A 242,767-nucleotide genomic window follows, 5' to 3' on the forward strand; every position below is an offset into this window, starting at 1 on the left:
CTAAATTGAATTTCCACTAAGCAGCTAAAACCCTTCAGAAGTAAAGTACAACTCCAACTTACAATGGCAAAATGAAATCAAATTACTCAAGAAGCCTGAACATAAACAAAACACAATTATTTTAATTTTTGGAAAAACATGATTCTATTTATAATCATTAAATAATTTTCGCCATATAATATCTCATCATTAATTTGGTGATTTTCGACCCTCTAATGTAAAGAAAAACAAAACAAACTGAACTTGGCCACAGGAATATTAACTTTACTTCACATAGATTAAGGGTATTTAAAGCCTAACTAATACGCAAAACTAACAAACGATTCTTCTGCTTGACATTACATAACACAATGTGTTTTTTAATAATTCCCGAAAAGGCTTCGTAAATTTTAAATTCATATTTTTGTTTTTTTTTTGCTGTAAGCCCAAGAGGCATATATGAATTTTCACATAAATGAATATTCTTATGATCCCACAAATTCTGGGGCAAATCATAGATAAAATCCATAAACTTATTAAAAAAGTCGAAAAATCTTTTACAAAATTAAGTGTTTTAGACCTGTTAACGGTTTTACAAAATTTGGAATACTCTTTTTATTATTGTATATATGAATACAAATATTTTCTTTAACATTTCATTTTAAGAGCTTGATTGACGTTTATTTTAATACTGCCTAAATTAATTTGCCAAAGCTCGGTTTTTTTTTCGTTTTTTCAATGGAAATCGATTTCTGTCGATAAGGTCTAAACGCAACGTCACAAGTTCGCATTTCAATTATATTTATAGATTTTTATGGCTAAGACTATAGGAACAAACCTTTCATATTGAGCGATCGATTTGATAATAGCTTATTCATTTCGATAAGGCTTGCTTGTCTATTTGGCAATCTAACTCACCCGATTTGACTATTTTCTTGTCAGGCAGACTAATTACGGTAAAGGTAAATGAAATTCAAATTTGTTCGGTGATGCACTTGTTGCACACTGGTGGTGTTGAATGTTCGAGCAACAGGGTCTGGGTAACCGAAGACAAAGCCGTTATAGCACTCTGTGGCCCTCTGATCTCCAGCCAGCCTATATATCCCTCCACCAACTGAGACGCCGCTAAATTGTGTTAAAAACTCACCAGCCATCCAGTCATCCAACCAGCCAAAGTACAGAACGCAAAAACCTCAAGATCAGAGCTACCAGATAAACAACATGAGACAGAACGGAACGGAAAGTACGCTGGTAGAAAATGTTAGTAAATTGAAGTATTTAATACTCAATTAAACATTTGTCTTTTTGATTTTCAGCCATTGCGATATTTAGATTTATAAAATATTAAAATGTTACATTTTTAGATACTTAATTTGACTAATTTCTAAAAAAGATTTTAATATCTGAAATAGTTTATTTTAAACAAATAGAACCCAATTTATAGCCAATTACATTAATTGAAATATTTACATATAAATTTATGTATTTCTTTATGATTTGTGTTTAATATTATGATTTTATATATTACATAAATGCGATATGATATTTTGATTTTATAGCCAATATTTAAATTTATTATTTTTTTTGTTAGTGTAGGAAAGGAGCGAGCTGAACTTGGTGCAATCTTCCGCATTATGAGTAGCTAGCAGACGGCAAGAAAAGGCGAGGAAATGGAAGTGGAAATGGAAGTGGAAATGAAAATGCACTTGGCTTACACCAGCTCGGGGCAGGTTGTTAGTGGCAGTGGTAGCGGCGACATGTGGCCAGGGTATCTCAAACTGGGCTCTGTGACTGGGCTCTAATTTCAATTGGGTTTCGTGGTTGTGGAAATTATTCAACAGCGCTAAGTACGCCCAGAGACTTGGAACTGGAACTGTCCGTTTGTCCGTATGTCCGTCCGTTTGTCTCTTATTTTATTTAGTCTGTTTTTTCTGTGTGGGGGGGCACCCACGCGTGACGTGACTCTTTGGTTTGGCTCTTCTATACCTGAGCCGCTTCCGTAAAAAGTTGCCGCCGTTGCCGTTGCCGTTCCCATTCCTGCTCCCCTTTCCCTTTCCCTTTCCCTTTTCCCAGGGCCATGGGTATATGGTATATGGGCATATTCCCTAACCTTACCTTACCTTACCTCACCTTACCCCACCTTACCGTAACCCCGTCCATCTGCTCTGCGGTTGATTCTCTTCAAGTGCATTGAAGCAAGTTGAAGGCTATTTTTCAACTTCAAATGTTTGCTAAATGACTTTTGATGATTTGTGGTGAGCCAGTGAGCCAGCCAGCCAGCCCGCCGAGTTTAACTCCGAGTTGAGGGTTGTGAGCAGGGGCAAGATAAATTAATGATTATATTTATTTAATTTCACTTCGGGCCAAGTGTTGACTTGCCGTCTAATTAGCCCCGGCGACCAGTGTCACTGAGCTGTTCCGGCTTGGATTATCTGCCCATTGGTCCGATAACTTTCCCCCCATTCGAAGTATCCTCAAACGATATGCCAGCCGATGAGCTGGCACTTTCGTGCTCAAGTGGATTTGAGTTGATCAAACATCATTAATGCCGATGCAAACACCATCCAAACTAAGCAAATATTGGATCATTGGCTTATCTAGGCTATGACTGTGACGTGCTCCCCCCAAAAACTAAGAATCGATTCACAATGGGGAATCTAATGGGCTGTCCAAAAGGGAAAAGCCCAGGTGAGTCATGCGGCCTATACAGGGAGGTGCTTTGATCGCCGGAGGACAATGAACGGTGGTGATGCAAAAATTTACTCGCGTGTCCACTTCGCCTAGGGGGAGGTGACAGCTCATCGGGGCGATCTGATAATAAACCGTCTGACGTTTGACATTTTTTGGCAAACTTTTTGTTTGGCAAACTCAAGCAAAAGACAACGACCAGACAGAAACAGAACAAAACAGAACAGTGGAGTCGAGTCGAGTCGAGTCGAGCGGTACGGAGACAGCGACACGTGAATTGCAGATAATCAGCGTCGTGTCTGGGCCTAAAAATATGCTCCATGTAATTAGCCCCGCCAAGAGGGAATGGTATTTTAAAACGGGCTTTTGAATACCCTAACTGTGCACCTTTTCTATTTATGAAAAATAAGACCGAATGTCTAATATTTTGTTATAAAACACATGGTTTAGAGGCAGTTTTATAATTAGCATATTTGTGATCCAATATTATAGTTGGAAGATTATTTAAGTAACACATTTTAATATATTTTTGAATAAGCTTTAATGTTAATGCTGCTTAATAAACATTTTGAAAAAACTTTTATTTATTTTTTATAAGATTTCATGAACTCAAAAGTAATTTGTGCAATAAATTTTCTTTAATATAGTTTTTTTTTTATTATTAATAACATTAACTAATAATTGAATTTTCTATTTATTTGTAAATTGACAAGATCTAATATTAATTTTATTATTTTAAGTTTATACTCATATATCCTGGCAACCCAAAATGTTTTCATTGTATATTATTTTCATTGCTAACTTTTAGGAAATAATAAATAGAAAATAAATAAACCCAAGCTAAACAATACAGATTTGATTTGCCGTTTTAGCTCTTTTCTGAGTGCAAAATAAGATCCACCTTTAAAGGGTATTTCAGATTCGTTGGATCACTGGCTGCTTTCCCTTTCCCATTTCCAGTCGCTGCTCCAGACAACAGCAATGTGGCAAAAATAACCAAAAACGTCTCGAGCCACACGAGTCACAATGAGGCGATGGATGGGCTATAAATAAAGAGTGGCAGACTCCTGAACTCCCGTGCAAGTAAGTGGAAGTCACAGCACAGCAGCATAGCCATCGCCCATAGATCGCAGTCATATCCATCTTCGTGCCTAAGACTCTAACTCGAGCACATGCCCCGTGACTCACACCGGTGAAATCCTCGACTAATATTTCAATTAGGCGACAAATATATATACATACCTATATTTATATATATAAATGAAAAAAAGAAACAACGAGCTGAAGCCGAGAGTTGATGACATGACCAAAGTTAATAAAAAGCGGCAGAAATGTGCCTTCGGGCTTCGGGCTAAATAAATTCCATGGGACCCTAGGTGGTCGAATATTTTAACACTACCGGGCACAGGCCGTCTGTAGGCAGCAGTAGGAGCTGTCTGACCACTGGGATCGCTATAAGATGGGGCTCGGGATAGGGATCGGGATAGGTATCGGGATCGGGATCGGTGGCAAATCTGTGGCGCTGGCGTCTGCCTTTTAATGTAGAAAACTAGTCGAGGCGCATAATTTACGACGGCCAGGACTGCAAAGTTAGCTGGAGAAGGAGGTTCCGGTGGAGTATGCAGGGGAAAACGGCGTTGACTTGACTTATCAATTTCACGGGAATCCAATCGATTTTTATATGAGAGCGAGCAGATAAACCGCAAAAATCAAGCAATAAAATCGCTCTGCCCAAGCCGCAACAACAAAAGCCAAATAAAAGCAACAACAGTGCAAAATGAAGAGCAGAGACAGAGGGCCAGAGGGGAACAGGGGGTTCGGGGGGCTCTGAGGGACTGGGGAGCTGGGACTGCGAAAATACCAAAACGGCAATAAATGGTGTTGATATCCCGCCAAGCGTGTGAAGACGCTAACGATGCCGCCAAAACTTGTTAACCACAAAAATTATTGCATGAGATGAAATAAATTAAGGTGGCGGCATCGGCATCGGCATCGCTCCGGCTGCACTACCAACACCACTGCCACCATAGGTACACCACCATCAGCGGCACCACCGAACAACCGAACCACCGAACTATCCGCGCTGCTTCCTATTCCTCGCATCCTTGCGGCGGCGACGACGGCGACTGTTCGTTCAGGCCGCCAGTGGCGACGACTCCCCTTGCCCCCTCTCAGCCCCCTCCTTCTCCACCCATGTGGCCATCGTCTGCTGGCCGTTGTTGTTGCTGCTGCTGCTGCTGGCGGTACATTCGTGTGTGTGTGTACTTTCGGGGAAGTGAAATGACAGACGCGGCGCAAGATGCAAATTTACCTATGGAATGTTGGCCAGGCCAAGCTGAGCTTGGTAATACGCTACAAAGGACCAATAACGAAACGAATAAAAGAAGTATGCTTAAAATTATTATAAAGAACGTGAGGTATATGATATTTTACACAGTTGGTTGAAGACCCTTGCTTGATTTGTAGATGAGTGTTTTGATTACTTTAGTTAGAAAGAAAAAAATAATTAAAATAACTGTTCAATATTTTTTTAAGCCTTAATCTTGCCAACTAAGCCGCTAAGCCCTTACAAAAAATGTATGTTAGGAACTTTGTAAGATTTTCATACTAAACTTTCTGACTTCTACTTAAATTTGCCTTTAAAAACATTTTATTGAAAATCATCTATAAATCGAACGATTAAGACATTCAAAATTGAAATTGATATTGCTAGGCAATTGGCCGATATTAGAGTGTCTGAGTAATTAAGAGTTTGCCTATGGCTTGTAATTTTAAATATTTAATTTTCTCAATAAGAGGAGGCTGGAAATTATCTGTCATCAGTTCAATTTCTTATCTTAAGGTTTTTACTTTTAAAAACATTTAAACAATGGATTTAATACAATTTCACATTTAATTAAAAAAATATTATGTGTATTCAATCAATAAATATTTGTGATTGTTAATCAGTTAGTTAAATGAAAAAATCTGGGGCTATTGCTGTTAAACTTAGTGACCATACATATAGTAATCTTTAAGTAGAGCACTGAATGAGTCCATGTAACCTTACACTTTTGGCCACAGCAGCAGACTCATTGCCAATGAGTTCAATTCTGGTCAGCACTCTCTTTTCCTCCCACTCACCCTCCCGCTCTCACCCCTCCCACAACAACAACAAAAAGAGCAACATCACAGGTCTCAGTAGGATCCCCACACCCGATGCCGTACCCAACCGATCTGAACCGATCCGTTCCATCTCCGTCCGCCAAGTCCACCAGTCCGCCAAGTCCGTGTCCGTCTGTCCCTCCGTCCGGCGGTGGACTCGAACTCGAACTCGGACTCTACGGCGCTGCCGTTTTAGCAACATTGCAATCATCTGAAAATTCCATTCCAATCAAATTAAAAACTGGCGTCTACCTTTTTATCATTTTCTTATCAGATCTCAAGATCTGCCGCAGCGATGCCTTCTGCTGTGCGCCTTTTATGCGAATACCATGTGGATGGTATGGGGGTATTATTGGGATGGGGATGGGGATGGGGTTGGGGATGGGGATGGGGGTTGGGGATGGGAATGGGGCAAAGTGGATGTGGATGTGGTTGTTGGGGATGTGTGGATGGGTCTGTGGTCCCTGTTCCTGTCCCTGTCCCTGCTTTTCTGTTGCCTTCGACTTGGTCTCGCTGAAACTCTGACTCTGTTTCTGGCTGATTTGTTGTTGTTTTTCGTTTACTTATATTTTTTTTTGGTTCGCTCTTTTTTTTTTATATAATAAGCAGATCTTTGTCCCAAAGAAACCGTGGCCATAATATATCAATATAAACGCGGCGGAGGAGCTGCTGGCGGGCAGGGGAGGGGAGCGGTGGGGAGTGGAGGGGAGGTGGGCCAAAAAGGCGTCCATGAGCGCCTGGGAAGCAAAGCACATTCATGGCCTGGTCTGGTTTGCTTTTGAGCCAGGACTGGACGTTGACTTCGTTACTTTGGAGGGGGGGATATCTGGAAGGGGGGGGTGGGGCAGGCAAATGCGACCGAATGGCGACGACGAAATCCATTAGTTTTGCACCTTCGCAACATGTTGCAGCGACGTTGTTGTCATCGCCAAAGATTCGTCTCTGCGTTTTTTTTTTGGGTAATTTTTTGGCTTTTTTTGGCCATTGCTGGCACCGCAAATTGGTAAAAATTAACACGCTGCTCTGCTCTTGACCAAAAACAGGCACACAAAACCCATTTTGCTTTTAGGCGTCTGTCGCCAAAATTCCTTTCATGCAATCCCCCAATCCCCCAAACCCCCTTCCCCGCTGCCCAGCATCATACTTCAATTTAATAAATTAATTGGCTTTGTGTCGGCTTCAGCTGAAGCATTTGATCGGTTGGCCAAAATGGTGAGGGAAGGGGGAGCATTGAAGGAAAAAGGAGGCTTGGGAACCGATCCCCAAGTTTGTCTGCAAGTATTTGCTGCTTTCGTTAATGCCAACCTCCCATGAAAAGATAGAAATCAACTTCGGTTTACAGAGATCCTCTTACAGTCTGCTCCTCATCCTGCCCTTAACCCCCCCGTGCCCCTGTGCCCCTTTGCCCCACAAAAACACCCATACGCACGCACACACACAGGCATTCCTGGCGTTCAGTGGCACTCGAAATGCGTTTATCTGGTGCTGGGACTGCGTTTTTATTATCTTAGGTGTTAATGATTTCATTTTTGGCCACCCAATTGAGGCTGTCTGGGCATCGGTACCCGATTCCCTGGTCTGTGGACCCTTTATGCCTTGGCTTGCTGGCTGACCGGCTTGCTTTTTTTTGTTTCCCAGCTCCGTTCGCTCTGGCCTGGTCCTCTGATCTGCCTGGGCATCCTCTGTCTCGGCTTATCGCTTTAATCTCTTCTGACAGTGATTATTGCTGTTTGCGGATTGTGCAATTGATGTGCGAACTTCGACACCATCTCCGCTTCTTTCTGTTTCTGTATTTTTTTTTTTTTTGTTCTGCTGCAGCGCAGGGAAGATGGTGGAAAATCTCGTTTGCAGTCTCTATTTACTGGGGACTCCAAGGGCGGCTCGCTTTTAGCACCCAAATATGATGTCATGGATTTGGCGGCCTCAGCCTCTCGGGCTGTAAGTCGAAACCCCAAAAAGGGCAATTTTTGAAATCATACGCCAAACATGGCGCGACATAACTGGGAGCCCTGGGAGCATCTCAGTTCGCTTCAGTTAAGTCCAGGAGCAGACGGAGTTGGAATCGGGAATTGGGAATCGGGAGCTGGGAGCTGGGAGCCGGGAGCCTTGAGCTCAAGCATTGTTCTTTGCACTGTCGCTTTCGCACTTCACAAAGGGATAGAGTTCAATTTTTGTGTCTGCATTCGAAACAAAAGACTTAAGCAACGAACTTGGCAATCTTTTTATGTCCACTCCTCGTTCCCGGCCATCCCGGCAACTTCTTTTCTTTTCGGCCAGCAAATGCTGCAGCGGCGAGAGTATTTTGGACCAAAAAGGTGTCGCTGATTGTCTTTTAAGAGAGTTTCTGGTCCGCGGCGCCGTCGCCTGGGCGTTGACAGTTGTTGTGATTGTTGTGTTTTGTTGTTTGTGCCGCTGATGCTGCTGCTCCAGCATTGTGGTTGCCACCAGTGGAATGTGGCCGAATGTGGCCGAAAGCGGCCTTCCTTTTGCCGGTCGGTGCATTCAATCGAATTCAATTGTTTTTGGCAGTCGCGCACCGCAAAAAGCCCAGCCAGAAATTGCAAAGTAGCCGGAGCACAGCCGCATTCCCACAGCTTCTGGTCCTGCCACCTCCTTCCCTTTGGCCAAAAACACACAGAAAACAGAAATAAAAAAGTCGCTGATCGGCCAAGATCGCTGAATGGCTGCACGGAAGCAGTGGGCTTGATCGGGAGGCTGTGTAAGGTTGCGCCTGCCATAATCAGCCCAAGAATCGGTCCCGTCCTCAACTTCCAGCCAGTCGCATCCTCAAAGCTGGCGCTAAGACCTCAAGCGATAATCGCACATCAATTCGTTTTATAATGATGACGAGCCCCTAAGAATGGAATCAGCGGAATCGGCGGGGTAGGGCTGTCCAGGGAGACCATCCCATGCCAAGCATATCCACATCCACATCGATGCCTCGATGCTGGTGGCAAGTTTATCTAACGCTCGCGATCTCCACGCTCGAGACCCGACCACCGGCCCCAAAGTCCAGCGCCAAAGTGTGAGCCAATTGGTTGGCTCTGCCTCGGATTGCTGCCAGTTTCCCTTACTAGACCTGCCAGACCTGCCAGTTTCCCTTACAGACCTTGAACGCCTCAGAATCTCAGTCACACTCTCTACCTCTCTATTCAGCCTGACCACTTCCCTGCTGGGCTATCCTAGTTAAGATTGCAAAACGCCGTATTTTCATCGACTTTTTCAGCTAAGAAAAGCATTTTGAATTCCCTGATATGTTCAAAATATTATATATTACTTAAAAGTCTGAGGCTCAGACTTAGTAAAAATATGTCTAGTTATCTTGGGAACGGTTATGGTTCTTTAAAAGTTATATATTTATTTTCTTTAAATTTAATAAAAGATTTACGATAACAACTTTTAAATTTTAAATGATATATATGGCTGGAGGATGATGCCACCTATTCCTAAAATCGTATTAAGTTCTTTCAAAAGAAGACAGAAAATAAAGCAAGGCGTATTGTTAATTACAATAGTATTGCTTTAAAAACAAAACTAAGATTGTTAGAAACAATGTTCTTCAAACGAAAAAGTTTTTAAAAACATGAAATTTAATCAGTTGAACAAGTATTGTATATTTTATTCGAAATATGTACAATTGCTTACTCTTAACAGCATTTTAATTCTAACATTCTGAAGCTGTGTGATTTCCCATAATGTTGCAGCTTAAACAATTTAAGACCTTTTACTAAGATGCTAATTTATATTAATTTATATATATTTTAATATTTAAGCTTTCTGCATATTTAGTAAACTTTCTGCAAAATTGGGCAGTACCTTTTCGTAGATTTTTTTGATTATATCTCTATAAAAATTTAAAAAAGACATATTCAGAAGAGTAGAACCTCTTCGTTGACACCCATAAGTATATTTTTCACCACTCTTCCTGTGGTTGTTGCTTCATTATATTAGGTTTAGCGGCCAGCAGGCACACCGGCAACCCGGCAAGCTAACGAACCGGCCATCAGAATCGCGGCGAGGGGAGATGCGATGAGAGCCTGGATATGGCTCCTACAGTGGCAATAGAAATCATTAGCAGCAAACGGCGGCGCTATCTAATCTGCGGTTTCGGGGCGACAGTTGCCCCCAAGAGCCGCGATTTGGTCGTGGGTTTGCTGCTGGCTGCCTGCCTCGGCTGCCCCTTGATTTCTGTTGATTTAAGGCGCTGATTACTAATTTTATTAATTTTTCAACGATCGCCAGACAAGCAATGTGGTTAATGCTGTTCGGGCCAAGAACTTATGGCCATGGAAGAGAAGAGAAGAAGGCTTTAGGTGCTGTTGTCGCTTTTGATTTAGTTGATGTCTTTATGAAACATTTGAAATACGACACTTTTTTATAGCGCTTTTATTGTGTTCGTTATTTTTTTTTTGTTTTTGGGGAATCTGCTGCGCAGGGCGACTGAAATTAAAAGTGATTTCATTTAACGGTTAGGCGAGGCGCCTTTTGAAGTGGCATCGGGTGTTCCTCGTGACTTTGTGTGGACTCCTTTGGAATGCCAACTTAAGGCTCTGCTGCAGGCAGCTGTCTGTTGTCTTAACCCCTTGATGGCCGGCCAAGAAACGGCGTTAATCAGATCGTTTACACAAACGGCACGCACACACACAGCCACACATCTGCCATGGCAGCAGCTGACCAGAAAGAAAAGGTCCTGTGTGTCCTACAAGTGGGAGACCAAGACCAAGACCACCATCACATCAGCAACTGAGATGTCCTAATAGAACACGAACCCGCACCCGTCCATTCACATCCCATCCACTAAATATGAATCAATGTCAGTTCGAAGCGTGTGCTGCACAATGAAGCAGCTTGCCGAAGGTCCGGGCACGTCCTGTCCTGCCATCGCATCAGGATATCTATCGTCGTGGGTCTTAGGCTACCGTACGACCGAAAGACAAATTGAATGCAAACAACAAGTCAACTAATTCCTGGAACAAACACACAGGGCAAAAGGTAGCCTCGGCCGAGTGAGTGAATGAATGAAAAACGAAGCGAAGTGCAGTGAAAGGAAGCCAACTGAGATGAGATCGTGTACGCAATATCAGCGGATAATTGAGCCTAATAGGATTTTAAGTGCACACGCACACACAGAGTCCCAGTGCCAGACGATCTATGGCCGCATTGTGTGGCTCTGGCTCCCACTGTGCCTTCTTCCCCGGGAAGATCGCAAGATCGGTAAATGGGCAAATCAGTAAATGGCAGGATCGCAGGACAGAGGAGGACGGCAGGATAACGGCTGCCGGCTGGGGCGTTCAGAAATCCGTTCCGCTCATTAAACGCACCGCCCAGACTCCAGAGGTCCGATCCGAAGTTCCCATTTCCACGTCCCTCGCATCCGAGGTTCCCATTTCCAGGTCGCCTGCTCGTCAATTTCTACATGAGTCAGCTGACTTTGTTTTTGTTTGTGTTCGCTGGCCGAGGCAAATTGTGCGTGTTGCGGCATAAAAATACTCATATCACAGGCAGAGGAAGCCTGCCAACTGCACAGAGGGAAAATGTGTATAGTTTTGGGGTCAAAGTTTCTAAATCATCAAATGTTCTTTAAGAAAGTAGTAATTAAATGCATCATGGAGATATTACGGGATACGGTATAATAGACGATTTACGCGTGTTGCTAACCATATTTAAAAAGATTTTATTACTGAACCTGGTTAAATACCAGGAAGCTCTTTGCTTCCAATTTGATAATTTGTAATTCAAAAATAATTCCAAAAAAATATATATATTAAACAAAATAAATTTATTCAACAATTTTGAAAGAAACTACATATATAAAACTATATATATATAACTGGATTATAATTGTTTACATTATGGGTTTCTGGAAGTTCTTAGCACTTTAAAAAAAAATCAATACAAGTTTTACAATTAAGAGTTTTAGAAGTTATTCCGCTTACGATTGCCACTTTTCTCCCAGTGCAGCTGAGATAAACAGGAAGAATGACCTGCTGCTTAGACAGACACAAAAGAACGATCGGGACCGGTAGAAGTTGCAGCAGCAGCAGCAGCGTCGGCTTATGACGCGCACACAGGCCAGGGACAATTAGCGACACAATGAGATTGAGATGCCGGAGGAGACGGAGGTCTGTGTCCCAATGCGCCTTCCGGCAACGGAAGCAGACACCGGGCACCACACACACAGTCTGCAGTCCGCAGTCCATCAGCTAGATAAAGTTGTCAGCTGATCGGGGAGTGCAGCAACAGCAACAGCAACAGACTAACAGCAGCAGCAGCAACAGCAATAGTCATTGCATCTCCGGCAGCAACATCGGCAGATGAGTAGCCAGAAAAAGGGGGCGTGGTCGCGGGGTTGGCGACTACCGAATGATGCGGCACTTATGCCACATTCGGTATTAATTGAGCCCGGCCTAGGCTCGAATCCGAGGAATTCCTGAGTCAGGCAGCGGCAATCGAAGGATCAGAAAGGGAGACAAAGCCCCCAAAGACCCAAAATCCAGAGACAATGGGGCAGCGCGGAGATTTATAAGTGGATATCGAGAATATATGGCCAGAGTCAGGCAGAAATTTCAGAAATTTCCGCGCAAACCCAAAGACATTCAATCAACGCTGACTGGGACATGATGAACTGCCGCCAGGGAAACAAAAACGCATTTTTGCGACCGGTCAAAACAAAAGAAATTCCAGGCGAATTTATGCAGATGATTTATGCATTAGTCCGAATTAGAAACAAAGGATTATATTGATTAGAGAAACTGTATAATGCAGCTGGGACTCGGAGGGACTCAGATTTGCTGCAACTAATCGTTAAAATAGAAGTGAATTGGCCGCAGCTGCAGCAACAACTCAATTAGGTGCCGCCGTGGCAGGGCCATAAAATTTAATGACAACGCTTAATTATAAAATCAATAAGGGAATGCCGCACACGCTGGCTAAAAACAAAAAAAGCGAAGAAAAAAAACAGGAATATGGGGAACGCGGTGCCATAAGTTTGTCAATTTATACGGCTGCGAAAAGGGCCAACACAACAGCCGGCAGAAATCACGTTAAGCGCAATAAAAAGCGCGAAACATTTTAACGCATCCCGGCGATAAAGTATCTGAAAACATTGCCCCAGACAATGTCCCGGCCATTCCAAGGCGCTAAGTCTCGACGCGAATTATCTTATGTTGCCATATCCCTCCGATTCGGAGTGTATATATTGTATATCTGTTGTGGGTATCCTCGGTGGCCAGGGCCCACCCCGAATACCGATAAGGAGGAGATGATTTGATGAAATGTCTCAATTAGCTCATCATCATCGTCATCAGCCTCAACCTCATCCGGATCTGGATGCAATTGCGTGTGAAAAACTCGACTGAACGGGGGTTTTTCCTGGGTAGGCTAAGCAAAACCACCCCGTCGCTAAACTATTGGGAAAATATTTTGCCAATTCATTATCGACGCTGTCCAAACACTATTGAATAAGAAGCAATCGAAGCAACCCCAAGGGTTTTGAAAAATTTCCATACATAAATCGTAATTAAATTAAAGCGCACAAAGAGCTAAGGAGCAGCGAGGCCAAACAAAGGGCCGAACAATAATAAATAATGACAACTCCTTGCCGAGCAAACGAAATCAGAAACACGAAAAATGAATAATAAAAAAAGAAGAAGGTAAACAGGAGTTGCAGAAGGAGCACACACAAAGCCGGCCAGAATAGGGAATATATATCGTATGTGAGGATGAAGCAGGAGCAGCTGCCACCAGGATTCAATAGCCGGGACACACTTCCCGAGTGACCTTTTTATTTATATATATATATATATTTTTTTTTGGTTCTTGGTTTTAGGTTTTTGGCAGGAGCCAGTGACGTTCGCTTCCCTTTGGCACCGATGATTCGAGTATTTGTGTGTTCGAGGATTCGAGGATTCGGGAATTGGGGAAGCGAACGCCACATGCGCCACGTGCTAAGTCGTTGATCCTGCCCAGAAAAAACAGCTGCCATCCGCACACACAAAGGAACCGTCTGGCTCTCCTTTCGGCAGGACCTGCCTCGGTTCGGGGTCTTTTTCCTCTCTTTTTTTGTCGGATGCCATAGCACCTGCTCATGTGTCTGCATCTGTGTCTGTATCTGTATCTGTATCTGTATCTGGGTATTCGTATTTTTTGGGGCGTGCTAAGTGAGGTGCTGGAATGGTAGTCGCTTAAGCGGAGCCGCTCAATCAGAATGTCACCGCAGTTGGCAACAAATGAGCAACAGGACAAGTTCCCAAATTAATGAAGGTAGCCGCTTTATGATTATCGAGGACCACACACACCAGCGCCCACGGACAGGTTGGTTTTTCAGTTTTCCACTTTTTCACTAAATAAATACGCAATCGTGTCGTATGAATCATGTGGTTAACCTTAACTCCTGGTTAAATGCTTCGACCACGTGGTTTTTATCCAGCTAAGCTCAAGGCAGCTGGTTACTGCGGTGCCATGAGATGTGCACCTGCCCATTAGTCTTCAGTTCTCGGCCCTCCGCAACTTGTTGTTTATTCGCATTCGAAAAGCCGCTTTATAATTTGAAAGAGCTTCGCCTCCTGCCGCACTAACTGCATTTAACAGATGCACAGCTGGCGGGCTTAAGTTGAAGGAGTGACATGCAATGGGTATTGGGTTAGGGCAATGCCGACTAATTTGGAGGTATTCGGTTCGGCAGTTAAGGGTGGATCTAATTGGCAAAGGGTTGGGGCTATTAAGTTTCTTAAAACAACTTATTTTTTCCAGTATAATAACAACAGTTACAAAATCATAAGTACAACTTGTGGGTTGCTTAATCATAGGGCTGAATAAAATGCTTGGATTTAAAAAAGAAAACAAATAAGAGTGATCGCATTCATAATTTGCATTTTCGAGAAAAGTAAAAACTTGAACGTGCTGTCTTTCTTCTTAATTTAGTTTACTCAAACATCCAAAAAATTCAATTTTAGGTTGTTTGAGAGTACAAAAGAAAACCAAACCAAATAAATTAAATTATTCATTTATATTAGTATTTTTAAAGAAAGCCAAGACCTTTAAGATGGTTCCTTTCCTTAGAATTTGTTACTGTTTTAAATTTTTGTTAAGCAAAGAAGCCAATTTATACAGAAATAATATCTTTATATATATGATATCCTTTTAACACGGTCGGTTTGTGGGATCACTGTTCATGTAGTTTTTTCCGTTAACTTTTGAAAAATATTCTCTGCTTAAAGTTTAAGAAATCTTTGCCTGGCCCCTAGTTTAAAATCTTGAGAGACAACAAAACATAACTGTCAATTTGCTCATGGTAGAAGCACCTGGTAACGACTGTCATAAGTTATGGATTCTTATGATACTTAGCCAACATATTTTAGTCAAATATAAAATTTATCAATACTTTTTCTAATGCTTTTCAGTACCAACTAGAAAACCCAACCAGCACTCCTTTATTTTCGCATATTTCCCTTTCCTTTCTCCACAATTCCAACCAAATGTCATTAGTTAAGGATTTTTATTATGCTTCAAGGAGGAAGCTACGATTTTATCCCACATATTTCAACGAAATATATAATTTATTCATAATTTTTCTAATGCTTTCCCCCACCAACAAGAAAAACCCAGCCAGCATTCCACGTATTTCCCTTTCCAACTCCAGTGGTGACTCTCTCACCTCGAATTCCTCAGCAGAGATGCTGTTCACCAGACGACAAATTGTCTAATAGAAATGTCAGAACGAAATCCGTCCCAGAAACGTCGTCGGGCCAGTCATCTTTCTATTTGCCTAGCCCCGGTGCGATCCGAGTGAGTGGGGCTAAGACGACGTCTGCGACTGTGGGGAACCGTGGCCAATGCCAATAAACAATAATTCCCATGACTGCCACTAAGGCGAGACGAACACGGCGACTTCCCAGACACTGCGTCGACTTCGGGCACAACAAAGACGGTGGTCTAGTAGACCCACGGAGGCAGCAACATCGGTGGAAGTAGCAGCAACATTACCACCACCACCACCACCACCAGCAAACAGCAACATCAACAAGCCAAGTGAGAGATCTGCCTGTTTGCTGCCCCACCGAAGCTGGTTTTTGTTTCTACTTTACTTTACTTTACTTTACGATCGTCGTCATCAGCAGGAGCAGCAACAGCAGCAACAGCAGCAACAGCAGTAACATCAGCAGCATTTGCTGCACACTTTCGCGACTTTGAATCCTACTCTCTAGTTTAGCCTTGGGTGTGGGGCATGGGGCACTGAAGTGAAGTGAACTGAACTGAGCTTGATCTTGTCATTAAACGTGGCTGGCAATGATGATGCCGCTGGCTGATTGGTTGAGTCTTCGGGCCACAAGTTGCATGACCGATTGCCACCTGTTCGCAGCAAGTTGCTTTATTGAAATTGCAGCTGTCGGCTACTGGTTTTTGCCTTGCATTTCCTAAATCAAATAGTTCACAATTTGCAACTGTTTTTCCCCGTCCTTGAAGCAGCACTGGTAGCAGTAGCAGCAGCAGCAGCAGTAGCCCTAGTTGTCTGGCCAATTCGATCCAATCAAAGCTCCTCGTAGTAAATAACTTGTTATGGTGGCATATTTCAGTACCTTGGGCAGCCGAGAGACAGTGCTTAGTCGGGTTGACAGGCCTGGAAGCCTTGACTTCACTCGCTTGGCTAGCTAAATATCTGTCTGCGGTATTTGTTGATAAGCGTTCGCAGCCCAAGGAAGTCTGTAGCCTTGTAGCTCGCGAACTTGCGAGCCCTGGGCCTGAAACTGAACTGCCAGACAGCCGGCAGCGGAATATGGAACGGGTATGAGTACGTCGTGATGCAGTTCGTCGCCTGGCTTTGTTGTTACACTCTAGACTGCACGGCGTCCCCCATTACGAGTTAGCTGGCTTTGGCATCTGGATTCTGGCTCACTTCACTTGGCTTCAGAAATGTCGCTAACCCGGCTGCGGGCTTCCAGATCGGACGGCTTATAAGCCAAATCTTACGGTTGCCTTGGAAATAATTTGAATTAGTCGAATGCCTATAGGCAATTATCTAGCAATTCGGTAGCTCAGAATTCCAGGCATATTCAGGCAGCGGAATAAATAGCTTTAATAAGAAGAACAAAATGCTTAGAACTTCGATAACGAAGATGCGAATATTTTAGGGTTTGGACTTGGACTAAAATTTTAGATTAAAAACAAAAAAAAATTATTAAAATCGCACTGACAATAGAAAATGTATTAAATGAATTGAATTAAAAACAGGAACAAAATGCTTAGATCTCCGATAACTAAGATGGATTATTTAAGGGTTTTAACCTTTTTCTAACTAGTTTGAACTTGAGTTTAGAGCATAATCATGAATTCTAATACTTTTTGAACTTACATTTTTAGACACAAATCTACATTGACTTGATTATGGGTACCGCACTAAAAATAGGAAATGTATTTGATAATGATTATTGTAAAACTTATTGAAATAACATAAAACGTTTCAAATTGTATAGTTTAATCAGCAAACAAAAAATGTACAAGACTTTGGCAATTCATTCGAAGAGTCTATGCATTAGCAAAATTTACTAGTAAACACCAGATTGGTATAATATAATTTATTGGACTTACATTTTTAATGTTTTAGCGTCTAGGATTTGTGTGATACCAAATTACTTTTGCATACATGATTAATTTAATTGGCTTAGTATAATTTTATTTACTTTCTATTACTTTAAATAAGTACAAAAAAACTGAGGCTTAAAACGGTATTGAACAAATGTCTTTTAATTATAACACAGTTCTTCAAACCAGTTTCATGTATTTGAACACCAGGGTGAACCTGAGGTTCATTTTCCTTTTCGTTCAATCGCCCAGGAAATCAGCCAATTTCGGACCCCAATTGCCCACACACACGCTGACTATTCGGGCCCTGTTCAGATGTTTCAATGTCCCGAGGTCCCGATCGCCAGTGCCCCTTACTGAGTCCCCTTTTACTGGGGCTCGCAGCCAAGATCACATAACAATCTCCAACGTCACGTTAAAGATTTCACTTGAAGCTCGCGAAAAATCACCTGATGACTAAATTAAAGTGGCGCTGGTATGCTGTGGGCCTCCAAGTTAGCCAGCTCCCCGTTTGCCCCCGATCCTCGCCAGCTTGTGAACTAATTTCGTAAATTTTTCGAGCTGCTCTCATTCCATGGACAATGTTTTTTTTTTTTTCGTGTTGTTCTGAATGCTGGCTGCTGGATGCTGGGGCTTTCAACCGGCTTTTTGGGCAGACGACTCACACACACTGGTGAATTTTTAATGAATTCCAATGAGAGCGACGGCGGCGGCGTTGGCCAAAATCGCGGTGTGCGGTCGCCTTCTCATGGATGCGCGTTGCGGACCCAATTGCAGCTCCCCAAGCTCCAAGCTCCCAGTTTTCAGTTTCTTAGCTACCAGCTACCAGCTTGCAGCTTCCAGCCACCATCACCATCCTTTGTGCCCCAAAAAGGGGCAGGATGGCAGCCAAGGGGGCGGGCGGGCGGTCGGACAGGCGGGTCGGTCACTTCACTTAACTTGCTGCGACTGCGATTTGGTTAGTTAGTTGGACAACGCGGCGCGGTCGAAGTCGACGGCGCTGCATTTTGTGCGCCTTGTTAAGAATTTCATTAAAAATGAAGACCTGAGACCCAGAAGAATGTCTCTCGGCTCGAAGTGTGTCTGTGTGTGTGTGTGTGTGTGTGTGTGTGTGTGTGTGTGTGTGCGGTGTGTGTGTGCTTGCCCCAGCAGGCTGAGACCAAAAAATGTAGTTGTTGTCGCTTTTTGTTAGCCTGCCACCGTGTAGGTAGTGCGCCGGCGTTGCGCCACCCCTTTTCATTCCTCGCCCTCGCCGTCACCCTTACCCCCTCCCTATCCTCCATACCCTCCCCTCGCCTCCTCCTGCCGCCTTAACTTGCATATCTGCAAGACAATCAACAGCAGCAGCAACTCCACGTAGAACTCACCCAGTGGCGCTCAGTGGCCAAAGAAACAGATACTCCTGTGGCAGTGCCACCAGCGCAGTCGCAGTCACAGTCGCCTCAGCGGCCAAGCACTGAAAGAAAAATTATCTTAACTAGTTCGATCGCATTGGAAAGCACTAAAAAAGCACTCTATGCAAATTAAGAAACATGTCAAAGATTTAATTTTGTATAAATATTTTTGGCATTGGTACCAAAACCAAAATAAGCAGGACTTCAAACATAAATCAATGGAAACATTTGTTATACTTATTGAACTTATCTAAACCCTAAAAATGTTTATACCAAGATCGAAACAATTATACAAAAAGTTATTTCAATTTCATCTAAACCATTTACTGAAAATCGTTGTGTATAAACAGTTTTTGAATGGATACCATAACAAAAAAATCACTTAAGTTAAAAAAAAATTCAAATCACAATGTTCTTTTGATTTAAAAAACTTTTTATTAACATGGTAGATGTATTAATTAGAATACCAAATAATTACAAGCAAATGCTTAAATAAAATCTAAGAATTTTTCTTTTGCTTGAACTAGAATTGGTTTAATAGTGTCTCCCAAATTTGTAAGACCCTTGCTTATCATGAGGAGCAGAATATGTAGTGAAAGACTAAATCTCAAACAAATTAAGAGGCCTTAGAGCCAGAAACTGTTTTGATTTTACAAATCCTAAGTTATTTGGAAACTTAGCCCTGGCATTGCTGGCATTTTTCTCAGTGCAGTAAAATCCCCCTCTTGTCCCGACCCCTTCCCTTGCCACCCAACTCCCTGCCTGTGGCCAGCGAATCTTCGTTTTTGGGTGCAACGAAACATTTTTAATTGGTTTTGTTTCATTTTGCGCCGCCACAGTCCCGGACAGACTGCCCCGCCACAGTGGCTAGCGTTTTGCTGGGCCTCCAGCCCGGCCATTGTCTCTCCAGTCGGGCTAAAACTCAGATTCAGACTGCGACTCAGACGGCAGAAATTGACGAACTGCCTTAAATAAGCAACTCAAGGTTGGCTGCCAGTTTTCCCTGAAGACTCCACGCAAACACGGACTGATGCTCGTACTCAAACTCCGACTGCCAGTCGATCGGTGGCCACATCAAGTCAAGAAAAGATTGAAAACTCAATATAGCACCGACGAATGGGGCAGGCCCAATGATGGAATGGATATGGGTATGGGTATGGGAATGGGTATGCCTATAGGTATGGGTACGGGCATGGCTAGGGGAATGGTAATGGCAATGGTCGTGGGGGAGAGACGCGACAGGGACAGACACGCAAAACGTTGGCCAGTTCAAATCCCAAAATTGGCAATTTATCCTTTATGAACTTACAAAATAGCCGCCGTTTATACCAAAACAAGTTAATTCGTCCGGGAGTCGGAGCCGCAGCCTGCAAGTTGGAACTTGGGAGCAGTTGCAGGAACAGAAACCGAAACCGAAACCGAAACAGTCACAGCCACATACGAAGCTTGGCGAAATAGTGGACACTCAGAAAATTGACTAAAAGTAGATTGCAAACTAAAAATAAATAAATTTAAAATTACCTTTAGCTTTCGATTGGGTCGATTAAAAAAATGGGAAACTTTTAACCTAATTTTAAATGAAAAATGTGATTTTTTGTTTACTTAAACTAAGAAATGACTTTGAATTAAATATTTAAAGGAATTACAAAATAAAATCTAATTGGCGCAATTAGGAAAAGCAAGGAACACACGTTTATTATCGTATTATCTGCCTTTCTATTGCGTATAAAAAGCCTACAACATTGCTACTACAAAATCCTACATCAATCTTTAAAGAATGAACTTTCTTTTGTCCGTTCGTTTGTCCGTCCGTTTCTACGAAAACTAGTCTAGCTATTTGATTGAAGCTTTCCAAAAATATTTGTAAGTGCAGGTAAAATATATGTCGGAAAACAAAAAAAAAAAAATATAATATGAGCAAATGAAATATCAATATGTTGACTACTTTTTTTCTCAGTAGATCGACCGTGGCTGCTGACGATGACGAAGGGCCGCCAAGAAAACAATGAAGCCAACACAGACGGACGAATTGGAATGAGTTGGAAGGAGGCACTTGGGCGAGAAGGAGGAGGTGGAGGTGCAGGAGCGGGATGGCCAGGAGCTGCGCAGGCGGCGATGGCGGCGCATTAAAGGCCAAGCCGAAAATGCAACGCTCTATGGATCCGATCGCAGTTGGCTTCTGCCGCCGAGCATGGCTTTAAATAGATGTGCCCAAGTTTAGACAATAAAGCCATAATTGTGCATAAGTGCGCTACACGTAGACGTGAGCGAAAAGGACGACTGTCGCCGGAAAAGAACGGCAAAAGGGTCTGCTGCGGTGCCAGCCAAATTTGTTCGGGTTCCCACAGTCTCCAAATAAACGGGAAAAGTACATTTTTAAATGCAGATTCACATGATTTTTCAAGGAGCCTCAAAGGAAGGCTACAAAATTTTTGTGGAATTATAATTATAAACCTAATTAATAACTAAATAATAATATTAATTTAGCAAAAGGTTACTTTACAGTTTTTCTCCGAACTCTCTTTTAAATTTATTTAAAACAATGACTACGAATATTGATTTTTTAATTATATTTTTAGGCCCATTAATTTTGGTGAAAATGGTATGTTAAAATCTAAAATATTTGTTTAAATTAGTAACTTTTTGAGTATTTTAAAAATGTTCTAAATGTCTCAAAATGTTTTAATAAATATATGAGCAATAAACAAGAACTTTTATTGGGGAACTTTGAATTTTAAATTGCATTTTAGCGGGTACCACTTAATTAAAGTCTTTGGCGTGCTACTGTCAACCTTTTGTATTTTAATTAAATCTGCATTAAATCAGTTGCTAGAGCTCTTAGGTATGAACAGATTTTATAAGTATTCTTAATGTTTTGAAAACATTTTAATTGGAAATTGAGTTGTTAGCGGATAGCCCTTAATAAAACTGTTTGATTTACTGCCCCTTTCAGATTGACTCTTACCCAAAGAAATCTCTCTTTGGGGCGTCAAAATCAGTTGCTGCAAGTTTATGGACACGGCCTGGCTGAACTATCGTTCCGCCCGATCTTTATTTGCCATTATGCTCGACTGCACTTGGCCGGCATGTCATTTGCCGAGTGCCGACTGCCGACTGCCGACTGCCGGACTCCCTTTTATTTTCCCCCCTGCGGCAGATGCGGTGCTCCCATGGCGACGGCCTGGCTAATTGCCCACAAATCTGTTAAAGCAATTGGCAAGTCAGTGGTCGTAGTAGTAGCGTGGTAGTACCACCAGCTGATGATGATCGCTGCTGGACGGGGCCAATCAGCGGCGGCAGCGACAGGTGCCACACGAAAGCGCCAAAAAGGCAGCAGACTCAGACTAGAACACGACATGCTCCCAGCAAACAGCTCCCAACTAGCAGCTCCCAGTCGATCCGATCCGATCCCAGCTAGATCTGCAGACTTATAGCCAGACTGCAGGCAGACACAACATGAAACAGTCCGCGCTGCGGCAGTCACAGCCAGAGTCGCGGTTTCAGCTATGATAATGTATATTTTATGAGTTAATTTCGAGAGCTGCCTGCCTGCCTGCTTGCCTGTTCGCCTGCCAACGTGAAGATCGCGTGTTGTACAGTGAAGCCTGGCCTCGGCTGCGTTACTGTTGTGCCCTCCCAGCTGGGCTGAGTTCTTGATCCCAGAGCCATGCGCTCATCACGCTTCACAAATTCGCAGCTTGGGCAGACGCTCATAATTCTCAGGGCCTCCTAACAAGCTCGGAGATACGGGATGGCAGGTTTTAGGTCTCAGGTCTCAGGTCTCGGGTCCCACATCCATATCCACATCCACATCCTCAGATTCGCGGCTGCTTTGTTGCGGTCTGTTTTCGGTTTGTCTGGCCATTTCGCTTCGCTTTCGGCTCAACATCAGTTCCAACTGCGAATGCGACTGTGCAACAGCAACAGCAACAGAAACAGCAACAGAAACACAACTCGCTGCGATTTCGATTGCGACGACTCCTCCAATTCGCACTTTGGTTAAATTAGTTGCGGTCTGGGAAGTTTGGCCACCATAATTTCCCGTGGCGTTTGCCGACCCGACAAACTCCAACACTCCACTTAACAAGCCGACAGACGCCGCAAGTTTCTGCTGATTGAAGCCGCCTGCATCAACGCCATCGCCACCGCCATCTCAGATCCTCATCGGTGTGCAGATGTAGATGTTGATGTTGCTGGTGTGTGCCGTTGGTGTTGCCGCCTTCTGCTCACGTTTCGCTGGCCCCGAAAATTGCAGCAGCTAAAGGATTAACCTCAAATTTCTGCTGGCGGTGTTTGGCTTTCAACGCTTAATTGGTTGTGAAATCATCATTATCACATGGCCGACGGTTGTTGGCGTTGGCGTTCGAGTTCGCATTCGCATTCGCATTCGCGTTGTTAACTTACCTCTCATCTTCATCTTGATCTCTCCCTGGGCAATGTTGTTGTTGCTGATGATTGTTTATTAAGCAGCGCCAGCAAAAGCAAAAGCTGCGTGTCCTGCCATCTGTCCAGCATCCACTGTCCACCGTCCACTGTCCAGTCAGACTCCAGATCTGATCTGATCGGTCCATCCATCCAGTCTTGGCCATATAATTTGCGCATGATTCATTTATGATTGAGAGGCTGACTTCGACTTGTTTATACAAAACCCGTCAGCATCGGCATCAGATGCGATGTCTATCCCAACAACAGCAGCAGCAACAGCAGCAGAATCAGCAGCAGCAGCAAATTATAGGCCAAGACCACCAAAGCGTTAACTGAAATATTTAGCGAGTTTGTTTCTTTGATTTCCAGGAAGCCTCTCGGGCACAGTCAAATGAGCGCCGCCGCTCTTTAATTAAGCTCCTCGGCACCGACTTGACCGCCAGCAGGAAGTGCATTTTTTCCATCCCACCACAGCCCAGTTCGCAAAAAAAAAAAGAAAATGGAAAAATGGAAAAAATATACAGAAATACAACTGAAATGCCCAGCGAACTCAGCGAAGCGTTGACATGAGTTCACCTCTGGCCCGTTGCTCCTGTCGCCCTCAAATGCACTGAGAACTATATTTCTGTTTTTTGATATCATTTACATAACACTAGGCGAATTTTCCTACATTCAGAAATAAGTTTCTTGAAGTTTCCAAAAAATCTACATTTAGTTTAGTTACTTTCCAACTTTAAGGAAATACAAAAAAATAACCTGCTTAAAGTATTACTTCTATGCATTATTTCATGCAGACCTAATTAAATTTATAAATTAAATAAATAAAAGACACTTGAAAAAGCTTGAATATAGTATTCTTCAATATTTAACAAAATATCTTAGCTTTTTGGAATTTATCTTATAATTTTGATACACCCCTTTTTCAGAAATGTTTGTACTCAAGATAATTTTTATAGAAAAATATTTAAAATCCCCCATTTTATAATAAATGATCCTTTTAACCTAATAGATATTTCATTGGAGATTAGCCTAACCAATATATTTTAGAAACAATATTCTTTAAAAAAAACCAAGTTTATAGTTATTATATTATAATAAAATGTATTGTTCATTTTTATTCTTAAAGATAATTATTTTTATTAGGTTCTCTTTTAAGACTTAAGACTTTTAATCTAAATTTTAAGGAAAGAGATTTCCTCTACAAAAAAAATCGGTCTTAAAAGATAAGGATATTTTAAAACACATTTTTTACTTATGCCAAAGTGCATGTGCTTAAAGTTTTTTCGGGTATAAGGCGAATGCTCTACTTTTTACGTCATACCAATTAACTTACTTTTTTACCAAATAATGTAGTATATTTTCAAGTGGCAAGAAAAATGTACGCTCAATTTTTTCTTAGTGCTGGCATATTCGCAAGTGCCTTTCTGGCATGCCAATCGCCAAATCGTAATAAAAGACACAACAGGAGGGTTGCCAAAAATGGTACACTCCGAATTTTGCCCCAAAAAGCAATAACAACAACAGCAACAACAACAGAAACAGAAACAGCAAAAGCAACAGCAACATCTTCGACGACAGCGGCTGCCCAACATTAATCATAAATTACCAGGTCGTTGAGTTGGCCAAGAAGTCGAGAAGTCGAGAAGGCAGAAGGGGATGGAGCAACATCGAAGTAGAGACGCCCCAACGTGTGGCGAGGTGTTCGCTGTGCGCGTTTATAAATTTTGCCAAGCGCCAGGCCAGCTCTTCGGCCCAGGCCAGACCTTAGCAGACCTGGCCAGACCTGGCCAGACCTGGGCAGATCAGACCAGACAGACCTGGCCAGAGAGCAAAAGAAATGATCATCTTCATCATTGCCGACCCGGCCGGCCACGTACTAAAAAATGTGAGATATGGCGGCAGCAGGCCAAGGTTATAATTGGCCCAAAGCGGCCAAAACGAACGAGAGGAGCAGCTCGTAAAGCAGCGAGAGGAGGCGGCAACCAAGAGCCAAAGAAAACCAGGCTGGGATTATGGAAAGGATGCCCGACTCCCGACTCCCGACTCCAGACTCCCGATGCCCAATGCCCTATGCCCACAGTGATGCGCACGTGCTTAACCTCTGACTTTGTTTCCGACCATCATCATCATCATCAGGCAGAAAGCCAGCAACTGCGGCGGCAGCTTCTTCAAGTGGTAGCCTGGCGATTAGCCGCGGATCGTTGTTTACTGGGAACCGACGACGAGGAGCAGAGGCTGTGAGAGGTTGTTTATGGCCCGCCCAGGGCACGCCCACTTGATGGGGCGAAGGCGGGCGGCAGAAGGCTCACAGCTTCACAGATGAAAGGTGTATTCAGGGTATTGCTTTTGGCCGGGCTAAAGGGATAGGAGCTGGGCAGTTGGGCGGTCATGGGTTTATTACAAATATGGACAGCGGAATTATTTACCTAATTATTTGAAGAGAGTGATTTATCCTATAGGATCAAAAACAGGAAAGGTTGCAAAGAACTACAAATTATTCAATTCAGTTACAGTATACCTCAAATTTTAAGATATCATATTTAGTATTTATTATTAATTTATTAATTAATTATACAAGTAAATGATAACATTTTGTTATACAAAGAAATCTAAAATCAGTTTCAACCAACATTATAAGGGCTTTTAGATATATACATTTTAAAGTGACAGAAATTAAAAAAAAAATAATGAATTTATATTTAAAATACATTAAATGCCATGAAGTTTAATTGAATACAGAAAATAAAAAATATGAATTGAAATAATAATGAGGTAAGATCTAGTTCTATAACTTTAAGCCTAAGCAATTTCATTTCGAAAACTCCTACTTAGGTGTAGAGAGGCTATTAAGATATGCATAGCAATTGTTGCACAGCCTTCTAGTTATTTATCCACTTGACTGCGCTGAATTATATTATTACTGGATCTATTTATCATGCATTGTGATGAAGTAACTTGCATGTGATACCATATTTGACTATTTGAGGCTGCACATTTTCCAAGTCGTTGAACTCAAAAGCCATCTTTTGCCCAAGAAAAGGAATTCGGAGAAGCACACCCACGCACCTGACAAAGGACATTTTGCGGCATCCATCCTTGGCGGACAATGCCATCTATTCTGCGAGCCGTTGACAGGCATTTGTATTACCCATTCGAAGAGCTAAGAGTGGCGGTCATGGCGCAGTGACCAGTGGCGGACAGCCAAAGGACAATTTGCAGGACATCGCTGGACTGGCTGGCTGCGAGCCAAGCGTGTTTACTGCATATTTACAGGGCAGATCATAAAAAAAGGAACTAGTGTAGCAATGTGGCCGCTTTAATTGCGCCACAAACTGCACTGGAAATTCAATTTAAAAGCGAATTGCTGACATAAATGAAGGAATATGGTGGGGGCACAATTTCAATCTGTTCTTTTCATAAATACGCAAATTTGTCCATTGAGGCGGATGCAAATGTTTTGCCAAGGCAGTTCCATTTAGCCAAGCCATCCATTTCGCTCTGCGCCGTCCTTCCAGCCATATAAAAATGCCAGCATAGCCAAAGTGCAGAGAAAAATCACTGAAACTATCTCCAAGCAGCAAGGATACAAGAGGAGAAGTAGCGACATCATCATCACCATCATCATCATCATCACCATCATCATCATTACCATCTTCATTATCCTCAGGAAGGATAACGGGCGATGCTGCGTTTGTGCGACTGTCTGCGTATTTGTAGCCGACTTACAGGAACCGCGGCGCCAAAAAACTACTAAAAATAAAGTTTGCATTTTGTCTATTTGTTTCCTGTCGCCTTGTCCCAGTCCCGTGGCCCCTTTCCTTGGCGACATTTTCGCATCCCACCAGCAACATAAACATAGAAATTGCCATGAAGACAGGTTGACAAGCCCGCCATATAAGTATGTAGTTCCTTGCAGCTGGCGCAAGTCCGAAAAAATATTTAAGCCTGATCGAGGGAGTGGGTGATTGTTGACTTTCGAACAGCATAAACATATAGTATATTTGAATAAATAGTGTTCATTCGTATTTTCTTTCTTGTTCTTAAATAAGATCTCACAAGTTAATATACTAAAATCAAAATTATTGAACAAATTATTATTTATTTTCAGTTTTATTTATTATATTTAATTATAAATTTAACTTTTGTCTTTTTATAAAAAAATTTAATATTTTATGTATATGCATATAATTATTTTTAAATATGTATTAAAATATCAGTTTCTTTCCGATTTTCATAAAATTTTGCACCATCCATCCCGTCAAAGTTATTTTGTTTTTCAATGAAAAGCACTGGGGTGCTGTTTTTATAAATAATACATATTTTATATGAATAAGTACAACATCTACATTAAAAAGAAGCACTAAACAATTCTAGCATACATTTGTTATAGAGACCTCTAGCGGTTGTTGGCAGAAGCTGCGAATTGTAAATGTATTTTACATGCATCTCTGAACATTCTACGTACGGTTTTGGAAGCGCCATCTGTTCTTTGATTGCGATTACCTATTGCGATGACGTAAGATGGCGCTTACGTAAACAGAAACGTAAAGATTTTTAAATCGACTAGCGAATTATAAATAATTAAAACTCTGCTTAATCGTAAGGATTTTTAAATCGACCAGCAAATTATTAATAATGGAAATTCAGCATTGCAATTTCTTTCACGTGTTTTATATTTTTTGTAAAATACATTTGCATTTATGAAAACTGATGTGTCGGAAATCTTAAAGAATTTCAGGAAACACTTTGTCAAATGTCGGGCCAGTTTCAACCATACAAATTTTATTATTTCAAATTTATTACCTTAAATAAAGTAGGTATTCCAATTCTTGTCCCTTATGGCAATGCAATTCTTTAAGGCCTATATTTTTCTATGATAACTCCTATACTAAATCCCTAAAAATAGATTACAAAAATAAAAATACCCAATATTGGAAAACAGATTTTTGAGGAAATCGCTTAAGCCACAAACTTTCACACAAAACTTGGCAATCCTTTGCGGATGCAATTTAGAATTAATTATGCCACGCTTGTCGGCCACTTGGCCGTGAACTTTTGGGCCAGGGCGGCGAATAACTTGAGACCAGCTTGTGCTGAGGTTACAAATTCTCATATGTCCCCACACACAGGACACAGGACACAGGACACAAATAGTGACGGTGACGGTGATGGACAGGCGGACGGACAGCTCGGGCGGGGATTGGCAACAGTTGACACAAGAGCATTTAACGCTTCAGCACGTTTTCAATTCAATTTCCACAGCTAGAAGAAGGCAGCGCCAAGGAAGCCGAGGCGTTGGAGTGTGCGAAAACTTAAGCAGACGCACCGAGCATGACAAACGAGGCTGAGGCCGAGGCTAAGGACAATGCCCGTACCGATGTCGATGCCGATGCCAGCAGGATAATGATAATGAAAATGAACGCCAGCGGTAAGCGAAGACGTTGGTGGGTGTGGCCAAAGAGGCTGAAGCGGAAGCAGTGCTTAATGAAGATGCTGCAGTGGCAGCCGTGCAATAAATCAACAAATTACGCGGAAAGGGCTGCGCCCAAGCCTTTGTATCTTGCAGCTAACGCGATACTCGCACTCGGCCATATTTGTGCGCAGAAACAATAAGTGAACCGCTTAAAAATGCATAAATCAAGGCGCAAAACGCAGCCAAGGGAACTGAAACAAAAGCGAAGCGCGAAGCAACTGTCAAAATGATAATCGCCAACAACTGTTGAGGCTGTCTTGGCCTTATGACAAATGTTGTCGACTCGAAAGAGGGTGGTCCCATCCGCCACGCAGTAACCAGAATCAATGCTACAATCTACAAGTCCGAAAAACACATTTTGCTTATTAGTTTCTTTGTTTTGGGGGAGATGGGCACTCACCAAATAACGCATCATAATGGAAAAGAGCAGAACTGAATGATTCCGATCCATCCATGTCGGTCCTAATCGTAAAAACAAACGCAAAACGTAGTAGCCAAAGTCCTGTGAGGACATTCGCCCAATTGTCAACCCCTTAATCCACTTGTTTCCGAGCCCTAAATCCGCTCTTTGAGTGATGCCCATTAACATTGGCGGTGGTAGGTAGTTCAGGCATGCCAGCTGACCGTTTGAGCAGTCTTTTCAATACCATTTTGAAAATTTTGTTATGGCTTAAATCTCGCAATCCGATTAGCAGTGCGACGGGAAAATAGTCCTGGCAATTAATCATTGTTTAAGTAAATACAAATAGTAAATTTCTTAAGTAAAGCAAATGGTGGACGCAAAAAAGCTGAGTTTAACCCTAGTACTCAGATGGAAACTCAGGAGAGAGGCAAATAACTAACCGATAATGCCATTTTCTTCTGTAGAATATACAAATTAGAATAAAAAAAGGAATAGCAAAAGTAAATATCTGACTATTAAATTGTATATTTTATGTTTTACCACTATGGAAGGCAGCACAAGGGGCTTGTGCATAAAAATTACTATATATAGCCGCATAACTAAAAATCTGCCATGTTGGTACCATCGTAGGAGGTGAAGTTTTTTTTTTCGAGACTACATTACCATGGTTTTTACAAATAAAAACTTTTAGCTGTTCTGTTAAAATAAAGTATTTCCAGATGTTTACATATATTCTTAACTAATTCCATAAGCTTTTACCTACACTCCCACCAACATTATTAATTAAATCATGATTTGATTTTTTTAGAATTACCATTAAATGAGGTTCTCGATTTTCAAAACTTTGGTCAAGCTCTAACAGAGCCATGCTAAAACTCAGCTGCATAAACTTAAATAAAATTAAACAAATTTATTTGGCGTTTCTTGCAGCTTAGAGTTAAATATAGAATATATCTGTCCGCAAAACGACAAAAAGTCAGCACTGAGAAGGTATGACCTTAATTCCAGCTTTTAATTCGAGCTTTACGCTTATCAGTTCGTTATTACGTTCTCAAGCCGTTACATAAAATTTACTCTTATTGCTTTTAAAGTCAAAAATAGGCCACAATAAGCAAGCTAAAAAACGCAAAAATTTACAAAATTTCCACTTCAAATTTAATTTTTGGGGAATAATGGGTGAACTGCAAGCAGGAACATCGGCGTTTACGACGGAAAGCAATTTTGATAGTAAGCTTAAAATCTGGAGTGGTGGCGAAAAGCGGAGTTTGTTTTCTGCCGACCTATCCATCGGACAGATTATCTTCCGGCAAATGGAGAGCCATCCAAAGCACATTGCACAGGTTTGTATTAAGTTACCCATCATTTATAAAGTAATGTTTATCGAAGGTAACTTTCAGATTTCGGTCACGGAGGACACTGTGCTGACCTGGGAAGAGCTGCACATGAACGCCAAGCGAGTGGCAGTTTATATGCGAAACTTGGGACTGGAGCAAGGCGACTTTGTAGGTGTCATTGGCAGGCTCACCACTCACATGACGGCTGTGGCATATGCCTGTTTCTTTAACGGAACCCCGTACCATGCACTGCACACTGAATTCGGGGAGTCTGAAATTAAGAGACTGTTCAAAATTAGCAAACCCAAACTGATCTTTTGCGATGGAGATGAGTTTGAAAAGGTTCGAGCAGCCACCGAAGACCTCCAGGTACAAATAATTACCATGCGCAATCATCCGGAGGGATCGCTTCGGATCCAGGATATTTTGAGAACTCCCGTGGGGCAGAACTTTCAGCCAGTTCGATTGAATGAGGGCTCTGAACAAACACTGGCCCTTCTAAGTTCTTCCGGCACCTCGGGACCTCCAAAGGCAGTCACGATCAGCAATAGTCACCAGATTATTGCAAGCTTTTTGTACGTACACATAGATAGCAAAATTAGGTACAAATTTTAAGCCAATTTTATTTCAGCCCCATCAACAGCTCATTTGTTGCCTATAATCGAAACACACTGGACTGGGCCTCGGGGATTACGATGACCATCAATGCTGCAGTGTTCAGTATAACGAACATTATTGAGGACAGCGTCTTCAATCCCGGCTCCTTGTGTCGCCTAATTGAGAAGTACAAAGTCTCGTTCGTGTTTGTAAATTCTTTCCAACTGACCATGTTGGCCAACTGCCCGGAATTTGAATCGGCTGACCTGTCTTCTCTAAAATACTTAAACTACGGTGGCTCAAATTGTTCCCTCGAAGTTCAGAATCAAGTACGCAAGCGGCTAGGCCGCAATTGTCTTAATTTTAGCTACACGCTGACCGAGTTAAACAGCCTCGGGTGTGTTAGCTTCAACTTTGACGAGAAGCCCAACTCAGTTGGACGCCCGGTAAGGGGCATCCAGTTGAAAATAATCGACAAACAGGGCGTGGCTCAAGGACCCAACACCTTGGGTGAAATCTGCTTTTATAATGGCCAAAAATGGTGTGGCTACTACAAGAACCCAGAGGAAACTAAGAGAATGCAGGACTCGCAAAACTGGTTTCACACCGGCGACCTGGGCTACATGGACGAGGACGGATATCTGTTCATCATTGATCGCCTAAAGGATATGCTTAAGTACCAGGACATCATATACTATCCCAGTGAGATCGAAAATGTCATTGCCGAAATGCCAAACGTGGTCGAGTCCTGTGTCTTTGGCCTATGGGACCCAGTAAATGGCGATGAGGCAGCCGCCTCCGTGGTCAAAAACCGGGCACCCAACTGGAGGCCCACGAGGTTGTGGACTACGTGAAGAAACGGATCACCGCCAAGTTTAAACAGCTGAACGGAGGCGCTTTGATCGTAGATCAAATTGTTCGCAGTGGAAATAGAAAAACAAACAGAGCAGCCACAAAAGCTGAGTATATAAAAATCATGAAGAAAAGCACGATTTAAAAAAAATTGTACACCCTAACCAACACTGTGCTTAAGGGTTTGCTATTTAATTTTTAAAATAATCACACTTTGATCGTAGATCAAATTGTTCACAGTGGAAATAGAAAAGCAAACAGAGCAGCCACAAAAGCTGAATTTATAAAAAAAATTTACCCAAAGCACGATTTTAAAAAAATTATACACCCTAACCAATACTGTGCTTAAGGGTTTGCTATTTAATTTTTAAAATAATATAAATCACACTTTGATCGTAGATCAAATTGTTTACAGTGGAAATAGAAAAGCAAACAGAGCAGCCACAAAAGCTGAATTTATAAAAAAAATTTACCCAAAGCACGATTTTAAAAAAATTATACACCCTAACCAATACTGTGCTTAAGGGTTTGCTATTTAATTTTTAAAATAATATAAATCACACTTTGATCGTAGACCAAATTGTTTACAGTGGAAATAGAAAAGCAAACAGAGCAGCCACAAAAGCTGAATTTATAAAAAAAATTTACCAAAAGCACGATTTTAAAAAAAATATACACCCTAACCAATACTGTGCTTAAGGGTTTGCTATTTAATTTTTAAAATAATATAAATCACACTTTGATCGTAGATCAAATTGTTTACAGTGGAAATAGAAAAGCAAACAGAGCAGCCACAAAAGCTGAATTTATAAAAAAAATTTACCCAAAGCACGATTTTAAAAAAATTATACACCCTAACCAATACTGTGCTTAAGGGTTTGCTATTTAATTTTTAAAATAATATAAATCACACTTTGATCGTAGATCAAATTGTTTACAGTGGAAATAGAAAAGCAAACAGAGCAGCCACAAAAGCTGAATTTATAAAAAAAATTTACCCAAAGCACGATTTTAAAAAAATTATACACCCTAACCAATACTGTGCTTAAGGGTTTGCTATTTAATTTTTAAAATAATATAAATCACACTTTTTGTATAAAAACTTAAAGCTTAACAAATTTTAGCCAAATGCAAATTGTAATATAATTGTTATTGATTTCTGTATAGTCATATATTCCCAAATATACCCTCGTTCAGATAAGGTAAGCTTTTCTCTGCTTACGTTGGTTAAGTAACTACTTGGAATTTTAGACTCAAGCTTTCAAGCCTATCTCTGTCGATCAATTTCAGTGAAAAGGAAGCGCTCTAACTGTAAGCATTTACAAACAACATTTTTATAATTCCCGTAGGAATGACATCTCCTTAAACCAGAAAATATGGTCTTTTCCAACGGACTCCTTAATTACTATTCTCTCAAGTATATTATGGTTCGTTATAGCTAAAACATTTTATATTTGTTTTTTTACTAGGTAATAACAAAGGCACTGCAGTTACGCAATTCAAAACTGTAATAGCGTGATTAAAGCTCTTTCTAAAAATGGGTGAACTGAATGCAGGCATCACGCCCTTGGAGACGGAATGCACTTACGATGATGACCTCAAGACCTGGAGTGGCGGCGAAAGGCAGAGTTTATTTTCTGCGGACTTGTCCATCGGAGAGATTATCTTCCATGAGATGGAACGCCATCCCAAACTCATTGCCCAGGTTCGATTTGGTGTTTTGCTCCAGAGGTCATAGTGTTACAAGTGTTACTGAACCAACAGATTTCGGTTACGGATGACGTAGTGCTGACCCGTGAGGAACTTTTTCTCAACGCGAAGCGTGTGGCCAGTTACATGCGCAATCTGGGTCTTGGACAAAATGACATCGTGGGAGTCATGGGCAGACACACTACCCACTTGGCGGCTGTGGCCTATGCCTGTTACTTCAACGGAACGCCCTTTCACGCCCTGCACAACGCCTATGAACAGTCTACGATCACGAAACTTTTTGGCATCACCAAACCAAGATTGATCTTTTGCGACGGCGATGAGTTTGAAAAGGTTCGAGCAGCCAGCCAAGGTCATCAAGTAAAAATAGTCACAATGCGCAATCATCCAAGATGCGACTCCATTCGGATCCAGGATGTTTTGACAACACCCGTTGAGCCGAACTTCCGGCCCGTTCGATTAACACTGGGCACTGACCAAACTTTGGCCATTCTTAGTTCTTCCGGCACCACCGGAGTGCCCAAGGCAGTCACCATCAGCAATAGTCACCAGATTATTGTGACATTTCTGTAAATATTATAAACAGTTTTATTACTATTACTATAAGTATATTACTTATTTTTTGCAGAAACATGAACAACTCGATCGTTCAGTATACATCTAGCACCTTGGACTGGTTCTCGGGACTCGTGATGAACATTACCGCAGGAGTGTTCAGTACAACCAACATTATTGCAGACGGAGACTTTGATCCAGCCCTTTTGTGCAACATAATTAGGCAGTACAAGATCTCGTTGGTGCTCTTAAGTTCCTCCTACATTGCCATGCTTGCCAACTGCCCGGAATTCAAAACGGCTGATCTATCTTCCCTAAAGAACCTATTCTACGGGGGTTCAAACTGTTCTCTGGATGTTCAGAAAAGAGCGCGTAGCCGTCTGAGCCACGATTGCCTAAACTTTTCTTATACCCTGACTGAGTTGAACAGCGCCGGATGCGTAAACTTTAATTTTGATCTAAAGCCCAACTCAGTGGGCCGTCCGGTTAGAGGCATTAAGGTGAAAGTTATCGACACAGAGGGTAAGGCTCAAGGACCTAATAATGTGGGAGAGATCTGTTTTTATAGTGGTCAAAAATGGTATGGGTACTATGAGAGTCCAGAGGAAACAAGGCTGATACAGGACTCCCAAAAATGGTTTCATACCGGAGACCTGGGCTACGTGGACGAGGACGGATATGTTTTCATTATTGATCGCATAAAGGATATGCTAAAGTACCAGAATATAATGTACTATCCCAGTGAGATCGAAAATGTCATTGCCGAAATGCCAGACGTGGTCGAGGCCTGTGTCTTTGGCATTTGGGATGAAGTGAATGGAGATGAAGCAGCTGCTTCTGTGGTCAAAAAACAAGGATCTGAACTTAAGTCCCAGGATGTTGTGGACTACGTTCGAAAACGTATAAGCGCAAAATACAAACAGTTGAACGGCGGGGCTTTAATTGTGGATCAAATCACTGGTATTGGGGACAGAAAAACCAACCGAGCAGCAGCAAAAGCTCATTTCTTAAAACATATGAACAATAACTAGATGGAATCAATTTAAATTTATAAATTCTTTTTGAAATTGTAGCTCAATTTTAATTTAATGAAAACTTTTATATAGCTCTATGAAAATTTTAAAAACACAACAACTAATGCAACAATACTCATTTAATCAACACCACAAATGTTACCCAAATTACATTGATATAGATAGCTAGAAATTGAATGTTATGAAATAATGAATTTAAATATGTCAACTATTGCATAATTACTCATTAAATCAATACCACCAATTTTACCCAAGACGATTACCTACCTCCCCCAATTCCTTGTAAGCAACCCCTTGTATGAAAAACTTGAGTCTATTAAAATATGCGCATATGTAATAAGTAAACCACTAAACAGGCCTCTACCAAATGCGAACCAACCACTTAGCACCCAATTGAAAAGTGTGTGACCCAGTTTTAAAGTCCTTTTAAAAGAAGATTTGGCAAACGCTTAATGTAATTGCCAAGGTCCATTTGCAGCACCAACATTGCGACATATGAGGGATATTCTAATGGTTTTAGAGGACCCAAGCGCATATGGGAGAATCCTTCGTAATGGATGCCATAATTCTGCGCTAATGTTGCAAAAATCTGCAAAGCTGGTAGAGCAGAAACAACAATATCGGCGATACTCAAACAGTGACAACAATGGAAACTAAGCTCATAAATTACCATGACAATGGAATTATGCTCTAATCCACCCCGAAAAGTTATTGAACTCGCCGGCAGAAATTGAAGCCACAAACGTAAATCTTAGCTGCCTGTCATAAATTTGGCTGTTTTCGCATTCGATTTTGGTTTTTCGATTCGAATGGAATAGATTATTATTTATACGCATGATGCAATGGAAGAAAATGAAATTGCAATCTTAATTCAATTAGCCAGAGGAGAAATACGAAAAATGTAAACCATTATTATTCCTTCTTCTTTTTGTTTAAAAATTATTTTTCATTTGAGGCCGCATTCGAGAGTAAATGTAGAGTAAATTTATTCCGCATGATTAATTCAAGATTCGATTTTGAAAATCAACTGCGAAATGAAGCCAACTGTGTGGGAGTGCACAGCCCCAAAGAAAGCTGAGCAAAGTGAAATATTGATTCAAGGTGTTTGAACTCAAAGCACAGGCAAATAAAATCAAGAAAACGACGTCATTACATATGATAATGCAGCCGAATCGACAGCGACTAAGACTAATGTTATGAAAATTCGATGGGCATTCAAGGCATATTATTGATTGTTTATTGGAGCAAAAAGAAAATGTTGTCGTGATCTTTTTAAAGGTTTAAAATTTATATTTATGGAAGAAAAGTTACATTTGGGAGCACAAATAATTGATTCGGACTTTGACAAATCAGAACGTTATAATTTGAAATCTCTGATTAGTACCGATTGTTGAAAGCGATAACAAATTATAAATAAATAAATTCTCTGAGCAATTTTATTTGTTGTTCCTTGAAAAGTTTTGAAAACATTTGCAGCATTAAATAAAAATTATAAGTATTTAAAACGAGTTATCGTGGTAATAGAGAATATAAAATTTAATTTTCTAGCTCAAAACTGTTAAAAATTTTAACATTAATTTTTGAAGAAATATAGAAATTGTGTAAATTTTAAAACAGTAATGTTCCAAACAATAATTTAATAGTAAGCCAAAGATAATTAATGAAAGATACGCAAAAAATTCAGCTGATCTAAATGAAGAGCTTTCAAAGATTCCTATCGAATTAATGGCATACCATCTACTGTTCGAATGAAGTCCAAAAACGTAGATCAATCTAAAGCGAAGTCAATTGGGAATTTAGCTGAAACCGCAACTGATCGAAGCACGGTTGGATGGGTGTATATGCCCAAAGGGACCAGCATATGCTGATGCCACATTAGATCGACAACTCACTTGTCAGTCTGTCGGACTTTGTGCCACCAGCCGGCGATGTCTATCACCCGGCTGTGGACCAGTTCCAATCAGAGAGTCAAAGGACGAAGGGCACCCGGGGGAACTGAGAACTGGAAACCGGGAATTCGTAGCTCGTAACTGGTAACTGGTAACTGGAGATTCCCGCGGTGCAGCGCATTTCGCCGCGCATATGTCAGCATTTCTTTCCAAATTGGAATCGAAAAATGCTGCACTAACAGCATTTTGTGGTTTTCAGCATAATTAAAGCCAGACGGAGAACCCCCGGCAACGCCCCGGACAGATCGTAAACGTCGAAAAACGTAAGGTGTCCGGACGGGGTTGCGAATGAGCGGGACTTGGGATTTATGAGGAGTGGTTGGGATTGGGAATGGGAATGGGAATAGGAATGGGATTGGGATTGGGAGTGCTGTGTTCGGCGAGTTAACAAAGCCATCAATGGACCATAAACTAAACACTTTTTAAATGCCGAGCGGGGGCTGGGCAAAGGACCTCGGAGAGTCCTTGTTACCATTGTCGAAATCGCACAGATGTTTGCTCAGCGCGAGTGTGATTTCGTTGAACGCAGGAAGAACGCACTTTATTAAAGGGTAGTTTTCATCATTTACGAACTACTCACAGTGGGACACCCTGCAATTGGAACTCTGCTCTATCCGACCCACTGTGCACTGCATTCCGAGCTGATTAGATCTGATTTCGCAAGCCGATTCCGCCCTGTCAGTAGGACAGGCAGACAGACAGAGGAACAGGTTCCAGGGCAGGGTCACAATTTATGGCACCAGAAAACGTATTGAGCAACTTTAAATGCGGGTCATCGTCATCCCGGCCTGGATGGATGTAAGCATGGATGTGGGGTACTCCGAGCCGGGGTGGTGGCAACTGGTGGTAATGTCGGTGTCGTCTGGTGGTGACTTGGTGGTCGCTTCATTTGTGCAGCTTCGCTGAGCATACGCTGCACATCCGACTCAGCCCGAAGAACTCTCCAAATGTTGCATGTTTTTTTTATGAATATGTTTTACAAGTGGAAACGGGTGTGGGTTTTAATGACCAAAACTCCCTTTAAAAATTTTTAAAAGTAACTGGTAAGAAATATAAAAATTTGTTTGGCTATGCAGTTTAACAAATTAAAATTGAAATACATAGTCGCAAAAATAGTTCCAACTTATAAATCCGCTTATTCTGATCATAAAATCAGCAGAAAAATTTCAAGAACATACGTTTATTAAAGTAAAGTAGATAATTTAACTAATAAATGTTTTAAGGTTTTAAGCAAAATTGTTGGTCTTAAGACCTTTTATTAAGAAAACCGTTTAGTCTTGGATATGAAATAGTATTTAACACTATTCTAATCAACGTCAGCAGAAAATTTTAATTAAAAAATAGATTTGTTCAGATAACTTAGTGTTGAAAGTACTCAGGGAAACTAGCAAGAGTTTAAATTTTTAATTGCAACCAAACCAAAGTTTAAGGGCTTGTATTTTTAATGAATTTATTTTTTATTTACCCCCTTTTAAAAATTCATTATTTTTTTTTAACATTTAAAAATTTTATTACCCCATTTTCGCACCTTTTACTTTGAAATTGTGGGTTTAATTTGTTCTGTATACTAAAACTGAACAAAAATTATGATCTTCGTCAAACATAAACAAAATTCTATAAAGCTCTCATCACTACCCTGCAAAGGATTGGGTATAAGAACACAAAGTGGATGTTCCTGTTCCGGTTGCTGCCGCCTCTTCTGGCCCACTTGAAGAGCTCTTGACATTATGGTTATCCAGCAACCAAGTCCAACACTTGGCAACTGTTGCCAGTTCTGTTTGTGTTTTACGAGTTCGAATTGTGTGTTTGAGCTGCGGAAAATATTGCCACATCGAGGCACATAAATATTTATGCCGCATTCGATTGAGAGCTTCTCAAGCGTAAGCATTTTAGATAAAGTCCCAGCCACCACCCACCGCTTACCATCCACTCAGGTGCAGTTGCTCGCTGGCGTTTTGCATATGACAGCAGAAAATGTTTTTGCGGCTTGATTGCGAGCGAATGTGCGTCTCGAACTGATTGGACCAACGCACAGCAAACAGGGCAGGGAAGGAATCGAATCGACATCGACATCGTCATCAGCCGATTTGTTAACCAAAACAAGGGCTCTAATCCGACTAAGACTAAACGGGAGGCAACCACAAGAGCCACCACCACCACCCAATGCAGTGGCCCTCGGGCCTTGTTAGAGCCAAAAGTGCGACCCTCGTTCGCGCATTTTTAATCCGTTTAAATGAATGACAGTCTAATTGGAGGATTTGGCGAACTGAAGGACGAGCCGAGGCCAGACGGCTCCTTAGTAGTGACAAAGTCCTTGCCATATGCTTCGAAAAAACCACATGTTATTCACGGTATTTAAACAAACAGCAACAGGGGCGGACGATGCTGGCAACAACCCTCCAAAATACTCTAGATCCAGATCCAAATCCAGCCCTCCAAAACGCATTGCTCTCCAACCCTCACACAATTAGGTTCTCGCCCTGCTCACGTGAAATCCAATTCGAATTTTTATTTAATGCGCGAAAAGCACTTGATTGGATCCTGAGCAGGACTGGAGTTTTAGTTTACTCCGTTCTCCAGGGACACTCTGAATTCATAGGGGTGGCAAGTGCAGGACCCTTGCAGGATGCAATCTGTGTAACAAAACTTCAAGGAAACTTCAATACGTCAGCACAACTACAGCCCACTGATAAAAAAAAAAAAAAAATAGATTACATGATTCGGATCGTATTACAATACTTTTTTAAAAAACCTGTTTATATGATACATGCTAAGCTGATAAGTAAAGCTATGAATTTGCCAAACTGATCTTTTTTAAATTATAATACATTTTAACCTGATTTAAAAGCAAAAAGTTTTAAATTTTTTCTGTGCGCAACTTTAGTAAAAGTAGGAATCAAAAGCGAACTTGTCATATTAACAACTTTTAACAATAAATAGTTTACAAATTTATATTTATTTCAAATTGGAATTTTAACTATTTCATTCTTGTTCTATGTTAATATGAAACAATAGTAGTTAAAAATACCATAGAGCATGCACAATTATAAATATTTTTTTGTCTGTGCAGAATGAGCTAGAAGTTCCAGGCAGCCAGAAGCTGTTTCCTCAAGCAGTTTCACACAAGCCACTAAGATTACAAAGGACAGGCAGCGCATTAACATCAACCAAGGCCGCAATCTCCTCGGAAAAGGTGTCTGCTGTCTCCGGAATAAACGTAACCAGCTCCATGGAAAAGTTGAGGCAATTAGCATTTACATTTTGCTATCTTACCACGGATAATTGAAACCCGCCGAGGATGTCAGGCCAAGGCATAAGGAGCACGTAGCTGTGTTTAAACTGTAGTCGGGAGATTGCCATCTTAGTTTTTAATTCGCTTCCTGGGACATTTACTCGCTTCCTTCTTCTTTCTCCGGGCTTGGTTTAATCACACAAAGGCAATTTCACGCCTTTTTGCGCATTGTCTGAGCCCGACAACGGGGGAATCACTTTGTCACTTGGCAGTTTGATGTATCGACAGTCGCTAAACCAAACAACCAACCCACCTAAAATTCCACCCCCTGCCGCAATGACAAGCCAGAATCTTTTAGTTGCTATAGATCAGCAGGGGTAGATAAGCCTTTGGGTTTAGTGGAAATTTTGTGCTCGATTTGTAAATCAGAGATTTGCGTTTATTTCTGCAGAAAATATTTACGCCAATGGGCCAAGAATGTGTTTTTGTGATTTTCACTTGACTTCAATTGTGGACACGTGTCACATATGTGCGGAACCCAATTGAAATGGGGGTAACTTGTGTGAATATGAGTATAGATTGAGTATATTTATTTAAAATACGACAAACACTTAAGAGTTACTTGAAGATCTAATTTGGAATTTTAGTTTACTTGATAAAGATATAAATTCAAAATAATTTTTAAACCTTTTTTGGACTACATATTGTATAATATCATCATATTCTAAATTGTAATTCAATTGAAGCTTATCTTACTCTAATGTTTATATTTATTTATAGATTTATATTCAACAATTCGTTTTTGGGTAGAGACTTTATCTGATTAAAAGTAATTTGTATAAGCTTTTTATAATTTCAACTAATAACACGAAAATTGGTTTAAAATCATATCTAAAATTTAAGTTTAATTAGGGTTAAACTTAGGCATACAAAAACCTTTAATACTTGGAGATGTTTAATAAATCAACATGAAATTTACTGAATACCCAACAACTTATCAATTTTAAATCATATCAACTTATGGGTTAAGCTTGAACAGTTCGGTAGACAATTAATTAAATACAAACTAAACAATATTTTTAATGAAATGACCATGGCCGAAGGCAATCATGTGTTTAATATTAATTTCGTCGACAGCCAACATGGCGTCCATGCGAATTATAGGCTCCAACACACAGATACACACTCGTCCACTTGTGTTCGTTGTCTATAAATATTAATTAAAAATGCAACTCATATGGCAAGTGGAACAATTAGCACCTGAAAATATGCAAACATTAAATTGCCGCTGCAGCAGAAGCACAGCCACACAAAAACTGCAACAAAAGAAGTGAAATTTAAATAAAATATTTGTGTGAATGTGTGTGTCTGGTAGCTGCAAACCTTGTTCACGACTGACCATAACAGACACATATTTTGTCCTGGCAATGGCCACATCCTCATATCCGGTCTGCCAGGACCTACGGTCTAGCCGGAAAAAAAAGGGAAATCGGGGGGACGGAAAACGAACGGAAAACATTGCACAATTTGCTATTGTTGCATGGCCAACATACATATATGTGTATATTTACTGGCCGGTTGGCACTTTTTCCACACAGAGCCCAACAATTTAACTGACAAATAAATATTTCACTACGGCGAAATCTTTCGGCGCTCAACAGTCGCCTACAAAACAGGGGATTCCCATCGCTATATCTATGTCCCTGGGTGTGCCAGTGTGTATGTATGTGTGTGCCTGGCAATATGTAAAGGCTACGCGCAGCATATACTCAAAATCCAGCCCAGCAGCAACAAATGCAAGAAATACAACAAAATACAACAAATACAGCCACACAAAACATGACCACATATTCACACAATCTCGCTGGCGCTGCTAAAAAATCGACAAAAACAACCTGTTCGGAAACACTTGCAACAAGGATATCAACGTCAGCAGAGAGAGGGATAGAGCTAGAAAGAGAGGGCAGGTCCTGCCATATTTTCCGGGGTGGGTGTAAGGGGCGAAAAGAGCGAAAGCGAGAGCGGACCAAGACCAAGCGCCGCCTCTTTTCGAAAAGTTATCTGCACAGCGAATAGGGGACAGTGGGAAAAAACAGACAATTCTTTGGGTAAAATTTTTCAAACAGTGCACAACCAACAAACAGGTTTTATATGGTTTTATATCATCCTAAAAAGGACGAAATGGATTACTGAACTTGGTCCATTTTTAAGTAACATACTCCTTTAAGTTTGAGGATTTATTCCGTATTACTCTGCACGTAAGTTTTTGGTGTGAAAAAATGTAAATTTCAGAAATCTCTTTCAATTGTGTGACAAAAGAAAGTCCATTGAAATTTGTTTTGAAGATATTTCTGCAGCACCCCAGATTGAATCCAGTTTTCTAATATTTTAGTAATCGATGATTACACCTTTTTAAATTGGTTGAAACTAATAAAAGAGAATAACCTTGTTGAACTGAGCCAGAAGAAAAAGGTTTTTTTAAACTTTAAATGAAATAAATAAGTTTAATATTTTCCTGAAATTTAATATATTCATTTTATTTTAGAAATCAAAAAAACCTTATAAAATTATAAAAAAAAACCAGAAACCATTTTATTTTTAAATTAAATTTAATTTTTTAATTTAATTAACAAGTGCATTTTTTGTAAGGATTAAATTGTATAAGCCCCACTGTGCCCCGCATCACATACAATACTTCAACGCTTTCGAATAGCCAACCTGGCCGGGGATGCCAGCCAACCAGGACTCGTCCTGGCCAAGGCTGGCACAATAAAACCACAGAATATGTTCGCCAACTGGCAGAGCAGATGGACATTCCAGAGACAGAGAGTGGGCCGGAGAAAGAGAGGGAACGTTACAAAAGAAAGAGAGGGCGAGCGAGAAAGAGAGCAGAAACATAAGGGTGGTGACTGCAACCGCTCTCTGCAGGACCTGGTCCTGAGCCAGACTCAGAACCTGAACCTGAATCCGAACAGACTCCGAGCAGAATCAGGACAGATGGGCCAAGTGCCGCGAGTGCGGAGAGTTGCCTTTCCCATTTGAATGGGACAATATGAGAATACGAGAATTCCAACTAGACGCGGCGGTGGTGGCGGCGGGTACTTAAAGAGGAACAGATTGCGGGCGGCCAGCAGTCGAAACTGGAATTTCGAAACGCAAGGAACTAGAGAGGTCCACACAGCAAACCAAGTGAAAGTCGAAAAGTGTATTGAAGTGAAAATGAATCTGCTCATGGATAGCCTGCCGTCGCATGCGAGTCCTGGCCAGCGTCGCTCCACGCCGCCTCAGCATGCCGAGCTGAGGATCTCGACATCGTCGCCACAGCAGCAGCATCACCAGTCGCCGCAGCCAAATCCGGCCACCAATCATAATAATAACAACAATGAGACGCCCACATCGCCAGCCGGTGGAAAGACCACTCTGAAGCGCGCCTTCGATGTGGCCTTTCTCATGATGCCCGACGAGCGGATCAAGCAGAAGCAGGCCGAAAAGCAGGCTCGTCTCCAGGAGGCACTGCAACACCATCACCATCAGCAGCAGCAGCAGCAGCAACAGCAGCACCAGATGAACCACTATCCCACAGATCTGTCGCCTCGAGGAGGAGCTTCGTCGCAACCACCTTCGCCGGCGGCCTTGGAGTACATCAGCCTGTTGGAGGCACGCCAGCGATATCCCCAGATCAGCATCCGCTCGCCGAGGGTTTACGATGATCCCAGTGTGATCATACCCCTGGTGGATTCGCCGGAGGCCCCGTCAACGGCATCACCACCACCGCCGATGCGCAGTGCTTTCACCAAGGTGGCCTCCTCGTCGCTGTCCACCTCCTCGTCCTCACCGTCCACAACCTCCCGCCTGGAGTCACCCGTGGACGTGGGTGCTCCGCCCCTGAGTCCCGACCAGCTGAGCTGCGACTCGATGAGTCCGCCATTGGTAACGCCACCGCCGCGGACCAACAGTGGTGGTCAAAATCAGAGCGCCCTGCCTGCCAGCCCCATTGTGTACCACAACTTCCGGCCGGAGTATCAGTTCAATGGAGCCTTCCAGGCGGTGAATCCCATGCAGGCGTTGCAGGCGCAGCAGCGACTCAAGCAGCAGTTGCTGTACACTCGTCCCCCGGGTCCGGGAAATGTGGGAAACGGAGGTCCCATGCCGGGGAATTCCCCGCCAGGACCACCGGCGGAGTTTCTGCATGCCTATCCGGGATTCGCTCCACCACCGCATCCATTCACGGTGGCTCAGCCCCTGCAAAATCCCGCTGCGGCAGCCATACTCTCCACGCTGATTCCACCCACCCTGGCATCCACTTTCACACTGACCGCGCAGAACGTGTGCGCCAAGTGCAACATAAGTTTCCGCATGACCAGCGATCTGGTGTACCACATGCGGTCGCATCACAAAAGCGAGGTGGCCTGCGATCCGAATCGCCGCAAACGCGAGGAGAAGCTCCGGTGTCCCGTCTGCCAGGAGACCTTCAGGGAGCGGCACCACCTGACGCGGCACATGACCGCCCACCAGGACAAGGCCAGCGATCACCAGCCGCAGCTGGAGGACACGTCCTCCTCTGCCGGCGACAACGAGATCATCAACGTGGTGGGGGGCACTCCGCCAGGTCGTCGAATGGGCGGCATGCCCAAATGATCGAAGCATTTCTTCGGATATTTCTAAGACAGCTCATCCCCAGGACCCATCACCCATACGTTGGTTTTCCTTGGTCTAGTCATCTAGTAATGCCCGTTTTCGATTGTGATATTAATTTTAGTTCTACCCACGCTCCGATTTAATTTCCCTTAGTCTTAAATGTAGTGCAATTCGTATCTTAAACATATAACTGGATCTCCCCGTGTCTGTATTAATTCTTTGTCTTTTCCTGGGACCCGAATGGGTCTTCAGTTTGATCATTGTAAGATATTATGGTTAAGTTGCAGATCTGCTAGTAATAGCATTCAATGTGTGGCTGAGTGTTTTAATAAAAATCTAATTGTTATGCAAATCCAATAATTGAAACGAATTGTTTTTTAAACTTTGGGGATTGGGGTCTAAACTTTTTCAGAATTTGTAAACATATATATTTCTACAGCAACCTTTTTTATCCGGATTTTATTTTCGATAAGTAAAGGTTTTAAAAACTTGTTTTTAGCATAAGCTTCTTAAAAAATTACTTTCATCTTTGAATAAAATTTATCACATTTAAAAAACATTTTTAGGTGAAATAAAGATAAGTTATAAAAATTTAAAATATTGCAAAGTTTATTATACTCTGTATCTTTTTAAGTGCGTATGCTTAACAAATTAAAAAATGAGCATAAAACAATGATAAAGATTTTTTTTTATAAATAAAATTTTATATAAAAAGTTTTACTTTGCTTTATTTAAAAGGTTTTACTTAAATGGAAGAAAGATTTATGATACAAAACATTACAAGCTTTGAAAACTTTGATTAAAAAGTTAGCTTTTAAACAAAGAACCCTTTTCAATTTGTTAAACAAAAATGGACCATATTCTTTTTCTTGAGAAATTTAAAAAAACAATAAAGTACATTTTCTAAAAATGTTGAAATAAGAAGACTTCTGATCTCCATATATGCTAAAAAACGATGGTATCTTTATTAAAAATAATTTTGCCTTAAGATTTTTAAGAAATTCTACGGAAATCATCAAAATTCAAATACAAAACGTACATAGAAATTCAAATAGGCGTGGGTATCTTTTTGATTTGGAAACATATGTAGTTTTTGAAAGTCTATGCCGACCAACCCATTCCTGTTGTGAAGTAGACCAAAAACATAGGTTCCCAGGCATAGAAAAACCGGCAGAAATTCGGCGGGCACATGCCTTTCGACGAAAGTAACATACGCCATGTAAGTAGGGCGAAGAATATGTTCAACTTGTTAGCGCAGTGAAGCTGAATCCTGCAGTCGCGCTTCTCCAGGATGCAAGTTGGACGCATGCAGCAATTAGATGCGGCCACAAAAACTGCGACGCCGACGCTAATGAGCTGGGAACCGAAATGGTAACAAGATAATAGGATATCTCGGGGTGCAAAGGATGTCCTGGGTGCAAAAGGCAGTCACTGGGCCAAAGCCACACGGCGCGACTAATACACCGAGCTTCCAGAGTGTTTCTGCAGTTTTTGGCAAGAATGAATTTCGAATTTCAATATTTCCACACTTCTGCCAACCCCCTATGGACGGATTGTTGAACTCAGTTCCCATGAGCCTCGAATTTGTAGCATGGCAAATTCCAACAAAGCGCAACGAATTCCTTGGGTGGTGGCTGCTCCCCCAGCGATTTCGTTGGCTCGTTGTTGCACCCAAATGAGCCACGTCGAATTGCGTTGATTTAGCGTGGCCAAATCCTGTTAGCCCCGTGCCACAAAAGCCAAGCAGCCACGCGGGATTCTCACAGGATTCTCACAGGATGTCTTGCTGCCTTATCGACTGATGTATCAATTGATGGCATCGCTAAACGGCAAACGTTCTGCTCCGATCCGCTCTGCTCTGCTCATTGTTCCCATGATGGGATTAGCATTTTATGGCTTTGTGTTCGCTGCTTGCCACTTGATAAAGACATTTTGTCTGGCTTCTCCTTTAGCATTCAGGAAGTGTGGGGTGAAAACAATTGCTGGGAAATTTAATGTAAGCAAATTGGTGGGGAGCATAAAGGTACGGAGATAAATAGAAGGTGGCTGATATGTTATGGTGTGATGTTAACTGTTTTAAATCATACTTTAAAGAAGAATATGAGTTCTAATATATTGAAGCTTAGTTTAGACACTCAAAATATATGTGCAAAACAAAAATTGTTTTTTTTATTAATATTAATAAATAATCTTGTCCTAGTTTGAATACTGTAGGTAAACCATTTTAACAAATTTAAGGTCAAAGGCCCGTTTTCTATCATTTTAAAAAAGGTTTTCAACGGTTTCATGTCATCATAAATGCCAAAACAAATATAAATATTGCTATGGAACAGGAATTCCAATATCAAAAGTTTCTCTGTTTTAAAATATCTTCTACAAAAAAGTTAGGAACAACAAAACCTGTAAACAATTAAATTAAATAATGTTTAGTCTTGATCAAGGATAACAACAAATTTTTTTAATTATGCATTACAAATCTTTTACGTAACTATTGATTTGAAATAAATTAGGTTGATTAAAATATATCAAGCAACTCAAAATCTTTATTCTCCAACCCTCTGGCATTATGACCAGCTTGAGACAATTCACATTTAGTTTTATTTTATCACCCAAGCCGAGATTTCCCATTTATAGCTGCCGATGATTTATTTCGTACATTTCCCCAACGAGCAATTCAAGCTTCCTTTAAAAAACAATTACAACATCCGGCGCCCACACAAAAACAAGCAGGCGGCACCCACATGAGTTCCCGTTGCCGTAAAGCGAACACATCGTCAAAATCACATTTCCTCATTTCATCTACGAGAGGCCACCACATTCAGGATGGCAAGAAGGCAAGACAGACAGTCTCATGGCAGCCACTCACTCAAAACGACGCCCAAGGCGGCCCAACCGCAGAAGGCAACTTCATAATAAGCCTCATCATCATCCTGGTGGGTGCTACATAATAGCAGCCATAATCACATTTCATATTTATCACATTTTTACGCCCACCAAGGAGCAATCCGAGGGGGATCCCATTGCGCAGCGACCTGCGCCGCTTTGTTTGCCTTGTCTAACCTCGCAATTTGACCGTAAATAAATTGCCTGCTCATTTGGCGAGCGGTGGTTGGGTTCGGTTCAAGCCCCCTTTAACCATCCAATCCAATCCAATCCCCTTGACTCAAAATCGTGTTCAAATACGTTTAAACACAATGCAAATACCGTCATAATAGCACAACAACAACAAGGCAGCCAGCAGGAGCAAGAAAATCCGACAGCTGGAGTAAGCCTGAGCCCTGGGCTTTGGCTCCGCCCCATCAACCCCCTTAATGGCTCCCCGTGCGTATGAGTGATTTCTGCTCATCTGCGCTTAAAAGTATGCAAATGCCGCGGTGGAGTCGCAGCACTGGGGGAAGTATCGCCGCGAGGAGGGGGCGTGTCAGGAGATGACTTTTATTACATTGTTGTTACTGCGACTGGTGCCTGGCCAAAGTGTTTTTTAACTGCAGGCAATTTAATTTCCACTTGCTCCCGGTCGTTTTTAATTTCAACCGCAGCCACTGCCTGCAATCGATGTGGTTTGAGTGTTTGCCCGTTGATTAGCCCTGTGGTTCGGGGCACTTAATTCCTTGCCACACGGAAAAAAGCAAATAAGCTCTCCAATATCAAGTCACAGTATAAATACACTATTTTAGAGGATTTTTTAATCACATTTGATTAGCTAACATGTAAAATGCCATAGGCTTTAATATTTGATACGAATTGATGTTTGTTGCTTTGTGAATTTTATTAACACATTAATCAGCTCTCAAAATCCTTTAAAAAAGCGTTTCAGTTTCTTACGACAATTACTCTACACGTTTTACATTTACAAACAATTTTTGGAAAGCAAAGTTTTATTGTTGAATCATCTGCTACATTTTAGCCTTTAAAATACTTTTAAAACATTTCAGTTTATTAATCTAGTTTCGTTCCAAAAGATTTTTTGCTAAAAAAATGTTGCTTTTGAATATTTTGCCAAAATTTTCAACAATAAAAGAAAACAACAGAATGTTTTCAATATGTTAAAACGTGATTTTACGCTTATAAAGAGTTAAATAAAACAAAATAACCAAACTAATAGACAGTAATCAAATTACGCAGAACAATTTCTAAACTGTGCTTCAATAAAATTGACTTAATCACTTTAGTATACGCCAAATTATGAAATTATACATTACAAAATAGCGTATTTGGTTTTCAAACATTTTAAAAAAGAGAAAATTTCATTTAGCTAATAGTAACTAATAAAAAAATGAACGAATCTATCTTTAAATGTTTTCTGTGCACCGAACGCGACACTATAAGAGCCCCAGAAAAACTGACAGCCAAGCCGCTTAAACTTTGAACTTTGTCATTTCAATTTTCGCCAAACGGATGCGCTTTGTTTCAGGCCAGGGAATGGATACTCAGACTCAGACGCTGTGGATGCTGAAGGCTGGAGGCTGGATGGCTGGAGAGCTGAAAGTCGGGCCGAGGACATCCATGAGCCGACCGGAAACATTGAGCCTGACAATGCGACTTTCATTTGCCGAAACTGCGGAGGAGCTGTGCCATTGTTTTGGCCACGGACAGGACAGGCTGAAGGCTGAAAGCTGAAAGCTGAGAGCTGAATGCTGAATACTGAACACTGGAGGCCTGGGGCCAAGTCACTGCCGTGCAGGAAGTTTTTCATGCGCCATGACACTTTTTGTGCGCTGCTCTGCGGTGGCCATTTTGTGCCGTGGCAGGATACCTTTGTGCCAGGAGGTTCCAGCTCCAGCTCCAGTCCCCGCATCAGTTCCATTGAAATTTTCGAATATTTTTGGATGCATGGAAGCTGTTTGCCATGGCCAAAAGACAGGCGGCGGCTTACCGCACACACATATAGTATATATATATCCAGGAGGAGCTGGAGCTGGAGCTGGCACATCCTTGCACTCCATGGCCGTGTCCTGGCCGTAATTTATGATGTGCGCTTCCCTTTGCTCGCTGGCTGGCAGTTGGCAGTTTTTAGTTTCGCTGTTCGAATTCTGCGGCTGTTTTCTGCTGTCATAACTTTAGCCCGCATAATTAATAGTTGTAAGCCGCAGCGCAGCCACTGACTTTTTAGTTGGACCGCTGCACAACTTTTATGGCAGGCTCTCCTGTCCTGAGTCCTGCCAAGCGTTGTTTGCTCAATTAACTTAGCAGGTAGTTAATTTTCCGAAAAGCCGCAAGGCAACAGGAGATCCCCATGGGTTTCATGGTACTTGTTGTGGGTGCTAATTGATTTACGAGTGAATGTTTCTGCGGTCGCCATTTAAGCTGACTTTAAGTGTTGTTCTCCATCACTCGTAGGTTGTTACTCATTCTGCTTCAATTCGGGTAGATTGTTCCCTGGTTTACTGAAGCATGAAACGCGTTTGAAAAGCAGAAAAGTTAAAGTGACTGGAAATGCGTAAAATTTATATTTCGACACTTGTTTGTTTGAATGAAATACTTGCTTGCTGTTGGTCAGGGATGATTGTGTACAAAAAATCGACCCCAGTTGCCTTCGAGTAAACTAAGAAACTATCTAAGCTATCTAATAAAATAACTTTATTAGAAGTAATTTAATCAATTGTTTATTATATTGTGTAAAGAAAAGTAGTAGTGATATTTCTGTAAAATATGTATTTTCTATGAAATAAATTGTGTTTAAAAATGTTTTCCCTTCTTAATTAAGGTACGCATCCTGTCTCCTAGTTGTCTTGACCAAATTTCTAAAACGTTTCCCATAACTTTCTCCGACACATTGAAATGCTGGCCCCATAAATATTCAGCGAACGCCAAAAACCATTTAATTAAGTTAACTTTTATGGCTCGTAAATCAGACCACAACGTGGAAAAAACACATATTCAACATTCGCGGGTTCTCCACTCGCCTGTTCCATATTCATGCGAATTGGTAGCCCCAAAAAGACAAAGGGGGTTCACATTGGTGGCAAGGTGGCGCTGGACTGGCAAAAACAAAAATTCTCGCCCAAAATAAAATAAATGGCATAAGCAACGCACGACGCTGACCATGTTGTTTGCTCCCAGCTCTTAATGCACGATTTTAATTTGGAATATTCTCAGGGAGTGGGCCACGATGGAAAGGGAGGGACTGCATATGGGTGTACACATTATGAAATTATGAGCATTAAAATGAAGAATGGCCACTTATCTAAATTACACCATGTGTGGAACGGGCGATGGCGCCGTGGGGTTGCTTGTCATCGAACAAGTGACACACTACCCGGGCACAACTGTTCGTCGCGATCTCTGGCTGGGTTAAGCACACAGCAGCCATATATCATGGCAAATATGCTGAGTATATGGAAATCCCGCCAAATGATAAATGAAGCACAAAACGGCAAAAATGGCAGCGATACAGCGACCGAGGCACACATATGCCAGGTAAAAACCGGAGCAAGAGACCAAAAACTGGAGCGGGATACCGAGTAAGACACTTACATCCTTGGCCAAATCGCGGTTGTCCTTAACTGAAAAAAAAAGAATGGCAACCCGCAAATATGTCATTTGACATGCTAAATATTTTGCCTGCGACTTTAGCACCGCAATGTATATAGCAAAAAATCTAACGGCAAAGCAACGGCATGCAAATCGAGTATACGCGTAGTAAGCCAAAAGTTGGTTACCAACTAGAGTGGAAGTAGGGGTTCACTTTATGGATGGCTATTTATGACTTCTGAATGAAAGGTAAGAATTTTAAAAACAAAACAAAAATAGGGAATTTTAAGTTCTAAGAATAAAGATGAGCACAGGCAAGACAAAAAATAAGAGGATTAAGTATTTATTAATATATATCAACATTAAATTTCCAGGCTTACTATACATATTCGTGCCTTTATTAATGTTATAAACTTTTTTTTATCATAATTAATTAAATAACATTTATCAAACGATTTCAAAAAATAATCTATGATCATTTTGCGTCGAAATCAATAAATGTTTAAACTAAATTAGTCATCGTAACGTGTACAAAAAATATTTCAGCCAACAAAGTAATTGATTTATCAGTTGCATTCCCTTTCAGACATTTAATGGGCAACTATTATTTGTCTTTTTAGGAAATTTACGATGGAAACAATTTTTGATATAGCCAAAGAGAAGAACTTTTTTGTTTTAATAGTTAAAAGTTGCAAATTTTAAATGGCGCGTCGCTGGCAGAGATAAGAAACAGGTTCACCAATAAATATTGACACCATTTTGTGTTTATAGAACTGGAATCGGGAGAGCTAAAGGGAGAGGGAGTTGGCCAGATAACGGTGGCCATAATGTCTTTCCCCAGACAAAACACAAATTGAAACTGAAAAGTTTTATTTTCCTTCCTTTTCATAGGGCAAAACAGCAGAGGGAGGGTAAAAGAGTGTGGCATGCGTATCGTAAAAAATAAAATTATGCAAATTTTTATTATTTGATTATGCAAATGTTCGCGCTTGACGACCCTTGGCATAAGGACGACAATATAGCCCCTCTCACTCGCCTTTAGCCCTTCACCATATCGCGGGCTTGGGACTTCCGCTGAAAGCATGGAAAAGCGAAAAAACGCGACAGTTAGTTGGCCACACTCCCCGTCTGACCCACTAACTACTTGGAGTACATTTGAATTTTTTTGCCAGCGTTTCCACGAGAGGAGCCTGAAATGCGGAGGGGCGCAATGCTCTGCGGAGCAATGTCATATGTGGTTGGAAATTTTGAATCTGTTTGCAACCCCTTCGAGCGTATCCGTTTCCTTCTGTCGCGTGCGTTTCCCAACCCCCCAGCACGCTTTTCCATTTCCCCCTTTCTGTCGCACTTGTCGTATGCGTATTTATATTTTCCCTTGTTATGCTTTATACTCATTGTTGTCTCTTTCTCGCCTCTCGCGTGATTTGAATCTTTTAAGTGAAATATTGTTGAAATCATTTACGCTTGACTGGGCCAGCTCTTTTTCGGGGGCCACTGTGCAGTCTTGAGGTGGTTCCTCCTCAAACCCAAACTCCCTAATTTATAAATGCAACTTACTCCGCAAGAAGTCACGGAAAATGAGTTTAAATCTCGACACAGATAAAAAACGTCAAGAAAAGCCAGAATGTAGATAAAACTTGGGCATAAAGTTTTACGAGTCCCGGCCTGTAATCAGTTTGAATAATTACCAAAACGTGCTTATGGCTTCAGGAAAATTAAGGAAAGAAAACATTTTGGTTAAACAAGAAATCGGTAATTTCGCGAAAAAGCTAATTACAAAGGTACAAATATTTCAGACAAATTTTGGTTGGTTTTTTATTAAAATGTACAACAAATATTATTACTTTAATAGTATAAATAGTTTTTTTATTTAAGTACAAAATCATTATTTTAAAAGTAAACAAATATTATTATTATTATCAAAAACAAAACAGTTTAAGAAGACTTCTTTATAAAAGTGATATTTTTTATATCCCTGCTTGTTAATGTTATTAATAAATTTATTTTGAGTTATTAATTTTTATATAAGTTTGCTTACAATTTAAATTAGTCTTGTCTATCAAAGAAATTCTACACATATAATATATTTCTTAGGAATACAATTTGGATTATTTTAGAATTCAATTTTTAATTATATATGATTTTTTTTCTAATTCAGTTTAAATTAGTAGATTTTGATGAAATCTGATACTTTTTCGTTGTATAGTTAGTTAACCTTAAAGCACTACACAGTCTTAAAAAGAAAACCAAACCATAACAATGTCAAATTTGTAAGCTGTCAGGCAAACAACTTCACCGTCTAAATCCCGCTTGTGGACAAAAAAGTGAGAGCCAAGTTAAGAGCAAACGCATCAATCATCAGGACACCACAACATAAATCAAGCAGCGAGTCAAAGGAAGAGGTTTAGTTTGGCCGCCAGGCAACTATTGATAGGCAGGTCCATCAGCTTGATGGGCCATTGTCGATATCGGGCCAAAGCGCCACTTCCGGCATGTGCCATAACCGAAATACAGAGCCCATACCAGTGAGCTCCATAATAATAAAACAAAATGCTTAGAGCGAAACAAGAAGGAGGACCAAGGAAGTCGCCTTTGTGGAGGCAGTCTGTTTATTTACGCCGCATTGTATGTAGGAACTTACATATGGGTGAGCCTGGAGGGCAGCGAGGAGTCCCGAGGAAGAGGAGACCCATGTCCCATACGGCGGGGCACACATCACACATGTTGTTGCGAGTACACACGTATGTTGCCTGCAAGCGATAGCGTCGGGACGTCGCCATTTTTTTTTGGCTGCCACCGCCGCCGCTTGTGCTCCCCACTGCTCTTCCACTGGCAATCTTGGCCAGCAATCGCAGGCGGCACATATGTGCAATCATGTGCAGGCCACCCGTTCTCCGGACTCTTCTGCTGGCCCCCAATCAATTTCCTGTCCCGCTTCAACAACGCTCTGGTGGCGACTCCATTTTGGCATTTGTCCATTGGCGCTTCGCCGAAACACGCCCCCTTGACGGCCAGGCGCATGCCCTGAATTTTTCCTTTCCAAACCACTCTCTGCAGAAATCCTGTCGAGCTCGAAGTTCGAAAGAGAGATTTGAGTTGGAGCGATGGAGAGATGGAGAGTCGTGGCCGACCGACCACATGGACCATTCTCAACCGCATCTGCTTAGTGTCAAATGGGAGCGCCAGCGGATGGCGGATGCTTTTTCAATCAAAAAATGCCCAGATAAGATAGCCGCCAGTGCAAGCTGCACTTGTCAAACTCACATGTCCGGGAAATCCCGACAAGAAATCATGAGAGCGTTAAATTGAAACTTGGGATTTTACGCAGCTTAAGTTTTTTAGCAATTACAATAGAGATCCGGGGGAGAGAAATAAACAAAACAGGCGTTAACACTTGTCATTTGGTCGGCAGGAATATGTCACCTGTGTCGGCCGCATCCGCATCCGTATCCCAAAACAGCAAATATACCACCCAGCCATGGGCATGGGCAAATTCAATCAACACGCTGGACCACCCTCATCTATAAATCTCGGTCCGTTCAAAAAAAAAAAAAAAAAACAGAAAAAAAAACAATCTCGCATAAATTCCTATTTATGGCCCGACCATTTGAACCTTTTTGTGCCAACCTCCTGCCCCGGCAAACACACACAATCAAAAGTCGATTAGCATTCAGGGCAGGGCGGACAGTTCCCATTCCGACTTTGGAGGACCGAACCGAGACCGAACAACAAGCTACAAATAGGCAAGCGCAGGTAATCGCATTTCGAAACCTTGCTACCCATTGCCAACCCCCTTCTCGTGTGGAAAATCTGCTGAAACACAATGAAAATATTTTGCCATGTCCACACAAGGGGTTGGGAGATGGGTTCGTTTTGCTGTGTGTGACAAGTACAAGCCACTTGTGCGTTGATGATAATTTTCGAACCATTTTTTGGGGGGCGATGCTGGGAGCTGGGAACTGGGAGCTGGGAACTGGAGCCCGGCAGAGATATCCCTGAAATCGGCTTATGTCGCCTGTGCCATTGTGCTGACACGGCTGCAGGATTGGGGCTTTTGTCTTACCGCCCAATGGCCAGCGAGTCGAGTCTAGTCGAGTCGAGAGTCCTGCCCACTCAGGTGATTTATGCTGAGTTTTAATTTAAATGCAATCAATTTGAAATATAGCTACCCGAGAATAGTCTTCAGCTGAAATAAAAGTGAGGATTAGATTGTGGATTGAATTGATTTCTGATTCTGAAGGAAAAAAAGGTAAAATAAAAACCTAAATTATATATAATACATAAAAAAAGATAGATATTTTTAAAGAAATATAACTAACTTAGAATATTTTTATTATAAAATGATATTTTCCTTTCGAGTCCAGAGTCCTGCCCACTACGGTGATTAACGTTGTGTTTTAATTTAAATGCAATCAATTTGAAATAATTGAGGATTAGATTTTGGATTGAATTGATTTCTGATTCTGAAGGGACAAATTCTAAAAAAAAAATGAGAGAAAGGAACTAAGCTTATTATATAGTTAAACTTGTATTACTATAAAAAAACTAAAAAATAAACATTTAAAAATTTTCAAATTTAAAAAATAAAGACATATTTTAAAATCAAAGGTATAAAATAATAAGCTTCGTGATGATAGTCTTTTGGTTTACTTATCATATTTAAAAGGCAAACATATATAAATTAATTTTAATTTTGGCTTATATAATTGTTTGTGCTCATTTTGGATATGAAAACTATATGTTAAAGACTTAATTTTGGTAGTGTTGTTAAATTCAAAGCCTTATAAATGGTTTTAAAGGCTAATAAATGTAAATTGAGTCTAGCGATCCCCAACGACCACTAATTATTAAACCAAGCCCTGCAAGGTGAGTAGCTTTTAGCTTGAAGCAAACACCATTAGGATCATTAGTAGAAGAGCTTACCAAGCCAAATTCAATTATGTCAAACATCTCGGCATTATCTAGATGCATTATCCTTGGCTAATGAGCCGCGCTTGGCGACGGATCCTTATCGGCAGCCAAGGAGCCTGGCCAAAAGACACACAGACACACAGACGTAAATGAAATCAATTAAAATTTATCACATGCCAGTTGCTTCATTAGGACACAAAGGACGCAGCCAACAGCCGTGTCCCCAAGGTGCAATTCGTTATCCACTCGGAGGACAATGGCGGTCAGGATGCGGCTGCCTTGTAATTTGTCCTGCCACCGACTCTCCCGCCGACAGTTGTTATCGGCTTAAGGAAGACAATAAAACGGCGTCGCCGTTTGTCGCTTTAAATAATAAAAACATTTGATTTGCCAACTCTGGCACGTGGCCAGAGTCAGGAGCTCCGGAGTCGGGAGAGTTATCCCTGGCTGGCTGAGAATGCGCAAGCAAATCACAGATAAAGCCAACGCGTAAATTAATGGGCGACACGTGCCTCACTTGCTGCTCCGCGATTGAATTGAATTTGATGGTTTGGGATTCGTATGAAAATAGAGAAACGGACACTGGGTGGTCCGTGGTCTATGGCATGTGTGGGAGCAGCTTATGGCCGGCAAATTATCGCCTCTGTGTGATGGCAAGTGGTGACCCCAAGTGTTTGCTCTGCGGCTGATAATTGAGGCGTAAATGTTGGCACACGTCCGGAGTCCGGACAGCCGCACGTCCGGGACTTAAGTTGATACATTGTTGTAACTTTCATGGAGTTTATGGAGCGGATTTATTCGCAATCCCTTCATCGAGTGCCAAAACTCCTCGCAGTGTTTTAGTGGCCTGCCAGTGCACACAATGTTGATGATAACCCTATCAAATGTTGAATGCCGACAGCAGCTATAAGGATGCAGCTCATTGTCGAGTCCGTAAAAAGTTAATAAACCCTCCGAGTATCAATGGCTGCGAACAAAAGAATGCGTCCATAAACAAAGGCGAACTTTTGATTTTCCAGTTGACGTTGCGGTTTCAAAGCGCCAGCCAAAGCCTTTGACCATATGTGCTAAAAATACTGGTTTAAAATATACCCTAATGGGGGTCTTTAGAAGGGTAATATAAATTAAGAAATCTATTTTATATTTTTACTTGTTTTTTTTTTATACAAATATTTTGTATTCAATTTTAATATTTTTATTATGAATTTGATCCATTGCGATTTTAAGTTATTTTAAATATGAAAATATTAGCAAATTGTTTAATTTTTCATTTGACTATTTTCGGATTTGATTTAAATATCTGAAAATTTAAACTATAACTCACATTATTGTATTGCATTGTATTTAATATTATGGTTTAATATTTGAATTTTAATATTTAATATGCAGTTTTAAATTCAATAGTCTGGTATTTATTTTTACTCTTTCATTTTTATATCAGTGTAAAGTTGTATGTATATGAATTTTTATCAATAGTACAGAATAAGAAATCTAACTGAGACAACCGCAGATAATCATGTTTTTAAACCCCTCGAAAGGGTATCAACGGCAAACGATTAAAGCCACCCCAGTCAAGTATATTCATTCAAATCAAAATCACACCACCAAGCCGAGGATTGCTGGATGGATTTGCGAGGGACGCTTGGCATATGGCCACTTGGCAACACCGAAGAGTCCGTCAAACAAAGCCAAAAGATGGGTTAACAATTGTCAAATAACCACAGGATATGCACATGAGTGCATTGTCGTTTGATTGCCGAGCATGTGTGTGCGGAAGGATAGCCGAAGGTGGCTTTGATCCTTGATTGGACTGGGGCCACTTGGGGCGCATCTGGTCACGAGTGATTGATGGCCAAGGCACAGGTTCCCGAATTCCGCATCAGCGATTGCTTTAATCGAGTCCGGAGTTTGGTGGGAAGGAAAAAGCTTTAGCTCCAAATTAAATGGTGTCAACTTTTCGGGGAGGACACCATAAAAACTGATGACCATAACAGATAAAATGTTTTTTTTTTATGTTATTGCTCTGCGCTGCGGCCAAGTTGCAAAGGGAAACCACAAAACAATATTTAAATTTCAAAAGTTGCCAGTGTACCAGTTAAATGAAGCAGAAGCAAGATTGTTGTCACAGAAAGGAAACATTTTGAGTCTGCGGATCTGGAATGCCAGCATAAAAAAGGGGAAATCAGGCAAATATAAATGTTTAAGCTTCGAAAATGGGGGATGGCGCAAAAAATATATAGTTAGCACTCAGGGCTGACCACGCCCCCCAAATCGAATTGACACTCATGGCGGACACATTTTGTAAATTGATCCCAGGGACGTGCGGCAGGCATACAACTATCCAAGTTGCACTCATAAATCATAAATCAATAGGAGGAAAAACCCTCCGAGGCAGAAAGAAAGCCAGTGCCCTTCTGCCACAGAACCGGCTAATGATGTCTTAAAAAACGATTCGGCAACTGGTCATGTGACAGCAAATGGGGGCCATTGCCATCGATGTCCTCAGGTCAAACGCATTATCAAAATTGCCGTTTCAGCTGCCGAGAAGCTGCGCGCCAGCCTGGGAAATTGAATTTCCACGACCCAAAAAATGGGCAGCAGCGGCAGAGTAACAATATTTTTCCAAATCGGCTTTAAGTCATGAAAAGTAATAGACAACCCCCGCGCGCAGTAAAAAGCAGATTGCGAGGCACTTCAGCCGGCGACGAGCCAGGAGACGATTGTGGAACACATGCTGTGCGCATATGATGACTGACGACGGCGATGATGAGGCTGGGCCGCTTATCACAAGGGAACAGGCACTCGCACGGCAGGCGAAAGTCCGGGAGGAGCTGGCTGGCCAAGCAATATGTGAGGACGGAGGAGACTGGGCCCCCGAAACATGTTTGTATTCAAATCGTTAAACAGCTAAGTGTTCAGACTAAAAAGTATGAAAACCTTGGGTAGGCTCAATTTGCATAAAGGGCTTAATTCGCCAAGAGTTTTTAATAATTCTCTAACGAACGGTAACGAATTCCTCAATATAAATTGAAAGATAACTTGGTTACAAACATAATATACAACGTGAGACTCTACCGCTCATTTAAAGATTTTTTCTAGAGATTCCAAAAAATATTGTTTTACAGGCTCCAAACACTATAATTATAGCATCGGATTGCAAAAGCCTCTAAACTAAACGCCAAAATAATTTTTTTTTATCAAACTCTGATTCCAACTGATTTTGACTAGATAAGGAAACATGGTTAACAGACATTAATATCCTAGTCCTTCCTTTTAAAATTCTCTTCACAGTAACTAAAATTATTTTATTTTTTTTTTTTATCCTAGCAAATCTTTAACCTTAAAGATGTTTTCCCACATGATAATAATAATAAAAAGCATTAAGTCAATTTAAATTTAAATAATTATTAAACTTACGTTAGGGCTAACTATATCATAACTACTCCACATCGTCTGGTATCTCCGAGTCCTCAACGGTTCGCGTGGCGGGTATATATACTTTGAAGGCGAACTTGGACTTGACAAAGGAGCCGGTATTGAGGACAGTGCACCCATGTTGATTGCTGCTAAAACTCTGGCACGAGTCCCCCATGACTATCAGATCGGGCAGCGGGTACAGCCACAAGCCGGGATCGTAGTCCCAGTGCACTGGCATGGCAATCGGATGAATGGGCACCAGGTGACCCTGGCACACAATGGTCCTGGCAAAGTGCTGCTCAATCTGCGACGTGTCCTCGGGAAAGTGCAAGGTGTTCCGGCAGAACTTGGCCATCAAGTCCAGACGGCAGACAACTATCTGCTGGGTGCAGTACTGCAAACGGCAGGGATTTGTGGCCAACTGGGTGCGTGGCCAGGCCTTCAGCAGTCCCGCTGCCAGGCACTCGGGTATGGGAGCACGAGGCAAAATATTCGGTGCGGTGGGATCCTCCGATGAGGGCACCAGTATCAGATCCGTTTGCTTCTTCAGCTGCTCACAGCCAGCTGCCAAGGCGCCCAGGGCATCCAGATGATGCCGAAGCTCGTGATGATTCCTTGTGCTGGCCGTAAAAGGACCCATGAGCACAATTGCCTGCGGCGGGCAGGAATCGTAGCCCACAAACAATTGGCGCAGCTTGTCCATGACGACGGGCAGATCTAGCCGGACATCGGATAGGAATACTATGGTTGTTTCCGTATTGGTACGCTCCAGTTCCTGCAGACGGGGTGAGTACTTCAGTAGCTTGGCGGACTCGCCGCCCCAGGTGTTGGCAGTGCCGAAAAAGGCACGGCTACTTGTCGCCGGCTCCGCGGGCGGAAAACCCAGGCCATCAACTAAGGCAAATGCACAAGATTAGTGATTAATATAATTTAAAGAAAACAAAAAAAGACAGCTTATTTTGGCAAGCCAAAGTTGAATTATAAATCTTGCAATTCTTTAAACAACTACATATATATCGATATAGAAACGAATTTTTGGAAATACATACAAATATAAAATTACTATAAATATCTCGAAGTGGGTATGCATTAAACAATAAAGTTTTAGTTTTTCCATCCAGATAGATTTAAAACTGAGAGACTAGTTTGCTTTGAAACGGATGAATAGATGGACATGGCGAGATCGACTTTTCTAGTTATACTGATCAAGAATATACAGTGGCGGACTAAAGTCTAAATACCACTCCTTTCTTTGGTAGTTAACAAGCTCTATAGCGTTTGCAGTAAAATAAATGAAGTCTTGTTTTAAATTTAATTTTAAAGCGAAAATAACTCAATAACTTTCGAAGTTAAACAATAAAACTTAAAGAAGGCACTGTGGGGTCTTATGTAGACTTTAGTCCGCCACTGTATATACTTTGCGGAGTCGGCTTTTAACTGAAACCAAATTAAAAAAGGCAGCTTAATATAGTTTGATAAGTTTATATATATATTTAAAAGATTTAAAACTGATCTGTAATAAGATAACTACCATAATTATAGAAGTATAATATCCATCTGTATGCTTACCCTTGAGGACCCCGTTGTTATAGTGGCCCTCGGCCAGGACAAAGCAGCCTTCGCAGAAGAAACCGGCATGAAAGCGGGCATTAGTGAGATCCAGCTGGACACAGCCCGTAGGATCCTCTACGTAGAATTTGCCCTCCTTCAGCTGGGTGAGCAAGCCGAGGACGACGGCCTCCTTCATCGCCGAGCTGGCCAGCAGGTTTTCGGCGAACTGCAGCTTGAACTTCTTGGCCTGGGCCTCGGCGCCGACGCCATCCTGGATGACAGCCGGGGCAAATAGGTCGTGGCGCAGGGTTTTCTGGAGCAGCATGGCATATCGTTGCTGCATGTAGTCCGATTTCATGCGGGGAGCAGTCAGGAGCTGGCGGGGCTGGGTGTCCAGCTCGAACTTCTTCACGCGCTGGTTGTACCGGAAGCGGGGCACCGTGAACGCATCGATCAGGGCGAAGACCGTCTCCCCCTCATCCAAGCCCACCCGGTTCAGCTCGTTGATGGCCTTCTCCAGCGCCGCCCGCTCCACATGCGGCGTCAGTAGCTTCTGGCTCTGCAGGTTCTCCGTGATCACCGTCAGCCATTTGTCTCGCTCCGCGGCGTCGAAAGGCAGCAGCTGCTCCGCCAGGTAGGAGCTGTTCTCCGAGCGGATCATGAAACCACATAGTTTGAAGGTGTTTGTTATGCGTTTCCTCAGCGGCAGCAAATCTGCATCCATTGTTATCAAAGTTATTCGCGCGCAAATTAGGGATGGGGGTCAGCAGGGTCAATCGATTGATCGATATGTTGATGGTTTAATCTGACCAGCCAGAAAGATAAGCAAAAATACCACCCAGAAAACTATCGATTAAAATTGGCGGTCAGACATTTGGATATCATTTTATAAATTCAAAATTTATCTAAAACTTGATTGAAAAAAGTTTTTAACCACAAGTTGTCTAGCAAATAACTTTCAGTTAAAAAGGCACTTCACAAAGTGAGCTTCTAATTGCAAAGTAATGCTTCAATTTATCAAGTTCAATGTTCTTATAGATGTAAGCAATGCCAATTGTCAAAAAAATTCAATGCTTATTCATTTTTTTGTCTCAAAATTTGATATAAGATATTTCGGTTGTGGAAGATGCGAATGTCCCGACTTTTTTACCGCGTTAAGACGTTTTTGTTTGATTATTAACAGCAACAATCTTCTATATGCATTGCTTTCATTACTGCTTCTCTAAAATTCTGTATAAGAATCTTAAATAAGACGTATATTTTTGTTAGTGTAAGAAAAGTTGGCATTTTAAGAATATTGGTTTTGTTTAGAAAACAAGTCAATGTGAAAATGCCTTCAGCAGACTGCAAAAAGTATGAGAACTTTCTGCCGTTCATCGGAGAGTTTGGAGCCTTCCAAAAGCGACTGCTCCTTTGGATGATGCCCGCCGCCTTTTTGTTTGCATTCACCTACTTTGGACAGATATTCATGATACTGGTGCCCAAAGATCACTGGTGCAGGATTCGCGAACTGGAGGCGCTGCCCAAGGAGGAGCAAATCAAGCGGGGAATCCCGATCACAAAGGATGGCGATTTTGAGAGATGTTTAAGGTACAATGTGCCCTTAGAATCGGATGTAAGCAACGTAACCAATCAGACCCGGAGCAATATAGCCTGCAACGATGGTTGGGTGTATGATCGTGACCAGATTCCCTACGAGTCCATCGCCACGCAGTACAACTGGGTGTGCGATGATCAAGACTTAGGCACCTATTCCGTGCTCGCCTTCTTCGTGGGCTCTATTGTGGGTTGCCTGTGTTTCGGATACGTCGCCGATCACTGCGGTCGCCTGGTGGCCTTGTTCCTGGCCAATTCCTGCTCCATGATCGGCGGCTGCGTCACTGTTGTTTGCAAGGACTTTTACTGCTTTGCCGCCAGCAGATTTTTGGTCGGATTGGCAATGAATAGCTGCTTCGTTCCCATCTATATTTTAAGTGAGTGTTTGTATTTAAGGTGGATGCTGTTTTTGCTAACATCTTTTTAAACAGCTCTGGAGAATGTTGGCATCAAATATCGTACCCTGGTGGGTAACCTAGCCCTGGCAATTTCCTTTACTTTGGGCGCCGTCGTTCTGCCTTGGGTCGCCTATGCCTTCCACAGTTGGAGACACTATGCCATGACTGTGTCACTGCCCGTGGTTTTTATGATATTGATGAGCCTACTGCTTCCCGAGTCCCCCAGGTAAGTTCCTGTTTCTCTTATACAGCTTAATTTTGTAAAACAATTAAATCTGCATTTCAGTTGGCTTTTCTCGGTGGGAAAGGTGAAAAGGGGAATGCATGTCCTGAAAGAGGCAGCACAGAGCAATGGGAAAACCCTTTCCGACAAGGAGTGGTCTGAGATGGAGCAATGCTATGAACTGGATTTTGCCAACGAGCATTCCGGCAAACATTACACCTGTCTGGATCTCTTCAAGACCTTTCGCAGATTTGTTGTCACTACGATACTGATCCTCAGTTGGATGATTGTGGCCCTGGTGTACGATGCTCATGTGCGGGTCGTCTCCTTGTTGGGTACCGATGTGTTCATCACCTTTTCCATTTCCTCGCTCGTCGAAATCCCGGCTGGAATTGTGCTAGTCTTCCTGCTTGATCGAGTTGGTCGCAAACCCGTAATGATAGCTGTAATGCTGTGCTGCGCCGCATTCAGTCTTTCGGCTGCTTTTCTGCGAAGGCAATGGGACGTTGCAATAGCGGCAACTGTAGCCAGATTCTTCATAACAATGGCCTACAATGTGGGCCAACAGTGGGCCTCTGAAATATTGCCCACTGTGGTGCGTGGTCAGGGATTGTCGGGCATTAACGTGATGGGTCAGATAGGTGCCCTAATATCACCGATAGTCATTTACACCCACCGCTTTTACGCTTCCCTGCCCATGTTTATAATCACATTGCTTTCGGTGATTGGAGGAGTTATAGTCATGGTCCTGCCAGAGACCAAAGGCACTGTGCTGCCTCAATCGATGGACGAAGCGGATAAGCGATGGACGTTGCGTTGTAGAAATCGCAAAATAAACGTTAATCAATGAATTTGTAATATTTGTACCTTCCCAGATGGATTTTTACATAGTGAATTGGAGAGGAAGGAAAATATGTTTCGGTTCGATTTATGTATTAATGGGACCAACAGTATAATAAAAGACAAGGTTAAAAATAAATGGAGTGAAGAAGACCCTTTTTGTCTACGCAGGCATTTTTTATTGACGTGTGCCAAAAAATAAAATTTTATGAAGTGTATTTAGAAAGGGATTACGTTAAATAAATAATAAAATCGAACCGAAACTGCAATTCAGGTTTTTGGTAATTTATTTCTATTTTAAAGTTAAAAAGGGGTTTTATCATAAGAAAAGAACCCAAAACAACAAAACTATATTTAGTTTTAAGAGACTTAAGCCACAAGACTTTAAAGGATGTCTGTATGTAAATTTATGAACTAAGCCACTTTTGCTTTGAAAATGGCGCCTAAGGGTTTTAGTGTGACCACCTTAAAATCGATTACTCGATAAACGTATATCCAAGTTCCCACCCATGGTTTGAGTATATGGTAAGCGTTTAGTATTTAATTATTTGGTATATTTAAGGGTACTTTCTTCATTAAATTACGGTCCCACCGGTCAGCACGTGTACGAGGAATTGAATTTGCTTCTTTGCTGTTTATTCCCCTTAAAATGGATGTTGTCAAGGAAGTTTTAGCCAAACACCAGAAGGAATTGGACAAATACAAGCCGATCACAGTAGAAAAGCATCTGGAATGTCGCCTGGACTTAGGAACCCTGCTGATCACAGATCCCAACGACTTCGATGACCGGGAATTGAGGTGAGTGAAAGATCCGGTGTGGTGTTGCCGATTTCCCACTGATTTTGTTCCACTTCCAGGGACAACAAGGAGGAGTACCTGGCCGCACTGACCAGGGATAACACCCAACTCCTGGTGAACGCCATCTGGGAACTTTCCACGGAGCGGGTGGACGAGAGCATTGTGGCCAAGCTGCCGGAACCCACGACCGTATTGCCACGCCTACGGAAACCTCCAGGACCTCGGCCCATGACCAAATGGGAGAAGTTCGCCAAGGAGAAGGGCATCAGCAAGAAGAAGAAGGAGAAGAAGACCTACGATGAGACCATGGATGCAAGTTTTACATTCTAAAACCGTGAAGAAGCACAACTAATCCTTTGAATCCCTACAGAAATGGGTGCCCACATATGGCTTCAAGCGTGCCGAGGCCGAGAAGGCCAAGGATTGGGTGCTGGAGGTGCCACAGAACGCCGACCCCAATACGGACATGTTCCAGAAGAAAATCGACCTGCGCAACGAGAAGGTGGCCAAGAACGAGATCCAGCGCATGAAGAACATTGTGCGCGCCAAGAAGATCGACATGCCGCGCAGCGGTTACCTGGGACCTGAGGCTGCCTCCTCCAGCCAGCTCTTGACCGCCGTCACAGTGGCCAAATCGTCCACAGCCTCTGTGGGCAAATTCCAAAACAAACTGCCCAAGGAGAAGGAGGCTCGTGGTCTGGGCATCAAGGAGCTGATTCCAGGCGGCAAACGCAAGCAGTCGCATATTACACAAACGCCCGAAAAGGAGGCCAACCTGGATCTCATCAAGAGCGTGCTGAACAAGAAGCCCAAGCTGGACGTAGACAAGGCGATATCCATGGAAAAGCGCGGCAATCGCTTGGCGTATGTTTAACTCAAGACGATCACTCAATAGAGTATATCAAAACCTTTATTTCGTTTACAGACGCGAGGCAGAGGCTGAAAATGAACCAACCAAGAAGGGCAACAAGAAGCCCAAGGGCAAGGGCAGTCGCAAGGCGGTGGGCAAGAAGTCTAAGGGCAATCACGGCCAGCGAGCCCCGGGCAAGAAGGCCCAGGCAGGGCGCAAACGTCGCTAGAAAGGATTTTACATGCCTTAGGACACTTTAATTAACGAAAAACACTTTACACTTATGCTTAATAAATCTTAGACATAAGACAAACAATAACTATGTTCAGTGAAAACGTAAATCCACCGGTGCCGTATGCCTTATTAGGTACTCGTACACAAAATTACGGAAAATACGGTTGAAATTGCGTATGGATGGCCAGTGCAGATTGGCGGCATTATCGCGAGGCGTGTGCCAGACCTCAGGGAACGGAGTGGCCACCACGTGCAGTACAGGAACATCTATGGGTAAAACCATTTGGTAATTTTGTACGAGCGCAAGCCAAAACAAAACTTACTCTCATCCAAGAACGGACGATGATCGTCATCGACCAGACCGCCGCTGGCACGACTTAAAAACATATTGTTTTTGCCCTCCAGCTTGCCGGCAGAGCGCAGAGACTTCTCGATCTGAACAAGAGCAGAGTGCAGTCCATGGGTATTTTCATAGAAACTAGAGAACTGCGGATTTCGCGCCCCTATAAGATCCAGCAGCACCAGTACCTCCTGTTAATGATTTAAATTTAGCAAGGTGATAATTCTCATTAAGGTCATTGACTTACAATTCGATCTATATTGCGTGGGCCTTGCCGAACTTGGCCGGCAGTTTGGGAGCCACTGCGGGTGCGGGCCAATTTTGAGGCCAAATGCTTGGAGCCGTATACGGAATCAGCTTCGGTCCAGTCCTTAAAAGCCTCCTCGCCATCGAAAAATATGAGCTAACAAAAGGTTGGTTAATTGTCATTTTTATATTATATTATTACAAATTCAATCTGAAGCCTGACTAGTATATTATTAAAAAAAATTTTTAAGTTTTTGAGTGCAAAGATTGGCACATAACTGGTTTTCGCTTAAGTTTTTCCATAGAGTTCCATGGGAAATTTTGTAACTATCAAGGTTATTGCGACCGCTAACATAAGCAACTCACCATAAGTCCCACGTCGTTGCGATTGCGAAACTCTTTCTGGAGATAGCCGCTCAGGGTCTTGGCGGTGTTCAAGAGAATGGCACAAGGCACCGCCGAGTCCGTGGCCCCCACAAATCCGGGATCGTTGGGGAAGTACTTGCTGTCGTAGTGGCAGGACAGGGCCAGGAAGTTCTGCGCTTGGGGATTGATCGTGCCCACGACATTGGCGAACGTCAGCTCGCCGAAAACTGGAACTCGCTGCTTAAACTCATCCACTTCCGTCTGAAAGCCAAGGCCGTTCAGCGATTGTACCAGGTACTCGCGCACCTGTTCGTAATGTTAATGTTTTCGAAGAACCAAATGATAATTCCAGTTGTATTGCTCACCTGCTGATGTCCCCGACTGCCGACGACGCGTGGCACCAAAATGGAGTCCAGGGTGCGGTTGAAATGGACCTCATCGTCCCGCCACTGTGGTCCCACCTGAAATGTAGGTGAAGTTATGGGTGGGTTTTTTGAAGCCTAACCAACTGTGATTTCCCAAGTGAGTCACACAATGGTTTTGATTGTTTTTGGACTGGGGGACTTACGTTCCCCGTTGGAGCTTGTGGTCTGGAGGGCGGCAGGAGGAGGAGCAGCAGGCCGGCGGCGGAGCAAAGAACGTAACCGATCCCCATCTATACGCTTCGGAGCTTGGCGACGCACTAACCGCGTCGATCGACGCCTGAAAGATCGATCTTTACCGTAGTTTTTGTTGGGATTTCGATGCTGATGGCTTTTGTTTTCGCTTTCCGTTGCCTCTTTGGCGGGCAAAATTATTTCGAAAGCTTTTGGGCCTCGGCTCGAGAGAGTTTTTGAAAAGAGTCGCTGGAAGTGCGAGAGATCTCGCAAAGCTTGTAAGCCCACGGTCGTTGGGGAAAAGTGCGGTGTGATCACACTGTGATCTGATTAATTGCCGCTGATAGCAATAATTAGCTTAATTACACTGCTCTCGTTCAGGGGAAGTTTTATTAGTGACTTAGCATTGATTAACCCTATAAGTGCAACAAATAAAATTGGGAAAGGTACTTGTTTTTTGGATCTATGTTAGGTACAAGGTATTTGAGAAAACAAGTAACTAGATTAGGTAAAAAGTACACAATTTGTCAAGAATCTAGGTACGGTAGAAGGTTAAAGAAACGTTGAAAGAAGCATATTTTTAAATACTATTTTTTTTTATAAATTTAATCATTTTTTTGTCAGTTTGTTCTTCACGAAGTTGTTGATGAATAATGATATTGTGCATACGCTCTAGCAATTAAGTCTTTTTGTAGAAAAGTGTAAAAAAAATATATATATCTTGCATACGTATATTCCACCGTAGTGGAATTAACTTTTCTTTAAGTTGCAGTTAAATTAGGCTATTTTTTATTAGCATATTTCCAAATAAATAAATAAATTCCGAACAGCAAATTTTAAGATAATTAAAATCTTTATGCACTTTAGGTAAAAGATAGCCTCCCTTTTTTTCTACGCAAGGTATAAGATATCAAAAAAATTGTAAAAACCTTAAGATTACTAAAAAATGTCTGGTAGGCCCATTAATCACTATCTAAATCAGTATGTAAAACAAACGTATCCTCATTATACTCATAAAATCCCATTGTTCCAAGAAATCATGCACAGATCTGCGCAATATTTTGATCATGTTACGAATGGTAGGCCAATGTAAGTTTTCGGCATTATCAGCGGCCGTATAAAGGACCTTCGGAACTTCTTGTGGAGCCACGTGCAAGACTGGCACACCTAAGAATTTAGAAATTTTTTTAAAACAAAAATAATCTCTTAATCAAAGATAATTACCCAATTCACTGAATAGAATATGATCGTCAAGGAGATCATTGTCGTATCGTTTTTTCTTTTCAAACAACACATGACAGTCTGTCAGTTGTCCTGATTTTTTGAGTAGCAGTTCTACATCAGCAATCATATTATGGAGGTCATCGGTAACTTCAAAGTGACTTGCATAAGTTTGACTAGGCGCTCCAATATAGCTAAGAGTTACAGCAACGGCCTATAAAATAAATTACATTTTATAACATTACCTTAAGAATAAGAAAATTATATATTTTTACCATTTTCTCTATAGGTATAAATTCTGTGTCCATAAAGTGTGCTGAGCCAATGAGTCGAGCTTCGTCTAAGGGATCCGAAGACAATGAACTATGACCATCAAAGAAGATCAGCTTTAAAAAACTTTTTCAACTAATAAGTTTAAACACACATGCTTAACTACTTACAGCCAAACCTAAGTCGCTTTTTTTATGCAACTTTTCTGCTAGAAACCCTCCCAAGGCTTTTGCCACATTTAGCAGAATGCCACAGGAAACCGCTCCTTCCGTGGCCGAAAGAAAAACTTCCTTATTCCAATCCTTGGGGATTTTGCTATCGTAGTGGCAGGTTAGCATCATAAAATTATCTGCATCTACATTCCAAAAGCCTGCCAAGTTGGTGAAATTAGCGCCTTCTTGAAAGTCATCTCTTGTGACGATAAAGCCCAATCGCTCCAGCTCCTCTGCGATGAAGTCACGCACCGCCGAATGTCCTGCACTGCCCACATATCTCGGCCTCAGTAGTTTTGCTAACGTTGCATTAAAGTGCTCCTCGTCGTCAAAATATATTAACCGTGGCTCTTGAGCAGCCCAGCGCAAAAGCACAGTGTTAAGAGCCACATATAAAACGCTCAGGGCCAATGCAATTCTACCCAGCATCGGAAAAAAGTCTGTCTGGTATGATTGCTGGCTGTGAATGAGTTAATGTCTTACCCAGTAGTGTTCCACAATTTTCCCCGTAACTAATGCATTTGATATGAGAGCTAATTTATTGAAAATGTTCGTCAGAGCGTCTGTTCCGAGAACCTGAACGGTTTACGAAAAACAATATTTTTTCTTTTCACTTTAATTAAAAATCATACGACATTAAAATGTCTACAAGTAAACAAAAACTACAGAAGCTGATGTTAAAAAGCAAAATTTAATATATAGAATTGATTTTGATAGTTTTTGTTGAAACAAGGTTTTACTCAGATTTGAGAGTCCTTATGGCTGTAGTTAAACAACTTTAAATGGTTTACCTGTCCGTCTGTACGTATGAACTTTGAGATCTCGGAAACTATAAAATGTAGAGATTTGGGATTTTAAATTTAGTATTTAGTTATGCTCACGCATCTTAAGTTTGTTTCAAAATGAAGCCCCGCCCACTCAAACGCCCAAATCGAGTAAGTCTGTCACGGCTCTCTGAGGCATAGTACACTTCAACTATAAATATGTATATGTTTACTTGGACAATATCTATCGACTCTTACAAATCACTTCCAAATTGGACCATTATTTTAGGAGTTATGAGCATTATTCTAAATTTTCCGGCAGATGGTGCCGGCTATTAGTATTAGGTATCTAAAGGTCGAGGCACTCGACTATAACGTATCTTCTTGTTTTAAACTAAAAACGTTTAAGAAAAGGAGACCAATAAAAACATAAAAAGGTTTAAACAGTATCTACAAGTAATACAATAACTACAAGATACAAGAAATAATCCAAGAAGGGGTTTTACAAGAAGTTCTCCTTTATTTTCCTTACACCAAATCTAGCCATTATATTTATAGGTTCGGATTACTTTCTCGTCGACTTTCTGGTTTTCGCTGGAGGGCTGGCTCTTCTCCCGGTGCACATAATCTGTCTTTCGGAACATTCTGCTGGATCGGAACTCTTCTCGCGACAAGGTCCTTAGGCTGGAGCCCCGGCGCCAGTGTCTGGGGTGGGATTTCCTTGCTCCCGGGCCACAGCATGGCACATGCCAAAGCCTTTGGTTCCTCCCAAATTCAGCTCCATCGCTAAGGGTTTGCGGTAGCTCGTGGTTCAGCGTTTCTGGCAGAAAGAGGGCCAGCAGTCCGCCCAAGAGTCCCAGGACGCCCAGAACCAAGAGCATGAGCGGAAAGGACACATGGGAGAGGTACACCACTGGTGGGGACAACAGCATCGCCACAAAGCCCATCGTGTGGATGAGGGCCACTCCCTGGGCCCTAACCACAGTGGGTAGTATCTCCGCCGCCCACTGCAGTCCAATATTATAGCACATATTCGCAAAGAATCGCCCGGCTAGCGCTGATATCCTCATAAGCGTTCGATTCGCTAGCCCAGCTCCCACCAGGCTGAATACTCCACTCAACGAGGTGAAGGCAAAGGAGCACCAGCGTCGTCCACAGCGATCCAGCGTAAAGATCACCAGGATACTACCCGGCAACTCCGTGGCACAGGCGATAGTGAAGAACACAAAGATATTCTGCGAGTCCAGGACACTGGCCGCCCGAACATGTCCGTCGTAGACCAGAGACATGGCCATCCAGATGATGATCAGCAGGACCATGTAACGGGCCAACCGTCGTCGCTTGAAGATCGAGAACACGTTGAAATCGCGTCCGTGGAGCTCCTCCTTATAGAACTGTGTGCAACTCGACTCAAAGAGTTCCAGTATTTGCGGGGCCACATTCTTCTTATTCATCCGCATCACACGTTTCAATATCTCCATGGCCCCTTCGATGTCACCCACCGACACCAGCCAGCTGAGATCGAGAAATGCCTGTATGGATGGGATATCTTGGATTGGGGTAAGGTTGAGAAGTACACACCGCGCAGATTCGGGGATTAAGCAAAAGGAGAACATGGCCAGCACAATGGGCAGCGACGTGTATGCCGAGAACCTCCGCCAATTTCCCGCCGACAAGGCGATCCAGGGCATCAGCATCGTGCAGGGGCAGTAGAACAGGGCCAGCGATAAATTTGCCACCAGGGTGCGGTACTTGGGGCCCACATATTCCAGAACTACGAATTTGGAAAGATATAATTTAAATAAAAATAAATATGATAAAACATTACCATAATAATTGGGATAAAGTAAAAACGCAAGAAGTAAAAATGCATTTAATTGAAATTTTATTTAATTTAATTTCATATGGAATGAAAGAGAAAAGAAAAAAAGAGAAAGAGTATTTACTTTAGTAATTACTAAAAATACTAGTTCGATACCAAAATGTTCTCAAATTTTGTTACTAATTCAATACCAACATGTTCTCGAACCATTACTAAGTTACTAATAGTTACTAATTCATTACCAAAATGTTCTTAAAATAAGAATTTTTTTCCATCTGCGCATTTTCTTTGAGCACAATAACCTAACATTAAATATTTAAGGTTCTAAATTCAAAGTTATTTTGACAACTACAAAGTATTTAGTTTTTTTTTTTAATATTCAATTGATTAAAGTTTCCACTACTTATTATAATTATTGATCCACTTTCTTACCCAAAATATAAACCATCGTAAAGCAGGTATCATAAGAGGTCCCGACAATGAACCGCGACAGAGCAAAGCTGGAAAAGTCGTAGGACATCGAGGTGGCAAAGCTGCCCACCAAGGCGACAAAGCAGCTGCTGACCAGCGCCGCCAACCTTCCGCAGTGATCCGCGAAATAGCCATATCCCAGAGCGCCCAGAATAGAGCCCACGAAGAAGATGATCTGGGCATAGGTGGCGTACTTGTCGTCGTCGCACAGCCAGCCGAACTCCATGGTGGCCGAGATGTAGGGCTTTTCATCCGGCTCGAAGACATAGCCCCGCTTGCAGGGCATCGTGGGCAAAGAAGTGTTGATATAGGCACTTGGGTTCGGCGCAAAGTGGATCTTGGTGTAGTTGGTGTCATACATGCGACAGCAACTGTAGGATCCATCTTTCTCCCGCGGAATGGACAACTGCTTGCGCAGCTCCACATTATTCATCAACGTCAGTTCCGGCACATAGCAGTAGTACTTGGGGGGCGTGAGGGACATGAATATCTGGCCCAGGTACACAAAGGCGGTGATGAAGCAGAAGGGGATCATGAACAGGAGCAGCATCACCTGGAAGTGACTGAACTCGCCGATCATCGGCAGGAGGTCATCGAAATCTATGTAATCCTCCGTCTCCCATGATCGTCGCGGTAATGACGTAGTCGTTGTCGAACTTCTCCGCAAAGAGTCATTGGAGCTATTACCCCTATTCGGTTCCTTATACCTCACTTTTATTTCATCCACGGAATCCCCCGCCTGCACTCCTATGTCCACCATCTCCGGCTTTTCATAAAAAGTTCTGTTTGAAATTGAAAGTTTTTTGGCTATTCTTGATCATATCCAATACAACTTACGACTTCTTCAGCTGAGCCTGTTCCCCCTTTTCCTTTTTCTTAGACTTATCGCCTTTGTCAATTGATCCATTTCGAGTTTCTTCATTTGCCATATTGAAAAAATATGACTTGTTAGTCTTGTCTTCATGATACAAAACAAAATACAAATTGTCTAATTACATCCAAAAGACATCAACTCAGTTTAGTGAATAGCAAAACATTACAAAAAAATTACAAAAATTTTAATTAAATACAAATTTGTTAAATAAACAATGACTTATATTTATACGGTTAGTTGATTGACGTTAAGCCTTGTGAATGATGAAGTTTTTGTAAATGTTTTGTTGAGAGATTAGTGGTCCAAAAAAAATAAAAGAAATATGCGAAAGGCGAAAAAAATCAGAGCCTCTAAAAAAAAGCTTGAGCATTTTTTAAATAAATAAATCTTGCTCATTTATCCAAAAGAAATAAAAATGATGCGAAAAGCGAAAAAAATCAGAGCCTCTAAAAATAAGCTTGAACATTTTTTAAACAAATAAATCTTGCTCATTTATTTTCAATTTAACCCAGCCAATCACGATGAATCACTATCATCGGCCAAACATTAATACCATTTAATCAGCTCTGACTTGTTATATTTTTGTTATCCATTTACCATGGTGACTTGACTCTTGCTTTCATTTCCGATTCGGTGCCAGCAACTGGAGCACGAAAAGAGCATTGTCATTGACTCATTGCGACTCCTCGTCGCCATTAATCCTCCTTTTGCGGTTGGCTCATCACAAGCGTCGCCCGCAGAGCATTTTCCACGTTAATTAAAAGCTTAGGCAAATCCAATCGAAAAGTAATACGCAGCAGTAATTTGTGGTATTGGCAAAGCCAACACAGTTTGTGGCTAATTGCATGAAAATTCGGTAAGCCTCAGCCAGAATGCATTGAGTCCACAACCGCCTGTTGCTGTTGCTTGTCGATGAGGCGCATGCGTGAGCCCCAGAATCCCTTACCCCACGACCACTTTCGAACTTTCATTCATAAAACGAGTGCGAACCTTTCGAAATTGAAACCAATGTGGTGTCCTTCGAGGGACCACTAAGCCAGTCCCGATGCGACTTTCAATGACAGCGGTTCCTCTCGGAGTCTCTCGTGCCGAAATCCCATACTTCGGACCACATAAATATGCCCGGTCATGCCACATAAATCAGTGTCATAAATCTGCGCCGTCTTGTGTATGGAATTATGTGTCAGTGTCCCGCCAGCATCCACAAAATATCCTTGATATTTATCTGCGGAGTGCCAAATAAAAACTTTGGCAAAGAAAAACAACTAAAGCAGGCAAATTAACCGTTTGGCGGGAAGCGAGATAAGGTGGTATTCCCGCGGGCGAAAGTGTAGAAAGTCAAGTGAAAGTGGCGGCTGCCGTTCCCCCCAAAGGAAATCCCTTTTTGTGTCAGCGTGCTTGGAATGTTCAGCTGCGAGGCGTGAGGGACTGAAAGATGGCCATCCTGGAGTCTTGTTGCTTCTGGAAGGACGTGCGGAGTGGCAGCTTTGCCTGCGCCATCTACACATTGGTGGGTTGCTTCTCATATGAATAATTCCTGAAGATAAGATGTGGCCCGAAGCAAAGGGAATATATCAAAATTCCCACTGAACTTTTCAGTCAAACGGATAACAGTTATAAAAAGTTATTTGGCTTCTCGGAACTATTTAAGTCAAAACTTACTTTTTATTACCCAATTGAGCACCAACGTCAGTAAATGACGGTGCAAAAAAGCTACTCTTCGCAATTAATTCAGTAAAGTTGACTTTAGCAAAGAAATATGTTAATTTCACAAAAAACTTTTGTATAGACTCAAGTTGCACATACAAATTACTGGCATTAGTTAGATGCAATCTAAGTATATTTTATTTGATCAACAATGAAAAGTATTACATAGAAATAAGAAATTGAAGTACGCTTTAAACTTTCAGCCATATAAAGTAAATAGAAACAAATAAATAGATATTAACTCCTAGCACCAATCAGTTTGTTTCTAGTTTATATAGTCAATGAAGCAGTTTTAACCTTGTGTTAATTAATGAATTTCAAGAGTAATGTGACACATTAACTGTGTGTCACATAACAAAATTCTTGGGCTTGTGGAATAACATTTTTATATTTGATAGCTGCCAAACGACCTAAAATAGAATGATTAACAACCAATGTTAACAAAACACCGATGCAAACATATTACAAAGTCGAGTTTCATGCTGCTCGAGCAATTACGGCACTCAAATGTCACTTGAAAGGGATTTTGTTGGGATTCCGTACCTTACATGTTTTGCACAATTTTACTCATGCAGGTTTACTTTGGCTTCTCGACGCTGATGTTTTTGTTCTACCTGCTCGGGGAGCAGGAATTCCTGCTGGGGAACCGCGCTCATCCGACGGGCGAGAGTTTGCTGGAGAAGGGTGATGTGACTGTAGGTGAGGCTGAAGGATACTGGAGTGGTCGGAAGGACACTCCATCCGACCCTAGTTCTTGTTCTTTGAGAGCGGCTCAATTACGTGTGATTTATGCCCTTCGCAGTGACTGTGATATTCAACGTTTTGTTACTCTTTTGCTCGATGCTGATGGTGCTGTCGTCGGTTCTGCTGATATTGGGTCTCCAGCAGGTGAGTGTATTGGGGCGTGCTTTGTCCACCTCAGTTACCAGCGCAACCCCAACCTCAATCACGGGTGAAATTGCAGAGCAAGCGACAGCTAATGCTACCCTGGATTTGCTTCATGCTGGGCGACATGCTCATCGAGTGCTTCCACCTGGTGTATTTGGCCCTCTCCCGCCGCGTGAATTTCGACCCGATTGTCGGTTTCATCTTCACCATGGACTTCTTCCTACTGTGCCTCAACGTGAGTTTAGAATGCTGCAAAAAAAGCAGTTCTACAAATTAAATCGATTGACAATTGTTTATTTAATTTGTAATTTGTAGTTACGTTTTATGTTCAATGCCGCAGCATGCTGTTCTCTTTAACCATTAGCTTTAACAGTAGTATTTTTTATGGATATTTCTATGAAAACTGAATTTAACCAACGCTGACATGTTTTTACATTTTGTGATATTAAAAACCAAAACGCAATTTTAACCATTAACCATTGCACTGCAAAACCTTTTTAGAGTTTTGGGAGTGTAACTGCAGCTGGCTACTTAAGAAAAATTTGTTATATTAAGAATACTGTACCGAATTCCATTTTACCTCAAATCTTTACGTCGTTGTGATGTCCAAGCGCGTGCTGAGCTAGAGAAAAAAGGATTGAGCTAGGTTGGAGTACATTTAAATCAAATGTAAAGACTGCACTTATATACAAATTTTACGTATTGCTCTGTGCTATTTTATATACAATGGGCTGAATTACTTAAGTCTTTCCATAAATATTTGTAATTTATTACTTTGTATCAAAGAAATTTATTTTAAAGCCTGTGCGGTATGTTAACAGAAAAGTTCCCATATTATACTTAGGCACTATTTATAACATTTGGTAATTCTAAAAACCAAACCCTATTTTAATATTGCGATTTTATGTTTTTTGTTAAGGGTTTAGTGTTAAGTGTATCAGAGGGCGCTTTTGACTGTCTACTGACCCATCCCTTCATTTGCATTTCCAGCTCTACTGTCTGCTGTGCGTCATCTCGCAGTACCAAACGTTCCGCTCGCAACGAGCGGAGCTGCAACAGGCGTCCTCCGCGGCATCGGTAGGTATTCGGTGAATGTGTTGTGAATCCCCCATGTATGCTTACCTGCCCTCCCCCCTTGAACACCGTGTGCCTCCGCCCAACAAAAGCCTATTGTGGTCTTCACAGCAGCCGAGAAGCTAACCAAATCGCAGCAGCAACTGCAGCAGGCGCAGCAGCAGCAGCAGCAACATAATCTGCAGCAACAGCTGGAGGCCGGAACCGGAAGCGGGAAGCGGCGACGAATTCTCGGTGCTGCCAGTCCGCTCATCACCTCGCAGCGCCTCACCAACTTCTCCACCATCACCGAGGAGGAGGAGCAGCAGTCCCGGACAGGTAAGGACCTTAATGTACGGCTCGGAGGCAAGGCATTTTCAATTAACTAAAAACCATCTAGACCACCCATCGGATCAGACAAATGGAGAGCAACTGGCCCTAATACCAATTATTACTTTGGCTTGCAGCCCAGCTCATTGCAGTGACGCAAGTTCAACTCGTCACTAAGTCAACGTTACGTACTTGTCCCCAAAACCAGAAGTTTTAGGAAAAATGCTGATATTTTTACAAATTCATTTGTTTAGAAATGGCAGAATAAAATGATATACGTTTTCCAAGAGGCACACCAGACTTTGGCAATATGCCTCTTTTACAGCTATAGACTTACGCATTTCATCTTCCTGCTTTATGTAAACGGAGCGACGTAATAAAGGTTCCAGGAATCGCTTAATGAGTATTGGGTCCCCTAACAAAACAAACAACAAAAAGATTGCTTTCCTTTGGCTACTCAACTGTAAAGTACAGTCAAACTTCAGTGATATATTTTAATGTTTTTTGCCTACTTTTTTTTTTTAATTCGAATTATATTCGGAGACACTGCCAAATCTCTGACGTGGAGTCCTAAAAACATAATAATGTCATGATTGACATATTTAATTGGTTTATCCAATGCGAAAATTTAAATTTTGTTTAAATCTAAAACTAAGTTATTGCATACTTCAAAATAAAAATGAAAGTGTAACACACCTTGATTTAAACACAACACCTATCGGGGCTAAATCAGAACCGAAAATATTTATTTCAAAGTGATAATACTTGGATTTACCATGATTTTTTTTCTGATTATGTTCCCGAAAAGTTCGAGATGTTGAAGTTCTTTACAATGCGAACAGGATGTGAGCTCCGCTTAAGTTTGAGTGCTTTGCAAAGCCAAACTACTGAACCACTCAGCAGTTGGGGGTCAACTATAATTATTCAACTAATTATTCAAATGCTTAAGTTTTGCCCGAGCAAATAGCCGCAGGTCAACGAACCCTAAAACAACAAGGTGTTGAGGGAAAAAAATGGACTTAATTAGGTTTTAGAAAATGAAGAGTTGACCCGAGTAGGGTTAAATGGTTTAAGTGGCCGACTAATGGTATTTAAAGCCCTAGTTAAAAATCCCTTGAAAGACAAACATAACTTGTATCCACTGCAATACGATACAACTGCTGACGTCATCAGACCAGAATAGAAGCTTCATTAAAAGACACTTAATCACGAGGCTAAATTGGCACTCTTAATTAAGCCCCTTGGTGAAGTTGCAGGGACAAATGACACAGAATCGCTACCTGGAAATGCATATATGGTTTAGCGCCTGAGCTGGGCTTCCTGCCCGCCAGCTGTCGATGACAAAGAGTCGCTGCTGGAGAAGCCACACAATCCGCAAACTATTGTCCAGCTTCCTGACTGTAAAAATGACGCGATGCGGCAGATGATGCCGGTGCCACAGCAACTGTCACACTGAGAATAACTCAACTAAATATGGCCATATTGGTAGTTTAAAGTTTTAAACACAAACAAAATTTTAACTTTTTGAAGTTCAAAACGATTGTTTACTTTGATTAGTTTTTAGTTCAAAGGCACGGCAAATAGCGGACAAAGTTGTAAATTAAATAATAAAGTAACACTCGGTATATAAAGAAAAACCCGAAAATACAAACGAAGTGCTTAAGCTTAAAAATATTTACCCTCTTATGAAGTTGTCTCTTGTCATTTTAAACGCTCAACAAATTTTATTCTTTAAAAATTTTAAATTTCTTGAGACGTTCTTGAGCGTTATTCTTAATTTTTTTATATTTTGACTTTACAAGATTTGAGTGGACATGCTCACGCATGGCAATGAACGCCATGAAAACTCCCACATTAAGACTCAGCAAAACTGCCACTGTTATTACATTTGTGAAAAGTCGTTCAAATATTGACATTGCCACAGGCAACGACATTCCGCACATTTCACTGTCATGCCCTTAAAAACGCTAGCCAGAAATATCAGGAGACTGGAGAAAGTTAGAATGCTTTAAAAAAACCTAATCTAATGGATTCTTAAGTGGTGAAGAGTCTGTTAGATAAATATCGAATTTCCCAACATTCCTGAATAAACATAAGTGATTAAGAGTTTAAATGCTGCTCAATCAATTTAAAAATATTTTATTATTGGTCTTTAATTTTTCGACAAATACTCTGCGACTTGCAGCAGGCAGGCCTGGCAACCTTTTTTAGGCTTCGATAAAAGGATTTTTATACCAGCGTGAAATTGATTTAGAAGTCATGGATTGCATGAATGCAATCACTCATGTATAAAAAAGTTTGTAAAATTCCATATATTTTATTTGCATTATATTATATTATATTTAATTTATATCCATTGATTATTTCAACTCGTATTCATGGAAATTATGGATATTTCATAGAGAAATAATTAATGCACTCGCGTTGCAAGCCCGTGGAATTCATTTCTGTTCTACCTTATCAACAGTCTGCAGTTGGCTCGCCGTTTGGCTCATTAAAGTGGCCATTGTGGGGCACTTAAGGGAAATACTGCTTCATCAGAATCCTAGATCCTAGCCGTACACACACAACTGACAATAAGCTAACTTACACGAGCCAGAAGCGCGCATGCTTTCTCTCTAATTGCGAAGATGGCGGATCTCCCTGACTCCCGATTCCAGGATAATGAGTTTTCCATTAGCGCTTGAGTGCGGCGGCAGTGGCAATATTTGCCAAGCGTCTTGACTGCTTAAGTGAAAATTCAATTAAAGTATAAGTGAAATCAAATGAAATTCCTGTCCCTCTCAGCAGCCGCAACTTTGGACACTTTGACTTGCCAGTCAAACCGCTGGACTCAGTGGTCGCCATCGAACTTGAAGGGAAATGTACACACATGCATCTTTAATGGGACCGAAAAATCGAAAAGTTGCTTAACTTTCGACAACCCCTCATGGTTGCAGATTAACAGGAAACGGAAGTGTAACAATGGATGTCAAACTTTTTGGAGCATGCATCCAGCTATCGATTTTCACTACAATGGAAATCTGAAACTAGTGGGTGTCAAAGTCAGGAGATGGAGCACCTTGACTTTAATCAAATGTTAAATTTTAAAGCCTTATGATTACATCTCCTGCAACTCACGAAACATATTGACAGATTTGAAGACTAAGGACTTTTTCTGCCTCCAGCAGACGTTCTGGACTTTCACTTGATTTATAGCTTATGACAACTGGGTGAGGTTATATATGTGCTGGTGTATTTTAAAAGGCAGAAAGTAAACAGAATCTTTGGGGCAACTCGACGCTTGACGAGAGTGGCAGCCAGTTTGTCACTCGCTTTATTGCGTATACGCAGCGTGGCCGAAAAAAGGGTCGATTTGGCAGGAAATTTATGTAGATTTATGTGCGTGTGCTCGCTTAAAGCACATCAAACTTTCTTATGGTTACGTGTCTATATACATTCAATTAGAAAATTAGCATTCAAATGAAGCTAATTCACGCACCAGGGAGATGCCATAAAAGATGTAAGCATCTTAATGAATATTAAATGAAGAAAACAATTTGGGATTAAAATTCCTTTGGCCTATTTGAGGGAATCTTTAATTGAAACCTAAAATTTTTAGTCCTCGAGAAAACATATTTTCTGTTGAATATGACCAGCTCTTAATGGTCATTTGAGGGCTTATAAATGGCTTGTTTAGAAAGAGAAATCTGACAAGTGTAAAATACAAACAGCTTTGCGCATTTGGTATTAAAGCCGCATTTTGGTTGCCAATGACTAAAGTCGTCTTCCGTCATTGGGGGATTTGAAAAGTATTCCAACCGACACGCATTGAAGCCAAAATAATTAGGACATAAGTCGGCTGAGCTTTCGCATTAGCGAAAAACCGTTTGTCAGCAATAAATCGTGTTAGTAAATTATGTGGAGCGAGGCCCAGACATCAATCTTGTTACCCCAAAAAGCTGTGGGCTTGGGTGACAGTTCAGTGTTAAAATATAGGGAGATTCATTGGAAATTAGGCAGATGCGGCATATGTGAACGCTGTAGGCCTCCATTAAGACTACAAGAGGCTTTTTCCGGAAACCTTAAGCCTTTTTTAATTGAGCCTTCTTTTTATGAGCTGCTTCAAAGTAAAAACCGCGTACTTCGAAACAAAAGCAAACATCTGACCTTTTTTCAGCCGGTACATTATAAGCATACAAGAGGCTTGAGGTCTTTCTCACAACAAGACAAGCTGTTTTTGCAAATAAAGCATCACTGTTTTATCATTTCTTGAATTAAATTTTGTACCTTTCAAAATACTCTTGAAGACTTTACCAAATGGAATTTATTTACTTACCCTTTAAGCATTTCGTGATCTTTTTAATTGGCAATAAACCCACGTACTGTATAAAAGATATACAAACCAATAAACCAGTAATAAAATATTTGGTTGTTGGACAGCGCGAATACCCTTTCCGAATTCACTGGTAATGAAAACGATGACCAAAAAATATGAACAAAAATATCCGGAATAAATTAAAATTAATTTTTGCGAAACAAAAGTTTGCCTTACTTTACAGTCCCAACATACCCTCTTTCCTTAAAGGGTACAAGACAGACCACAGCTGAAATAGTTGCCACGACAACGACTCGCGGGTAAATAAATCCGCAAAGAGAAGTCGGGTGTAAAGCGATTAATATTTCAGCAATAAATAAGCAAATTTTGAGAAGGATGAGTACAGCCGAGTTAAAGTTTGCAAAATTCTGGGCAATCCAATTAGCATGACATTAAATAGTTTTAATTTGATTAGCCTAAACGGAGTAAATTACAAAAAAATATTGCTAAACGGCTAATTACATATAAAGTGAATTTAAAATAATTAAATAACATTTCCAAACCATTTCTCACCGAACTAAATGCTGTAATGCAAATAAAATTTTTTTTACTTAAGAAAGAAAAACTTTAACGGGGTACAAACACTTTTGTTTGTTGATCTTTCATTAGAATAGATGCAATATTATTTTAGTTGTCCACCATGTTTATTTTGTCGGCAGAAGGCTTGCACTTAAATTCGCTATCAAAACTCTGACTGACGCGCGAGTGTCGCTTGACATTTTTGGCCAACAACAGATGGGTTCTCAAAACTTCCTCATGGAAAAGTGAAGAATGATGGAATAAAGTGTCCTCTTAGTGGGAAAATTTCTATAAATGATAAAGCGACTCAAAGTGCTTGAGCTTAAGCACGGTTGACAATTGAAATGCTTCCAAATTAAATTTTCATGGAGCGTGAGCATAAGAAATAAGTTTATCGCAATGCGCTTTAAGGATTTGAAACTGGTTATGAAACCCGCTGAAGTGAAATTTCTTATTAACTCCATTCCACCGCATTAGAAGCTAGAAACTGTGACCTGAATTATGCCTCATATTTGAATGGTTTTTACGTGTCCTTTGGGTGACATTTGCGGATGCCACTTGGCGTCCGCGTCCATTAGTTTCAATCAAATTTCACAAGCAAACAAGCCGGACCAATGAACGCATGTATATGTGTGTTTATATAGATTGGCATTAGCATGCAATATAAATAATAAACATATTATAAATAGCTTTTTCCTCTGCAAGCACTGCGGCCATCAATCAATGACGGGTAAACGAATGGGACTAAAGACCGTTGGCTTCGCTTCCACATTGAATTACTCAGCACATTCCACTCAGATGGACCGGAATGGCATTGCCAAATAAGATTTATGCCCCCCTGTTGGGGTTATGCATACATTGGCTGACATTAAATTCGGCAACCCGAAATTAAAGGGCACGCACTTTCGCCCATAAAAATACTGTTCATGGTTAATTAAAACTCGAGCGACTTTCGATTAGCATATTGTGTGGCAATTTCCAACCTCTTCCTGTCAGTCGCGGTTGTCAAGGACCATGGTCAGCCGCTTTAAATTAATTAATTAACTTTCGATGTAAACATTTGTTCAATCAATGTTCCGTTTAATATTAAGGGCTGTTTTTGACACTGAGAGGTACAGTGGAAAATGTAGAGCAAAGTTTGTTCACTTCCAAACGGAGGTTGCTGTATTTACGCACAGGCAAATAAAGTATACGCAACGTGGGCTAATGGCCTGCAATTGAAGTCACACAGGTGTTGTTTTTGTTTTAATGAGCCTGATGTCTGCATACGCGTCAGCAATCAAAGCATTCTATTTCAGGTCTTTATTAGAATTATTTTCAGCGACGATGGCATTTATTTATGATATTTAAATTGGAATATGGAATTCTATATGTTCGGATAAACTTAAATTTTCGCTCGCTTAATTGTTTCACACATGCCACACAACTATCTCAGGCCTTTCAATCACTTAATCCTCGAACATTTGCATATCTCGATTGTATTGCTGCTATGTTGAAATGCATTCAGTCGTTGTCACCGAATGTTTATTCATTTATCAGCCCCAAGCGCAGATGTTTCTGAACAGGATCAACTAAAACTAACTAACTAATAGCATTTGCAAACGGTGGACATGGCGTATACGCAATAAGTAAACTTCAGTAAGCTAAACAAAACAATTGCAATCAGGAACGTTAACGTTGCCAAATGCAAGCCATTCCGAAAATGTGAACACAACAATACGAATTCGCACGGTGGTTTATTCATGTGAAAGATTGCTGGCATTGTTCTGTGTACACAGCATGTGTTTGCCATCAGTTTTTGGTGGTCCCTTTGTCAAAACAAAGAAAATCTGCTTTGACAGCGGTAAAGGAACCGAACTGAAAAAAATACGAATGAAAGAAGGCAAAAAATTGTGATCAACAGATAAAGTAAGCTCAGACGATTGTCGCCAAGGTGTAGGCCTTCAAAAAAAATGAAAACATGAAAAGTTTTATTATTTCCCAGTACACGAGCACATTTTACATTTTCATCAGCTTAAAGGCTATAACCGCAAGGTGGAATAAAACACCCAAAAAACACGTTATCAATGGGTTTATCTCGAGGGCTGCCAAATTAAATGTGGCAAAATATGGCCTCACATCCGCACAACGACTTACATCCCCGGGCTTATAAAAACACTCCCAAAAAGGGTCCACTTATCGCAAGGCTTCAAAATTGAGCACTCGCCCGTAGGAGATTCGCATCAATGTGACAGTAGCCAGCCCGGGAATGGCTAAAAGGAAATTCGTATCTGAGAGCCATAAATGGTTCCTAATAGCCAATGCTTTGCTACCGGCGTTGCCCGGCAACGGAATCACATAAAAACGGTTCCCCAAAGATGAAAAATTCTAAAAATATAAAAATGAATGAACTGCACTTCAAATTGAACCTTGGCTTTATACAAATAAGCAACTGTGTTCTTAAAGACTGACAACCGTGATATAATCCGCTTTTATACAGAGCACTCAGAAGGCATGTGCCAAAAGTAGAAACGAGGAGAACCCTTAGAAGATATTTACCTTACATAAACACAAAGCTTGCAAGCCATATTGATTGCTAGATGTTTCACTTTTAAGTTCATATTTAGATATACTTGTCAACTATTTTCTATTCGCTTTTTTAACATCAATTGCATTATCAGAAAACGCAGATTTTATCAACTGCTAAATTGCAAAATTAAAATAATTTAACGCAATATGGCATAAAAACGGTAAAGAATATTTATGAAAAACAATGGCGCTTTTCCTAGAACTACAAAACTTTTTGACTACCAGAAACACAAAAAGTTTCCTAAACAAAAAAACTTTCTTTTGCCAAAACTTAGTAAGCTGTCTGCTTACTTTATCAAATTGAGCACACATTAAATTCGACAACCATTTTTTATCGCTATTTGCTAATACGATAACAAAACATTTTATTGGTAAAGCTAAAATTAAAAGAGCATAGAAATGCAAAAATCGTTTAAGCGAACACTTTGTGTATTAACCTCGATTATGAATCAATAAAAATGAAAGATTTTTGAAATGAACAATGTCAGCAGGAAGCAGATATTTTTCAAAATTGTATTATATAATAACAACGGCGACACCTGACAAAAACCCACCAATCAATCAATATACAGCAGCTGTGAGCGAAACTCAACTCCCTGCGGTATACCACGTTGAAATATATTAAATTTGTTTGTCAACAGCAGCCTCCAATGAAAGTTCTTGAATACATATTATGCAAAAAAGAAATTATCCAATTAATTCCCAAAAAAAGAAGCTGATAACGAACAAATAAACTGACAGTTTCTTGCTAATCGGTGGTCATCAATTTTTATGCTTTTACACATGATCAAAATGTCATGCATACCTTGGCACATCAGCAAATAATTACATATGCTAGCGTTTACGCAAATTTGCTATGACAACCTCAACAATCAGGCGGATAACATGGTTCGGCAAATGTATTTTTAGGCACCCAACATGCCAGACCCATATAAAGCAGGCTGCTCCCCAAAGTTTATTGTTCAACTGTCACGCAAATTGAACTTCTGCTCATCATCAATCGTTATCGCATTCTCCACCCACATACTGTATAATATGGCATCGAAAAACCTCGAACTTTCTTGCTCACAGATGCCAAAATATAAGCAAATGGGATCATTCAATCATTGTTCGAGAATGCAGCTGCAGTGCTTTATTAGCATGAACTTAAAATTTGTGCACACAGAGAGATGTTTGTTGGGTATCCGCATAAACAACCAACTAAGAGCAAAGGTCCTCGATGGATTCACCCTGGAGGAGCAGACGGTGCTCCTGTTTGTTCTTCTTTGTTGCGGATTTGCCGCCAGCGGCTTTTCCACGCCTTCGATTTAAGACGCCATCCGTTTCATCCATCATTCGTAGTATAGTGGTCTGAAGTTAGAAAAATTTAGGTGTACAGTAAGTAAATGTTTTTATTTCCGTAAGAATTGATATAAACCTGATGCAAAATTGGAAACTTATTAAGATACGAATAGAGTCAGGCTATCAATTAAGGTTTCATTTAGTAGCACATCGTTTGAACCAATTTATTTCAAAATTGTTATTAAAAGATGTCAAAAATATATTTTTGTTATCTCCGTTGGCGCCACAAAATGGCAAAAAGCGTTTTGCATCAACACTCGCCACCGATGACAAAAAAAGGTGGTCGATATAACACAGTCTTCCTTTGGATTTAAATTTTTTACATTGCCTTAAAGCAAAAATAGAACAACAAGCAACAATTGAATTTTTCAAATAAACAATAGGTTTCAAATAACAAGTAAATAATTTGGTTTGAAAATTCGTTTTTTTTGTAAATCACTGTACCACTGTTTATTTAGGTAGGACAATGAAGGAAACCGTGATTAACTATACTGTATCTAATTTGTAACGTAATGTGTACAAGATTTTTTTGTGCTATGTTGCTGTTAGCAAAACTCACCTGATCTGAGCAATCCATAGGAGCCACCGAAATATCCCTTACCGCTCTGAACTTGCCCACGTTGTTCAGATGTTCGTTCTCCAGTCGGAAATAATTCCAAATAAAACGTCGGAAAACCTCCAGGGGACTGAGAATGGTCATCATTACGTCGCCTTCGATGTAGCCAGCCTCAATTAGACTCATGGATAGGGTCCAGCTGAAGCGCAATATTAAATCCTCAATAATGCCAAAGTAGTAGAACCACTGCGGACCGAGAAAGCAGCAGTCGAGCGAAGGAGAGGGATAATGAACGCTTTGAAAGATTGTTTAACGTGCCGTTTGGCCAAATATTTATCGTGGCCATTATTTGTGGGGGTGCACCCACTCTCTTCACCAAAACTAATACCCATCCCAATACTCACCGTCGATGAATAAACGATTTCCTCACGCAAGAATCGATTGTCGCCCGCCTTCGAGTCGAACAATCCCCAGTCCATTTTGATGTCCCATGTGTAGGCGTAGCAGGACGAGAAGATGGCCGCCGTAATCCAGCAGTAGAACCAGGGATTCTCCTTGGACAGCGGATAGGTATCTGTAAATCAGACGGCCACAGAGTGAGTAGGAAAAGGTGCACGTGCCCTCCTGCCAAAACACAATCTACATGAATTTTCGGCCATGAAGACGGCACTAATTGGCACCGGACCGTAAACAGCACGCATAATGTATATATACTTGGTCTTGCGGTGACGTTGGTCTGCCCTAATGAACTCACGCCCGCATAATGAATCCACTTACCCGTGGTGGTGTGATATTTGTGGGCAAATATCACCACAAAGAAGGATGTTGCATACTTCGCTGCGTTGACCAGATGCGGAAATGACTCCTTTGTGTCCCGGTATCTGCGGATGCACTGAGCGAATCGAAAGTAGGCGGGCAGAATGGCAACAATGGGATGCAGCAGGGTCACATACTCCACACAATGGCTGGCAGCTGGTATGGAAATAGACAAAGGAGGTAAATTAACCTCTGTGGACCCCATAAATAAATCATTTATGTTGCCGATTCCCGAAACTGAATTGATAATTTAAATTCATTTTCTATTATATATGCCAACTTAAAAGCAACATAAACTGAAGTGGGAAATGGAGCTTTTTCAGAATAATATCAAAGAATGTTAATAAAGGTCAAAAAGAATAACAAAAAGTCCAGCCAGAAATAGCATAAATTGGCAAACTAAGTTTAAATTCAAATTAAAATTTAAAATTCTGTATCAAAAATTTGAGTATCATTTAGACAAGACATGGGAACTATAAAAATGTCTTTGTGCAACTCCATAAATAAACAACTTATAAAAATAATTTGATTTTACCATAACTCCTGCCTTACTCACCCTTTCCAGCCTTGTGCCATGTGGGACTCCGACCAAAGAAGCAAATGAGGAAGGGTATGTCCAGGAATGCCGGAACCATGCTGTTCAGCTGATCGGCCAGCCAGAAATCGGCAAAGTTAACGAAAGCAGAACGGCGCCATGACTACTCGAATCAGTACTCTCAAGGCCCAGTATCGGGCCTCATGATGAAAAGTCTTTGTGGGATTGAGCAAGAAGGCGGCCATCAGTGTGTAGAGGCACAGTGGAGCTGCGTACTGCGGAATGCCCAGTGGATCGGAAAAGATGTAGCTCAGCACACAGATGGCCCAGATGACGCCAAAGACCGAAGCCACCTCCATGATGTTCTGTTCGGACAGGTGATTGCGCGGATCCAACTCGAAGATAAGGACGTGATTCACACCCGATGATCTCCAGCCGTAGACGTTGACGCCCCAGAGGAAAAGGCATTCGATGATGAGGAATGGCGCACGGAACATCCTCATTCCCGCCCGCCAGTTCTCCCCAAAGCCGTAGAACATGGCCGCAATCACAACCGTTATGAAGAGGACCACGAAGGCGCCGGAGAAGAGACCCACCTTGAAGGTGGTCCATGGGCTCTGCTGCTCGCCCAACGGCGGCACCCGCAACCGCTTCATCGCCCTCTGTCGATCACCTCCCTCGATGTCCTGCGTAACGGCCTGCTCCGTTTCCTGGATCAGCCGATCGATGTCCTTGTTGGTGTAGAAGTGCGCCGCCTCCACGTGATCCGTGCGCCAACGTGCACCATAATCCACGCTCAGCAGCTTGTCATGTTTCTTAAGTATCTTACGGAAACCCGTGAAGTTGAGGTTCTGATAGTTCTGGAGCAGTATCAGCCCCAGATAGAATTCACTAAATGCCAACTTGAGATCCTGTATCTTGCGCGCCGGCACATTCTTCTTGCCCAGCGGCGTTCGCCTCTTCCACGCCGGTTGCTTCTTCGGATGGCCCATCTCCAGGGCCTCGGTCAATTCGCTGCGCAGACTGCCGTATTTGCGAGTCGCCTCGGCCATCTTCTCCGAGTAGAATGTGTTGATCTTGGCCAGCTCCTTGTCGCAGTAGTGAAAGAACTCCTCATCGAATTTGGCAAAGTAGCGGGTCACCATCTCGCGCTCCACGAGCTCAGCGGATGGCGATTGTTCGATGGCCGCATAAAGCATGGCTTTCATCTCCTAAAATATACAAGAGCATTAAATAATTATTTATATTCTTTTAAAATATATACTGAGCTCTTATACGTATTTATTGCCAAAAACATATTCTTTACGGAATTACTATACTTTAAACTATCTCTTTAAATTGTAGTTTTCTTTCAAAATATGGTCTTAAAAGAATGTGAGAGCCAAATGTTATTGCCATGTCGCATTTTTTAAATCAGTTGTGAAACTCCCTTTTTAGTATAAAAATTGTATAGTTATATTTTATAGTTATATTTTATGTTGATATCAGACTTTGAAAAATAAAAAAGTATTAATAAAAAGTATTAAAATATCTTTTTCCAAGAGCTATACATTTTAGGAATTTTTTTTCTTAAATTAATATAAACATTACTTTTGGACCTGACTGTATTTTTTCAAGCCCTGCTACTTTTCAACCCATTTGTTGGAGATAGGTAATGTGACTATTTCTATAAAATATTTAATTAACAATGTGAACTTTACTTTTGCACCTGACTGTTTTCATACAACCCCCGGTCATCTTGGCCATCGTTTATGTTCCACTTTCTTTGCCCCGTCTTCCCATCCCCTTCCGATTTGTTTACGTCCGAGAAGAGCAAAACACATAATGCCGCTAGTTAAGGCGCATGCGCGTTGAAAGCTCCACCATTTGACAGTTGGGCCAAAAATCAGCTGATGGGGCACATGACGTCACAGCTGGCAAAATGACAGCGGGAAAAGCACACTCGTCCGTGTATCTACACGGATACAGATTTTTCCTCACCTCGGATCCGTCGATTTGCGGCACTCACCTCATAGTTAATGTACTGCTTTCGCCACTCCGGCGTTATGTGGGCCGTCAGGTGTTCGGCGAACTTCATCTCGGGGACTTTGGGGATCTCACAACTGGCTGCACTGCATCCGCATCCGGCTGAACGGCGAGGACGTGGTCGCTTCGAACGCACGTTTTCACGTAAACATCACAACTGGGCCAGAAAAGTTCTTGGACGTCGCTGTCGATGTCGGATGGTCCAAATGGCGGGGGCTGCGGATGCACGGGGCATCGAGCTTTCGATATGTAAATGGCTTCGGTTTTGTTTTTGTCCGCTCGTTCCGTTCCTTTCATCCGTGTTCAATGTCAACAATAACAAAAGCGCAACACATATTGAGTTCAAAAATTGATTTTAACTTGATTAAATTATCTAATTCATACATTTTGCAAACTAATTGAAATTCCAAAAGTTTGCGTTTATAAATCAAATGCATTCTCATCAAAACGAATTGTTTGTTTAGTCTGACTCATAATATGAAATATAAGAAGAAGAAACGATATAGACAAATGCCACGGCTATTAGATACCCGTCAGTTAGCCAACCAATTTCAAATTAAATATACCCCCGGTAAATATTTGGGATTAGGTGGCGCCATCGGTCGGAAAATGTTCTCAAGAAGGCATACATATACTATAAACACCATCTTCTACCTGTTAGATACTGTTACATACTGTTCAAAGAATACAAAATACCATTTTACTCGAGCAACGGGTATAAACATTTAACCAGCAGCTGTTCAGCAATATAACTACCATGCCGTATTTCTAGTTATTAATAACGCCATTAAAACAAGAAAGGAAGCAAACTTCGGCAAGCCGAAGTTCATATACCCTTGCAGCTATTGGAGGAATTAAATACTTTTGAAAACATTAAAATTATGATTTAATTGCGTATATGTTGAAAAACATTGAAGCTATGATGATTTGCAGCTCAAATATTAGATAGTTATTTTATATATTTTTATTATTTCTATGGGAGCTACATGATATAGTCGTCCGATTTTGATGAAATTTAAACCGTAATTCTGAAATATTTTACCATTACTATATGTCGAAGAACTAACAAAAAAATTAAAAAACAGCAAAGTTATAATTTTTTTTTATTTATTTTTTCGATTGTTCCTATGGGAGCTATATGCTATAGTCGTCCGATCCGGCTCGTTCCGACTTATATACTAACTGCAATAAAAAGACAACTTTTGGAAAAGTTTCATGCAGATAGCTTTAAAACTGAGAGACTAGTTTGCGTAGAAACGGACGGACAGACGGACGGACAGACGGACATGGCTAGATCGACTCACCTTGTGATGCTGATCAAGAATATATATACTTTATATGGTCGGAGATGTCTCCTTCACTGCGTTGCAAAATTCTGACTGAAATTATAATACCCTCTGCAAGGGTATAAAAATAATAAGCAACTGCTTGGCCTCCGTTTAAAAATAATAATAGAAGACCTTTAAACTCTCTATCTGGGTAATAAAAACAAGCAGTAAAACAAATTTAATTCGGATTGCTGATAACATTATATACATACATACAAATTTAATTCGGATTGGTGATAACAAATAAATACATACATACAAACATACATTCACATGGAACTTAATTAGAAAAATTAAATTGACAATTTGGTCACACAAAATTTCAAAGTTCATTAGTATGGATATAGCACAAAAGTTCAAAAATCAGGAGAATGTCTGTATCTAATGATGATAATAAAAATTAAATTACTGCAATTATTGCAAGGAACACCTTTAATCCCTATCTCTGGGCTATAAAAAAAGCAATGAAACAAATTCAGTTCATAGGTTGATAAGATTAGTTTGTGAGCTATTTTTGCACTTGTATATATGTATATATGCTACATAAAACTAATTGATAAATTCCCCTGGTTAAGAAAATAAAAGAACTTACTGTAATAATAGCAAAGCCCTACGATTTGATATCAATTACGGCCACCGCAATCATCGACTGGCATTTGAAGGGAATAAATGAGCACAGTAGACTAAGCTTACTATATCGAATCAAGGAAAACCACAGAGAGTTTCCCCAGCCCCCTGTTAAGATGTGTATACAAAACTAGTGGATACGTCATATATGGAGAAAAAAAGCACAGCTGCAGCAATAAAAAGCAAGTTCCCAAAGAGTCTCCTGCACAAACCATACACATTACCAGTTCTCGAGTTTATTCCGCTTATCGCAATTGCCCGGGCCCCTTTGATTGCCCCCCTGACTGGTCTGCGGGTAATATGTTTTTGTCTTTTTTTTTTTGTATTGATTAAAGAACGGGCGGCAGTGCGGTTGCCCCGCCCGAACGCCACCCGCATTGAGTCATTTACATGATCGTCTGGAAAGCAGAGCACAATTGGAGAACAAATAAAACGCTCCCGGCGAGCGAAACGGCTGACGTTTAAGGCCAGAGCTGGCTGTCAGTCGTTGAGTAGTCCGCTCGCAGGCAAGTCATCCCGCTGCTCGCAGATTAAGAATACTTCATACTTTCTCCCCAGAACTCCATACAATTAAGGGGTAGATAAGGAAAATCTATTGGTATAAATTTAGAGTCCATCGCAGGGGACATTTCAGTTGGTGCGTGTACACCCAAGCAGCAATATGCCCTCAGATCAGGACCCCACTGCCGAGCAGATTAGCCAAGTCAAGACTAGCATTCTCCAGAAACTGGAGAAGGAGCCACCAGCAGGTAAGCCAATTAGTTAAAAGTAACCAGATCTAATCAATAAAACATGTATATTACCAAAATAGAACCCTTCCATCCCAACGATCTGAAGCGCATCAACGACAGTGACCTATGGATCACCAAACTTCTGCAGGTATATGACTTTGATGTGGAGAAAACTATCACCAGATTGTGGGACAATCTCGCCTGGCGTAAGAGCTTCGGAGTGTACGACATCAACGAGGCGAACTTAAACCAGGAATACCTCAACGATGGCTCCATCTTTGTCCACAACAAGGACAAGGACGGAAAACCCCTGCTGATCCTCACCATCAACAAGCATTCGAAGAGTCGCAGTCAGGAGGATCTTCTGCGCATCCTGGTCTTCTGGGTTGAGCGATTGCAGCGCGAGAGCAACCTGGATAAGATGACCCTTTTCATGGACATGACTGACTCCGGTCTGAGCAACTTGGATCTGGACTTCATCAAGAGTATTATCGGCGTGTTCGAGACCAAATACCCCTATGTGCCCAACTACATTCTGGTGCATGACTTGCCTTTCCTGTTGAATGGTATGTTTTTTGAGGTTTTTTTTTTGGATCAATATTATATTTGGTTTGTTTTCTGTCCTTAGCTGCCTTCAAAATTGTCAAGACCTTCCTGCCCGCCGAAGCTCTGAAGATTCTGAAAGTGACGACCAAGAAGGACATCGACCAGTATGTGGACAAGGACAACTGCCTGAAGATCTGGGGTGGCAACGACGAATACGTTTATAAATTTGCCTGAAATTGCCTAAACTTTGTATGATAGTGTAAATAGTACGATTTTTATTGCCCGGAATTCGCCGTCTGTTTAATCACTCCAGCGAAAAGCTTCAAAAGCTTTCTGTATTACAATATTTTCGCTCAAGCGCTTGGAGGTAATTGTAATGCAGGTGGTATACCTCCCACGCGATCACGTTCCATTGCAGCAGTACGGGGGTGGGTGGCTTGTGGGTTGCCCTTTTGGGAGGCCCATTATAGTACCGCGGAGAACCAGGTGCTCCACATTCGATCCGTACGCTAGCCGACTGCCAACGATCGTGGCGATATATCTATATACCCAGCGTGGATAGCCGCTGTCGACACCGTTAGTAGCTCACTCAGTTAGCCGCGCACGCTCGTGGAACGCACTTGGAGAGCTCGCTATTTACCTGTTGTACCTTCACCTGTGTTCCAAGTTGAGCAGTTTATTTGTGGGCCCAATCTAATCGCAGTGAAAGTGGATTTCAGATTAGAAGCGGAGCGATTGGCATACCAAATTGCCCCCTACGATCGGATTTAAACCTTAATGTTTAGTCTGTCCACGATTTTGGTTGTGAACGAGTGTGTTAACTAGTCGGCGGCATGGGCATCAAGGTCAAGGAGACGACCCCCGGGCAAATCGAGGAGCTGCGCGAAAGGTTTAACAGCAAATATGCCTCATCACCGCCTGCAGGTGAGATAATCCAAAACACCCGTCGGATCCAAAGTGCAACGTTCGTTAGCTGTGCTTCAGTTTATGGTCATATGTGTTGTATTCGATAATTACTTGAGGTATAGCAGTGTTCTGTTAATAGTTTGTTTATATTATACATTCGGTTTGGCTTATTTGTAGTGCAAATTTGCCATTTAGTCAATGAATAAATTAAACAGCCCTGCCTAGCCTAACGATTAGTCTGCCTGAAGTGCACTCAAACGAAAGCTCTGAACTTGAGACCTAAGCTATAGCTACCTGAAAAACTATATATAAAAATGGTTAAGGCATATAGTATATGGACTTCCGTATAACTACCTATCAGCGGCAGAAGGTTAAGTGGCTGGGGCCAAAGTTTAACACAACCTAGTAGAGCATTTTAAAATAGCTCTCATTGATTGAAAAGTTACCTCAATACTGATAAGTGAAAATTTAATTTATGTTTAGTTTTAGACTTGTGGAGTTTTGAAAATGTAAAATTTAGTTTCAACGCTTCTTCTAAAAACAGTACACACCTTTAAACAACACTTTTGCCCTATGCTGTTATCAACTCGCTCCTTATCTTTTTAAAAACTTTAATTCTGGCACCTCGTATGTAAAAGTTGATTAAATATTCATGAATGTGAAACATCAAAAGAACATGAATAATAAATAACAGTTCGTGGGAACAGTATATTGTAACCCAAAGCAAATATATATCATATCTGAAACTTATTATCTAGTCAAAATATTTTCTTAAGCACAAAAGCGTTCAAGTAAGCATAGATAAGATTGTAATAATCTTTTTATTACTTTACATGGCATGATCCGCTGTTAGTACCCTTCCATCCAGTGGATATTGATCGCATCCGCAACGAAAATCTTTGGCTACAGCGATTCCTGGAAATGTATGATCTTGACATGGATACTGCCTTTAATAAGTTGTGGGAGACGTGTGCCTGGCGCCAATCGTATGGTGCCAATGATCTCGACGAGAGCCAGTTGAACCAGGAATATCTAAAGGAGGGATCAGTATTTGTGCATAGCACTGATATCGACGGAACGCCCCTGTTGGTATTCCGCGTCAAGCTTCATAGTAAATCCAAGAATCTGGACGAACTGATCCGCATCGTTGTGTACTGGGTGGAGAGAATCCAGCGGGAGCAGCATTTGACAAAGCTGACCATATTCTTTGACATGGCGGGCACTGGATTGGCCTCCATGGACTTGGATTTCGTTAAGCGGATTGTCGAGACATTCAAGCAGTACTATCCGAATTCCCTGAATTACATTTTGGTGTTCGAACTGGCCTGGGTGCTAAATGGTAGGTACTGTATGGAATTTATTAATCTAATATCAAGAATAATATTTTCTATTCAATCTAAATTACTACTAGCAGATAATCATTGTCAGCTCTAGAGTAGTTTAAAGATTTACACTTTTAAAAACGTTTCATCTTAATTCCGTCATTATATACTTGATATTAAATCGATTTCTTCCTGTAACTAATCACATCCAAACATAACATTAACCGTGACCGTGACTTATCTCTACCTTCCCTTAGCTGCCTTTAAGGTCATCAAGGCCCTGCTGCCACCAAAGGCAGTTGAGATTTTGAAAATGATATCGAAAAAGGACATCGGCCAGTATATAACCAAGGACAAATGCCTGGCCAGCTGGGGTGGCGAGGATAACTACGAATTTAGCTTTGTGCCGGGGGCCAAACAGTCCGCCAAGCCGGTGGCCGCCAATGCCGGTGATGATGAGCAGTTCGCGGACAAGAAGGTAAGATACTGGTTTGGGGTGGAGATACTAGTAGCAGGACACCCACCACAACAGACTTAATCTCGAGCAGGGTCCGGTGGTGGGGTGTGTTCCATTTGACATGGCTGCACCCGGAAGAAGTCGGTCCCTCGGTCGCCTAATTGCTTTTTCCGAAACCGCACGCGAGCCACCTTAAAGCGCCCTTTCCATAATTGATTCACAGTCTTCGGACGCGTATTGATTTAGGGTGCGCTGTTTGCGTGTCCTGCGCGAGTTGCCTGTCCCCAACTGACCACTAAGCTAACCTAAACGAGGTTTTGTCCCATTACACTGGGGAATATTAAATTATTTCAAGAATACAGATCTTGTCGTTGTCCAACATGGGACTACAGCCTTGTTGTAGGTTGTCCTTTTAAGGGAAAGGATTTTGCCAGTTTAAAAACTAATACTTTCCTTAATTGTGGTTGAATTTACTTTCTTTCAAAAACATTAAATGCTGCGATTCAAAACACTTTAATAAAGGAATCAGAATTTTAGCTTAAAACCTTAATTCAGAAATCCAGTCCCTTAAAACCATTAGCAGAAATTTTACTTGTTGCCGTAGTCAAATGTTTATGAGAAGTTCTGATTGAAGCACCGAAGATAATAATTATATAGGAAATTTAACATATATCAACTGATAAGAATCTAATTTCAACTTGTTTTTTTCTGTTTTTATTTTGTTTATCATTTTCTTTGTATGTTTTTTAAACTGGCTACTGATAGCACTAGTCTGTGCATTTACATATTTCGTACGAACGGTTTTATTTGATTAATAATGCGTGTACGTATTTTAATAAATTAATTTTTTTTGGAAAACCCTTTCATGGCCAAACTAAAATTGTTTTGTCTTCGAAAACAATAATTGCTCCTTAAAATCCAAAATATAAAATATCATCAGATGTGATTTTTTTTTAAGGCCACCCTAGTACACCTGGTACATAAGAGCCTTATCAACAAATTTATGGTGTTAATTGATGTATTATTATTGATTGACTACTGCTGTTGTAAATATTATTTTTTGTCTCAGTGTAGCTGCTCGTTTTACCCGCAGCAGTCGGTTGGCCGAATATTACAGCAGCTATTTATAGTCCTGTTAGTTGACATATTGCTAAACTTTCGGTTTATGGCTGGGGTCAGTGGTTAGCGGTCAGCTCGAGGCCCTGAAGCATTGACCCGAAAAAAGTGGAACGCACATTGCCACAGGGATTAAAGCATGTTTTATGTGTGTATCGTATGTGTAAATGATTCCCAGAGCGAATATTATCCAGTGTCTTGCTCACACCCACTCAACCACCCACCCACACAACGGCACACCCACACGTACACCCACACGACGTCATCGTTTAATGCACTCTCTCATTGCAACGGCACTTTCATTCTTTCATTTACAGTTTCAGTTCATTTTACGTCAGACGGAAGTAGCAACAACAACAGCCGGGCGAAGCTGATCGAGAGAGAAAGCGAGAGAGAGCTGAGAAAAAGGCGGAGAGAACGAGAACCAAATGCTACGACCGAAAGCTCTGAGCTTTTTGGGTGTGCTTTATTTTTAACATTTCTGTTAGCAAAAATGAGAGAATTCAACGCGAACTAGTCACAAAACCTCACAAGCAACCTCATTTTACGTTCGTTTCGTGTTTGTTCCCAACTTGTGCTAGTCGTCTTGGGCATTTGCAATATTTAATTGTTATTAACAAATAAGCTGATAGACAAAGGAGAGGCTGCGGCGGAAGCTGCATTGTTGTTGTACCAATTGATATTCATTCTTCACCAAAAATGAAGGTGTGTGCGTACGTGTTTTGTGTACGGTGACCTCTCGCTAAGTGTTCATACTCATCGAATTGTGCTTGAGAAATCTGTGTCAGTCCTTTCAGAATCAATAAATCATTTATAAACCTCTGAAAATTCCAAGTATTTACTGGCAAGGCAGACTTTATCCGGTTAATTATACAGAAAGTTGACTGTCTACCATGGTGATCATGTGTGCGTTACGTGGAAAGACCAAACAAAAGCACAACAAACCCGAAACGGATCGAATTGACTTGCTACTCAAGACGATTTTTTCACCTTGTATATTTGCCTTTGCTTAAAAAGACAACTGCTGTTTGTTTAGTTTAAATTCAAGAGAAGCGTTATTTTAATTTTCGGTCCGTTCGAGGTTTCAGTTGTTTCAACCATTAATCCCAGCTTAACGATTTTAATATTTAATTGCAAATGTAAGTTAAAAAATAAACCAATTTCAACACAGTGTTATAAAAAGAATACAATTTATATAATATAATCAGATCATCAATAAAAAAATTTTAATTGATTTAAAAACAAAAACGACAACCCATTAAAAGAGAATATACAGCTGCGGTCAAAATAATAATAGTGCGACAATGTAATGTGCAAGGAAACATTCCACTAAGGCGTAGGAAAAATTTTTTTTTAATATCATAATACTTACCAAAAAACAAAATGAGTCATTCAAGGAAATTTAAAACTGTTAATTTATAATTTTATAATTGATCTATTAAGTTTATAGTATTTGCTTCACGAAAATATAACAATTTTTTCAAAAATCATTTCCAAATTATTTTTGATTTCCATTTCCATAAGCCAAAAACTAAAATTTTGACCGCAACTGTAATTCTTAAAATTTTAAAGAAAAATCTCGTTACCAAAAAACTTTTGCAATCTTTAAGCTCGGCTTGAAAATTTAAATTAAAATATTTACCGATTTTAACTCAACGATAACAGTTAAAATGTTTGAATGTGCTAACGCGTTTTGAGAATCCCGTAAGGCAAACTTGGGCAATATACCGCTTTAGGGTTGCCAGCTGTGGTTTATTTTGTTGGCTGCAAACTATGTAATTGCAATAATCTCCAAGTCTGAATGCCCGGCTTTAGCTATATGTCGTTAAACTTGGATCAAAAAACTTTGTGAAGGGAACTGGCGAAAGTGACCGATGTCTGAGCCAGAGCGTTATTATTACGTGAGTTTGAGATTGCATCCGGAGGTCAGTGATAAGGGTGGATAAAACAGACCAGATGAAACTCGTAATTCCATTGCATATGAAATTATGAGATATACAAGACCCGCACATACTACCCCCACATCCGGCTGAAAACCAAATCAATCCAATTCACCAAGCGACCTCCAGCACAAGTGGAACTGGAACCTTCGCCAATAATGCCAGCTCAAGGGTGCCAAGAATAGTAGGGCAGGCCCTTGTGAAGATGACACATAAAAGCACGTTCGCAGGGGCTGATTAAGGGGGCGGCGCCAAACTATCCTACTCACCATAAAAGACAGTCATTTGAACGATTTCTTTTTAACCGACAGGTCACCTTTGCCAATACCGCTCCCCTGGTGCTCAAGGAGTCCAACATCAACGAGATGCACACTCCATCCGAGGGTAAGAAACCATCCCTTACTATGTTCTTTTCCTATCCCTTGAATCTCTAAGCCCAAAGTTCCTATCGAGAATTTCAATACACAAAAAATATACAAATATTTAATACAATTTGTAGTCGGGTATCTCCTACCAAGACTAAACTGTGAAATTTCGACTTTCTATCAATGCCCATTATGTCACAAATATATATCGTAGCAGCAACTAGCCTTATTTTAGTTCCTAATTCCGTTAAATCAAAATTTTTTGGTCCCCACCCAAATTACAAATATTCAAAAACGTCCCTATTATTAACAAGCGGGGGACCCCTATATTGCTTTTCTTGATTAGCCATGCTGCAAATAGATCCCAAGGAGTTTGTCAACTTCAACTCGAAGAATGCGGAGGCCACGCTGAACCTCAAGTCGATTGCCAAGTCGGCTGTGACCTATAAGGTGAGTATTAATACTGTTACCATAGCGTACACTGAAGATAAATCTCGTTTACCATTTCAGATCCAAACCACATCGCCGGAGAAGTTCCGAGTGCGACCCCGCTGCGGGATCATCCAGCCAAACCAGGAGGCCTCCATTAACATATGGCTCAAGTCGGAGCACCAGCTCAGTGCCGAGAGCAAGGACAAGTTCCTGGTCATGGCCATGGTGGCTCCGGGCAGTGAATGCGGTGGCTCCGATGTGACCGAACTGTGGCGGAACAAATCCCCCTCGGCGGTGGACGTGGAGCAGCACAGGTTGGTCTGCCGCTTCGATGCTCCAAAAGCGCCACCAGATTGCCCGAACAAGGCCAGCAAGGCCAGTGTAGATTGCAAGAAATCCGCGATTGTAAGTGGCCAAATGGCCTCAAATTACAGAATTTGTATATTAATATATCGAAATTGTATGGAAACCAGGGGAACGATCCGGCCTCGGCGATGGAGCGCCAGTTGGCGTTTACCCAGAACCTGCAATATGTGACGTTGGCGCTGCTTATGCTGCTCTTCGCCGGCTTCGGATTCCTGATGTACCAGCATATGGGCCACCACTCATCCACCTGCCCCAAGGCGACGGCGTATTCGTGCGCCAAGCGCAAATAATATTTACTTTCACCGTGTAATCTGACCAGGCAGGAGCTGAACGATGCCGCTCGCAACAGCCACAATAATAACGACCACGATTGCGACTGCCCTGAGCTGGGTAACTGCGCCAGTGCATTTGATTTGATGGAATTGGGTCTGGACTGCGCCGACGACATGGACCAGTTCGATGGCGAGTGCCTGGAGGCCCTGATCCAGACGCATCTGCAGCTGTGTCGCAGCTGTCAAGGCATCGGCGACGGGCAGCTGGGCGGCGTGGCTGCCGGCGGCCATCTGCTAGGACTCATCGCCTTCGCGAGGAAGCTGGTGCGCGTCGTCCTTTCGCTGTCGCTGCTGTGCGGCATCTTGTTCGTGAGCTTCTACCTGGGCAGCAACTACGGCGGAAACTCCACCACCACCACCATCACAACCTCCCTAGCCACAGTCGACTCAGGCAGAGGCAATCGTCAGCCGTGTTACTTCTCGTAGTCAAGCCAAAATCCACACTTATGACATCCAGGGTGGTTCGATTTGTTTGCCAGAAATTGCAATTTGTACGTCGATGATCACATTTGACCCTTGCCTGATATTTAAAAAAAATGCACGTGGGAACCGAAATATTAAATCCTTCATACCTACTTCATTGGTTTGCATGAAAAAAGCTTGGATTTTTTTTCTTTGAAAGAGGATGAAGGGTCAAACCTAACAGTTTACCGATAGTTTCTCCGAATTTTGTAATGATTCCTTCGCTTTCGGAGGTTCTTTCAATTGTGTTCCTTTCCTACAAATCGGGTCACCCTAAATATAAACATATTTATATATATGTACATCTTTAGATCTATGCTAAAGTAACATTTTTGTGTTTCTTGATATTATTCGAGTAAATGGTGTATCCCACGCTTACTGCCCCAATATTTGTAACTATTTTGTCGGTAATCTCCCGTTCCTCCACGCCTGAGCCAAGAATTTATAGAACACTGTGAGTAGGATATGTCTCTTTTTGTAAATTATATAAACAAATAACCGATTATTTATGTCGAATTAAAGTTGATTAGTTTGTAAATAAATGTCAAATAGTTTCATTTTGCGTTCAAATACAAATTTACTGCGGTTTCGTACTTTAAACGAGTGTAATTTATAAACATTCAGTTGGGTTAAGAAAAAAGGGTTTCATCGTTAGGCAGACTAGTAATAAGCAAAACCGCCGAACTGTCTATATTACGAATCCGGACCAAGAATAAACATTCCTTAAGCGTAAGGTAAGCGTACGGGTTTGTAAACTTAATGTGACGAAAAACAAATTGGGAGGAAAGTTATCGCACTTATACTTAATCCTATGTCTTTTTTCCGCCTCGTTTGGCTGTCGGCTTCTTGGCTTTCTCCGCCTTTTTGGGAGTCGGTTCCCCTTCGGCCTCCATCTCGGCATCATCCTGCGGCGGAGTCTTGTCCTTTTTAGTGCTGCTGCTGCTGCCGGATGGCTTCGCCTTCTTGGAAGGAGGAGCTGGAGTTGCCTCCTGTTCGGCCTCCTTATCAGCATCGTTCTGCGGCGGTGTCTTGTCCTTTTTGCTGCTGCTGCTGCCGGACGCCTTAGCCGGTATATTCTCCTTTTGCTCCTGTTTATCCGCCTCCACGAGGAAAAGGGCATGCTGGCCACCGCCAGATGCGAGCAGCATCCGCTTGTTCTGCGTGTTCTTGCTCGCCACCACTACTGGCTCGAGCTCGTCGTCTCCATCGCCAACGCCCAGTTGATTGTTGACGCCGGAGCCCCAGGAATACAGTTTGCCATCCTCGGAAACGGCATAGGAACAGACTTCGCCGCAGCCCACAGCCACGATCTTGTCACTCAGCTTCGTCACAAGCGTCGGCTTCTCCACAACATCCTTGACATCGCCCAGACCAAGGCGCCCGTACTCCGGACGACCCACCACCGAACACTTGAGGTCTGTGGTCAGGACCACAGTGTGATGCTGACCGCCGGAAATCTGTAGGATATCCTTGAGTTCCGTCTTGATGGGCGTCACTGCGAACTCTTTGCCCTTCGTCTCGTGGGCCAACTGCTTGAAGTTATTTAGTCCGGTGGCCCACGTGATCTGCGTCTGCGATTCGCGCATGAATGTGCAGTAGTTGGTGGCCCAGATGGCTTCGAAGCGTTTGGCCCGCGCGATGATGAGCTGGGTGGGCCGCAGCAAGTCGCGCTTGCCACGACGACCTGGGGGACAGCAAAATGTTTTAATTTTGATGCTTAAGGTTATAGTTACTACCCAACTTACCCTCTCCCGAGATGGAACGCTCTGAGAGCCGGCCCAACTGTCCTTGTTCGGCACAGCCCACGGTGAAGACCTTCCCGGCCGTGGTCAGGATGACCAGGTGATCGGAGCCCGAGGCGATGCTGCAGCAGACAGTGCCCTCCATCAGATCGATGGGCGTACGCTTGTTCCCGTCGATGGTGAGGCCCATGTTGCCATGGGAGTCCCGGAACGAGCCCCAAGCGAAGACGCGTCCATCCTCCAGCAGACAAGCAGAATGCGAATCTCCCGCCGAAATGCACAAAGCCTTGCCGGGCAAATCGATCAGTCCTGGCGTGGATTCGCTGCCATCCTCGCTGGTGTCGCGACCCAGGGCGCCCTCATCGTTGCAGCCGAAGGAGTAGATGTCCCCCGATTTGGTCAGCACCAGGTTGTGCATGCCGCCAGCGGAGATGTCTACGGGATCCGGGATTCCCGCCACCGGACTAAGACGCTTGCGCTCCAGGATGTCCTCGCCGAGGCCCAGTTGGCCCACATCCCCGTTGCCGCAGACCAGCACAGTGCCCACAATAGTCCTCCGATGGGGCAGGTCCAGATGAAAGGCGACCCTGCCGCGCTTTTGCCTTGGGAGGATGTTCCTCCGACTCGCCGGCATTGTTGTTGTTCGTCAGGGCCTTTCTGCGCGGCATTTTTACTGGTATTTTCACAATTTTTTGTGTCCGAAACTGCAAAAAATGTGTATATAATATATAAGGTTAGGGACGCCGCAGATGATGCCGGTTTTCTTGCACTCACAATGGAAATAATGCCGGTCTCTGCTTCTGCGGGAATTCCACGTTGTCTGGATGGTGTTGCTGCGGAAGTTTATGGACGAGTGAAAACACAGGAACGCAGCGAAATTGATTTCGGCTTACCTGGGCGACGAAAATGCGCGGGAAGCGGTGGCAGCTGGTGCTAGAGGTGGCAATTGGGCGCACGATTACCGCGTCAACTATCGATAACAGTCAGGTTACAAATAGTACAGTACGCCTCAGAGATAAGTAAAAATTAATATCAAGGACTTTTATTTTTATCAATGATTTATAAACGTCGCAAATAAAATTATATTTACTCTAACCCACAAAGTTCATAAAAATCTGCCAAGTTAATACCAAAATATATTAAAAATTGTATCGAACAAAAATTAAACAGTAGTTTCTTATGGTTGAAATAGAATATTTAAATAAATCAGCAGGCAAAACACAAAATAACTTTAATTAATAATGTATTTCTTATTTTCAGTTAAATTTACACTTATAATAAAATCTTTTTTAAATTTGTACTATTTAGCATATGATAGGTATTATGTCCATCAAAGCTAGGCATCTAAAAGTCGAAACTTTTATCTCACCGAATAGTATCAGAAACAGTAAAGTTAACAACCGTATTAGCGGGGTTTCAACACAGAATAGCGAGTAAGCCAACCGATAGTTTGCTAAAATATCAAAATAATGAAGTAACGCAATCGATAAACGGCGAAAAATTTAAATTTGTTTACTTGTTTCTAAAAATAAAACATAATCGCTTTAATATATAATTCAGCCAATACCAACTAATGGTTTTATGTATTGCATATATGCAATTAGTAAAACACAATAATAAAATAATTTCTTAAGAAGTTTTCATTAAATTTATTACACAAAATACATAGGGTTACAATATAATTGATAAACTATTAAGTTCATATTATAAGTCTATCTAGCTAGTTCTCTGCATTATGAGTGCATCAAATGCACCACAAACAGAATCCATTGTACCCATTCCGCTGCAGCACTCCAAATCCCGGCAGCCGCCTCTCGATGTCCCTGCCCAAACATTAACATTTAATCCGACTGCCCCATTCAGACCTGTCTGTCTGCTGCACCTGCCACTCAGCAAAACCATACATAACGAATAAAAGTGATAAAAACGCGAAAAATAATAATCACTTGATGTCTGTTTGCGTATACATATTGCATGTTTTTGCACTTTTTTAATCAGTTTCGCAAAAATGATTTGAGCGAATTGCATATTTGTGTGCACACCACGCCCCCTTGCAACCACAGCAGCCGCCTCCCCCCACCGCCTACGTACCTGATTTTATTATCAATTTTAATAAAAATTTGTGCACTTTTTGTAGCACCTGGCGGACAGGGCATACAGGTGGGCCATCGCCAGCCGGAATACACATGGACCCTATTTGTCGGTAGCCACGTCAACCGTCGTCAGCACAGCCAATTACGCAAATTAAACAGATTGTTATCCTGTCTCGACCCGGACAATGTGACAAGCCGGGCAGCTTAATTCAATCAACGTGACATAATTACTTAATTAATTAAGTGCGCCCAGTGGTCACACATTCAAATCGGCCATCATTTTGCGAAAGTCGTTGAGCGAGCCGTACATCTCGAAGTCCGCTCCACCGTTCCCGCTGCCGCCCCCATAAACGGCCTGCCGCTGCGATCGGGCATTGGGGGGGCGTGGCAGGGTCAGCGGCACTGGCAGTAGCTCCGGCATCACCGAGTGGTGCGTGATCAGCGCCTTTAGTGAGCTGAACTCCTTGGTGAAACCCTGAAAGGAAAAGGAACAAGGAGGGTATTAATATGATATTAATTATTAATATGAAAAAAACAGCTAATAAAATTATTTAAATAAAACACAGATGAATAATATATTGAGTATTTTTAATTTAAAGCAAAAAGTATTTCAGTACCTAGGTCTTATTATTTTTTTTGAGCCAAATTAATTTTTATTTTAACTTAACAAACATAAACAATGATCAAAATGATTAAAACATATCGATCGGACTGCTCACCTTAATTTTGTAGCCCCTTTGCGTTCTCAGGATTAGGTAGTGGGCCACCCGAGGCGATGGAGGCGGCACTCGAAGGGAGAGGGCAAAACAGCCCGGCTTTGTGCTGCTCTGGCGCACCAGAAACGCACCCGGACTCTGTCGGGATAAAACCTCTAGGGATATTTCCCGAGGAATCCCCGCCTGAAACCAGGCAGCGCCCTTTAGCTCCTGCTGCTCAGACAGGCTGAGATTATCCAGGCGTAAAGGACCATGGGGAGGAAACAGTTTCGGACTGGAGTTGGCTGCAAAAAATTGGGAAATCGAATATAGCACTTATAATACTATTTGAGATGTGAGATGATTTTTAATATAATTATAATTAATAATTATAATTAATGAAATCAATGCCAATGCACCTACCACTGCAGGTCTCCCTTAGATACTTCTTGTTGCTGGCGGGCAGTTCCACTTGCAATCGCTGCGTGGCACTCTCCAGCGCGGAAAGTGACTGGCGGCAGGAGTCGCCGAACTTGCTGGCCACGTACTTGTCCGGCTCGCAGATGGCCTCGTTCACATAGCCGTCGGAGATGGTCTGAGTGGACCCGCACCCGGATCCGGAGGTTAGGGAGGAGCCGCATGTGCTGTGCACCAGCGGGCGACTGTCCTCGGTGCCCCGCAGCAGTCCGATACCCATGGTCAGGCGCTTCACCTGTGGACGGATTGCAATGCACAGAGAGAAATACTTTTTAGTCAGATAGATAACTAAAACAAAAGTATTTGTTTTTTTTTTAATATTCTGTATTACATATAAATGTTTTCTAATGTTAAGCTTTAGCTGATATTGACTTCAACTTTGTAAACCTTTTTGAAAAACATTAATGTTTTTAGATTTCTTAGCACAAGTTTTCTAAATCTTATATTTAAATGTGAACTATTGATTATAATCGGAATGCAGTAGACAGTTTTCTCTAAAAATAAATTAAATTTAAAAAAGTTTAAATCAAGACAGGTTCTTTTATTTAAATAAATTGCTTAAAGAAACATTAAAAACATAAGGTAAAATAAGTTGCAGAAATGACAATATAAAGATTGTCTTACATTAAATAATTAATAAACTTGATTTATTATGTAAAGTTGGGATACTTTATAAAAATTAAATTTTTTTTTTTGTTTTTCATAGCTGTTTTAATTTGTGCCCTTGTTTGAGAGACTTTTTTCAGTGTGCCAACTGCTAGTCGTTCCATTTTGCATGTTGCATGTTGTCTGCCAATTTGGCAAAGTTTTTGCATTGCTATAATGGCATATTCGGGACTTCTGTTGTCTGACCAGTATCGGGGCAGGTGCAGTTGTTCAGGGATTTGTGGCAACTCCACCTCACCTCAAACTCCGATATATTCCTATACCCCATCGGTAAAATCCAACAAACATCAAACACAATTTAGCTTTCACAGGCAGAACCACAGCCGCGTACCTCCTACTTCGAACTTTAGCACTTTTCACCCACCCCCGAAAACAACCGAGATTGATGTGTAAAATTTTTGGTTACCAATAAAATGTTAAACAGGGCTTGCCACGCCCCCCGTTGGCCGCACTACTACGCCCACCCATCAGACGTTGGCTTCTGCGGCAAATTACTTTGAAATGAGTTGAAACGTGAATGAAAAGTTTCTGGCGTTGGCGCATACTGCCTTTGGGTTTTCCTTTTTGGCCGCTTAAATTGTTTCCCATTACGTTGCGTAATTAGCAGCCTAAACGTAAATTGGACTTGGTTATTTCCTCGTAATTTGCGATAATTATGTTGATTTTATGGAGATGAAAGGCGATTTACTTGACTCGAATTTGAGTTAAAGTACTGCGGATTGAGGAGCCGATGATTTGGGAGCTCTTTCAATTGCAGCTAATTAAATTGGCGCATTGGCAGCACTTGGCTGTCGTTAAGTATGCAATCAGAGCGTCGTGCCAACCTAATGCCCCCATTATGCTAATGGCATCGGAAGGGACCAACGCATTATGCAATACAGCCCGGGGGATTCGCACAACTGGTAGACAAATCCCGACTGTAAGGAATGCAGCAAAGCTGCAGGAGAGGGAGGGGGAGTGGGAGGTGGGGGGTGACTGGATTTTCCAAGGTATTTTCCACAGACAATGGCAGAATAGACGTGTCTAAGCAGCAGTTCTCCCGCTGCCATTTGATTTTCTCGCATTCTGCTTGCCTTGTTATCTGTAGAAAAGTTTTCACGTTGCCTACTTTCAGGCGGCGCCAGAGAAAAGTTCTCCCATTGTCCTTTGGCAAGGATTCCATTCCCTAGGCCTAAAAACACGGGACAACGGCAACTGGCTGTCGGATGCATTTGGCGCTGTTGCTGCGATTTATGTGTCATAAAGTCAGTAAGTTAACGGCATTTGCCTGCCATTTCCCAGTCATGCTGCATTGTTCCGCAGGTCTCCTATTTTCGAACTTCAAACTGCACTACAGGAAAATGGGAAGCATTAAACGCATTGCTATAAAACTTTTTTAGCTGCAAGTTTTAATTGATAATATGGACTTGGTTTGAGTTGCTGCCAACAGAAGAAATTATTATGTTTGTGGATTTTACCTACTTACTTAACTTAAGGATAATATATAGTAATTCATTTAATTGTTCATTAATGTTTAGAGTTGGCTTGTTCTCATGTAGTTAATGGTAAATTATCTCAAATTTAAATAACTTGAAAAGTCATTTTTAAGATTTCAGCTATAAAATAGAATTCGAATCCCTTAAGTTTTAATTAGCAGTTCATATATTTTAATATGAGTGTAATAAATATAGTTAGTGATTTTAATGTGCAGAACAATATTATTAGCAGGTTCAAATTTCTAGATTCATATTATTTACTTTCCACTGTACATTTTATATTTCTGTCAGTGTGCTCTGATTTTAGTTCCATTTTAGTTGTGTGCAGTTAGTGCACCTTTGTTAGTGGCGCGTGCCAAAGTGCCGTTAGTCGCAAATTTGCATTTGTGCAAATTAATTTAATGAACTCTTTTTCGGCTGTAGGTTTAGTGGCGAAAACACTTTCCAAGTGGAGTACATACTCTAGACACAATTGCTTTTGAATTCGATTCAAGCAGGCAATTTGAACCAAGTGACTTAAAGTTAACTAAACAGAATTTTTCAGATAAAAATAAAAAATAAAACCGCCTTAGGATAGGTAACATCAAGTGCAAGTGAAGTATACTTAATCCCCAGCCGAAGGATTTCCACTTATTTTAAGCAATTTCCTCTTTTTAAATTTTGTCGATGTTGTCTTGAATTGAGTTGTTTCTTTTCTGGCGCTACCTGGCATTGCTTTTGCATTGAGTGCATCCCCAGCCGATGCTCCAATGGGTAATTCCTTATTCCCCTCCTGTTTCCTCGCAAATCATCAGCGTAAGCAGATTTATGCTTTGTGCAAAGTAATTTGCAAGCAATGAGAAATAGGCTTCAAAGGAACCTGGCAACAATGCAAAAGATGATTGCTCCCTCAACTGCCTTCGCTACATTCATCTACTATTTCAATACCTTGGCTAATAGTTAATATTAACAAGCAGAATGGTTAAAAGAAAGGTAAGAGAAAAGGAGATCATTTAAAAAAAATCGGGGAATAGAACACTTTACCAAAACTTAAGTGATGATTTTAGTACTTAGTTCAAATTAAAATTTAACAGAATTATTTACTTTTAATTGCAAGTCCTTTTTACCTTTAAATTTCTTTAAAAAAATAATGTTTATGTTTTAAGGACCTATTTTAATTTTCTAGATAATATCTAGGCTTAAACTAAACTATAAAAAATTGATTCAAAAATCTGACATTTGTGAATAAAAAATTAATAAATAATTAATTTTTTAAACGAAGGTCTGTTGGGAAGAGATATACTTTTTAAAAATGTTTTTTTTTTAGTTTGCTAAAAAAAGGGCGGCGTTTTTTTTACAGTGAAGCCTTGCAGGACTTACCAGCGGCGGTTTATCAACCAAACGACGGCAATTATTCATTTCAGTGGGCGAGTTATCCTCCTCGGAGCTGGGCGAGCGCAGATGGTGCGGATGCGGATGGGAGCTGGAGTGCGGATGCGGATGTGGATGTGGATGTAGATGCTCCTGCCCGGCAAGCTCCTGGACATCGTGGTGGCTATGCAGCAGTTGCAGCTGCTCCACCGGACGTCGCTGAAGGTGCGGATGCGAAGTGGCTGTGCGGATGCTGCTGCTGGCGGGGCTGAGGCTGCGGATGCGGATGGGCGGATGGCGGATGATGAATGATGGAAATAACGCTGCGGCGATGTCGTTGTCACTGTTCCAGCAGCTGCTTCACTGCGGTTAACAAATGAGCCCAAGGATTAAGGGGGCGGAAACTTTGAGATGAAGCTTAAGGGAGTATTATTTTTTGCTCACCTGGATGGCGACTTCTCAGCAGTCTCTATCAGCGTGGTCTCAGCTGTTTGGGAGGGGGACGACGAGGCTGAGGGAGCGGATATAAACGTGGCTGTACTGTGCTGCGGTTCCAGGCGTAGGCGTATATCCTGCATGGTCATCAATACTGGAGTTATCCTCTATTAGTTTGTTATTTCTTTAAATGTGCAACGCATCTCTAAAAATAATTATAAAAAAATTAATGGTACATTCAAGGCTTTTAGAAATATTCTTAGAACTCTTTATTAAGTAAACGAATTATAGTCATTATCCTAAATTATTTATTTAGATGATGAATCAATCTTCAAAGACGAAGCAAAACATTGCTTAAAAAACATTCCAAGCTTTTGCAAATAATCATTAAAAAACCCAAATAAAATTCATCTTGAAATATTTATTAAAATATTGTGAAATGAAACCAAAAATGTTTCGCAATTTAACTTGTTTTGTAGGCGGCCTAGCTACAGATTTAAATATTTAAGTTTACAAAAAAAATGCCAATCAGTTCATTTATTTGGTTCTTTTTTTCAGCGTGAAGCACCAGAAATGTAAAGAGCTTGTTAAAAGTTGAAGCAACCCTTTCGAAAAAACCGACGAAACTTTTTGCCACTCTTGAGGCCATGAACTTCGGTCACTTCTGGACCTTATGCTAATGGCATCCTTGATGATTTCTTGACTTATTTTTCCAGTGCAACATTTTTCGCCTTGAGCTAAAAGTTTTTGCTTTAAGCTGCTGCCACTTTCAAAAGGCTTTAAGCCTTTCTGACTGCAAACTTTGTGCCCACAACTGGCTGCTCATTGAATCTCTCTTAACATATAAAACTATATACTATATGCGTGTTTGGGTGCCTGTGGCCTGTACCGATGGTTCTTGGGCGAAACTTTTAATGCGATTTTAAGCCTTTTGCTATTAGTTTGCAAATTGTTTCAAGATTTTCCGTATATTAATTTTTAAAGCTTTTTCGGCAGTGGTTTTTCTGGTTTCCGGTGGAGTGCCTGATAATTGAAACCGAATGTGGGTTAAGGTTGAATCGGAGCAAAGAAATCTGAATAGACCAAAGGAGGCCTTAACTTTGCCCCGAAGGTCTCGTCCTGCATCAGTTTTTATTATTCTCCAGCCTGTGCTGCACCACTTTACCCACATTCAAGCAATGAACAATGGGTGTTGTGCAACAAAAGAACTTGCAACATTGAGGGGAAGGCAAAAGGAGGTGAAAAATCACTGGGGTGGTGTAATAAAAGCTGCAGCAAGGCGCAAGTGTCGACAGTTGTTGAGATGTTCTTAGATGCTCTGTGATGCTGCTCTGCATTTAACAAGTATACGCCATGCTGGCCGGGCATTAATTTGGCCAAGGATGAGGAGTCACAAATGTCCTGACATTTGCCGGCACCCCGAGCAAAGTTTTGCAAAGTGTCGAATGACAACAAGAACTGCAACTCGGATTCCTTTTGGATGGCAAAGTGAGTGAGACTGTGTCGCACATGTTAATTTGACTTGTCATACAGCAAACGCATCCACATGTTGTAGCTACAAGGATAATAAGCTTCAAATATCTGCAAGCTGCGGAGTGACAACATTTTGCATAGCACACAATTTAGCGTCTTTCGACTGAGAACTTACTTACTTCGTTGGGATAAAGCAAGAGCCAGCAACTTAGTCCTGTGTTTTTTACTTTGTCTCAAATCAAGTTAAAGTTTGGCTCAATAAATTTCACAAAAAGTTTGCGTGTTATTGCTGTTTGTTGTGGGTAAGCAAAGGTATTTTTATCTATTCAAGGAAACTGGAACTGCAAAGACGCTAGAGAAGTTTATGCTAGTCTGCTTTTTTAGAAATGCTAAAGCTTAAGTTCAACTTTTTGTGCGTTTTATTTACAAAGGGCTTAAGTTTTTTATTTTTGCATTCCTATTTTTAAAAATATTGGAAACATGCTAGTTTCATTTGCAATCAAATTTGTAACCCTTTTCAGATTTATTTTAAGAAGTATTCAAATCGATTGTTATCATCTGGTAAGCATTTCAACACCTTTTGGTTAGAGTTTTGGCAGCTCTTATTGTCACTTTGTTTTCACATCCCCTATCTTTTGAATATTCTTAACTCCAGTCTGTTATTCTTTTGCTTGCTGGGAATTGAAATTTACCTTTATGGCACCTGTCTGTGTGTCTGTTGCCATATGACAACCTTTATATCCACATCCTCCGTGCGCTCCATAAGTTTATATATACTCCGGACTGCGTTAGTCCGCTTCCGCTCACATCCCGTACATTTGCTTGTTAGTTTATTGAAATTGATATTATGGTTATATGCTACTTCCCGCCATTACTTCTTTCGCCCTGCCTCTGTCTCCGTTTATATCTATTTTCATGGAGATTTTGTTGCAGAATTCATTGTTAAATCGTTCGGAATAGTTTTTTTCCCCTTGGCTTTCGCTGCAGACAAAGTTTGATTGTCATATGAAGTGTTGGTGTCTCATGTCTGCCGCCTGGACTTTTTCTCAGTCCTCGGTTCCCCATTTGGCTTGTTCATATTTTTCGGTGCAGAACCCAATCCCTTTGGCAAATTGCACTCCAGAGTCGCCGCCAGAGTCGGTTCTTTATGGACCCCGTTTGACAAAGTCTTTAAAGCGCTTACGTCAATCAATGGCCTGCAACATGCAACTAAAACGGATGTGGTTGCCGCAACAATCGCAATAACAATAACCAACGAATGTCAACAGTCTTTGAACCCGGCTAAAACACAGTCGCAGATACAGATACAGATACAGATATAGATACACTCGCGGAAACAATAACCTGGGTGGGCTTTGGGCCGACATGTGAATTGTGGTAATGGAATACTCGGTAAACAACTCCTTAGAGCGAGAAATAACGGGACTGCCACTTATACAACCTCAAATGTTGTAGGTGCGCCCAGTGAACAGGGGACTACAATTTTTAAAAGACTCTTAAAAATGGCAGCAAGCACAAAGTACAAAAATCTGTTCTCAGCTTGTGACGTTTTGAATGATCTTTTAGCCCGTTATTTTCAAGGAAAAAAATATTCTTGTTAAACGTTAGTGTTTGGGATATAGCAATTTATTGTTGGGTTATTTTAGAAAGGTATTTTTGTTATACTCACTAGCTAGAAATTGAATATTAATGACTTTTAGATAATAGAAAACAATCATTACAAAAGCTAACGATGATTATGAAATGTTTACTCAAGGATATGATTGAAAGTCAGGCTTTGAGCCACATGTTCTCTGCCAACTTCGCTTCTAGCAAATGCAGCATAGCCCCTTCCGTTAGGGTATAAAATCGGCAGTTTAAAGAGCTAAAAGCCAAGGCGAAAGGGGCTGCGGTACATTGCATACCAGGCACGACAAACACTAACTACGGCCCCACGTTGGGCGCCACAACATATCCCAAAATTTATGTAGCCATCAAAACCAACGAAGTTGGGGCTCCAAATTGGCAAAGATACCGAGGATGAGGCCGAGGATGTGAGCGTGTGGCAGCCACGAATGCAGTTCAATTATGAATTATGCCAACAATTTCGACTGACATGTTTGCCATCGTCTTCGAAGTGGCTGAGCCACTAATTAAATTCAGCTCTGTGGGGTCGATTTGTTGTGCTAATGCGACTCGCGTAATTACACAAGCCGCTGCGATGGCGACAACGGCGGCAACATTCCAAGACGATCGGTGCGTGCGTCAATAGAACAGTGAGAAATGCTTTGTAGCCTTTTAAGGGAAAGGAGGACCAGAAACTGCACTGAAAATGTTACTTTCCTTATAATTAAAAGTTACGGATTGGCTTCTCTCTTCTTAACTAAAAAAAAAAAGTCACCCAATCTTAGACCCTCGATCGCAAAAACATTAGACAGCAATAAAAAAAAAAAGAATCAAAGTCTAAAACAATTTGGTATAATACTTTTTTTAAATATTAAACAAAAATTATAAGTAAATATATTTATCAATAATAATTTAATAATTTCTGTTGTGTATATCAGAATGAAATTCAAAAGTTACTTTTAGATTTTTATTTTTCTCAGTGTCCAGCTCTAAGAGGAGCTTTAAGCCTGTGCGACGGGCTCCTTGGCGTCGTGTCTCTGTCCGCATTTGGCATGTGCAACAGCAACATCAACGGCGACACCAGCAACAGCAACAAAGCTGCAACAGCAGCAACAAAAAGCACAACAACAACAATGGGTTCTTTGTTGTGCCAGCTCCTTGTTGCCATGGCCATTGTTGTTGTTGCTGCAATTGTACATTGACACCTCCTGGCTGCCACTGTTGTTGCTGTTGTTGTTGCTGCTGCTTTGAGACCGACTTTGGCTTCTTTTTCATACCCTCACCAAGATGGATAAAACTATGATCAGGAGGTTGTAATTTATAGGAAACTTTTTTTTTTCTTTTAGGGCTTTAATATTCATTTTAATTTATATTAAAAGACAACAACTAAAAATTAGTGTCAGCTTGCAAAGTAAACTTCCCACAAAGTAAAGTCAACTTGCTTAATTAAAACCAAGAATAATAATACTAAACTTTTGAAAAAAATGAGATAGAAAAATCGTTGACAGCATGATTGAAAAATTATTAAAACATATAAAAATGGGAATATTTTTTGTAAAGAGTATTTAGAGATTCGGCTTTCCTTAAGCGATCTTCTTTTTGTTTTATTTTTTGTTTACTCTGTCGCGGCGACGTACATAAAATTTATGTCGCCTAAAGTGCAACTCTGACAATGTGAGCTTGTAATTTGTTGTTTTTGTTTTTGCCGTACTTGTGGTTGTCAGCACTTGGCCATGGCTATTTAATGATTGTGTCGTGCAAATACCAAAAAGCCACGGGAGAAAACCATTCTCCGCTCAAAGTCCGACTTGAAGTCCAATTTCGACTCATGAGACCCCAAGGAAACTGAATCCGAATACGCCAAAGTCAGCTGTTCCACAAGTGGATGGGGGGATAAGTGGAAGGCGAGGGGACTGCAGGTGAAAGGCGAAAGGCTTTTGACTCGGCACTTGTCACCTTTGGGCTTCCCAACCTTTTACCCCCCTCCATCCCCAGAACTATATAAATATAGAGAGACGGAAAGATAGTTGTAACACCCTCCCAGGCGACAGTTCAATAAAAGTTATGCCAGTCTGATGACACAGTTTCCCAGCAGTCGAAAGGTGATGCATTTTCCGGGCATATTGAAAAACTTTTGCCTCGTTGACTGCGAAAATGAAATATGTTTGGCTGCCTTTTTAGGAATGCATCCTCCTTTCCTTGCCTGAAGTGACTTCGAAAAACTAAAATTGATACAGTTCAATAGAAGATCAGGGAGAATTTTCTACATTTGCAATTGATTTGGGGTTTTTACTGAATTATGTTTAAGCCTCTAAGCCTCATGAAAACTAATTTTAGAAATTTTTTAAAATGTTGCCATCAGGATAATAAGTGTGTGGTAAATGTATATAAGTGCTTGTTTTCATAAATAATGTTTTATTTTCCCCCAGAATTTTTAAATATTTTTAATTATTCAGTGTTGAGAGAGTAAACAAAGATAAAAAATTCTCCGCTCTGCAGATAGCAGGGAATTATGCTATCTGAACCCCAAAAACATGATTTGCAGCCCCGACAAAGTGTGGCAATAATTTCCAGGCAAGTCGAAAGACCGAAATGCCAGGGGCAGGCTCGAGGCACGCCTGCATTCCATTAATTAACAATTAGTGCCGTCAAGAGGGGGTCTTCCCTGGATTTCTTTCCCCTTTTTGTATTCTTTTTTATACATTTTTTTTTTTTTTTGGAATGCCGCGTCGCTTTCCGGTGAGATGGAATTGGGTCCCGGACAGGACAGGATACGGTAGCCGGTGCTCAGTGCACACAATCTGTTGATAATGATGCGGCAACGCCTTCTGCAATTTGGACCGTTAAGACGGGCAGAAAGAGTTAAGAGCTGAGAGCTAAGAGGGATATGGCCAGATCCCAGCTAATGTCAAAGATGACAGCCCAGATGATGACGGGGCCAGGATGGGAATGAGAATGAGAATAAAAATGACGACGACGACTGATGACTTGTGTAATAAGTGGAAAGAATCTTGTCGAGAAACAATAACTCGTTGGTGCGTGGCTTTGAACTTGAACTTTAGTGGTGTCTGGTGGCTGGTTGCTAGTTGCATGTTGCATGTTGCCGCAAACACAGCTTAATGATGGTTTTCATTCCGGTCTACCATTTTTTTCTTCTTTCGGCTTGGCTAGATCGCTCGACTGACTGCTCTCGACTCTGTGCGCCTGTTAACTTGGCCATGAAACATTCGCAGCCGGCCAGAAAATTCACAACCGGCATTGGGAAATCGCTGGCAGACGAACAGGGGGTAAAAAGTGAGTTCACCTCGCCGCTTTACGTGTTTTTCTTGTTTTCTTTTATTTTCTTTGCTTTGTTGTTTTTTTTTTTTTTTTGGTTGCATCTACGCGATCTCTTTGGCTGGATTCTGTAAGCCCCTTAACCCCCGCCCATCATCCTCGAAAGAAAACTCGTTTTCCTCGCCATATTTGTGCGTGGCGGCGTCTTAACCGCAAATCCTTTTAGATATGAATTGAATTCATATATTATTTATGATCTGTTTATTTTTATTGTGCATGCCAGATGAACATCATAATGATGATTGGCTGCCACGATAGCCAGGGGCTGAGGGGAAAGGGGGCAAATGCCATGCCTGTCGCTCAGCCTGTCAGAAATGAGAAAACTTCTAATTGGAATTGCTAATCAAGTCGGGCAATTTTCGGTCGATTCTCGCTACTCATATTGTATCTCTGGATCGATCACACTAACTGGGTTAAGTGGAAGCAAATTTATCGAGTTTAAATTTAACATTGAGCAAAACAATATGAAAGGAATGGTAAAATGAAAAGGAGTTTGACTATTTCAAGTAAAAATAAAATAAGTTAAGGAACAGCTAAATTATTTCATTCAGTTATAAGATACTTAAGCTATTTATTCAATGACAAATTAAAATATTTATAACTGACTATGGACCGTTTTTTGTTGTTTTTCAAATGCGAAAGTTCTTCTTAAAAACCAAAATATTTATTTACTTGGATACAAATCTTAAAGTTATAAGAACCGCTTAGGTTTGAGAATTACTATTTCAGGTTTAATGAACACTTTCCTTAACAAGTTTTTGGCTAATTTTATACTTCTTGATCTTTTGGCCAACGCTTTCCTGTTTAATATTCCTGCAGTCTGGCAACGAAGCCCGCAGTTTATGACCCCACAGTTTGCAACACTCCCACAGTCACCCGCCCTCGAAATGTTCTGCCCACTTTTGGGCTCTATTCTTGGCGGACAATATCCAGTTTAAACTGAGACGAGACCACGGCCAACGGCGCCCCACACGACGATTCGCAAAGTAAATCGTTGGCAGCAAAGTTTTGTGCCTTGATTGCCTCACCTGCCCCACTTGCCCCACCTCTCAAGTGGCGACCCTCTGCTAACTTGGCCTGTCAGACTGTTGCCAGCAGAACATGGCCTTAATGGTCGACCGTGTATAGTATACATGGCTCATACCCTCATACTCGTCGCCGGGCTGGTTATTACAATTATTATTGTTGTTGACATGCCGCTCGTCGCTGACAGCGGGCAATTTAGCGGCGCTTCCAAGGGGTTGGGTAAATTCTGGGTGAAAACTCTGCATGGAAAATGGGATATGCTACTACCCAAAGTGGCAGCAACAAGAATCCGAAAATTGTTCAAAGCAATTAGACCGCAAAGTGATGGGCAAATGGATCTCTAAGAGTTCAATCGATTGGATCTCTTTGGAAACGGCAGCAGACACTTCAAATGCACTCGAAACTCAAGAGCTTTTCCGGCTCAATTCTCCATGCAGCGGGAAATGCCACTTTTCAGTGACAGCTTGAGGTGTTTAACCCGCGTAGAAAAAAAAATATTTTATTATGCTGAGCGAGGGAAAAAAGCGAAGCGTGGAATGCAATTAAAATGCAACTTCCCAAGCGGATTATGCCAAACATATATGCACATATATTCAGGTCCTGCCAAATACTTAGCCCAGAAAAGGGATAAAAAGCAAAAGCGGAAGCTTCGAAAAAAATGGGTAAAAAGGGGAAAACGTTAAACAGTTTAGCAGTGCTTTCCTGTGCTCCGCTTTAATGATAATGAAGATTATGCCACACGTGAGGGGCATCGAATAGGGGGGGTGGAGTGTTGTGCATGCAAATGATGTGTTGGACTGGAGTTGCATGATGATAATGTTGCTGCTGGCGCTATAATGAAATTGTTGCTGAAGCGTCGGTTTGGAAAAGTGCAAAGCCAAAGCAGAGCTGCTGTTTCTTCACCAGTATCTTGTGTGTGAGTGTGTATGTTGGTTTTTGTTTACTAGTATATGTTAGCCCCTCTTCAAGTGTCTCTTTACGGGAACCGCTTTGCGTGCTGAAGATGAGATGGAAATTTTTAGAATACGCTGAAAAAGAGTTGTTCGATGTTCAAAAAACAAAAAGTAAGGGATTCTCATAGTAGAAAATTTCAATAAAAAACTCATCTAGACATTTAGTTAAATTTGGATCTCTTTTGCTGGAAAACATTCCAATGGTTAAATAAAAAACATATAGTTAACAACTGATTACATTAAATAAAATACTTTCTCCTGTAAAATTCAAGATAATGTTGTACACACAAAAAACGTTAAACGTTTTATACAACAATTTTTAATTATTAAATTTCTACACATTGTAATCCTACACACATTGTAAACAATCTCTTTAAATCCTTTAACTATTTCTCTTCTTTGTTCTTTAATTATTATTATAGTTGGCGTAACGTTTATTTATAAAAAAAACTAAAATCGTAGATAAAATCTGTATGTAAAAAGTTACGATCCATTTTAATGCTTTATTGCCTTAATTTTATTTAAATAATGAGGAATAAAGAGTATTCAGTTTGCAGCTAGAAATAACTGGTTTTCGATATCGTTTTGCTGTCTTGCATTTTTTTTTGCCCACTCGCGGAACGAACTACTGAAATGATGTAAACAAATTTCGAGGAAAACAATTTGGATAATTACATTATTTTGATGAAGAGTTACAGTTATTACGGCAATGGCCATGAGGAGCTTAAGGGAGGGGGCGGGGCCTTGGGAGGATGCCGGTGATGAGCTGCCGAGATCCGCTGTGTGGTCGTTTATGACTGGCGATGGGATAATTGCACGATTGCCGCATTGCACGGCATGCAAATGAGCCTTCGTACTTAACCCTGATACGGGTCCAATCATAAAACACATTTGCTTTAATTATAGGTATGCCATGGAAATCTGAAGGATTCAGCTCGTCTTTGGCTTAAAGCCAAAACGGAATTGCATTTTGGGGCCGGCTCCCATTTATAGCCTGGCAATAACGCAATAACCGCAGGCTGCCTGCTGGCAACAAAGTGGCATTTTCATTATGGAAACCGAAACCGAAGCGCTTCCACTTGGCCAACTTACACCTGCCCGGCTTTTCATCCTCAGCCTGGCCTCGATTCAATTGCAGCTTCAATTTATACAATTATTATTATAGGCCATGGCCTGCCACGCCCCCATGAAACATTCGGGCGTAACGCCTACGGGCGATGGCCAGGCAATTGAAATTGATTTGCCGAAAATGCTCGGTGAAAATTGCCGGGTTGAGGCCAAAACAATTTCCCAACATTTACATAATTTTCCTTTGTTGCAACCAAACGGCTCCGAAACTGAAATTGTAAACTCTGGATCTGGCTGGCATCTGCGGTTTTTCCTCCCGGCCTCGTTACGCTTGTGATTTTTCCAATGAATATCGTTAGCATTTCATTAAAAGGCGGCGATACTGCGGTTGTCCCGCTGCCAGCGCTTCTAATCGTAAATATTTCGTGTAAATATTTATACATTTGTCGGACTTCTCGTTCGGGGGCAAACGAACGCATAAACATGTCGATAAAGAATCCCGGAGCAGGTTCTCATTCTCTCATCCGCTCCCCCTGTGTTTTTGGGTTTTGGACACTGAAGACTTAAGAGTACGGGTATTGGGTATTGAGTATTGGGGATCGGAGATCTGGGATCTGGGATCACGAAACTTGCAGTTGGAATCTTGCCGGTTTTGATGTTGCTCCTGAATTTGATGAACTCTTGGCATCCGCTGGATATTCGTTTCCATTTCGCCTTTGTTCCAGCTACCCAACTATCCAGCTGCGGTCCCGACTTTGATTGTCTTTTAATTAAACGACAGGCGAACAATAAAAAATGCTCCAAACTGGTTTCATTAATTTTCACAGACCTCTCCCTCGGTGCAGTGTAATTTGAGTTCCCACTGCGCTGTATAGCTATGTCGCTATATCGCTATATCTTTTAACTGTCCGTCGGTCGGTTGTTATTTGCTTTATGGCTGTCAAATTTGCTGCTTATCAGGCGCTTTATCTAGATCTCTACCTGTCGTCATCGTCGTCGCTCTGTCAATAGCCAAGACTTTAGATTGGGCCGAGTTGGAGTTGCATTTCCTCGGCTTATCTTATTAGAGCAAACGAAAATGCAATTCACTAAATACTCGGAAAAACCTTTAATTGGATGCAGGTCGTCTGATAAAGTTACTTTCGAGTGGGCGAGCAGCAGCTGATAAACCTGGAATTTACTTAGTTGCCAGTTGGGTTAACACTTTGATAATTCAGTTGAACTGTATAGCGGTTGCTTTAGTGTTGAATTCAGGGAATTAATTTACGTTTATTTCAGGAATAACTTACACTCTTTTATAGCTGTTAAAATAGTTCATTTAGATAATAAGGCCGTTAAATGGTACTTAATAGGTTTTTAGTTGGGTTTTGTATAGTTCTAGGTATTAACAAAATATAAACTTTTATTTAATTTATACATAAATACCCCAAGAAAAAAAGCTTGTTTATTTTTCCCCGCTTTTTCTTAACTACCTTTTTTAAATTATTCTTCTGTTTGAGTTACTTGATTGCCTGTCGACTGGCTCGGAATTCCAGCCCACCTCAGTTTAATTTGTTGAAAATTAAAGTCACGCCGTTGATATAATTCCACTCCATTATGTGACAAGACAACTCGACGATCCGAGCTCTGTTCCTCCACCTCCATCGTTGGTATTTGCGAGATTTGTTGGTGCCGCAGTCGTTTACCTTAATTCGCCTGTCCAAATTGCTATTTATATGCATCGCCCTCGCTTTTAATTTGCAGCGCAAATCACGAGCAGCCCCGCCAGCCACCGATCCTACACATATACCTGAATACCTGTATATATGTATAAAAATAGGAGGGTACGGCTGTAGGTTCACCTACTCCTCCTGCAATCGAAAAACAAAATCAACAGGTGGCGCGCATATTTCAACATGCGGCTGCCAAGCGAACCGACCGAAATATCAATAAAAATGCCATTTGTTGCGATTGTGCACGGAACCTAAGAGTCTTGGGGACTGGGGAGCTGGATCTGAAGATCCGGGGAACTGGGGAACTAGGCAACCGAAGTCTTCGGGCTGAGAACCTCTGGCAGCCACACATAGATAATTTGCCCAGCAACCTGGGCTTTTGATGATATTTCTGCTCGTTGTGTCTTTTTTTGGCTTCGTTTAATTTATTGGCCACACTTTGCTGCTGATGCTGTTGCTGCCGCTGCTGTTGCTGCATTTAAACGACAAGTGTTGCAAATAAAAAGGAAAAATTAAAGCGGTGCAAATTAGAGGTGGTGGCGAGGGAAAAGCGGAGGTAAACGATGGAAAACCAAAGGCGACGTCAACACCAGAGGGCCGGAGAAAAAACGTGTTTGCGGCTAAAAACTATTAAAAAAGCGCCCAGATTGCAGTTGTTTTGCCGGTGGTGCGGAGCAAGTGACTTGGTCGCGGTGGCTTAATAAAGGCAGCCAGGTTTAGGGTTAACATCCCAGCGCCAAAGGCCAAAAGTGCTGGCCAATGCAAACAAACAAACAAACAAAAAGCGTTGCTGCTGTTGCCGTTGCTGTTGCTGTTGTTGCTGCTGTTCTTGCTGTTGTTGCTGCTGCTCAAGCACGCCAGCAACATGTGTACTTGCAGCAAAAAGTCCAAAATGAAGACATGAGCCAGAGCCAAAGAGCCGGAACACCAGCAACAGAAAAAGCAACAGCAACAGCAACAGCAACGTCGACCTTCTTTTGTGAGGCCCAGCTGCATAATTGCTATGGCAACAGCCAGCTAACGAGTTGGGGTTGCAAGTTGCAAGTTGCTAGTTGCTCGTTGCTAGTTGCCGGGGGACAAGTGGAGACCTCTCTCAGCTGACAGTTGAGAAATTAGAACGGTTTTTGTCTTCCAAATCACATGCACGTGTTGCTCTAGTCCCATGCAGTTGCTGTCGTCGTTTGTTGGCCGCATCCTCGAATGATTGGCGGCTGATGCAGGTTGCAGGTGCGTGCTGCAGTTGCTGTTGTGTAAGATCAGGATGAAGCCAAACCCCATTTGGTGCAAGCTTAATCAACGTTGTAATTTAGGTTTATTTCCTACCCTTACTCGGGGTAAATGAATTTTTAAAAAGAGCTTGGAAGCTTTTAAAGAACAGAAAACATGTATCCTTTTCAATATTGGTCTACAAGTTTTCCAAGAATACACATCTATATGATGTTACAATCTATTTTGCTACTATAATTGCAATGTAACAAAAGAAATATGATTGATTAATGTAAAATTACCATATACTAGCCATTTCAAGGATCAATAGTTCTTTTTCTGCCTACTTAAAAGGAGGTTTTCTGCTTTCCACCAAAGTGTATTTCAAATTTCGTTCGTTTTCAGCATTATTTTCCTTTGAAGCCAAAATCCCCCATTGAATTTCCTAATTGATTTGAAGGTCTTTTTGTTAGCGCAAATCTTCATCTCTGGTGCAGTTGTTTGCGTTGCTGTTGCAGCTTGTTGTTGCTGTTGTCATGTTTTGTCTTAAAGTTAAGGTTTCTCCCCATGAGCTGCATATTCGATTACCCACCGACACAACTCCGACACGGGCCTCCTCATTGAGGGAGGGTTTGTTTAAGCAATCTGCGTAGGTGGACATTGGCGCATGTTGTTGCCGGTGGGTTCGTATGTTGCTGTACGTGATTGCGGGCTGTTGCCGTTGATTATTGCCTCTCGCGGCACGCATATAAATCTCGGTGTTTAAATCTCGAGTTAAACTTGTAAATTAAAACCTTAATGAGTCTATGGAGTGGGTCTGTGTTTAATGCCACGCTGTGCAACATGGCTAGGATGCAGAGAAAGGAGCAGGGGTGTGATTTATGCCGTTCACGGGCACTTTAAGGCTCACACCTGGGTCTGTGTGTTCTAAGCGAATATTTAAGCGAAATACCTCCCAATTGATTCTCCCTCCCCCACAGTCGCGAAAAATAGCGTGTTTGTTTCCTTTACGATCACCAGCAATTAGCTTTCCACAATCACATGCAAGCCACTAACCAAAGAAGTCCCACAACCACAGCCGATGGCTTTCTGTTGATTTCTCCGGCTAATTAATGCCCAGCGAATATTCTCACGCTTGGCCAAGAAAAGAACACGGGAAATAAGGCAACCGCAGAACATGTTCTCCTTCAGCTGACCAGCAATGTGTAACAATCTCCGGCTTCCTCAATTTAATTTGCATATTTATGTATGCCTGCCCACGAGTTGATTAATTTCCGACAACTAACTCGGCCGCTTAGATTGGGATAATTGCATAATTATATAATTACCTTATGAATATTACTTTACGGGCAAGGAGTCAACTCCAGCAACAGGTGTGCCGATCGCTTTCAAAGGTCACAGGCGTAAATCAATTAATTTCCATATATTTCGGAGCACAAATGTTGCTGGCTTGTTTGAATTTATTTTTCTGTGAACACTTGTTTCGCAATGAATTAAGTTATGCACACACACACTTTTTAACTGTTACGAAATAGGCTGCAACTTTAATCCGCCTGGCAACCTGTCTCTTTGTATTTGCGATATTCAACCGAAACTAGCAACACAGCACGACGGCAACACACACGACGAATGCTGCTGATGTGACTGCTGCGATGTTGGTGCTGCTCCGACCACGACGTTCGCTTCCGCTGACTCAACGCAAACGACTAAAAAAGGCCACATAAATTTTGATGCACATTCAATAGGCCAGGCCAGGCCAGAGAGCCAGGCCCGACCAGGCATTCAGCTGGCAGCAATGGGCAACATACACACCAGCAACAGCAACAGACACACCAGCAACAGCAACAGACACACCAGCAACACCAGCGACAGCAGCAACCAGTTTCCTTCCATTCACACGGACATTGTTTGTGGATCACAAGTGGCAGTGGCCCAACTGCGTTCCACTTTCCAGCTTCCACATTCGACTCGTTTACGACCTGCCAGCGGTTTGTTATCTTTTATGATAAGACCCGAGAACCGCTTTTTACGACCTGAAGCTTAATAATTTTTAATGCCCACTTCTGGGAGCCGCCTGAAATTGATAATTTCCACTATTCCTTCAAATGCGTATGCCCCGCCTGACTAATTAATTGATGGCTCAATTAGGGTGAGTGTTTCTCGAACGGATGGATAGTTAGAAGGAGCTTCAGATGGTCGCTTGATTTTTACGATTGCCGGCAAGCATTTGCGGTGAGGATGTACTTAAGAAGCGGGTTAAGATGAGTTTGAATGTCCATGTGATGGTTAATAATTGGGTAATCAACTAAAGAGGCAGGCATTCCAATGATATTTGCGGTGCTTAAAAAATCCGGTTGACTTGTAAGTTAGTTAATTTTATAAATTCTTGTTTCAATTTAATTTATTGCCCTTTTGATACCGATAGCTTTTAATTAAGTGATATTTAAGAGCAACCAAGAGATGTAAAATTTAGAGGAAAAATTAGAACAAAATAGTGGAATTTGTTTACCAAAGTATTTATTTAAGTGTAATTAAGAACAAACGTGAACTGCCACAGAAATAAACCACCTACTAATTTTTTTGGGATCTTTGGAACCCTCCTTCATAACACACATGAAATAAAGAATAATCCTTGTGTAGCGTGTTTAATATATTTGTTTTATGGGCTAATTATCAAAAAAATAAAAAGACCAATAATTAGGTGTACATTAAAAATATTTCGCTCTAGTTTGAACAGAAAAAAAATTAAAAAGTAAACAATCACACAAAATTATTGTGAACAATAAAATTATTATCCCTTAATGGAAATAATCAATTTTTTAAATTTTAAAATGTTCCCAACACATAAAGTTTGCACTTTTGTTTTCTGTCTCACGAGTCGGTAAAATGAAATAACTTAGGAAAATGTTCCGGTCTTTGCAACTTTGGCAACTTTGTCTTTCGCGAATCACCACGCCCCCTTTCCGCCCTTTAGCTCATTGGCGCGGCAAAAAATTAATTAAAAATGCATTAAAATTGTTTCCCGTTCGCATTTCCCCTTCGGGAACTCCGCTTTTCGCCTGTTTCTCGAACTCAGCCCCATTGCTGCTGAAATGCCAATCGCAGCTGGCAAAAGGCGCATACAGCAAATACTGGGCAAGAGCAACAACATCAACATCAGTGAATACCGCGAATACGAACTGAGATGGCAGCAAATCTTTTCTCCACTTTTGCACAACTCCAAAGTATTTACAAGCTTCAGTTGGCAGTCGCATCTAAAAATGTTTGGCATTTGCCAACACGCACCAATGAATAAGTGAGTTCAAGAGGGGGGGTTCGGACGGAAAAGCGGTGGAAAATCTGCGGAAAAGAGGTGGGTAAGTGAAAATGTTTGAATTTCAAACGAGCTCATTTCTAGCGTGCGTCGCTGCATTTCGAAAATGATTTGCAATGCGGTGGGTGGAGTTGGGTGTGGGTGTGGGTGTCGAACTGCGACTGGGACTGGGAGTGGGTGTGGGGGGACCTTGCCACAGGGATTGGCAGGAAGTGCTAGGCGGTTTTGGGACGGCTCTTCCCGCTGTTAGATGAACTCCCGAGACCAGGCAAGCGGATCGATCCGGAGAACGCCGCAGACGGCGTGACTTGGATGAGTTATCGTCGCGACCACGTGAGTGTTCCGTATGGGCACTAAATATTCCTGCACAGAGAGAAAAACAGCACTAACATATTTAAATTTTTTTTGTGATTTCGTACATGACTTTTTTGCCGATTTGAGATGGGAATATTTTTACTTCATTTTTCAGTAATTTGTAGTTCTACTAAGTTGGTAATATTAGTGTTTGATTTTTTTAAAACAAATTTCGAAGTTGAAAATAAAATTGATTTGCTTGGATTTATATAAACACCTAATAAATTAAAAAACATTTGTTTTGTTTGGATTACAAATGGAGTAAGCTTAAACCGTGCTTACCACAAATACAAGAATATATTTCTTAGAATCTGAGATGTATTTAATTTAATCCCTGGTGAAAGTGCAAGAATTTTAAAATTTAAATGAATAGCTTGTACTCATTAAAAGTCGCGCTCTAGTGATCATGTTGATTTCCCCTAAAAGTAAGTTATTGTTTGTCTAAAACATACAGAACTCAGGAATTTGAAGAAAATATTTTCATTGTGCACTCGTGTGATTGCGAATGAGTTTGACTGCGAGTGTGTGCGTGTGGGTGTTCGCCTTTGTTGCCTGCTGTGTAAACAAAGGGCGGCCATAAAACTGCAACAGCTCTCATAATTTATGACAAGCGGAAAAAAGTGAGTTGACTGATAAGCAACTGGACATGTTGGCACTTTAACGAGAGCGAACGGGGTTTTCTTTTTAGAGAGGTGGTTTGGATTGTGGTTCCTAAGTCAGCAGCAGCAACATCTTTAGAAGAACACACACACGAGCAGGAGCCGAACCCGAACACGAGACTCGGTTCTAGGTGCGGATGTTGCTGCTATTGTTGCTGCTGCTGGTGATGTTGCTGCTATTGCTGCTGCTGCTGCCACGCGGCTAAGCGCGCCACAAGTCGCCAGTTGCTACTGTTGCTGCTGCTGCTGTGCGCCGCATCACTTGGCAGCGTGTTTTTTGTCGCCGCGTCGACGTCAGCAGCAATTGCTGCTGCTGGGCGACACCAGCAACATGTCGCTGGTCTGGCTGCAATTCCAGGTGAAGTTCTGTGTTGGTTGCCAAGAGGGAATGTTGGGTAAACAAAAGGGGGACGGAGCAGGTGTGGAGGAGGCCAACCAGTTATTGCGGGAGAAGATTGAAATGGGCTAAAAACAGAGGACGCCTCTTTTTTTGAACTAGTTCTGCGGCGAGAACGATTAAACTTGGAATTCGATGTTAAATATTTTAAAATATACACCAATATCGCTTGTTTTGTCTATATATAATAGTCAAATCTGTATAGAATTATATTTAAAACAAGTAATTTTTTAAATGAATTTGTTACCATTAAATATTAGTCTGCTCAGTAAGTAATAAATTTGAATAATGATTTTAATCCTCATTAAATTTAACAAATATATTGACCTTCTGTTTAAATAAATGTTTTATTTTTGAATTTAAATAAATTGATCATAAGTTAAAAAAAATATATTTTTCAAAGCACAAAAATAATTCTCAGTTTTTGTTTATTCGTTTTTGGCTTTGTTTGCGTTCATTACACTTTTCTTAATATGTGGGCTTCGAGCTAAATTGTTAATTATCCAAAAATGTTAATGATCGCTCGTTTTCGTTCGCTTTGATTCTCCAGCTAATGAAGTTCCCCCACTGTGAACATTTTCCTCGCCACGACTGCAATTTGACGTGTGCTTAGACAAACCGAGTTGATCTGGCAATGACAACTGATTTATGGTGTTCACTTCGCGGCAAGACTCCAGTTTTGAGGTTTGTGCTTGTGCCCGGCAATTTGCATGTGTAATTGCCTCGCTTCGCTTACATCTTGCGAAGCTTCAATCCCACAATCCAGTAACATGGCCCGTTTTCCGTTTTCAGTTTTCAGTTTTCTGCCCAAGACCCATTTCAATTCCCATTCCAATTCCAGTTCCAATCGCACTGTCATTAGTTGGCGTAGTTTTTGACAGCTGAGAGTGGCTCTGGTGGTGCGGTTGGTTCATTTATGACATTCGCTGGCTAATTGCCGGCACTGAATAAATGCAATGGGCGGGGCTCGTGCACTTTAAAAACGCATTAAACAGCGACAACAAATGTGGCAAGTAAAGGGTAAAGTTGGGTAGATGGGAAACCAGAACAGCCCAAAAGTGGCACTTGCGACATGTTTGGGGCGTACCCGTATTATGCATCTGAAGATGACTGGAGTGCGGTAAACGGTTAATGAACATTGCGATGAGCTTGAGAAATGTGACATTTCAATTAATCAGCTGCAATAGGGAGAGAAGTGCTAGTTTTACAAAACCTAAATTATAGTTTCGAAAGCTCTACAAAATTGTTTGATAATTTGACGTTAAATACATCCAAATTATATGTTTTAGTTCTGACACCAATGATAAACAGCATATAATGATTAAAACTGATAGGGACCTAAAGAATTGCCCAAACTGTATAGAAAAAATTATATCAAAAGTGAGACAAAGCATATACTTTTTCAATTATTTCCTTTTCTAAAAATGTAGTGTTAATTATTAATAAAAAACATTTTGCCATTTCTATGTAATTTTCTTTGTTTTTCATTTTGTTAACATTAACCCAGAAAAGTATTTCTTTGAGGACTTATCTGCAGTATAACAATTTTACCTGCTGATTGTTGGCCAAGATAAGATCAAAGATCACTGAGCAAGTTAAGCTCTCAGAAGCATTCGTGTTGCCATTGTGTTGCTGCTTTAAGAGTTTCTGCTGCTGGTGTTGCTGATGTCGCTGCTGGAACTGTGGATGGTGTTGCTGCTGTGAATGTGACTTGTGTTGCTGGTGGCACGCGCGTTGCTGCTGTGCAGCAGGTCAAAAGCGTGCAGAGCTAAAAAACGGTAGCCATGATAAATGTGGCCCAACCAATCTGGGACTGCTTGTGCCTTACATTGCAGCTCCGGTGTCACAAGCTGTTGCTGTGTCAAGTGTTGCTGCTGCTGCGCCCGTTGTTGCATCTGCGGACGCTGCTTCACCCTGCTAATGTTGACAATTTAGCACAAAATTTGTATGCCATGTTATTAAGGATTCGCAACGCTTTCATGGAACATTTGCCGGGGCAATTAGTTTTGTTTATAATTGGGGAAGTGATTGCTGTGGTGGCTTTGGTTTTTTGGGTCCCCTCTTGTGGTTCCAACTTTTTTGGGCGAAACGTGTTTTAACGCTATAAATCAATTTGGCGCAGGGCCGTCGAAGGATGCATGCATAAACTCGCGAGGAATTTAGCCATAACGAATGGGAAATACACTTATCAAAAGGGGAAAGGCTTAAAAATAAGTTTAACCAAATGTGTCTAAAAACTTTATTATTCAACTTTACCGTTTACTTTAAAAGTTAAAAAAAAAAGTCCATTCTGATTTATAAATATATACAACATTTAGAAATTTATTTGTATGTGCTTTCCAAAATCCTTATTTTGGAATTTACCCTTTATGGGTCAACTGCATACCACATTGCCATATTTTTTTAATCTCTTCTTTTTGTCTGCACTCCTTTACCGAAGCTCAAATTGAAATCGCATAAAGGGACCGAACAAAAAATATAAGCCAAAGCGAATTAAAATTTTATCGACAACAAAGTTGTGGTCCGACCGGCAATAAAAATTGTTACGCTGATGAACGACATGACACCAACAGCAGCAGCACCAACCATACCAAAAACATGCAGCAACAGCAACTGATCGACCGCAGGAACAAGCAGCAGCAGCAACAGCAGCAACATCAAGAGCAACAGCACTCAGTGGACCGCATCGCGAAATTCATTCCTTTTTTTTACTTTTTCATATGGAGTACTTTGGTGTTTGTTGCTCTTGCCAGGGCAGCCTGCTAAACTCAAAATGAGAAATTGCTGCCGCCGGTGCAATTTTCATGGCTGACCTCATTTTGTGTTGCCGCTGTTGACTTTGCGGAATATTTTGTGGCAGAGCGCATCATGTTGGGCTGTCTGGCTGGCTGACTGTCCGACTGACGGAATGCCCGCCCCTTTGGCCAAAGAGTCAGTTTCGAACTGAGTACAAACTCTTGTCAGCGCCTGTGACAATTTGTCGCTAAACAATTTTTCGGTCCGGGCAAAAGTTGATGTTGTTTATGTGTTGCTGCTGCAGTTTTCGGGGCGAAAATTCAATAAATAACAATGTAATTATATGTTGAGCCGGGCAAGTTGCTAACTTGATTCTGATACCCAGGAATACAGGGCAGGAAATACTTTAATGCCTTGGCTGGCAACAAAAGGAGCAGAATCTACATGTCTGCCCCGGGTCAAATTGCCGTTAATGTGCTTAGTCAATATTTACCAACACCACTCCGACATCAAAGCAAAACGAGGTGCAGATACAGGATGTGTTTGTGGATATCTTTCCATTTGCCACCTGGCCTGGGTCAACAACAGCCTCGCCATGTGCGTTCCTCAAAGTGGACCCATCCAACACCTTCTTCTCACATTTGACTCTACCCTTAACCCCACATTCCTCCTCCGGCTCGTTTAGTTCACACTCTTGGTTTCTCATAAAAATCAGGTGCGCCATATTAGGGATAGCTCTGTGGACATGAGCACAAAGTAGCCATGGCCCCACGTCAATGGGAATTTGAAAATTGCAAAATCTAGAGCGAAGGAAAGGAGTTGAGTGAGAGAGGGAAATGTTGTCTGCAATGTCCTGTAAAAGCTTTGTTTACAACGATACCCATGATTTCTCTTCACACATGAAGAAATTTGGGCTACGTTTAGAAAATATACATACTTTCAAATTTGTAATGGTTATGAGAGCAATTTCTTTCTCCAGAATTTTTACTACAAAATTAGATATTTTGTAAATGTTGTTTTAAAATCTAATATATACCTATAGCTAAAGGGTTAAAAATTAGGAAGAATACAAGGAAATTAAAGGCCAACTTTAGTTGGAGATGTCTGGCTAAACATATTAATATTTTTTGTGAGCTAGAAAAAATAAAGTTTGCTAAATAATTTCGCAGTTGTTTTTGAGTGCATTGGGAAAGCAAAGGCCAGAGTCATGCCCGTCATTCATCCACGGCTGTCCCTGGCTGGCCCCTGAATCGGTAAGATAGATTTGACGACGTGTTTTCCTCTGTTCGGCAGGGAACATTTCGCAGCATGCTTACTGATGCGATCTTTGTTTGTGCCTCGTGCTTTGCTTTCCATCCAGCAGCAATTGGAATAGGAACGGCTTCAGCAGTAGTAACAGCAACAGCAACGGCAACAGCAACGGCAAAAGCAACAACGCGTCGATGACAACAGCAACATGACCATTTCCCTCCATTTCCCTCCATTGCCATCTCAATTTTCCTCTCTGCTCCGCTCAATGGCAAAATGCTTGGAAAATGTGCACAATTTTCACATCCGGTGTCACATTCGATTCAATTGAGATTTACCTGAACGTGACTAAAATACGCAAATTAAAAACGCTTCACGTTCCTTCATCCTGTGTGTGTGAGTTCGTGTGTGTGTGAGTGTATTTTAGATCCTGTTTCTGAGAGTGTGTGCGTGCTGACTACCCAGTTACCATGTTAACAGCATTTACCGAGCTTTATGGCCGAGATTTTTTCCGGCTGCCCCTTTTTGGGGTTAGTGGAAATCTTGTGTGAAATTTTTTTGTCGACTGACTGGTTCGGTTGTTTGGTTGTTGTTATCATTTGAATAAATTACCGCTAGACGAAGCATATGATTGGATAATTTACATCCGTTTAGGCATTGAATTAATCAAATTCTGACTTATTTCATATCCCACTGGATTCGAGCTGTTTATTTGCCCTGCTCCTCAGTATTATGGAACTTAATTAAATAACTAATTTAAACTTTTGGCGCACCAAGTGCAATTAACTATGGCTAACAATCGCCAATGATTGGCTGGCCACCGAAAATACAAGGCATATAATTGCGAATTATTTAAACAATTTCAAAAAGGCCCAATGAACCGTGTGTGGGGGCAACGTGAAAAGTCAACGCCAGAGGGCACCATAAATCGATTAATGCCAAAGTGTTATGTAAATAAAATAATAAATAAATAGATACAGCATAAATCGGACATACCAACCAGCCCCACCCATTCAAATATTTATTATTTCACCATATTTGCAGGCGCTTTAAAGTCAAAATTTAAGCACAGTTCGGTTTTTAAGGGAATCACGCGTGAGTGGCTTTGGGTTTTGGTCTCGTTGGGGAATTAGCGGCGCGTCGCCAGTTGAATAAATCGCATTTAACAAAAATCACGAAATTAACGTCATAATATTTCAGCTGTAAAATTGCGGTTTTCGATTGCATCATCCAATGGGGAGGGCCATCGGCAGCCCTTTAAGCACCGATCTTTAATGGCGCCAACTTCAAAGTGACAATAATTTGGCCATTAAGCCGCGGACTGAGACAAGACATCATCTTGGCCGGGAATCTCCGCCGTCTGCTCATTAAATTGGCTTGTCATTTAATTGTTCTTCTGGCCTCATGGCCACGCATCAAAGGAGTTGGCTCTGTTCGCTGCTTTTTTGGTGCATTGCCAATTGTCATAATGGCCGAGACGGCGCTGGCCAAGCTGGCAATTATGAGTTAAGACTCAAGAGGAATTACTCCGTCGGTCCAGGCCAGACCCGTTCCGTTCCGTTCAGTCCAGAACCGACTCGACCAGGCTGCGACCATTAAAAAAAGAAATGAGCAGCCCGGAGACGCACACAAAGTTTCTGCCGAGAATGGGGGCCATAAAATTAGTCGTGGCCAGGAAAGTGCATTTGCTTGTGGCCAACAAAAGTGGGAATGGGTTTAAGGGGTTGGGGCAAGGACTGCTGAAGCACAGTTGGTTGGCTTAGCAAAAGCATTCTTATTATTCTGATATACATTTTTTTTACCAACCAAAACTATTAAAATCATAGCAACGAATTGAAATTCCATACTAAATCCAAATATTTTTTGAAACCATCAATTGACAAAAAACCTAATTATTATGAAACACTTCTTGATAACATAAATTTTATTTTTTATATGTTAACTTTTTTTTATAAATTTACAAATACAAATTTAATCATTTGTCAACATAAGTTTTTGGAGAAATTCTTGTACAAAAATTAACGCATTTTTAAACAAATTTTTGACCACTGTTTGGAAGCACCAAAACTCAGACATTGCTGCACATCGTCCACATCTCGTAAACGTTCTGATGGAATGGAATGGACAATTTAAATGCAGCATTGGGCTATTGACACGCCCCCTCAACGGGCTGCCAACGGAGACCACTCAAGGGGTAGAATGGCCAAGCGGATGGGAAAAGGGGTGAAAAGGGGGGAAAAGTGCGTGATTTGAAATGGTTTTTAAGAGCGTGTCTTAAAAGGCTTCGCTGGAGATATATGCGCTAAATGATGACGGTCATATGTCAAGCGGTTAACTGGACTGGAAAGTGATGAAGTAGAAGAAGGAGTTGTTTTTTTGGTAAGCAGAAATTTATCTCACAGACGTACATACATTTACAGAAAAGGGCTAAATAATTCCAGCTCAATATAGTACAGCAAAACAAAGCAAATCAAAATTCTGCTAAAATTATTCAGAGTTTTACCTCATAGGGGGGAGAAGAATGTTCCTAACACATGCAACTTTTACAAACTGTCAGATTCTAAGCTAAAACTTCAATCAACCCCGACAAGTTAATTAAATTTTGACACAGCCAAACGCTTTAAACTTTACACGAATTTACAGTGACAAAAAGGTTTTTAAAACCAGTACTTTCTGGCTTTAATAGAAATACATATAAATACAACTTAAAAAACCTAGTGTGGCAAAGATAATAAATTATTTTTTATTAACATGTAGGTGGACAAAAAATGGCTCCGATTAAACGTCAATGATTTTAAAGGGATTTACCTAAAGGTTGCTTATTTTAAATTGAAACTTACCATCATGTCCCAGTTTTAAGAATTTTGTTATTATTAAAATAATTTTTGAAGCCCAGTTTTAAATTTCTTTTAGTGTCCTCCCATATCTCGTTCGGCTTCACTTACCAGTCGCCACATAGTGCTTTTGCTCATCTCATTTAGAATTTGTTTTCAAGTGTTTTCGAAAAATGTTTCACACGGAGTTAGAGGGAGTATTTTACTTGACTTGAGCATTTTGCATATTTCTGAAATTTTGCATATTGGTCGAAAGCCAGAAACTTTTTGACTTTCTGCTCTGGCAGCAGCCACAGCAACAGTATTCTAGTGAGCAAGAGCTTCCAGTGACAGTTTTCGGACAGTTTTGCATAGCGAGCATATGAATAAAATCGAATGAGGGGCAGGACGTGTCATGAATTCGTTTTGCATACATTGCCAGTCAGAGATCAAATTTGCTTTGGCATTAGTGGCATTTTGATGGACAGTCCCTGGCCTAAGCCACTCGTTCTACACATGTCTGGATTGGCTGGATTGGACTGGACACAAATCAGAAATCATATTTCAATTAATGTGCGAAAACAGCATCCCTACACCCGTAATAAACGAAATAATTACAAAGCTATCCCAATCCCTCTGTGGATTTGTTTTTGGGACTAGTGTGTGCAAATTCGGCTGTTCAACAAACAATTTGCAACTGATTGGCATGCACAATGGTTCGGCATGGAATTGGCCGCAGTCTCACCGTTTAAAAGAGCCTTAAAAATAGTTGGTTTCGTCGAATTCAATATCACATTTCCAATCTATTAACGAGTGAGCCGAACCGCACTGACAGACTGACGGGTGAAAAAACGTCGCGGAGCTTGATTAAAAAATACCCTCCTCCCGTGTGAAAACGTGTGAAAAGGCGGCAGCGGGTGGCCTGTCACAGGTTAATTTCGCATGCAAATAATGTCACGTGTTGTGTCGCATTCGCTGAATGAACTTGATTAAAATTCAATGCGACGTTAATTAAATTTACCCAATGCAATTTGCAGTCATTTCTTTTCGTTGGTTTGGCGGGGACTTTTTAAAGCTGCACTAAAGTAGTAATCCATTTGTTGTTTAATGTTTTTTGAAAAAGAACAGATACTTTAAAAAGAGATATTTTTTAAGCTCTTCTTAAAATTTAAGTTTAAAGTCCGTGAAAAATTCGTTGATCGACACAGACTAATTTTTTAATTATTTTCAAGTGATATTTTCAAGAAGAACAGTTTTAGTTATTTTTACAAATCTTGAATAATGTATGTTGAGATTTCCTTATAACCCTTTAATTTATTGGATTATGTATACATATAATTTAAACTCTAGCTGATAATGGGATAGGTCCTTTAGCTCCTTTAAAAAACACTTAACTTTTCTTTTAAATACACATTATGTTTGTCTTACCTTTTTCAAAAGGACTTTGCTTATCCGGAGGATTTAACTTTTTTTTGTGGACCGAGTAAAGTTTGTTACAGCCACCTCCTTACTTTTAAGCCACCTCTCACCTTTGCCGTTGCACGTGGCGTATGAGCAAACGGCACATAAATTACCCGGCTAACATTGCAAGCACTCCCTGAGACCGGAATTCCGGTGCATTGTGTGGCTTCTATCGACGCCGCCAGGTCTAGACAAAGCAATCATAAATAATTTCAGCATAAAGATGTAATAATTTCCCTCAACTCTATGGCTATTTCCCCCGAAATCCTAACTCATCAGAACTGGGACTCTCTCTTGTTGGCGCTGTCCAAATATTTTGTTAATAAATGAAATTGCAATGTTTGCTGCTGACCACTTTGGCGGTGGTTGCTCCTGTGGTATGATGGCGGTGTTTTGCTGGTTTTGCTGGTTGGGGGATCGGAATTGCTGCTCATTACGATTGCAGCCCGGTGCCCAGGATCCCAGCCCCTCCAGCCACAGCTATCCCATCCTATCCCATCCCCCGATGTTGTTCTCCTGCTTGTCTGGGAATTTCATTTCTGGGTTCGGTCAGTTTCCTGACTGTGAGGCGAATTTCACTTTTGCGTTTTGTTAAACGATTTTATGAATTGTTTGTCCGTCTGCTGGTCCTCTTGTTGTTTTTGCTATTGTTTTGATGCGGTAAGGGGCTGAAACTAGCTATGGGGCAAAGGTCAACCGAGAGGGGAGTGAGAGGGGTCCACACTGCGCAGCTGGTTGGGTATACACTATCTAAGCCGTTACTTGTGAGTGTCAAAAGGTGATATTTTATTCACCGAATGTGGTTTAACGAAATTACTTTACTTTACTTGAGATATCTAACTAATTTAATTTGGGGTCAATCACTTGCTTTAAAGTTTTATAACACAATAAATAAACTTTTTTTTCTAGTTGTGAAATTTTTATATGTAATTTAAAATAGTTCTCATAAAAACTATACCAAAAGTCATTAAATATTTGTATTTATAATTAATACTTTAAAACCTTAAATAACTTAAATAAATAAATTTTCTCGACTTACCGTATTCAGTACTTTGAAAAGCAGGGAATCTCTGGTTCTTTTACGTTTTTTAACACCCTTCTGTCCCGTTGTGCTGGCCCTCCTCTGGGACCCAGTTGGCCATGTTTGTATGGAGCCGGACAACGCAGCCATTTAATGAAATTTTAAACATTTTTGTGTTCTAATAATGAAATGCTTATGGTTGGTTTGCTCGTGGCCGAGGACGTAGTAGCCATGGTCTGAGTCCTTTTCCCCGCCCCTTTACCTGCCCGGAAGGACTTTAAGGTATTGAGTGGCAAAGTGGAGAAGAGTCAGCCAACTTTTGTGGCACATTCAATATACGGGAAAGTGAGAAAATTGCAGGTGAGTTATGGAAAAGTAACTCAACCGAACTGAAGAGAACTCGTTAAAAGTTATATTCCTGCCATCAGCGTTGGAATAAAAGTGGCAAGTTTGCCATAAATAATGCGCTGCTCGATATTAACAAGCCGCGACGACGGCGACGGTGATGGTGATGGTGCGTTGATGGTGTTGGCGACTAAAAAGTTTAGCGTACTTCAATAAACAAAGTGCCAGTCACCTGTCGCCGCATTAACCCCCTTCAGGCAGTTCTTTCGCGGTTATTTTCAAGTTGTCAACAGTTTATTGATGTTGGCTTCTTAGTCAGGCAGCCGCAAAACGCGCGACATAAATAATCAAAGACGAAAGCTCTTCCAGAAGGCAAATGGAAAATGGTAAAATAATTTCAACTAAAAGGTCGTGATGTTGTTATACTCCGCCCCGGAATTCCCGCGATTGTCGCCCGCGGGCATTTGGCTTTCATATCCGGACTCCCGCTTCCGTTTCATGCAGAAGGGAAATTGATTTTGGCCGGGCTCGTAGAGGGGGTATCGTTCAAAATGTTAATTAAGTGTCTAGTTTAAGAGCCGGGCCCAAAGTCAACCATGAAATATTAAGCAGGCTGTGTGTGGCCCTTAGAAAATTCTCCCTCGGCTCAAGGACAGGCTCTAGTAACCTGAATACCATGTAGCCATATAACCATATAGCCATATAGCAGCATATGTGCGCGAGTTGGTAATTAACTGGTGTGCTAACTAGGCAAACACACACACTAGCACACTCGCACATCCACCCTGATAACGCTTGAAAAATGTGACTTAATGAAGTGCGAAATATGCGGACTTTTCTATGGGGTAATGAGGCAGCATCCAGCATATCTGATGACTGGCTGGCTGCTTTGTGGCCTGTGTGGATATGCTAGATGCCATACTCTTAATATCCTTGTATCTCATATCTTTGGGGATATCTTGTGGTTGCTTTAAGGCTGCTTGAGTGCATTAATTGGTTAGATGTATTTCATAACATGTCATGTTCTATAGACTATAGGTTGGAGATACCAGTTACTATTGCTTCTTCTCAGAGGGGCTAAGAATTTTAAAGCTTAAACTTATAACTTATATAAATAATAATAAAAAACAGAAAAAATCTGTAGATTTTTTTTTTCTACACTTTTTCAAGCTTGCATTTATTATATGCCGTAATAAAATAAAATTATAATAAACATTATGACCTCTTTTGTACAAAGATTTTATTTAAATTAGTAGTTAGTCAATACAGCCAATAAAAATGAAACAAAATAACAATTAATTTAAAAATAGTGAATATAATCATATTGCTTCTCTTAATAAAATGTGTGGTAAACATATAATTAATTGAAATTTACCACAGCTACTTTATATTATTTTCCTGTGGCATTTGCGGGGGTAGCCATGATTTCAACTTTCACTTACTCCACCATATTTGTTCCTTTAGCTGTCATGTCTCTGTTGTTCTTTTTCCTTTTGGCGTTACTGCCATTGCTCCACTCGCCCCAAATCGAAGCTATAAAAGTAATTAAGATAACGACTTTTGTGCTGCTCACATTTTTGGGGTTCCCCGTCCACCCACTGCTCACTGGATGATATGTATCGTGTATTTGCTTTATAGCCAGAGTTTTACAATATTTCCTTTTGGCTCAATGCCCTCGAAGCTCCGATCTCACCCACCCCCGCACTTTTGCCGGCTTCCTGTTGTTTGTGCAATTTTCTTGAAATTTCATTTCTTAACTTTTGCCGCCGGCTTTCGAGACAGTAAATCATGTGAGCAGCCAAAGGGGGTGGCGATGGTGGGCAGGGGCGTAGTAAATATTCGATTCCATGTGTTATTGTTGAAGCCAGGGACACAGACTGTTGCCTTTTTCGCTCAGCCAGCTGGATGTTCCTTTTCCTCTAATTGTTTGCCTGGCCACAGGGGGCCAAAGCGCTGGAAAGGGCAAACATATCGATTAATTAACAAAATTAAAAGATAAAAGTTTAGAGCGACGGCACCATATGGGGATTTTGATTTATTTCAGTTGGCTTTCAGCAGCCAGCAGGATACAGAAAATCGTTTTGATTTGGCGATGCAAATCCTTAAAGCCTCATTATCGGTATAAGAAAACAGTTTTGAGAGCTATTATTGTTGCAAATATAATTAATTATTTCTTTGATATTTATTTAGAAATGGTTGAATCCAGAATGCAAATAAATAATCAAAATATTTCCACATGGAGTAAAGACACTTAATATTTCAATGATTTAATGAATTAGTTTCTTAAACAAGGAATGTTGAGGGATATTATGGTATAGCAATTAGTCAAAGAAATAACAAACAATATTAATGAGACTAAAAGGATTTATTTTGTTCACCCATTCAAAATGAAAGTCATCTCAGGCAAACTAAATGATAAATTAAGCTTAAACAATGTTAAACCAAAGTAAATATAGGCTGAATAGCAAAAGGTTTGTAATAACTAATCTAAATCTCCAACAGCATCCAAGACAAACTTATACTTCTTAGGCCAATTATCTCTTTAATTAATTTTGTTGGTTTTGCGAAATAGAAGGACGGAAAATTATTGTGACAGGTGACACATGAGCTTGGAAGTAAATATTTACATAGCATAAAGTGGCCAATTAAGTATAATTATTTCTACAAAGTTTTCTTCTCTCCTGCTGAAAAATAAGATTTCCTCCTTTAAAATCAATTTTCCAACCTCAAAGTGGGCGTGAGTTGACTGCTTTTAATATGCACTTGGCCGAGTGCCAACTGATTTTCTGTTTTATATAGATTGTGTGCCACAAAGGAACTTTACTCCCCTCCTCTAAAAATCCTCAGGGGCAGCTAAACAATTGAGTGCACTTTGCGCGGCTTGTTGCATTCTTTCTGGCGCTGCTGTCGTCGCAGGATCACGTAGCTTAGGACAAGGGCTAAGTCGGGCAGTCAGTCAGCCACCGGGCGGTTTCGTTATCCTTGTGCGTGCCCCTGCTGACACAATTTCTTTCACTTCCTCCTCCGACTTACATCATACTCGGGTCACGGCTCGTTGGACACTAGAGTGGCACATAATTTCCGCCGTACTGCAAGCTAGTAGTCTGGCCACTCAAAAAAAAATATCCAAAAATATGCATTTGAAAAATAATGTTGATATCTTTTTTCCAACAGATGGAATTTTTATGATATTTTTAATTTTAAATTAAATTGAAGATAACCTTTCATTAAACAGAAATTTTAATATAAAAACTTAGAATAGCCTATTGAATTTCCTTTTTCCCTTTTTTTCGATCACATTATTTATTAACAAACTATTTCATAGTTCATGGGAGAATTTGTTAGTTTAAAAATAGAATATTTTAATTACAATACTTTTTAAGTTTATACATTTTTCTTCAAGTCTATTCTGTGTTATTCGTTTGCGTCTTGCCTTCTTCAAATTGCATTACTCAACAGCAAGTTCGAATCTGCGGCTGATTGAATTTTCTCCTCAGCTGGCCAAGATTTTCCATCATTATCATCGTAGCTGCTGGATCTGCTTTAAGCGCATTAAGAGGCAAGCGTGGAGGCCACTGCAGAATGCCGAATGTGAAATGCGTGCTAATTAAAAGGCAAAACATTTATGCAATGCCAGACTGGCAGCATCCGCAGCAACAAAAGGCGCACAAAGGCAACGGCGGCCGTCATGGCAACACATGCTCCTGCTCCTGCTCCTGCGCCAGCATCCATTTTTTCTCCTCTCCTTCCCAGCTGGCAAATAAATCCCATATAAACAGAAGATAATCCAGGCAACATCATGGCAAATGCCATTCATCGCTGGGGATCCAGCTCCCACTGATTTTCCCGTTGCTCCTGTTTCAGCTCCTTTGGCAATGCGGATGAATGATTGACCATTCATGGATGCACACTCGTCCTCAGTTATTGATTTTTCCTGGTCATGGGTGGGGCCATTCAAATAGAGGAGCTGTTTTTGTAATTAGCTGCGGTGGGATCAGGTTAAAAACGGTGGGAAGTGAGTAGACAGATGAATAGAAAACATAAATGGTGGGTTATTGAGAACCCAACGAAACATAACGAAGTTTCTGGAATCAGAAGGAGTAATTATAAAGCTAACACACAAGCATGCTGTAATGATATATAGATTAATATTTGAAACATTTACCTTTAGTTGTTTAGTTCAATATCTGCTTTAATAAAGGTTCAACAATTTATTAATACAAGTTTTCTTTTTCACATATATTAACAGTAATGTGCAGATTATATTGTAAGTCATGTAAATCGTTTTTTAGTATTATCTGCATTTAATATTAAATATATTTTAATTGATTTTGTGGTGTGAAAAATAAAAAACAATTAATAAAGACATTTTTTTCTCATAAAGCACGTTAAGCATTCTAATTTAATAAATCGGCCACTTTCCATTTAATTAATTTACCATTCGCATGACCCTTTGTTTGTGTTTACTTTTTCCCAAGGGAGCATTTTAGATACTTTCTCCGGCATTATTGCAACCATTTCGTAATTAGTGAGGCATACACAAATGAAAATGAAATTTACAGAACGACACTCTCGGTTTTGTTGCCTTTTCAGCTGTCAGAATTGAAAAGCTAAACAAACTGTTGCAAAAATTATGCAAACAGTTCATGTGAAAGGGCAAAAAAGTCAGCATAGAGTGCAGATGAAAGCACTTCATTAGCGAGAATGCTGAATGTTTATTCCCACATACGCCTGGACACACACATCCGGCTCCCTTTTTCAATTTCAATTTGAATTCCATTAACTCCAACTTTGCAGAACCAAAACGAGAAGCAGGCTTAAAAGGACGAGAGTGTACGAAATTTAGAAGGATTCCTCACAGTTTACTTGAATTGCCATCGTGTTCCGTTTATCGGAAACTAAAACCTGGTGTATGCCATTGTAAATATATTGCCAATCCAGGGCCTTTGGATGGCATTGTTTGTTAAGAACAGTATCATTCTCCATCCCCAGGAATTTTGTTGTTTATAGCATTTCCATTTCTGTTTGTTCTGGTAATTTCGAAGAAAATTTCATTGAAATATTTCCATTTTGCGGTCGGTATGATTGGCAGGCAATTAATGATTGGGTGATTTCGATTTAAATCGGTGAGTACTGGCGCCAGTTAAATAAATAAATAAACAACTAAAAGAAACCATGCACCCGCGTTCACTTAATTCATTGTCATAATTATTACATTTTCCATTTTCAGTTATTGTATTTATTTCGATTCGCTTATTAATGATGTAACGTTATTAATGCTGTCAGCATTTCCATTTATTTGTAATTTGTTTGCCAATGTTTTTTCCAGGGCTCGTTATTGTTAATGGCCTTTTGTTTCACATCCTTTGGGGTTAAGCGTGTCCAGCTTTTGTTCTGATGCTGTCAGTGTGAATATTAGTAGTTTATGTTTAAATATTTTATGCACATGCCGGACAATTGCATCTGTGAATTATGGCCTTTATTTGGTGAACGCAAATAATATCCAATATCAATCATAGGCCATAAAAAGGTCGTTTCACACACTGGTCAAACAGGAAATGATTTAGCGAAATTGCTGAAATTGGGGATTATTGAAAGCATTGCCGAAACGCTTTAATAGACGTGTTTTATAAAAAATTCTTGAATATCCTGTTTTTATTTCTATTTTGCAGCCGGCTTTTAGGACTGATTATGTTTTGGAGAAGCAATAAAAAGTAAAGCATACCTTTGTGCGCTTAAAGTTTGGTGCATTGTAGAATGTAAATAATATTGGCAATGTAACGTAAAATACATGAGAGTTGAGCTGTAAGACTATCGATAAAATGCTCTGCGATTTAGCGATCGTCGACTGATATCGACAGTTAAACAATTTTAATTTAATCATAAAGTTGAACATCAATATAATTTTGCCCCATTTAAATTCGATCGTTCCTCTAGCAAATATATGACTATGGATGATTGTCAATTAATTTTCAATACGCTTTTAGTTTTCGATAAATAGTATAGGTATAAATAGTAAATATGAGTTCTTGCTGTAAAAAGTTCCATGCTAAAGTTTACTAAAGTAGATAATAGTTTTATGTTTGAAATTGATATCCTCATCTCATCCCATCCAATTCTACAATAGCCAGGTATGATGTTAATCCTTTTTGTGGTGTGAATGAATAAAATGTCCATTAAAGATCTGGTAATCCCGCATAAAAGTTTCATAAGTTATTAAGCGTGCGACGTCATCACTTGACAATACTGAATAGAATCCCCCCTGAATGTTGTAACTAAAGTAACCGCTTTAATTATTCATGCCACCAAAAGGTTGCCAGCAACATGTTGCAGCGTGAATTGCGTCGAGAGCTCCATGAGCCGCACTTGAAAAATTAATGAGAGCCACTCGAAGCGCTAATCACATGTAAGTGAAGCGTTCTCTGGCCAACCCTCCAGGAGGCCTCCAGAGGAAAGAGGATGGGGGGCAAACAGGAAACGCATTGATTGCCGGGGCATGGACACATTAAACTCACGAGGGTTGCGTTTTTGCTGAATGCCATTGTTCGATTTTTATTCATATTTCACTTTCACAATAGAAAACTTAGCCTTACATCGGATACAAAATATTTCAATTAGTTGGTAGTCTAAACTAAATTCGAGGGTTGCTTAGCCCGCAAGTCCGTAAACTATATCACAAGTACTTATGCATAGAACAAAACAAATTCCTAATTACTTTCACCTATCGTTCCCTTTGCAGTTCGATATTATTCAGCCCGCCCCTTGATGCCCCGCTTAATATTTATTTCCTATATCTCGATGCTTTTGGCCTGGAGACTCTTCAGGATGCCGAGTAGCTGCAACGATTCCAGGGGTTCGAAGTCATCTGCGTAGCGCACAGATGAGGGTTTCGCCACATGACGCTCCCGGGGCAGATCCAATGTCAATGGCAGTTGTTCGGCCATCACGGAATGGTGCGTGATCAGGGCTTTCAGGCTGGTGAACTGTTTCTTGGCTCCTTTCAGGCGGTACATCTGATTGCGGGTGGACTGCACGGGATAGGTCTTGACCTTATTGCTCCGCTCGAGTCGCAGGACCAGTTCGAAATGTCGCGGAGTACTACGGCGCAGGAGAAAGCTTCCAGGTGTGGCCGGCTGCAGGTGTTCCATGGCGGCCTTTGCCGTAATCCTGGGCTGGTACCATGGGCAAGCCAGCAGCTCCGGCTCCTCATCCTCATCATCGTCGGAATTTTGGTTGGCGCCGATGTATCTCGTGAACAGAGGAGCGGCTCTGCGACGCTTGCTCATGGAATTGGGCGAACTTTCAGCCAACAGTTGACAGCAATCGGATATCCCTGCGTCGGAGTCCTCCTTTGTATCCTCCTCCTCTTCTTCGGGATTGGAGTCACTGCTCGGCTGACTGCTCTGCCAGCAGTTGAGGGAAAGCAAGGACTTTTGGGGCGAGCGTTTGGGCGTGGTTGGATTGCTGCTCGTGGTGCTACTGCCAGTGGAGCTGCAGCTGCAGTCCGCATCGCGTTCCTCCTCCTCTTCCTCCGCGTCGGCGTGGTACGAGGAGTCGAGAAGGTCCTGCTAAAGAGAAAGGAGAAAAACCAATTAAATTGCCATTCAAAAGAAAGGGTTCTTGAAGTCATTGTACCACTTATGAAAACCAATTTTGGGTCAACCACAATATTATACCTAAGATAGTCACACATATCAAAATATTAGTTAACGTAGATCCATTTTCAAAAATGCGGTCTAGCCAAAATTGTTGTTTGCTTTTAATTGTAGACTACTTCTTTATGAGATCTTTTTAGATCTAAAAATTTAAATGTATAACTATTTATTAAAACGCGTTGAAAGTAATTAATTTCGTTTGAGTTTCTTGAAAATCAATATTATTTTAAAAACCATCTATTGAATTTGAATTAAGTTAAGTATTATGATTTCGGAGTTTAAATACAAAATAACAAATTTTATGTTTTTCTACTATATTCTGGTTGAAGCGGATTGGACCAAAATGATTGTTGTCATAAATGTTTTCCCAGCCATTATTAATTTTATATCAAATTTATTATACACACCTCATCATAGTCGCTCGTGGGCTCTTCGTTCAAGATCTGTTCCTTTTGCGAGGGTTGTGCAAAGAGTTTGCGGTGCAGGAAATTCTTCATGCTGTCGTAGACCTTGTGCGTGCGACTCTGGAACGGTTCTTGTTTATCCATATCTCCGGCAACTGGAAACTCCAGCTTGCTGCTCCATTGTTGACACTTCTCGAAGGTCGAGTCCTTATTGTACTGACCATAGATGTCCGAGTAGCCTGGACATTTGATGGCATTACGTAGCTGTCGGGCGAGAACAAACAAGATGGATTTCGTTGTAAGTTTTGGTCAGGAAATTTGTGGAAAGTGTCAGGTCTGTCCCTATAAATCTTATCTACCTCGGGGTTTTCCATTTCACTCGAACAACGCTCTTATGCAACAGCCACGCAGATAACACACACTGCCATCCCATTATCCTGGCTTTGTTCTGCTTTCGCCTTTGTTGGGCCAATCCCATTCTCGGTGCCATTCCCTTGTAAAAACCCGAGGACTGCTATTCTGCTAATGCTTTTGGGTCACTGCTGCTGTGATATCCTTGTAATGCGCTTGCTCTACTTGTTCATTGTTGTACAATTTGCCAGTCCGTTGTTTTCCCTGCTCGTATTTGCCTTTCATTTCGCTTATAAAATATTCATATGCAGCTCCTGCCGAGGGTTGCTAGTGGGTTTTTTTTTTTTTCAACACCTACTTTCGCTCTAACAATATTTAAATATCTCGCACTTTAAGGTGGTAATATTTAACACTTTTGTCCCTTTTTTTCATGAGCCTTATGAGGGAGGTCTTTGCTTTGAGCAATGTAGCTTTTTGGAAGGAAAAAATTACTATGCCTAAGTCAAAAAGTGTAATGCATTGGTTTTTATTTATTCTCGAGGTAAAGTAAGAAGTGTCTAGAGTTATATATTTGTTTTAATGTTTCTCTTTTAGATTTGTACAGAAGTCATATCCATTGATGTTAAGCAGAGTGCCTGGGACTACCAAGTGTTAAACGTAAACAGCCTAAACTGCTCGGCTATGGAGGTGGTTTATAATGCTCATTGGTTTGAACCAGTGATTTGAATATTTGTTGGGATACCACCCCCTTTCTATTGCGTTAGCTTCCCAGTAATTCTAGCTGCAGCAGTACTATCCTTTATGAACATACACCCCTCGGTATTGGGCACCGTGATCCGAGAATTCGTGGCACCCTTCAGCACGCACACACACTCGAAGGAAGAATGGCAAAATAATGAGCAATCGATTGAAAAGCAGTGCAGGACACAAAGCAACTCTGGCTACCAGGTAGAGCTCGAAGTGGGATTACGAAATTGAATTGGAATGGGGGGGGCTTCATAATTCAACACATTCAATAAATTAGAGGTTTGGGAACCCAAACAAAGGAAGTGCAGACGCAGAACTTCCGTTGCAGGCCATCCCATTGATTTGCATTTCCAATTGAAAATCTTGTTTGTCTGTGAACAAACATGGAGGGGCCGAAAATTGTTGCTACATCTTGGCCGGTTGGCCGTTAATTCGTGGCCAACGAGCCATGGCCAAAAGAGTTTTCTTTGATGTGGCCACGCAGCGCATAAATCTGTTGAAAGTTTCGGCGGGGGAAAAGCGGCGTGAAATGCCTCAAAAGTGTACCTTTTATCGGCTTAAATCAAACACAATGGGCCAACAAGCGTTTAATGGCTACGATTCTTGCCAGCTACATGAGTTTTAATTTATGCCAGGCCAAGTCTGGCCAAAGAAAAGGAACAGTAATTTCAATGATAATAGTGTCCGAAGAGAGCTGGCCCCGAAATAAAATCCAGCACACAGTAGTGACCCAAAGGTGTTGGCGTTCTGGCCCTGTTCTTTTGATGGTGTGTCTGCTAATGCAATAATCATAGGTCTATCCCCAGCTCCATTTTGGTTTATATTCCGATCCTGCCCTGCGGAAAGGTTGAGCTCTAATTGATGGTGAACAGCGCCCTAGGCCGGCTTTCCATTCTTGGCCAGCTCTTTGTTTGGCCTGCGAGGTGTTAGCATATTTTCGTAATCAAAATGTGTTACAATAAAAACTCAGGTAACCGAATCGAGGCACCTTCGACAGCTGACAGACAAGAAGGTAGGTAGTAAACGAGACCAGACCAGACCCTTTGGTCTCCTCCCTTTTGGTCTTATAAAAACAGTTGTTAAATTTTCATTTATTGTGCATTTAGAGGGGGGTACAGAAATTAGTTGAAGTGGCCGGAGTGAGTCGATGAATTTATTGAAATGTTTTCTTTGTGCGCCACTTGAGGTCCAACCGACATATGCCTGAATTTTTGAGCTAGCTCTGGAAAATCAAGCAGCTGCTGAAGGGTCTTGAAAAACAAAACCACCCTACACCCAAGCAACCCACAACTTTCCACCTTGGGAAGTGGTTACTGGTGAGCTGGTGGCTTTTAAACTGCAACCGCAATAACGCTAACCGGCTACTTATCCGCTCACAAATTGGGCAATTGCCAAAGCAGCTGTGCTGCCAAAACAAGACTCCTCCTATTTTGCCACCCTCTTAATACTGTCGAACCACACCCACTCCAAATTTCTGTTCCTACAATGTCAAATGAATTTTCGAAAATTCCCTCGGACATTTTCCTATTGAAATTAGTAATATTTCATTTGGCTCCGGGCCATTAGTCGGACATTTTAGAATATTTTGTAGTCATCTCGCTTTTAGTTCCAGCTAATTTGACAGTTTTATGCCACACCAAAAGAAACTCAAAGTGATCCCAGCACGGACACACGTGTCGGGGCTTTCAAAATGTCAGAGATACATGGACTTACTAGTAGTTTATGACATTTTTTAAAACACGTCCCGCACACATTTCTCCCCCCGTCGCTTCTGAAATAATACGGTTTTTCAGTGAGTTTTTCTTTTAGTTGGTTAAACGAGTTCGTTTTCGGGGCTCGTAAAATGATTTTCTCACTAATTTAGTTTTATATGCCAGGAAAAATGTTTATAGTTTCAACTTTTTCGTATGTTTTGTAAATTTTTTATTACAATTAGCTTTGCTTTGGCTGGAAAATCTTTTGTTTAGACACATGTGGCGTGTGGCATTGGGTTTTTTATGGCCTCCCTTTGTTTTTTTGTGGCATTTTTATAGGTGTAAAAAATTGGGTCATATAAAAAATTATTGAAATGTGAAACGAATTGAGTTCTTTCTATTCAACCGGGTGTTTTATGCGTGTTTAAAAAGCCATTTTGATGGGTTTATTAAATGCAAATGAAAATTGTTGAAATTTTAATTGCATTTTATGGGCATATCTCGTTGGGGTTTCTTCTGCTGTGCGTGGGTTTTCAAGAGATGAACCTCAAGTTTTTTTTTTCGTTTTTGAAGGGCAGGCAACGAACTCTTGGAATTTATCACTTTGAGAGCTGAACAATTTAATTAGAGACTCTGACAACTTTTTCTACAACTTCAGTACTTCAGCTAGTGTGAGGAAAGTCTAGTAACTGGGCTTGCAAATAGTTTTCCCCCCGACTAGTCGTCTAATGCACACAAATCCTTGGTGGGAAGCCATATGAAACTCAAACACGGACAACGGGCTGGTGATAACGATGATGTTGGCTAGGTTCTCGGTTCCCGGTTGATGGCCAGACTAAGCCAAAACCAAAAACTATTTGTAGCCAGAAGAGTAAAGTGGGTAGGGGTACAAAAAGAAAAGAGATATATAGGGTTAGGGTTGGGGTTGGGCCGCTCGGATCCCGTTGAAAGCTTTTTTGCATATTTGCATTACATTTTCATGGCATGGCATGTGGCGAACAAAACGAAGAGGGGCGAAAATTTATATTGAGTCGAGCGTAAAAATAACAATGCAGACAGTTGATGGTCGAGGCGGCAGACGGCATGAAAATAAGTGAAATTGTTGTTTACTCAAAGCGACGGGGCCATTCGGTAGTTGGGCAAAATATGGAGCATAAATTACAAAGCATGCAAGTCGAGTGCTCGCAGTCGCCGGCTATTTAATTATGCTCATCAATTGCGCAGGCTGCAGATTGCAGTTTCCCCAATAAATCTTGGGCTTAGTGAACAAGGCGTCTGCTTGAAAATTCCTAATTAAATGCACTTAAGACCGGTGCAATTAATTTTCTATCCTTAGAGTTTCTCTCCAGGGCCCCCAAAAATCAAAGAGTCTGCATGTAAATACATGTGTAGAACACGAACATCCAAATAAACATTAATCACTGGCCTTGAAGTGGAGCCAGAGTTCTTAGGGAAAAGTGCATTAAAATGCCTTAGAATTTAAATGCCTCAGCTCATTGCTGCTAATCGTCGCCAGCAGTTGATTTAATTTTAGCTTCATCTCATCGAGAATTATGAGGCCCATCACGGGATCTCTGCAGTCGAAGAAATCCACTTAGGCAGGGCGTTGAAGGCACCAGAGCATGGCATCATAAGCCACACGAGGAGGAAAATGTTTTCAGCCTGATTTCCCTAACGCAAATCGTTTGGATCCATTGTCTGTTCAACATAGTATATGTGGAACATCAGATTTGAGCTGGGAAAACTTAAATTAAAATCATGATTTAACAAAAAATAAAAGTTATTTTTGTTAATTTAATATTGAATCTGTAGACTAAAATATGGTTACCCTATTCGTTATAAAATTTCAATAAACATTTGCTTTAAGGGCTAATATCTTAATAGTTATAAACACATGATTAGTATAAAATATTTGATGGATATTACAGTTTATCATTTTGATTAATCAAAGCCTGCGCCTTACTAGATATATGATGGATGGTAGTTTGTCTATAATTTAAATGAATTTGAATTTTTTGAGTTTAATTTAATTAGTGTTGATGAAGATGGTTCATATTACTGCTCAGATAAATGTTTATTATACTTGAAGCGGAATATGAAATGAGTTAGAAAAAGTTTTTCCCTTTGATTAATTAATTAAAAATGTGTCTGCCCAAAAGAAATGTAATCAAATACTCATCCATGCCATAATCTCATGTTCATAAACACTTCGAGAAAATAAACCCCATATAAGCGCAGTTTGCTTTAATAAGACCGCTGAAAACTCGAGTTTATCTTTTCCGCCTTAATTGTCTCCGATTTTAATCTATCAATATGGTTGCAGTTCTGCCCCTTCCGTTCGTTTCCCTACCAACCAGACAGCATATGGTCATTTCAGACAGACCGAAGACCAACAGTTGTGTGACAATTTTATTAGTTCTGGTCTCTCGATATATGTATGTATGTGTCAGTTCTGCAGTTCGTGACGATTCCGTTTTGTTACTTTGACCCGCGATAGGCGAGATGCCTTTTATCTGTTGCGAACCGGCTAATTGAAATCGTTTGTCAGCACACCCAGTTGGCTTTGTAAACAGACTGTGTCTGGTAATAGATTTTGATAACGGAAGCAGTGGGGCTTTCGGGGAGGAGGTGTCGAGCGATTTATACCAGGAGATCTAAGGGATATAAGAGGGCGCATTCTTGCACTTTGCAGTCTGAAGAAGTCTTTTGTAGGACTCGAGTCTTCTTGGTAAAACAACTCCCGTTGCGGCCACACCCAGACTTCCCGTTTCAAAAGACAATCCTTTTGGGAGCCAAAACAACCAACACCTACACCCAAAGCAGACAAACTGAATAAAAGGCAAGGAAGACAGATTTTCATACATAGATCAAAACAAAAAGAATCCGAGAGACGAGATACAGAAGGCGATGAATGTCAATTCCAGTGAAAAATGATTGGATGAAAAATGCAGAGGTCGGCATAAAAGGCATTAAAGGAGGAGGCAAAACGCAAACTGTCATTCAGTTTAAAATTACAAACTTTTCTCTGTCCGTCGTGGTTCTTTTAAACAAATATTATGATAAATGCTGCTCAGATGTCGGAGCATTGTTATGGCTGAATCTGTGTATCTGGGCAGCATCAACTCTAGATCTCCGGATCCCAAGTCAAATAAGCAGATTAGTAAAGCAAAGTAGCTGTGGACTCAAGGAAAGTTGACTTTGCATTCAGGTAGCCAATGCAGGTAGTTTGTCTTAATTAAGCTATCGGGCCTATCGTCTTTCGGGCATCGCGGCTAGACGATAAAGCCTAGTTAGCGCTTATCGCCAATCAAAAACAAATAACATATGCGCCTTGTTTGCATATATAAATGCGTTTTGTCAAATCAATCACTATCTTTATGGGTCCAAACATATGTTCCGATTTCAATTCCCCGACTCGGACTTTGATTGTTTGCTCTACTTATCGCCAGAAATCAGGCTGCATTTACAATTTGATTTATTTGAAGCCAGATTTACGCTCGGCTTTGGTCGCTCACTATCGCCCTCTGTTTGCATATATACTTTGATTTACTTTTTATGCAAATCATATTTATTTGGCCCTATGTGATTTAGTGTTCCACTGATTTACGTCGACAGTTGAGTTTATTATGCTGCGCTGTCGTTGTTTTTGTTGTCTCTGTCTTTGTGTGGCGGCAGTGTTGTTTTGGGTATCTGTGACACTAAATCATTTTAATTGTTGTCGTTCGTGTTTTGAATTTGGTTATGCCCCCCTACGCCCGCTGGTCGATTTAGTGGGGAGTTCACTGTAGACATAGTGCTAAGTGTGCGTGGGCTGTCTACAGAGTTATTTCGATGGTGTGTGGGGAGTGTGAAATGTGCTAGGCTGTTAGATTCTACAGAATTCGGAGCTGCTTGAGTCATCAAGGGCATGGCTATCTATAAAGATGGATTAAGGCTTGGGAGGAAATTATATACATAGATTGTACTTAAAGGGATAAGGTAGACTAAATAGGTAAGTGAAAGGGTTTCTAAATATGATCCTTAAGTTGCCGTTTTAATATCCTCAATCTTAAAAGGCATTTGGCCATTTTTCAACAGTTCTATGGAGGAGAAGTCCTTGGAAAGGTCTGCCAAACTCAAACGGTTTTAAATTAACACTCACAAAAAAAATAACTTATAAATTTGAATTATCTCCTCAAGACGTTTTTTCTATATAAGACGTTTTTAAAAGGCTACCTGAAAGATCTTATAAACTAGTGTACCTAGGAACTTACCATCTTGTTCTTGTGCTGAGTATCCTTTTTGCTGATGTTTTTGTTGATGTTATCCGTGGCGCCAAAGCGATTGTATTGGAACAGGCGACCCATTTTCGTCAGTTTTGGGAACAATTCTGTCGGATTGTTTACACTTTGCTCTTTAAACACAAAAACACACTATGCTAAAGTCGTAATTTCCAGAACTTAATGTGCCCTTCAAGTGTTCAATAAGTTAGCGCGCAAAAGGAATTCGAATCAAAGTCGAAGTCCGGCGAGTGTTGGTGTTCGGTTTCGGGTTTGGGCTCGATTCGATTCGATTCGAGGTCGGTTCGGTTTTCGAGTTCCGGGAGCGATACGAGCGATACGCGATCGGTTCGAAGTGCGCAGAGAAAATGAAATCCACGGGGCGACTGCATCGAAAAATACAACGGAAAATGAGCACGAGACGCAGAGTGACGGAGAAGAAGAAGCGGTGCGGTTGGGCGGGGGTGAGTCAAAGAGAGAAAGAGAGAGCGGGAGAAAGGGAGGGCAGCCGCTGAGATACAAATACAAATTTCACGACAGGCAAGCCGGCGTTGTTCATGCATTTTACCGCTAGCTCATTCTATGCCTCTCTCTCATTCTGCAAGTGTGTGTGTGTGAGTTGGTTTTTTTTCATTTGCTGTGCTCAACACACTCACACACACGCGAACTGTTGAACACTCAAAACAGCAACAGCGCAAATAGAAGTAGAAATGGGAAAGTGAAATAGTCGACTCTGAGATACCCATTAATTAGTTGCATACTTTAAGGCGTAGAACTCTCACATAGATCCTTTTTAAGGAATTTTAGTGCGGTACGTAATAGATTAATTTTCAGAAAGTTAATTTGTCAACCTCAAAGTTAATGCTTTGTGGAATCAAAAGGGTCTTGACCAGTATAGCAGCCATTTTTATTGTTAATTTAGTAAAAAAAAAAATAATGTATAAATAGTAATTTTATCGGTATATCGGTGCTAAATTTTTGAATTGGTTTGTCTAAAAATCTTTACGACTTTGAGTTTAAATCATCTTCTTCAATAGTTTATCTTTGAGTTTAAATTATCTTCTTCAATAATTTATCTTAATATATGTCCTGAAAACATAATAGATTTAGTCCAAAATACTGCGGCCTGTTTATAACATCCCTTGATATCTAGTATTCCAAAGCCCTCTACGAATACCGGGTATAAAAACCACTCCAACAAAAAGCGAAATGAGAAAAATTTACTACAACCAACGGAAACTACACTGAAACAAAAAGGAGCAGCGGAATGAAAGACGAGACATGGCTGTTTTGGTCGGCAGAAGCAGGCAAAGTGAATGAAATGGAAATGGAAACGGAATGAAATGCGAGTTTGAGTGACTGACGGACTGACGATGAACCTTGGGGGTAGAAGAGTCAGTCAGTCATTCATTCCGGTGAGTGAGTCGGTGAGCGGACGAGCGGGCGAGTGAGTGGGTTTGTCGTTCCTCAACAAGTTGAGACTCCAGTGGGTGGTTGGGTGGTTGCGGGTGGAACCAGCGGTTAGCACTTCTGGTCCAATGGCTGACAGGTGGGGTGGGGGAAGCGGAGCGGGGAACTTGGCCCGCTGGCGAGTCATTTATTTTGGTCAGCAAAGAAGCGGAATCACCAGCAGATTTTGTTTCCGATTTGAAATCAGAAGCGGTAGCAGTGGCAGCAAATAGCGACTGAAGCCGTGCCAAGTTGTGACTTTTCATTTCTTTATTGACGAAAGGCGTTTATATAGCCGAGGTCAACGGTATATCACAGAATACAAATGAAAAAAATTATAGTTTTCCTTGCTAAATTTAAATATAAACTGTGTAATGGTAGCAGGCCAATTAATGGTCTTAAGTTTAAAGGTACTTAAAGGGTACTTCATTAAGGTTCATTTTGTCCAGAAGTACCTCCTTTAGTCAAGAGCTTTTTGTTAATACTATTACCGATGAATAAATCAATGAAGTATTGCGACTTAAAACAAATAAAAGTAGCTTTATGTACAGAAAATTTCTTAAATAATTCGAAAGATTATCGAATATTAATATTTATTGAATAACTGGTTTTGCTGTATATATTGAATATTTTTTTTGTAGTTTAATCATAGAGAAAATTCCGATGTGATGTTCATTGCTATTATTCTGATCTTAGTCGTATGTCCTGAATGAGGCCTTGCCTATTAAGGTGTATGAGCAAGTGTGTGTGTGTGTGTGAGAGTCCATGATGCGCGCTCTACATTCGGCTTCTTCATTTGCCTCGGTTTTCTCTGTGCTGGTTTTACACATTGCCTTTTGCTTGTTTGTTTAACGTCCTCGTAATCGTATGTAGCTGCTCTATAGCCGCCCACTGGGATGCATTTTCCTCCTGCCCGTTTCCCGTTTTTTTCTCTTTATCAGCCGCACTACATTGAAACTTTCATCGTCTTTTTCTGGTCTCTTTTTTCAGGAGCATAAAATAAACACAAAAACTTTGCAGTCTCATTCAGCAGTCGGAACCAAAGCCCTGCTCCTCCCGATTTTCCCAGCCCCTCGCCCTGGATGGCCGTAATTATCATTATCCTTTTGGCTCTCGTTTTGCGCTTTTCATTTTTCCGTGTGCTGTTTATACAGGCAACTATGGCACTTTAATTGAAGTCAATTTTTTATACTTTGCGGCTGCCCCGGCAACTTTTACCGCTGCCCCGCCCTCATTTTCCCGCACTTTCCCCGCTCTTCTGCCCCCGTTTTCATTGAAAATAATTTTGCAACTTATTAGCACCTCCGGAAATTATGAGTTCAAGTTTTTTTGTGGCTTGTTTACGAACTACGCTTGGCTCGCTCCCATTTTCCCATTTTCACATTTTATTATTAATTGAGCTGCTCCGGTTTGGCTTCAGAGGATTCCCCTTTTGTTTACTTAATTAGCGTTTCGGAAGGATAAAGGAAACTTCCATCAGTGGACGGAGGGGTCCTGTCGTCAAGAGTTTTGTGGTTTATACTAAAATCAAGTTGAGTTTCAAGTTAAATGAAACTGTTTTTTGGGAGGGGTGACCGATAAAGTTTCTGGACAGCTGCAACTTATACCTGACCGGCTGCCTTAATAAATCATGGAAGTAGAAAAACTAAAATCCATTTTTTGTGACTCACATAGCAGCTTACAATTAATCCCGTATTTGGATATATTTACCCCTGGTCAGGATAGATCTAGCCCGCATTTTCTACCCTCCTGAACAAATTATTTTTTATGTCTGGATATCAAAGCCGTAGCTGAAAATCATAATTAGATTATAACATTAATAAGTCGCTTTAACAAATGTTCAAATTTTCCGCCCTGCACAAATCACCACCCCCTCACCCCAGCGACCTTCCACTTAGCTAAGCTGATATTTTGGCAACAGTTGCGAAAATTGATTTCGGTTGCAGCATTTAATAACACATACAATTGTATGGTATCGATGAGAAAGCACTTTCGGGAATCTCGAGGAAAGAATACATAAATCAAGTGCAACCCCCTGACATCGGCAGCTGGAAAAAACTCCTCCTGGCTCCTGTGTGAATTGCAGTTTCATTAGATAGAAAGCTTTTCCATCACTGAGGTTGATTTGTCATCACAATAACATCAATTTCGAGTCTGGAATTTTACAAGAGCCTTTGATTTCTCCAAGTGAATGTTGTGTAAATTTAGCCAGCTGTTGCCTTTCCACGGCCTGAGTTTTCCCCGGTTTTCCTCAACTCCACTCGGCACTTAATGTTTGTCAATTATTTGCAGTAATTTGCAATATTTCTAAATGCTTTTGCTGAAAATGGTGATCCGCCCCTTAAATTGTTTTTAATGGCCATTTGCACTTAAGCATTGACTGCAATAACACCCCCTCAATGGAATGTAATGGCTTCATTATTGAGAGCAATAAATGGCCTACAAGAAACTCTTCGTTTTCGTTTTCTGTTTGTTATTGTTGTTCAGGTCGTTGGGTTTTTCTGATTTAATTTATAGTCACAGTGCGTAAGGAAAATAAATGTATATTTATTGACAAAGACAAGCCCAGTTTTATTTCCCACTGCACGACAGGAGGTCGATGGCAAGTGTTAAAAACGTAGTTATAGATATGCAGCGAAAACAATTTGTTTGGGGAAAAAGCCACTCGAATCATTATTTCAAAAAATATTCCATGGGGCTTTCCCATTGGAAAACATTTGGCCTGCGGCGTCTTTGTTACGTTTTAGATTTTCCACATATATCTTTTATCTTTAACCCGGTTCTCAAGTGACTCGAGCAATTATGTTTATAAATGATTTGTTAGGGGTGGTCTGGAATTCTTTAAATCTCTCTCAAGTGTTTTTGGGTTTTCGGGTAATCCTTTATTTTATACGAGACTTCAGAATTATGTGTGAAAACCATTAAATCTTAGTTTAATTGTTTTCTGCTCTTGTCAAAGCCTTTGGGGCAATGCATTTTGGATCTCGGTTTTCCGTTTTCTGTATTCTCCAGTTTTGGTTTACGACTGCCGGCAAGTTCAACGGATTTTTTAATTGCTGTGCTTTGCGTTTTGGTTGATTTTCAATGTTCTCGTTTTATTTGTTTCGGTTTTCGTTTCGTTTTCCCCCCTTTTTTTTCGCCCGCCCCCTGGCATAAATCATTTTGGGTTTTCGGGGGAGGGCAAGGAACAGCATAGCATTTTGAATAATTTTTGTTGTTAATTCTGTTTTGATTTAGCTCCCAAGAAGCGGTAAACTTTCGTTATTCATATTTTATAGCACATTAACTTGTCCCGCCGATAATTTTGTTTGACATGGTTTAGTGCCTGCCCCCGGAAAATCTGAAATTTTCCTTAGTTGGCGCTTCCCGATCAATCAGTCATTTATCAAAGTTTCTTTCACTTTACTTTTCCCAGCGGCCCCGCCCATTCATATTTCTTCTGATAAATAAAAGCCCGATGGTTTTTTGGGAATTTCTCACACGTTTCGTTACATATCAAATATATGGAGTTATCCCTCCCCCTAATGTTTGTTTTCTTTTTCCTTCTACGTAATGATTTCGATAACGCCCACATTAACAAGAACTTTCCGTTTGGCCCCGCACACGAACAATGAAAACGATTTTCCAGCAGCACAAACAATTATAGCGATGCATAAATTAAGCACAACCCAATGTGAATAACTAATTTCCTGTACGGCAATTACTAAAAAAGAGCGGCGCAATTCTACTAGAATCCCAAGACCAAGACCACGACCAAGTGCGCATTAAATGAGCATATTTGGATGCATGATACACTTAATCGCTGGAAAAATGCTGGAGGAAAACCCGAAAACGAACCATAAAAAACGTGACAAAATGCCAGTTTGTGATAGCGAAGTGTGACCCTGTATTCCCGTGGCATAACGAACAAATTTATGCACAGAAACCGACCACAAAGAGAGCTAGAGCAGAGTGCTCGATAAGGTGGAACACGACCACAGATCGCTGCATTTAATGCACAGCATTTTGATAGAGGTAGATCGGGGCTAGGGGTTTTATTTACCTCCATACTTCAGAGCGGACAAATAAATCGTAATTGGCGTACGAGGGTTTCTTTTTATGTTTTTTAATATGTGTTGTGCTTGATAGGAAAGGACCGCATCGTATCGAGTGGTTCGTTTTTTGTTCATGCCCATTAAAATGGTGAACTGGAAAACTCGCAGCGTACCGTGAAAAACTGCCGAGCAGGCCAGAGAAAATTTCAATGTGGCGTTTTGCGGTTGCAGACCTTTGTTCAGAGACCCTTTTTCTTCGCCCCGGAAGTAGTGAAGTGTTATCGCGATCGGAAAATCTCTGATAGATGCAGTGTGCTGCTGAAGGTGCCGTTTTCCTTTGTTTTGGGTCGTCAAGAGATACGGTGGGAGATAGGGTCCATGACGTGCGAACAGCTGCCAAAAGTTTGCTCAGAGGGTTTGCCGAATTTTTGCGATTATTCCGGAACGATAGCGAAGCAAAACAGATTGGAAATGGGATGATAACGCTTAAAGGTTACAAATCATTATTTGAATGTCAAAGCAGCTAAGGGCCGTAGTTTTTTGCATTCAAAAGTATATATTTTTAAGATTAATGGAGTTATTTATATAATATACTAGCTATATGTTAAATTATATATAGAAAGCTAGAATCAATTTACATTTTACTATATGTAATAAATGCAACTATGGGGTGCAGTTTTTCAGTAGTTGTTAAAGAACATTTTGGATACAAGAAGTAGTTCTTATAATTCAAAGTTTTAATATATGTTTAAATTTATGACCCCATTTTTTATATATTTTAAAATACAGCAAAGCGGTTTAAGTATACTTTTACTTTTCCAACGGCTTTTTCAGACTGCATATTAGTTCTTGTTCCCTTGGGACTAACCAAACTGTTATTTGGAAGCCCTTAATGACCTCCACTACCATCTAACGACTGCCTTAGTGACCCAATTTTCCTGCTGATGTGCTACCAGCGTGGAAACTTCATCTAGTGGGGAAAACCCACCGAAGATTAATGAAGTACAAAAGATGGGAACACAAATCATGTGAAATTGGAGAGAGCCATCGAGGCCCAGAGTTATATTTCCCGGGAAGAACAAATGTGTGACAATTTCTCAAAGGGAAAAAGGATGCGACTGCTCCACGCAGTAGGTGTCATGGCCAAGTGAGAGTGTCACACTTGCAGCTTAGACATAAAAAATATGCCCCGAACCGGAGACCGATTTTGAATCGGACTGGGAGTGCGGCTGGGACACCTTCCCCACCTTCTCAAGACCCCTAAAGGTGCATTTACGAGAGAAGAAATAGAGAGGTTCGGAGGTTGAGAGGTCCTGGTACGTGTTTGCCGCCAGGATGTGGCATAATCAAGATGAAGACATGTGCAGTCGTTAGGCTTGTTATCCTTTACTTAGCCGTCGCCTTTCCTGTGGAAATTAATGGCCCTGCCCTCGCAGCAGCAGCTGCCAGACCTCAGACCCGGACTTTTCCTCCTTCGAACATTTGAATATGAGCGAGGATGTAATTTGATACTTTTCCGTTCGCAGGAAGTACGACTTGTAATTTTCGATATGGGCGCCTCCTGTTTGTTTGGAATTAATGAAATTTAGACATAAAAATATATTTCCAGAAAAGAACAAGCAAACAAACTGAGGATGGAGGAAGATATGGCACTCTCTCGTTTGAACTGACGCATGAGGGTAATCAAAGAAAACTGAGTTATCTTCGAGGACATATGGATTAAGTGGACGGACCTTTTAGTATAATGAAATAAAGTTTGACTTAGTTTTGCTAAACGATTCTGATTTGTTTGCCCAGCAAAAGGAAAAGTTTTTCTTGATTTGCAAAAGGTTTTTTTTTTTGTTAAGGGCAGACAAATAATGTAAGGTCTTTGGATTCTTTGTTAGAGATTTCAGTAGCACATCCCACATACGCCTCTTGTTATCTCATCAGACCCACCTATGACCTAATCCCCGGCAAAATGTCACATGAATCCTAGATTCCCATTCTTAGCCTCTCTTGCCGAAAAGGAAAATCTGATGAGTGAAAAATGCAACCAGACAAAAGCGCGAAACGGAATCCGCTTAATGTGATTTTCAAGTGGAAAGCAATGAGGATGTCCTTTCTGCAGCAGCCGAGTGCTCGTCTTCACTATTTTTATTCTCAATTTTTCAAGGCTGCACGGCGAGTGAAAAAAATCGAAAACAATGCCAAAAACTAGAACAAAGCATTTGCGAAAAAAGGACTAGACAAAAAGAAGTGCCTGACTGTCTGGACGGTTTGAGAGCGCCGCTGTCAGGATGATGGGTGAGTCCTGGCCCATTGTTGTGCTCAAGGACCAAGGACCAAGGACAGGGGACCTAGGCCTAGACCTAGACCTAAATGAAATTTTTGGCACCGCTGTAGGGGAATTTATAGCCTGGAATCAGCAGGCAAGGCACCGAGCAGTTAATGACGTTGCAATGGAAAACAAAACGAGAAATAATGAGTTTTCCCTTTGTGCCTGTGTCGCCGTCTATCAACCGCAACATGCAACACACACAATCAGAGTCAGCAAAGTCAATTCCCGTACTTCTCTGGGGCAGCTGCTCGATTGTTCTCGTACCCAACTACCTGTACTTCGATTCGTATATATCTACCATATCCTTTGGCACAATGGCCAATTTAAATGGTGCTTTCAGCAGGCAGTCCTTTGGCCAAAAACGAGCCAACAATGGGGCAAGTAAATTAAAAGAAAATATGAAAATTCATGTTTAATGAACCGCGCCCCAATCATAATTCCCGAACCGAGAAAAGGAGAATACACGAGAAAACTTTTAGACAGCTGTCATAAGCAGAGTGAGACCTTCGACGAGGGACTTGTCAGTCAGCCACCCGGTATGCGCTATATGAATGTTTCTGATGCGCGATCCGGCAAGCGGTCCAATTAACCCCTTTAGTCGAACGCCTCGCCCCCGATCCGGGCTCAAAAGTATTTTCGTATTTCGTGTTTATTTTGGTAATTCAAATGCATCGTTTTAACCCTTTCGTGTTGATGTCTTTTAAATGCGAGCTGGTCCGGGCTTCTGGTTGTGTAAATATTGTGTTTACTTCACTGTCATTCAGTCAGTCAGTCAGCCAACGGCAACGCAACCAAAATGAGCTAGCGATGGGAACGTGAGAGATTGAGATGGAAATTTTAAATTCTAATGCAATACTCCCAAAATAAATAGTTTTGTTCTCTTAAAAATGTTTGGTAAAAGATGGTGCAAGTTTATATGGCTGTGTTCTCAAACGCATTTTAGATTGTGACATTAACTAGCTGTTTCGAAAACATAGACTTTTTCAATAAAACCTATTAAGTATTTTCATGAGAAAACCGCATCCCTGCCATAAATAAGTAACTATTTTTACTGGTACTTGAATAGGTAAAAAAATAAATGCAAAAGTACCATCTCCAGCCTGATCCCCTACTTAATGTAGCGCGGGTAACTGTATCTGGTCGAGCCCTGCTCTATATCATTTGCATAAATGCAGAGCCCGCATCCATTTGCAACCCCTTTTCGGTCACTCCGGCGTCTCCTGGTTTGTTTGTTTATCCTTTTGCCCTCCGCCTCGGTGGCGCCAGTCTCAATTACTTTATTGACCCGGACGGAGCCGGAGCATCCGCATCGACTGCGGATTGCGTTTCAATTGCGAAAACTATTTCAACTGCACTGGGCCCTGATTTATGCACTCATTGTTTCTGGGCCAAGTCGGTAATAGTTGTGATTGATTGGCTTGCCATTCAATTGTCAACGGAGCGTAATCAAATTGGCTTATGTAAACAATGCAGCTCGAGGAGATACTCTCAATTGGGACCAAGTTGAAATGTCAAGAGAAATATGATTTACGACCCCTGCCACACAGATGCCAAACGAGAAAAGAATCAAGAAAAATGCATTCTAAGCTGGGAGTGCGACTGCAATTGAAGAAATGCCATCGAATCAATCACTCAATGCAGTACTCAAGGGTTCAAATCAAAGTCCATCAATTGAGGGAACTTTCTATAGATTCGGGCCACATTAAAATCGCATCAGATGAACAGCAAGTTGGCATGCACATAAATCAAATCACACAAATATAAGGCGTAAGCAAAAACCCATATAAATTATGATTAGGTCCCTGGCCTATTCTCCTATTATCAAGTCCCTCCCATCAGCAAATCATATGAAAAATTGTCATGAGGCCGGCAGAGCCAGAAAAAGTTCCAAGCAAAAGAAGAAAACCGGCAATAAGCCAAGTTAGCTGCGGTTTTTTTTGTGGTTTTCCTGAAAAAATGAAATCCACCAGCAAACTACACATATGTGGGCGCCTTGAAATGGAGGGCATAAATCATATTCTGTTGCCTGCCGGCTACGCACTCGGCGCAAGGACAAATGTTGATGATGACAAAGCGCCATTAAAAGCACATTTACACACTTACACGAGCCGTGGCACCTACTACCCAAAAGCGCCAAACAAATCACATAAATCAAGCGCGACACTTTGCTTATTATTTGCTGATTTTCCTCTTTCTTTCCATTCTTTTTTTTTTTTTGGTTTTCGATAAAAGTTTTTTCGGGTTCTGGGGCAAGCGTGGCATTTTATCAAGATTTAGGTGTTTAAAAAATTGACAGCTTCAATTTGAATGGGTAGGCAAATATATATTGGCTTTAGTCACATCTCAGAAATTTGAATAGGGTTCCATAAATACTTGGTTCGATTATTTTTAAATAGAAGTTTCACTTTGATTTATAGGAAATTAAAATTAGAAATCTAGGTTTGCGGACTAGAAATTGCTTACTATCCTATTCTAAATGTGAAAGCATATCTGGACTTAATCAACAAACTAGTCCTAAGTAAAAATGGTTCTTTCGTTTTGTTTTTTAAATTAATAAAAAGGTTATGGGGACAAAACTAGTTCTTTTATTTTTCGCATTGAATTTGAAATACTTCTGATTAATTTTATCTGGAATTATGATCGTGTGTGTCCTGCAGTATACATTATCAAAAGAAAACCGCTTTATTGTACTGGGAAAAGCAGTGGCCTGCCCACCAATTAGAAATGCTATTAGCAGCCAACGCCTCCATAAAGATATCCTCTTCGCCAGCCAGGTAAATCGATACAAAAAGAAGGATGAGAAGGACCAAAAGAGCCTTGTGCTCGCCCACATGGATGAAGTATATTTTTCCCGCTTCAATTAGGATTTTCATAATTTCCCAGCCTTGTGAAATTTATTGGTTTCGATTTCCGCTCCATTGCCTCATCTGCTGGCTGACCACACCCCCAAGCCAGGATAATGGAGTCCGGTCGCCTCTGATGTCCTGCGGCTTTGTCTGTGGTCTCTTGTCACCGTCGTTAATTGAAAAAGTCTTTAGCTTAAATTATTAAATTTATTTTTATTCATTTTTAATGGTGGGTGTGTAACTGACAGCTATGCCTTAATGGCAGCTTATGTGGCATTAGAGCTTCAACTTTTTTTTTAAGTTTAAAGCTTAGTCCCCCAGGGGACCTGGCTGGCTTTTAGCAGCTGCTCTCAGGCTCAACTTGGCTGTAAACTTTGCCAGAACATATGCCACCCGGCTGAGTCATCAATCAGGTCTATTAGAAACCACCAAGCTCGACAGGACCCTGTCTGGTTCAACCCCATATGACGGCTTTAGTCTGCGATTTCATGCCCGACAGCCGACCAAGCCAAATGACACTAAAAGCCACAAACTCAAAATCGTAGTCCTTGTTGCATTTTGCGCACTTGGAACATTTTTTTTACTACTTACATTTGCAGACCAGTGGCATTGCCTATAGAAAAATACGACACTTCAATAGGGAAATCAATGGTTTTTATAATTTTGTCAAGCTTTGGCTTACAACGGACCTCATATGTGAATTTACTAATAAGATAATAATTAAAATAGAATTTTATTAAATTTGAGGTGTTAGAAATATTGAAAAAATAAAGTTTAAAAGAAAGTTATATTTTCTTGCATCATTTTTCCAAGTGCATTCCTAGTTGTAAGACTTTTTTTGCATGACAGGGTCACATTTAGGCTTCACCCTCTTCTCAACTGAAAACTGCAAATTAAACAAAACATAAACACAATTTCTCAGCACTTAAAGGCGGAATGAAATTATGATTATGAAAGCGCCGCTGGCGAGTTTCACACCGTGGCAACTTTTCCAACCCTCTGGACGAGCAAATGAATGAATAAAAGGAACTTTTTTGCTTTTGGTGAGACGCGTGCCGAAATGAAAACGTCATGTTTTCGAATGAAGTTTTTGAATTATGATGTTGACGCGACATGGTCTTTGGGCCATCATCTGGCAGCCGGCACAGGGCATTAAATTAATTCAAAACGTTCTCGGGACACGCGCTTTGTCTGATTGGTAAAATATGAAAAAAAACAGACCGTAAATTGATGAAAGCCCGATAAAAGGTGAGCTCTTTGGGGGAATGGGGATGGGCAGGATTGAATATCCTGTGGAGGGGGAATGCTTCTGAACAGTAACCAAACTCCTTGGGGATGCCCTCAGCTTATAGGGGGTTCTTGAAGGATTTCACTCACAGAAAAATTACATAATTTTAAGCATAAGCAAAATATATTATTTTTCCAGATTAATTTACAAAAAATATTTATTTCGACATATTTTATATATTTTAAAGTCATATTTCAAAATACAAGTTATGATTATTTTAAATCCAATTGTTTACTATTATATTATCTAACTGAATGATTTAAAAGTACATGGTATAGAATTTTGATTTTAAATAATACTTCTCTCAAACCAAATTTTAAAATGTTAACTAATTTATATTTATTTATTGGTTAGGAAGTCGTTGGTTAGTGCATTTGTAGTGCCAACATTTTTCTGCAGTGAACTTTAAAACAAGGGTTACTTATCCCATGCCCAATTTGTCTCCTTCGAAAGTTCGCTGTTTGCACTTTCGATTCGAGTTTATTATTATTGGCGTTATTTTGAATGCATTTGTGTGTTTGCATGCCACATTAGTGGCCTGCCCGCGACTTTCCCTTCGCCGCAGCCTGTCTGCATTTGTCGTTTACAAATTGGTTTTCGTGTTCAACTCGCATCTATTTTGCCCGGCTGCATAATCAGGGGTTTGGTTTTTGAGGGGGTACGTGATCTCTCTGGCCGGGCCGCTCTATTTTTACTTGTCCTACGTCCGCTGCTTGTTATATTCCCGGATGATAAGGCACGTGGCCCATTTATCAGCGACGACGACTGCAACAAGCGAAACATGCAACTAACTTTTATATAGACTCCGATTTCTATTCCTAGTTCAATTCGAATCCTTTCTTGGGGGTGGTTTACTACACACGAGAAAAAAATATTAAAAAGGTATGAGCTTAAGCTTTTGATTTATTTCATTATAATTTTGCTCAAAGCGTTTTTTTATTTTACTGTAAGCCCAAATATTTCTGCAATAAATTATCAAATGAGAATACAAACATGAACATTAGTTTGTTTAATGTTATTCTATTCTGCACCAGAATCAAAATCAATTATCAAATATAAACAGAAAAAGTTAATTTTGAAAATAAGATCATTATCATTTCAGACATTTGGAGCCGCCCTAAAATATAAGATCGAAATTAAAGTTAAATTGCGGCTACGTGTTTTTTTTTCTAAATACAGTTAGAAATCATTTAAAAATAAAAAATGCATTTTTGTAAAGTGTACTGCGGTTGTACCGCCACTTCCTGTTGCTTTAGTGTTATGGGGTGTTGTCCTGCACTTGAGTTATAAATTTGATTGTAGGAAACACGTAAGTTTTATCCGTCCCCCTTTTTCTTTGGGTTCGAGGACCCTGATGGTCTGTTGGTTTGCTGGTAATTACTGTTATTATAATTTCTGTTGACTGCTGGCTGGCATTGGGATGGTATAGTGCGAGTGCGTCTCTCCCCCAAATTGGCGTGTGTCCTGTCCACGTGTGCGCTGCTTGTTTTTCACTTGGCTGACTTTGCAACCCTCGAATCAAATATATATATATATAGGATACCCCGACCTCTCCCCTGTTGTCATGACTTCAAATCTCCTGTTGGACCTTGTAATGATACCTTTGCGATGTTTATCTCACGGTCACCATATCGCGAAGAGATTATGTCATCGCGGATGTCAAAGGTAACCATGTGCAGCTCTCAAAAATGTTTCAAGCTTATTCCGCTCCAGTTAACAGGCTTTGCAACTCGATATGATAGCTCCTATTGAGGTATATCTGTATGGGTAGGGTGACCTCCCCGTTGGCCTCTTTTTGTGGAACGCAATTAATCTTCATCTAGCCGACTGAATCAAACGCCTACGCGACAGTTTCCAAGCAACCTCCCCAAGAAGAAATGCCCCCACCCTGACTGCTAATAAAACATTTTCCATAACAAAACAAATTTGAGCTAAGCGCACTTCAAGAAGATGCTCCTTAAACGAATTCACAATTTGTCTCAAGTGAGTTTTTGTCGAATTTTCATGCCACATACAGACAACAATTGAGCAGCAACCACAGTCAGACAGAAATGAAATGCTGCATTTATCAACAATAAGATAAGTCATCAATGATTGAGGCGGGGGAGTTGGAGGAGGGGAAGAGATATATTAAAGAGATCTGCAGAGAAAAAAATAGTTTAGGTTTTGCTTGTATATGACAAGACTATAATCCAGAATTTAAGATATTATTTGTAAGGTTTTTGATACAAATTACTATTGTTTTGATTCCACAGTTAAAATTGGCTATAAAGAATTAATATTAATCAGTTTTTTTATTGTTTTCTGTGTAGGTTCTGAGCTCTCGTTACTTCCTCGCTTAATGCAGCTTCAAGTGTGGTCGCATTTTACGTCGGTGCTCTGGAGTCTGAAGTTGGAATTCAGTGAGGGGAGGTCGTTCGGTCAGCACGCATGATTTATTCCGCAGGCCACTTGAACACATTGTGCTTCGGCCCCTCCTTCCCCAGCTTCTCCTCCACAATTCCGCAACTCCCACTGGAATGACCCCCACATTATGCACTTTTCGTCATTCTCAACAAGGGGCGCTGATTGACAAGCGCAATGCTCGAAATGGAGACAGTGAATGACGAACCTTATAGCTACAGTCAAAGAAAATGTAAAATAAATCGTAAATCACTTATTTACACTAAAATGTTTCCCTAAAAAGGTTATCTCTTCCTTCGAAATACATTCCAAAAAGATCATTCATCACGTATATTCATTCATCTATTAATGATAAGAAATATTAATGCTTTGACACAGGGATAATAAATATCAGGATTTATTTAATGCAATATATTTATTGTGATATAGTGATTTGTACTACTTAACGGAAGAAAAATATGATTTTAAGAAATGTTTTTTACATTTTAAATTTTAAGGAAAGAATTTTTGTAATATTATAAAGCGTTTGATAATATACTTGAACTTAAGCAACAAGCCAATGGACTAAAGTATATTATCAATAAAACTTTTAAAAGGGCTTTCTGATAAAAATAATAAATAAAAAATCGCCAAGCAGAGAAGCTTGAAGTGGTCTAAAAATGGTATAATAGTTACATTTTATGTTAAGGTAATTGTCTTATGAATATGTTGATGAAAGAGAATGCCATTGTTCCAAGTATCTAACATATCTTTGAATGTCTTGGGCTATTCATCAAGAATTTTATTCAACCTAGTTAAGCCCGGCCTGCTCACTGAACCGCGTCATATGATAATTTCTCCGAGTGTACACATTAGAGCTATGCGCATTTTGCATAACTCCGCACCCTCCCAGAAGCATCCGCACGGAGGGTTAAAACGGTTCCGAATGGGTAACCCGCTAATCCTCTGCGCCTGTCATAAACATTGACATTGATGTGGATGATGGTGATGCTTTGGCGATGACGATGACGATGACGATGTTCCCGTTTGTGAGTTTGTGCCACTGACAACTGACAACTGAGCACTGAGATGTGGGCGTGGTGGCCCAACTATGCGAAGTGCCCGGGAAACCGAGTACCCGACTAACCCCCTGCAAGGATTCGTTCCGCTCCACAAATTGTGGAATCGCCGGACTCACTCCGGCGTATGCCCTTTAACGAGTGTATTCGTCATTCGGGCGGACGGACGGACAGACAGTTGACATTCATTTGAAACGTTTCTACGGGGAGGGGGGCAAAAAAAGGATACTCCGAACGGGGTTCACTGTACAGTGGCAACCACAGCGGCAGCAGCGGCGCATGTCAATCATTAAACTGTCATTTTCAGTCGATTTAACTAGCATTAAAAATCGCACACAATTGCCAGGATTTATGCATTGTGCGTAAGCTGTCATAAATTTCACTGAGTGCCAGCTTTCGCTCACCCTATCTCTCGGAGATTTCCCTTAAGCTGGCCTAATTTTTTATGGTCTGCAAACTAATTTTTATTCATTTGCTCAGCCACCAAAACTAAGCGCTAAAATTTATTTTAATACCCCGCACAAACCAAACGCAAAGCGAAAAAAATGCTCTATATTCAACAGAGAAATCTTTAATTTTCATCTGGGACAATCTCGGCGGCCATTAACCAAAAAAGAAAGCGCCGGGGAGTAGTCCAAATTGCTGACAGACAGGACATTCGTCCGTTGCAGGCGCAAAAAAAATGCTGTATCCGAAAATTATGGAAATTTATTAATCACATAAATTTAAAGCATAATGTGCGTGAGTGGGCCGCCATTCGCTCCTCGTTAATGGCTCCCAAAGCGACAAAAATGACGGACGCGGCATAAAAAGTGCGTTAGGGGGCCCAAACTTCTACGCGACGTCTTTGCATATTTGCCTTGTGGTCCTTTGCCAGGTTTTTACAGGCTTAAACAAACTTTGTGGTGGCCGAATGAAAATTCCGTGGTTTCTTCGGGAGGCGGGAAAAACACTTCATGTTGATGTGTAAGCAAATATTTTTGGCCAAATTGTTGGAAAGTGATTTTTATAGGGGGGAGAAAGTGAAAGTAATGTCTAGGTACTTTACAAAAAAGTTGTACCAACAAAAAAAAATCGTAAATTGAACTGGACTTGATAAAAACGAAATGTATTCAATTTTTTTTCTTTTTTAATTGTGTTTTTTTTTTTTTTGTATTCATGTAATAATATTTTAAACATTTACAATTTTAATAAAGCACTTTTGCGCTCAATTTATTTTTAATATTTTAAATGCCCTCGATCCCTGCATAATCAAATTGCTAAAATACGCATATATATTTTGAGATATAAGACTTCCGCAAAAGGTGCAACAGTGTCTTCTAACAAAAACTTATTTAGTGTTCTTAATAATTCCATTATCCTCTTATCGGAAATTCTGGATGTAATTTATGCACTAACTTTGTCATCGACGCTTCCTTTAGACAAAAAATTACCGGAATGGTTAAAACAAGCTCTAGAGCAAATCCCAAAACAAAGTGCCAACATGTGTTGCACTTAACAAAGGGGGACCCTATCTTTTCGCCCTTCCAATTCCACAAATGCAGCACACGCGCCCTTTAAGCCCTTTTGACACTTCCGTAGGGATAGCACCTCCCTCAGCCCTTTTCCCTCATCGGTGGACTGAAAATTCGCCAAAGAGCACGTGTTGGAAAATAGACTCAGACGAGGTCTGGGGAGAGTTTCCACAGCTCCTGGTTTTCCATCGAGTGCTGACATTTAAAGTAGCTGCCAGCGTTGAAGTGACAAAACTAAAGATAAGACTCAATCACGTGTAGCTGACACTGACAATCGCAGCAGAGGGAAAAAAGCAGGCGAACCAAAAGGAAAACTCGCCAGCAACAAAATAGAAAATCAATTTCCACGTTTTAAGCAAATGTGTGGGCTGGGAATATGGGGGGACATGCAAGCAGTTGCTTTGAACTTAATATGGAGAGGGCCTTAGAGTAAGGCGAGCGGAGAAAGTGGAGAGGGGCGGCGAATGAAGAGTGACATGCAGACAAAACACGGGGGGACAAAGAAGGTGTCACTAACAGGGACAGGATAAATGTGCAAAGCAGCGACAGACAGGAAAAAAGAGCTGTCAGGCGAGTAAAGAGAAACGAGCAGGATTTTCATTTACAGAAAAAACATATTAGTTTTAAGTTGATAATATTTACGCTTATGATCAATATCTTCCTCTTTACATTATTTTAAAGAATTAAACCAAGGGGTCTTATAACTTCAATTTATCAAAATTTAATAAATATCAAGTATCAATTATAAATGTACTTCTATACAAATAAAATTGGCGTTAAGGGATTTTCATTTACAGAAAAAAACATATAAGTTATAAGTTGATTAATATTTACGCCTATGATCTATATCTTCCTCTTTACATTTTTTTAAAGAATTAAACCAAGGGTCTTAATAACTTCGCTTTATTAAAATTTAAAAAATATCAAGTATTTATTTTTAATGTAGTTCTAAACAAATTAAATAGGTGTTAAGGGGTTTTTTTTTAACTTCATTATAAAATACAATTTTATCCTCATTAAATGCTTATTCAATCCTTATTGATCAGTAAAACCTGTTCCAAAAACTGTAAACATATTTTGCAGATATTATATATGCGGACTGGGAAATGACTTCGAAATTAATGACCTTTTTTCCCTGTGCAACAGTAGTGGTTGTCCTAGTGGCCAGGACATCTTTTGGCATGTTTAGCTTGTTTATCATGTCAGTCGTACGCTTCTGCCGGAATTGGCAGCATTAACTGAAAAAGCGCCAGGAAAACGAGCAGACAACATCGCATGGCCATGACCATCGAGATAATGCAAGTTGCTACTTGGTTGCCGCTTCCATCTCGCCCCTCTGATCATTCCCAGCTTCCGCTTAACGACTTTATTTGCCCAACTTGGGCAAATGTAAACGCTGTAGCAGCCGCTTGGGGAAGTTCAACGGTTCTGTCTACGTTTGCGATGCTCCATGCTAACAAATAAACAAACCCAGCCACACGAAACCAAACAGAAACAGAAACAGAAACTAAACCAAACCAAACCTAAGAAAACCGCAAATAGATCTTACGGGTAGCTGATAAGCTTCAGATATGAAATGCGCACATTGGTTAAGAAACGAGAAGCTTAGATCAGGAGATTTAAATATATATATAATTTTTTAATTAAATAAATTAACAAAAAGTAACTAAAGATAATTAAATAGAATCAAGCAAAATTAGAACGTAAAACATATTTGTATGTAATAAAAACCATCGTTAATTAGAGTTATTTGAGACTTTTAATATAAAACGCCTTCCAAAATCTGTACCGTTTTGCTTACCATTTTGTCTGATTTTAATTAAAAGTTCTTCTTTTTTTGTTTTCCCAAAATTTTGAAATTTTTGTTTACCTTGTAGACAAAAATAAAATTTTATGAAATGGAGAACGAAAGTTAATTATTTTTGTAGCTGAAAGGTTTTGTTTCCGGGCTTAATTCGTATGTTTATATTCGCCATAAACTAATCTGTTTAGCCAACTTCTTGGGTTGCTAAGACCTTCTTAGAATTAAGCCAAATAGCCTTGGGTTTAAGGACTTTTGAGACACTGTTTCTGTTACTTCCTTGAGAGCTAAGCAGCTAACAGCAGAGGCAGCTCGCTTTTTGTTGCACTTGGTGGCAGGCAAACATCACGTGTGCCCCTCAAAATCCTTGTGGGTTGTGTGCAATACTTGTATTCGGTTGTGTGTGCAGGTGAAATTTTACTCGTGTGTGAGTGTGTGTGTGTGTGACTTTCTGTTGTCACTGCAAAAACAATGTACTCGACTGCGACGACGACGACGACGGCATCAACATGCATAAAATACAATTTCATTCGCATTTTATTTGTTTTAAGCTGCGTCTTTACACGAAGCCAACAAAAGTGGCAGCCGCTCGCCGTCTGTGTTTGTCTGTGCGAGTTTTCCAGAGTATAGGGGACCGGATATAGCCACGGATATCGAAAAGTTGTTCCTGGCCCTCTCGACCAACGAAGAAGTCATAAAACCGAATATTGTTTTTTAAAATGACAGCAGCTGGAAATTAAGTTCTTGACTTTTATGTGCGCCGCAAGTTCAGAATTATTGATATGGACTCTGCTAACTGAGTTTGCCTCAAGGTAAAAGCGTAAAGGTGGTGTTTGGATGGACTTTACGATGTGAGAACTTAAAGTGGCTGGCGTTTATGGGATTGCATTGGGAAAAGGAAATGAGAGCGACACTTTTTGATTGTTTCTCTTCTCCGACGCATTGTAATCCCATCATCGATGGGTTGAAAATGTGGGGAAAACTAATTGGCTTTTGGTGGCGCTGGCACATTATTTCGCTTTGTAATCTCATCAGCATTCGACGGGAGTTTTGACTTGTAATCACATTAAAAGTATGTCACACTTCACTTACTGTCAGCGACTGTATTTTCTTATTAATTTAAAACCATTTGTTGTGGGCTGAATGATATGAGATGAGTTCTCTGGGGTCTGTAACAAAAACAGACAGCTGACAAACACATGCGAACGTGGGCAAGTGTCGCCGCCACACGTTTTGCATTAGGAATGCCTTCGCTCGGTCTCAGTTCTCTCCGGTTCGGTTTTCTTTTTAATGGAGATGGGGCAGCCGAGGAAAATTGGAAAAAGTCAGCATGTGGTTTGCGTCACTGTGTCTGGCATGAAGTTTTCGCTTTATGTTTCTGCCACGACCTCAAGCTGTGCGCCTGCGCCCTGATCAGCCGTCGATGGACTGGCCTAATTCATTTGTAAACGTCTTCAGGTTATGTGACACATATGTTTGGAACACTATGGATGGGAGCGTGAAATCAAATTTAAATATCGAGGGTAAGGATGCGACATTTTGGTTGGGAAGTTTAAATGTCCACAGCCATGTTAAACATTTTAATAATTTAAAATTTTAAATAACCTAATTTTATTATCAAGAAAAAGCAAGGAAGAAATAAAAATATTTGTTAATTGTGTTTGTAGTAGTAGTATGAATTGTTTACTTATTAACTATTATTATTTTGATTTGGCTCCAGAAGAGCTATTGGCAATGCGGACCTTCCTGCAGGAATGTCACATTTTAATAATACTAATACAGGGCTCTTGTACGGGAACAAATATTAATATTATTATAGTAAAAGTAAAAATAGTAAAAAAAAAAATATTTGTTATATGAAAATATCGTAAGATCCAGAAACTATCGCGACTCACGGGGACATCGCCAGTCAAGCAGTCGTAGGCATACCGTTAAGCGGCGGGCGGTACCTGGTGTCAGCGGGCGTTTCACAGGAGGCGGGCGGCAAAAAAAAGAGGAGGGGGGTCGGCGAAGTGTCGCTGCAAACGCCCCTTGGCTGACACTTTTTTTTTTTGAGACTCTGAGTCGCGTGAATTCTGGGTAATTACAATTTATGGTGACGCAGTTTCTCAAATGATTCTAGCCGACGCAATACCATTTTCATTCCCATTTCGAATGGGTGAAGTGGCACCCGCAGTGCGTGTTTGTATTGCTTTTGAATCGAAACTCGATTGCGAAACAAAGGTCGAACTGTGGAGTGGCACTTGAGAAGGTTTCTATGCCGTTCTAGTTGCTTTCCACGAACCAATAAGTAATAGTTGTGTTTTGTTCTTTGGCAACAAAGGAACTCGAGTGCACCTTGCCATTAGCCAGCCAAGGGTTTCCTTTTCATGTCTAAAAAAAAAAAAGGAACGGAGCCCTCTCAGACTCTGCGTCTGCTTTGGGAGATCATTAAGTATACACACCCTCCTTCTTCTATATGGTTACATCATCATGCGGGCAGTTGTCTTTAATTCCCATGCACAAACAATTAAAAGAAGGAAGGCAGCGCAATACTCAAAAAAAAATTCGCCATGCATTTTCTGGCGGCGTAACGCTTCAGTGGATTAAATTAAATTCCAAGGGGATTCACCCCCCAATCCATGGGAATGAATTTCACACATACAACTCAATTAAGTTCGCTGGCAAGTGAAAAACTTAATTTTATTCTTAATTGCAGCGTAAATTGGAGGATGGGTCAGCGAAAGATGGGGGCAGCCAGGGAAATCCATTTTAGACTCCGTTTGATCCTTGAAGCATATGCCCCCCATCAATTGATAAGCAATTTTCCAATTCGCCTACAATTTCCATTTTAATAGAAAAATCCCACCCAACACAACAAACAAAAAATTTCGCACAACTGCCAAATATGATGAAAGGCCGGGTGGTGGGCGTTAACTGAAAAGTGGGCGTGTTCAGCTATGTATAAAGCCAAATTCAATATAAAAATTCAAATCATTCAATTATCTGTGGCTCAACGCGAAGCTTCATGGCTTTTCGCAGAGAGGGAAAAAAGTTGAATCAATTTGGCAATTGAATTTCATGGAAAGTTAGGGTCTAGCCGAGGGGACGACTTAAACAAGTAAAATAAATGGCATTTATCAGAAACAAATCAAATTTCCGCTTGTAATGTAAGCAAAACGAGGGAAAGATACAAGAAAGATAAACAGAAAACGGCAACACGCAGTTGGGTTGCCCTTAAACATTTGAGCAAAGGATAAAAGATGATAGATAAATTTGTAGGGAAGTGTTTTCAACCAGATGTTTTAGACTTTCATCTCGTTTTTCCTCAAAGGATTGCCAGGCCTTCAATAAAATATAATCAAATTCAGAAGGGATATCAAAATTGATGACGGAAGCTGGCCTACCACTGTAAAATGTAAACTCTGTTCCGCAAAGTTTTATTCCTTTAAATTCTTTTGGCCAACTTTTTCAATAAATATATTTTTCTTAAATCAACTCAGCTCACATAGCCCAACATTTTTTCCATTATTCGCGTATTCCATTCCAATTTACAGCCATTAAATCAGGACTGACTAGGGAATGTACTATCTATATATACACGGGGATATATGCTGCTAAACAATGCTGTAAATAAACAATAAAATGGATGACATATAAAAAGAAGATTGCATGCCTGCGCGAGCAGACGGAAAATCACGAAAAATCCACGTGAGTTTCAATTTTCCTTAGTCGATTTTTTCCACCTTTTATTAGTCCTTTTTATACGAGTGCACGTATTGGCGCGTATCTATGAGATACGAGGTACCAATTTGGTATCCGGCATTGAATTACATGACAACGACTTGCACTCGCTGCCGTTAATGAGTTCAACTCGCTCCGCTGACTTTTCTATATCCAATATATATGTTTTTGATCTGTGAGTTTCGAGTTTCAACTGTTGCAGCTGTTTGGACTGCCTTTAAGATGCCGCCACGCCCAGTAAAATGCGGTTTTGTTCGGGCTTCTTAGCCAGGTCAATCTACTGCTCACAAAACCGCAACATGTTACTGCAGCTTGTGGGTGCGAGCAGGGCTACTGTATCTAAATCCTTATCTGTATCTTCATGTACTCATCTGCATCTGCAAGCCGAACAGCCAGTGTATCCGTATCTCTGGCTGAGCCTCAGCTTAATGCGCTTGCATAAACAATGGGCGACCCTCGGTATCTTCATCTCATCGCCGCATCTGTAAGCGGATTTGCCTTAATGTCATTCGCCGGTCCTTTCTCCCTCTCAGATGTTTACCGACCCTCTTCCAAATCCCTGAAAAGTATGCACTGCTAAACGGTCGCATAATTAGATCAGAGTTGGATTTCAAACTAATGGAGTTGGGAGAATCAAAGGTTGCCACTGGCAAAGAGCGAAATAAAATGTTATCAAATTTAAGGCTTTAGGAAATGAGAAACCTTTAGTTGTCGGAAAATCAAGTTGTCACGACAACCACTCACATATGGCTGTCCTCTGACGACTGGATTGGTAAGTCAACCACCAGTTGAATGCTGACTGGAAATATCCTGCCCCACAGCACATTTCCCGACCAAATCCAGCGCAGGCGCATTTGTGGATGCCAAGTTTCGTGGCAAGACACCAAGTTTCGCGGCCAGGACAAAAATGCCAGCACATGAGGCCAGTATAAACAGTTCCTCGCGCGCTTTCAACTGCAAAGGTTGGACCGAAAGGGTGCCCACAAATATATCTCACAGATCCCCGAATCACCAACATTGTCTGAAATTCGACGAAAGCCATAAAAACTTAACAAATCCGCCAGTTTAGCACAAAAGGTCGCTTAACTTTTAACGACGCGACGGGGTAATTTTATTGCCAGAGTCGTGGCCCGATAACAGTGATAACAAAGTAGCCGCGTTAACCAAAAAAGTTTCACACTTTCCGTGCCCGAAATCAAAAGGCGTAATCGTAAAACGCGGCCAAGTGTTGCGATTTATGAGTTCACAATCGTAATTGAATTTTATGCGAAAACTTTGACCAGTTTTCCTTGGGATTACTGTGGCAATAAAACCAAAACGCAAATAAAGGTCGAGAACATAACGAAAATTGCCGCCAAAAATTGATACCAAGGTGAGTGGGACATACAACAAATTGCATTGTCTGATATCCTGAATATCCTTTACGATTTACGACTGTTTGGGCTTGTTTTATTTTTTTGTTGGGATCAAAGTCCGCTTTTTGAGTCCTTGACAAACAGTGTGAAAAAGGTCAGCAGCCTTGACTTGAAAGGATTGCATAGGCTCTTGTTTCGGTTCGCTGCCTTTGGGCCCTTTCATCTTCTCTATATAATTATTCACAGAGAGTTTTCCCCTTGCATTTTGCCACCTTTTGGCACTTTGGCTGCACATGAAAATGCATTGCAAACTTTTGCCACGAAAGCTGTCACACTTTTTGGCCTGGTTCTGCTTAAAGTTATCAGCGGGAAATGGGTGGTAAAGGGCTCTAAGGATAGGGATCAACTTTTTTCGCAGTGTCGTCGTACTTCTTGAGGCAGACTTCCTGTTAAGCTGTCAACATGTTTGGAGTGAAGTGTTTCAGCTATTCCGATGAAGTTTTAACACTTTCGGGAGTTGAAATGCATGCGAGAACGCTTGTTTGATGTGATCAAAGTTTGCGAAAGAAAAAACTCTTTACAGCGTAAAATATTGTGCTTTCCTATTTTAAAAATTTAATTTATAGATTAAAAATATCAATTATATTAGGGTTCTCACCTTGTTTGATGTGATCAAAGTTTGCGAAAGGAACATCTCTTTACGGCGTAAAATATTGTACTTTCCTATTTTAAAAATGTAATTTATAGATTAAAAACAACAATTATGTTAGGGTTTTCACCTAATCTCTTAAATGTTCATGGGTATGTTTTGTTCTGAAAATATAAATTATAGGTTTAGCATTCTGCAAATATAGTCTCAAGCTTATTTAAAGCAACCCCGCATGTTGGTAAAATTTACAATTGGCTTCTTAAATTGCTGCATAAATTGAACAATATTTTAATACAAATAAAAAAGCACTTGCAAGTTTTTGTCAAACGGTTGGTATAATAAACATTAAAACTCGTTGAATCTGTTGAAAACAATGCAATGTAACAAAAATCGATTAGGTTCAAATAAAGTCGAGTTATTTTAGCTATTACAAAAAACTGGCGGCTTTTGTTTATCCAAAAGTCGCAAATTGAAAAGTTTAAAGTTAAATTAGAAACCACAAAATCTATTAATTTGCATTGATTCCGTTGCCTATTTTCGGGCATAATTAAAATAAAGTTACTTTCCCCTTATATATCGAATTACATACCGCAGCATACTTTCGGGGTTAATACCGAATTAAACTGCATTAAAAAGCACTGCGGAAATTAATGAAGATAAACTCCTGTACAAACTTTGGCTATCCCGTGGCTTACGCTTAAATCTGCAGTCACAAAATAAGATACACAAGGCCACTGCAGTGTCCTTCCACCGCCCACACTTTTTCGTCCCCCACCTTGCATTGCATTTCCTTGAAAGCGTCGCCAAGGAAATGTCAAGCGGCGGTTTGTTGGTCGCAGGCGCATTCCCATTCGCAGTCGACACTTCCGCAGCGGCGACAGGTGCTGCCTGTCAGCTGCATTCAAACCGCAAATTTTCCTCCCCACCACCCTCGTTTTTCAACCATTTTCCCTCGCCGCTCTTGGCCGTGTCAAGTTAATCAGCAAGCCATGGTTTCTGCGCTTTTTTTTCGGTGGCTTTTCAGCATTCCATCTTGTTATTCTTATTTTTGGTTGTGGGTATAAAAAAATTTCACGCCCGCCACGAAAACTTTTCATTTTCAACGAGCGAGTGAGCGAACGTTAGTTAGGTATAAAAAAAAGGGAAAAGCCGGAATAGCAGCCACAGACAGAAGAGCCTCATAAAAATGGAGCTTGTTTGTTTAAGCACGAAGCGGCTCCTACTCCAACTTCTTTTTTCCCATTTTTCCCTTTTTCCCAGAAAACACGTTTATTTGTTAAAGTTAGCTGGTGTTGCTCTTGGCAGTGACTTTGGCATCTCGGTCTTGTCGAGTAGCTAAAGACAACAAAACGGAGTCTAAATGAAAATCTGCTTTTATTTCGCTCACTGACACATACGTACACAAATAAAAAATATCAGGTGCAAGCTGAATTGGTTATAAATTTGTTTCTAGGATGGGATAGTAATTTAAAGTTTTTTTTTTTATTTTACTAGTTTGGCTTATCGTTTTTGGCTTTCACGCTTTAACTTTGTTACTTTTATCAACATGTTAATATTTTTAAACTAAATTACTTAATTCATTTATTTTTCTTATTGTCATATATATGCACATACTTTGTCGTATTAATTTTTTTAGTATACAATTTTTTTAAATATCGCTATTAATGCATACTGTTATTAAATAATTTTAAAATTTACTACACTTATTTTAATACAAAGTTAGTAAAAACACTTAGTCTAGGTACAGCAAAAACATGTTTTGAAAGAAAATTTGTAAAACGCTGTTTTTCTTATTACCATTTTATTTTCAAAAATATCCACAAATTCCTACACATATATGAAATTTCATCAAGGATACACTTTTTATTTCAGTGCACAAGCTTCCCATACATGTGATATAATTCACACTGCTGCTCAGCAAACGGTACAACGAAAGGCTTTTAGGAGTTGTCTCATTTTTCAACACTCTTTCACTCCTCAAACGCTTTTGACACGCCCACCTGCTGTCGCCCAGCATCGTTGACATTTTCATTCAGCGTCTTGGCAACCGTAATTAAAATCGTTTTAATTTACTTTTGCGTTATACACAAACACATACTCACGCTCACATGCACGCCTACTCCTTCCGTTTCCTGTGGAAAGTGTAGCACACTTATCAGCGCTTGTCTGCTGCTGTGCCTGGTTTATGTTTATCGACTTTTGTTTAGCGGCTGATGCTGTTGCTTTTCTGCTGCTGCTGTTATTATTTCAGTCTCTGCCCATCGGCGGTATCCCCAACCCGCCCCCCTTTGTCCTCCCTGCTCCCTACTCATTATGTGGGCGTGCAAATTGCTGCATATTCATTTACCGTTATCTCTTTCTTGTCAAGTAAAACACACATTTTACTACAACAACAGCTGCTGCCGCCTCCTCCACTGCCTAGCCACGCCCCCATTCGCCAAGCATAGTAACCATTGCCATAATTCTCCGCCCACGCCTCGATGTTCTTAATAACATAAACTTCTTTTCTCTCAGCGCCCGAGTTGAGTTAATGAAGAATTTCCATGACGATGTCGTTGCCCGTGAGCCCGTTATTACACTAAGAGAAAAGCATCCCTAGGTCTAAGAAGTTTTAAATATTATAGAAATATTTGGTGAGAACTAAAAGTGAAGTAAAAGTATAAAAATATTATAAGTCTTGAAACTATTATATTTTTTTTATTAAAGTGATTTCAAAGTTTTAAGAGTCCTATACATTTTTCAAATTATTTATTTTGTCCATCAGACATTTGTGTAGAGACTTAAAAATTGAATAGAAAATATCAAAATTCATCAAATAACTATACTAAAAAGATTTCTTTACTAAACAGACTTTTCAGTTCAAAATATTATGAGACGTTTATTTTTTGTCAAACACAGATATTTTAATAAGAAGCTCAGCCTAAATAAATTGCAATAGTAAATACTAAGAGGAAGTTAACTTAAATAGTTTAAAGAATTTAAAGAAATTATCGAAACTAATACTTAACAGTTTCATAAGCATTTTTTTGAGTGCAAAAGTATCTATTTATATATATCTTTTGATACCACTCCAGCCACCTGCCCTGGCTCATTATATTGTTTCCGTCGACGAGCATGAGGCCGTTCAAGTTGCCTGGGCAACAACAAAACGTCTACAAATTTGCCAGTCGGTCTCACCGCTCGAGTTGGCTTGAAGCGTATTAATTTTGCTCATAAAATGATTCCCGATAAGATATGATCTGTGTTTGCCCCGAGACTCATGGCTCGTCCATTGAATTTGCCTGCCTTTTGAAGTTGACTGCGCACTTGAGTAGAACGGAGAGAATGTTCACTGGTTTGGTGGATGAGGTATTCACCTCTGGCTTAGTAATGAAAATTCTACGAAGGCATCATTGTCGTCCTAAGCCGCTTAAAATTGCCGAGATGATGTGTGCATATGAGTAAAATCTCTGGGGCTTAGTTGGCCCGCTATCAAAACACTCGGCAGCACTTCAAGCGGCCTGGCAACATTTTGTCCCCAAAATTGCCATTAGATGTTGCCAGCAACTTGGCTAGCACCCGCACTCACACTCACACTCGCACACACACTCTCTACTCCTTTTTGTGGGCTTGTATCTGTGTGCGATACACCCACACACAGAGAATATTTCGGAACAGGAGCTCAGCAGCGAATGTTGGCGTGTACGCACTCCACAGAAATACTCACCCACACGCAGGCACGAAATGCAGACACGCTCGCCCACGCACACTTTCGCCCAGCGAAGGACTAAACAGGCACACAAAATCGTCCTGGAAGTGGCTAAAGCGCGAAAAAAGCGAAAAAGCCGAGCAAAGTAAGACACTCTTTTCGGGGGAGGTGTAAAAGGGAAGCTGGTTGAACGGGGCCAAACAAAAGCGAGATAAACAAGGAGCACACAGCACCAACACACTCTCGCACATAGGGAGTGAAAGAAGCGACAGACATTGAAACTGTTTTCAGGACTCCGCTGTGTGAGTGTGTGTGTGAGGGCCATAAAACGGTCGCGGCCTGCAGTTGAGTCCTGTCTTAAGGGCCAAAAGAGAGGCTGCTTTATGGCCATACCCACTCCCTACCCCACCGTCTCTATCCCGCTGTTGTTGTTAATTTTGCCACTTTTGGCGCTGGCATAATAAAGTTGATAAAGCAGCCGCAATGCTGCCTTTGAAGCGTTCGTATTAAGCAAGCCCCGAAAAGCAGGCAATTATATTTTGCATAGATATGCACACAGGAGAGCTCCGATAAATCGTATTTTCCTAAGGCAAATATTCTTTAAAGCCAAGAAAATATTTATAATTATTAAACTTTGTTGAAGCCAACGCAATATGTGTTATATGTAAATACAAATGAAATATATATCGTTAGGGAAACTTATCAACTTTTTACTTTCTTTAATAATGGTTCTTTAAACTCGATCAACTCTTCTAAGCTGATTAATATATTATTTTCCTAGGTATATAAAAAAAGTTGAAACTCGGGAATAAGTTAGACAAATATTTCATGCTTAACTATAAAGGGAACAACTTAATAGTGAACCTATTTTTAGTTGACTGAAATGTTAGTTCAACCCAAGAATGCCCGACTGTTTATAAGTACTCTAGTGTGTGACTGGGGTCCCCGCAATAAATGCCCCTGTTTTCTTGCATCCCAGTAATGAATGGCATCTCCTCAACTGTCTGTCTTCGTTCCTGTAAGGGCTGCAAAAAAGCGTGTCAAATAACTAGGACACCCAAACCGGGGCAAAGTAGATAGGGACATCAGCTGCCTGCCTAAGCGTCGGCCATAAAACAAATGAGCCTTCAACATGAGTTTGTCATTTGTTTGCCACCCGTCTCCACGGGAAATTTTAAAGCAGCAATTTATGAAAAGCCTTTGCAGCTGAAGACAAATATTTCTGCGGGGAGGCATATAAACTATGCACTCGAATTTTGCCGCCTGATTACAGCCCCGAAACAATGGAATGCCGTAAAAAGAACGAGCCGGGAGCAAAAGGAAACACAAAGTAAAAGGAGTCGGCATCTCTGGGGGTTCCAGTTCGTGTCTGCTGGCATTGCAAGTCGAAGCTCTGCTTCTCCCGGTTATTACGATCCTTGTAATTAATGTATACCTTGAGGATATATTACGAGCCATGGTCTGGTCGCAGTCTGGCTAAAAGAAAATGGCCAAGATAAACTGAATCTGAAGGTACAACAAAGAAAATCAAAGCAAGAGTGCAAAACAGGTATGCAAAACAGTGTGACTGACATTTTAATAACTTGCAACAGTTTATGAATTATTTTTCTATCCCAGAGAAAACGAGAACTGCTTGAACTTTCATTTCGAGTGTGAGCATGAAAATGAAAGAGGCAACTCGACTGCTGTCTGCCAAAAGGTCAACGAACAATAAGTCTTAAAGTCATGCCAGGACTACCAAATGCCCGACTTCGCTTTTATCCCCCCGGCAACTGACAGACTTATGCACTATGCATGCAGTCGGGTTGCCAACTCTGGCCGCCTTTTTCTCTGTGTCAGTACCTATATCTCTTCCAGGCTGGCAAAAAATAAATGTAGCTACGAAATTTAACTAACATTTTTGTACTCTGACATGCACAGCGGCTTCCTTTTCACAGCAGGGAAGAGCTTTGAAGTCAAAACAGGCAGGACATTCGGGCCAACTTCTTGCAGGAATTACTTCTATCTACTTCTTCTTAATACTCCAAATGAAGATTTCAAGGTCCTGAGGCTGAGTAGAGTATTTGCAGTTCGTTAAAGGTTTGGCACTCACATCCCCCTATCCTAAGCCTTCATCCTTTTTGTGATCAGTTCTGGTGAAAAACGAGGGTACGACAAAGTTGTATGTAAATTATTAATTTTCTTAAATGTGCAAACATGTTTAAAAAGTTTTTTAAACTGGGTTTTATGTATCGCTTCTTAAAATTACTTAAATACATACATTTATAAAGCCAAATAAATAACATCATTGGACACATATGCAGTTTTATAACCATAGAGACTTTCTTAGCCGAAAGAACTTAAAATTTCGTGAAAACAGGGTACTTTTCATTCGTGTTCCCAACTAAATTTATTTTGCCTTCTGTATTTTGCATATCGTTGCTGTTGTCCTTCACACTTGGCTACATCTGGGTCTGGGTAACTTCTGTTACTCTCGACACTGCAGCACAGTTGTTATTTCATTTTGAAAAACACTCCGACGGCGACTGAAATTGCAACTGCAACTGAGCGGGGCAAAGCTGCCCCAATACGCTTTAATGCGACGACATTAATTTATGAGCCCGAGTCGAAGTTAAGCACCGTTTCAGCCATTTCAGCCACTCTCTAACTCATTTATTCAGACGGGACTGGGGACTCGGTTCGGCATTCACACGCCTCGTCGCGTTGGCACTTAAGTAATTTCAACTTGCAAACAAACACCCCGGAATACTTGCTCCCGGAGCCATAGCAAATGTCAAAGTAGTTGTTAACATTTCCGCTCTTTCGCACGGCTTTTCTCTGTTCCGAGGTTTACTCTATTTAAAAGCGAGGGAAGAACGGCGAAAAGTTTGCCAGCCAGCCAGCAACCAAATTGCAAGCCACAAGGAATGCAGTCAAGTAAAGCTGCAAGCGAAAAAAGTTTCCTTTGCCCGACACTCTTAAATTACTGACTTAATTATAAAACATGAACGCTGGGAGTTAGGGGGTCTTAGCCTGGCCAGCATCCTTGAAGCAGTTGGCATTGCAGTCGCCAGTAATTTACATAAATAACTTGGCTTGGAGTATTAACATGAAGGTTACAAATCGCTGTGCTCTCCCCCGAGCCATAAAACGTTAAATGGCATTTAAACTGTTGACTTCTAGATAAAAACCGGGTCAAATGTGGCTTGACCCGGAAAAGTAAAGCGTCGGGGGAATAGAAATGCAAGGACTTTGGGGGAGCGGAAGCCTGCATATAGGTAGCTCCAATTGTTACGCCAGGTCTTGGCTCCATCTGCCTCCTGCTCCCATTGCGACTTACTGTCGCTTCATGTTGACAAGCTTAACAACCGTCAGCTGCAAGTTGCAGCCATTCCTCATCACCGGCTCACACACAGGACCTCCGGTGCTGGCAACCCTTTCTCTTTTTCCGCCCCCGCGCCCGCCGCTGGCTTGACTGCTGAGGTTCTTGAGGTTTGAGGTCCCTGCCAGTCTCATGTGCAACTGACATTTTTCAACTTGCTGTGGGACTTAGCCCACAACCAGCACATCACATCTGCAAACATTGACTTTGACTTGTTTTCTGTTAATTTTTGGGGGCAGGGAGGCAGAAAGAGTTAGTTGCACACTGAGGGAAATTGTGGTTTTTCGATTTACAATATTATTAAAAAACAATCATGAATATTCTAAATACTTATCCGAAATGTTTCTTTTGTTCCAAATTAATTTAGTGGAGTATCAGATTAAGAATTTCAGTTATAAATTTTACTAAAATATTGGTTATATTGAAAACCACTTTTAAAACAAAGAAATATGCCCAGCGGCCTTGTTATTTCCTTGACATTTTATCTGCCTGACTTCAGCAGTTGCTGACCCTTTTTTCGCAGTACACAAAACTGATAACTCATCAAGTTCCCATATCCCTGCAGGAAATGGCAGTGAAGCGTTTTTAATGTGTTTATAAATATGCCGGCCAGACCGGATCCTTCGACAACCTCCCACTCTCTTGGGCTTTCTTTGGTCTAAGCTTTGCAAAACTAGGGAGTTTATAAAACTGTTGTCCCTTTTTGATACGCTGCAAATTGACCCCTTGCCTGCTCGGGATGTCGCTCAGTTTTGCGCCCATGTCCACCCGATCTACCTCCTATCCAGGACATCCTGTGTGTCGCAGGTCGAGGCCGGGGGATTTGTTGTGAGTCGAGAGTTGGCAGACTAAACGGAAGCTCTGCTGCGGCTGTTTATCAACAAGGACACGCCTCCTGCGGCCTGTGGGCTAAATGTGAGAATTAATGCAAGCTCCTGGAGGCGGTGGCTGATATTGAAATTAGTTGGCCAGACCACAGTTGGGGCAGTTGGGTGATAAGGCGTGGCCGGTTCTGGCGTTTAATGAAATCGTTAACCCGGACAAATTTGCATAATCGGTTCGGGGGCTGTGTATCCGACTCAGTGCCACCATTGGCATCGGTTTCTGATGGTGATTTACGGGCAAATATTTGAACTACGAGCGGGCATAATTGCCATTTGATTGCCGAAAGTGAAAGGTGAAGGCGTTGGTTAAAGTTAAATGAATTCCATGATAAATGGGTGAGCAGACGGTAAAGTATTCCTACATTTCATTTGCGATAGTAGTTTCCCTGATTCAAAGCGACTTTCCTCTCACTGACACCTCATCATCATCATCAGCATCATGTAGCCTTCCATCCAATCAGGCAAACTTAATCCTCCGTCCTTATTTTTCCCCGAATTTTCCTTTGTTACATTTTCAATTTCATGCCTAAGCCTGTTGTTGGGAAGGGTAAAGAGGAAACCATATTAGTTTCGGGCCTGTCGTTTTATTGAAGCAACAAAAATGATAATTTTCGTCAATAGAATGCTTTGGGGGCCCCCAAGCCCATGATATTCCATCTTGTAAGCCCCGTGGCCTTAACAAAGAACCCTCTGAATGCGCATGAATTTCAATTTCTGTTTTTTTCTGGCCGGGATTTGCACTCTTACACCCCCGACTCTTGTAGGCTAATAATCAAACGCATTCGTTTGGTTAGTTGGGGTTGATGATGTAAATATGCCTGTGGCTTTGGCTCTTTCCGCACTCTTTTTCCTGGCCATTGATACTTTGCGATTGCCCTGGGTTGTTTATCTTTTCTGTAGACATGTGATATCCGACCTGTTTGGGGACTCGTCCATTAGCGCCCTGCCGAATATCCTTTTCTGCTTGTTTGCCAGTGTTGAGTAATTGGATTAGATTACATTTTTTTTTGTCCTACCTGCCACACGTCTCCGGTGGATACATTTTTGCGGCTGCCACAGCTGCTGTCAGGCCTGATTGATTGATGGATGGGATGGCTTGATCTCGTGGCATTGTCAATATGCTTTTTACGGCCCTCGTCATTTTGTGCTAAGTTTATATTAAATTTCCTTTTAATGGCCGCCGAAAAAAGCACACAAACTCTGGCAGCTGATGTGGGCAAATGTATTGGTGTATGTTTTTGAAAATGTATACAGCTTCTGTTCCTCGTCCTTATCGCTATCCTATAGCATTGCTTCGGGGGTGGGAGAACTTGGCGGCGAGAGTATAATAATTTTCTGCATCATATCTGCAAGGCTATTAAATACACATAAAATTTCGTGCGGTATGCGAGCACTTTCAAACGCCGCTTTTCCCGCCCACACTTTCCACACTCTTGCTTCGAGCTGCAACCAATGGAAAAATCATAAAAATTTATGATTGCAATAATCTGGCCTTCGCACGGAACTTGTTTTTCATGCGGAAGTGCAATTGATGCGGCACCCGAAGAAGTCGCCATCGTTCCACGAAAATTATGAAATAAAAAAATATTTTAACGATTCTTTTGAGTCCAACGTGACAGTGTTCAGATAAGATGTGTATTTCAAAAGTACCATATGGTTGTTTTAAAATCGATAACAGCTTGTTACTCAAGGCCATGGACACACTTAGAGAATTCTTTATGAAGCTGAATTTAAATAAGATTTTTGGATAATTTTGAGACTTAACTTAACCCAAAGACCTTTACAACTTTAAAAAAAGTGTTTACTATAGACAAAATAAAACAAATATTGTCAATATATCAAAAATTTATAAAATATTTAAATTAGGCTTTACCAGTGTAACCCCCGATAAAACAGGCAATTTGTGGATTATTTTTTGAAGAAAGTACTAGATAGAATGTTTTGAAACTTTTTGCACATAATAACGTAATTTCAACTTTATTTTTGTCTGCTGAGGCTCCAAAAAAAAGTACTCCAATTGCATGGCGTGATTCCGGTCGAACGAGTGGCTGAAATCAAAAAGAAAGTTTTAAAAAATTTAGTTTATAGATAAACGCATTTGAAGTTTCAGGTTCCTGCGAGCCGTCGCTCCTTAGAACGCTTCCATTAAAAAGCTACTTAAGATACGACATTGCAGCTTTTAGAAGATTCTTTTTTCAAATTGTAAACTATCGATTGAAAAAAAATGGTAATCTGGTATAGCCCGTAGCACGTCTTTTTAAATATTTCACTTCTCAAGCTCAAAACTCTAAATGAGTTTTCGCAGTGCAGAGATGAACAGACCCTAATTTAAACATGGTAATAAGCCCGGCAAAGAGCCAGCCAGGATTAAGGACTTTGCCTTATCGCATTCCGTCCGATCTGCGTTGAGTTATCAACGATATGCTTAATTTAGTTGCCCCAGCAAATCTCCCCACTAGAATCCCTCGGCAAGTGTAATAATTTGTTGTTATTATCTCCCAGGCGGAGGCGACGGCGACCCAAAAGACAATGCCGTTCACATTGGCCCAGTTCCAAGGGCGGAAAGTGGTAGGCATCCTTTTGCTTGTGGCATCCATCTATACGGCTGAATGTGAAAATACATATATACGCATATATATGGCTATGTGTAGGTACAGCAGCATAATGAGCGCATTACACGCCATGTGGCACTTGTGCCTATCTCCGATGTTCTCAACACTTGGCGCTTCGCCTGCGTCGAACGCATAAATTTCAAGGACGCAAAAACACGGGCGGGGAGAATCGGAGAAACATGGCACAAGAACATGCGAAGCGCGAAAAATAAATTGACAGCCCGAAGGTATGCAACGCGCCTCTGCTCACCCAGTTTTGACCTACATGTGAGTTAGGTAAGGGTTGGCGGCGGGAGGGAAGTGGGCGTGGTAGGCTATTGGTAAAAGGCCAAGTTGCCAAGGCAAAATGAAACCGCCAAAAGATACACAACCTACTTATTATTCAAGCTACTTTCCTTACTGTGAAGAGCAATCATTTAAAAAAAATTAATTAAAATTTTATATAAACTTAAATTTAATCAAGAAATTTACCAATTCTCCGAAATAAGGAAGATACACATCCTATTAATTTTTCAAGGTTGCAGAGAGGGTTGTTTTTCTCTACAACCCTTTATAAGAATGGTTAAAAGATTATTAAAACTTCAATTTAAACTCTTCACATTTATAGAATTTATGCTATGATTTCATAACCGTTTAATGCTAACAAACTTGGATATTCCTTTTACCGAAATATATTTACCTTTAATTTCTTCAGTCACTTATAAAAACTATAAGATTAGAATTAATTTTTAAGCTCCATGACAATCATCACGTCCATTATAATTAAAAATTAAATACAACACGCATTAAGCTAATGCGCTGGCTTAAAAAGCTCTCTTCATGTTGCTTAATAACGATTATGACTATAATTTATTGAACAGAAAACCCCGCGACCGGTCAAGAGCTCCGGTAATGTCATTAATTGCACACGCATGAATTTTTGATGCATTCGGTTGCGAAAATCAATTAAACGTGAATATAAGCGATGCAGAATTGTCACGGCAAGCATTGAACTGTTTAAAACAAATATATCATCAATGTCAGCAAACGTTTTAAAAGTGTTAAGTAAGCGAAAATAAATCATTTGTAAAAGTATTTCACTAGCCCGATTTAATCGGATAAATATGTTTTTTTAAAAGCAATTCAAGTCATAAACTGAAAAAAGAACTGAATAAAGTAAATATTTTTTCCCCATTTTTAAATAAATGTAGTATGCATTCGATATGTCTATCATTCTCTTGCAGTTTTGAGGAAAAGAGGAGAAAAATGGGAGACGGTTATATGAAAATTGCTGTCCTGTGACGTGTGCGCAATTTCCGCTGGCCGAGGTTTTCCGAGGGAAAGTGGCGGGGAGAGTTGTGGATTGGCTGGCGGAAAAGTATGAGCAACTATGCCGGGGTCATTCATCCTGCAAAGTGGCGACACACCAAGCCGTAGTCCCTGGCAAAACTCGCCCGGCACCGAAATGACTAATGGGCCAAAGGGGCAAAGAAACCGGCCAACAGAGAGAAGGCCGAAGAAAGGCAATATGCAAAATTCGTAATTTGCCCTGGCAGACAGGATCCGCATCCTCATACCCTCCCCTCGGGGTATTTTCCCCCTGGGGCAGTTGTCGCATTCACTTGGCTCCTGCAACGTTCGACTATTTTTATGACCAAATGGCGTTTTATTGCCGTCGACTTCTGTCGATTTCTGGTCACATATATAGACTACTATCCTATTCGGACTCGGCTCTCAAATGTGGGACAGAATCTGGTTTCCTTGGGCCTGACTAGTTCAAAACAAGTTGACATTCCTCAGCATCCCTTATCGATTTTCTGTTGTTCGGGGCGGGGGCTAACCAAATCGCCGCCTTAAGCTGTCCAGGAATCCATTCCCTGCTCCTTCCTCGATTTATATCGGGGGTGGTTTCACACGGGGTGTGAGGCCTTGGCAAAACGTTTCAATTGATTTGAACATTTATTGCTTTCGAGGGGGGACGTCATGGGACATTGCCCAGACGTTGGACGAAAGGTAGTCGAATTATTCCGTTGTACGTATATATATAAAATAGTTTTTCCTTGTCCTTTTAAAGCAAGGTAGAGAAATCCTTGGGAACGGACGTTTTCTGTTCGTTATTGCCATCATGGCTTGGTTTGTTTTCCTTGAAAAATTCTATGCTGTTAGCCAATTCGATGCGGATTTCTCAAATCGATTCGCTCTGCCATGCATATTTAGTTGCCGTTTTCTTTGCAAAATAATTTTAGCATTTAACAAACTGCGAGTCAAGCATTCCAAACAATTTTGCTTTCATACTCCGGAGTATGGAGAATTTTGAATGCCGCTTAGCTGAGAATAATAATTGGTTGGTTTATTGCTCTGGCAGCCTTCGGCTTTAATTGCACTGAAAAACATTCCAAAAACTAATTAAAATTCTTTTCGTTCGCTTTGTTTGGCGCGCTTTGCATATTCAAATCATTAAAGAAAAATGCACAGAAACAACAGCAGCAATTTTTTGTAATTTGGCTCAACTCAACACCTTTTTGAGGGGTTGCTCATCCAACCAACGTGTTGGCATTTGTATTTTACTCTCATTTTTTGTTTTTATGCCCTGCAGCGAAAAACACAAAGAAACACGAGCGAGGAGGGAAAAAAACAATTTCAAAATTCACATAATGAACTGGGGCCAAAATGGGGAGCTGGGTTAGTGGGTGGTGATGGGCGGCTGAAAAGGACCGAAAGCAATCCTTAAAGCCGTTGCCAAATAGCATGCCAGTTGGCAGTAAGCGAGAAATAATTATTTGCCGTGCTAAGCGAACATTATTCACTCCAATTCGGCCAGGAAAAGGCGTAACAGCCACAGCAAAATAGAAATATGTTAAACTACTCGGCCTGATACCACGAAAAAATGGGCAGAGAATTAAGGCTCTAAGTAAAAGTGTTTTTCACAAAATGGTCACTGAGAAAAATTGAAATACGAATTTAAAGTTTCCATGCTTATTCAATATAAGACAAACAACATTAAAGGCCCTTATAGTTCTTTGTTTTAATATTAGAAATTTGAAACTTTAAAAATGAAAAATATTAGAAATTATATGAATAAGAATTTCAGTATAAGTGAAATATAAATATATTCCTTGTCTTATAAGAAATGTTTACCATTAACCATATTAAATATAAAGATCTCGTTTATTTTCCGTGTATATTTAAGAGTACATTACCCCACCTGGAAGCTTTTAATGTTGTCATTTTTGGGGTCCGCCTTGTGATTTACCTTTTGCCTGCGCGTTGTTCCCATTTTGCTGGGAGATTTGTTGTCTAATTTATGTAAACCAGCCGCTCATCTCCTTCCCGTTGCCCCTATCCACCAAGCGGATGTAATTTATGAAATTGCCATTGGCTCATGCTCGCACGTCTTTCACTCACTTCTCATTCGCATTCTCATCGGCCCGCCATTGACATTATGAATGTTTTTCAATTTTATTTATGACGTAAATTGTTAATAAATGCAGTCGACCTCGGTACGTGACTTACTCGATGTCTTATCGCGTTCGCTGGGATGATTAATGTCTGGCATAAACGAATTGCATTTTAAATAAATTATTACGCATACGCAGCGTGGACCGAGGCGTCTCTAATGAAGCTGCCGGCTATTTGGCGGTGGAAAATAAGGGAATTCTCCTTTAAAGGAGCCGCAGCAAAGGAGTGCGGCTTGTGTACTCGCCAAACTTGGTTGGCAAACTCTTTTTCGCTTGCAGCTTGATTAAAATTTCATTAACAAAGAGCGGCAAAAACTTGCGGCATACTTTAAGGCTGCGGATGGCATGTGTGTGGGTTTGGGTGCATGTGGCTATGTGGGTGGGTGAGAGAAATCTGCGGTGCCACACTCACACAAGCACACTAGCTCACTGGTGTCGGCATATAAAACGCTTTGCTTGTTTCGAGGCTACCCGACTTTTTTCCATTCTCCGCTGGCTTTTTTCGCCTGAACGCTTCGCTTGTTTGCCAACTGGCGGCGGATCCTTAAGGATGTGTGTCGCTGTGTCGGTGTGTGTGTGCGTGTGATGGTGTGAGAGTGTGTGTGAGTGCCTGTTAAATTGCTTGTTTATGTTGGCCCTCGCTTCCTGCCTGAGCCAAATAAAAAAAAACTGCGAACAAGGACTCATGCGGCAATCACTTGAAAATTCTCATATGATTTTGATTTCTTTTAATTTGCAAACAACCCCACTCTTGTCTTGTCTGCTGTTCGCTTTTTCGGCTGTCTTTCCTCTTGTTTGGCAAGCAGACAAATATTTTTGCTTAGGCTTGTTGATTTTATTACGGCTTTGTTAGGCCACGATGCTCACTTAAGCAAATTGAGAACTTGTAAATATTTAATGAGCCAGGAGGAGAGAGGTAAGGAGGAGCAACAGGATGCACTTCACGCCGTAATAAACTGTTATTTATAGACCGTGAAGTTAAATACTTGCAGCCAGAACAAAATTATATATATTTGAAAAAAAATGTCGAATAACTTACATTCTGTGAGATAAATCTACAGTAATAGCTCTTTAAACTCTTACCTTTGTTGGCTAGTTTGGTAATTAATTGCATTTGTAAACATATGCACTTCAAAACGTTGAAATGTTAATGGACAGATATTAAAAAGGCCGAAAAATAATATTGCAAAGCTCGGTAAATAACTTACGTAATTTAAAAAGTTCGTCAAAATCAAGTATTCAGTATTTCATTTTATAAAACATGTGTGCCAAATCTTTCATAGCTTAGGAAATGTAGAAAGGTATCTAGAAATATAAGAATTATATTTCTAAATATATTTATCTTTAAACGTCCATTTCACCTGACTGCTGAAGCTCAACATCCGCCTCACCTACATGCCATAATTATAATGCCAGCTTCAGTGTTAATTTGCCACCCAAACTGCACTGGGAGAAATGAGTGGCGGGAATTTATGAAGTTCTATCTCATTAATTGTTCACTTCTGCTCTCTGCTGTGTTGAGGGTTTTCTCTCTGTCCAGACATCCTCTTAGTGACGCTAATCCCTGGCTCGCAAAACCTCACACCCAAGGGCATGTCAAGCATTTAATTACTGGCCATCAGCAGGGCTTAAAAGTGAACCCCACTCCACTGATCCTGCTCCGCGGGAATCCGCTTCGTTGAAATAATATTAAGCCAGTGAAGGGATAAAGGATTCATCACTCCGCTCGCCTGTCCTTTTTGCTAACTGCCTTTTAATTTTTTTGCTCTGCTTTCTGTATTGCTACGCAAAATATTTTCATTAAAATGTCAAAAAATATCTGAGAATATTTTGCGCAGACACGCAACGTTCGTTGGGGCAGTCGGGCCATGGGGTGGTTATAAAAATTAATGGCAAACGCAAATGCAAGAGGCGGCAAAAAGGATTCAAGATTTGTTTAACCAGCATTCGTTTGCCGTCTGTCCTCTGGTCCTGTGAATTGTCGGGAGAGTCGTTAAATTGTTTTCATTATCCTTGTAAGCCCTGCCAGCGAACCGTGCAGACCGGGGCCAGAGGTAATAGCCCGCTATCGCCGTTCCCTTCGCTCCTCCTCCGTGCCAATGCCAATTAAAACCGCAATGCAAATGAGCTGTGCTTAATGCGTGTGCCAATGTGTGCGTGTGCTCACTGTGTGCGTGCAGATACACTTTACCAAAAGTGTTTTATTTTAGGTAATATACAATACTTATGCTTAATAGAGCTAAACAAATTATGAAAAACCTTTGAACAAAATCTAATATAAGTAGTTCTGACATACAAATGAGCTGGGGGTCAAATATAAAATCAATCTTAGAAAGGTGCAGAAATTTTTACAATTATTATAACAATTATTAATTACAAACAATTTAAATCCTCTATATATCTCATAAAATTAATTCTGGCATTTGATATTTGATACAGGTTAGTTGAGTAAGTTAACAATTTCACCATCAAATCTTATTAATGGTACTTTTTTAATTTATTTTCTCAACTTTTTTAAAGAAACAATTGCAATAACACTTTTTGCCTATTACACTATATACATATATAAATTTTTTCCATTTATCTTTTTCTTCTATGTGAATAGTAGTTTAAAATTGGTTTTATGCTCCCTAATAACTATTAAGAACTTAAGTTAAATTTCAAAACGGTTGAAAATATTAAAAATAACAATAACCTAAAGAACAAATACCTTAAATGTATAATGGAAACAGACAAATACCCAACTCGATCACAAAATTTCCCCTTGTGCACCCTAACATCGAATAGTTTGCGGTCCTAAACAAAAATTTAATTGCTCTGCTGGGAGGGCTGGTCCTTTAATTTTTCCGCTGTTGTTTTGGAAAACGCTTAGGCCGCTCCCAATTTGCCCATATGCAAAAAAACTGGGCTGGGTAGCACTTGTTTTTGGATGTTGTTTTAGTTGTTCCTGTTGTCGGGGTCGGGCTGACTACTCATTCCATTAAGCAAACAATCGAAACACGATGCATTCTGAAGGGATAAAGCCGGATGGTCGTCGCCTTCGTTTTGCTCGTGTTTCCGTTTCATTTGTAATTAATTAAATTACTTCCGCTTAAACAACGCTCCAGACGCAAGAACCCGAGAACAGGACCCGAGGAGCGGACCTAAACCCATTCCAATTCCGAGTCCCCGCCCGGCGACTTCTCAATTACGCCTTCATCCAGTCAACCAGACCCACCCGACGGGTCCTTTTTCCTGCAAACTCCACCATGGCTTGTTTATCCTTCGCAGTCTCAGCCCCTGGACTCGGCGAAGTAATTAAGAAGACATTTCACCCGGGCATCCTTTAATCTGTGCGTTTTATTTGCGGCATCGTCTTCGTGTTTACTTCATTGCCTGGCCAGCGATGGCTGCACGTAGAAAAAAACTATTTAAGTTCCGGTATTTTAATCTCATTGGGTTTTAACGTTCAAAATTATTCGAATTAAGATATTGTGGTTAGTCAGTTGGGCAGCTATGCTTGCTTTTGGCGATATACTAATATAACGAGTTGATTAAAATTAATATGCCAAAACTAAATTATGTTTTTTGGATTTTATAGGTCTAGGATATTCTTAAAGTATAAACAAAATATTTGGCAGCCATAAAACAACAACATCACTATAATATACATCACTCCATCTATAAAAACCCTGATCAATAATGATAATTAAAAATGAATTAGCTGAGAGTAAATATATAAAATACAAGGGATTTAAAATTCTTTTAGATTCTATTTATTCTTTCACTATCATTATTCCCTACAAACTGAGCTATATTTAAAAAAAAAAGGAAGTCTTTAAAATCTCAAGAATATTTTTTTTCTATGTTGTAATTTAGTTTCGTGCTCATTGTTGGCTCTTGGGGCTAAAACGCACTCATCTCTAGATGGAATTTCGCCCCACCTCCCACAGCAATCTTGATGATTTGCTTTGGTTTTGTTTAGTGTCTGTGGCTTGGCGCCTGGTACCTTGTTCCTCCTGCGGACATTCCTCTTTCCGATTCTGGGAATCCTGGTCTCCTTTAATCTGTTGCCAGTGGACTGAACTGGTTGTTATTTCGTGCCCAGCGCACGCTTGATTAGTCGCCTAATGAGGTGTTGACTATGAACGTCTAATGATTGCCATAGAACAGCCTCGAACACACACTCACAAACACACACATGTGTACACTTGGGCGCAGATTAAAGTTGATTTTAATTAAATCAAAATCTTCTTCTCCTATTTTTAGCTCATGAGCGGACTCAACTTTCATCTGTGAACGGGTCCCACTGGAGGAAAGCCCAATGAAAAGTTTAGTTGCCACCGAACCAACGTGAGTTAATCAATACCAAACTAGACCAAAAAACTGACAAGAAAAAATGTGAAAAGCTAGCCACGGATTTGCATTGAAAATTCGCTTTCGGATAGCCAAAAAAAAAAAAAAAACAAAAATGGATGCTAAAATATCGATTGAACAATATTGCTTTCGCTTTCCCCAGCAGTTTTCAATGCAAATTTTACAATTGAAAAAACGAAAAACTTTCTACAAAATTCGCATATATTTTCTCCATTTTTATTTACATGATATTCGGCCTTAAAACATGAAAACGAAACTAACCGAAATTGGCTTCGAACTTATGTGCAAAAATTGGAAACTAATTGGCGAAAAAAAAACGTTTTGAACTGCAAAATGTGCACAATCGTTGCGTAATCGATAATCGCATAAAATGGGAAATGTAAAACCAAAACGAAAAATAAAAACAACAACCACAACAATATGGGAATCATGTATTCCCTTACAATCACAACAACCACCGAACAAAAACATTTCAACAACACCATCAACATCATAATCATCACCATGCTCATGAACATCCTGCGAATCCTGCTATTTATGCGCTTTATGGTGTGACGTCATGACTGCGACCCCTGGCTGATATATCCCCCTTGTAATACTCCCCCTCCATTCAAACCACCCCCTCCCTTTTCCTATTCCTATTTATGTGCATTTTTGTGGCTTTCCCCCTCAATATTTCTTTTGCTATGCGTTTTCATTTGCGTTTTCACTTGCCATTTTTGTTTATGCTTCACGCTTTCGATTTTTGTTTTGGTTTTTCTGCGCCCCCCAAACTCCCTTCTGCGTTGCCAATTTCCGCTTGAATTAATTCTATGTTTAAATCTGCGAATCCTCATCGTCGTCCTGCGTCCTTCGTGCTTCGTCCTGCAGTCAGTCGGAGTGGAGCAAGTGAACCCCTGCGGCTAGCCACCCGCCACCCCGAGCCACCCACTCTAGTCAAATTTAATAAAGGCCGCACAGAGCTGCTGTGGTGGTGACTGGCCCACTCCATCGTTCTCTGCCGATGTCCTGAATTGTCCTGGCGGGCTCACGCAGTGCGACAAAAGCCGCCCGCAGCGTTTTTATATGCGCACATAATTCAGAGCGTCGGCCAGTAACACCCGCTGCCAAAAGTTAATGCCCAAAAGCAAGGCCGCCACAATGATAACCAACAATAATTTGGATTATGACCAGGGCAGCGCCAGCAGCAACACGGCGGCAGCAGCAACATCAACCGCAAGCACAGCGGCAACATCGGCGGCCATGAGCAACAGAAATGGCAGCACCAGCAGCAGCAGCAACTCCTCGCCCACGGCAGACAGTTCGAACTCAAACTCAAACTCGAGCTCAAACGCAAATATAAATCCAAATTCAAATCAGAATTCCAACTCCAATTCAAACTCATATTTCAACCGATTCGACAATCGTATAGCGGCCAATTTGGCTGCCGTTTTAACCGGAGCTGGAGCCCGTTTTCGATCCTCATCCTGCAGCAATCGTCAGCCAGCAGCTGGTTTGGCGAATTCGGCCGTTTTGAGATCCCCCTTGGCCACCATTACTCGTGGTAAGACAAGTCTGGCCGCGCCCTCTTCGCCCGCAAGTCTAGGACGTCGTCGCCCCCTGCAACTCTTCACACACGCAAATCTCAAGTGAGTAGCCCACAATGCGATTCCTAGCAGATCCCTCCAATCAATGCTTAAATCACATTCATTAAGAAATACACGGCACCTATCATTCGTATAGTATAATAGATACACAACACCTAACACATATATAATAAAGAATTACTATTATTATATTTTTACCTATACTAGTACTGACAAAGTAATAAATATTCAAAAACCTGTACCACTCCTTTCTTTCTACTTTAATCTTGTGGAATAAAGTTTTTTGGCAAAGAAAAAAGTATATATTTATTATTTTGTCGGAGTAAAGTAATTTCTTACAATGCAATCATCAACTAATTATAAATATTTTTTTAAATATTATACTCAGTTGCAATGACAATGAAAAGGTGGCCCAAACGCCAAGCTCTGATGAGGACAACTCGCCCACCGAACTAAACAGTTGCAAGCGTTTGGCGGACAAGCCTCCTTTGGTAAGTAAAAATACTTAATTCCATAACAAATTAATATACAAAATAAAAACTAACTTTAGCTTCAGCCCAATCCGTAAAAAAGTTTACAAAACATAAAGACTTGTTTAATTTATAAACAAAATTTATAAACTAAACTAATGCTAAAATGTTCCATGACTAAATTGACACGAAAATAAAATACGTTTTCTTTGGATAAAATACTACGTATTTAAATAAGCTCAGATTTATCTAAGAAATGTATTTTGCAAATAATAATGCATGAATGAGTTTTCCCGAGTGTAGGGATTATTCAAGAGATTTTCCTACCAAAGAATGGCAAATATTTTGCCCTGCATTAGAAGATCAAACATATTTGATGGGTTTGACTTTGATAAGGGTGCGCCAACACTCGGACTTCGTTTATTGGTTTTCCATTTCTGCCAAGCTCAAGGAGTGGCCCAAATATTTCCCGAATTTTCAACGCTTTGTTATGAATTATTGGAAGACAGTATTCCCGCGCGGGAAGAGCTAAGCTTCCCTGAAGGGAAAAAAACTTTAGAGAACTAAGCCCCACAACCCGTGCGGTCCTTACGGACCATTTGCTGGATTGCTTGCTGGATTTTTTCGGCTCTTCCGTTTCAACTTTTTTTTTGTCTTTGTCATAACACGTAGAAGTCGAAGGGCTGCCCACATGCGAAATGTTTATCAAATGTTTCGCCCGTGTTCTTTGTCACGTGATGGGCGAGACCGAGGCGAAGTTTTGCAATGCAAAACTTTAGCCTTTCCTTCGACTTGTGGCACGTTGTTTTCATAAATTCAACGCCTTAAATATTCATGCCTCAGTGTGAGTTCTGCTACATTTATATATATATATATATATAGTTACGTATATAGAGAGATATGGAGTCGAGGCAGCTGTGCTCAGTCGAGCATAGTCTATGCGATAAGTACGTGCGAGTTTATTCATACGAGAGAGACTCGCTGGCACTCGACCACGCTGCGTATACGTTATGTGTTTGTCTTATTTATGGCAGCAATGCGACTCGATTGCGCATTATGGTGATTACGTCTGTAAACTAATGGTCTCCACTTCGGGGGAAGGGGTCTCCTTAAGCTGGATGCAACTGAAATCAAATCGAATCAAGGCCAAGTCACACACCGAAACTGAAACATCAGTGGCACACGACAGCAACCACAACAACAACGGGCACTGAAACACTCTGAGAAATTGAAATCGTATCGAAAGCGAAAAGCAATCAGTTGGCCCTAATGGCAAACCATAAATATTGTCAATACAAGGGCTGTGTGTGCAACCCCCTTTCCGCCTGACATTCCGCATATGTCGAGGTCTGAAAACAAAGAAACGCAAAAAAGGGTTCGTGCTTTCGCTTTTGGTATTTTTCATATTCCTGTGCAGCGAACGGCGCTTCCCTTGTTTTGTCAATAAATCAATTTCGGCTATAAACATTTTTCGACGGCAACAGCAAATAACACGCATACGCCGCATGGTACGGCAGGCATATCCTTTTGTTTTGCATAGTTTTTTTCGAGCCCTCCCGTTTTTTTTGTGTGGTTCGACATGCTGCTGCCTGTCAATAACATCATTCTGTTGCAGGGTGCGGCCCGATAAGCAAATTAATTTTTGCTTCCCCCATGGGCGGGACAAAAGGGGGCTGGAGTTTATAGAGGGGCGTGATGCTTCCCTAATTGTGCCCAACAGGCAACTTGCCATCGCTGTCGTCGTCGTCTGCTTGGCTGCCTGATTCAATTTCAGATAAGCAAAATAAAGCAGCAGGCAACTGCTGCACATGCGAACCCCGACATGGGAGTGGGCTAAAAATAAAGAGGGCGGGGGTGGGGGGGTTATCCTGACAGGAGTCAAAGACAAATGCGTTGCCACATTATGCAGTTGGCTGTCGGTTGTCTGAGTCGTCGTGGGAGAGTCGGAGTCTGAGTGGCACATCACCCGCATATCCTTGTCCATGGCATCACTCGTCCTTCCTCTCTACTCGACCCCCCTTCAAATCCTGCCCCTCGCTTCCTACACCACTGCCATTCGACTTAGACGGAAATGACGCACTGTCTGTCATGGCGCTCTGCCCACTGCTGGCGTTGATGCATCGATGCTGTTGACTCAGCGCCGCTAAATGTTTGTTTAGCAACTGCAACTGCAACGACAAACGAGATCTGAATACTCTTGCCCAGTCTCCTTACACTCGGAAAAAATATGGAAAAAAATATGCAATATTGTAGGTATTTTTAACTAAACTATCATTTAAAAAAACGAACTTTGCCTTTTCTGGTAAATCGAAATAATGAAATAAATAACTAAATATTTTTTGTTTGCCACAAAATCACAAACAAATCACAATGCTTCGCAATGGAAGCAAATAATTAATCACAGGCACTTTTAAAATGGTATAGGTACTTATATTTCTAATCAATTTATGGACACAAGCTTCTTTTTTGAGCCCGCTTAATTATTTTAAGCAAGTTAAATAAATAAGAAATGTTTTTTTTTTTTAAATAGTCGAGTTTTACGAACCAATTTACAAAGATCACTTCTTTTTGGTAAATAAACATTTAAGCAAGCTTAATTGCAGTAAGTCAACGAAGCAAACGTAATATAACCAGGTTTTTTGCCCAAATACATGTCTGTTTTTTGTTAAATAAAATTTAAATGATAAATTTGGTAATAAAATTCGTTAGTCCTTTTTGTTTAAGTGCACCTCTCGGCCACATTGAGCGACAGCTATCAGCTACCGCATGTGGCCTGGTCCCTGGGTTTGACTTGGTTTGACTCGGTTCTCCGATACGGCTTCGTCACGCCTACCCATGTATCATGTGTGCACGGAATATATTTTCAGCTCGAATGTCATAAATAATATTTTGTGGGCCACGCCCACTGCCCACAGCCACACCCGCACACAGAAACACACCCACAACCACCGCCAGTTGGTGTATTTGATTTAAACTCGCTCGACTTTCGCTTTGCCCTTTTATTTAGCCCCGTTTTGGCTGCTTATCCTTTGGCAAGTCAGTTTATTAAATTTGCATAAATGTTGAGCATTTTGCGGCAAGTGTTCGTTGTTGCTCTTTTTTATTTGTGGGGGTCGAACACGTGCCGTCTCTTTGGCTTTGCAACAGCTGCCACTAATGTCCAGCTAGCTGGCAGTTCATTAAACGAGCAGGGCAATTAGTGTAGCTGGGGAACAAAAAAGCAAAATATTTATTCTGAAATTGAGGAAAGAAATGAGCAAAAGCCGAAGTGTAAATAAGGAATAAGGAAAGGAAGGAGAACTCGCTTCCACGAAATGTAAATACCTGAAAACGGCCCCCATTTCTTAAGCGAGCAAAAAAAAAAAAAGAAATGAACTCCACCAATACAAATACCCACCAAAACATGGCCGCAAATCAGTGTGCAATGCGCCGTGAAATATGCAAACAATGGTGCCTCCTCTTGCTCGCAAGAAGCACACTTTTTCCGGAATTATGCAGCAATGGGCAAACAATTGCTGTCAGAGTAGAAAAAGCAGGTAGGTTAACCCCCGAACCCACCGTCTCATTGTCAATGTCGCCTTAAATTATGCCAAAAAAAACACGAGGGAAAATAAGCGAGGCCACCATCAGACTGTAGACTAGTTTCGGGCAGACAACTATTGTACAAGCGCCGGCAGACTTTTTCAAAGCCACTGACCCCGAAAACAGGACAAAAAGCAAGGGAAGGGGAAGGGGAAGGGGAAGGGAAACACGATCTCAGCATGGGCGCACAAGTGCATCTGAATTATCGCTGGGTGCTAGTTTTTTTCCCTTAGCCTGCTTACCCATTAAAAAAAGACTGTATTCAGCAGGGATTTCGATATCTCTAAAAATATTAAATTACTTATGTTGGTAAAAAAAACTCGTTTGAATTATAAATGTCTGATAAGCATTGTGAACTAGATTTTATTTAATTAAAGTCTAAATAAAATAGAAAATATAAATAAAAGCAGCAAATTGCTCTTACATAAACTTTAAACACTTTAGGGGACTACCCTGTCGGTTGGTATTTTTTGAACCACAACTCAACACTTGCTCTACATACTATTGTTCGTTATTCTTTATTCGCGGCTGCTTCTGCTACTGCTACTACTACTGCTTCTGGTCCTTAGTCCTGAGTCCTGCGGCACATTTCCGCCTAGAATGCCATAGCCGCCATTTGCTATGCAACATTTTAGACGGTGGCAATGTACCATAAAAGGGGCCTGGGAGTGGGGGATGAGTAGCCGACACGAGAGTCTGCCACGAATTTATGCGCCTTTCTCTGTTCCTTGTGCACTTTGCACTCTTTCTTCGTATTCAGCAACCCCCCAAGCCTCCAGCCCCCAGCTCTTATATTCCACCCACCGGTAATGCCTAGTCCAAGCATCCGTTTCCTGTTTAAGTGCACACCCGAAAAAAAGTTTCGCCTGCATTTCGCCTTTTGTGGCGCGGCGCATTTTGCCAGCATTTTGTCTCGCTGCGGTTCTCGGTAATAAATTCTTTCCTTTTTTCTGCTCCGCCTCCGTCTGTGGCTGCGGGCCACGCCTCCAACTCCAACTCCACCCCCGCCCATACCCAACCACCCACTCGCTGCCCTTGACTGCAGCATCCTTTGCTGATCCTTGTCGGCTTACAAGGTGTTTAAATTGTAGTTAATTTTGTTGCCACTTGAACGCTTCGCGTTCGCCTTTGATCCCTTTTTTGGAGGATTTCTTAAAACTTTAAGTCGATTTGGGTCCACACTGAGATGAACTAACGTAATTTCTTAAAGGTTGCTTAGTGTTAATGAAAAAGTTTAGATATTTACAAATTTAAAAACAATCCAAATAAGTATTAAAAATATTTTTTATACAACAATGATTTTTTTGTATAAAAATTGTGTTGATACATTATGTAATTTTTCTCTCTGTAGGTCAAACGCTTAACGATGGGTCTGCTGCGCCACAACGAAGAGTCACGGCCACTGGTGGGCGACATGACCCCTTTGAGTGCTCCCCTGGACATCCAGCCGGTGTATTCGAATGGCTACATAAACGAGGACTCCTACATCGACAGCAAGTTCGGCGACTCGTGCCGTCAATCCTTGACAGCCATTCCCATGCTGGACAATGTCAACCTGAACGACAACAATGAGTTCAATCTCAAGAAGCGGTATCTCAGGGAGACGAGCAGCGGTAAGGACTTTACTAAAATTCCCAGAAGTAAAATAATCAGAAAAATTTCTAAAAAACGTAAAAAAAATGCCATTTTAGTGATGGTTTTTAAATCCTTTTTTTTTGTTCGATTTTGTTTAACTTTATTTAACAATATTTGAGGTTAGGAAAGGTTCTTATTTTCTTCGAATTTTGTTTCTTAGTTTTTTATCTTGAAAATCACATCTTTATAAAATTCCTTTTTCATTTCCCAGCCAACTCAAGCCCCAAAATCTTCGCCAATCGCCTGCGGATGAACCAGGGAGCCAGTGCCCAGCGGAGCAGCAGTCTGGCCACCGCATTCGGCAATGTGGGTGGCGAAGAGGAGGATCTGGATCTGAAGGATGCGTGCTGGTATCAGGCGGGCATTTCCCGCGATATAGCCGTAGAGGTCCTGCAAAGCAAGAGCCCAGGTGCGTTTCTTGTGCGCAAGAGCAGCTCCAAGCCAGGATGTTATGCACTCACACTGCGCGTACCTTCGCCACCTGGGCCAAAGATAGCAAACTATATTATCCTTAGGTCTCCAAGGGGCTACAAAATAAAGGTAAGCTAATAAGATAAGCCACTATTAAATATATTACATTTTCATTTTCGAAAATATTTTATTTTTTTTTATTTTTTAACATGGAAATAAATGTATTTTCCGTTTCAGGGCTTTCGCAAGGAGTTCTCCAGCCTGAAAGCCTTGATCACCCACCACTCGGTGATGCCCGAACTGCTGCCTGTCCCATTGGCCATGCCCCGTCCCACCAACATGTCATCCTCCCGGCGGAATCTCGACGACTTTGATACCTACGACTCGCTGCAGATGCTGCTGAAGTATCTGCGTGCCAAGAACATGGAGACGGAGCAGCAGCAGTAGCTAATGAAGGAAATCGATCAACTGGTTGCACAAAATTACATTTAAGTTCTGGTGTGGCAAAATAATTTTGCTTGAATCAAACCGATACCGAGAAAATGTGATACTCTATGAAAAAGAAAAACACAGACACTGCAAATGAAACGCCTAGCTGATAAATGGTGAAAGTATCTATAGTTTAGTTTAATTTGGATTTTTGGTTGTTCCCTGTTTTTGGATTTGTGCGTTGAAGTAATAAAAGAGTAGGAAAGTGCGAAAATGTGAATGCTTTGTCAGGGACATTGCAACTTACTAAGAAAATGAAGAAAATATCATCCCAAAGCTTTCAATGTTTTTTCAAAAAATTGTCATTTCCAAATTTGTGTCATTGTTATTCAAAAAATCGAAACTTTCAACGTATTCAATTGGTCAGCCGGGAATGTTTATTTTTCAATTTTTTTTTGGCATTTTCAACTGCAAACCTATTGAAAAGATATTTCAAATAAAACAAAATATTATATACCAAATAGGGAAAAACTCTATGTTAAATGTTGTTGCTGCTTTCCATTGTTAAGCATAAATAAATATATTCCAAATTGAAATGCATATTTTAAATGTAAGCAAAACAGACACGAACCGAAAATCGACCCAAAAATGTAAATAGTTCACTACCGTAACATAATTGAGTAAACAAAGTTGTTTAATTTATAATACAAAAAAATGCCAGAGAAACAATAAAAATAAAAACACAGAAACCAGAACACGAGTAATAACAATCAATTTCTCTTCTCTCGCTCATTATGCAAATTTTGTGCATGGGCAGCTGCGTTCCGAAATGAATTTTCACACGTTAATTATTTGTTGGCGACACAAATTCGCATTCAGGGCCCTTTAAAGTCGCGTTCAACGCCACATTGTCCACATTGTCCTGCAGCCTGCTGTTAGCCTAATCACCGTCGTTATACAATTTTAATTTGCTAAACTTTTAATCGAAAAGCGAAAAGAAAATCAACGCGGGAAGGAAGGAAGCCAGAAGGCGGGGCCAGAAAGAAGCAAATCGAAAGTCTGGCTAGGATCGTAATCCCTTTTTTAATTGCAGCTATCCAAGAACACATTTTTTTCCCCGCTTCGGTTGTGGCAAACCTTTTCAATGGAAAACTTTCTGGCCATCGGCGATTTTTCCCCATTTTCCGATCCCACAGTCTCTCGTGTTCGTTGTCAAAGTGTTGTCTACTTTTCTGGTGGAAACTTTTTCTTTGTTGCAATTATCGGCATCGCTACACACGAAGGCGTGCGCAAATGAAATAAAAGTAAAGGCCCAATAAAAAAGAAATGGCTGCCATTTAAATAATTCGAAAATCGCCAAAAAAGTTGTCACCACTCTCCGCCCCACGGACAGCCTAAAGTATTCATGAGAAAAAGACTTGCAGAACTTTTCCCTGCTTTTTCACTTTATTTGTCAATTATTGTGGCACAAACAAACTGGCAGGGGAATCGGGGGAAGAAATCTGCGGGGATGGCCTGTCATTCAGTTGGATGTTTTTGACAATTTGCCTCTTAAATATTTAATAAGCCAAAGTGGTGGAGTGGAACAACAAACAGAAGACGTCGAAAATCAATTATATATAGCATGAGTAAAATGTTTGGAGGGGGAGCTTATAATTTCTAAGTGGCTTTAGCATTCTTCTGAGCGCTTTGCATGTAAAAAGTTTTTTAATTGAACATTCTCAATGGCAAATAAGACAGGCAGCCAAAAAAAACTTGATTCAGAACCCCAATTGCAGTATGGCGACGTTCCTATATTTACCCTGGATTTTTGCTCTCTTTTACAAAGCTTTTCATTAGTCGCATTTCTTTGTTCTCCAACTTGTGAAACCTCCTTTTTCTCCCAAAACTTCAGTTGCACAATGGCAAAAATTATTGCTTTGCTTATTTGCGCAGCGTTTTCTTCATTTGTCAGCGGGTTGTCTTTTGTTATGGAGCCACCGAACCCACAAAAGATATATTAAGAAAAGTATAAAAAGAGATTTCCTTTTCGTCTCAACTTTTTCATTAGGCTAATTAAAAATGTTTGTGACACCGCTGAGAGTGAGAGTGTTTGCCAATGTCTTGAAAGTTTTTTATTTTCATGGAAAGCGTAACACATGGCGTATGAGCTATAAGTGCTTTATGACTGCAAGGTAAACGAACTTTGCGGGGATTACCACTTAAATGGAATTCATCGCCTGCAGCAAACTCGGAAATAAAAACCATTCGCTCATCCCGTTCGAAACTTGTTAGGCTTGCATTTTAAGTAACTTTGGCAGTCGGACCCAGAGATTCGCTTGAAAATGTAAACTTAAAAAAAGTAGGGGACAGAGTTTTGCACATCCTGTGTCTACGTTGTCGCCTTGGCTGACATTAAGGCGACAATTGCTAGTCCTGCTCGTCATTAAAACTCCAACAATGCCAGCCAACGAAAAATTACAGAAAACAATAAAAAAAAGAAGTAGCAGTGACAGAAAAGTTTTCCACTCTCTTAGTCTCTTTTTTTTTGGCAAGAATATGTTTAAGTGTCAGTAACAGTTTTCATGCAAATATTGTCTGGGGACTGTCGGGAATGAAAAAGGACTACAGCAAATGCTAAACATAATGCGATGTCGGGATTAAAGTGCCTGCCAGCAGTTTTACGGCGTTGTTAGTGTTTCTCAGTCCAAAAAAGTTTTCAAGATAGAAAATAATACAATAAGCAAGTAGCTTTATTGAGCTTAACAAAAACAGTGTTTTCCTGCCAGAATATTACAATGTCTTAAGATTTAAGAAATAAAGTTATTTTTCTATTAAGGTATAGTGAGTAGAATAAGGAAAAAACTAAATTATTTATAGAGGGCAAGGAATAACTCGCTGTAATGCAACTAATTTTTGTTCAATCATTCAAAAATACTCAATTTTTCAGAAAACTAAGCCCATTAAATATATTTGTCGCTTATGTTTAAAGCGTTGCTTAATTTAAGCCTGTGAGAACAATCTGTGCAAATTACAACGCACTGGGGAAAATCCTGCGACGCCCACAACTGACGGGCTCAATTACAAAACTGCAGCCTGGAGCCCTAGTTCGATTATGCATGGAGTTGATGGTCGAACAGGACACCTCATTAATTTGCTGGGCTGCGGCAATAACAATAACAGCTATTTCGGCTATTTGGCTCATTGACTGCCTGATTTTATGGCCCGACTCCGGTTGCCGCTGCTGCTGCAGCTGCCTCTCATGTCCAAAATCAACATCAACATTGACCCAGGAGCAGTTTGTCCTGCTGCTGACGTTGCTGCGTTGCCAAATATGTTTTTGTGGCATTTTTGGCCAATTGGCAGACTGAGTTCGCCCAGTGCCGCTGGCCAATTGAATGCAGCAGACGCGAACGTGGTCCTCGTAGTTGTAGTACGGCCTGTGGACGAGTTCCCTGCTGATTATGCCATAATGTTTGGCCACACCCGGCCCCCTCGTGTTTGCCTGTTTGCCTAACCCAAATTGCATGCTATTGACCAGGATTCTACATATTTCAAGTGGCAGTGGGAGCGGGAGGGGAACCAGCAGTTGCCGGAGTTGTGACGGCTGCCCTGCCACTTGAAACTTTTCCAAATCACACTCTTTGCCGGCACAGTTCGATCAACTATAAGTGCAGCTGAGGAGAAAAAGCACGAAAAAGTGCAAAATAAAACAAAGGACATAAAAGTGGCTGACATGGATATAAAGACCGAAAGATGCGGTACCCTGTTTAAATATGGTAAGGATAAAATATGTTCAGACTTTATGAAGCTTTAAAATGTGAGTGTAAAAACAAAGACATTAAAATCTGGGAAACAATAATTAAGTTTATGAAATTCATTGTTTATAAATGCAGTTTTTAGTTGAAATTTAAATGCAAATTTGCAAAAAGGAAATGTAATGTTTTAATTACAATTTAATTACAATTTTTTCGTTAATTGTAACATTTTCAGTTTACAATTAACGAAAAAGGAGAGTTTAAGTTTGGTAAATATTAAGTTGACGGTGATAAGCATCAATTCAATATTAACTCACAAGCAAACAGTAATTTATAAATATTTGACAATGACAGATGAAATTCTAAGATGAAACTCTAAGTCAGGTTATCTTTAAGCCCCTTATGAAAAGTTTCCAAAAAGACAAGTTCCCAAGTTTACTGTATGATTTGTGTTATGAAATATTAATATCTCTTTAAAGCAATATACCATGTTAAATAAGGCTTTAGAGCAATATTTACGTAAAAATTAAAGTCTTTCGCAGATTATATTTCCGAATTCCAATACCCAAGTGATTGCCATTGATTCCACATTTGGCTCGTTCTCATGCACATCAGCTATCGAAGTCTGATCAAATCCAGTTTAGCATGCCCGACATTTATTTGCGAGTAGCAAGCCAAGTAAAGCCAAACCCATCTAGAGTCATACACACATGCTCAGCGTGCAACATTAATGCACTATGGCTGCTAATGCAGCAGCGACAAAGGAGAGGGGGGAGCAGTGACAAAAGGGCGTTCGGCGGAGGAGGAGGCGTGGCAGATGGGAGGTGGTGAGGCAAACAAAAGCCAGTAAAAGCAACAGTACAGAGTTCTGCCGTGCCTGCTCCGCTCTCTCATGTATTCGCACTCGCATTCATTTTTGCTGCTCGCCATTGTTGCAGCTGCTGCCTTTCTGCTTATTGTTGTAGAACACATATACACTCAGAAACGGTGCCGTACACTTGGGGAAAAGTTTCTTTGGAATATAAAATAGAAACTCAAATTCAAAGATTTTATCTGAACCAAATCTAAAAAAACCACTCGATTAATTTATTTGGTTGATATTCCTACCTAATTAAACATATATAATAATAGTTTGTTAAATAGTTATTTATTATTATTATTTATTTTATTATTTTTGAGATTTTGAGAAAAAATTTAAGGAATATTCCAAATTTAATAAAAGCCTTTACTTTTAGGATTTATTTTAGTTTCTATACATTTTTTCAAGTGCGCATAGAAACATATACTTACGTGAATGCTGCCGCTGGCCTGACTTTTTTGTTTAATTCGTTTTTCTATTGTTCACAGCCAAGAACTTTAGTCCGAGGGGCTTTGGCAACATTGTAAAATGCATGAATGTGTTTAGCCAACTCACTATCTGTCCCTCATTTCCACTCCCCAGACTGCAGATTTTTGCATTTTGCAAGCATAAAAGTTGAAAGCGACATTATTGAATATGCGTTGTCGTTGTCGCTTTGCCATTGTTTGGCTCACACATCGCTGCAAAGCCAAAAGCTTAGCGGATTCTTACGCCCATTGAAATTTATATGCCACTTTCACACACATTAAAGCCGAAACGGCCAAAAGCGAATCGAATGTTTAAGGTCAGACGACGGATGGTTACAGCGCAACTACAGATACTCCACCACCAGCACTCCACCCCCGTGCTTATTTATGCTTTGTTTGTCGCTTTGGCTAATAAATTAGCAGCTTTACCTTTTGGCCCAACTGCAAGCCAATAGCAATTTATCGCAGCCACAAAGAAAGGCACGTAGCGAAAGCGGTATATTCCCGGATCGAAGGGGTTCGTCCTTCCAAATGTGCTCGCCTTATCGCCGGCTTAGGCGACACGCACAGGTGGGCTAACTCAGGTGAAAGGACGAAAGGACGGGCGGAGTCCTTCCAACGAGACAGGAATAGTTGCTACCGACTTTAGCCTTTGACTAACGACTGGCGACAATAAAAATGGCCTGGCAATTGGCACATTGCGGTTCCAAGTTAAAAGGATTTTCGATTTGAAATTATTGGCCGGCAGCTTGGATAGAGTCTGGAGAAAGTTCTAGACCAATGAATTTATGTAATGAAAGTCAAAGTAGATTCTTGCTCAAATTAAATTGCTTGGATGCCAACATATTGTTAAGGATAAGTTTGATAAAAAAGCTAACTTAAGCTAAAGGAATTCAATGTTATTACATTTTTGTTTTTGTACGTTAAAATATATATTTTTAAAATGAATGACTAACTTTGTTAAAAGTTTTTTCAGCACCATATATAATTTAAGTTTTTAGTGTCTGAACTTTTTCCTCATTCTTTATATTACGACTTTAAGGGCACAAATTTAATAAATGCCTTTAGCAAGTGCAACAAGCAGGCCAGTCCTCATGAAAAGAAAATCTAAAAAAATATATATTTCGGTTGCGTGCCGCGTGTGGAAAAGTCTTGGAGATTCGGAAACGCTCGCCAGGATTTATCGTGCGTCCATTACAAGCGGAAATTAAGCGCGGCAGGTCGTCGGCTGGACGAAGGGGGCGGGGTAAAGGGGTAAGGGCGGGCGTGCGTGAAAGCGTTTTGCCGGCTGGCCATAAAGTAACGAGCGGGCCAAGCATTCCAGCGGACCAAAGCAGAGCTATTGTTTTCGGGTCCGGCCAGAGTCCTTTGGAGCCGCTTTGTATGCCAGTCACGTGGCACGCAACGACAACTTGGGATTTGTTAAGTGGCGCGTCGTTTTTGATGTGCGGAATGTTTAGCTCAGGTCCCCAACTCTCCGGCCATTCTTATTCCATTTTTTTTTTTTGGATTTTCGGTACGGAAAAGTCCATCACGTGTCCCGGACATTTTGCACATAACTTGTTTCAGCGTTTTTATTGCCAACTTCCGCTTCCGCTTTTGAATGCACTACGAATATCTTTTGTTTTTGCCCACCTTGCGGTTAATGGCACTCCTTCGACTGGCAAAAAAGCGAGGAACCAGTGCGGTAAGCACTCCAGCAACTCCATCAGCCATGGCTGATTCGATTTTCCGATGTGTACCTTTGCTTTTAGTGATTGAAATCGCACATTTTAAGTGAAAAAGCGCACACAGAAGTGCACTCAATCATTCGTCACGTGATTCAGTCGGCAGAGTCGAAGTGAACACCTCTTTCCCCCTCCTGACTTTTCCGGATTTTCCCGCCTTTCCCGCCCTTCCGCTGTGCTCCTTGTGCAAATGTTTTTCTAAGTTGGACATCGAGTGGAAAGTGTTGGAGCGCCGCGGCTGTGTTGATATAAAAGATTACGCCACCAGATGAGAAATGGAGACACAATTGTTCATGTTGTTTATTTTTTTGGGGGGTGTGGGGAAATGAAAAGCCCGGCGATAATGCCACGTAAATGTTGTGAATGCGAAATCAATAGGGGAAAACAACTTTAAGCCGAATGGCAACTCAATGGGGGAAAATCGCTGAGCTGCCAGCGAAAAACTTTTCTAATTTGCGCATTATGAAAATTGGGTCGCTACATAAAAAAATCACCAGTCCTCCCCCCCTTGCCGCAGGAGAATTAAGTGAAAAGCAATTTTTGAGCCTAGTCAAAAGGGAGCGAATGAATGAAAAGAACTGAGAAAACTTGTCCATTAAGAAAATTAACTGAGATTAAGTGGGGCCCTACGCTTTTGGTCCGCCGAAAACTTTACCCAATTGGGATGAATCAAAATTGCAACAATTTCAAGGCATTTAAACAGTTGTCACATACACACTCACCCCACCCACGCACACCCACAGCTACCCACAAGAAGCGCCGGAAGTGAGCCTGAAAACGGAAGCAGCGCACAACACATGGAATTGGCTTAAGGAAGAAAGCGGAAGAGAAAGGAAGGGACTTTATTTGTTGCCTGCCACACTTCGGCTGCTTGTTTGTTGCCGCCACCGCCAATGTCGTCCCCGTCGATACTAATCTAATTTTATTGATATTGACACAATTTCTGCAGATTTCCGCATAAACATAAAAACAGAGCCCGAGCGCCGAAGGTTCGGCTCAAGTAGCAAAACAGTCATGGCACGCTAACAAATGGTATCTAATAAAAATTGAACAAAAAGCAAACAAAAGTTCGATGGTGCGGCCGCCGTTGGATGAAAGTCAAACAATACTCAAGTACTCGGCGGGCATTTCCTGTAGCAAATCGAGAAAGCAAAAAATAACAGTTTGGCACTACAGTTTTTGCAGAAAATAAAAGTTTTAACAACAATTTAAAGCAAAGTATAGCCCAAGTAATCAAATCTTACAGCATTACAATGTGGAATTGTTATAATACTAAATACAGAAATAAATACAAAAGTTTTTTTTTATATGGTATTGTAATTTTATATATTGCTTAATTGTTTACAATATTAATTCAATTGTAGTTCAGTTATGAAATTGAACAGCACAACAATTATAAAATCAGATTGTAAATCTAAATCGAAATGGAAATCCCACAAAACAATCGTTTTGTGTTTGTCCATGTTAAGATAACAGTAACTGCGGGTAATGCCCACCTTAGAAAATTTCCGATGAAACTAAAATTTCCAATTTCGATTGATTACAAAATTCAGATTTTCATCTACAAGATAAGTCGACAACTTCCGAAAATGTAATCTTATATTTTTGCAGTTGAATTCTAAAGTTTACTTAAGAGCTTTTATAACTGCTAGTCGAATATTAAAAAGGAAATAAATATCAGCGACTGTGTGGTAATGTGAACGAATCTAGGTCAATCAGATTAAAGCAACAAAAAAATCCTATTGCAAATACAAAGTAAGACCTTTCAATCATACCTCTTTGACCAGATTAGCTATTTCAAAAAAAAATTGAAGCCCTATTTAAGTTTCCAGCAAAAAAACAAAAACAATTGCCAGGACCAAGACTACAAAAATTTTCTTTATTGCGGATTTTAATATATTGTTGTTGAAAATGTGTATAATATTTAAAAAATTGTGGATTTTTATACCTGTCTAATAAAACCAAGAATAAATTAATAAATTTGCCCTTTCGATTACGCTATATCATTTTATTGTTCATTTAATATATTTATAGATATTTAAGCGGTAAAGGTATAGTAATAAAGGCGGACCATTAAGGGATACCGAGTTTATCAGCTTTATGATTGATCGGAAGCATAGGTTTCTTTCAAAAAGGTGTTTTGCCTAATTTGAGTGTCTGTTATTTACACAAGACGGTAAAATTTGATAAGCAAAAACTAAAGTATAGTCTTATCAAACTTAAAAATTATTACAAGTGCGTCAAATAATAAACTGATATAGACGTCTGCGAAATATAATCAAAACCTTTAAGTGGACTTGACCAGCGTTCTATTTTGATAAGCCCTAACAGGCCGGGTATAAAAGTGGCCCCATTCGAAAGGGATAATCACTCGTAGTTTGATCGGACATCAGCATGAAGGTTTTCGCAGTCTTGGTTCTGGCCCTCGCCACCGCCTCCGCTGGGCTCCTGCCCCAGTCCGGCATTCAGCATCCTCGTGACAGGACCTCCGTGCCCTCCATCGAGGGTCGCATCACCAACGGCAAGGATGCCGTGGCCGACCAGTTCCCCTACCAGGTGGGACTCAGCTTCTCCAGCTCCAAGGGCAGCTGGTGGTGCGGTGGTTCCATCATTGCCAGCAACTGGATTGTGACTGCTGCTCACTGCACCGACGGGTAAGTGGGCCCCTTTTGTTGCTTAAATGATCATAAATAATGAGGGAATTCCCTGTTCAGTGGCTCGTCCGTGACCGCTTACTTCGGAGCGACCGTCCGCACCAGCCCCAAGTTCACCCACACCATCGCCAGCTCGGATTGGATCCAGCACGAGAGCTACTTGGCGTTGACCGTGCGCAACGACATCTCCGTGATCAAGACCCCCACCCTTGCCATGTCGTCCGCCGTCAACAAGATCAACCTGCCCGCCATCGCCAGCAGCTACTCCACCTACTCCGGAAAGACCGCCGTCGCCTCCGGATGGGGCCTGACCTCCGATTCGGCCTCCGCCGTTGCCTCGAAGCTGCAGTTCGTCGATCTCACGGTCATTGACAACTCGGTGTGCAAGAAGACCTTCGGCAGCCTGATTGTGACCAACAACGTCCTCTGCGTGGCCACCCCCAACAGCTCTTCCACCTGCCAGGGAGACTCCGGCGGCCCCTTGGCTCTGGACGGCACCCTCATCGGCATCACCTCCTTCGGATCCGCCGACGGCTGCGAGATTGGAGCCCCTGCCGCCTTCACCCGTGTGACCAGCTACCTTACCTGGATCAAGTCCAACACCGGTGTCTAAGCTTTGGGGAAAATACAAAATTTGCAAAGCGTGGGAAATATACCAACAAATTGCTAAGAAACGTAACGCATTTTTTAAATATGAGCGGGAGTGTGGGATAAATTTAGAAAATCAATAAATGGGGTGTCTAATAATTTGAGGAAGCATTAAGTATTTATCAATCAATTCGAATACCTAGTTGTCTACTAAGAAAATGTTCTGATTGTATAGTTTTTTACTTATAACATTAACAAATATTGACTTCTCTAGTTCAGTAATTAAATATACTCATAACTTATGATCTTACGGTAATGAAAACTTTATGATCATTATAAAATATTGAGCCCTGGTCTGTAATACCTTAAGCACAGTAAAGTCCCGGAACACTATCAATGGCCTTTTCACATGTTGAAATGTAAGCAGAGGCGTGCAGTAAATTAAACAAATAATAAACTAAGCGTTGATAAAACGGCAGCCAGTCAATAAATAAAAAGACCCCGACCCAGACATTATTGACAGCGTTGGGGGCTAAACAGAAAACCATGCAACTGAAGGCCCGCCGACTAACTGAATGGGTCGAAAGCAATTAAGGCAACTGCAGTGTGCCAAAGGAAGTCGTCGAAGGCCTAAGCCACATAATCGCCGAAACGTGCGGCAATTACACGGGAGCTTGAGAAATTGAATGCCAAACATCTGCTGCTCTTCCCGTCTCCGGAGGTATAATTTGCACTGGGCCAAGCAAATTCAATTATCAGTCGAAGCGGACACGTGCCAGGGCCAAAAGACGACGACGCAATGTTGATGCCACAATCGCTGGCTATAAAAACACCAGCTAAAACAACAAAAACCCCAGTACTTCACATGAAGGGCCCACTCAGACCAGAACTTTGACTTGCTCATTATAACATCAGATATCAGCATTTAATTCACTGGTAAAATGAAAAACACGATGTCATTCATAAATTTCATTCAACATAAAACAGATCTTATAATTTAATGATTCTTATCATGCATATATTTTTGTATCACCAAACTATTTAATTCTTTTCTATCAGCATTTATTTCACTTGTAAAATGAAACGCCTGATTTCATTCATTCCACATAACATCAATTTAATAATGTAAGCGGTGCCCACTCGGAATGAAGGATAAAATATATATGGTATTTGCGTAACACCAAACTATAAACAATTTTTCGCATTCCTTCCTAGTGATAAGATGATGAAATGCCAGTCAATGATTGCATTTATCTGTCTACTATTCCCATTGATGGCTGTAACAAGTAAAAACTGGCAGGATGGGTATGAAGATACTGCTGAGGAATCTTCTGCCGACGAAGAAGATATCATGGAAAGACGTTGGCAGGTTGGATACGGGAACTGGCGTCTTCGGTGCGAGAAATTCGAGGCGGAGCAGAAGCAGACTTCTCCGGTAAACACTCGAATAGCTGGCGGAGAACTGGCTACGCGTGGCATGTTTCCACATCAAGTGGGCCTGGTTATTCAGGAGAGTGGTGGAGCACTGATAAAGTGTGGTGGTTCCCTCATCACCCTTCAATTTGTGTTGACTGCAGCCCATTGTTTGACCGATGCCATTGGGGCAAGCATATACTCGGGCGCCACCAGATTCGCCGATGTCCAAGACGCTGCTGAAGAGTTTTTGGTCACCCATCGAGATTTCATCGTCCATCCGGGTTACTTGGGCTTTGGTGGTTACAACGATTTGGCTTTGATACGACTGCCTAGGAAAGTCGTCACCTCAGATCGAGTGCAAGTCATTGAGCTGGCCGGAGAATTCATGCATAAAAAATTTCTCGAAGGCCAAGTGGTGACCCTTTCGGGTTGGGGCAGCTTGGGAGATTCCGCTGGAACTGAGACGCGAATTCTTCAGTACTTGGATGTGGAGGTGATCGAACAGGAAAACTGCACCTGCTACTTCCTGCCTGGATTGGTTAGTCAGCGACGACACCTGTGCACCGATGGACGAAACAGACGGGGCGCCTGCAATGGCGACTCCGGTGGCCCTTTGGTCTACCACTGGCGCAATGGCAGCTACCTGATCGGGGTCACCTCGTTCGGCAGTGCCGGGGGTTGCGAGGTGGGGGCACCCACTGTCTACGCCAGGATAACCGCATATTTGCCATGGATCCGACAGCAAACGGCAATGACCAACTAAATGCAATTAACGCCTAATTGCAGCCCATTAATTGCTAAACAATATAGTCGGGCCAGACAATAAAACCAATTTGAGCAATGAAATCGAGACAGGTTCCTGCCGAGAAGGGAAGGTGCAAATGGTCCATTTTACGGGTGGACGGGTGGTTGTTTTCCCTTGAATGGCAAATGATGCCGATAAATAACAATAAACATTTCGGCATTACAGCACACAGCAGGGCAAGTCAATTTCGGGGAGCTCAATAAAAAGCGCAAATGGAAATTGCTGTTGAATTTCGCACTGCAATTGAAGTCGTCTTCGGGTTGAGTGTTCGCGCCGCGGTTAAAGCATTCTTCCCCATTTCCAGCTAATCGTCTTTAATTGGCCATCTGAATTGGCCATTAACCGCAGCGATGTGGTCAGCCGAACGCGTCATCAAATCACGCGGCAATCGCTGATAAAGAACCGCTGCGGTTGCGAAAACAACAGAATTTTGTTTGTTTATAATCGTAAATCGACGAGAGACTATCAATGGCAAATATTTAAGACCAGAATGATTTCGGTTTTATTGTGAAATACTGTAATTCAGCTGTGAAGATGGGCTTAAAAAATCAGAGCAGTGGATCCGAACCTCCTTGATCTTTAGCAAAGGTAAACAAACCGTCAAACCTATTAACTATAGGCTTATGGTTTTTCTTCCAATATACAGCCGATAAGATAGTACCCAAATACTATAAGAAGTAAAAGATACGCGAACGGCACACGTCACCCGCTGAAGAGCAAAGCAAACCTTTGCCAATTTTTTATTCCCAGTGTGAAGAAAACTAATCAAATTAATTGGCTGCTTCAATATCGCACTGCTGAGATCTGGAAATCCAGCTGAGGCCTAGTGCCCAGATTAGATCCGAATCGGGATTAATACCCCTGGAATGGGAAAGTATTTTAGGCGGCCGTGTGGCTGAAGTTCATTCATTCATATCTTCCGCACAGATCTCGGCAGGCAAGGCGTAGTTCGAACCGACTTCGGTGGCCCTATCTAATCACGGCAGCTCTATTTGTGAAATGCAGCCTGATCGCAGACACTTGTTTTCCCCTATAAAAGACCCCTGTCGGGCCGTGGTAGAGCAGTTCAGTTCCTTTTACTGAACACGCAACAATTCCCGAGATGAAGTTCCTGATCATCCTTGCCCTGGCCGTGGCCGCCTCCGCTTTCCCGGAGCCGGAGCTGAAGCACCGCAACCGCGAGATGCCCGTGGTCGACAGCATCGAGGGCCGCATCACCGGAGGCAATAACGCCGCCGTCGGCCAGTTCCCCTACCAGGTGGGACTCTCCCTGAAGGTGAACGCCTTGTCCAGCGCCTGGTGCGGTGGCTCTTTGATCGGAAGCCAGTGGGTGCTGACTGCTGCCCATTGTACCGACGGGTGAGTGTGCCCTCAGAACCTTGTACAGCTCTATTGTTTTCCTAACCAAACAACCACCGATCTTAACAACCATGCAGAATTCAGTCCGTGACCGTGTATCTGGGTGCCACCGTGCGTACCTCCGCTGAAGTTACCCACACCGTGGCCAGCTCCGGAATCATCATCCATTCCGGCTGGAACAGCAACACTCTGCGCAACGACATCTCCTTGATCAAGATCCCCGCCGTGAGCGTCTCCAGCAAGATCGCTCCCGTCAAACTGCCCGCCATCGCCAACTCGTACTCCACCTACGCCGGTGATACCGTGGTCGCCTCCGGATGGGGCCGCACCAGCGACTCGTCCAACTCCGTGGCCACCAACCTGCAGTTCGTCGACTTGACCGTCATCACCAACAGCGTCTGCGCCAACACCTACGGCACCTCGATCGTGACCAGCTCCAACATTTGCGTGTCCACCGGCAGTGGCAAGTCCACCTGCAACGGCGACTCCGGCGGTCCTCTGGTCCTCAAGAGCAACTCCGTCCAGGTCGGTCTGACCTCCTTCGGTGCCGCTGCTGGCTGCGAGAAGGGCTACCCCGCTGCCTTCACCCGTTTGACCAGCTACCTGGACTGGATCAAGTCCAACACTGGCATCTCCTACTAAGGAGTGGTCCGGAACTTACATTTCGCACAAAAATAAAATGAACTCTAACGAATTTTAACCAATCAATGACTTGGGAGGGTGTGGAACAACTAGACACTTTCACATGGCCATTTCATAAGTTAAAATTGATCAGTATCTTATATACCATCTTGTAGTTATCATGCTGCCGGAATTGTGAAAAAAGGTTCCTTTTTTAAACAGCATTCTTTTAATAATTTACTCAAATGTTTAGCATTTTTATTTCAGACTTAAGTAGTCAAATCAAATTATTGCTTAAAAGCGCAGAGCTATATATATTTATGAACCATATAGCAAAGTAACTCTGACAATTAAAATTACACCAAAAAAATCATTTAATAAAAATTTTAATCCATTTAAAATTATTTTTTTGGAAATATCTAATTATTTAGAGCCCTTAGCTAAAATTGAATGTGAATTAGTTTCGAAAAGCCAGCCATTTATTTACTAAAAGTAACTTTTATTGCCATAAAAAGCACACAATTGATATATCACAACAACCATAAGTGAAATAGCCAAGCTGTTACTTGCCCTCGCCGAATAACTTCTCATTAAAATTCATGAAATTGCCAAGCGACACAATAAAAGCTCAAAACTTCGGGGGCCGTTAAAAAAAAAAACCATAAAGGAAAAGTTTCCCTCAAGTGAAAGTTAAAAAGAAAAATGCAGACAATATGTCAACACTTGAATTATTACGAGGCATTTAAATAAATGACTAAAGTTGTTGCTTCATTTGTAGCCATTTTCATTTTCAGGCCATCAAGTTTAATTCATCAACTTTTCAGAAGGAATCGGGGCCAAGTGTGGAATTTTCGAGCAGTGTAAGGACCTCACATGTGGCAGGATAGCAGGTGGTGCCTGAAAGCCAATCCTGCCCAGATGGTCCTGCGGTTCCGCATAAAAAGCATTTACTCAACACGAACCAAACGACAAAAAGCAGAGATGCAGACAGAGGCAGAGACAGTAACAGGAACAGGAACCAAAACCAGATCCACATCCACATCCAGAGACATAACAAAGTCAGTCAGGGAAAATAGCTGCAGCTGAGCTTGAAAGTGGATGCGGGAATGGCAAGCCCAGACCCTCAGACCCCCAGACCCCCAGCCCCCAGCCGAGGGTTAAGGGGTCCAGCCGTGCTGATAAATGTTTGCATTGCGGAAATTTATGACAGCACAAAAAGTTTCCTGCACTCGTATTCTGTGGTTTAGATATGACAAAATATCATACATAACCCTCTCAAATAAAAAACGCAGAAGTTGCTATAGTTGTCACTGTGGGTATGTGTGAATGTAGGCAAAGTTAGTTAAAATGTCAACCCGGAAAGCGGACGGCGAGTGTTTATGGCCAAAGTTTTTTATTTAAAATCCACTTTGCCCAGTTGCATTGCTCTGATTGAACGCCCAAAAGTTCGCCTCTTTCTTGGCCACAAAATTCGTTTTCCTTCTGATTGAAGTGAACTTCGTTTGGGGGTATTTCGTTGGCTTTTCCAAAGACAGTCAGTTGGTCAAGTGGTTCTGTTTGATTCACTTTATTTGCCAAAATATTTTGCCAGCCTGCGGACATAGACAGAAACTCTGCAGCCGGAATCTGCATTGACTTTAATTTACTTATTTATAGCCTGGCACCTTTGGGCCAAGGCCCTTGGCCTCTGACCCAGTTCGCACCGATTGAATATTTAGCTCCGTTTCATGTGGCAGCTAATAAAATCAATTCTCGCGCCGTATGTGGCTCTAATCACAGAGCAAAATCAATTAACGAACTGTCAGCTCATCAATTATGGCCAGTTTGAGGGACGGGGCCGGGACTTTTCGACTGGCGAGTCAACAACGCAATCCTGGCTAATAAATGCCAGCCAATTCAAAGCAATCAACTTAATTAACGATTTTTGGTGGGGCCATGATTCAGCTACATAATTAATTAAGTGGAGTCGGAATCGTCCAACCGAAAACATCGAAAAAGGGAAAAATTCGCAGGATCAGCATTTCGGGGTCACCACAAACGAAATTCCAAATAGTTAATGTTTTTGGCTTAATTTAATTTATGGTAAGGACATTTAAACTTAGCAGAGAATTTTGTTCAAACATTGCTGAATTTTGGGTTCACCACATAAAGTAAGCATGACTGACGTTTAAGATATAATTTGAAAAATAAGTAAACTGAGAAGAGAACCAAGGACAAACTTTGACTGCCATTAACTTAACCCCTTGATTCAGCGTGTGCCTGTGACACTTTGAACGATGTTCGGCTAATTAAGCGCCCAACAATTACTATTGCTCTAGCACTTAACAACCCCAAGTCACTTGCGATGACAGGCCAACACAGAAAGTGTTTCTAACAAAAAAGCCCCATACTAAAATCCACAGGCACACACACACTGGAAGAGTATCGCACACTTAATTCATTTAACTCAAACATTTTCATTTATTTATCGCATTACTGGCTCTTTCCTCCCCGGTTGGAACCGCCATCACCAGAGTTTTTTTTGGCTAATGACTTCCTGCTTTTCCTAACGCGCTCAGCATCCGGCTTCCCCACATGTGTATACTGTGTGTGTGTGTGTGTGTGTGTGTGCGTATGGATCTGGATGAGATTGGGTTGCGTTGGGTTGGGCTTGGACTGGGAATGGGATAACAGACTGACTGACTGACTAACTGACAGTCCAAGCACCACCCACCGAGACATCTGAGGGGTAAGTGGAAGGCGCATCAGGCTCATTGAATGCTTTTGGCATGTTGCCCGGCTCGACACCATTATTTCTGGTAACAAGATAATTGTATAATGAAATCCAAACAACACTTGGGTCTCGGTGCGGCTCTGCTGGTGGCTCCACTTGAACCACCAACGCCCAAAACAAGTTCACTCAGCATCCACCACAATGACTTGACGGCAAAGTTCGCTGGTTTTTTGTTTGGACCCGGAGACAAAGAGTTTTGGGTGGTTTGCTTTTTGCCTTGACTGCTGATGGAGTGGCAATTATTGTTCTGGTCCAAGTGGGTTTGTTTGATGAGCTAAGAAAACTGCAGATTTTCTATTAAATTCAAATTCGAAAAGTGCACAGCACTATGTTTTATTTTTAATCGAATTGTACATAAGTATGTATTTATTATTATTCTCATTGATAAGTCTTATGACGAATTTGTTTATTGATAAGATATTATTTAAGTTAATGCAATTCATTGAAATTCACTTTCCTATAGATAAGATAATATTTATTTTTAGTGCCATAATTCGAGTTCTTATAATTTAGACCATACTTATTACCTCTTATAAATACTAATATTATATAAGTTAGACGAAAATTTTCTCGCAATTTTATCAATAGTAGAAAATGCCATTTCCGGTTATCTTAATACCTTTTAAGTTAAAACTTATTTGATTGTGATAGAGCTCCAGGGCAAATGCTATTTATCAGGTATTGTTGTAAGTGTCAAAACTGATAAGAAAAAAGTCTACAATTTCGTTAGTGTCTTAACATTCCTGTTTTCTGGATTAATTAAACCAACAAAATGATATTGTATATGTACCAGAAGTATCCTCGAATGTAAGAGCAATCCTCAGTCAACAGTATCATCTGTCAAAAAACAACTTCCCCTTTTTCTCTTAATTTCATTCCATTCACATGGAAGTAAAATGTCTTGTCATGGTCTCGTGCCTTTTGTTTTCATGTCTCTTTTTTCCTGTCTTTTGTTTTCCCTTTGGGAGTGACAATTGATTGACGGGAAAAGTTAATGGCTTACTCCTGGCTTCATATAGAACTCGAGTCATACTTAAAGAAATGCGTTTGCTTTTGGGCCAACAAACGGTAGCAACAATAATTGACACATCTCCGGCTGTTGAAGTTTTCCCTTAAGTTCCGAGCTCACATCAAGTAGATAGTCCACACACTCACGGCCATATGCAAAGCCGCTCAGAGAGCACTCACCGAAATCCGCATGCCTCCATCCTAGAATCCTGGTATTACCTAGAGCCATCACTCAGTAAAAAAGGAGAGAAACGGCAGGAGGAGTAGGGCAAAAAATAATAATACTTTGCCTCTCCGGTAGGGCACAAAATAAAGACATAAAGCAAACAAATGCCGGCATCGAGCTTGAATGGTTGACTGGCAGTGGAGTGGCTTTTAGTGCGTTCAAGCAGAAAAATATATAGAAAACAATAAACCGAAATTACAACAAGGGCAACTACGGCACGAGCCAAGGAAAAACACAAAAAAAATATTGCCAAACAAAATGTTTATAAGCCATCAAGCATTCCCCAGCCCCAGCTGCATATTCATATAAATATTTGCATGCTAAAATTTGATGAGTAGTTATATATTTTCCGACACAACAACGAGGGGCAACAGCATTACATCGAGCGGAATGCGGAGATATTTCAAAAGAGGATCGCATAAATTTGAGGCATTAATGAAGTCCCAACAAAAGAGATTCCCGACTGAACGAACAATCTGCACAGGATATTAACTATTCCCCTTCCCCACCTGAACAACATCAGACTGCATTCAAATTCTGCCAGACAAGAAACGGCAAATATACAAAAGAAAAGTTGCAATATTCGATGCCAAGTATGTCCGGAACAATGGGAATCCACAGTGGGTATTCAGAAGTCATTGATACGGCCCGAGCGAAATCATTTTTTTTGGTGGGCCAATGCCAATAAGCAGACAAGTACCACCTCCGATGGGGACACGTACTTGTTTCGCCTCCAACCCCCTAGGTCCCCCCAAATTCGTCCTCCGCTCCGAGAAAATCCAATTGTCGTAGTAGACAAAAATCCTTGGCGTTGGCACACAATAATAAAAGCGATGGCGACGAAAAAAAAAAAAAGGGAGAGTCGAAAGCAATCTATCGAAAAGGATTTGTTTGCATGGCAGGAATTTATATTTATATATTTTGAGCTGGAAAAAGACTGAGCCTTCTCATATGCAAAAGCCGACGGATGCCGTCAGCTTATTGATAGAAAATCACAGTGAAAGCAAAAATTGTCCTCGCTCTGCGTTTTTCTCAAATATTTGCCCTACCAACTCGGTATATATATATATATATAATACATTTATGTATTCCCATATAATAACTTAGCTTGATCCCTGCGCATAAAATTTAATGGTGGCCACTTGTGTTTGTCGTCTGTTCGTCGGATTTGTGTCAGAGCATTGACAGTTGGTCGAAGTCAGTGTATTGTAGTTTTCCAATAGCGACAACATGGCGTATGCGCTATGCTTACAACCACTTTCCGTCACCCATTCGCCGCTAAGCTCCCTTTTTATCAAGTTTTCCGGTCGAAGATTGCACTCAGGTGGAGTTGAGACTTGGAAAGAGCTTCACAGTCTGCCAGCTGTTCCCTAATCAAACTTTTTCAATACATCGCGCATTAAAAACGAGTTGACAAACTGCAACACAAAACTTTGACCAAGTCCCGGGACCTGCTAAGTCCCGGGTTAACTTGGGTCACACAGAGTCGAGAGTGGAGGGTGGCAGTCAAACGTGAGTCACGCTTACATCTCCACTTACAACCCAAGTGCAACAGCAAGTTGCAGTTTGAAAAAAAGAACATAAAGCAAAGTTATCCAATGCATTTGCAGCCAGGATAAGGTTTTGGGTAACATCTTGAAAATGCGATGATATAAAATGGGGCGATAAGTTGTTGGCAAGTTTGGGTCCTGCAAAAAAAGGTGGCCGGCAAGCACATTACTCATACGCAATGTGAGACTATCCCGGGAGGCATGATTAATGAGGCGGCTGCTGTTGACATCCCCAAAAGCAATTTGAATTATAGCAGGAAATAGACATAGTTCCCTGTGATAAGTCATCAGCGACCGAGCCAAGTGGAGAGTGTGGGCGGGTCAGCTGGGCCAGACAGTTGTCATTAATTCTGGTCAACAAGGAGTCGGAGACGGATTTCTTGAGCTGACCGCAGGCACAGCGACATTTTCATGACAATTTAACACAAAAAACTCATCTGACCGATCTTTGCCACACTGAGCAAAAGGCAAGAATGTTATAATAACTATTACTATTAAAAAAATAAGACTTATGTAGAGGTTTTTTTTGACTTCGTGCTTCCTTAAGCTTAGCTTCAAGTCAAAAAGAGTATTAGTTACTCAATTTCATTCTAATTTTACATATTTACATTTTGTTATGTTTTGTATTTTTGGGCAAACTCTATTGAAAGCAGTTAAGAAAAATGTATGATTTATTTCAAGCATTGTTTCTTAGCTACTGTCTTCTGAAACGGTGTACAACTAACTAACTAACTTAGCAAGTATATTTTAGCTCTTTTATGAATTTTTCCAAGTGCCCACATACAACATTATTGGATTGGGGTATAGCGGCAGCCAAAACACACAATCCGAGTGGCAGTGGAAGCGTAATCGATGCGGCTCACATTAGATGGTTGCCCTGGAGAGGGCCAAACTCAGCTGAAGTGAGCCGGATGGAATCCATGGCCAGCCACCAGCATTTCAAGTGCTCCCCAACTGACCTCTTTGGGAGCTGCTCCTTTCGCTGCCACTGCTGCTGCTGCTGCTGCTGCTTTTTATCCCAAGCTGCTGCTTCGTTTATCATTTGTTGTTCACTTGTCGAAATTTTATTGCTGCAATCTTGTTTGTCGTCGTCGTCGTCGACTCGTCCTTTTCCTTTTCCTCGTCAAAGGAGACCGAACGCTGGGGGACATTTCAAATGCCTTCTAAAGGGCACTTGTACACACATACAGCTTTAGTCACAACATTAGCATCAATGATTCCAAATGATTATATCAAATGGTTTAAACGAAATTGATTAAATATAAGTTTCGCTTTAAATTTTGAGCAAAAACATAGCACCCTCTGCGATGTATATAAATTAAGATCACAAATAATAAGATTAATAATAATAATTATATTTGTTTCATTATGCAAATGGCATAGCCTTAAAAATGGGTTGTAAAACTTATTTTCAAACTTTTATATTTTAATAATAAGTTCATAGATAAAATATATTAACATAATATATTACATAAATTATAATTATGTGTTAAATAAATAAAAAAAATGTGTACAAATTGATTAAATCATAAAAAAAGAACGTTTATATTTACTTTTAAATATATTATAACAGCATATACACTTCATAAAATGAATCTAAGGGAAAATGTAGATCATTGGATTTTTATGGGAACCTTCTGGCCTGCTATTATTTTTAAGCTAACTGTTACTATATCCACTTGATCCAGAGGCGTAGTCGCCTCCTGGTGAATATTTGGGTCCTTTTCTTACTCGCTCCCCTTCTACGCAACTGGTTGAACAAGCAGCAGTTTCCTCCTATCCGAAAGGACTGGACATTGTTGTTCAGGCTGTCGTTGTCGCAGCCGGATATGCGTCTAATAAGCGTGTGTGTCGGGTGAGCGCATTACGTATACGTAATATACATTTATATATAAGTGTATTACATACGTCTCTGCCAGCAATTTAAAGTGAGAGCCTTTTTATTTGGGCTGCTTTAAAACTGGTGCTCGACCAACAATGAAAGCAAATATTTCAAGAAAATTAGTTTCCTTTGTTCCTCCTGAGAGACAGAGACAAAAGAAACGAATTTTCCCGCAATCAGCGAAAGGAGCAGCCACAAAAACAAGAACAGCCAGTGCAGGACAAACAAAACGAACAGCAAAGGAAAATCAATAAAATGCAGTTAATCTAGGGATTTAATAATGAAAAATTCGCCCGGCGGTGTTCACTCCTCTTTAAGAGAAAATCTATTTTATGCTCGACATTTATGGCACAGACACGCACAGTGGCTCAGAAAAGTCAGTGTCTGGCAGCGGCAACTACAACTACTGCTACATGTGTCAGCATGAAAGGCAATGAATTGTTTTTATGTGCTAATGTCCGGCAGGAGCCTTTTGCTTTGCATGCCCGACACGTAAGGCGATTTGATTTCAATTTCCCAGATTCAACTTGCCACTGTCATCTGCCCGCCCCCAAATGAGTTGGCAACTTTGGCCCACCACTGCGTATGGTTAATATGCTTAGGGCCCGACCATCAGATAATCACTGGGAATTCCACCCACTCCAAAGTCGCTGAGGGAGCCGCCGTAAACAATTTCTGATCGATGGCTCTTATAAGAATCAAATAATTCGATTAAAGCGATTTTTTTAAAACGGGTTTTTCCCGCTAATATATACCATTTGGCAGTGCAAAAGTCATCCAAAGTTTCGCGTTCTGGCAAAATAGCACGGTCGTCGTTAAGCCAAATCTATGCTTATCACTTATCACTCTAGTGCGCGACGTCTGCCACCTGTTCGCCTGTGAAGTGAAGTGCGTTTAATTGAATGCCTGCGGTGTGTAATCTCAACGGTTTCCCACCACTCCGATAACAGCAGATAATTTTTTTTTGGCTTCGGCCAATCAAAGCCGGTAAGTATCACTACATCCTCTCGGGCGAAAAAGCCACAATTGATAAGAAGTTTCAAGCGCATAAACAGAAATGACTTGGTCAGAATACCAGAGGCCCGGCCGCCGATAACCATACCCACTGGAGGGGTATATAAGTGGGGCCGTGTCCGGTGGAGAATCATTCGTTCTTCGACCACCATGAAAGTGCTTGTAGTCTTCGCCCTGGCCTTGGCCACCACCTCCGCCGCTCTGCTGCCCCAGCAGCGCCCAGTTCACCCCCGTGACCTGCCCGCCGTGACCTCGATCGAGGGTCGCATCACCAACGGCAAGACCGCCTCCGAGGGCGAGTTCCCCTACCAGGTGGGACTCAGCTTCGCCAGCTCCAGCGGCAGCTGGTGGTGCGGTGGCTCCATCATCGGAAACCAGTGGGTGCTGACCGCCGCCCACTGTACCGATAGGTAAGTAACCTTATTTTCACTTCCTCAAAGTAGGGGGAATATCTGGAATAGTGTTTTTTTTTACAAAGTTCAAAGCAATTACCTCAACAGAATTAAAGTACCCAAAGCACCAACAAACTTGGCTCAATTTATCTGTATATTTGATCCAGGAATTTATAATTATTGAAATTTGTTGTTTTTCAGGGGTACATAAGACAGTAATTAACATTATACTCAATATAAATGCAGCCAAAACTAAAATACTCTTTCAGATTTTAGGGAAGCTTGATTTTAATATTGTAATAATGTAATATTTCAATACATAGAAGGAACTGTTTTAAGAAAAACCTATTTCAAATTTAAAAAACGCAATTTTCTGTTGAAAAGTTATTATTTCAAAGTTCAAGAAGTAAGATAGGAATTTCGACTACTAACGATAAAAGTATTTCGCCGACTCATGACTATCTCTCTGATGCAGTGCCTCCGCTGTGACCATCTACTACGGCGCCACCATCCGCACCAGCGCCAAGGTGACCCACACCGTCGCCAGCTCCAACTTCATCCAGCACGAGAGCTACAACTCCATGGTGCTGAGGAACGACATTTCCCTGATCAAGACCCCGTCGGTGACCTTCACCACCAACATCAAGAGCGTTGAACTGCCCGCCATCGCCAGCAGCTACTCGACCTACGCCGGACAGAAGGCCATCGCCTCCGGATGGGGCAAGACCTCCGATGCCGCTTCCACCGTGTCCAACACCCTGCAGTACGAGACCTTCGAGGTGGTGTCCGTCGCCGCCTGCCAGAACACCTACGGCTCTCTGATCGCCACCTCCAAGGTGATCTGCATCGCCACCCCCAACCAGACCTCCACCTGCAACGGCGACTCTGGCGGTCCTCTGGTCCTGGCCACCGACAAGATCCTCATCGGAGTCACCTCCTTCGTGTCCAGCGCTGGCTGCCAGTCCGGTGCCCCGGCTGGCTTCACCCGCGTGACCAGCTACTTGGACTGGATCAAGTCCAACTCCGGCATCTAAGGCAAAGCACTCTTCAAATAAATACGACTATTGATTAAATTAAAGTGTTTCGTGTTTTTTGGGAATCTCTAACTCTCTTTCGAAGAACTATTTTACTTTGCTGTATATATATACATAATCTTTTTAATTGCCGATTGGAAAGTAATTAGCACTGGTGTAACGAAAGCCTTAAAATCGGAGTAGTCTTTAAAAAAAAAATGGCTTCGATTTAATACAAAAAATACAATTATTTTTTAACGACCAAAATGATTTGTGATATTTTTTTTGTTTAAGGATTGTGATAAAGATTAAAGAGCTTATTAATTTGATTAAAAAAAATGTTTTATTTTTAGTAATATTTAATCGCTCAGAAAAAAAGGTGATTCTTGAAAAAGATTGTGTTGTAAGCTTTTTATATTGTATTCTTTATATATACGGTCTTAAAGAAGTTAAATAATTCACAGCATACGATAGTAACAGGAAATAAATATATTATATTAATTTAAGTATATCTGTAATTTTTAGATTAGATTTTCGATGTTTTACAATTTGTGTTTTGCAGAACCATTTAAGATACTGTAGCATACTTTACAGCTTAACAAAAGATGTTTAATCGCGACAAATAAAAACCCATGCCTTCAAAAGGCATCCATAAATTATGGCCTTATCTTCGCAACCGACTCTCGAAAGTTGAACGATTAGAAATTAAGAAATAATCAAGATGCATATTAGATCGTAATCGCATTAATATACTTCGGACATCGCAGCGGCAAATCATCAGCTGATAGAATGTCCTTAACCTGTACTAACCTGACGATTAAATTTATAGCCCCCTTTTATTTGGTTGACTGCACCGATAGCAAGACTTGGTAATGGGTATATAAAGGCCGCGAATTATTGCAGAAAGACATAAGTCGTTTGCAATGAAAGTGTTTGTAGTTCTCGTCCTGGCTCTGGCCTCTGTTTCCGCCGGCCTCCTGCCCAAGGCGACGCCAGTGTTTCCCCGCAATATAGTGCGCAGCCCCTCCATCCAGGGACGTATCATCAATGGCAAGGATGCCGCCGACGGCGATGTCCCTCACCAGGTGGGACTAGGCTTCGCCACCGCCAGCGGCAGTGGCTGGTGGTGCGGTGGCTCCATCATCCACAAGGAGTGGGTGCTGACTGCTGCCCACTGCACTAGCGGGTGAGTAACCCAGTTGGAAGGCCCTTATCCGAAATGCGACATTTTAAAATATTGTGAATTCTCTCCTGTCCAGTGCTTCCTCAGTGACCATCTATGAAGGATCTGCCGACCGCAACTCTCCCAGAGCTAAACTTGTCGTCAAGAGCAGCGACTTTGCGACGCACGCCAGCTACAACTCGATTATCCTGCGCAACGACATTGCCATGATCAAGACCCCGCCACACAGTTTTACGCAGTACATCAACCTGGTGGCCCTCCCGGAACGGGCCAGCAGCTACGATACCTACGAGGGCAAGGTCGGCCAAATCTCGGGATTCGGTCTGATCTCCGACAGCGCCACCTCAGTGCATGACAAGCTGCAGGTCGCCGAGGCCACCATTATCGCAAACACCTTGTGCGCAGCTACCTTTGGAACGCTGATCGTGAACGACAAGGTCGTCTGCATCGAAACCAAAGGCTCCACTTCCACCTGCAGCGGCGACTCCGGCGGTCCATTGGTCGTGAATGGCGTCATTGTGGGCGTCACCTCCTTCGGATCGAGCGCCGGCTGCGAGAAGGGGCATCCTGCCGGCTTCTCCCGCGTGACCGGGTTCATTGATTGGATCTGGGACAATATTAACTCCAAGTAATAAGTGGACGATTTTTAATTTAAATAAAGCATTACCAAAAATCAAACATTCTGTCATTACACTGTGCAACATATTTAGGGTTTTGGGGGGTAGCGTTTCGACTTTGTTGCAATTTAAAGATGCAAAGTCAAAATTTACTAAATTTTATATTCATAGGACAGAAGAAAATTAACTTTAAAACAAACTTTTTGGCAAATGCTAAAACATGATGTTTAATTTTTATGTAAGAAATTTGTAATCATCTGTTTTGGGAAAAAATATTCATACCTTTTACTTTCGTTGTGTCTCTAGCAACAACAAAGTTATGGATGCGGACCTGCAATTTAAAGCGTCTTAAGTTGTATAGCCGTTTAAAATTCAGTTTTACTCAAAATCTTTGTGTCGCTGTAATATCCAAACTCGAGCTAGGCCAGCGGCCCACAAAGGGATTTTAACTAGCTACGATGAATGCTAGCCCTATCTTAAAAGGGCTGAAATAAGGCCTATACAAACTATGTTAAGCAACAAAAAGAGTTAGTATTTTGTCGAACCTATTAACATTCGAAATATTTATTTATAGAATTAAATAAAGTAAATAAATAAAGTAAAGTAAGTAAGTGTATTATACATATTCATAAATCGATAAGGATTAAGATTAGTTAATTTTTCTAAAATTATCATCAACATTTAATCGATACATCAAATATTAATACTTTTTCGATAAGAATGGTAGAACACTTTGTTTTGAAGATAAGATGTTAGATTTGATTATTAACTAAAATAAAGGAGCTTGTAAATTTCCGACTTAACTGATTGCGAATATCTGGGACCAACCAAAATGATCCGATACTATAGCCTTTATACAGAAGTGCCGAAGCTTAAGCGGAGAACAAGGGCTCCTGCGGCGGAGATTCCGGCGGACCACTAGTCCTCCACGACGAGAATCGCCATTGTTTTGTTTGGATCCTCTGAGGGTTGTCTGTCCAACAGGCACAAGGGAATGACGCGAGTTACCAGCTACTTGGACTGGATCCGTGATCATACCGGCATTTCTTACTAATAAATTAAGAATGAAATAAAAGGACTATAACATTTACTTAAATCTACTTTATTCTACGTTTTACATCACTTACTTCCTAAAGCACGATGTTTTAGTCGGTTTGTGTTTGTGTTTTAAAAATCTCTTTAAAAAAACAAACCTAATATTTAATATTTAGGAACATAAAGATTTCGAAATGAAATGTTTACCATGTATCAATGATCAAACTAACTGACGCCGTAAAACAATATGACTTTTAAAAATATTTGGATTCCTTATATTAAAAGATATTAGTATTGTACATATAAATTATTGTAAAAATCAAATAGTTTTGTATTGTAGATTCTTCCCTTTAAACTATCTCCTTTTTAGTTAAAAGTTACCCCGATCTGTAATGGATCTAAGTTAAATCGAGAGAAACAACTCCCTATTTTGTTACATGTTCAGTACAGAAAGTTTATTATGAGCTTGTTAGTAAGAGATGCCAGTGTGGTCGCGGATCCAGTCCAGGTAGCTGGTGACGCGCACCATTCCCTTGGGACCGTTGGAGAGGCAGCCGGCGGAGGAGCCGAAGGACACGATGCCCACCTGGCGACCGCCGTCGTGGATGACCAGTGGGCCACCAGAGTCGCCGCTGCATGTGCCCTTGTTCTCGGGCGTGGGAATGCAGATGAGGTCGCCGGAGAAGCTGCCATAGTAGTTCTCGCACACGGAGTTCTCGCCGATCTGGACGTCCACACAGTTCAGGTACTCAGAGACGCCGCCCTCGTCCGAGGTCTTGCCCCATCCGGAAACCAGGGCCCACCAGCCCTGGTAGTTGTTGTAGCGATCGTTGTAGCTGGGCAGCTCCACCCTGTTGACAAGAGCCCAGAAGTCCACGTGGGGGGTGCGGATCAGAGAGATATCCCCGGATCCGTGTTCGATGAAGTCGCCACGACCCACCCAGTGGGTGTACTGGGCCTGCAGGCGCCACAGAGCTCCGTAGTAGATGGTCACCGATTCCATGCCATTGGTGCAGTGCTTGGCGGTCATCACCCAGGTGTTGCCGATAATAGAGCCACCGCACCAGGTGCCACCGCCGTTCCTGCTGAAGCCCAGGCCCACGATATAGGGCACTTTGCCCTCGGTCGCGGGATAGCCCATGGTGATCCGACCTTCGATCGGGGCCTTACCCACGGGCACGTCCTTCCAGAAGACCGGCTTCTCAAAGGCCGAGACGCAGGCAATTACGCCCAGGAGCACGACAGCTACCACTTTCATTTTCGTCAAGTTTAGCGAACTTAATGAATCAAAAGGAAAAGTGGCAAAGGTTTTATACCTCTCGACTTAATCGGAAACGAATAATTCTGCTGGCACCGTAATTTACAGCTTGTAGATAGGAGAACACAGAAAACAAAGAGTGCGGACTTGAGCCAACTGAATGAAATCTTGCTCAAGAAATTGGCATATTCGATAAGATTATTATCAAGAGAAGCTTGTCTACAGTGGATGTATTATCAAACGTTCATTTATTTACATAATTTTTATTAATAACATCTGATTTTAGTATTTTATGTTTAAGTTTAAGTTGTTCTTTTTTTGCCATTTAAATAATATAACAATAAAAACGAAGAGTTTCTTAAAGATTCGTATTTTGAAAAGTAACGATGGCTGCCATATTTAAACGCAACGACGGTTTTACCACTAACCAGTGCTGCCACCACTTTCGTTAGCAAGGGCACCCACCAGCGCCAGCGCTACCATATTAATTTTTCTGAGCCGAATCTAAGTAGTTCGAATTTGGAATCAAAGGAAAGTAAAAAACACAAAGCGTTTAATAAACACAATAAAATATTGTAATTAACCTTAGGCCGTTTTTTTTAATGAACACTGTAAAACTGTTGCTAGTCTGTCGCAAGACGGATCGACTGTAAATTCAGATTGAAAAAGTTTTTGCCATCCATCGCTGAATCTCTGAATCAGAAATTAAAATTTGTATTTTCCTTTAATACTTTAAATGCATGTGCTTTAATATTAAGTCCTTATTATTCTTTAATATTTAAAATGATTCTGCTTTTTCTTTATTCTAAAAATAAACGGTGAAAGCCTAATTTTATTTAGAAAAAAAAGCTAGAGTCCTCTCTGTCATAAAAGCCAGATCTGACGGGTAAAAAGCGAAACAGAAAACAGACGTTTCACATTGACTACCAGGGCTGGCGTTATATATCTAATGGTAATTGGTAAGTCCCGTAATGCTGAATATGTTATAAGACATAATTTAAATTTAACAGAATTAACCAAAAGAACCAGTTTCTATGACGCTCCCATTATCAGGTTGTTCCCCATTGGAACTAGTTCCCCTAATTGCGGCTGTCCATCCCTGGTTCTACCCCCCAAGTTATTTGTGTGTTACTATTTTTATGCAAAAGAACGAGGAAATTTAGTAGGTAAAAACCACACGTTGTTGTCTCAGAATCAGATAAAAGACTTCTTGCCAACTCTGGATTGATCCAGGGTATTCCTGTCGCCAATAAATTACCCCCGGAGTGACAGAAAATCCGCATTTTCAGACAAGACGCCTGCAGAAAAACTACTCAAACAAGGAAAAGCGCGATTTTCCTGAGGTAAATAACTTCTGACAAACCCAGTTTTTGGTGGAACTCAGCGAGATGAATGAAGTGTGAAGACAATAACCAATCAGTATCAAAGTAATATCTCCTAATTTCCTCCTCTGTTTTGTTGTATCAACAGGCATGATTACTAGAGTCGAACGGTAAAAATAATGGATAACATAGTCTACGACTTTGCCAATATTACGTTTCAGCCGAAGGAAGTGGGATTCACCGGGGATCGGTGAGTGTTACGAACGAATCCTTTTGGAGCTCCCATTAAAACCCCCAATTTCAGGTCGTCCACTAGCTCCAACCTTTCGTGGCGACTGAAGGAGATGGCCATGTCAGACATGGAGGAGATGCGGGATGCATCCGAATCAGTACCACCGCCCCCCGAGTCCGACGATAATGTCAGCAGTGAGTCCAACGAATCGGACGACGTGGACTCCCAGTTGAGTCGCTGCGAGGACAACGACGATGACAGCGATTGCATCAGTGGATCCTCCAGCCATAGCTCCAATTTCGGGGCTCGGGCGGGCGTGGCCCGTCGCAGGATGCCCGCGCGGGTGTCCAAGGACAACTTCAACAGGGTCTGCAGCGCCATCATGAAGCCCATCAAGAAGAAGCAACGCAAGGAGCTGAGTGCCAATGCCCAGACCCTGAAGAGCATCGAAAAGCTCTACACCAGCAAGCGGATGAAGAAGTTCACGCCCACCAATCTGGAGACCATCTTCGAGGAGCCCAGCGATGAGAACGCCGCCGATGCGGAGGACGACAGCGAGGAGTGCTCCATCAGCAGCCAAGTGAGGATCGTGAAGTTCGGCGGCAGGAAGCTGCGACGGGCCATATCCTTCAGCGATGGCCTGAACAAGAACAAGATTCTGTCGAAGAAACGCCGCCAGAAGGTGAAGAAGACCTTTGGCAAGCGCTTTGCCCTCAAGAAAATCTCCATGACCGAGTTCCACGATCGTCTGAACAAGAGCTTCGACAGTGCCATGCTGGAGGGCGATGAGGGCGAGCCGCCGGGATCGGGAGAAGCGCACGCCGAGATGCCGAAGACATCCATGACAATGGAGGATATACAGCTGCCGGCGATGAGCGGCCAGCAGCACTTCCTCATGCAACCGGCTGGATTTGAGTAGAGGAGAGACTGAATGACCCACTCAATGCACACCCACATTAATTCATTGCATTACAATTACTAGCTGTTAGTGCCCAAAAACAAATGTACTGATACCAATTACGAAGCTAGGATTTACGTTCGTTTGGTTTACTTCATGCCGTAGTCTTTAGCCTTTCATCAAAGTTATAAGTGTGTGTAAATAGCAATTAGAGAAAAATAAACTAGAGCTATACCTAAAACTTAACTTATCGAGCCATAGAATACGATTCTGGGCCTAGCCATTAAGCTTATAATAAAGGTTGAAAAATACATATCTATTCACCTGCCGTTCAAGATTTATAAAAGGGGTATTAAAACGTATTGATCAGTTAATTAAAGTATATTAAATTTTAAAAGCCTATAACATGACATATTTTTAAGCAAGAGGGACGCTTTTTATAAGATAAATTATTTTTGAAAAAAAGGATATTTAAACTGTTCGTACACTAGGTTTTAGGCTTCAATTTCTTTTTTTCAAACAATAGTTTTGTTATAGTCTATGGTTTATCAATTTTGTTGTTGTAGTACATAGTTATAGTTTAAAAACCGTAAAATGTATTTACCTTTTATAAAGACAACTTATAAGCTATGATAGCCCAAAAATAAGAAATATACTAAACTTCCTTAAAAAATCATTGGTAAAATAAGTAATATATTTATTTCTGTATTTTCTGCAATCTTATTACTAAATTTTAGATCTAAGGGCAATAAGTTCTTTAGATTTATAAGTAAGTTGGTTCGAAAAAATGTTGTCCCAAAGAGTTTTGGAGTGAAATCAATATCTTCGATATTTGCATTTAATGAAATCCCAGTTCTTAGCTATTTAGTCAGGTAGTCTTACCTAAACGTATAACGTTACGGAAAGCAATTTGGAGGGTGGTAACTTGTGCGCCAACGAGGAACACTAAAATAAAGCAGGCCCAAATAAACCCAATTCGAATGCGAAACGGAAGCGAAACGCACCGAGGTGGCCAAAAGAGCAGACGGATTGTGCGAGCCGGGTGGCGCTCGACTCAAGCCCAATTATTTAACGGCCGCCGCGTGATTAGCAAGTGCAATAAAATGCAGTAACAAAAACGCGCCCATTATTAATGAGTGCAACATGCAACGGGCAGCGATTATGCAGCTTGAATAGATATATATAAATGGATAGATATAGACGCACCACCGCACGATATCGAATAAAAGGGGGGAGGGAGAGGGTGGGTGGTGGTGGTGTTGGTGCGGCGGTGCATTTGCATTTGCATAATCATGTTGTTGTGCCTTGCTGTTGTTGCAGCCTCATTACATTTGGCTTCGTTTCAGTTCGATTTGATTCAATTCAATTCAATTCAACCCATTTCGAACATTTCGAACATATCACATCGGCGGGCGCGAGACGAGACTAGACGATTTGATTTATTTGCTTCGCCGGGCACACAGACCGCAGTAGCAATGGCAGTAGCAGTAATTTCCTAAATCGACAACAATGGCCAGGTAACAGAAATACTTTCAACACCAAATAAAGCTGATTATCTCAGCCAGCGGCAGGCGGTGCACGAATTAATTTAATTAACAACACATACATATTTTATGCTGCACTTCATTTCCTGCTAAGAATTCTGCGCATGCCAGCCATCGCTGCATGCAAGCAGTTAATGGCAAGCTGTTAATTTGTTTATGAGCAGACGGTGCCCGTGCCCCCAACCCACCCACATCTGCCCTGACAACAACCTTGAGGTCTGGGTCTGCTTGCTATGTATGTACAGTAGGCGGTTTACTTTGATCGGCCAGACGTCATCAAGTTCATGCCATCAAGTTGGAAAAGACCAAACGCACAGTGAAGCTTCATAAGCCTGAACCACCATTGTTATACTTATCAATTGGATTGAATAAGTCATTTGTCTGCAAACTGAATTTAATATTGAAATAGCTAAACAATCATGTGTTGTGTAAGTATTTATTAAACCATTAAAAAGCGAGGTGAAAATAAAGTCTTTCTTATGTTTAAAGCGATTAGCTTCTTTTTATTAGGCTTATAAAAATATAATAGCAACTTCAAGAGACAAAAGCATAGGAAACTGGTTTTTCCAAAATTAATAAAACGTTCACCATTTGATCTAAAGGTGCATTAACACTGAGTACACTGAGTTGTGATTTTAGCAACTTATGGCAAATTTTGTATCTTTCTCGCATTTAAATTTTTGCTGATTTTACGTAAGACCCTATCTAAAGGAATTTGGTATGATAAACATAACTTTTATACATTATCTCGAAATTCCCTTTGTTTAATGATATTGACTTCACACGATCAAGTGCTTTTGCTAAATTGTTATTGGACTTTACGAATATACAAAATGTATATTAGTTTTTAGCTTTATATTTATTGGGATAAGTTTCTTTTTTTTTGAATCGACAACACTATTTACAGTTTACAAAGAAAAAGCAACAAAGAAAAATTTTGTTGTGGTATATATGTAATCAAATTAAAAACGTAAAACAAAAAAAAAATAGTTTTGCCTCAAGGGATAGTCTAAGTTAGAGAAGTTTGACTGTAAAGCGATCAAATGATATCCCAACTGAGGGTGAAGATGAAGAAGTGGCGGCATGCAAATATAACTGTAACCACTTTTGTTATTGTTTGACTTACAGCAAACATTTAAGCTTTTTTTTCTCAATGAAAGCCTCTCGCACAGCCACCAAAACAAATGCCGAAACAAAAACAAAAACACGCTCGCGAATGCATAATGAAGATGGAGTTAAAGCGAGAAGTGAGAAGTGAGTGAGGAGGAGTGATGTAATAAGCGCCAAAGCGGGCAGATAACTAGAGTTACAGCTTCGCCTTCAATTTAAATGGCAAAACCACAAAACACCAACCGCGAGATCCACGACGAAATTGAAATGTAACCTATGCGGCACATATTTCCATTTTTGCGAGTAAAACTGCGGACCAGACAATCGCGGCAAAGGGCGAATGCCGACTGAAATGTGACAGTTCCTCAATAAAAAGAAGAGCCATACATATGTACATATGTATATTAGCGATTGGCAGGAGCATTTGAAAAGGCAAATTAAGCCAAATTGATGCAAGCTGCAATTGTGCGCGGCCAACTGAATGCAGCCAAATAGATGAAATAATTAAGGCGGCCAGCAGCAGAAATTGCTGGCGAAAGAGTTTATAAAAATGCTGGCAAGCAGCGCGCCGGCGCAGTGGCTAACGAGACGCGAAGAAGAAAGCAGTACAACACCGGCGACTGGAGGTTACTACGCGAATTGCGATTACAGCTGAAGTTTCAGTTTGAAGTTGTTTAGTGTCCAGTTTCCAGCGTAACGTCTTTTCGAAACGGGAAAACAAGTGACCAGTGGGTGCACGAGTGGCAGGAGGCGAGGCGCGGAAGTGGGTTTAAGGAGGAAGCAGAGGAAGTCCAGTGATCAACAGTTTCCAGGAAAGCAGCTTAAGCCGTCAAGGAAGCAGGACTATAACTGAGGAAGCAGTTTAGAAACTAGAAGGCGCAGAGGACTTCCCAAGGAAGCAGCTTAGTCCTGACCGAAAGCAGTTTACCCTGGCAGAATGCAGTTAGGAAATTGAGGATAGCAGTTTTACACAACAACTTAGCTTCAGTATAAAAGGGCAAAATCAATCTATCAATCAATCAATCAATCAATCTACATTAAAAAACCTAAGAAAGTATTGCATACCTAGAAGAAAGCAGACAAGAATGTGAAAAGCTGACATGAAAGAAAGTTAATTTACTAACACTAAGAAGTGAAAACCGTCAGATAACTAAAAGAATACAATAAGCTGTTTAGTTCTGACAGTGAGGAGATATTTTTAAAGCAGTTAAGACAAAACATAAACAAAACTCAAAGCAGAATAAATAATAAAATATTAATAAATATATAAAACAAAGTAGTTAAGACTTTAATGCAGAACTTATATACAGTGTAAAAAAGGCTTAACAATTTACGAAGTCAACAAGCCAACCAGAAAAACAATATCCTCAAAAAGAGTTTAAAAACTGAATAATTCCTAAACAACAAAGTATAAGAAGGCAATACGTTATTACACTTTTCTAAATTTACTTCAAATTAATAACTAAACAAGCAAGTAGATTAGAGGACGCAGTTTTACACTTAAAAGAATTGTACCAAGCAGTTTTACAATTGACTAAAGCAGTTACGTCCCGGAAGTAAGCAGTTTTAGAATCCACGGAAGCAACTAAGCAGGAAATCATGCAAAGGAAACACAGCTAGCAGTGAAAGCAGTCAAATCACTATTAGTGCAAAGTGCCAGCAATTGCACTCGCAATTATAAATTAAATGCGTGCGCGTACAAAGCGACGCCAATGTCCAAACAATCTGCAAATGGAGGTGGCACGCTGCTGCTGTTCACCTGGTCATGGCTGGTCATGATGCACTGCAGCGCGCTGGACTGGCAGCAGGTCAAGCCGATGTACCTAGTGTCCATGTACCCGGGCCCCATGGGTCTGTCCACCTCCTCCTCCTCCACGTCCCCCTTTTCCTCCTCCTCATCCTCCTCCTCTGATTCCCTGGAACACGATGCTGAAATGAGTGCCAGCAACTTGGACAGCCGCCACATGAAGGGAACGGGATTGGGCATGGATTTGGGTGGGTTCAGCGAGGAGGACCTGGAGGATCGGGAGCCCCTAGTTCTCAATCTAGAGACCACGCCGCTGCTGGAGAAGATGCTGCCCGAGGGCGCCATGGCCATGGATCGCATCTTTGGCGGCGATGTGGGCAATCCCCACTGTTTTCCCTACCAGGTGGGAATGCTGCTCCAAAGACCCAAGGGTCTCTACTGGTGTGGCGGTTCACTGATCTCCGAGAAGCACGTCATCACCGCCGCCCACTGCGTTGACATGTACGAACGGTAAGCGCCCAGTGGCGAAGCAATTTCTCATTTGTCTATATTTTGCAGGGCCAAGAGGGCCCTCGTTTTCCTGGGCGCTAATGAGATCAAGAACGCCAAGGAGAAGGGTCAGGTGCGACTAATGGTGCCCAGTGAGAACTTCCACATTTATCCCACCTGGAATCCAAAGAGATTGAAGGATGACATTGCCTTGGTCAGGCTGCCCCATGCCGTCAGCTTCAACGGTGAGTTCGGTGGTTTACAAGAGGTGGTTTTTTGTGAAGAATATCATTTAAGAAAGTAAAACATCCTTGAAATAAGTTTTAAAACTGAAAAATCACTAAAAGAAGTTTTAGAAAGGAAGACCCTTTTACACTTTTTTATTTACTTCAAATAAATAAACTGGAAGCAGTTTTGGAACCCCAAAATAATTATACCAAGCAGATTTAAGCCCACAAAAGCAGTTAAGACCCGGAAGTAAGCAGTTTTGGAATCCACCGAAATACCTAAACAGGAAATCATGTAAAGGAAACACAGTTAACAGTGAAATCAAAAATATGCATATTTTACATTGGTTGGTTATACTTGCCATAAGTAAAATTAAAGATCTACAAAAGTTTTAACTACAAATTATTAATTGTACCCAGCCCTTAAAAAGGACCCAATGCTCAAGCTACAAAAATTGTTTAACCAGCGGATTATCCAAAACAACCATTTTTTGGGACCCCAAATATATAAATATATATAAATTTGTCTCAATTTAAAAAATTCCTTGAATCCTTGAATTGGATGACTTTTAGCTTAAGTATAATTAAGCCAAAGGATAAGAGTCACCCATAGCTGGAGGGGCTTTAAAATTGAAAAACTTTTGAACAGTGCAATGGATTCTGAATTTATTGTCGGTCCTGGGTGTATTTTGCTCCAACAAAGACTTTTTCGTATACCTTTTCATCTTGGAATCTATTATTTCAGATCGCATCCATCCAATCCAACTTCCAAAGAGGCATTACGAGTACCGAAGTTTCAAAAACAAACTGGCCATAGCATCCGGCTGGGGTCGCTATGCGACTGGGGTCCATGCGATCAGCAATGTGCTGCGCTATGTCCAACTGCAGATAATCGATGGTCGCACTTGCAAGTCCAACTTTCCGCTATCCTATCGAGGTACAAATATATGCACCAGTGGAAGGAACGCCCGATCCACTTGCAACGGAGATTCGGGAGGCCCCTTGGTTCTCCAGCGGCGTCACTCGAAGAAGCGAGTCCTGGTGGGGGTCACCTCGTTTGGCAGCATCTACGGCTGCGATCGCGGTTATCCGGCGGCCTTCACCAAGGTGGCCTCGTATTTGGACTGGATCAGCGATGAAACCGGGGTGAGTTCCCACCAGGACACCACGGAGGCAATATTCTTCGACCAGTACGTAAGAGAGTATGGAAAGCCGCGACAAAGCCGCCGCTCGGAGAGGAAGGAGCAGCCGGAGGACGATGTGCCCGATGAACTGGACGTGCACTCCAAGTCCGCCTCCGACGAGGACATCTCCGAGGATGTCAGACCGAGAACCCGCCTGCGCCCGCACTCCGAACACGAGTTCTATTTCTTGTAACCCAAAAATAAACGTTTATTTTAAGTTGGAAGCCAACGCTTAGTTGCCGTAGTTGACCACGCCGGTCTTGGCCTCGATCCAGTCCAGGTAGGAGGTGATGCGGGTGAACACGCCCGGCCATCCCCTCTCGCAGCCGAGGGCGATGCCGAAGGAGGTGGCTCCGATCAGGGTGTTGCTGCCGTCGTTCAGGACCAGCGGACCGCCGGAGTCGCCGTTGCAGGTGGAGATGCCGCCGGTGGTCTTGATGCAGATGTTGGTGCCGGCGACCAGGCCGAAGTACCACGGAGAGCAGCCGCTGTTGTTCATGATGGGCACCTCGGCGAACTGCAGGACGTCGGTGGCACCGGTAGCAGCTGTGGGAGTAATAGTAATAGAAATAGGGATATCAGAAAACAGCTAAGAAAACTTCCAAGATCTAAAGTAGTATCTTCAAAACAACATTATTTTAAATGATCGTTAAGAAAAATATTTAAGAAAAAGTTGCAGTTATATAGATTTAATTAACAATGGATTTCACCATGAGTTAATTGAAGTTCAGAAGGGTTTTAAAAAAAACCTGTTAGGGCAATAATAACAAACAAACAAGATTAGATTTCTTAGAAATCTAATTTTTTGATTATAAAGTTGAAGTGTTCTTTCCGAAAAGATTTGTTAGATTAAATGTACTTAGCCAAAGGTTAAAACTCAATTCGATTTGGATTTTCCCATTCTTAAATGAATTGAATTAAAGGCAAAACTAGTTCTGAAATGAGGAGATCAAAATAGATCGAAGATAAATTCATACAATTTTTGTTGTACATTTTTTAAATTTAAATACGTTTTAGGACAAATTCGGATTCGCTTGGAGACAGCAGAATTTATGGTGGATTCTATCTACAAATTTATTATCTAATTTAATTATTTTTAAAGCCAAAAGCAGAAAAACGTATTTATTTTAATAATAATGCAAGGTGTAGGTAAAAAGTAAATATTTTAGTGTTGAAGGGCAAGGCAATAGTACTAGCTTGTCGTTTGTATTATGACAACTTAACTTTCTTTTTTTATACTCCCAAGACACTCAATTATCTTTCAATAATATTGGAAAATTATGCACTGTGTGTAGCAAGTATCTTTGTTTCTATTTTGGCACAAGCTAAAGTACTTTGTAATGACAACTTAACTTTTATTGCTATACTCTTTAACGCTTTATAATATTCCAAAGTTCTAAGCTGTGAATAGGTAACAAGTATCAAGCAGAAGTCTTTCCTTGCTACACTCTTAAATCACTTAATTTGTATAAGGTAAAAGGTGAGGGTCACTTACAGTCGCTGATCTTGCCCCATCCGGAGGCGATGGCCGACTCGCCGCTGTAGGTTTCGTAGCTGCTGGACTTCACGGGCAAGTTGGCGGGCTGGATGTACTCTGTTAAATAGAGAAAATGAGTTAAAAATCTATTTTCCATGCAGAAGAGAAGGTACCCACTGTTGAACTCGATGGGCACTGGCAGCTTGATGAGCGAAATATCGTTGGTGATGGTCTCGGGAATCCAGTTCTCGTGCACGATCACGTTCTTGGTCTCCACGAAGATGATCTGCTGACCCTTCTCTTTGGGGTTGGTGCGATCGTGGGCGCCCAGGTAGACGTCCACGCCGGTGGTCAAGCTGTCCGTGCAGTGGGCGGCGGTGATGATCCAGCGGTCGCTGATGATGGTGCCTCCGCACCAGGCGGCTCCTCCGGCAACGTACAGGAGTAGTCCCACCTGGTAGGGGAACTGGTTGGGCTCGGCCAACTCTCCGCCGGTAATCCTTCCGCCGGGCAGCGTCTCGCCGCGAACCTTGGGCATCGGGGTCTCGATGTTCAGGTTCTGGACCGACTGCCAGTCGACAGCCTGGGCCCCAAGGATGGTGGCCAGAAGCAAAACCGTGGCGCAGGTGAATTTCATTTTGATCACTACTAAAGTGCTCGCCAAGAATGAGGGCTCTTTTATACGGATTTCGATGGACGCGAGGGCATCATAATTCATCGACTATCTATGGCGGATTGCCCAGGCTGGAATAAACCGAGGTGATTTATAATCGTCTATTAACCGCTGCCGATTGAGGCGATGCTACCGATATTCTTAGCGATAAGGAGCGCGCGCAGGCGAAAAGTGTGAATCGAATTGCCTCAGTATTGGCAATAAAGCCCAATCATGGCCAGATTAATCAGTTCGTAGTAGGCTTATCTAGGGCACTGACTATAACGGCAATTGAGTATTATAAGTTGGCGAATAATAGATTTTGTAGCACTATTCGACATTACGGTACACCCTACTATATGAGCTTGGCAAACAGTTCCTTAAATAATGTATTCGTAATATCTCCGCAAAGCCTTATCTTAAATACTTGTATTGGCGGCGATGGCAAATCCGCAGACATCGATTACCAAAGAGGTTTTGTGATTTAATTGCATAATTGCACAGCCATAATTCTCCCAGTTTAAGCCGCGATGTGCCTATGATATGAGTAATCTGCCTTGCGAACGTGTGAGCTTCCTGCCGACTCATCATGATGTCATAACAGCCGATGCACTTCCCTCAATTCAATTAAAGGTTCGGTATTTTGAAAACAACTTCCAAACTTAATTAAAGCGCAATACTTATGGAATCAAATGGAAATAAAATAAGTAAAAAATGCTTAAACAAAAGCGGAGAACTAAGCGAAACATGAATCAAAACGGAAATGGATTTAATGCAACAATTTTTGTTTGTTCAATTGAAGGTCGTCTTAGCGTTGAGCCAGCCCAACAAACAAAAGCCGTCACAACAATCCGGTCGAGACGAAGTCTAAGCAGCTACAAGTTCACAAAGAAGAGTCTCAGAGTACCGCATATCGCATACCGCGTACCGCATACCGCTTCCCATAGAAGGACAG

At 41.1% G+C, this 242,767-nt stretch overlaps 25 protein-coding genes and 1 long non-coding RNA gene across 37 annotated transcripts; 15 read left to right on the top strand and 11 right to left on the bottom strand.

The window, feature by feature from the left end:
• The first annotated feature begins 30,122 nt into the window (after positions 1-30,122).
• Positions 30,123-35,412, top strand: LOC128258373 (uncharacterized). The gene is given in 7 exon segments (XM_052989958.1): positions 30,123-30,426; positions 30,484-30,995; positions 31,052-31,821; positions 31,824-32,011; positions 33,389-33,574; positions 33,634-34,148; positions 34,208-35,412. Coding segments are annotated over 7 exon segments (3,297 nt in total). The 5' UTR covers positions 30,123-30,258; the 3' UTR covers positions 35,166-35,412.
• Positions 35,413-43,080: 7,668 nt separating this feature from the next.
• Positions 43,081-45,318, top strand: LOC128258098 (uncharacterized). The gene has a single exon (XM_052989513.1). It carries the CDS (start codon positions 43,392-43,394, stop codon positions 44,985-44,987), a length of 1,596 nt encoding a protein of 531 aa, XP_052845473.1. The 5' UTR covers positions 43,081-43,391; the 3' UTR covers positions 44,988-45,318.
• A 14,439-nt stretch (positions 45,319-59,757) lies between these two features.
• On the bottom strand, positions 59,758-62,137 carry LOC128258099 (DNA polymerase epsilon subunit 2). Its single transcript, XM_052989514.1, has 2 exons — positions 61,359-62,137; positions 59,758-60,683 (listed from the first exon to the last, which is right to left on the bottom strand). The coding sequence occupies exons 1-2, from the start codon at positions 62,062-62,064 to the stop codon at positions 59,812-59,814; spliced, it is 1,578 nt and encodes a 525-aa protein (XP_052845474.1). The 5' UTR covers positions 62,065-62,137; the 3' UTR covers positions 59,758-59,811.
• Positions 62,138-62,457: 320 nt separating this feature from the next.
• On the top strand, positions 62,458-64,468 carry LOC128258096 (solute carrier family 22 member 3). Of its 2 annotated transcripts, XM_052989509.1 has the most exons (4): positions 62,536-62,572; positions 62,652-63,313; positions 63,368-63,560; positions 63,621-64,468. In XM_052989509.1, exons 1-4 carry the CDS (start codon positions 62,538-62,540, stop codon positions 64,405-64,407), a joined length of 1,677 nt encoding a protein of 558 aa, XP_052845469.1. In that variant the 5' UTR covers positions 62,536-62,537; the 3' UTR covers positions 64,408-64,468. The 2 variants fall into 2 exon arrangements, with proteins under 2 accessions (XP_052845470.1, XP_052845469.1); XM_052989510.1 differs by having other exon boundaries at positions 62,458-63,313.
• A 505-nt stretch (positions 64,469-64,973) lies between these two features.
• On the top strand, positions 64,974-66,364 carry LOC128258597 (ribosome biogenesis regulatory protein homolog). Its single transcript, XM_052990303.1, has 4 exons — positions 64,974-65,195; positions 65,255-65,507; positions 65,566-66,059; positions 66,121-66,364. The coding sequence occupies exons 1-4, from the start codon at positions 65,047-65,049 to the stop codon at positions 66,272-66,274; spliced, it is 1,050 nt and encodes a 349-aa protein (XP_052846263.1). The 5' UTR covers positions 64,974-65,046; the 3' UTR covers positions 66,275-66,364.
• Positions 66,281-67,958, bottom strand: LOC128258598 (glutaminyl-peptide cyclotransferase). Its single transcript, XM_052990304.1, has 6 exons — positions 67,800-67,958; positions 67,597-67,692; positions 67,232-67,537; positions 66,867-67,022; positions 66,603-66,810; positions 66,281-66,546 (listed from the first exon to the last, which is right to left on the bottom strand). Exons 1-6 carry the CDS (start codon positions 67,884-67,886, stop codon positions 66,371-66,373), a joined length of 1,029 nt encoding a protein of 342 aa, XP_052846264.1. The 5' UTR covers positions 67,887-67,958; the 3' UTR covers positions 66,281-66,370.
• Positions 67,959-68,579: 621 nt separating this feature from the next.
• On the bottom strand, positions 68,580-69,995 carry LOC128258474 (glutaminyl-peptide cyclotransferase). The gene is made up of 4 exons (XM_052990104.1): positions 69,489-69,995; positions 69,324-69,434; positions 69,052-69,262; positions 68,580-68,994 (listed from the first exon to the last, which is right to left on the bottom strand). The coding sequence occupies exons 1-4, from the start codon at positions 69,957-69,959 to the stop codon at positions 68,801-68,803; spliced, it is 987 nt and encodes a 328-aa protein (XP_052846064.1). The 5' UTR covers positions 69,960-69,995; the 3' UTR covers positions 68,580-68,800.
• Positions 69,996-70,817: 822 nt separating this feature from the next.
• Positions 70,818-73,702, bottom strand: LOC128258225 (beta-alanine transporter). Its single transcript, XM_052989734.1, has 4 exons — positions 73,425-73,702; positions 72,549-73,369; positions 71,876-72,068; positions 70,818-71,809 (listed from the first exon to the last, which is right to left on the bottom strand). Exons 1-4 carry the CDS (start codon positions 73,514-73,516, stop codon positions 70,834-70,836), a joined length of 2,082 nt encoding a protein of 693 aa, XP_052845694.1. The 5' UTR covers positions 73,517-73,702; the 3' UTR covers positions 70,818-70,833.
• Positions 73,703-74,522: 820 nt separating this feature from the next.
• Positions 74,523-77,748, top strand: LOC128258333 (uncharacterized). Of its 4 annotated transcripts, XM_052989911.1 has the most exons (7): positions 74,523-74,971; positions 75,744-75,867; positions 75,971-76,056; positions 76,133-76,291; positions 77,047-77,133; positions 77,223-77,448; positions 77,510-77,748. In XM_052989911.1, exons 1-7 carry the CDS (start codon positions 74,897-74,899, stop codon positions 77,614-77,616), a joined length of 864 nt encoding a protein of 287 aa, XP_052845871.1. In that variant the 5' UTR covers positions 74,523-74,896; the 3' UTR covers positions 77,617-77,748. The 4 variants fall into 4 exon arrangements, with proteins under 4 accessions (XP_052845871.1, XP_052845869.1, XP_052845870.1 ...); XM_052989909.1 differs by having other exon boundaries at positions 75,744-76,056; positions 77,242-77,448; XM_052989910.1 differs by having other exon boundaries at positions 75,971-76,291; positions 77,242-77,448.
• On the bottom strand, positions 76,168-78,974 carry LOC128258334 (uncharacterized). The gene is made up of 4 exons (XR_008267953.1): positions 78,720-78,974; positions 76,637-76,678; positions 76,376-76,583; positions 76,168-76,305 (listed from the first exon to the last, which is right to left on the bottom strand). It is a non-coding gene; the product is annotated as an uncharacterized LOC128258334 (long non-coding RNA).
• A 7,012-nt stretch (positions 78,975-85,986) lies between these two features.
• On the bottom strand, positions 85,987-92,148 carry LOC128258894 (xenotropic and polytropic retrovirus receptor 1). Its single transcript, XM_052990873.1, is given in 8 exon segments — positions 85,987-86,233; positions 86,784-87,026; positions 87,185-87,354; positions 87,558-87,752; positions 88,153-88,276; positions 88,278-89,342; positions 90,140-90,446; positions 92,077-92,148. Coding segments are annotated over 7 exon segments (2,016 nt in total). The 5' UTR covers positions 90,209-90,446; positions 92,077-92,148; the 3' UTR covers positions 85,987-86,083.
• Positions 92,149-92,601: 453 nt separating this feature from the next.
• On the top strand, positions 92,602-93,676 carry LOC128258897 (motile sperm domain-containing protein 2). The gene is made up of 3 exons (XM_052990878.1): positions 92,602-92,860; positions 92,923-93,408; positions 93,471-93,676. The coding sequence occupies exons 1-3, from the start codon at positions 92,773-92,775 to the stop codon at positions 93,620-93,622; spliced, it is 726 nt and encodes a 241-aa protein (XP_052846838.1). The 5' UTR covers positions 92,602-92,772; the 3' UTR covers positions 93,623-93,676.
• A 124-nt stretch (positions 93,677-93,800) lies between these two features.
• Positions 93,801-101,628, top strand: LOC128258896 (motile sperm domain-containing protein 2). Of its 4 annotated transcripts, XM_052990875.1 has the most exons (7): positions 93,832-94,312; positions 95,148-95,633; positions 95,874-96,094; positions 99,441-99,513; positions 99,841-99,944; positions 100,005-100,331; positions 100,400-101,628. In XM_052990875.1, the coding sequence occupies exons 1-7, from the start codon at positions 94,222-94,224 to the stop codon at positions 100,580-100,582; spliced, it is 1,485 nt and encodes a 494-aa protein (XP_052846835.1). In that variant the 5' UTR covers positions 93,832-94,221; the 3' UTR covers positions 100,583-101,628. The 4 variants fall into 4 exon arrangements, 3 of the variants coding, with proteins under 3 accessions (XP_052846835.1, XP_052846837.1, XP_052846836.1); XR_008268000.1 differs by lacking the exons at positions 99,841-99,944; positions 100,005-100,331; positions 100,400-101,628 and adding an exon at positions 97,507-97,648 and having other exon boundaries at positions 93,801-94,312; XM_052990877.1 differs by lacking the exons at positions 93,832-94,312; positions 95,148-95,633; positions 95,874-96,094 and adding an exon at positions 97,665-97,894.
• Positions 101,629-101,638: 10 nt separating this feature from the next.
• On the bottom strand, positions 101,639-103,815 carry LOC128258895 (regulator of chromosome condensation). The gene is given in 5 exon segments (XM_052990874.1): positions 101,639-102,770; positions 102,832-103,426; positions 103,428-103,532; positions 103,603-103,661; positions 103,722-103,815. Coding segments are annotated over 3 exon segments (1,539 nt in total). The 5' UTR covers positions 103,497-103,532; positions 103,603-103,661; positions 103,722-103,815; the 3' UTR covers positions 101,639-101,895.
• A 667-nt stretch (positions 103,816-104,482) lies between these two features.
• On the bottom strand, positions 104,483-124,238 carry LOC128258558 (EGFR adapter protein). Its single transcript, XM_052990221.1, is given in 8 exon segments — positions 104,483-105,396; positions 105,641-105,921; positions 106,040-106,328; positions 109,594-109,821; positions 109,823-109,891; positions 109,893-109,947; positions 110,029-110,224; positions 123,727-124,238. Coding segments are annotated over 7 exon segments (1,281 nt in total). The 5' UTR covers positions 110,169-110,224; positions 123,727-124,238; the 3' UTR covers positions 104,483-105,177.
• Positions 124,239-143,265: 19,027 nt separating this feature from the next.
• LOC128258596 (uncharacterized) lies at positions 143,266-152,232 on the bottom strand. Of its 2 annotated transcripts, none has more exons than XM_052990302.1 (3): positions 151,850-152,232; positions 144,808-145,068; positions 143,266-144,310 (listed from the first exon to the last, which is right to left on the bottom strand). In XM_052990302.1, the coding sequence occupies exons 1-3, from the start codon at positions 151,940-151,942 to the stop codon at positions 143,534-143,536; spliced, it is 1,131 nt and encodes a 376-aa protein (XP_052846262.1). In that variant the 5' UTR covers positions 151,943-152,232; the 3' UTR covers positions 143,266-143,533. The 2 variants fall into 2 exon arrangements, with proteins under 2 accessions (XP_052846262.1, XP_052846261.1); XM_052990301.1 differs by having other exon boundaries at positions 143,266-144,313.
• A 23,007-nt stretch (positions 152,233-175,239) lies between these two features.
• LOC128258612 (EGFR adapter protein) lies at positions 175,240-203,512 on the top strand. Of its 2 annotated transcripts, XM_052990319.1 has the most exons (7): positions 175,240-175,663; positions 194,526-194,609; positions 195,504-196,261; positions 196,608-196,710; positions 201,623-201,884; positions 202,118-202,446; positions 202,555-203,512. In XM_052990319.1, the coding sequence occupies exons 3-7, from the start codon at positions 195,750-195,752 to the stop codon at positions 202,762-202,764; spliced, it is 1,416 nt and encodes a 471-aa protein (XP_052846279.1). In that variant the 5' UTR covers positions 175,240-175,663; positions 194,526-194,609; positions 195,504-195,749; the 3' UTR covers positions 202,765-203,512. The 2 variants fall into 2 exon arrangements, with proteins under 2 accessions (XP_052846279.1, XP_052846280.1); XM_052990320.1 differs by lacking the exon at positions 195,504-196,261.
• An 8,377-nt stretch (positions 203,513-211,889) lies between these two features.
• LOC128258592 (serine protease 1) lies at positions 211,890-212,864 on the top strand. Its single transcript, XM_052990296.1, has 2 exons — positions 211,890-212,190; positions 212,251-212,864. The coding sequence occupies exons 1-2, from the start codon at positions 211,931-211,933 to the stop codon at positions 212,801-212,803; spliced, it is 813 nt and encodes a 270-aa protein (XP_052846256.1). The 5' UTR covers positions 211,890-211,930; the 3' UTR covers positions 212,804-212,864.
• Positions 212,865-212,990: 126 nt separating this feature from the next.
• On the top strand, positions 212,991-215,040 carry LOC128258591 (brachyurin). Its single transcript, XM_052990295.1, has 2 exons — positions 212,991-213,714; positions 213,994-215,040. The coding sequence occupies exon 2, from the start codon at positions 214,001-214,003 to the stop codon at positions 214,955-214,957; it is 957 nt and encodes a 318-aa protein (XP_052846255.1). The 5' UTR covers positions 212,991-213,714; positions 213,994-214,000; the 3' UTR covers positions 214,958-215,040.
• Positions 215,041-216,049: 1,009 nt separating this feature from the next.
• On the top strand, positions 216,050-217,052 carry LOC128258615 (serine protease 1). Its single transcript, XM_052990323.1, has 2 exons — positions 216,050-216,358; positions 216,436-217,052. The coding sequence occupies exons 1-2, from the start codon at positions 216,102-216,104 to the stop codon at positions 216,998-217,000; spliced, it is 822 nt and encodes a 273-aa protein (XP_052846283.1). The 5' UTR covers positions 216,050-216,101; the 3' UTR covers positions 217,001-217,052.
• Positions 217,053-225,554: 8,502 nt separating this feature from the next.
• On the top strand, positions 225,555-226,902 carry LOC128258705 (serine protease 1). Its single transcript, XM_052990504.1, has 2 exons — positions 225,555-225,842; positions 226,300-226,902. The coding sequence occupies exons 1-2, from the start codon at positions 225,583-225,585 to the stop codon at positions 226,856-226,858; spliced, it is 819 nt and encodes a 272-aa protein (XP_052846464.1). The 5' UTR covers positions 225,555-225,582; the 3' UTR covers positions 226,859-226,902.
• An 840-nt stretch (positions 226,903-227,742) lies between these two features.
• Positions 227,743-228,698, top strand: LOC128258704 (serine protease 1-like). The gene is made up of 2 exons (XM_052990503.1): positions 227,743-228,023; positions 228,097-228,698. The coding sequence occupies exons 1-2, from the start codon at positions 227,761-227,763 to the stop codon at positions 228,650-228,652; spliced, it is 819 nt and encodes a 272-aa protein (XP_052846463.1). The 5' UTR covers positions 227,743-227,760; the 3' UTR covers positions 228,653-228,698.
• A 1,414-nt stretch (positions 228,699-230,112) lies between these two features.
• On the bottom strand, positions 230,113-230,964 carry LOC128258707 (serine protease 1). Its single transcript, XM_052990507.1, has one exon. The coding sequence runs from the start codon at positions 230,928-230,930 to the stop codon at positions 230,142-230,144; it is 789 nt and encodes a 262-aa protein (XP_052846467.1). The 5' UTR covers positions 230,931-230,964; the 3' UTR covers positions 230,113-230,141.
• Positions 230,965-231,993: 1,029 nt separating this feature from the next.
• Positions 231,994-233,701, top strand: LOC128258703 (protein tantalus). 3 transcript variants are annotated; one of them, XM_052990501.1, is made up of 4 exons: positions 232,012-232,096; positions 232,164-232,273; positions 232,401-232,502; positions 232,557-233,701. In XM_052990501.1, exons 3-4 carry the CDS (start codon positions 232,432-232,434, stop codon positions 233,401-233,403), a joined length of 918 nt encoding a protein of 305 aa, XP_052846461.1. In that variant the 5' UTR covers positions 232,012-232,096; positions 232,164-232,273; positions 232,401-232,431; the 3' UTR covers positions 233,404-233,701. The 3 variants fall into 3 exon arrangements, with proteins under 3 accessions (XP_052846462.1, XP_052846461.1, XP_052846460.1); XM_052990502.1 differs by lacking the exon at positions 232,164-232,273 and having other exon boundaries at positions 231,994-232,096; XM_052990500.1 differs by having other exon boundaries at positions 232,017-232,273.
• Positions 233,702-236,147: 2,446 nt separating this feature from the next.
• On the top strand, positions 236,148-239,876 carry LOC128258699 (chymotrypsin BI). Its single transcript, XM_052990495.1, has 3 exons — positions 236,148-238,284; positions 238,342-238,517; positions 239,245-239,876. The coding sequence occupies exons 1-3, from the start codon at positions 237,749-237,751 to the stop codon at positions 239,874-239,876; spliced, it is 1,344 nt and encodes a 447-aa protein (XP_052846455.1). The 5' UTR covers positions 236,148-237,748.
• LOC128258702 (brachyurin) lies at positions 239,862-241,825 on the bottom strand. Its single transcript, XM_052990499.1, has 3 exons — positions 241,338-241,825; positions 241,179-241,277; positions 239,862-240,229 (listed from the first exon to the last, which is right to left on the bottom strand). The coding sequence occupies exons 1-3, from the start codon at positions 241,795-241,797 to the stop codon at positions 239,916-239,918; spliced, it is 873 nt and encodes a 290-aa protein (XP_052846459.1). The 5' UTR covers positions 241,798-241,825; the 3' UTR covers positions 239,862-239,915.
• Between the last annotated feature and the right edge of the window lie 942 nt (positions 241,826-242,767).

Source organism: Drosophila gunungcola, assembly GCF_025200985.1.
Source record: "Drosophila gunungcola strain Sukarami chromosome 3L unlocalized genomic scaffold, Dgunungcola_SK_2 000003F, whole genome shotgun sequence".
NCBI classification, from domain to species: Eukaryota; Metazoa; Arthropoda; class Insecta; order Diptera; family Drosophilidae; genus Drosophila; species Drosophila gunungcola.

Excerpts from the sequence above, each read along its gene's own strand:
- LOC128258098 (XM_052989513.1), top strand. The coding sequence starts at position 43,392 with ATGGGACAATATGAGAATACGAGAATTCCAACTAGACGCGGCGGTGGT.
- LOC128258704 (XM_052990503.1), top strand. The coding sequence starts at position 227,761 with ATGAAAGTGTTTGTAGTTCTCGTCCTGGCTCTGGCCTCTGTTTCCGCC. Across the intron at positions 228,024-228,096 it reads GCTGCCCACTGCACTAGCGG|TGCTTCCTCAGTGACCATCT; the intron begins GTGAGTAACCCA and ends TCTCCTGTCCAG.
- LOC128258596 (XM_052990301.1), bottom strand. The coding sequence starts at position 151,942 with ATGGGTCGCCTGTTCCAATACAATCGCTTTGGCGCCACGGATAACATC. Across the intron at positions 145,069-151,849 it reads CTCAGCACAAGAACAAGATG|CTACGTAATGCCATCAAATG; the intron begins GTAAGTTCCTAG and ends CTCGCCCGACAG. Across the intron at positions 144,314-144,807 it reads CCACGAGCGACTATGATGAG|CAGGACCTTCTCGACTCCTC; the intron begins GTGTGTATAATA and ends CTTTCTCTTTAG.
- LOC128258474 (XM_052990104.1), bottom strand. The coding sequence starts at position 69,959 with ATGCTGGGTAGAATTGCATTGGCCCTGAGCGTTTTATATGTGGCTCTT. Across the intron at positions 69,263-69,323 it reads TTATACCTATAGAGAAAATG|GCCGTTGCTGTAACTCTTAG; the intron begins GTAAAAATATAT and ends TTTATTTTATAG. Across the intron at positions 68,995-69,051 it reads TATTCTATTCAGTGAATTGG|GTGTGCCAGTCTTGCACGTG; the intron begins GTAATTATCTTT and ends CTAAATTCTTAG.
- LOC128258612 (XM_052990319.1), top strand. The coding sequence starts at position 195,750 with ATGCCCAAAAGCAAGGCCGCCACAATGATAACCAACAATAATTTGGAT. Across the intron at positions 196,262-196,607 it reads TTCACACACGCAAATCTCAA|TTGCAATGACAATGAAAAGG; the intron begins GTGAGTAGCCCA and ends TATTATACTCAG. Across the intron at positions 202,447-202,554 it reads CAAGGGGCTACAAAATAAAG|GGCTTTCGCAAGGAGTTCTC; the intron begins GTAAGCTAATAA and ends TTTCCGTTTCAG.
- LOC128258702 (XM_052990499.1), bottom strand. The coding sequence starts at position 241,797 with ATGAAATTCACCTGCGCCACGGTTTTGCTTCTGGCCACCATCCTTGGG. Across the intron at positions 241,278-241,337 it reads AGTGCCCATCGAGTTCAACA|AGTACATCCAGCCCGCCAAC; the intron begins GTGGGTACCTTC and ends TCTATTTAACAG. Across the intron at positions 240,230-241,178 it reads ATGGGGCAAGATCAGCGACT|CTGCTACCGGTGCCACCGAC; the intron begins GTAAGTGACCCT and ends TTACTCCCACAG.
- LOC128258896 (XM_052990875.1), top strand. The coding sequence starts at position 94,222 with ATGGGCATCAAGGTCAAGGAGACGACCCCCGGGCAAATCGAGGAGCTG. Across the intron at positions 94,313-95,147 it reads TGCCTCATCACCGCCTGCAG|TACCCTTCCATCCAGTGGAT; the intron begins GTGAGATAATCC and ends ATCCGCTGTTAG. Across the intron at positions 99,514-99,840 it reads GATGCACACTCCATCCGAGG|CCATGCTGCAAATAGATCCC; the intron begins GTAAGAAACCAT and ends TTTCTTGATTAG.
- LOC128258707 (XM_052990507.1), bottom strand. The coding sequence starts at position 230,930 with ATGAAAGTGGTAGCTGTCGTGCTCCTGGGCGTAATTGCCTGCGTCTCG.
- LOC128258597 (XM_052990303.1), top strand. The coding sequence starts at position 65,047 with ATGGATGTTGTCAAGGAAGTTTTAGCCAAACACCAGAAGGAATTGGAC. Across the intron at positions 65,196-65,254 it reads TTCGATGACCGGGAATTGAG|GGACAACAAGGAGGAGTACC; the intron begins GTGAGTGAAAGA and ends TTCCACTTCCAG. Across the intron at positions 65,508-65,565 it reads CCTACGATGAGACCATGGAT|AAATGGGTGCCCACATATGG; the intron begins GCAAGTTTTACA and ends GAATCCCTACAG.
- LOC128258699 (XM_052990495.1), top strand. The coding sequence starts at position 237,749 with ATGTCCAAACAATCTGCAAATGGAGGTGGCACGCTGCTGCTGTTCACC. Across the intron at positions 238,285-238,341 it reads GCCGCCCACTGCGTTGACAT|GGCCAAGAGGGCCCTCGTTT; the intron begins GTACGAACGGTA and ends TATATTTTGCAG. Across the intron at positions 238,518-239,244 it reads CCATGCCGTCAGCTTCAACG|ATCGCATCCATCCAATCCAA; the intron begins GTGAGTTCGGTG and ends CTATTATTTCAG.
- LOC128258615 (XM_052990323.1), top strand. The coding sequence starts at position 216,102 with ATGAAGTTCCTGATCATCCTTGCCCTGGCCGTGGCCGCCTCCGCTTTC. Across the intron at positions 216,359-216,435 it reads GCTGCCCATTGTACCGACGG|AATTCAGTCCGTGACCGTGT; the intron begins GTGAGTGTGCCC and ends ACAACCATGCAG.
- LOC128258592 (XM_052990296.1), top strand. The coding sequence starts at position 211,931 with ATGAAGGTTTTCGCAGTCTTGGTTCTGGCCCTCGCCACCGCCTCCGCT. Across the intron at positions 212,191-212,250 it reads GCTGCTCACTGCACCGACGG|TGGCTCGTCCGTGACCGCTT; the intron begins GTAAGTGGGCCC and ends TTCCCTGTTCAG.
- LOC128258705 (XM_052990504.1), top strand. The coding sequence starts at position 225,583 with ATGAAAGTGCTTGTAGTCTTCGCCCTGGCCTTGGCCACCACCTCCGCC. Across the intron at positions 225,843-226,299 it reads GCCGCCCACTGTACCGATAG|TGCCTCCGCTGTGACCATCT; the intron begins GTAAGTAACCTT and ends TCTCTGATGCAG.
- LOC128258225 (XM_052989734.1), bottom strand. The coding sequence starts at position 73,516 with ATGGCAAATGAAGAAACTCGAAATGGATCAATTGACAAAGGCGATAAG. Across the intron at positions 73,370-73,424 it reads CAGGCTCAGCTGAAGAAGTC|AACTTTTTATGAAAAGCCGG; the intron begins GTAAGTTGTATT and ends AATTTCAAACAG. Across the intron at positions 71,810-71,875 it reads TTAATCCCCGAATCTGCGCG|CTGGCTGGTGTCGGTGGGTG; the intron begins GTGTGTACTTCT and ends TCTCGATCTCAG.
- LOC128258598 (XM_052990304.1), bottom strand. The coding sequence starts at position 67,886 with ATGGGGATCGGTTACGTTCTTTGCTCCGCCGCCGGCCTGCTGCTCCTC. Across the intron at positions 67,538-67,596 it reads GCAGTCGGGGACATCAGCAG|GTGCGCGAGTACCTGGTACA; the intron begins GTGAGCAATACA and ends CATTACGAACAG. Across the intron at positions 66,547-66,602 it reads TCGTCCGTTCTTGGATGAGA|ATGTTCCTGTACTGCACGTG; the intron begins GTAAGTTTTGTT and ends TTTTACCCATAG.
- LOC128258897 (XM_052990878.1), top strand. The coding sequence starts at position 92,773 with ATGCCCTCAGATCAGGACCCCACTGCCGAGCAGATTAGCCAAGTCAAG. Across the intron at positions 92,861-92,922 it reads GGAGAAGGAGCCACCAGCAG|AACCCTTCCATCCCAACGAT; the intron begins GTAAGCCAATTA and ends TTACCAAAATAG. Across the intron at positions 93,409-93,470 it reads CTTGCCTTTCCTGTTGAATG|CTGCCTTCAAAATTGTCAAG; the intron begins GTATGTTTTTTG and ends TTCTGTCCTTAG.
- LOC128258096 (XM_052989509.1), top strand. The coding sequence starts at position 62,538 with ATGCATTGCTTTCATTACTGCTTCTCTAAAATTCT. Across the intron at positions 62,573-62,651 it reads TACTGCTTCTCTAAAATTCT|AAAACAAGTCAATGTGAAAA; the intron begins GTATAAGAATCT and ends GGTTTTGTTTAG. Across the intron at positions 63,561-63,620 it reads CTGCTTCCCGAGTCCCCCAG|TTGGCTTTTCTCGGTGGGAA; the intron begins GTAAGTTCCTGT and ends TCTGCATTTCAG.
- LOC128258099 (XM_052989514.1), bottom strand. The coding sequence starts at position 62,064 with ATGGATGCAGATTTGCTGCCGCTGAGGAAACGCATAACAAACACCTTC. Across the intron at positions 60,684-61,358 it reads TAACAACGGGGTCCTCAAGG|TTGATGGCCTGGGTTTTCCG; the intron begins GTAAGCATACAG and ends CATTTGCCTTAG.
- LOC128258703 (XM_052990502.1), top strand. The coding sequence starts at position 232,432 with ATGGATAACATAGTCTACGACTTTGCCAATATTACGTTTCAGCCGAAG. Across the intron at positions 232,503-232,556 it reads GTGGGATTCACCGGGGATCG|GTCGTCCACTAGCTCCAACC; the intron begins GTGAGTGTTACG and ends CCCCAATTTCAG.
- LOC128258591 (XM_052990295.1), top strand. The coding sequence starts at position 214,001 with ATGATGAAATGCCAGTCAATGATTGCATTTATCTGTCTACTATTCCCA.
- LOC128258333 (XM_052989909.1), top strand. The coding sequence starts at position 74,897 with ATGGCCATCCTGGAGTCTTGTTGCTTCTGGAAGGACGTGCGGAGTGGC. Across the intron at positions 76,057-76,132 it reads TGATATTGGGTCTCCAGCAG|AGCAAGCGACAGCTAATGCT; the intron begins GTGAGTGTATTG and ends GTGAAATTGCAG. Across the intron at positions 76,292-77,046 it reads TCTTCCTACTGTGCCTCAAC|CTCTACTGTCTGCTGTGCGT; the intron begins GTGAGTTTAGAA and ends TTGCATTTCCAG.